We start from the raw sequence: 221,624 nt of genomic DNA, 5'->3' as shown, positions 1-221,624 counted from the left end.
GAGGCCAGTTTCTGGGAAGAGGGGAAGCAGGATAATAGAGCAGCCCAACACTGGCTCTGGCATAAAGCTGTAGAGTTCTGTGGCAGGGCCAGAACTAGGGAAAGACAAGCCAGGCACTTAGGATGCAAATGTAAGGAGGCACTCACTCTCAGGGTCATGTATCTGTGAAGGCAGGAAGACCTGAACTGGGTGATCTAACTCAACACATGTAAGAAGGACAAGTCCTGTGACTGGGTCCATGAGGGTGCTGGCAACAGAGCCAGGGCAACCAGGAGATGGAACTGGGTTTGGAGGATGCATCAGGAACATAGCCTGCTGTAATCCAAAGTTTTCATGGAAAAGCAAGATTCATATTTCTAAATTAATTAGGTTTAGAGTATCTTTTCCATAAATGTAATCTACCAACTGCCAGAAAACTGGGTAGAGAAGTGGGTTGTTGCAAGGTTGGTCCTATTAGGTCCCCTGTTCCAAATGTCAGACCAGAAGTCACATGCTTTTCTCCAGGTCTATACTTCACATTTTCCTTCCTCTGAGTTCCTCTCTCTGGCTCCTGCCCCAGAGAAGGGCTCCTAGGCTGGAAGACATAGGGGACAGTCATCTCTAGAATGCCAGTTTTCCTGCAATTAGGCCAGGAGGTAAGGCTCCCTTGGGTTTCTGAGCAGCACAGTCCATTGGGGGATAGAGGAGAGGGGAAGAAATAGGACTCGACCTTAGAGATGAACCAAGGCGAGAGTCCAGGTCACTGGGAGGTCATGGAACTCAGGACTTTAAATTAGAAAACCAAGGCTTGGACAGCCTGGGCTCGGCTTCTCATGTGAGCCTGACTGGGGGGTAAGTGGCCAAAGTGAAAGGAAGGATGATTCCCTGCCCTTTGGCCAGTCCCCATTCCACTTTCTGAGGATGGACCCACAGGTGGCATGAGCAGTGAGAGGTCATGGAAAAGTACAGCTGGGTTAAGACTGGCCCTGAGGAGCTAGCTGTGGCCGAGTACTGATCTCAGGTGGTGAAGATGGAAAGTCATCTCAGTCTGAAAAGGGGCCCAGTGAGGTTCCAGGACGGGAGCCAAGCATTCCACCGCTCTCAGGGATGTTGGGAGGGGAGTAATACAAAGGAAGGACCAACCACCCTTAGGCTCCAGCCCTCAGATGGGAGGAGCAAAAGACAGCAAGAGCAAGGTACTCCAGGGGACCCCAAGAAAAGAGATGGGAAGAACAGAAAGATAGATGCTCAGCTTACCAGCCCAGCTCATGGAGCTTTATTCAGACAAAAATGACAAGATCCTGCTTGGTTTTCGCTGCCCTTGAAGGAGGAGGCCCAATGGCCATATTTCCTTGGAACCCAGTGTGGATGAGTCATGTTTGCCCTCCTACTTTCTTCAAAACTCCCACAACCAGGACTGGGTCCTGCCTGGAAACCTCTTTTCAGAACCTGACTTTATCGCTCTTCTTACCCACTCCACCACTCCTGTTATCAGGCCAAACAGGATCCATGAATGATAAGGCAATAGTTCCTGGTCTGGGAACCCCCTGCCAACTTCAAGGGCTCATTGTGTGATGGCATGGAGAAGTCCCACATGTGTCACAGTCCCTCTGCTGTGCACACACATACACACACACTGTCACTCAGGCTTTCAGGGAAGGAAGTGATGTGGCAGTCTACTGGAGTGGCCTTTGGCACATGTCCCCACTTCCGGACTGAAAGATGAGCTTGCACAAGGGGCCCTAAATCACTGCTGTCAGCGGTAACCCTCATGGCCCACCTATAGATGTCCTCTCTTCTTGGCTCAGTACAGCCCTGCTCAAGGGCAGGTTATCCATGCTGCACTTCTTCCAGTTTTCCCAAATCAAATTCTTAATGAATTCTGAGGTCCCAGGGTTTCCCTTGTTAGAAAAGTCCCTTACAAGGTTCCACATGCATCAACCAGCCTGTAGCTCCTGGACTGGAGGACAGATTCAGGCACAACACCTATCCCGAGTCCAAGACAGGGGAGGAGAGAAACACTTCATCTCTCAGTGCTCATCTGTGGCACCAGTTTGAGCTCTTTAGATCCACCACACCAAGGGTACCAGGCTTGAGCCCCATAGACAGAAGGAAAGAGAAGTAGAAGGGCTAAGGCTCTCAGCCACCTGAGAACCCCCTTGTGCTCTCAGCCAGAGATGAGAAGGCTCTTTTAAACCAAAAACATTATGGCTCTGTTCCCACACTGCTCAAGCAGGGAGGATGAGGCCAGGAGGAGTTGGAGGCAATTGCTATGCTCCACAATAAAAAGTTTCTTAAATATATTCATCAAAATAGTTTTCTTTTAAAAAGCCCCGCACTCCTGGCAGCCCCATTGGCTGGATTTCCATCACACCCCTACCCAGCCCGGACACAGCCGGAGGGGGTCCTGAATGGCCCAAGGGCCCCTATGAGTCTTTCCCACCCAGGAGGTCTTTGTGGGCAGGGAGGAGAGTGCCCTGAGGTCCATGGTGGGTGCTGTGGGTTCTCCTCTGATGCTCTTCTTCCTGACTATTCCAGGCCCAGGATATAGTTGATGCCTTGCACCAGGCCAATGATGACAGGCTGCCAGGCTACTAGGTATCGAAGCCAATCCAGCAGTTGCCCATACATGACATGAGGCCTCTCCCAGCTATCAGGGTGTTAAAGAAAAGATACTCTGCGTAAGAGCTGCTCTGGTTGGTCTAGGGGATGCGTGGGAGGTTTTTCCTCTAGTCCTTACTGTCTGCCCACACTTTTCAGCTGCTCCACAGAAATCAGCCTAGGGGGAAGAGAAGCTACTTTCTAGAAGGGCCCACTCAGCCTCTTCAGCTCTTTCTGGTGGAAAGAAGGGCTGAACCCAGAGAATGGGGGAAGGAGGGCAAAGTGGAGGACAGAACAGGCATGGGAGAGCTGTCAAACTTAGCTTTCTGTGACCAACATGCAGGGATGGCTTCCCAAGTAATACTTTCACTAAGAGGAGAGTGCCAGTTCTAGAAAATACAGCCTGAGGTTGCTGTAAATGTATCTGTGACAATAGATGCAGGTAGGCTAGAAGTGGGATAAGGTAACCCCTAAGGTTCTTCTAATGTCCAAAATTGAAGGTTTTCTAGATCAAGGAAGGATTTGAGTTTAGGGATAGAGCCAGAAGGGAAGAGGGACCAAGAGACTAGTCACAAAGGGTTAACCCCTGACAGAGTCTCTAAAGAATCCCCATCCAGTGGCATTAAGCATTAGGCCCTATCCAGGTCAAGCAGCCCTAGAAATGTGGCTGAATAACAGACAACAGACCTGAGAGGAGGCCTGCTGAGCCCCAGCTCTGGGAGAAGTACTGCAGGGGAACCCCTCCAAGGCATCAGAGAGACCAGCTTGGCCCAGGTCCCTGAGAACTAAGGGAAGCACAAGCCTCAGCTTGGCTATGGAGTTACTTCATTGTTCCTGAACCAAGCAGGGAACCTTAAAGGGGATAGGCCAGAGCCTCCTGTTTAGGGACTATGGGAATGGGTTAAGGACTCAGTATTCCCCTGAACAACCCAGCTAGTGGATGGGGAATAGGGAACCCTGGATTACAGAGAAACAGAAGCTGGGAAAGGAGAGGGGAGAAAACTGCATACCTGGGTCCCAGGGGAAGTGAAGATAGGGACAGAGGAGTGGCAGGGCAGTTTTCCAGCAGACTGGTTGTGAGGAGAAAGAGGAAGATGGGGCTAAAGTGGGGAGGGATGGCTATATAGGAAGTTGTAGCTCAGAGGAGCACAAGCCCTGCATAAGCACAGAGCTGGTCTCTAGCACTGCATGTCAAAGGCAGGTCATCACTCAGTTATGTAGCTTTGAACAAGCTACTCAACTTGTAAACCATTTCATTAGTAAAATGAAGATAATATTACTCCAGTCAAAAAGCTGCTGGAGAATTAAATGAGATAATGCAAGTAAAGCACTTAACCTAACGCCAGAAACACAGAAAACAAGCAGTAATAGGTGGCTTCTATTACTATCAATTTACCCTTAAGGTTTATGAAACTATGATGGGAAGCTGAGTTGCTGGTCTTGGCCCCATTTTCCACCCTCGACTTCCTTACACCATAAGCCTACGGCAGACATGTACCAGACTGGAGCAGAAGGCAGGACCCCAGACAAATACAGAGTCACATTGGCCAGCATTTTTTTCTTCATAGCCTGCTCCCAACAAGAACCCAAATAAAGGATACGGGTTACTGAACATCCTCTTGAGGTCTACCTTCTCTTTGCAGTAGGGACACGTCTGCTTCTTTCCCACAATGCACCAGCCGCGGATGCAGAACTCATGGAATCTGAGCACCACTGGTCAAGGTAAATGGTGGGCAGTTGGGACGGCATTACAGCCCTGTGCTTCAGCCATCAGGGTTCTAGGTGCCTGTGTACTAACTCTAGAGAAGGTTTGAATCCTGGTTTCACTTCTTATTAGCTGTGCAATCTTGGGCAAGTCCCTTCTCTCTGAACCTGTTTCTTCACATGTGAAATAAGGATAATGAGCCCTGTCTCACAAGGCTGTCATGAGGCAAAATGGAAATAATACATGGGTCTCCCAACATGGGCAAAGAATGGGAGTTGAATAAATATTAGAAGCGTTATTTGGAGGCGGGGGGGTTGATTCCAAAAACTGAGGGACCCAGTTAGAGGATTCTCCTGCAGGCTCATCCTCTTTTCTGACCTGGTCAGACTATAACTACTGTTTCCGTAAGAGTGACTCTAATCTGTGGGAAAGAGTGAGGAAGGCTGCAGTTTCCACTCCTGGGTATTGGCTTTTCCCGCAGAGAACATCACCCAAACTCCTGCCCTCCTGTGTCCCTCCTACACTCAAAGGTCTGGAGGGCATGCCCATGGTCACAACCACCCTCTTCCCTTCCCAACTGGTATGTACATGTGGCAGGAGTGATGTGGCCCAGAAGCTCAAGGCAGGATACACGTGATTGCAGGACAGCCTATACGTGTTCTCGATGATGCCCTCCTCACTGACGTCCACAAAGATTTGCTGCCCACACACGGCACACACACTGTCCGAAAGGTGTTTGGTAGGCATGCCCGACTCACTGTAGAACTGGAGGAAAAGAAGAGGAGGAAGGGAGAGGAAAAGCTGTGAAAATAAGCCAAAGTGGGAAGGTACCACAGGGGCCTTTGGCCTTCTGGAGAGGGGGCAAAGTGGCAGGGGAGGGCTCCAGAGCTAGAGAACAGCTTTTATAAGCAAATCCTCCTTACTTCTGCTGGGTGGGTGGGGAGAAAGTGACAGATCAGAGATGTATTAGGAAGTTATATCTAATAAGACCTGTAGACTGTGCTGGTTCAGTATCAGGGACAAGGGGAATGGGAGAGAGAAGGACTCAGGGCTGGTGCTCAGGAGCTATGTCAGGTAAGCCACTTTGTGGCTAGACTATGGTTCCAACAGAGATGAACAATATCTATTCTCCAAGATTTAAAACAATGATATATCCAGGGCAGTGTTGGTTTAATAATAATGGATATTCTCAGACACTTCTGGGAGCAGCAAAACAGGCTCAGTCCTTTTGGATAGCATTTGGCATTATGTCTCAAACCCATTAATTTCGCTAATTTAAAGAAAGAAGTAGAAATGTGAAAAAAAAAAAAAAAAACAAAAACCCACAAACTTCATGTAAACAGATATTCATTTAACTATTATTAATAAAGAACAGCAAAAAATAGAAATAGCCATAAATGACCAACAATAGAATTCTTAAATAAATTATGGTATGACCACTCAAGGGAATAACTGGAAGTCATTCAAATGATGCTGAAGATGTAACATTAAATACCAAAAGCAGGCACAAACATGGATACACAGTGTGACTGGTACCATATGTAAATATGAGCCCAAATCTATGTATAGAAAAAAGATCAGAGGGAAATTATCAAAATGTTCATACTGACGATGTTTTGAATTATAGGTGATTTTTTTCTTTTGTCTACTTTTCTGCACTCAAATTTTCCTTAATGAATATGTATTTTTAAAATGTCTTCTGCATTTTTTATTATTATTACACATGAGATAGATTAATTGTACTTAGCCTTTTTGTATTTTCTGGATTTGTGTTTGCTCTGTTTTTCTTTTTGTTTCCAAGCAACTGTCTTCTGAAAAAGTCAAAGCCTATCTTAGTTCAGAATGTCCTCAGGCTGGGTAGAGGACAGCAGTGAAGGAGCAGGGGGAAGGTACAGGTGTTAAGACAGGGAGTAAGGGAGAAGTTCCCCAGCACAGAGACAGCTATACCTGCCAGCCCTCCCATCAGCCTAAGGGCTTGCCTCACTCCCAGCTGGGAACTGGCCCTCTCTGGGGACTGGCCTCTGGACCATCAGAACTGCTACCTGATCCCAAGAGTCCTCAAGGGTAGAAGGCACAGACGCCACCCCAAGGCCTCATGAATACAGAGCTCTCTGCCTTCACCCCCCACCTCACCCTCTAGCAAAACCCTTTAAGTGATTCAGGGTGAGATCATCTACTCTTAGAACACCAGAGTAGCCCTATCACTGGAGAAACCAAAGCCCTAAAATGGGAAGAAATAAACTGGGAACGAAGAACCAGACTTTCTGACTCCTACCCAAATTCTACCCACCATCCACTAGTCAAGGTGCTCAATCAACATTTGTTGAATGCTACAGAAAGAGAAGCTATCTAAGTTTGCTGAGGGCTGACTATCCAAAAAGTTCAGATTGGTTTATCATGAGTGCAAAAGGCAATGGAAAAGGATAACTTAGAATGACAGGGCAGAGCCAAGTCCTGCCAATTGCAATCTTTTTTTTTTGTCTCTATTGCTCAAGAGGCCCCTGGTTAGCTGTGGCCCTGGGAGTCTAATGATTGTTCAACTCTCAAAAGCTGGAATCTTAGGGGGCACCTCTGAGATCCACCTCTCCAGAGCCAAAAAGCTTTAATCCCTATCCAGGGTCTTCTAGACAGTTAGTGATAGAGTTAGTGCTGAAACCCAGGGGTCTTTCAATCCAACCCTCATTCTGAAAGCAAACTAGCATCAACTCAGAATAGATGCTGGGACTCTCCCAGAAAAAGACAAAAATGCTGTCACTGGCCTGGGAATAGAGTAGGCACTCAGCAAATGCCTGCTTACGTATTTGTTTATTTACTGAGTGAATAAATGAACAAATGGAGCAAGAAGAAGGTGAGAAGAAGGTGGTTAAAGAAAGCCTTCTTTGAAATGTGTAATGGCTTAGAATTTCTAGGCACATCAACTTAACAGAAGGAGAGACCAAGAGGTCTGAGTCCAGCTCTACCACTAGTTCCCGTACAATCATATAATACAAGGTGAATGGCCACTGGCCTAGAGCATTCACCATATAAAAGTAGGAAAACTTCAACTCAGGAGATGGGCAGAGCTCTGAAGAGAAGCCTTATCTCAATTCACACCAGAGTTCTGCCCCCGGGATCAAAAGGGAATTGAATAAGGCAATGATAGCAGGAAGGAAGTCCAGGAAAATGCCCGTTAAACCAATCCCCTCCTTCCTTCCACTGGACTAGGTGCTCGAGATATAATGCTGGAAAAACAGAGACCTGGCCTCTGTCCCCATGGAACCTATACTCTAACTAGGGGAGACAGACATTAAAAAATAAATTTAGACTAGACAGACTGAATAGACTTATAACAAGTAAAGAGATTCCCCAAATTGGTCTACAGACTCAACACAATCCCTATTAGAACCCCAGATGGCTTCTTTGTAGAAATTGATAAGCTGATCGTAAAATGCATATGGAATACAAGGAACCCAGATTGTTTCTGGGAAAAAAACAATCTCATAAAAGAAGAACAAAGTTGGAGGACTCACTTTCCAACTTCAAAACTTACTACAAAGCTATATAGTGTGGTACTGGCATAAGGACAAACATACAGATCAATGGAATAGAATTGAGAATTCAGAAATAAATACTTTTTGTCTGTGGCCAACTGATTTTTGAAAAGGTATGCCAAGACTATTCAATGGAGGAAAGAACAGTCTTCAACAAATGGTGCTGGAACAACTCAGTATCTACATGCAAAAGAATGATCAGGGACCCTTACCTCATACCACTGACAAAGTTTAACTCAAAATGGATAAAAGACCTACATTAAGAGCTAAAACCATAAAACTTAGAAGTAAATGTAGGGGTAAATCTTCATGACCTTGGATAGTGCGATGGATTCTTGGATACGACACGAAAAGCACAATCAATAAAAGAAAAAATAGGTAAGTTGTACTTTATCAAAATTAAAAACTTCTATGCTTCAAAGGGAACTTTCAAGGAGAAAGATAACCCTCAGAATGGGAAAGAATAGTTGCAAATCATCTACCTGATAAAGGACTTAAATCTAGAATATATTATATAAAGAACTCTTTATATAATATAGATTCTGAATGGAAATTCAGGAATAGAAATTTCCTCAAAGAAGACATATAAAAATGACCAATAAGCACATGAAAAGATGATAGTCATCAGGGAAATGCAAATGAAAACCACAAATATCACTTCATACCTACTAGGTCTATCATAAAAAATCAGGGAATAACAAGCATTGGTGAGGATATGGAAAAATGGAAACTCGCACATATTGCAGATAAAACCTTATAGTAAACCAGAAAAAAATCACAAGCAGTAAGATCTTGTGGGCCATGTTAAGGATTTTGTACTTGAAATAGGAAGGCATTTAAAAGCTTCAAGTGGGGAGCAACAGCATCAGACACAAAAGATCTTTAAAAGACTTTCAAAGATCATTCTGAAGAATGGACCAAAGATGAGGCCAACATGGATTCATACAGACAAGCTAGGAGACTATTACAATACCTAAAGAGTAAAAGATGATGGAGGCCTGTACTAAGGTGACAGCTTGGGTTTACTTGGTGGCAAGAAAAAATGAGAAAATTAGTTTAGTGATGCCGCAACAGCTGAATAGTAAATGTTTGGAGGTCAAAAAAGAGTTCTTGGTCAGAATATATGCTATGTGAAATTAGAACACCCTACTTAATAAGTCAATCCTTTGATCTTGAGGCTTGCTCTTGTAAAACTTATGGCTGTAAAGGGGAGGCTAAGCCTACCTATAACTATGCCTAAGAGGCATCTCCAGAGGACCTCTTTCATTGCTCAGATGTGGCCTTTCTCTCTCTAAGCCCAACACTGCAAATAAATTCATTACCCTCCCTGCTATGTGGCACATGACTCCCAGGGTGGGTCTCCCTGGCAATGTGGGACATGACTCCCAGGAATGAGACCGGCCCTGGCATCAAGGGATTGAGAATGCCTTTTTGACCAAAAGGAGGAAAGGAAAGGTAAGAAAATAAGGTTTTAGTGGCTAGGAGATTTCAAATAGAGTTGAGAGACTATCTTGGAGGTTACTCTTATACAAGCTTCAGCTAGATATTCCAAATGGCCACAGTATGCCAAGCCCAAATTAACAGTAGTCCTGAAAATACTAAAGAATACCTGGGTCCCTATCTGAGATGCTATAAAAGTTGGACTCTCTAAGTTTATTTTTCAGAAACTTAAATCCTCCCGAGTGTTCCTATGCCAGGTAAGTTCCAAAACCGAGAGGTAATAGCCTCTTCAAAAACATCAACCAGATGCATCTCCCTTCACCATAAAGTAGACATTCCTTTTCAATATGAACCATTTAGGGTGGTCACTGCCCAGATATCCCGAAGATTGAGAGAGTAATCAAACAAGAGGGAAGGATAGCAACAGAGAATATAGGATTTAACAAAAGATTACGAATACTGAATCTTGGTGTAAATATTATTTTTTTAGTTTCTGGGGTATTAACACAGCTAGAAGGAAATAATTGAAATGGTGGAACTGCAACCCAAACAGTCTTTGCAATTTGCTCTCTAGCTACTTGTTAAATCATACTTTGAAAGTTATCACCCTTATGTATATATGCTATATTTCACAATAAGGAAGTAACTGAAATTTGGAACTGTAACCCATAACATTCTTTGAGATTTGTTCTCTACCTGTTAAATTGTATAGTGAAGGTTATCACTTTTCTGTATATGTGTTATATTTCACAATAAAAATGTAAAAAAAAAAAAATTGAGGGGGAAAAAAAAAGTTCTGGGCTAGAGATCTAGAATTCATAGGAAAAGAAAAGAGAACTCCCTGCAAAGAATAGAGAAAATGGGTTAGGTTTGAGCTCAGAGAAACAACATTTAAGGGGAGAAAGAGTTAACAAAGGAGACTGAAAGAAAACCAGGACTGGATAACGCCACAAAGCCAAAGGACCAAAAAATAAAATAAAATAAAATAAAATAAAATAAAATAAAATAAAGCCTTTTAGGAAGGAGGAAGTGGTTAACTGAATCTTCAACTGTCCTGAGAGCTCCTCAGAAGTCCACCAGAATTAGCAACATGGAGTCAGTCAATGGTGACCTGAATAAAAGTTATGTCAGGAGGTATGAACAGAGAGAGGCCAGATTAGAATGACCTAAGGAGTAAATGAGAGGTGAAGAAAAGAAGACAGAAACTTTCTGTAAGTTTGGCTGTGAATGTCAAGAATTAGGGTCAGTACCTATAAAAGACAGTAGGTCAAGAAAAGGATGTTTTTTGAAAGAATGTTTAAAATGTTAATGAGAAGAGTACAACAGAAAGGGAGATGTTGATGTCAAAGTGACAAAGGGAATAATCAATAGTATATAAGGTTCCTGAGAAGGTAAGTAGGAATGGGATCTTGAGTACTGGTAGGAGACCCTTCTTAAGGAAATGACACTCCACTAAAACTGGAGGGAAAGAGATATATGGTTGCAAACACAAGTAGATTTGTAGATCTGGTGTCAGAAAATTGTGGGAATTCCTATTTGGCTCCCAGTTTCTCAGGTAAATGGGAGACAAGGTCATCTGCCTACAATGAAGGGACAGAGGGAGAGTGTGAGGTTTGAGAGTACAGAAGGTTATAATAGATGTTACTCAAAGTGGGAGAGTAAGCTCTTCAGATCAACACAGGTTTCTCATTTGTAGGAAAGGAATACTAACCCTGACCTCACAAGGTACTGGGAGGATGAACTGAGAAAACTTGAAGTACAACCCCAGCACAGGAGCTTGCACATAGCAGATGCATAGGAAATATGAGTTCTATTCCCTATCAGTGAAGATCACAGAAAATTTGTGCCATGAAATCCTTGCAAGTTCTTCTAGTTCATCCCCCTCTCTTGATGGGAGGAGACTGATGCCCAGAAGAGGAGGAAGGCCCTTTGCTCAAGAGAGAGCTAAAGCTAGGGGCTGTGGTACCTAATCAATTCAAGCTGATATGTTCATAAATATTTTTTGAAAAACTGAAGAAAATGCCCATTTCTCAGAGGAATCATAGAAAAGAGTCCATGTCACAGAGTGGTCTAAGATGAGCTCAGACAGCAGACGGCATCAAGAAAGGATGGGGTATGAATATATCTCAATAAAGCTGCTTTAAAAAAGAAGGAAAGGATTCATCTTTACCCACAAATTATTATTTGTCCATTCTGTGTTTTGCCCTGTGTGCTGAGCATGATGAAATACAAAGACAAATCCAACAGGGTCACATATAAATTATGTGGTCTATGAGGCATATTGCATAGTAGGGACTCAATAAATGGTGCTGTTATCATCATCATCATCACTACCATCTACTGAGTATTTCCTATGGGCCAGGCTACTGCTCTAGATGCTTTACATGAACCTTTTGGATACTAAGAATAATTCTTTTAAGTCTGGTGATGTTGTTACAGCCAAGGAAACAAAATCAGAGAGGTAAATTAACTTGCACAAAGGTACACAGCTAGTTAAAAGTAGAGTCAAAGGTGAAATCAGGTCCATCCAGCTCTAAACTTCTAGCTCTTTCCACTCCTTCAAACTAGGTTAGCGGGCACCTAGTACTCTCCTGTTTTATCTGGGGCCTCTGAAGATACAGGAGGTAAATTTGGGGCACAGGAACTTGCTCAGAAGATAGTGGGAAGTGTGAGGTAAGACACATGGCACAGTGTAGCATGACCAATAAGCTACTACCCACTCATCTAATAACTCTCTCAAAAGAAGAAGCCCTGGAAAATGGGCCTATTTCACAAGTTCTCCCTAACCCTTACCCACGACATGACTTTTGGGTGTGAATGGAAACTATACTAACTGGCTATCATAAGCTTATGACCTCACAGTGACCAGCTGGAAAAAACAGACACCATGCCAGGTCCCCTTGACTCAGCCTAAGAAGTTATTTTAGTTCAGGTTACAGATTTCTCCATATGAGACAAAAAAAGAAAAGAAAAGAAAAGAAAAAAAAGATGTTCTTCATTAAATAGAGTAAATGAAAAGGAATCAAGAATGCTTGTACAACTACAAAACCTCATGGTTTCATTTCTAGGAATCTTGAAATTAATTAATCGTAGGAATCCCTTCAGGTCAAGCCATTCTCAGAGATGGGTGTGTTGGGATCAAGAGATGAGTAAGATCTATTAGTTCCTGGCTTTGAGGTCTGGTAAGGGAAACAGCTCCAAAACCAACTACAAATCTCTAGGACGGAAGCTGTGATTATAGGATGTACAAAAGACTATAAAAATGAGTAGCATTTGTAGTTTACAGGCAAGTGAAATGAATGACAGCAATGTTATAAGGGGTGGGAATGCTCAGTTATAAGGTACTTAAATGCACTACCTGTGATGTGGTCAAGTGTTATTTACAGGTGGACTTAAAGTTGTAAATGTATACTGCAAACTCAAGGGCGACCACTAAAAAATATTTAAGAAGGATAACTGATATACTAAGAGGGGAGAGAAAATGTAATAATATAAAATGCTCAATTAAAAACCAGAGAAGGCAGAAAAGTGGGGAAGACAGACAGATAGAAAGAAAGAGAAAAAAAGAACAAACAAGGGCAACAAATAGATAAGTTACAACTATGGTAAATATTAATCCAACTATATCAACAAGCACTTTAAATGTGAATGGGTCTAAATACACCAATTAAAAGACAGACTATCAGAGTGGATAAAAAAATAAGAACCAACTATATCATGAATATGAGAAACCCACTTTAAATCTAAAGACAGATTAAAAGTAAAGAGATGGAGAATTCTCACTTGTTCAGAACTCTAGAGGAACGATCCCACAAAGGCTAAATCAAAGAAAGAGAAAAATATCAAGTAGGAAACTTCTGTCCTGGACTGGTCCTCTTCCTTCCCTTTCACTCGGTCCCACACTGCTCAGGAAGTGCACAGAGGCAGCAGCCGGGATCCCTCCTACCTCCCACTGGGGACACAGACTATCAAATCTCTCTCAGCAGTGAGACAGATCCCCACCTGTATCCAGACACAGAGACTGAAGTCGACAGGGACCCACAACAGGTCTTAAGTCAAGGGGGAGGGTAGAATACAAAAGGGCAGCAAGGAAGAGATTAAAAAATGGAAGATCAGGGAAGAAACCACAAAATCCTCCCCAAAAGCAGCAAGTAGCCAGGCAGAAACTATCCAAATGAACTGTCTGGGGACCCAGGGTACAGGGGAGGGCATTTCAAGACCCAGGTCAGTGAGGGACGAAGAATCTGAGAAAACATGGACAGAGACTGTGTTTCCAGCCATGGGTCCTGATGCCCATCCCCCATGCTTGAGGAAATCAGCAACTGGAGGCCTGATACTAGCCTGGGGAATGGCTGCAGATTGGGGCACATGGGGGAGTCCTCTGCCAAAAGTACAACGGGGGCACAACCCCACATTGAGCCAGATCTTGGCTGGCAATGTGAGAGTACAGGAACCCCACAGTTTCAGTTCTGCCCAATCAGATGCTGCAGGGCTCCAGGAGGTAAACAGCTTCTGAGGATGATTAAATCACTGACGAGTGCCATCTGCTGAGCAGGCTGGAAAGTGCAAGGGAACTGCAGGGCTATTCAGAGCCTCTCCAGACCCTATCCTAGGCCCAATGGAGCTGCTCTATACCGTCTGCGTGGGTACCTGGCTCTGTTTTGGCTGACTGTTGGACAATCCAACTGTCAAAGCAGTGCCCTAATACAAACCCAGGCAACAGTATGAGAGAGAAACTGACCTTCAGAATAGACACATCAAGATAAGATGATGACCAGATACTAGCAAAATAACACACAGCACACTAAAACTCAGGAAGAAATGACCCAGTTGAAGGAACAGATCAAAAAGTCAGAGGAAATACAGAATCTAGAACTAATCAAAGATGTGCAAACAAATCTCCTGAATCAATTCAAAGAAATGAAGGAAACTGTGTATAAAGAGATAAAGGATATTAAGACACCAGAAGAGCATAAAGAAGAATGTGAAAGAATAAATAGAAAGATAAGAGACATTATGGAAATAAAAGACACTATAGATGAAAAAAAAATATGCTGGAGACACAAAACAGCACATTTGAAGAGGCAGAAGAAAGAATCAGCGAGCTAGAAAACAGACCACCAAAGTTGAACAAAAGACACAAATACAGAAAAAAGTGGAAAAATTTGAGCTGGGTCCCTGGGAAATGATTGACAACACAAAGCACACAAATATAAGCATCATGGGTATCTCAGAAGGAGAAGAGAAGGGAAAAGGGCCAGGAAGAATATTCGAAGAAATAAGAGCTGAAAATTTCCCAACCCTTACAGAAGACATAAATATGCAAATCCAAGAAGCTCAACCCACCCAAACAGAATAAATCTGAATAGACCCACTCCAAGACCCATAGTAATCAGACTGTCAAATGTCGAAGAGAAGGAGAAAATACTGAAAGCAGCAAGGCAAAAGCAATTCACCACATACAAAGGAAGTCACGTAAGATTAAGTGCTGGTTTCTCATCAGACACCATGGAGGCGAGAAGGCCATGGTATGATATACTTAAGATACTGAAACAGAAAAATTGCCAGCCAAGAATTCTCTATCTGGCAAAACTGTCCTTCAAAAATGAGGGGGAGTTGAAAACATTCACAGATAAACAGAAGCTGAGAGAGTCTGTTAATAAGAGACTGGACCTATGAGAACTACTAAACGGAGTCCTGCTGGGTGAAAAGAAAAAGGAGGTCTGGAGAAAGGAACAGAATTGAAGAATATGAGGAAGGGTAACTTAAAGGAGAGGGAGCAGTGGCAGAGATGGAGAGAGGGAGAGAGGAGAAAGAGAGGGAGAGAGGGAGAGAGAGAGAGATCTGAGAAATAATTATAAACCAAAGGATAAGATGGTTGAATCAAGAACTGCCTTTACAGTAATAACTGTGACTGTTAATGGATTAACAACCAAAAGAGACAGAAGGGCAGAATGGATTGGAAAATATGAGTCCTCTATATGCTGTTTACAAGAGACTCATCTTGGACCCAAAGATGCAAATAGGTTGAAAGTGAAAGGATGGAAAAAGATATACCATTCAAGTAGTAACCAAAACAAACCTGGGATAGCTATACTAATATCAGACAAAATAGACTTTAAAGGCAAAATGTTGTAAGAGATAAAGAAGGACACTATATAGTAATAAAAGGGGCAATTCAACAAGAAGAAATAACAACCATAAATATCTATGCTCCTAATCAAGGTACCCCAAAGTACATAAGAGAAATACTGGCAAAACTGAAGGGAGTAACAGACAACTTTTCCATAATAGTGGGAGATTTCAACCCACCACTCTCTCCAATAGACAGGACTAAACAGAGGATCAATAAAGAAAGAGAACATAATCCGATACATCAACTAGACCTAACAGACATATACAGAACACCGCATCCCAAAACAGCAGGATAAACATTCTTCTCAAGTGTTCATGGAACATAATCAAGGATAGACCATATGCTGGGCACAAAATGGGTCTTAATAAATTTTAAAAGATTGAAAGTATACAAAGTACTTTCTCCGATCATAATGGAATGAAGCTGGAAATCAACAACAAATGGAGAACTGGGAAATACACCAACATATGGAGGTTAAACATGTTCTTAAACAATCAGTGGGTCAAAGAAGAAACTGCAAGAGAAATCAGCAACTATCTTGAGACGAATGAAAACGAGAACACAGCATATCAAAACTAATGGGATTGACATCAGATTTAGCAAACCAGAACATAGGGTTTTATGATATGTAAATACTCCTCTTTTATAATACTTAATGTTTTCATAATTTAGTAAGAAATTAAAAACAAAACTATCTGAATAACACAAAACATGTCATGTGGACTTTTGATTTCATTGGCCAGAAAATTCCCAAGTTCCGAACCTGTCAGTGTCATTCCATACATTAGTATTTTATTGCAGAAAGGCTTTTGCCAACAACACAGAGATCACACCAAACAAGAACAGAATGTATTTTGTAGTCATAGGGAATGTTCAATTTACAGATGCCAATAATCAGAGTGTCTAGTTTTCTTGAGGGAGACATCTGCATCACCTCCAATTTAGAATCAGGGTGACTTTCTGGTAATACCACTGCAGCCTAACCATGATGAATGCATTCCAGTGAGAAAATAGAACAGGTATATTGAGATTGGAATTTTGAACTTACAGCCTAAATAGAGTTTCCGGTCCTCCACTCCCTCAAAGTCCAATACTTCTTGTCATGTGTTCCAGTGCCTTGTTTTTCTTACAGTGCAACATTTAGTGCCAAAATACCATTAGGTGGAGTCACCACACAGTAAGTTCCACCTGATGGAAATTTTTGTAGCTGTTATTTGAGTTGTCCACTCTAGTATCCTCTCATCCCAACTCTGTTGGGTGGGAGTGTGACTTTTTTGGGGTCACTTGTGCTGTAAATGAGGTACCAAGAACTGATTGGTGTCTACTTGGATATCTGAACACTTTGCACAGGTGTTTCTCCACAGCTACAACAGTGGTTTCATCTGCCATATCATCCATGACAATTACTGCCTGTTACCCTTAGTATGTACCTAGAAACTCTTTTGTCTATGACAAAACTCATTTCACTACCCTCCCCCCTATGTGGGGCATGACTTCCAGGGTTGTAAGTCTCCCTGTCAACATGACTTGCTGGTATGAGACTGGCACTGGCATTGTGGGATTGAGAATGCCTTCTTAACCAAATGGGGGAAAAGAAATAAAGTTTCAGTGGTTAAGAGATTTCAAATGGAGTTGAGAGGTCATTCTGGAAATAATTTTTATGCATTATATAGATGTTCCTTTTTATCTTCTAGTGTATTAGACTAGCTAGAAGGAAATAATCTGAATCTGTTGTACTCTAATTCATTAGACTTCATTCTTGATGATTGTATAACTATATAACTTTTATCATGTGACCATGTGATTGTGAAAACCTTGTGACAAACACTGCTGGATCCAGTGTATGGGCAGATGAATAATAAAATAAAGACACATATAAGACAAATATATATATCACAGTAGGGGGATATGATTATGGGATTATGTTTTGGGTGTTTTATTTTTCTTTGGAGTAATGAAAATATTCTAAAATTGTGATGAATGCACTACTATATGCTGATATTGTGAGCCATTCATTTTATAATTTTGATGGATTATATGGTATATGAATATATCTCAATAAAATTGCATTATAAATCTCAAAAAAAACAACAACCAAAAAAACAAAAAAAACTAATGGGATGAAACGAAGGCAGTGCTAACAGGGAAATGTATAGCCCTAAACGCCTACATCAAAAAGGAGGAAAGAGTTAAAATCAATAACCTAACTGAACAACCAGAGAAATGAGAAAGAACAGCAAACTAATCCCAAAGCAAGCAGAAGGAAATAAATAACAAAGATTAGAGCAGAAATGAATGATATAAAGAATCAATAAAACCAAAAGCTATTTCTGTGAGATCAATAAAATTGACAAACCCTTAGCTAGACTGACAAAGACAGAAAGAGAGAAGCCGCAAATAAATAAAATCAGAAACGAGACGGGGGCATTACCACGGATCTCAAAGAAAGAAAAAATATCATAAGTGGTTACTATGAACAACTGTAGACCAACAAACTAGACAACTTAGCAAAACTGACAATGTCCTACAAACACACAACCTACAATGACTTGAGAATAGAAGACCTTACCAAACCAATCACAAGTAAAGAGAGCAAATCAGTCATCAAAAACCTATCAACAATGAATGTATCCCTATACAATTGCAGGGAAAAAAAATAAAAAGAGGGACACAAGTCCTGGAGAGAACTTGGAAAAAGAGATGTATGCATTCACTGTTGATGGGGAAGTAGAATGGTGTGGCCTATCTGGAGGACAATGTGGTGGTTCCACAAGAAGCTAGGTATGTGGGGATTTCGAGGTCCTGCAACCTCAGTATGGGATATATACTTGGAAGATTGGAGAGCAGGGACACAAATGGACATTTACACACCGATATATATGACGGCAGTATTTGCTATTTGCAGTGGACAGAGGTGGCCTAGGGGTACACTGACTGATGAACAGAATGGTGAACTGTGGTGTATGCATACAATAGAATACTGAGCGGCTACAAGAAGGAATGAAGCTGTGAGACATGCAACGAGGTGAATAGATCTTGAGTACAGCATTTTGAGTGAAGCATGCCAGAGACGAGAGGACAAACATTATAACTGCTCACTAATATGGACTAACCATAATGTGTAAACTCTGAGGACTGAATCTTAGGGCACAGTTTATCAGGGGAACACTTATTGTAATGGTCTCTAAATTGTAAGCTCTTACAGGAGTTACATCTTTTCCTGAGTTACAATGGTTATCTCTAAATCCTGAGATGCTGAGCTCCTTGTGTACAAACTGGTTGGTCTCTGGAACTTTGGGTATCTGTGCGACACATGAGGCTCAGAGCTAGAACCTGGCAGCTATGAATGTCAGTATTACCTCATACAGCAACTACTCAAAGAGCTGAAAAAGAATTCAGACTTCAGAGATATGAACGAAGAGGATCTGGTTAGGACTAAGACAAATCATGCCCAAGGGTAAAGAACGATACTGACTTGGTTTTAAAACTAAAACTTCTGTGTGAAACCAAGGGAGCAGATGTTTATCTGGTGCAGGAGCTTTATTTTCTGTAGCACATTAGATAATTTAACTTGTACGATCAGTTTGTTTGAACACCATAGGTGCAGGGAGCACGCTGTGAATGGAAAGTGGGATTTAGTGAGTTTGTACAGGTTGGGGTGAAATCCTGATACATCGCAGAGTGATATGAGCAGAGAGTAAAAGCATATTAGTGGGGACCCCCGAGGAACTGGGGAGAAATGCAGAAACGCTGGACTTCCTCACCTGGGCTACTGCTGACTTTCCCGTAAACATTCAGGACTGTCAATCTAGTGGGCTGACCCCTCAATCTGGGGGCTTTCCCTTGTGAGGCTAGTTGTTGCAAGGGAGAGGCTAAGCTTACTTATAATTGTGCCTAGGAGTCCCCTCCAGAGAGCCTCTTTGTTGCTCAGGTGTGGACCCCTCTCTCTCTAAGCCCACTAGGCAGGTGAGCTTACTACCTTCCCCGCTACGTGGGACATGACACCCAGGGGTATAAATCCCCCTGGCAACGCGGGAAATGACTCCTGGAGATGAGCCTGGACCCAGCACTGTGGGATTGAGAGGATCTTGACCAAAAAAAGGAGGAGAGATAAAACAAAATAAGGTTCCAGTGGCTGAGAGATTTCAAACGGAGTTGAGAGGTCACTCTGGAGGGTATCCCTATGTGCTATATAGATATCACTTTTAGTTTTTAATGTGTTGGAATGGCTAGAGAGAAATACCTGAAGCTGTCAAACTGCAACCCAGTGACCTTGATTCTTGAAGAAGACTGTAACTATGTAGCTTGCACTGTGTAACTGTGAAAACCTTGTGGCTCACACTCCCTTTAACCAGTGCATAGACAGATGAGTGGAAAAATGGGGACAAAAGTTAGATGATGAATAGGGTGGGAAGAATGGAATAGAAAGATTTAGGTGTTCTTTTTTGCTTTTATTTTTATTTTGGAGTAAGGAAAAGGTTCAAAAATTGATTCCGGTGATGAATGCACAACTGTATGATAGTGCTGTGAATAACTGATTGTACACTGTGGATGACTGTAGGGTGTGTGAATATATCTCAGTTAAACTGTATTAAAAAAAAGTAAATGAACAATGGGGGAGGAGGGGAATGGGATGCTTGGGATGTTCTTCTATATTTTAATTTTAATCTTATTTTTTGGAGTAATGAAAATGTTCAAAGTTTGACTGTGGTGTGAACAACTGATTGTACACTTGGAATGACTGTATGTTATGTGTATATGTCAGTAAAACTACATTTAAAAAAACAAAACAAAACAAAACAAAAAACTACCAACAAAGAAAAGCCCTGGAATGGACAGCTTCACAGGCAACTTTTACCAAGCATTCCAAGAAGAATTAATACCATTCCTGCTCAAACTCTTCCAAAAAACTGAAGAAGAGGGAATATTACCTAACTCATTCTATGAGCCAACATTACCCTAATACCAAAGCCAGCTAAAGATATTACAAGAAAAGAAAACTTCAGACCAATCTCTCTAACGAACATAGATGCAAAAATTCTCAACAAAATACTTACAAATAAAATCCAACAGCATATTAAAAGAATTATATGCCATGATCAAGGGGGTTTTATTCCAGGTATACAAGGATGGTTCAATACAAGAAAATCAATTAATGTAACAAACCACATTAACAAATTAAAAGGGAAAACCCAGTGATCATCTTGACTGATGCAGAAAAGGCATTTGACAAAATTTAGCATCCATTCATTATAAAAAAAAAAACACTTAAAAACAAGAATCGAAGGAAACTTCCTCTACATGATAAAAAGCATATATGAAAAATCCACAACTAACATCATCCTCAATGGTGAGAAACTGAAAGCTTTCCCTCTAAGATCGGAAACAAGATAACGATGCCCACTGTCACCACTGTTATTCAATATTGTACTAGAAGTTCTAGCTAGAGCAAATTAGGCAAGAGAAAGAAATAAAAGGCATAAAATTGGAAAGGAGGAAGTAAAACTGTTGCTATTTGCAGATGACATGATCCTATATTTAGAAAATCCAGAAAAAACGACAGCAAAGCTACTTGAGCTATTAAGTAAGTTCAGCAAAGTGCTGGGATACAATATCAACATGCAAAAATTAATGGTGTCTCTATTCACTAGTAACGAGCTATCTGAGGAGGTAGTCAAGAAAAAAATTCCATTCATGAATAGCACGTAAGAGTCAACTATCTAGGAACAAACCAAACCAAGGATCTAAAACTACAAACCATTACTAAAAGAAATCAAAGAAGACTTGAATAAATGGAAAGACATTCTGTGTTCCTGAATTGGAAAACTAAATGTCATTAAGATGTCAATTCTACCCAAACTGATCTACAGATTCAATGCAATACCAATCAAAATTCCAACAGAATACTCTGCAGAAACAGAGAGGCTAATTATTAATTTTATTTGGAAGGGTAAGGGGCCTCAATTAGCCAAAAACATCTTGAAAAAGAAGAATGAAGTGGGAGGTATCATACTTCCTGACTTTAAAACATATTATAAAGCCACAGTGGTCAAAACAGCATGGTACTGGATAAAAATAGACATAGTAATCAATGAAATCTAACTGAGAGTTCAGAAATAGACCCTCAGATCTATGGACAATTGATTTTTGATAAGGCTCCCAAGCCCACTCAACTGGGACAGAACAGTCTCTTTAATAAATGTTTTTGGGAGAACTGGATATGCATAACCAAAAGAATGAAAGAGGATCCCTATCTCACACCCTATTGAAAAATTAACTCAAAATGGATCAAAGACCTAAATATAAGAGCAAGTACCATAAAACTCCTAGGAGAAAATGTAGGGAAACATCTTCAAGATCTAGTGATAGGCAGCAGTTTCTTAGACTTTACACCCAAAACACAAGCAATGGAAGAAAAAACAGATTAATGGGAACACCTCAAAATCAAATACTTCAGTGCTTCAAAGGACTCTGTTAAAAAAAAAAGTGAAAAGGCAATTGACTCATGGCAGAAAATATTTGGAAACCAACTATCTGATAAGGGTTTGATATCCAGTATATATTAAAAAAATCATACAACTCAACAATAAAAAGACAAACAAACCAATTTAAAAATGGGAAAAAGATAGAATAGATATTTCCCCAAAGAGGAAATACAGATGACTAAGAGGCATATGAAAAGATACTCAGCTTCATAAGCTATTAGGGAAATTCAAATCAAAACCACAATGAGGTATCATCTCATATCTACTATAATGGCCACTATTAAACAGGCAATATAAGTGTTGGAGAGAATGTGGAGAAATAGGAACACTTATTCACTGCTGGTGGGAATGTAAAATGGTACAGCCACTCTGGAGGACAGTTTGGCGGTTCCTCAGGAAGCTAGGTATAGAGCTGCCTTATGACCCAGCAATCCCACTACTAAGGATATACTCAGAAGAGCTGAAAGCAGGGACACAAACAGACATTTGCACCCTGATGTTCCTAGCTGCATTATTCACAATTGCCAAAAGATGGAAACAACCCAAATGTCCATCAACAGATGAATGCACAATGGAATATGATTCGTCAGTAAAAAGGAACAAAGTCCTGAAGCATGTGACATAGACGAATCTTGAGGACATTATGTTAAGTGAAATAAGTCAGACAGAAAAGCACAAATATCTTATCATCTCACTGATATGAACTAATTATACTATGTAAACTCATAGACATAAAATATAGATTTTCTATATCTACCAGGATATAGAATGAGGCTAAAGAATGAGAAGCAGTTGCTTAACATGTGCGGAATGTTTAACTAGGGTGAATGTAAATGTTTGGAAATGGACAGAGGTGATGGTAGAATGTTATTGTGAGAATAACTAAAAGTGCTGAATGGTGTGTGAGTGGTGGAAACGGGAAGTCCAGAGTCATGTATGTCACCAGAAAGAACGCTGGAGGTTAAAACAGGGGAATATATACCAAAGTTGAATCTCGTGATGGTCAATGTCTGTGATTAACTATACAAATATAAAAAAGTTCTTCTATGAAAAAAAAATTACTTTTTTTTTCCTTAGGGATCCTAAGAAAATTTACTTTATCAAAATTGAATTATAAAAACCACCTGATTCAGTGGGAGATAAAAGGAATTGAGGTTAAGGCATTCCAGTCTGACAATAACAAAGGTAATATTCCTGCAGGAATAATAAAGGGGCATCCTAGCTATCAGAGTATTTAATCATTGCAAGCTAAAACATCAAATTGCTTGATTATGAAAGACAAATTGAACCTAAACATCTCATTTGCCCCAGCAGCCACACACCCATGGTCCTCTCCAAACCTCAATCAACTTTGGCCCTGACCTCGTAATTTTGCTGGCATTACAGTTTGTAACACACAGTAGACAAAATAGCACTGCAGGTTTACAAAGGAAGCAGCACTCTCACCCCTGTTGTCTCCAAGCACTTGTTCCCAGTAACTATCATACTACTCAACAGGGACTAATCCCCAGTGACAAGCCTATAATTACCAATAGCAATTGGAGTAAAGCAAATTGTGTTTCCTAATTCACTGATGTTATGACCAATATCCCATTTAATAATGTGAATTTTTTATGTAAGAGAAAGACGTCTATTAATGTATTACTTTTCTTCTAGATGGGAAGACATCAAAAGCAGAAACGGTGACTTATTCAGCTTTGCCACGCCAATATTGCTGAACTGATTGTAAACATCCCACCTTATCCAATTAGCTTTAATCTTCACTCTGACTAGAGTTTGCTTGGTGCCTTGACATTTTTACCACAAGCTGGATACATTCCCATCACTCAACCCCAATTTTTATATAGTGATAACAGGATTTTACTGTTGTGAACTAGGAGTGACTTTAATAGGCAGCTAGCCCTGCTATGATAAAACATTATTTATTTGAGCACTGTGCTAAGCCCTTTACATGAATTAACTCATCTAATCCTCCCACAGGCACTATTACTGACCCAATTTATAGATGGGTAAACTAAGGTTTAGAGAGGTCAATTACTTGTCTAACGGAAAAATAAGTGAGACATAATTTTATAAGACATAAAATAAATAGTCCAAAAAAAAAAAAAAAGTAAAAAGATGGAGAACGATAAACCAGGCTAACACTAATCAAAAGAAAGGTGGAGTACTTATATTCATCTCAGACAAAACAGACTTCAGAGCAAAGAAAATTATCAGGGACAAAGAGGGACATTCTGTAATGATAAAGGGGTCAATTCTCCAAAAGCCATAACAATCCTTAATATGTATGCACCTAACAACAGAATATCAAAATACATAAGGCAAAACTAATAGAACTGCAAGGAGGAATAGGTGAATGTACTATTATAGTTAGACACATCAACATCTCTCTATCAGTAATTATTAGATTCAACAGGCAGAAAGTCAGTAAGGATATAGTTAAACCAAACAGCATCATCAATCAACTGGACTTAACTAACATTTATAGAATACTTCAACCAACAACTGCAGAATACATATTCTTCTCAAGCCAACCTGGAACATTCACCAAGAGAGACCACATTCTGAGCCATAAAGCAAACCTTAAACTTAAAAAAACAGAAATTATACAAAGTATGCTCTCAGACCATGATAGACTTAAACTAAAAACCAGTAAAAGAAAGATAGTTGGAAAAGCCCAAAATGTTTGGAGATTAAACAACACACTTCTAAAAGTAGTTTCAAGAGAAATTTTAAAAACACGTTGTACTGTGGGCGCTTCGCTGATGGTGTCGGTGAGCGCGTTTCCCGCCTGAGCGCGACTACCAGCGGGTTGTGGGCACCTCCAGTTACTCCTCCAGGAAAGTAGGTAGAAAGCCAGGAACTGCGTGGACTGGACACCACAGAGCAATCTGACTTTGGGCATACTTCATACAACACTCATGAAAACGTGGAACTGCTGAGATCAGCGAAATCTGTAAGTTTTTGTGGCCAGGGGACCCGCACCCCTCCCTGCCAGGCTCAGTCCCGTGGGAGGAGGGGCTGTAAGCTCCGGGAAGGAGAAGGGAGAACTGCAGTGGCAGCCCTTATCAGAAACTCATTCTACTGATCCAAACTCCAACCATAGATAGACTGAGACCAGACACCAGAGAATCTGAGAGCAGCCAGCCCAGCAGAGAGGAGACAGGCATAGAAAAAAACAACACGAAAAACTCCAAAATAAAAGCGGAGGATTTTTGGAGTTCTGGTGAACATAGAAAGGTGAAGGGCAGAGCTCAGGCCCTGAGGCGCATATGCAAATCCCGAAGAAAAGCTGATCTCTCTGCCCTGTGGACCTTTCCTTAATGGCCCTAATTGCTTTGTCTCTTAGAATTTCAATAGCCCATTAGATCTGAGGAGGGCCCTTTTTTTAAATCCTTTTTTCTTTTTCTAAAACAATTACTCTAAGAAGCCCAATACAGAAAGCTTCAAAGACTTGCAATTTGGGCAGGTCAAGACAAGAGCAGAACTAAGAGAGCTCTGAGACAAAAGGCAATAATCCAGGGGCTGAGAAAATTCACTAAACACCACAACTTCCCAAGAAAAGGGGGGTGTCCGCTCACAGCTATCATCCTGGTGGACAGGAAACACTCCTGCCCATCGCCAGCCCCATAGCCCAGAGCTGCCCCAGACAACCCAGTGTGACGGAAGCGATTCAAATAACAGGCACACACCACAAATCTGGGAGTGGACATTAGCCTTCCCTGCAACCTCAGCTGATTGTCCCAGAGTTGGGAAGGTGGAGCAGTGTAAATTAACAAAGCCCCATTCAGTCATCATTTCAGCAGACTGGGAGTCTCCCTACACAGCCCAGCAGCCCAGAACTGCCCTGGGGGGACGGCACTCACCTGTGACATAGCACAGTCATCCCTCAACAGAGGACCCGGGGTGCACAGCCTGGAAGAGGGGCCCACTTGCAAGTCTCAGGAGCCATACGCCAATACCAAGGACTTGTGGGTCAGTGGCAGAGACAAACTGTGGCAGGACTGAACTGAAGGATTAGACTACTGCAGCAGCTTTAAAACTCTAGGATCACCAGGGAGATTTGATTGTTAGAGCCACCCCCCCTCCCTGACTGCCCAGAAACACGCCCCATATACAGGGCGGGCAACACCAACTACACACGCAAGCTTGGTACACCAGTTGGACCCCACAAGACTCACTCCCCCACTCACCACAAAGGCAAAGCAGGGGAGAACTGGCTTGTGGAGAACAGGTGGCTCGTGGACGCCACCTGCTGGTTAGTTAGAGAAAATGTACTCCACGAAGCTGTAGATCTGATAAATTAGAGATAAGGACTTCAATTGGTCTACAAATCCTAAAAGAACCCAATCAAGTTCAGCAAATGCCAAGAGGCCAAAAACAACAGAAAATTACAAAGCATATGAAAAAACCAGACGATATGGATAACCCAAGCCCAAGCACCCAAATCAAAAGGTGAGAAGAGACACAGCACCTAGAGCAGCTACTCAAAGAATTAATGATGAACAATGAGACCATAGTACGGGATACAAAGGACATCAAGAAGACCCTAGAAGAGCATAAAGAAGACATTGCAAGACTAAATAAAAAAATGGATGATCTTATGGAAATTAAAGAAACTGTTGACCAAATTAAAAAGATTCTGGACACTCATAGTACAAGACTAGAGGAAGCTGAACAACGAATCAGTGACCTGGAAGATGACAGAATGGAAAATGAAAGCATAAAAGAAAGAATGGGGAAAAAAATTGAAAAAAATCGAAATGGACCTCAGGGATATTATAGATAATATGAAACGTCCGAATATAAGACTCATTGGTGTTCCAGAAGGGGAAGAAAAGGGTAAAGGTCTAGGAAGAGTATTCAAAGAAATTGTTGGGGAAAACTTCCCAAATCTTCTAAACAACATAAATACACAAATCATAAATGCTCAGCGAACTCCAAATAGAATAAATCCAAATAAACCCACTCCGAAACATATTCTGATCACACTGTCAAACACAGAAGAGAAGGAGCAAGTTCTGAAAGCAGCAAGAGAAAAGCAATTCACCACATACAAAGGAAACAGCATAAGACTAAGTAGTGACTACTCAGCAGCCACCATGGAGGCGAGAAGGCAGTGGCACGATATATTTAAAATTCTGAGTGAGAAAAACTTCCAGCCAAGAATACTTTATCCAGCAAAGCTCTCCTTCAAATTTGAAGGAAAGCTTAAATTTTTCACAGACAAACAAATGCTGAGAGAATTTGCTAACAAGAGACCTGCCCTACTGGAGATACTAAAGGGAGCCCTACAGACAGAGAAACAAAGACAGGACAGAGAGACTTGGAGAAAGGTTCAGTACTAAAGAGATTCGGTATGGGTACAATAAAGGATATTAATAGAGAGAGGGAAAAATATGGCAAACATAATCCAAAGGATAAGATGGCCGATTCAAGAAATGCCTTCACGGTTTTAACATTGAATGTAAATGGATTAAACTCCCCAATTAAAAGATATAGATTCGCAGAATGGATCAAAAAAAATGAACCATCAATATGTTGCATACGAGAGACTCATCTTAGACACAGGGACACAAAGAAACTGAAAGTGAAAGGATGGAAAAAATATTTCATGCAAGCTACAGCCAAAAGAAAGCAGGTGTAGCAATATTAATCTCAGATAAAATAGACTTCAAATGCAGGGATGTTTTGAGACACAAAGAAGGCCACTACATACTAATAAAAGGGGCAATTCAGCAAGAAGAAATAACAATCGTAAACGTCTATGCACCCAATCAAGGTGCCACAAAATACATGAGAGAAACGCTGGCAAAACTAAAGGAAGCAATTGATGTTTCCACAATAATTGTGGGACACTTCAACACATCACTCTCTCCTATAGATAGATCAACCAGACAGAAGACCAATAAGGAAATTGAAAACCTAAACAATCTGATAAATGAATTAGATTTAACAGACATATACAGGATATTACATCCCAAATCACCAGGATACACATACTTTTCTAGTGTTCACGGAACTTTCTCCAGAATAGATCATATGCTGGGACATAAAACAAGCCTCAATAAATTTAAAAAGATTGAAATTATTCAAAGCACATTCTCTGACCACAATGGAATACAATTAGAAGTCAATAACCATCAGAGACTTAGAAAATTCACAAATACCTGGAGGTTAAACAACACACTCCTGGACAATCAGTGGGTTAAAGAAGAAATAGCAAGAGAAATTGCTAAATATATAGAGACGAATGAAAATGAGAACACAACATACCAAAACCTATGGGATGCAGCAAAAGCAGTGCTACGGGAGAAATTTATAGCACTAAACGCATATATTAAAAAGGAAGAAAGAGCCAAAATCAAAGAACTAATGGATCAACTGAAGAAGCTAGAAAATGAACAGCAAACCAATCCTAAACCAAGTAGAAGAAAAGAAATAACAAGGATTAAAGCAGAAATAAATGACATAGAGAACAAAAAAACAATAGAGGATAAATATCACCAAAAGTTGGTTCTTTGTGAAGATCAACAAGATTGACAAGCCCCTAGCTAGACTGACAAAATCAAAAAGAGGGAAGACCCATATAAACAAAATAATGAATGAAAAAGGTGACATAACTGCAGATCCTGAAGAAATTAAAAAAATTATAAGAGGATATTATGAACAACTGTATGGCAACAAACTGGATAATGTAGAAGAAATGGACAATTTCCTGGAAACATATGAACAACCTAGACTGACCAGAGAGGAAATAGAAGACCTCAACCAACCCATCACAAGCAAAGAGATCCAATCAGTCATCAAAAATCTTCCCACAAATAAATGCCCAGGGCCAGATGGCTTCACAGGGGAATTCTACCAAACTTTCCAGAAAGAACTGACACCAATCTTACTCAAACTCTTTCAAAGCATTGAAGAAAATGGAACACTACCTAACTCATTTTATGAAGCTAACATCAATCTAATACCAAAACCAGGCAAAGATGCTACAAAAAAGGAAAACTACCGGCCAATCTCCCTAATGAATATAGATGCAAAAATCCTCAACAAAATACTTGCAAATCGAATCCAAAGACACATTAAAAAAATCATACACCATGACCAAGTGGGGTTCATTCCAGGCATGCAAGGATGGTTCAACATCAGAAAAACAATCAATGTATTACAACACATTAAAAACTCGAAAGGGAAAAATCAATTGATCATCTCAATAGATGCTGAAAAAGCATTTGACAAAATCCAACATCCCTTTTTGATAAAAACACTTCAAAAGGTAGGAATTGAAGGAAACTTCCTCAACATGATAAAGAGCATATATGAAAAACCCACAGCCAGCATAGTACTCAATGGTGAGAGACTGAAAGCCTTCCCTCTAAGATCAGGAACAAGACAAGGATGCCCGCTGTCACCACTGTTATTCAACATTGTGCTGGAAGTGCTAGCCAGGGCAATCCGGAAAGACAAAGAAATAAAAGGCATCCAAATTGGAAAAGAAGAAGTAAAACTGTCATTGTTTGCAGATGATATGATCTTATATCTAGAAAACCCTGAGAAATCGACGATACAGCTACTAGAGCTAATAAACAAATTTAGTAAAGTAGTGGGATACAAGATTAATGCACATAAGTCAGTAATGTTTCTATATGCTAGAAATGAACAAACTGAAGAGACACTCAAGAAAAATATACCATTTTCAATAGCAACTAAAAAAATCAAGTACCTAGGAATAAACTTAACCAAACATGTAAAAGACCTATACAAAGAAAACTACATAACTCTACTAAAAGAAATAGAAGGGGACCTTAAAAGATGGAAAAATATTCCATGTTCATGGATAGGAAGGCTAAATGTCATTAAGATGTCAATTCTACCCAAACTCATCTACAGATTCGATGCAATCCCAATCAAAATTCCAACAACCTACTTTGCAGATTTGGAAAAGCTAGTTATCAAATTTATTTGGAAAGGGAAGATGCCTCGAATTGCTAAAGACACTCTAAAAAAGAAAAATGAAGTGGGAGGACTTACACTCCCTGACTTTGAAGCTTATTATAAAGACAGAGCTGTCAAAACAGCATGGTACTGGCACAAAGATAGACATATAGATCAATGGAATCGAACTGAGAATTCAGAGACAGACCCCCAGATCTATGGCTGACTGATCTTTGATAAGGCCCCCAAAGTCACTGAACTGAGTCATAATGGTCTTTTCAACAAATGGGGCTGGGAGAGTTGGCTATCCATATCCAAAAGAATGAAAGAGGACCCCTACCTCACACCCTACACAAAAATTAACTCAAAATGGACCAAAGATCTCAATATAAAAGAAAGTACCATAAAACTCCTAGAAGATAATGCAGGAAAACATCTTCAAGACCTCGTATTAGGCGGCCACTTCTTAGACTTTACACCCAAAGCACAAGCAACAAAAGAAAAAATAGATAAATGGGAACTCCTCAAGCTTAGAAGTTTCTGTACCTCAAAGGAATTTCTCAAAAAGGTAAAGAGGCAGCCAACTCAATGGGAAAAAATTTTTGGAAACCATGTATCTGACAAAAAACTGATATCTTGCATATATAAAGAAATCCTACAACTCAATGACAATAGTACAGACAGCCCAATTATAAAATGGGCAAAAGATATGAAAAGACAGTTCTCTGAAGAGGAAATACACATGGCCAAGAAACACATGAAAAAATGTTCAGCTTCACTAGCTATTAGAGAGATGCAAATTAAGACCACAATGAGATACCATCTAACACCGGTTAGAATGGCTGCCATTAAACAAACAGGAAACTACAAATGCTGGAGGGGATGTGGAGAAATTGGAACTCTTATTCATTGTTGGTGGGACTGTATAATGGTTCAGCCATTCTGGAAGTCAATCTGGCAGTTCCTTAGAAAACTAGATATAGAGTTACCATTCGATCCAGCGATTGCACTTCTCGGTATATACCCAGAAGATCGGAAAGCAGTGACACGAACAGATATCTGCACGCCAATGTTCACAGCAGCATTATTCACAATTGCCAAGAGATGGAAACAACCCAAATGTCCTTCAACAGATAAGTGGATAAATAAAATGTGGTATATACACACGATGGAATACTACGCGGCAGTAAGAAGGAACGATCTCGTGAAACATATGACTACATGGATGAACCTTGAAGACATAATGCTGAGCGAAATAAGCCAGGCACAAAAAGAGAAATATTATATGCTACCACTAATGTGAACTTTGAAAAATGTAAAACAAATGGTTTATAATGTAGAATGTAGTAGAACTAGCAATAGAGAGCAATTAAGGAAGGGGGAACAATAATCCAAGAAGAACAGATAAGCTATTTAACGTTCTGGGGATGCCCAGGAATGACTATGGTCTGTTAATTTCTGATGGATATAGTAGGAACAAGTTCACAGAAATGTTGCTATATTAGGTAACTTTCTTGGGGTAAAGTAGGAACATATTGGAAGTTAAGCAGTTATCTTAGGTTAGTTGTCTTTTTCTTACTCCCTTGTTATGGTCTCTTTGAAATGTTCTTTTATTGTATGTTTGTTTTCTTTTTAACTTTTTTTTCATACAGTTGATTTAAAAAAGAAGGGAAAGTTAAAAAAAAAAAAAGAAAAACAAGGAAAAAAAGATGTAGTGCCCCCTTGAGGAGCCTGTGGAGAATGCAGGGGTATTCGCCTACCCCACCTCGATGGTTGCTAACATGACCACAGATATAGGGGACTGGTGGTTTGATGGGTTGAGCCCTCTACCATAGGTTTTACCCTTGGGAAGACGGTTGCTGCAAAGGAGAGGCTAGGCCTCCCTATAATTGTGCCTAAGAGCCTCCTCCCGAATGCCTCTTTGTTGCTCAGATGTGGCCCTCTCTCTCTGGCTAAGCCAACTTGAAAGGTGAAATCACTGCCCTCCCCCCTACGTGGGATCAGACACCCAGGGGAGTGAATCTCCCTGGCAACGTGGAATATGACTCCCGGGGAGGAATGTAGACCTGGCATCGTGGGACGGAGAACATCTTCTTGACCAAAAGGGGAATGTGAAAGGAAATGAAATAAGCTTCAGTAGCAGAGAGATTCCAAAAGGAGCCGAGAGATCACTCTGGTGGGCACTCTTACGCACACTTTAGACAACCCTTTTTAGGTTCTAAAGAATTGGGGTAGCTGGTGGTGGATACCTGAAACTATCAAACTACAACCCAGAACCCATGAATCTCAAAGACAGTTGTATAAAAATGTAGCTTATGAGGGGTGACAATGGGATTGGGAAAGCCATAAGGACCACACTCCCCTTTGTCTAGTTTATGGATGGATGAGTAGAAAACTAGGGGAAGGAAACAAACAGACAAAGGTACCCAGTGTTCTTTTTTACTTCAATTGCTCTTTTTCACTCTAATTATTATTCTTGTTATTTTTGTGTGTGTGCTAATGAAGGTGTCAGGGATTGATTTAGGTGATGAATGTACAACTATGTAATGGTACTGTAAACATTCGAAAGTACGATTTGTTTGGTATGACTGCGTGGTATGTGAATATATCTCAATAAAATGAAGATAAAAAAAGAAAAGAAAAAAAAACACGTACTAAATGAAAATGGAAACACAAGTTGTCAAAATTTGTGGATGCAGTGAAAGGAGTGCGCAAGAGTGAAATTTATAGGAATAAATACATATATTAGGAAAGAAGAACGATCTAAAATCAATAAGCTATGCTTCTACCTTAGGAAACTAGAAAAAGAAAAGCAAAAAGAGAGGATACAAATTACTACTATCATAAATGAAAGAGGGGCCAATCATTACTAATCTCATGGACATTAAACAGATAGTGAAGGAATATTATGAACAACCCTATAAACACAAAGTTGACAACTTTGATGTAATGAACCAGTTTCTTGAAAGATTCAATCTAGCAGAACTCATACAAAGAGATAGATAACCTGAATAGGCCTATATCTATGAAAGAAATTAAATCGATAATTAATAATCATTCAAAACAGAAAGCATTAGGCTCAGATGTTTCACCAATGAATTCCAATCAAACAGTTAAGGAAGAAATGATATCAATTCTCTACAATCTCTTCCAGAAAATAGAAGCAGAGGGAATACCCCCAAACTCATTTGATGAGCTCAGCACTACCAATACCAAAATCAGACAAAGACATTATAAGAAAGGAAAATTACGGACCAGAGTCTCCCATGAACACAGATGCAAAAATCCTCAACAAATATTAGCACATTGAACCCAACAATGCATAAAAAGAATTGTACATCATAACAAAGCAGGATTTACTGCAGGTATGCAAGGTGGGTTCAACATTTGAAAATCAATTAATATCATACCAAGAAGTTAAAGAAGAAAAATCATATGATCATATCAACAGATGCAGAAAAAGCATGATAAAATCTACACCCAGTTATGATGAAAACTCAGCAAACTAGAAATTGAGGGAAAGTTATTTCCTCAACTTCCTAATGTCTATAAAAAATTTTATACTTATTCTTTTTTTAAAAAAAATTTTAATTTAGAAATAGAAAACACTGGAAGAAAAAAAATGAAACACAAACAAAATATACAGGCAAATTTTCACTCCATGAGCTTCTCAAACCATCACTTCTCTACCAATCCCCAAAATGAAAACCAGACTCTTCCAAAAAGGTATTCATCCACCAACAATGATATTATTATTAAGTATATGGATCAATTTCACAAAGAAGCCAATGAAATCCCATTATAGCAAATCCTACTGCTGTTGCCATGGCAATCTTCTGGAATTCTTTTTATTGGTTTGGTGCATCTGTTAACTGAGTCCTTCACAAACTGCTGACTTGGCTCAATAAACTGCATCACCTGATCCATGATTGCCTGCCCTGCCAATTAAGATGCCAGAGATACACAACAGGAGAGAGGGAAGCTAACATTATTAATGGTGAATAATTAGATGCTTTTCCCCTAAGATCAGGAACAAGGCAAGGATGTCCCCTCACACATTCCTGTTTAATATTATGCTGCAAGTCCTAGCTAAGGCACTAAGACAAGTAAAGGAAATAAAAGATACATGGATTGGGAAATAAGAAGTAAAACTGTCATTGTTCACAGGTGATATGACTGTCTATGTAGAAAATGATAAAGAACTGACCAAAAAATCCCCTGGAACTAATAAAGTAACTATATAGCAAAGTTACGGGATACAAGGTTAATGTACAAAAGTCAATTGCTTTCCTGAATACTAACAATGAATAATTGGCATTTTTTTTTATTAGAGAAATTATAGGTTTACAGAAAAATCATGCATAAAATACAGAGTTCTCATATATCACTCTACTATTAACACCTTGAACTGGTTTGGTACATTCGTTACAATTCATGAAAGAACATTTTTATCACTGTACTATTAACTGCAGTCCATTGTTTACAATAGGGTCTGTTGTGTTGCACAGTCCTTGTTGCTTTTTACATTTTTATTCTAGTTATATATACACAACCTAACAATTGGAATTTGAAATTAAAAACACAGCACCATTTACATCAGCACCAAAAAAATTAAGTACTTAGGTGTAAATCTAACAAAATATGTACCAGATCTCTATGAGAAAAATTACAAAACCCTGATGAAAGAAATCACAGAAGATCTGAACAAATGAAAAGATATTCCATGTTCATGGGCAGAAAGACTCAGTATTGTTAAAATGTCAGTTCTTGCCAACTTGATCTACAGATTCAACACAAACCCAATCAAAATCTCAGCAAGTTATTTTGTAGATATTGACAAACTGATCCTGAAATTTATATGCAAAAGCAAAAGAGCCAGAATAGCCAATACAACACTAAAAAAGAACAAAGTCAGAGGACTGAAACTACTCAACTTCAAGACTTACTATGCAGTTACATAATCAAGACAGTGTGGTAATGTGAAAGGACAAACAGATCAATGGACAAGAATACAGAGTTCAGAAAGAGACCCACACAAATGTAGTCAACTGATCTCTGATGAAGAAGTAAAGGCAAATCAATGGAGAAAGGACAGTCTTTTCAACAAATGCTGCTGGAACAACTGGATATCCACATGCAAAGACAAGGATCTAGACGCAGATCTTACATTTTTCACAAAAATTAACTCAAAATGGATCATAGACCCAGATGCAAAACACAAAACTATAAAACTTTTAGAAGATAACAGGGGAAAATCTAGGTGACTTTGGATTTGGCAATTGGTTTTTAGATACAATACCAAAAGCACGATCTATGAAAGAAAAAACTGGCCAGTTGGACTTCATCAAAATTAAAAACTTCTGCTCTGTGAAAGACACTCTTAAGAAAATGAAAAGATAAGCCAAGACTGGGAGAAAATATTTGCAAACCACATAAAGTTGATTCTCGTTATGTGTGGCCATTAGGTTGTGCATAGTCTCCTCAAACACTAAATTAGTGAATATTGAACCACTGCTTCAAGGGGGATATAAAGAGTTAGGTTCCTGCAAGCCTCTGGTCACAACATTTAGTCAACCAATTAATACAGAACCTTGTTTTATGTCTGTTTTGGTTTAAAGATACCTTATATCTTTTGCTTCCTCCTTAAATTTGCATACGATTCCCTAAGAAATTCTTTGTTTCCCGACCTTTTAGAGACTGCCCACATTTAACCCCATCTAGAAACAGTATCATGCCTTCAGAACACTTTAGACCAACATTTAAACAAACATAAATTTAAGCAAGTTTAATCATAAATTGCACCAGGAGTCAAAAAATTGGAGTTCATTAAATTAAATATGGTGTTGATTCATTAACGCTAAACTCATGACCAACAGTACTATAATTCAAGCCCGAATGAAGTTTACCTAAAACATGCATTTTCTCCATAAGGCAATTATAGTCTTCCTGTGCTTAGGAACACTACGCAGCATTTCAGCATTTCAGCACTACACTTGGGAGCTATTTTAAGCAACAAAATAACCAACAAAAGTAAAAAAAAAAAAAAAAAAGCAAAAAACATGGTACTGATATACTATGAAAAGAACATTTGTTTACATACAGTATGGGAACTGAAACAAGAAAGCAGAGGGTTGCTTTGTTCAGTCTCCACTGGGAACATAAATGTTGAATGACTTGAATTCTGCAAATGACTGTAAAAGCGCTGCAAATACTGATTTAGGGATTACAAATAAATTTTAGCAAGTAGGCAAATAAGCAAATGCAGAATCCATGAATAGTAAGAATCAACTCTACTGGATAAAGGACTTGTATCCAAACTATACAAAGTACTCTTAAAATTCAACAGAAGGAAAACAAACCAATTTAAAAATGGGCAATGATCTGAATAGGCACCTCCCCAAGATATACAGATGGCAAATAATACAGGAAAACATGCCACATCATGTCACAGGAAAACTGCAAATTAAAACAATAGTGAGATACCACTACACACCTACGAGAATAGCTAAGATCCAAACACTGACCATGTCAAATGCTGGCAAGGATGTGGAGCAGCAGAGATTCTCATTCATTGCTGATGGGAATACAAAATGGTACAGCTACTTTGGAAGATACTTTGGCAGTTTCTTACAAAGCTAAACTAATTCTTATCATTCAATACAGCAATTGTGTTCCTTGGGATTTACTCAAATGAGTAAATGAGTAGGAAACTTATGTCCACATAAACACCTGCACACATATGTTTATAGTAGCTTTATTCATAATTCCCCAAACCTAGATGCAACCAAAATGTCCTTCAATAAGTGAATGGATAAATTGTGGTACATCCATATATTAGGATATTATTCATTGATAAAAATAAAGTAGCTTCACAAAACAAGTCTCAATAAATTTAAAGATTAAAATCATACAAAGTATCTTCTCCAACCACAAAAGAATGAAGCTAGAAATCAATGACTGAGAAAGAACTGGAAAATTCACAAATATGTGGAAATTAACCAATATACTCTTTTTTTTCCTTTTGTTTTTCCTCAATTTTTTTTATTTTTGTTTTATTATTTTCCAGTACACCTTTAAATAACCAATGGGTCAAAGAACAAATCACAAGGGAAATTAGGAACTATCTTGAGATGAACAGAATACATTCAGCAAAGGCAGTACTTAGAGGGAAATTTATAGCTCAATGCGAAGATCTCAAATCTCATACATGGAAGAACTAGAAAAAAAAAGAGCAAACCAAACCCAAACTGAGCAGAAGGAAGGAAATAATAAAGATTAAAGCAGAGATAAATGAAATAGAGAACAGAAAAACAATAAAGAGAATCAACGAAACAAAAAGTTGATTCTTTGAAAAGTTTGACAAACATTTTGCTGGAATATCAAAGGAAAAAAGGTAAAGAAAAAAATAACTAAAATGATTAAAGAAAGAGGCGAGATTATTATCGACCTTACAGAAATAAAAAGGATTTTAAGAGGCTACCGTGAACAACTATATTCCAACAGATTAGATAACTAGATGAAATGGTCAAATTCCTAGAAACACACAAATTACCTACACAGACTCAAGAAAGAAAACAGAAGCTCTCAACAGATCATTGACAAGTAGAGACTGAATCAGTAATCAACAACTTCCCAACAAAGAAAAAGTCCAGGACCAGATGGCTTCACTGGTGAATTTTACTGAACAGTCAAAGAATTAACACCAAATTCTTCTCAAACTCTTCCAAAATACTGAAGAGGAGGAAAGACTTTCTAATTCATTCTGTGAGGCCACCATTATTCTAACACCAAAACCAAACAGCTATATCACAGGAAAGGAAAATTAGAGACTGATATCCTTTATAAATATAAATGCAAAATTCCTCAACAAAAAACTACAAAATCAATCCATCTGCATATCAAAAGTATTATATACCAGGACCTAGTGAGATTTATCCCAGGAGTACAAGAGTGGTTCAACATAAGAAAATCAATCAGTGTAATACAGAACACTAACGTAATGAAGGAAAACAACAACATGATCAAAAACACTGATGAAAATCAGTGGCATTTCTATATGCCAGCAATGAACAATACATAAAGGAAACCAAAAAAAATTTAATTAGCAACTATGAGAATATCTGTGTATTAATTTAACAAAGGATGTAAAGGACTTGTATGTACAAAACTAAAATCATTACTTCTTTGAGAAATTAAAGAAGACCTAAATAAATGGAAAGATATTCAGTGCTCAAGGGCTAGAAGACTTAATATCCTTAAGTTGTTAAAACCACCCAAAATGATTCGCAGATTTAATGCAATCACAAACTACCAACAGTCTTCTTTGGAAAAAACAGAAAAGCTAATCACCAAATTCATATGGAAGGGCAAGGAACATTGAATATCCAAAACCATCTTGAAAAAGAAGAAAAAAGTTGAAGGACTCACATTTCCCAATTTCAAAACTTATTACAAAGCTACAATAATCAAAACTGTGTGGTACCAGCAGAAGGACTGACATATAGACTAATGAAATACAACTGAGAGTGCAGAAATAAACTCACACACCTATGGCCAACTGATTTTTGACAAGGAAGCCATCTACTCAAGGGGTATAGAACAGTCTCGTCAACAAATGGTGCTGAGAAAACTGGATATCCACATGCAAAAGAATCAAAGTGGACCCCTACCTTACACCATGTAAAAAAAATTAACTCAAAACGGATCAAAAACCCTAAATATAAGAGTTAAAACTATAAAACTCTTAGAAGAACAGAGGGAAATATTTTCAGGAGCTTGTATTAGGCAATGGATTCTTAGACTTTACACCCAAATCACAAGCAACAAAAGGAAAAATAGATAATTGGACTTCCTCAACATTAAAAACTTTGGTATATCTAAGGACATTACCAAGAAAATGAAAAAGACAACAAACAGAATAGGAGAAAATATTTGGAAACCACATATCTGATAAGAGTTTAATATCCAGAACATATAAAGAACTCCTATAATTCAACAACAAAAAGACAGACAACCCAATTAAAAAAAAGGCAAATGACTTGAATAGACATTTCTCTAAGAAGATATACAAATGGCCAATAAGCATATGAAAAAAATGCTCAACATCATTAACCCTTAGGGAAATGCAAATCAAAACCACAATGAGGTACCACCTCACACCCTCCAGAATGGATATTATTATTTTTTTAATGGAAAATAAGTGTTGGTGAGGATGCAGAGAAATAGGAAACCTAGTACATTGTTGGTGGGAATGTAAAATGGTGCAACCACTGTGGAAAACAGTTTGGCAATTCCTCAAAAAGGTAAGTATAGAGCTACCATATGACCCAGCAATCCTGCTTCAAAGTATATACCCAAAATATTGAAAGTAGGTGTGCTGGTTTGGAACTGTTATGTACCCAAGAAAAGGACATGTTCTTTTTTAAATCCATTCTTGTGGGTGCAGACCTACTGTGGGTGGGACCTTTTGATTAGGCTGTTTCAATTGAGATGTGACCCCACCCATTCAAGGTGGGTCATAATCCTTTACTGGAGTCCTTTATGAGAAGATAATAGGCAGAGACATTTGGAAAGAGCTTAGAGAGAGAAATGCTCTGGAGATGCTAAGGGAGGACACACAGACACTCAGAGAAATCAGAAGCTGAAAGCAATGAAACCCAGAGAGAAGAACCAGCAGATGCTGGCCATGTGCCTTCCCATGTGACAGAGGTGTCTCAGATGCTGGCGGCCTTTCTTCAGAGAAGATAACCTTCTATTGATGCCTTAATTTAGACATTTTCACAGCCTAAGAACTGAAATTGTAACTTAATAAATCCCCATTGTAAAAGCCAATCCATTTCTGGTACATTGCATTTTGGTGGCTTTAGCAAATTGAAACAGCAGGGATTTGGAGATATTTGTACACCAACATTCATATCATCATTATTCATCTCAGTCAAAAGGTAAAGCATCCCAAGTGTCCATCAGCAGACAAATGGATAAAAAAAATGGGGTATATGCACACAATGGAATATTACTCAGCCTTAAAAAGGAATGCAGTTCTGATACATGTTACTACATGGCTAAATGTTGAAGATATCATGTTGACTGAAATAAGTCAGGCACAAAGTGACAGACATTATATGATTCCACTATATGAAATAGCTAGAATATCCAAATTCATAGACAGAATAAGTAGAGAACACATACACCCAGAGAAGGCCACATGGGAAGAAGTCAGAAGTCAGCTGAAACTGGAAGAGCAGACACAAGGAGAGAGTTTACCATGTGAAGGGAGGCAGAGATGCAAGCCAAGGGACTCCAAGGATTATGGCAAGTCAGCACCAGAATGATACAAGACTTCAGGGAGAAAGCATGGACTTGAGACAAATGCTTGTTGTTTAAGCCAACCCAGTGGGTGGTATTTGTCATAGCACCTTGGCAAACTAAGATACCTGCTATCATCCTCAACCCTTCAACAAAGTCCTATGTGACTGTTTGATCCTTACCTTCCTGTGCTAAGAGGTAGAGGGAGATACCTGGGTTCTTCCTTGGGCCAGACTGTTAATGAGAAAGCATGGTGTGGTAGGGGTAACTAGTGAGAGCCCATAAAGGGAAAAAGAATATGAGGAATCAACAGCTGGGTTTGAGGCATTCCCTATTCCAACAAAAAATTTTTTCTACCAGGTCTCTTGGTGAAGCTGGAATTTATCATTGGTAGGGAAAGAAGCAATTCCTATCACTTGTAGTCACTGTAGGACCTAAGAATTCTTCCCAAAAGAGCATTCATGGAAAGAGGACCAGCTCAAATTCTATCTTTGAGATGCCAATGTAATGATTCCATCTCCCAGAGGAGAAGCTAACTTGTGGATCAATCTAAGTTTGGTTCCTACATCTGGAAAGAGGAGGGATTCTGAAAATTAGTTTTTAGTGACCCATCTGAGGAAATTAAGGATATATTTAAATTGGCAGCTGATAATAATCTTGAGATAAAGTTGGCAACAACCTGGAAAAATAGGAAAATTGATCACGTTAAAACAGAATGAGAAGGAAAAAAATCACTAGAAGGTAAAAGGCAAGAAATGCTTTGAAAAGCTGGCTATGCCATAGAAGCAGTCTTAGTAAACAGCTGTTGCTGAAAATGTTAATAATTAAGACACCCTAAGATCTGGAAATCTCTTCTGAGGAGTGAACTGATTAAAGGAAGATCTCAAGTATACACAAATGGATAAGAGATGGTAAAATACAAAATATAAAACAGTTGTTTGAAACAGAATCTAATAGGCTGAATAAAAAGTGATCCCATACACTTGGTTTTCAATTTGAGTTGGGACAGGAAAAATAATAATTCCATGATATTAAGAAATAAAGTCCTTGGCCTAAAATTGTACTTGATTAAAGTTACTCAAGGTGATGGATGGATATTCTGTTTAACCTGAATTACCCTTTTCAGTCTGAGGGCACATATGGGATAACATTAGCACTGATACACAAATTGTATGGCAAAGAGTCCAAATCTGTAAAATTGCCTCAGAATCTCCACAAGTTCCTGAGGTATCCATGTAAAGTCTGTACCAGTCTTTTCTTGTTCTTCTCATTTGGTTTCCATGGATATCTGCTGCCTAAAAGTTGGTACTGTTATCTGGACACTTCAAGAGAACCTGATTCCCTGATATCCCGCAAGAGTTTTTCCCCAAACTGCTAAACTATGACGTACAAAAAACTTCTGAACACCCTACAGTCCTTTGCCATCAGAGCTACACATATTTCAGTACAGAACTGGGGGAAAGGTCCATTAAATTTGGAAATACTCCTTCTCAGGGTGGGTATTTGGGTTTGGGCTAAGGCAATGAAACTGATATCGGGAGCACTTCTCTATTGTTTAAATACTTACAAAGAGAATGTATCACTTTTATAAACAGCAAAACAACAAAGACATATTTCCATTTTGAATAAAAATTCAAGTTATTTACTTGAACAATAAGCTTGGGTCTCTTACACTGGTTCTTACTTTATTCATATTTTAAGCTTGAAGAATTTCTCTAGAGTCTTCACCTAGTCTTTCCGCAGTATTTCCTCTCTCTGTAAAGGGAACTACAAAATTAGTTTTTTGTGGTGGTTCCTACAAATCCTAGTGGTTCTTTCCTATAATGTCCCTGAAGTTAAAAAATTCCAGGGTACATGTGAGATCTGGATTTCTAAGATTTAAGGAAGGAGTTTGCACTCATACCACCCACAACTTACATGGTTTATCTCATTCCTCATTGCCTTTCTCTTCTGTCATCCAATCAGTTGCTAAAGTCAGAAATTCAGATGTCAGCTTTGATAATCACCTTTCCTTCATATTTTTTCCTTCAGTCTCCAGAATCAACCTATCACCAAGTCCTTTCAAACTTACCTCCAAAATGCTCTTCAAATACGTCTGCCTCTCTTCATTTCCATCATCCCTACCCTAATCCAAGATACCTTCATCTTGTCCAGACTAGTGCAATTCTCTCTTAAATGGCCCACTATAACCTCTGGAACCCTATTCAATCTGTTTTCTACTCAGCAGTCAGAATGATCTTTTTAAAACATAAATCTGATAGTTATTCTCTGTCTTAGAATACTTCAAAAGCTTCTCAGTGTTTTTCGTATCAAAATCAAAATCCTTAATTTGGCCTATAAGGCTTTTTCTGGTCAAGTCCCTGACTATTTCTCCAGACATCTCTACCACATTCTTGGCCCTAAAATCACACTAACTTTCCTGGTTCTTCAAAAATCCCAACCCTTTCTCCTACTACAGGACTCTTACAAATGCTTTTTCCTCTACTTGGTATACTCCTCACTTCCTACTTCATCTAGTTAATTTCTACACGTTGTTCAAGCCTCAGCTCAATAGCCACTTCTTCAGAGAAGCCATTTTGAGCCCCCAGACTCAAATGCCACTATTCTATCTGCTCACAGGATCATGAAGCTTTCCTTCAAACACCTATTGAGGTTGTAATTTTATATTTATTTGTCTGTTTACTTCTTTAATACTTGTCGCTCCCACTAGGAAATGCATGTCATTCAGGCAAAGATCATGCTTATTTTTGTATACCTTTATAATTCTAGCACCTATCATGGTGCCCAGGCACATAGGAGGCATTACATAAATATTTGTTGGGCGAATGTTAACTACCTATTGGGTAAAATGGTACTTTCATATAATGACCCTAAAGTTAAAAATTCTAAGGTACATTTGAGATCTGACTTTCCAAATTTTAAGGATGGAGTCTCCATGCATACCACCCATAACTTGAAAGATTTTATATAGCTTCTCTCACCCCTCAGTGCCTTTCTCTTCCCTCATACAAATGATGCTATCTTGATCTCTGGTGGTGGCAGGAGGCCTATTAGAGCCTGGATGAACTCACCCCTATGGTAGATGCCATGTAGTCTGCACACATTTCTGCAAAGTCCCGCTCAAGAACTCCATAGTAGAGGCCATAAAAGAGGAGGGAAATGCCAAAGTCCATGGCATCTTCTGGTTTGATCCTGTAAGGGAAGCAACATGGTCATTTAGGCCTCCTGCCTTTTGATACAACTGCTTTGGATTACTACACTGGGACACATAAGGCAGGGCCCAGAGCTGGAAGGCTCATGTACTAGAACAGGTGTTGCCAAACTACTGCCAAATCTGACCTGCTGCCTGTTTTTTAGAGCCTGTGGGCACTACTTAAGCAGGCTAGCACTGTGAACTGTGGAGACCAAGCCAGGGCATCTCCTTCTGCCCCTATTTCCCATTCTGTTCCCAGTGCCATCCTTGCAACTGCCCAAGACTCATACTGATGTCACCTATATGTTAAAGACTCTGTTGTTGGCAATTGCTGAACAACAAGAGGTGAAATTTCAGTCTGGAATGTGGCAACTCACTCATTGCCTCATCTCCAACCAGCTGCCCAAGCTGAAATGGACAAGTGCTCTAGAAGGAGAAAAGGATACACCAGGATCTGGGTGTCACTGGAGCAGAGTGAAAATGCGGCCACACAATTCTTGCCAGGTCCCTCCTCCTAAGAGTGCCTCAGTTGATGGCCAACTGGGCATTAAGCATGCCTACCACCAAGGGTGGCCACTCCAAGCAAACAGGGTAGGGCAGGACAAAAGATTTCCTACCTACATAATATTGTAAATTTTGCCTTTCGGCCTGCAAATCCTAAAATATTTACTATTTGGCCATTTATGGGGAATGTTTGCCAACCACAGATTTAGGAAAAAAGGTAAGAAGGTTAGCAAATATTTTATATATCACTTATCATAAAATTTTAAGTTACAGCTATACACATTCTGTATCATGTTATCAAAGTTAAATTTTGATCCAAGTCTATTACTAAGGATAAAAATCTTGCCTGTAATATTAGGCGATTCATTTCAATAATTCTAAGAACACGTAACTTGCAACCTTGAGCTTATAAATGTTTATTACAGGAAACATTTGTTTATACATTTGTACATAGTATAGTTTGTTCACTTAAAGTTGTAAACTATATTTATCATAAGTTGAATTTGCTTACCACCCTTGTAATATTTAATGCACTGACTAAGCAGGTTTGATCTTATACCAATTAACTAATCAGTAGCATAAAAAAATAGTAAGGATTCTCAATTCTGTTTTTCTCCTTGTATAGTTTAGGCAAGTAAAAAGAAATAGTAATTACAGAAGAAACATCTTTAAAATAATGCAGAATGTTGATTTTTTTTTTTTTTTTAACCATACAGGTTAGGAAGATCTGACCTAAAATATCTTGGTTTTCTTTATGAGGTTTAAGATGCTACATTGAAGTATTCCTCTAAACCTTTCAGGAGCTTGTTTATTCTTCAGATTGCACTACCTGGAAGAAAAATTCCATGGGTGTCCTCTCATTATATAAAGTAGGACTTATTCTTACTTGTTCTACAATAAACTCCTTTCAGTTTCAAAGTGACTTTTGCCTACTCTATCCTAGGTTTAGGGAAGAAGCCAGTGGTAATTCCATCCATGAACTGAAATTTGAACCCTAAATCCCTTATGCTCCAGTGTTCTCCTAGGCTGAAGATTCTTCAGCATCCATACCCAAAGCCACTATTACCTCAGCCAGGAAGTCACACTTCCAGCCTCTTCTGCCCCACCTATTTGCAGTACCTTCCAGTTCCAGCACCCAGGATTTCTTGGCTTCTGTCTCAATTGGGGATGGGGAAACATATTAGCTAATAAAAATCTTATGGAAAGCTTCATGCCAATATGAATCAACAGCCAAAATCTTACTCCAAGAATGTACCCTAGGAAGCAACATAGCAGTTTTATCTGTGATAGCACTACATTGAAAACAACCTAAGCACCCAATTATGGGGCAGGACTTAAATATCCATGAGTTAACTTCTCAACTATTTCCTCAGATACCTGACAAAGGTTGAGTGTCAGCTATGTTACAAGAAAACAATGCTTATGTGTAACATATGATCTAGGATTAATACACAGAATCTGGACTGGGAAATCTGTGAATAATCTATAAATACCTGGTGGGAAACAGTTTTGGACTTCCCTAAGTATGGTGCATTTTTGAAAATGGATGTATCTCTTCAGGAGCATGGGACTTCTAAACCAGGGTGTTTCTCACATCCATCTATTAGTCTCATTCCCATGTACTTCAGATGTCATGGTGCCCTGGGACTACTGTGAAGACTCCTACAAACACTGCCCTATTGTGTTTCCTGTCTTATATCCTTCTAAGTGGATCTATTGTCAGGTGTGGCCAACTATGGTCGAATGAGTTCAACTGTCTAGTCTAGGGATCAGCAAATGTTTTCTATATAGGGACAGATAATAAATATTTTAGACCTTGCAGCCCATATGGTTTCTGTCACAACTTCTTGACACTATTGTTTCAGCACCATACATAAATAAATGAACATGGCCATGTTCCAGTAAAACTTCATTTAAAAAACAGGTAGGTAGTGGGCCAGATTTGGTGTGTGAGGTATAGTTTCCTGACCCTGGTGTAGTTGAATATAAGACCACTCTGGCAGACTGGAAACTGCAATAAATAGTATACACATGGTGGTCAAAGAATATGATTCTGTTAGGGTGATGGAGTTATGGGTGACGGACTATAATCATCATTATTCTTACTTTTGTTACTACACAGTCCTTTCCACTAAAAAAATAAATTATTGGAAAATAGAATCAGACATTCTTTGCTTTCTGCCAGCACAATCATTCCATCCTCCCACAACCCAGCTCCCCTGTCTTAGGTGTCATGTCCTCTCTGTTTATGCCTAGGACTTGCAGCAGGAAGAAAGGTATACCTGACCAGCCCCAACTCCTCAAAGACCAGTAAAACCAAAAGCAAAAGGTACTCACTTGAATAATAAGTTAAGACCAAAGAGAGTAAACATGACAGCCATGTAGCCAACGATGCCAGTGGCATAACTGATTTTGTAGATCAGCAGGAACCACTTATAAACCAACCTGGAGAAAAGAGAGAAGGTCAGTATAGCTGACACAGAAGCTTTGGCCTCAGGGGCCCCTGAACCACCAGAATCCCTTATTCTCACATCAGATGGGGACATTAGGCTCTTTGTTCAAGACTTAATGAGCAACTTGAGTTATTTTTCAAAGCTGTTCGTTCCCTTAATTGCAGAAATACCTCATATACGAGAGAGCAAGGCCTTTGTATTTTCCAGGTCTTGGACCATGGGAAGAAAAGAGATTCCCAAAAGGAAGCTTCAGTCTCAAACAAAGAAAGACCATAGAATACCTCAGAGAGCTAAGTCATCTCAGTATGTAGGCCAAATTTAGGTTAGTTGGACAAGTAAGTAATAACTAATAAATACAGCTCTGTTCAGAAGGCAATAGGTGGGGAAAGCCAGTTATTCTTGTCACTAAAGATAATTCAAGGAAAGATGATTAAGAGGTAGAATTAGATGCAGGCTTTTGTCCCTGGGTCTGGTTAGTCTCTATACAGCTTTGCTCCTAATCACAGGCCAATAATGAAAGTAGTGATCTCTAATGGATTTACTTCTGAAATGATTTATTTTTTGGGGGGGGCCAGGGGACTGATAAAATATTTTTGAATTGAACTGGATGTATGTCGGGGGAGAGGGATTGCTCATTGTTCCTGAAGGAGGAGGAGTGCTCCCAGAATCCAAAGAAGAGCAGTATAGAATCTGATTGGTTAACCTCAGATAGGTTCAGAGAAGGAAGATGATTCCCTGAATGCACCAGAGCCTTTTAAATGATATGGGGGTAGGTCTCTGATATCAGGAGCCACCATCCTGTGATGAGAGATAATAAACAATTTAGCCATTTGCAGGTACAAGCCTGCCCGGTCCCTGAGAGCCAACTAGGTTAATGCCAGCCCTGCTGGGCCCCAGGGAAGAAGCTCAAGGCCCTGCCTGTGCTCCCTGCTGTTGCTAACCATGGGTGATGACTTCACAGGCTAGGGAAAGTCTTCAAACATCCTGTAACGTTTTCCCTAAAGAACCTTACAGAGTTCCATTATCCATGACTTGCACTGATCAAACGGGAGTGAGATACAGCGGACAGCAAAGGGAATTTTAGGTTAGGCAATGATTAAACTGGATTAAGTGTGGTCTTATTAGCTGGGTAACCCCATGTAAATTAGATCACCTCTCTGATACAACTTACCATATTGTAAAACAGAGAAATTCCATGCTACCTTTCTCACTGGATTGTACAGAGCCCATTGCCTGGTACATAACACATATTCAATAAATACTAAAGGAATTAATGAGAATGTTTATGACACTGCTTGGAAACTATAAAACACTATCAAATGTTGGTAATTATCAAAAACCTCCCATGTTGTAGACCATTTTCAGTCATTTAAACTAGACTGGCTAAAAGGTGACACAGTTTATTCCTTAGTAACTCTTAACATGTTTTATTGCACTTTTTCTACATAATTGCCCTATATGAGGTAGCAAATGTTATCCCATTTTGGGGGATAAACAATTTAAGGCTCAAAAAAAAATGAGGTCATACAGGTTGTATAGCTACCAAGGGGAAGGACTGGGTGTTCCAATCCACATTCCCATGTGGCTTGTATTTTTTCATAATGATCCCTAAAGTAAATTACTGCAGCCAAACAGGGACTTCTGGATCACCAACTCCACCTTAAAGATGAACGTCATACAATGAATCTCAGAAGCCCAGAGAAAGGCTTGCAGTAAAGTAGAGCATAAGAGGCATGGGGAAAAGCACAGTTTGCAATCTGAGAGACTTTGTATCAGGTGGTCACAACTTTGAGGCTGGCCAGTTTCTCTGTTAGGCTCTCTGAACCTGTGCACACCTCTCTCATAGCACTTACCAACTGCAACAGGTGCTTTCTCTCCGTTTCTTCCATTAAACTGAGTACTCTTTGAGGGTAAGGACCATGTCTTATCCAGCTCCATATCCCCAGCTAGCACAGGGCCTGGCACATAGCAGGTGCTTATTGAATGAATGAATGAATGAATGAGAAAATCTCTTCTTTTCTGTCAAATACAGATATTAAATGACCTCACAAGCTGGCTGGAGAATCAAATAAGAAATGCACCCAGATAAAATATAAAGAATGACATAGGCAGGGGCTGTTTCGTGACCCAAGAAGTTAGCATTGTTGGTTGGAAAACTGCAAATTTTCTGGGATTCATTCATTCAACTAAAATTCATAAAATAATTCATAGTAATGTGCCAGGCTCTGTGCTAGGACTTGGATATACAGTAACAAACAAAATAGATGTGGTACTTGACCTCATAGTCATAGTTTAGTGGGGGAGAAAGACACTAAAAATATATTTAGCTACAAATTATGGTAAAGTTATAAATTGTGAAGGAAAACTATAAGGAACTATGATAGAACATAACTAATTAAGAGATCAAAGAAGAAAATAACATTTAAAATAAGACCACAATTAACACTACTATTTGCTTTTATTTTTAATCTTGTTTTCTTTTAATATAAACAGACCTTGATATAAACCATAAAGTAACCTGTGGGGAAATATTCTGGGGATTTTATCTGTGAACAGGGGGCGAATTTTCCAATGAGCTTGTTTTGGAAGAGCCTCAGGTCAAATAATCTTGGCAGACAAAAACTGCAATTTTTTTCAGTCTAAACTCACCCTCCCCCAATGCATCCCAACCCATTAGCCTCAGGAACCCAGGCTCTTCCCCACTACTTAAACTCTCACCTGGGTGTTGTCTGCACTAGAGGTTTTCGGGTGGCTCGGAAGGTGACAAAGGCAGTGATGGCAGAGAACACGATCCAGATCACTAGGAACCTCCACCAGTGCAGCTTTACTGTGAAATAGAGGGGGACAACCCACATCTGAAAGAGGGTCACCATCTGAAACACAAACACAAGCACTTCAGCTCTAGCCAGCTCCCCATGCACTGCTATCACACAAGCCCAGAAAGATGCTGTGTTTTCCCTTCTAGCCTAGTCCTCTCCTATATTTCCAATGTTGGATAGAGGTGTCTGTCTCCACTCAGTGATCAAAGTTAGAAACCTGTGAGCATGTGAGACTCCTCCCTTTCATCCCACATTCAACTGGCACTTGGATATTATCTTCCCTTTTCATCTGAGCCCTCGCTATCTCCTGCCTGGCTAGCTGCAACCACCTCTTTGTTATACTCCCTGCCTTCCAGAGCCTCCCTCTAATCTAACCTTCCCAATAATGCTAGAATGGTATCTCTAACATCCAGCCTTGAATATGCAATTTCCCAGTTTAAAACCCTCTAATGGTCCCCTACATATAGGATAAGGTCTAAGATCCTCAGCCAGACAGCAAAATTCTTCCACAATGCGGACCCAAACTACCATTTTGAGGGCTACCTCCTACCACTCCCCAGGCCTTTGGTCAGGTCAACTACCTTAGGCTAAAACATCCTTTCCACTTGCCTTTCTGCCTACTAATATCACATCCAAGACACATGCAGCCCTCAGTCTCCTTCCCAGGCAGAATTAGTCATGACTTTCCAGTGCCCCAAAAGCATTTTCTTCTCTACCACAATTACAGTGCTAATCCAGGGTATAAAGCTGGATTTGAACTCATTCTGAAGCTGAACATAAGCTACTTGAGGGCAATGAGTAGGTTGTATTCATCGGTCTCCTCCGTGCTAGGAGATGGTCTGGCACATGATAGGTCCTCAATTAATTTGTATAAATGAACAAAAGTAGGAATAGAACCGTGAGAGGGAGACATTCCTATTTTAAAGAGTGCCTATTTTACTTTCCCTTTCTTCAAATCTTTACCTCAGACCTGTTAGCTGAAGGGTCTCAATGCACAAAACAATTCTGATTCTAAGACAAAGATTGGAGTAATCACCATTTTCTGTTCCTTGATATCTTCTACTTTCCTCCTCCAATAACCCTGATTTCACTAGGTGTCACACTTCTCAGGTGAGTAGCAGTTGTAAAAGAAAGATGTTAAAGATAAGTAGCACTTAACGGAGGCTGTTTTCCTGATGTCATCAAAAGAAATGAAAAAACATTTTTAAAAAACGAGTACTATAGAGAGGAAATGAAGTCTTTGAAACCTGGTGTATATCTTACATTTACAGCATACCTCAAAGCAGACTAGTCACATTTCAAGTGCTCAATAGCCACGTGACTGGTGGCCACTGTACTGGATGGCACACCTTAGGACATGATTTTAGTCTTTAGTTGTCTGTAGCAACCATTCTCTTATAAGACTGCGCTGTGGCAAGAAAAAGACTTAAGTGTTTATGGAGTTAATCATTTTGTAGATGAAAAAAAAGATAGTGAGAAAAGAATGGTGAACAGAGCTACTTTACTTTATTAGAGTTCCAGTTCTCTGTACCCATGGGTGCTAGATACTGGTTGGTGAACAAGGTAGCCTTCATATCAATTCTACTTTATAGGAACCCACAGTTGACTCTTTGAATGAAGCATTCTGAAAGATTTTTGCCTTATAAAGAAAGTATAGAAGCAAAGGAATGTACTGGATTATTTGGCTACCCAAATAATGCTTCAGGTATCATTCTGGGAGATATTGAGAAGAGAAAGCAGAACCAGGAAAAGATACCACACAAACAACTGCAGATTATTCAAACTAGGGGATGGGGCAATTAGAATCATGATACTAAAAGAGGGTAGAGCTTACACAGTATGGCCGGCGACATTAGCTAGCGCTCGCTCTACTCTCTGTAACGGGGAAGCAGCGGACTACAAGAGACTGAACTGTATCTGCCTCTTATTTCCAACAGACTCACGTTCAACTTTCGTTCACAAAAAAAGCCGGGAAAATTTTATTAATCCTTTTTTGTAAAAAAAGTTAATATAAAATTATAGCAAAAAAAAAGGAACCTGAACTTTAGTAACACAGCTGGAACAATCCGCAGCGGCGGGAGAAAAGATTTAATTTAGTTGATTTTCTGTGGTTGTTGGTTGTTCGCTAGTCTCACGGTGATGGAAGCTGCACATTTTTTCGAAGGGACGGAGAAGCTGCTGGAGGTTTGGTTCTCCCGGCAGCAGCCCGACGCAAACCAAGGATCTGGGGATCTTCGCACCATTCCAAGATCTGAGTGGGACATACTTTTGAAGGATGTGCAATGTTCAATCATAAGTGTGACAAAAACTGACAAGCAGGAAGCTTATGTACTCAGTGAGAGTAGCATGTTTGTCTCCAAGAGACGTTTCATTTTGAAGACATGTGGTACCACCCTCTTACTGAAAGCACTGGTTCCCCTGTTGAAGCTTGCTAGGGATTATAGTGGGTTTGACTCAATTCAAAGCTTCTTTTATTCTCATAAGAATTTCATGAAGCCTTCTCACCAAGGGTACCCACACCGGAATTTCCAGGAAGAAATAGAGTTTCTTAATGCAATTTTCCCAAATGGAGCAGCATATTGTATGGGACAGATGAATTCCGACTGTTGGTACTTATATACTCTGGATTTCCCAGAGAGTCGTGTAATCAGTCAGCCAGATCAAACCCTGGAAATTCTGATGAGTGAGCTTGACCCAGCAGTTATGGACCAGTTCTACATGAAAGATGGTGTTACTGCAAAGGATGGTCACTCGTGAGAGTGGAATTCGTGACTGATACCAGGTTCTGTCATTGATGCCACACTGTTCAATCCTTGTGGGTATTCGATGAATGGAATGAAATCGGACGGAACTTATTGGACTATTCACATCACTCCAGAACCAGAATTTTCTTATGTTAGCTTTGAAACAAACATAAGTCAGACCTCCTATGATGACCTGATCAGGAAAGTTGTGGAAGTCTTCAAGCCAGGAAAATTTGTGACCACCTTGTTTGTAAATCAGAGTTCTAAATGTCGCACAGTGCTTTCTTTGCCCCAGAAGATTGAAGGTTTTAAACGTCTTGATTGTCAGAGTGCTATGTTCAATGATTACAACTTTGTTTTTACCAGCTTTGCTAAGAATCAGCAACAACAGCAGAGTTGATTAAGAAAAATGAAGAAAAAACGGAAAAAGAGAACACACATAGAAGGTGGTGGCTGCTTTCTAGATATTGATACCAGGGGCCATGCTTTCCATAACCACCACCTTGTAGCTGCAGGAAGCCCTAGTTGTAATCATAGTGTAATCACTTTGAATTGTTGTATGCATTATTATATCAAGGAATTAGATATCTTGCATGAATGCTCTCTTCTGTGTTTAGGTATTCCATGCCACTCTTGCTGTGAAATTGAAGTGCATGTAGAAAAACCCTTTTACTGTATGAAACTTTACAAAACTTGTGAAAACAATTCAATTTGGTTTATGCATAGTACAATATTTCTCCAGGTATCATCCAAAATTCCCCACAGACAAGGCTTTCGTCCTCATTAGGTATTAGCCTCAGCCTAACCATCTGGGACTGTTCTGTTAAATTGCTGCCTGAATTTTACATCCAGTTACCTCGTTTCTAGAACGTATTCTCTACTAATGTTATTGAAACCACTTTCTACTACATACGGATATTTTTTGCAACAGCAATTAAAGTTTTTCTTCCATGAGTCAAATCCTCTTAAGAAAATGATTGCAGTTACTCATTTTGTGAATTATTTAAACATTATGGTTCCTTCCATTTGTAATCCTCGCCATGGAGTTCCTTCCCCTCAGCCCCCCAAATAAAGCAATACACTGTTATCTGTGGGTTTATACTAATTACATACCCCAGAGGGGGAAGAGGAGTGGACCCTGGTCCCAGTTTTCTTTTTTAAGTTCAAGTGAATGTAGTCTCGTTTTTGTTGGCTGGTGGTGACAAAAATAAGCATTAAAATATTGTGGCTTGAGATTAGGGTGCATGGGCACAACTGTACGGAAATCTTAAAACCCATGCCATGTTTCCCAGTAAATCAGTAAATGAGATTAGCTTATCATGAGCACCACAACTTCGCTAACTTGCTAAGTAGTATAAATGGTGTCAAAGTCAGCTTGGATCGCTCACTTTAACTTAAATTACTTTAGCAACCATTTCCACTAATTTCCATTAATAATACACTGAAAGCTTTGATTCAAAGCAGAATCTATGTCTTTTCTGTCCTGTGACTTAGTGATGCGTGTGTTAGTGTTCTGACTTCATCTGTTCTTCTTACCAGTGTTCCTTTCACCATGATTTGATAGTGACTGTTTGGAATGATAGCTGTCCAGGTTATTCAGGCCTGCAAGGTGAAGCAGAATGCTGTTCAGAAGATATATGAAATTCCAAAATAGTCAATGGGAAATGACAAGGAATACAGGCTGTCCAGAGAGTTGGCATCTTTTTAGCAAATTCTGTTGTATTTCAGTAGCTGAGAGAACAGTGAAGCTTAAATAAATTTTGTGTTTCTTCTTGTCCTCATATATTTTTAGTTTCTTTCTGGATTGGTGCCATGGTGTTTCATTCCTTCCTCATTTATAGATGGAACACCTTTTTTTAAGAGGTTTCCAAACAAAATATACTTGGTTTGAAATCAAGTGATTGGAACTCTGTTTTGATTTATTTTACACACATTGTTGAAAGTTTCATTGAAGAAGCATTCAGTCAATGTGTAATCAGTTTGATTCTGTAAGTAGCATAGCACCTAAAGTTTTGGTGCTTTGGTGTCTTTGAGGACCAATACTCAAAATGGATTTTGTTCTTGAACAGTATCCCAGCAGATTTGATATTTGTTGGCTTGAGGTCTGATTTTTTTTTTTGAGTAGAATTCTGTCTAATGTTGATGAAGTGTACAAATTTGTATGGGAATAAGCCTAGGAAGTGAAAACTGTAGATTGGATAGTAATCTAAATCTTAGTGTTATAGAGGAGGGGATGTTTTGGTGCCATAAATTCTCCCTTCATAGTGTTGGATTTAAATCAGTTGAAATGTATTTCTGTACCACAATTTATGCTTCAATAAAAGTTTGCTTAATTCAAAAAAAAAAAAAAAAAAAAGAGGGTAGAAGGAGGTGTGGTGTGGGAAGAAGGGTTGCAAGGTCTTTGGCCCTCACAATGTTTGCTTTAACAGACTCACAGGATGTTTACAGGACAGCAGACCCAGAGACTAGAGAAGAATTAAATGCACATGATCTGGTCACATTTGTCCCCTCTGTCAGAGAGCAGATTCCTAGTCTCCTGCCAGCTTTTCCGAAAAGCTGGCTTGCGCATAAAAACAACCAGCCTTCTCTAACAGCTACTCATCACCAATCAACAGTATGCCCTAAGGGTGAATCTGAGATCAAGACAATTTTTTCTACATGCGTTACAGTTTGCATATTTTCAGTGAGGCAAGGGGAAGAACACCTGGATTCTATCTGGGGCCAAACAAAGATCCAGTCATAGTATGTCTTGGCTTTAGTGTAAAACGAATAAACCCTGCCTTGTTTTATAACATTCAGACTTGAAGGTTAAAAAAAAAAAGATGTAAAAAAGCTACTCAACTCCCATTATAACAGAAACTGAGCATTCCAGTTTGCTAATGCTGCCATTATGCAAAACACCAGAAAAGGATTGGCTTTTATAAAGGGGGTTTATTTGGTTACAAATTTACAGTCTGAAGGCCATGAAAATGTCCACATTAAGGCATCAACACAAGGATACCTTCAGCAAAGGAAGGCCAATGGCGTCCAGAAAACCTCTGTTAGCTGGGAAGGCATGTAGCTGGTGTCTGCTGATCCTGGGTTGTGTTCTAGCTACTCTCTCAGCTCCTGTGCGTTCTTCAAAATGTTGCTCTTGCGTCGTTTTGTCCTCTCTTAGCTTCTCAGGAGCAAACTCCGGTGTAGAATCTCTGAAGCGTTAACAAAAGTCTGCTTTCATTGGCTGTCTCCAAAATGTCTCTCTAAGCTGCAGCACTGAGCTCCTTTTGTATGAGCTCTTATAGGGCTCAGGTAAACTAATCAAGACCCAGGCTGAATGGGCAGGGCCACACCTTTATGGAAATAATCTAATCAAAAGGTTATTACCCACAGGTGGGTGGGTCACATCTCCATAGAAACAATCCAATCCAAAGATTCCAACCTAATCAACACTAATAACATCTGCCCCTCCAAGACTGCATTAAAGAACATGCCGTTTGGGGGGACATAATACATCCAAACCGGCACACTGAGAGAGGACTTTAGAGACAGGGTAAGGCTCTTTGAAACCATAGGTCAAGTGAAAGTTCAGGAGGCCTGGGTTCTAGTTCTGTTTTGCTTCTAACTAAAAAGGACCCTAAGGAGGTCCTTTCTTCTTGAAGGAAAGGTTTTGGCTTGATTTGTCAGACTCCTCCAGTTCTAATATGCTAAGGTTCTGTTAAGCAACCCTGGAACTCAGAATTCTTGAGAGACTGGAGGCAGAGTTCACTTATTCATTCACCAAGTATTTACTTTGCATTTAATGGGACAAAGAATACAGAAACAAACACGACCTCAGTCCCTGGGGCCAACAGCAAGAGAAAAGCACAAATCTAATCCTTCTTTTAATGATTCTATTAACTTTCAGACCCTTTCCAGAAGCCCAAATAGAAATTATTAAAGAAGAATGAACAAAATAGGACAACACAGTATAGTGAAATGACCACAGGTTTTATAATTACAGACATCTAGATATGAATCCCAATAGAGTTAATTACTGGGTCAGGCAAGGCAACCCTGAGAAGTCTCAGTTTCCAAACTGTTAAATGGGGTTAACAGTACCTATGATTATTAGATTGTATGGATTAATTCTGCATGGAAAACGCTGACAACAGTGTCTAACAATGTAAGCATTCAATATGGGTTAGTTATTCTATTTAAATGGAACTAATGTGTGTGTACATATACAAATACATATATATATAAATGTATATATATTATGAAACATGTACAGTGCATAATTCACAGTGCTCAGTAAATGAGGGCTCTTATTACGGCTTCACATGATAGATACTACGTAATGTCACATATTCAAGGGAACAAACACTGGAACGAGGCAACCAAAATAACATAGTAAAAGTGGTGGAGTTACAGCAATTTCTTTATAATGTTTAATTTTTCTTTTCCAGGAAAAAATTATCTGAAAACAAACCAAGGACTCGAGGGCACTTTCAGGTATCTAGGCACTCTCCATTAGGAAGACCTTAAATCCAGGTTCTGCTCAGGCCTAAGAAGCAGTAGCTGGGGTGAGAGCCCAGTGCTTGATGAGGGGCAGCGCAGAGGCCTAGTGAACAGAATAGTCAACCATGTGAAAAAATGGTAAGTTACAAGCTTGCCTGGTTAATTTCTTTTTGTTTGTTTGTTTGTTTGTTTGCTGTTAAAGTTTCTCCTATATTACTTATCGGTATTTTGCTTAATCAATTTAAGCTTCTTCATTAAGGAAGGCGTTTTTAATGGCTACTTTGGCAATAAATGACTGAAGATAGATTCTCAGAACAATGACAGGGACTCTGGTGCCATCTGGTGGCAACACTTAAGTAGACACATTTGGCTTAATAATTTGTTCAAGCACTTGTATCTGATTCTGTAAAGGGCACAGAAAAATGGGAACTCTTGGCCCTGACTTCTTCTCCAGGACTTGGGGTGATGAGACATAAATACATGAATTAGGCAATCGTACAAAGCGTCAAGTAACAACAGAGGAGAGGGGTAGCAAGGTGTAGGAGCTGTGGGGGAAGATTTTCTGCAAGAGGTAGAACTCTGGCTGGTTCTGAAGGAGGCTTGGATTTAGCCAGGTAGAGGGGAGAGCAAAAGCCATTCATCTTTCTTTCCATGAATCAGCAAATATGGAAGGTGAAGTGAAGACCAGCCTGAAACAGGTCACTGATTTATTCATCAAATATTTACTGAGGGAATCTCTCAGCTTCTCTGATCTGGAAGATAATATAACAATGGTCCACTTATCTCTCCACAAAGCTGGAGAGTTGGGATGATTATGTTAGATTTTAACAGCGAAAGGTAGCTCATATTTAAACAGGCTGCCTTTTTCAGTCAACAAAAGCCTGCCATCACTGGAAGGTGAGTTGGCAGAGATGGAACACATCTGATAATTCTAATCCATGTGAAGGCGGACTAGACAAACTTTAGATCCCTTTCATCTCAGAGGAAGTACAATTCATGAAGATAGTTAGAAAGAGATCCCAGATCATGTCCTTTCCTGGGCACCATGTGCCTAGCTAGTCTGCTGAAGCTTTGCACTTTTGATTTTTCAGATCCTCATCACTCCAGCATCTCACTATGGGACAGAAATCACCCACCATGCTTGACTGAAAAGGAATAGTGTGGATAAAATGCAAAATATAAGACTAGGGAGTAAAACAAATAAAAAGATTCACAGCTTGAAAAAGAACTGATAAATGGACTGAGGTTAACCAGAAAGAGGTGTCTGGAATATGTTCCATAGCTCTCTCTGGTCAATATTTTCATGAATGATTTGGATGAAAATATAAAGGATCTGCTGATCAAATTGTGAATGGCACAAAAAAGGGGTGGGGGAACAAAGCAGTGAACACAGAAAATAGAAGTCCGACCTAAAATAAATAAAACTTTTTTCTAGGGTTCTTCTAGGTCTAATTTTCTATGAGCCAATAAGCTGAAATGAAAAACTAAAACCACACAATGAAACCTAACTACCCAAGAATAGGCTGGAGAAGGAGTAGCTTAAGAGCAGTTCACATCAAACATACCAGTTAACAACAAATTTCCAGGAAATGTATGTCAACAGAGTGGCTGCCCAAAGTAGCCAAGGCAACCAGAGGCTGTTTAACCAGGAAACTAACCAGAATGAAGGAGGTAGCAGCTCTACTGTTCTCTGCTCTGCCAAGGCATGCCAGTGACTCTTGAGATAAGGTATTGGGACCAGGTTGTACAAAGAACACTGACAAATGAGCATGGCCATAAAAAGTTGAGAGCAACCCCAAGGGTCGACCAACAGATGAAAAGATAAACAAAATGTGGTATATACATACAATGGAATATTATTCAGCCATAAAAAGGAATGAAGTTCTGAAAGATGGATGAACCCTGAAACCAGATACAAAGGGACAGACATTGTATGATTTCACTTGGATGAAATACCATGAATTTAAGCAAATTCATAAAAAGAAAGTAGAGTACAGGTTACCAGGGGCTGTGGGGGTGGGGAAAGGGGGATGAGGAGTATTGCTCAATGAGTACAGAGGTTTGCTTGCGGTGATGAAAAAGTTTTGGTAATGAATGGTGGTGATGTAGCACAATATTGTGAATTGTAATTAGTATCACTGAATTGGTAATTGGAAGTGTTAAAATAGAAAATTTTTTGTATATATGTTAATACAATAAAATTTTTTTAAGAATTTAAAAACAACAAAAAATAAGCATAGCTTTAAGGGGGAAGCCAGAATTACAAAGTATCTGCAAACCATATCACATAAGGAACAGCTGAAGGCACTGTGATATTAGGCCTGGATAGAAAACCACAGGAGAGCATGGCTATCACCTTCAGTTATCGGAAGAGTTATCAAGAGGCCCCGTAACCAGATATATTCAGTGTAGTTTCTGTGACCCGCAAGGCTCTGCACAAGGCTGGAATACTACAGGGCAGAAACCAGCTTGACAATTCCCTCCTACCACAATCCTGACAAATGATCATCCTTACCTCATGAGGCAAGCCATCCCATTACTAATAGATGTGTTAGACAGCCCAATGCTCACCTTTGTGTCTGCTTTTATGTCCCTTCTGCTGCTGGGTCCTAATCTTGTCCTTCAGAGAGGCACAGGGTAAATTTACTCCCCATTTCATACAATTGCTCTCCTAATACCTAGAATTAAGTCTTCTCTCTAGGTAAAAGAATCAGTCAAGCAGTCACTTAAACACTGAACACCATGCTACGGACTGAAGATTCAGAAATGAAAGAGAAAACCTCCTCAAGAACTTAAGTCTACTAGGGAAAAACAAACAACTATAATGCAGTGTGATAAGTGTCATAATGGAGTAAGTCCAGGTGGCCAAGAAAGAAAGTACAGAGGAGAGGCACTTCACTCACTGTGAGGGAAACAAGGAAGGCTTGGTTGATCTCTGTCTGGAAGGCCTAGTAGGGCTAAGTAGAGAAATTCTTCATGATGAGTATTCCAGGATGAGAGAATGCTTGAGAAAGGACAACTAGTATGTGATGGAGCGGTGAGAGATGAGGCTAAAGAGGTAGGCTAGAGTCAGAGGAGGATGCTACATACATCACACAGAAATTTTTATTATATTCTGAGAGTAGCTCTTTTTTTCCCCCATAGGATGTGAATTACAACCCTTTATCATCTTAGTCATCATTCTCTAGATACATTCTAGTAACCCTCTTAATGTCTTGGTCTGAGGCCTTTAAAAAGTACTTAAAAAAGATATCCAAGTAGAAGACTTTGCCACTTATCTATTCCAGGAGGGAAAAACAGTTTAGGAGGTAGGGATTTGAAAAAAATACTATATTTGGTAATAAAGATAATGAAAGCTTCTCCTTGGAGATCATCATAAATAGGATAAATACTTCTCCAGGCATAAACTTAGTCCTCCCCTAACATCCCTGAGGGAGCTAAGGAATAAATAATATTAGACTCCCTGAATAGATGATGAAAATTGAGCAAGAGAGAGACCGAAAAGCAAGTTTGGTCTGGGTTAAGTTTCCAATTCAGATCTTCTGTCTCTGGTGTGAAGCCCTCCCCCACTAGCATTCACTGAGTTTGTAGAAAAATCATGGAGAGGCTGCGGAAGCAAGATGATGTAGACAGCAAAGAGTAGTAGTGAAAACACCTGAAATCCAAGGAAAGGAGATTGGGCAAAATCCAAGGAGTTGGGCAAAAGTCATTAAAGAAACAGAATGACCATGAAAGTAAGTTGACAATCTCCTGAAGCCCTTGAGAGAAATAAAAGGAAAGAACACTTAACCAAGAATCAAATTTTAGTTTTAGGCCCAGAGCTACAATTTAATGGTTCCTGGCAAATCACTTAAGGATTCTGCACCTTGGTTTACTAATCTGAAAAATGGAGATAAAACTGACTATCTGATAGTTGTTGTGAGGATCCAAAATGACAGCAGATGAAAAAAGTATTTTTTAAACCATCAAGAAATTTACCTATAAACAATTTAAGGTATTGTAGCTGCTGTTATTATAAAGAACAGTATCTGATATTGAGCTATAAGAAAGAAGTTGGATCTCTTATTTCCAACGACAGTTAATCTAGACTAAGTTTCTCTTCTCTTACAAACTGAAGACTGGATTTGAGCTCCAAAGTTATAAAAAGAGGTTTGGAGAACTTCAATGGCGGCTAGGTGAGACAGGGCAAAAAAAAACCTCCATGAAAAATACTAGATAAAAGCCAGAAAGTGACTCAGAACACCAGTTCCAGCGATGCACCAGTCGGACAAGGTCTGCTAAATCCATAGGGACCGTGCACTTGGTGAAGCCGAGAGTCTGCATTCTGAAACGAGTGAGTGAGCTGGCTGAAAGTCTGGCAGCCGCGCTGCAGTGTGGGGAAACCGTGGGTTGGCGTTTGGAGATGGACTAGCTCCTTGTAAAAAAAACAAAGCAAAACAAAAGAACCCATGAGCGGCTGCGGCTACCAGGTGAAAACCGCGCAGTGAAGCACGGCAGGAGCGGACTGTGCCGTTTTGGTGTCTGGTGTGGAGGATAGCCCGCTGCTGTTTGTCTCGGGGCCAGGGGGACAGAGGGGAGCCAAAAGGAGAAAGAAACCGCGCCCCTTGCAGCCATCTCCCCAGCGGGCGGGGGACACTCCTGCCCAGGGCCTGACCCACAGCCCAGAGCCGCGCCAAGATACCCAATGTGACGGGGAGTTTTTCCCATAGCACCGTGCACACGCCACAGTATCAGCTGTGGACAGTGGCTTTTGGTGCACCCACAGCTGGTTGTCCCGGAGCTGAGAAGGTGGAGCTGTGCAAGGAGGGAGAGATTAACATGCCCCAGTCAGCTGTCTTTGCAGCGGGCTGGGGGCATCCCTGCACAGCCCAGCGGCCCAGGGGCTTCTCTGGCAGGCCAGCGCAAACTTGTGACATGGCAAGGCCTTCCCTTGGCAGAGGTCCTGTAAGAGCACGACTGAGAAGGGGGACCCACTTGGAAATCCCAGGGACCCTAGGCAAATGCCAGGGACTTGTGGGTCAGAGACAATCTGTGGCAAGACTGAAATGAAGGCTTAGACTCTTGCAACAGGCTTAAACCTCTGGGAACACCTGGGAGGTTTGATTATTAAAGCTCCCCTGCCTCCCTAACCACCCAAACACATGTCCCACATTCAGGGCGGACAGCACCAACAACACACCCAAACTCAGTGCACCAATTGAACCCCACAAGAATCAGATCCCCACACACCACAAAGACAAAGTTGGGGACAACTGACTTGAGGGGAATAGGAGACTCGCAGACACCATCTGCTGGTTAGTTAGAGAAAGTGTATGCCACCAAGCTGTAGATCTGAAAAATTAGAGATCGGTATTTTTTATATCTGGAAAGAACCCTATCAAGTAAAGCAAATGCCAAGAGGCCAAAAACAACAGAAAATCTTAAAGCATATGATAAAACCAGACAATACGGAGAACACAAACCCAAACACCCGAATCAAAAGATCAGAAGAGACACAGTTCTTGGTGCAATTAATCAAAGAATTAAGGACAAACAACAAGAGCATGGCACAGGATATAAAGGACATGAAGAAGAGCATAGCACAGGATATAAAGGACATAAAGAAGACCCTAGAAGGGCATAAAGAAGACACTGCAAGAGTAAATAAAAAAATAGAAGATCTTACGGAAATAAAAGAAACTGCTGGCCAAATTAAAAAGACTCTGGATAGTCACAATACAAGATTAGAGGAAGTTGAACAATGACTCAGCCTCCTTGAGGACCACAGAACGGAAAATGAAAGAACAAAAGAAAGAATGGGGAAGAAAATAGAAAAAATCTAAATGGATCTCAGGGATACGATAGATAAAATAAAACGTCCAAATTTAAGACCCATTGGTGTCCCAGAAGGGAAAGAAAAGGGTAAAGGTCTAGAAATAGTATTCAAAGAAATTGTTGGGGAAAACTTCCTAAACCTTCTACACAATATAAGTACACAAACCATAAATGCCCAGCAAACTCCAAATAGAATAAATCCAAATAAACCCACTCCGAGACATATTCTGATCAGACTCTCAAATACTGAAGAGAAGGAACAAGTTCTGAAAGCAGCAAGAGAAAAGCAGTTCACCACATACAAAGCAAACAACATAAGACAAAGTTGTGACTACTCAGCGGCCACCATGGAGCTGAGAAGGCAGTGGCATGACATATTTAAAATCCTGAGAGAGAAAAATTTCCAACCAAGAATACTTTATCCAGCAAAACTCTCCTTCAAATTTGAGGGAGAGCTTAAATTTTTCATAGACAAACAAATGCTGAGAGATTTTGCCAATAAAAGACTTGCCCTACTTCAGATACTAAAGGAAGCCCTACCGACAGAGAAACAAAGAAAGGAAAGAGAGATATAGAGAAATTTAACAGACATATATAGAACATTACATCCCAAATCACCAGGACACACATTCTTCTATAGTGATCACGGATCTTTCTCCAGAATAGACCATATGCTGGGACATAAAACAAGCCTCAATAAATTTTTTAAAAAATTGATTTATTCAAAGCACATTCTCTGACCACAATGGAATACAAATAGAAGTCAATAAGCATCAGAGACTTAGAAAATTCACAAACAACTTAAGGGTAAAAATGAGGGGGAACAGTTGCTTATTATGAGCAGAATGTTCAACTAGGTTGAACCTAAGTGTTTGGAGGTGGACAGAGGTGACAGTAGCATGTTATTGTGAGAATAACTAACTGTGCTGAATGGTACGTGAAGGTGGTGGAAAGGGGAAGCTTAGAGTCATGTATGTCACCAGAAGGAAAGTTGGAGGTTAAAGATGGGAATGTACAAAACAGTGAATTTTGTGGTGGACAATGTCTGTGATCAACTGTACAAATATTAGAAATCTCTTTCATGAACTAGAAAAAATGTATGACACTATAACTAGAAGCTAATACTATAGGGGTATATAGGGAAAAATATACCTATTGCAAACTAGGCACTACAGTTGACAGTATTTTAACATTCTTTCTTCAACAGTAACAAATGTACTATACCAATACTATGAGTCAATAATGGAGAGTGGGTAGTTAGGGATAGAAGAGGAATTGAGTTTTCTTTTTTGTCTTTATTTCTTTTCTGGAGTAATGAAAATATTCTAAAAATTGGAAAAAAAATAATTGTGGTGATGGCTGCATAGCTGTATGATGGTACCATGGGCAATTGATTATGCACTTTGGATCTTTGGATAATTGTGTGGTATGTGAACAATCTCTATAAAATTAAATTTAAAAAAAAAGTAAAGCAGAATGATCTTGCTAATATGAAATAATTATCATATGTAGACCCATGGGCATAAAATTTAGAATATAGGTTACCAGGATATAGAATGAGACTAGAGAATGGGGAGCAGTTGCTTAATATGTGCAGAATATTTAACTAGGTTGAACTTAAACGGTTAGAAATGGATAGAGATGACAGTAGCACATTATTATAAGTATAATTAACAGTGCTGAATTGTGGGTGTATGTGGTGGAAAGTAGAAATTTAGAGTCGTTTATGTCACTGGAAGGAAAGCTGGAGGTTAAAACATGGGAATGTATAACATAGAGAATCTTGTGGTGGACCATGACTGTGATTAACTGTATAAATATAAAAAAATTCTTTCATGAACTGGAACAAATTTATGACACTATTACAAGGAGTTAATAATAGAGGGGTGTATGGGGGGAAAATGTCCCTATTGCAAGCTATAGAGTATAGTTAACAGTAATATCTTAATGTTCTCTCATCAACAGTAACAAATGTACCACACCAATAATAGGGGTCAATAATAGGGGGGGATTAGGGATATGGGATGTTTTGGGCTTTCTTTTTAATTTTTATTTCTTTTGCTGGAGTAATGAAAATGTTCTAAAATTGATTACGGTGATGAATGCACAACTATGTGACGATACTGTGAGCCAAAGATTGTATACTTTACATGGATGTATGGTGTGTGAATATATCTCAATAAAATTGCATTAAAAATAAAAAAAAAAAGAGGGGGAGATGAAAACATTCCCAGATAATCAAAAGCTGAGGGACTTCATCACCAGTAGATCAGTCCTGTAAGAAATGCTAAAGGGAATTGAGCAGGCTGAAAGGAAGGGACACTAAACAATTGACTGAAACCACATGAAGAAATGAAGATTCCTAGTAAAGATCACATGGTAAATATAAATACCAATACTACTGTATTTTTGATTTGTAACTCCACTATTTATTTCCTACAGGATATAAAATACATAAATGATAATGACAAATCAGTGGTTTTGGACTCAATGTAAAATATGTAATTTTTGACAAGAACTACATAAAGGTGGGGGAATGGAGGAGTATAGGAACATAGTTTACATGTCCTATTGAAGTTAAGCTGGTATCAAAGGAAAACAAGAGTGTTACAGATTTAAGAGGTTAAATTTAAGCCACACGGTAAACACAAAGTATCAGAGAATATGACCATAGAGATGAAAAGTTGGGTATGGGTTACGAGAAGTGGGGAAAGGGGCAATGAGGAGTTAAGTAATGAATGTAGGGTTTCTATTTGGGGTGAAGGGAAATTTCTAGTAATGGATGTGGGAAGGCGATAGCATTGCAACATTCTAAATGTGATTAATCCCACTAATGGAATGCTAGGAAGGGGTTGGAATGGGAAGATTCAGGCTGTATATATGTTTCCACAATTGAAAAAAAAAAAAAAAAAGACAGTCTAAATAGATAATGACAATTAACTGCCAAGGGTGATCCTGGATGGGATCTGAGGATGGAGGAGAGGAGACTCAAAGGGACACAGTTGGGACATAAAGGAAAAAAAGGAAATATAGAATGTAAGCTTTGTATCAATGTTGAATTTCTTGAACTTCTTAGCTGCGCTTAATGGGATTGCATAAAAGAATGTTCTTGTTCATGGGAAATGTACATGTGAATTATATTGTTTGTTCAAGGAGTGTGCAGCTTGCTCTCATAGTTCAGAAGACAGAGCAATAGATGATGGATGATAGGGAGGGAGGGAGGAAAAGAAAGAAACAGTTTGACAGGATGTTAAAGTTGGTGGATCAGGGTTATCAGGGAGGGGGGTTGGGGTATGCTGGAGTTCTGTGTACAGGGTTTGTATTGTTTTTGCAACTGTTCCTGTAAGTTTGAACCGATTTCAAAATTAAATAAATAAATAAATAAATAAATAAATAAAAAGAGGTTTGATGCATTTCACAGTGCAACCAGAGGGGTTGGCATATCTGTTCCAAATCAGTCTCAAGGGTGGCAACATCCTATGCTGTTCTAGGTCCTAGAATTTAGGACATTGGTTCTTAATCAAGGATAATTTTGTTCCCCAGGAACATTTGACAATGTCTGGAGACAGTTTTGGCTGTCATAAAATTAGTGAGAGTGCTACCAAATTCTAATGGGTAGAGGTCAGGCCTCTAAATATCATATGGTACACAGGGCAGACCCCCACAAAAACAAAGTATCTGGCCCGAAATGTCAATGGATCTGCTATTGAAAAACGGTGGTCTAGAACAGAGCTAGTTGTTTTTTCATTTGGTGGTCACGGGTGCCTACTGTGAGTCTAGGCTGCAAAACTACATACACTAGAAACGAACAGAAGCGTCATTCACTTTGGGAGAAAACAGAGCCTTAGCATCAATTCTTTTTTTTTTTTCCCTCTTATACTATTTTATTTCCCATTATTTTGTTACATAGTTACAGAAATAAATTATGATTCAACATAAAAGCTAACATCCCAACATTATGTAAGATGCAATAATATTGATAAACTTGTAAAATTGGGTGAAATGTGATTTCAAAATATAAAGAAAGTTGTAAGAAACACTAACTTCAGATTATCTGGGATTGCATGGACCCAAACTGTCAAAAATCAAGCAAATTTACATGACCCTTAAGCTCATAATATTGTATGTACCAAAACATACTTACTTTTAAAACCCATCCTACATTAAATCAGTTTGTTTTCCCTTGAAATATTCCAATTTTATAACAACAAAAAAAAACAGTCATAATGAATACATGTAAGACAATATGAGCATATATAAATATGGTAAAATGGAACAGAAATCAGGAGCTTTACCCTTGTTGTGAGACTTGAGCTAGTCACAAACTTTCTGCTTTTAGTTTCATCAACTGAAAAATGGGAAAAATAATACTGATCACACGTGAAGACCCCATGAGAATCAAAGGAGATGGTATATATAAAAAAATTCTGTGACCAGCAACATGTGATTCAAATTATGCTATTATAAAAAATACTAAAAAGAAATTTATGCTAATACTTTATTATAATCTTCTACACATCAATTAATGTTTTGAGCATATAATAAAATATTTTAAAAAACAATAAATTTCAGCTTTTTCAAATCAATTAATAAATGCATTAAAAAATGAAGATGTTTATGACAAGGTATTTGAGGATTACAGTATAATTTGGGGAGTTAAGTGGCCATAAAAGTAAAAAGGCAAGAAATGACATATGAATACATGAGGCAGACATCATCTAACTACTGCTCCACTTGTAATGTTGTATTAGATTCCTGCATAAAGTTAAATCTATTCAGAATGTTTAGATTCTGTTACAGATATATTTTCTACTCTCAGTCTATGGGTTTAGAAGCTCTGCTTCCCTTCTTCTCTTCCTTCAGCTGTCTTCACACATAGTGTCAGAAGGCAAGAACAAAGAATATGGCTTTTCCTTTCCTGATACTGAGCAACCAACCCCTCATGGGACAGGCAGGTAGGGAAGCTCGAGAGTTTGCTGCACCAAGTACATGAGTCTAACAAAAGTTAGGAGGAAATGCAGTGGACATTTTTGTCCAAATAATGAAATGAAATTATTATATTAGACATAACTAGGAAAAAAAGTTCAAATTTATATACTCACGTCAATAGTTTTAAAACAGTTTTAAAATGATGAAAGGAAAATCAAATTGGAAGTAAGTAAACCAAAATGTTAACCATGGCTGTGAGACAGTGATGGTGTAATGGAAACGTATTTTTCTTTGTTCCAATTTTTTTTTTTACGATTATCTGAATTTTTAATAATGGTAAAATTAGACGTAAAATTTTTTCTTTTCTTTTTTAGTAGAATATGAGTCTGATAGCAAGGGTTTTGTTTATTTTAAGCTCTTTTCAAGGGGAACTAAAACTATTTATAAGGTATTTTCTGTGATCCCACTTAGCTCCTGCTCTATGTGCTTTTTTAAAATGCAATTTTATTGAGATATATTCATGAACTATATAATCTATCCAAAGTATACATTCAATGACTCACAGTGTCATCATATAGTTGTGTAGTCATCACCACAATTTTAGAACATTTTCATTACTCCAGCACAAAAAAAATAATAAAAATAAAAATGAACACCTGAAACATCCCATACCCTTTATCACCCACTATTATTTATACATATTTTGGTCCTTATTACTCATCTGCCCATACTGAAAGCAGGCACTGTCAATCACAAAGTTTTCACAATCAGACAGTCACACAATAAGAGCTATATCATTACACAATCATCATCAAGAATCAAGGCTACTGCATTACAGTTCAACACTTTCAGGTATTTCCTTCTAGCTATTCTAATACACTAGAAACTAAAAAGGAATATCTGTATAATGCACAAGAATAACCTCCAGAATGACCTCTCAACTCTATTTGAAATCTCACAGCCACTGAAACTTCATTTTGTTACATTTCTTTTCCCCCTTTTAGTCAAAAAGGCATTCTCAATCCCACAATGCCAGGGCCAGGCTCATCCCTGGGAGTTATGTTCCATACTGCTAGGGACATAATTCCATTAATTCTTGGCATAACATAAGAAGCTTTCATTGAGAGCTCTGATGACTAATCTCAAACAGTTCATGATTCTACCACTCAATATCAATCCCAGTGCCTCTCTCCTACACAACTTTCTCCGGAGATTTGTTTTATTTTGTTTTGATTCCTTTTTCATTTGATTCTCCGTTCCTTGCCACCACAGACATTCTAATGTGTTTAATAAACATTATTTTTTGTTTATACATCTTTGTAAACTGTGTTTTGTTTTCCATGTGTGTATTTTTAATTTATTGGCATTGTTATATCTGTTTATTTTTTCCACTCATTACTATGCTTTTAAGATCCACTCAACTCAAGTTGCTATGAGTACACCTAATATATTGCTTTTAACTGTAACACAGAATATGATTTATATCTACCACATTATAGTATTTATTTTCTCAGAGAGATTGCCTCCAACTCCTCATTGCTACAACCAACACTGCAATGAACACGCTCTTACATGTCCCTTTAAGATATCTCACAGGGCATGTGTATATCCTGTCTGAGTAGTGTCACACTGCTCTTCAGAATGGCTGCAACAATTTTTGCTCCCTCAAAGAGTAAACAAAGGTTCCTATAAAGTCCAATCTCTGCCAATACTTAGCGTTATCTAGCTTTCTATTTTTTGCCAATCTAGCAAATGTAAAATAAAATCTCATTGCTATTTAAATGTGCATTTTTCTAATTACTAACAACTTTGAGCATGTGTTCTCATACTTGATGGGCCTACTGAATTTCCTCTTCTGTAAAATGTTCATATCCTTTGCTCATTTTTCTATTGGAGTTGCTGTCTTTCACTTGTTGATTTGTACGAGTTCCTTTGTATACCCTAGATACAATCTGTCAGTTTTAGACATTACTAAAGTCTTTCCCCATTCTGTTATAGGTTAATTTTGCCTATATTATCCTTTATGGAATAAAAATCCTTAATTTTAATGTAATCAAACTCATCAAATCTTTTATCTATTTGCCTATCAATGTCATAATTTTAACTATCACAATTAGGTTAATATATCTTAAATACCTTTCTATAAAGTTTAAAATTTATACTAGTTTAACCTATTTAAAATTTTCTCTATATGATTAGCCAGTTTTCTCAACATGATCTACTTAACAGTTAATATCTTCTTCCTTGATTGGTGGTTACAACTTTATTATGTATGAATATCTCATCATATATAGATTTGTCTCTGAGATCTTCATTCTGTTCCAATGGTCTATCTGTATTTGTTTTTGTATTATGGTATATCAACATCTGGTGAGCTAAGCCTGTCTTACAGGTTTCTTTCATTCTTGCCTTTATTTTTGGACCTCAGAGGTGCAGAAAAATGAACTAATTAGAATCCTTGGTTGATGAATATTCTCATCAATGGCACATACATGGACCAATTTTAATTCTTTTTAAATTAATAAGTACTTGTTCTGGTTGTTAACGCTGCCAGAATGCAAAATATCAGAAAATGGATTGGCTTTCATAAAGGGGATTTATTTGGTTACAAAGTTACAGTCTTAAGGCCATAAAGTGTCCAAGGTAAGGCATTAACAACAGGGTACTTTCACTAAAGGGTGGCTGATGGCGTCCAAAAACCTCTCTTAGCTTGGAAGGCACATGGCTGGCGTCCACTTGCTCTCAAAACGGTGTTCACCAAAATGTCACTGTCAGCTTCCAACATCCATAATACATCCAAATCGGCACACATGGAAATTATAAAATCAAGATTCAAGCACAGGAGCTGAGAGAGGAGCTGCAGATGAGAGACAGTTTGAAGATGGCCTTTGAAAGCAGACTTTTGCTCCGGAGAAGCTAAGAGAGGAAAAATGCCCCAAGAGTAACTAAGAGTGACATTTTTGAGGAACTGCAGCCTAGAGAGGAATATCCTGGGAGTAAGCCATTTTGAAACCAGAACTCTGGAGCAGAAGCCAGCCACATGCCTTCCCAACTAACAGAGGTTTTCCAGACGCCACTGGCCATCCTCCAGTGAAGGTACCTGATTGTTAATGACTTACCTTGGACACTTTTATGGCCTTAAGACTGTAACTCTGTAGCCAAATAAACCCCCTTTATAAAAGCTGGTTCACTTCTGGTGTTTTGCATTCCAGCAGCATTAGCAAACTGGAACACCATGCTTTTGAAAATGAAGTCTTACGACACATACATATATATTTATAACATATTGTTTAATTTTTGTTGTTTTTACCCATACAAATGGTATCAACTTGTATAGAGTCTTCTGGGACTTACTCTTTTCACTCAATATTATATTGCTAAGATGTATCTGAACTGTTATTTGTAGCTGTCATTGTTAATTAATTTATATTACTATTGTATGTTGTTCCAGTTTGCTAAAGCTACTAGAATGCAATATACCAGAAATGCATTGCCTTTTATAAAAGGGATTTATTAGGTTACAAATTTACATTTCTAAGACCATGAAAGTGTCTAAACTAAGGCATCAACAAGAGGATATCTTCACTGAAGAAAGGCTGATGGTGTCCGGAACACCTCTGTCAGCAGGGAAGGCATGTGGCCAGCGTCTCGTGGTCCTTTGCCCCCACAATGTGTTGCTTTCTCTCTAAGTGTCCATGGGTTCTTACTCAGCTTCTCCAGGGCAAACTCTGGACTTCATCTCTTAGCTTAGCATCTCCAAACGTCTTTCTGTCTGCATCTCCAGGCTTGCCCTTATGAAACATATTTCTGCAATGGCAAAGCTAAGCCTTCTTATAACTATGCCTAAGAGTCATCCCCAGAGAACTTTTTCTGTTGCTCAAATGTGGCCTCCTTCTCTAAGTCAACTCTGAAAATAAACTCACTATGCCCCCCACTACTTGGGACATAACTTCCAGGGTTGTAACTCTCCCTGGCATTGTGGGACATAACTCCCAGGGATGAACCTGGTCCTGGCATCATGGGATTGAGTATGTCTTTTTGACCAAAGGGTGAAAAGAAATTAAACAAAATAAAGTTTCAGCAGCTAAGAGATTTCAAATAGGGTTGAGAGGTCATTCTGGAGGTTACTCTTATGCAAGCTTCAAGCAGACATTGCAAATTGCCACAGTATACCAAGCCCCAACCAACAGTATTCCTGAAAACCCTAAAGAATACCCTGGGCTCTATCTAAGACTCTATAAATGTATTACTTAGTAAGTTTATTTTTTCAGAAAGTTAAGGACTCCAGATTTTCCTATGCCAGATAAGCCCTGAAACCCAGAGGTATCAGTCTCTCAAAGAACATCAACCAGTTCCATTCCTCTACTCCATAAGGTCGACACCCCATTATGGCATGAAGAACCTAAAATATTCATTGCTCAGATATCCCTGAAGATTGAGAGAATGATCAAAGGAAAGGGAAGAGGTATAACTGAGAAATTAAGATTTGACAAATATTATGACTACTAACTCATTATATAGATATTTTAGTTTCTAGTGTATCAGAACAGCCAGAAGGAAATACGTGAAATTACTGAACTGTTATTCAGTAGACTTGATCTTTTATAATGACTATATAACTATATAGCTTTTATCATGCAACCATGTGACTGACATTCCCTTCATCCAGTGTATAGGTAGATGAGTAATAAAATAAATACAAGCATGAGAAAAAAAAAAGAAGGTTGGGAATACGGGGGAAAAAATACCCCTATGTAAACTATGGACAATAGTAACAGTACTGCTTGAATAATCTTTCATCAATTGTAACAAATGTAACTACTGTTAAAAAATAGAAGTACAAAAAAAAGTGTTATCATCAATTTTAACAAATTTTCCATACCAATGCAAGTGCTGACAATGAGGTAGTATATAGAAATCCTGTATATTTTGCATGATTACTCTGTAAACCCACTTCACTAATAAAATAGATATGTGGTGTGTGTGTGTATATATATATATATATATGTATATATATATGTATGCACCTAACAGCAGAGACAAAAATATATAAAACAAACATTGACAGATTTGAAGGAAAAATAGTTCTACATTAATAGTGGAAGACTTCAATACATTACTTACAATAATGGAATAGATCATCCATACAGAAGATCAATAGGGAAAGAGAAGACTTGAACAACAGTATAAACCAACTAGACCTAAAAGGTTTATATAATACACTTCATCCACAACAATAGCTACACATTCTATGCAGCTTGGTAGAATATGCAGTTTTCTAGGATAGTCTAAATGTTAGGTCACAGAATAAGTCACAATAAATATTAAAAGATACAAATCATAAAAAGTATCTTCTCTGACCACAATGGAATGAAGTGAGTAATTAAACAGAGAAAATGGGAAAACTGACTGTATTAATTTCTACATATTTGTGAATCAACCAATGTGTGAAAAAAAATCACAAGGGAAATAAGGAAATATCTTCAGATTAATGGAAAAAAAAACTAAATAAAACATATCAAAACTATAGGATGCAACAAAGGCAGTGCTCAGAGGTAAAATTACAGCTCTAATGCTTATATTATATAGAGAGAAGAAGATCTAAAATCAGGAACTTTACCTTACACCTGGAGCAACTAGGGAAAAAAAAAAGTAAACTAAACATAAAGTGAGCAGGAGGAAGGAAATAACAAAGATTAGAGACAAATGAAATCAAGAATAGAAGAACATAGAAGAACAAGTGAGAGTATCGACAAAACCAAAAGTTGATTCTTTGAAAAGACAAAAAAAAAAAAAAATCAACAAACCTTTGGCTAGACTGGCAAAGAAAAAAAGAGACAGGATGCAAATAACTAAAATGAAAAATGGGGGGAAAAAGGGGGAACATTACTACCGATACCAAAGAAACTAGAAGGATTATAAAGGGATGCGATAAGAAATTTTTCTAATTCAACAAATTAGAAAACCCAGATGAAATGGACAAATTCCTAGAAACACACAAACTACCTACAGTAACTCAAGAAGAAATAGACTTCAAAGACCAATAACAAGGAAAGAGATTGAATCAGTCGTCAAAAGCCTCACAAGAAAGAAATGTCCAGGACCAGATGGCTTCATTAGTTAGTTTTAAGAATATTCAAAGAAGAAATAACACCAATACTGCTAAAACTCTTCCAAAAAATTTAAGAGGAAGATCTCCTATTTCCTTCAATGAGGCAAGAATCACCCTAATATTTAAAGATAATTCAAGAAAACCACAAACCAATATCCCTTGTAAATATGGATGCTAAAATCTTAAAAAAAATACTAGTAAGCCAAACCCAATAGCATTAAAAGAATTATACCAGGAAATGCAACAGTGGTTCAACATAAGATCAATTAATATAAGAGAATGAAGGGGAAAAAAACACAGGATCATTGCAATAGACACAGAAGGACATTTGACAAAATCCAGGATCCCTTCTTGATACAAACACTCAGAAAAGTAGGAACAAGAAGGAAACTTCTACAGGATGATAATGGGCATTTATAAAAAATCCACAGCTAACATCATACTTAATGGTGAAAGACTGAAGCTTTCTCCCTAAGCTCAAGAACAAGATATGGGTTTAATAACCAGAATATATAAAGAACTCCTACAACTTAACAACAAAAAGACAAACAACCCAATTAAAAAATTGGCAAATTACTTGAATAGACATTTCTCCAAAGATAAATGAACAGCCAATAAGCATATGAAAAGATCTTCAACATAATTAGCAATTAGGGAAATACAAATCAAACCAAGAGATAATACCTCAAACCCATATTACTTAAAAATTGGTAAGTATCAAGTGTTGGTGAGGATTTGGAACCCTTGTATGTTGCTGTTGAGGATTTAGAACAGGAACCCTCGTATACTGCTGTTGGACATATAACAAGAATAGATTATTGTTTACCAGGGGTTAGTGGAGGGCAAAGGGAATTGGGAGATAGTTTAATGGGTACAGAGTTTCCGTTTAGAGTAATAAAAAAGTTTTGGTAATGGATGGTGGTGAAGGTAACACAATATTGTGAAAGTAGTATCAGAGTGAACTAACTGTACACATGAGTAGCTAAAATAGGAAAATTTGCATTGAATATACATTACAATGAAAAAATTTTAATCGTAAAATAAACAAAAATACAGGCATAAGGATGTTGAATGTATCGTTGCTGTTAATGCAAAAACATAAAACAAAAAGAAACTGTATGTCCATAAACAGAATGAGCTAAATAAAAATAAAATAGTCATCTATTAAAAATTAATGAAAAAAAATTAATGAATGTAATAATCCACTTTTATAGAAGGAAAAAACTTAAAACACTTGGTCATTTCAATTGATGCAGAAAAAGCATTTGACAAAACACAGTGCTCTTTTATAATGAAAACACTCAAAAAACTCACAACAGAAGGGCACTTGCTCAATCTAATTAAGGACATTTATGAAATATCCAATGCTAAAACCATAATTAATAGTGAAAGACTGAAAGCTTTCCCCCTAAGATCAGGAAGAAAACAGAATGCCTGCTTTCACCACTTCTATTCAACACAGTACTGGAATTTCTAATCAGAGCAATTAGGCAAAACAAAACAAAACAAAACAAAAAAACCACTAAACAACACCAAATTGGAAAGAAAGACATAAAACTATGTGTATACACAAATTATATGATCTTATATAGAGAAAATCCTACAAAAAATAAAAATTATTACATAATAAACTAATTCAATAATGTTACAAGATACAAGATCAACATAAAAAATTATTTTTATTTCCACATTCCAGCAATGAAAAATCTATAAAGGAAATTAAGAAAATAACTCCATTCACAATATTATATTTAAAAAATAAAATATTTAGGAATATATTCAAACAAGGAAGTACAAGACTCACACACTGAAAACTAAAAAACATTGCTGAGAGAAATTAAAGTCCTAAATAAATAGAAAGACATCCCATGTTCGTGGATTGGATGATTTAATATTGCTAAGATGGCAATACTCCACAAAGTGATCTACAAATGCAATGTAATCCCTATAAAAATCCCAGCTGTCTTTTTTTTTTTTACAGAAATGGAAAAGCCAATCCCAAAATTCATGTTGGAATACAAGAGATACAGACTAGACAAAACAATCTTGAAAAAAAGAAGAGCAAAATTGGAAGACCTACAATGCCCAATTTCAAAACTTACTACAAAGCTAGGGTAGTCAAAACAGTGTTTTACTGGCATAAGAACAGACATAGATTAATGAAATAGAATCAACAGTAAAAAAATAAACCTATACATATAAGGTCAATCGATTATTTTTACATATTTTATATTTTTTAATATACTTAATAAATAATAGTAACCTACTTTCTATTTTATGTATGTATGCATGTATGTATGTATTTTTAAATTGTGGTAAAATATACATCAGTGATATCATCGACATGGTGACATACCCTGGAAAAATGTACCCTCAGAATCAACTAACACAAGGACAAATCCCACTTGCTTAGAAGTATGGAGAACAATAGAAACAGGAGAAGGACTCAACAAATTCTGAGTTAAAGACAAAAAGAAAGTCTAAGATCAGGTAGGAGTCCCAGACCTGCCAGTCCAGACCACTCCTGCTCACTCAGTCCTGCGCAGCTTGGGATCACTCAGAGGCACCACAAGCCCAGGTCCCTCCTGCCATGATGCAGATTACAGAGCCACTAGCAGTGGCAAGCTAGAAACCCCCGCATATGTGGATACAGGAACTCAAGTCAGCAGAAACCCAGGGATGGAATGCAAGTGACTGAGGAATGCTGTGTACAAAAGGGCCCCCAGGGAAAAATAAAAAGGCAGAGACTGCGGCAGAACTGTTGACAAGAGGTGTGCACATGCCATCTAGTCTGTTTGCTGGGTCATCAAAACAAAAAATAGACCAAATTTTCTCAACAGACCCCAACTGCGGCCCTGGGGCAAGATACTCTGATGGGGAAGAAATTGGAGGCAGAAAAGCCTCACAGGAAAAAAAAGGGGCAGGGAACAATTGAACTTCATAAGACAGAAAGGATCCCAGAACTGAAAAGTGCAAGGAAAAGGGGGCACTGTGTGAGGGAGAGGATTTAAACAAATCACAGGAGTGGGACTGGGAAGGAAAGTCTGCACAAAAACGAACAGAACTCCTGAAGACAATTATATAATAATGTAGATTACAAGGGGTGACAGTGTGATTGTGAAGACCTTGTGGATCACACCCCCTTTATCTAGTGTATGGATGAGTGGAGGAATGGGGATAAAAACTAAAGGACAAATGGGGTGGTATGGGGGGATGATTTCAGTGTTTTTTTTTCACTTTTATTTTTTATTCTTGTTCTGGTTCTTTCTGATGTAAGGAAAATGTTCAGAGATAGACTGTGGTGATGAACGCATAACTATGTTATCATACTGTGGACAGTGGATTGTATATCATGGATGATTGTATGGTGTGTGAATGTATTTCAATAAAACTGAATTTAATAAAAAAAAAAAACAAAAAAAAAAAAAACGAACAGAACAGATCAAGATTGCCAGAGAAGGAAAACAGGAAAGGAAGCTCTCTCCTGGAGGTGAAACAACATCACAAAAAGTACAATCTTACAAAGTGTACAACCTATCCAGGGCAAGAATCAGATGAAGAAGAGCTAAGAAAATCTGAATGTTAAACACAGGCCACTCTAAAGGTCCAAAATAAGTTGGACCAAGCATCAAAGAACCTTAACACAAAGCCAAACAATAAAATCCTAGACAAGAGAGAGAAACTGAACTTCAGACATAACTCATCAAAATAAACAGATGCCCAGACATCAGCAAAAAATTATAAGCCATACTAAGAAATAGGAAGATATGGCTCAGTTAAGGGAACAAAATTTGAAACAACTAATCAAAGAAGTTCAAAGAAATCTCTTAAATCAATTCAAGGATACGAAGGAAAATATGGATATAGAGCTACAGGATATTAGGAAGCTGTATGAGAATAAAGAAGAATTTGAAAGTTTAAAAAGAAACATAACAGAAATCATGGGGATGAAAGGCAAAATAAGATTTAAAATACACTAGAAGCAAGCAACAGCAGATTTGAGCAGGCAGAAGAAAGAATCAGTGAACTAGAAGACAGAACAATTAAAATAGTCAGAAAAACAGAAAAAATAATAGAAAAACTTGAGCAATTTATCAGGGATTTGAGTGACAGCATGAAGTATATATAAATATATGCATCATGGGTGTTCCAGAAGAAGAAAAGAAGGGAAATGGGGCAGAAAGAGTATTTGAGGAAATTATGGCCCAAAATTTCCCAACTCTTAAAGGCATAAATATACATGTCCAAGAAGCACAATATACTCCAAACAGAATAAACCCTAACAGACCTACTCTGAAACACATACTAATAAAAATGTCAAATGCAAAGATAAACGAAAAATTTTGAAAGCAGCAAGAAAAAAGCAATTCAACACATACAAGGGAGCCTCAAAAAAGGCAGTGTCGACTGTTCATCAAAAAGCATGGAGGACTCGGGCAAGATGGCGGCATAGAGAGGAGTGGAAGCTAAGTAGTCCCCCTGGAACAACTACAAAAAACCAGAAACAACTAGTAAATAATCCAGAATAACTGCGGGGGGACAAACGAGACCATCCATTCATCATACACCAACCTGAATTGGGAGGAATGCCCAAGAACACAGCATAAAATCTGTAAGTAAAACCTGCGGAACCCGGTAGGGAGACCCCCTCCCCCATAGCCCGAGCTGCGGAGCCGCGTGGTGCCACAGAGAAGCTCTCTCCCAGCAAGCGAATACAGCTCAGCTGAGCTCCAATTGGGGTTTTAAGTAGCTGCTCACTACAGGTACGCAGCCCCAAAAAACAGACAGAGGCATTGGGTGACGACTGACCTGGGAGAGCTGGAGGGTTGCTTTGGACTGGGTCTGAAGGGGACTATCTGTTTCTTTTTTGGCTCAGTGGAGAAAGCCCCAGCCATTTTCAGTTTCCAGGGCTGTGACTCTGGGAAGGGTGGAGACACCACAAGCAGAGAGCGAGACCAATGAAATGCTAATGACCTCCACCTGAGGGGTCTGTCTTCTCTAGGAGGAAAGGGGTGGGGCCCTTTCCATTCAGAACCAGACCCCAGAGCCTGGGGGAACACGGCCACACCTCCTCATACCAGTCAAGAATTACAGGCTAACAGGCGCCACCTGCTGGGCAGAAAAGCACAGTGACCCGAGGCATCAAAGGGTGGAGCAATTTTCTAAGACACACCCTCAGGGAAACCAGATACTGAATATTTCTTCCCTGTGGGATCTGAGCCTGTTCTGGTCTGGGAAAACCTGATTTGGATAACCAAGGAAACCATGCCTAGACAACAGAAAATTACAACCTACACTAAGAAAAACAAAGTTATGGCCCAGTCAAAGGAACAAATGTACACTTCAACTGAGATACAGGAATTTAAACAACTAATGCTAAATCAATTCAAGAAGTTTAGAGAAGATATTGCAAAAGAGATAGAGGCTGTAAAGGAAGCACTGGACATGTATACGGCAGAAATCAAAAGTTCAAAAAACCTACTAGTAGAATCTATGGAAATGAAAGGCACAACACAAGAGATGAAAGACACAATGGAAACATACAACAGCAGATCTCAAGAGGCAGAAGAAAACACTCAGGAACTGGAGAACAAAATACCTGAAAGCCTGTACGCAAAGGAGCAGATGGAGAAAAGAATGAAAAAATATGAGCAACGTCTCCGGGAAATCAAGGATGAAACAAAGTACAATAATGTACGTATCATTGGTGTCCCAGAAGGAGAAGAGAAGAGAAAGGGGGCAGAAGCAATAATAGAGGAAATAATTAATGAAAATTTCCCATCTCTTATGAAAGACATAAAATTACAGATCCAAGAAGCGCAGCGTACTCCAAACAGAAGAGATCTGAATAGGCCTACGCCAAGACACTTAATAATCAGATTATCAAATGTCAAAGACAAAGAGAGAATCCTGAAAGCAGCAAGAGAAAAGCAATCCATTACATACAAAGGAAGCTTAATAAGACTTTGTGCGGATCTCTCAGCAGAAACCATGGAGGCAAGAAGGAAGTGGTGTGATATATTTAAGATACTGAAAGAGAAAAACCACCAACCAAGAATCCTGTATCCAGCAAAGCTGTCCTTCAAATATGAGGGAGAGCTCAAAATATTTTCTGACAGACAATGAGAGACTTTGTGAACAAGACACCTGCCCTACAGGAAATACTAAAGGAAGCACTACAGGGTGATAGAAGACAGGAGTGTGTGGTTTGGAACACAATTTTGGGAGATGGTAGCACAACAATGTAAGTACACTGAACAAAGGTAACTATGAATACGGTTGAGAGAGGAAGCATGTGAGACACCACAAGAAAGGAGGAAAGATAACAACTGGGACTGTGTAACTTGGTGAAATCTAGAGTATTCAACAATTGTGATAAAATGTACAAATATGTTCTTTTACGAGGGAGAACAAGCAAATGTCAACCTTGCAAGGTGTTAAAAATGGGGAGGCATTGGGGGAGGGATGCAATCAGCATAAACTAGAGACTGTAACTAATAGAATCATTGTATTATGCTTCCTTTAATGTAACAAAGGTGATATACCAAGGTGAATGCAGATAAGAGGGGGAGATAGGGGAGGCATGTTAGACACTTGACATTGGTGGTATTGTCTGATTCTTTATTCTACTTTGATTTAAGGTTATTTTTCCTTTTGCTGCTTCCTAGCTGTCATTTTTTTTTTTGTTTGTTTCCTCTTTCTTTTGCCTCTCTACCTTCTTTGACTCTCCCTCCTGCCTTGTGGAAGAAATGTAGATGCTCTTGCTTAGTATGAGCAGAATGTTCAATTAGGATGAACTTAAATGTTTGGAAATGAACAGGGGTGTTGGTAGCAAGATGTGAGAATAACTAACAGCGCCGAATGGTGTGTGAATGAGGTGGAAAGGGGAAGCTCCGAGTCATGTATGTCACCAGAAGGAAAGTTGGAGGTCAAAAGATGGAAATGTGTAAAACTGAATCCTATGGTGGGCAATGTCCATGATCAACTGTACAAATACTAGAAATCACTTCATGAACCAGAACAAATGTATGACAATACAATTAGAAGTTAATAATAGAGGGGCATATAGGGAAGAACTATATACCTATTACAAACTATATACTACAGTTAGTATTTCAACATTTTTTCATAAACAGTAACAAACGTACTGTATCAATACTAGGAGTCAACAATTGAGGGGGGTTGGTTAGGGATAGGGGAGGTTTAGAGTTTCCTTTTTTTCTTTTTTCATCTTTCACTTTATTTCTTGTCTGGAGTAATGAAAAGGTTCTAAAAATTGAACAAAAATTAAGTGTGATGGATGCACAGCTGTATGAGGGTACCCAGGGGCAAGTGATTGTACACTTTGGATCTTTGGATAATTGTATGGTATCTGAACAATCTCAATAAAAATGAAAAAAAAAAAAAAACCGATCAGGTATTAAGAGGTTAAAATTAAGCCCCATGGTAAACACAAAGAAAGTATCAGAGAATATGATCATAGAGATGAATAGTAGAGTATGGGTTACAAGAAGTGGGGGAAGGGGCAATGGGGAGTTAAGAAATGAGTGTAGGGTTTCTGTTTGGGATGAAGGGAAATTTCTAGTAATGGATGGTGGGAAGGTGATAGCATTGCAACATTCTAAATGTGATTAATCCCACTAATGGAAGGCTAAGGAGGGGGTGGAATGGGAAGATTTAGGCTGTATATATGTTTCCACAATTGAAAAAAAAGACAGTCTAAATAGATGACAATTAAATGCCAAGTATGATCCTGGATGGGATCTGAGGATGGAGGAGAGGAGGCTCAAAGGGACACAGATGGGACATAAGAAAACAAAAAGGAAATATAGAATGTAAGCTTTGTATCAATGTTGAATTTCTTGAACTTCTTAGCTGCGTTTAATGGGATTGCATAAAAGAATGTTCTTGTTCATGGGAAATGTGTATGTGATTTATATTGTTTGTTCAAAGATGTGTGCAGCTTGCTCTCATATGTTCAGAGGACAGAGCAATAGATGATGGATGATAGGTATGGAGGGAGGGAGGGAGAGAGGGAGGGAAAGAAAGAAATGGTGGTGTGACAGGATGTAAAAGTTGGTGGATCGGGGTATTGGGGGAGGGGGGTCAGGGTATACTGGAGTTCTGTGTATGGGGTTTGTATTGTTTTTGCAACTGTTCCTGTAAGTTTGAATTTATTCAAAATAAAGTTAAAAAAAAAAAAAAAAAGCATGGAGATGAGAAGGCAGTGGAATGATATACTTCAAATACTGAAAGAGAAAAGCTGCCAGATAAAAATTCTTTATCCAGCAAAACTATTCTTGAAAATTGAGGGACAGTTTTAAATATTCATAGATAAACAGAAACTGAGAGAGTTTGTTAACAAAAGACCTGCCCTACAAGAATTACAAAAAGGAGCTCTGCAAGTTGAAAGGAAAAGACAGAAGAGAGTGGCTTGGAGTAGAGTGAAGAAATGAAGATCTTCAGTAAAGGTAACTAAAAGGGTAAATACAAAACCCAATAGTACTATGTCCTCACTATACAACTCTCCTCTTTAATTCCTATGATTGAGAATACAGTTGAACAAGAAAAAGGAATATTTCCTGATAATGGATACACAAAAGATAAAGCGGTAAGGTAGGACAAGAACAACATAAAGAGGAGGAAACAGAGGGATATGGGAACAGAGAATGCATATGCTATTGCAGCTAAGCAGGTATCTGTTTTGGTTAGCTACGGCTGCTGAAATGCAACATATTAGAAATTGATTGGCTTTTACAATGGGGATTTATTAGTTTACAAAAAGTACTATTCTAATGCCTTGAAAATGTCCCAATTAAGGCAAGAACAAGATGATATCTTCTCTGAAGGAAGGACGCCGGCATCTGGAACACCTCTGTCACATGGGAAGGTGCATGGCCGGTATATGCTGGTCATTCTATCCCAGGTTTCATCGCTTTCAGCTCCTGGCTTAGTGGCTGTCTCTCAGCAACTCTGGGAACGTTTCTCTCCAAGCTCTATGGATGTCTCTCTCTGAGCTCTCTTGGCCTTGTTCCGTCTTTTATCCTTTAAAGGATTCCAGTAAAGGATTACAACCCACCTTGAATTGGGTGGGTCATATCTCAATTGAAACAACCTAATCAAAAGGTCCCACCCACAACAGGTCTGCACCCATGGGAATGGGTTAAAAGAACATCTTTTTAAGTTAGTAAGCTATAGATAGAGGTTAAATAATAGAAACCCCAGGGTAAACACGAAGTATTTAAAAAATCTACAGAAACAGAAATGAAAAAGTAATCAGTGAGATATATCACAAAAGATCAACTATTCAGAAAAGGAGACTGCAATAAAGAAAAAGAGACCAAAAAAAAGGGGGGGGGGGCCAGGGGGATATAGCTATACTAATATCAGACAAAATAGATTTTAAATGTAAAAAATTTATAAGAGATAAAGGCAACAATATAAAATAAAAGGGGCAATTCACCAGGAAGATGTTACAATAAAAAATATTTATGCTCCTAATCAAGGTGCCCCAAAGTACATGAAAATGTAGGGAAACATCTTCAAGATCTAGTGATAGGCAGTAGTTTCTTAGACTTGACGCCCAAAGCACAAAGAATAAATAGATAAATGAGAACTTCTCAACATCTAATACTTCAGCACTTCAAAGGACTTTGTCAAAAGGGTGAAAAGGCAACTGACTCAATGGGAGAAAATATTTGAAAACCACATATCTGATAAGGGTTTGATATCCAGAATATATAAAGAAATCCTACAACTCAACAATAAAAAAACAAACAACTCAATTAAAAATGGGCAAAAGACATGAATAGACATTTTCCCAAAGAGGAAAGACAGATGGCTAAAAAGAACATGAAAAGATGCTCAACATTATCAGCTACTAGGGAAATGCAAATCAAAATCACAATGAGAGATCATCTCACACCTACTAGAATAGCCACTATTAAACAAACAAGAAACTACAAATGTTGAAGAGGATGTGGAGAAAACGGAACACTTATTCACTGCTGGAGGAAATGAAAATGGTACAGTAGCTGTGGAGGACCATTTGGCAGTTCCTTAAGAAGCAAAGTATAGAGTTGCCTTACAACCTGGCAATCCCACTACTCAGGATACACCCAGGAGATCTACAATCAGGAACGTGAACAGACATTTTTATATCAGTGTTCACAGCAGCATTATTCACGATTGACAAAAGAGGAAAACAACCCAAGTGTCCATCAACAGATTAATGGATAAACAAAATGTGGTGTATACATATAATGGAATATTATCCAGCAGTAAGAAGGAATGAAGTCCTGAAGCATGCAACAACATGAATAAACCTTGAGGACATTATGTTAAGTGAAATAAGTCAGACACAAAAGCACAAATATTGTATGATCTCACTGATATGAACTAATTATACCATGTAAATTCATAGATATAAATTATAGAATATAGGTTACCAGAATATAAAATAAAGGTAAAGAATGGGAAGCGGTTGCTTAACATGTGCAGAATGTTTAACTAGGGAGATCTTAAACATTTGGAAACAGACAGAGGTGACAGTAGCATGTTATTGGAAGAATAATTAACAGTATTGAATGGTGTGTCAATGTGGTGAAAGGGTGAAGTTTAGAATCATGTAGGTCACCAGAAGGAAAGTTGAAGGTTAAAACATGGGAATGTATAACACAGAGAATCTTGTGGTGCACAACGTCTGTGGTTAACTGTATGTGCTGGTTTGTATATATTATGTCCCCCAGAAAAAGCGATATTCTTTAATGCAATCTTGTGGGGGTAGATGTATTAGTGTTGATTAGGTTGGAATCTTTTGATTGAGTGTTTCCATGGAGATGTGACTTAATCAACGGTGGGTGACCTGTTTGATTAAATTATTTCCATGGAGATATGGACTCCACCCATTCAGGGTGGGTCTTGATTTACTCACTGGAGTCCTAGAAAGGAGCTCACAAACAGAAGGAGCTCAAAGCAGCTGAAAGGGACATTTTGGGAAGAAGTTAAGAGCTGACACTGATGCTGACAGTTGGAGATGCTTGGAGACGTTTGGAGATGCTAGCCCAGAGTTTGCCCCAGAGAAGCTAAGAGAGAACCCCAACACTTAGATACAGAGGAGCTGAAGAAGATAAGACAGACGCAAAGACATTTTGGAGAAAGGCATTTTGAAACGCAACCTAGGAGCAACGGAAGAGCAGATGCCAGCCAAGTGCCTTTCCAGCTGACAGAGGTGTTCCAGATGCCATCAGCCATTCTTCAGTGAAGGTATCCTCTTGTTGATGCTTTAGTTTGTACACTTTTATGGCCTCAAAACTATAAATCTGTAACTTAATAAATCCCCTTTAAAAAAGCCAATATATTTCTGGTATTTTGCATTACAGCAGCATTAGCAAACCAGAACACTGTACAAACATAAAAAAAGTTCTTTCATAAACTAGAACAAATGTATGACACTATTACAAGGACTTAATAATAGAGGGGTATATAGGAAAAAATGGGATACAGTTAACAGTAATAACTTAATATTTTTTCACCAATAATAACAAATGTACCACACCAATACTATGGGTCAATAACAGGGGGTGGGGGTTAAGAGGTATGGGAAGATTTGGGTTTCCCTTTTTATTTTTATTTCTTTTCTGGAGTAATGAAAATGTTCTAAAATAAATCATGGGAATGTATGTAAAACTATGTGATGATACTGTGTGCCAGTGATTGCATACTTCAGATGGTTTGTATGGTGTGTGAAATGTATCTCAATAAAATTGCATTAAAAAAAAAGAAAAAAGAAAGAGTGGCAGGATGCATTAAAAAAACAAGATCAAATTACATTGTTTACAAGTGACTCACCTTAGACCCAAAGACACCAACAGGTTGAAAGTGAAAGAATGGAGAAAGATAATCCATGCAAATAGTAACCAAAAAAGAGCCAGTGTAGCTATACCAATATTGGACAAAACAGACTTTAAGTCAAGACAAGAGACAAAGAAGGACACTATATAATAATAAAAGGGTCAATCAACCAAGAAGAAATATCAATCATAAACATTTATGCACTTAATCATAGTGCCCCAAAATGCATGAGGCAAACACTGGCCAAACTGAAAAGAGAAATAGGCACCTCTACAGTAAGAGTTGGTGACCTCAATATACCACTCACATCAACAGACAGAATACCTAGACAGAAGATCGATAAGGAAACAGAGAACTTGAATAATGTGATAACTGAACTAGACCTAACAAACATATACATTGCTCCCCAAAACAGCAGGATATATACATTCTTCTCAAATGCACATGGCTCGTCCTTTAAGACAGACTACTTGTTGCGTCATGTGCAAGTTCGATGGATCATGTCCCCCAAAATGCCATTATCTTTGATGCAAGATTGTGTGGGCAGACATATTAGTGTTGATTAGATTTGGGAATCCTTTGAGTGTTTCCATGGAGATGTGATTCAATCAACTGTGGACAAGACCTTTGGTTGGATAATTTCCATGGAGGTGTTGCCTCACCCATTCAGGGTGGGTCTGAATTAAATTACTGGAGCAATATATAAGCTCAGACAGAAGGAGTAAGCTTGCTACAGCCAAGAGGGACACTTTGAAGAACGCACAGAAGCTGAGAGAGTAGCTGCAGATGAGAGGCAGTTTGAAGATGGCCATTGAAAGCAGACTCTTGCTCCGGAGAAGCTAAGAGAGGACAAACACCCCAAGACCAATTACGAGTGACATTTTTGAGGAACTGCAGCCTAGAAAGGAACATCCTGGGAGAAAGGCATTTTGAAACCAGAGCTTTGGAGCACAAGCTAGCCAGGTGCCTTCCCAGCTAACAGAGATTTTCCAGACACCACTGGCCATCCGCCAGTGAAGATACCCTTTGTTGATGGACACTGTATGGCCTTAGGACTGTAACTGCGAAACCAAATAAACCCCCTTTTATAAAATCCAATCCAGTTCTGGTGTTTTGCATTCTGGCAGCATTAACAAACTAGAACAGGTCACAAAACAAGTCTCAATAAATTTAAAAAGATTGAAATTATACAAAGAATCTACTCTGACCATAATGGAAAGAAGATGAAAATCAGTGGAGAACTGGAAAATCGACATATATGGGGAAGTTAAATAGCACACTCTTAACCAATCAGTGGGTCAAAGAAATTACAAGGGAAATCAGTAAATATGTTGAGACAAATGAAAATGATAATACCACAGATCAAAACATATGGATGCAGCCAAGGCAGTGATGAGAGGAAAATTTATTGCCCTAAATGCTTACATTAAAAGAAGAGCGAGTTTGTGAAGGTTTGAAGCTACATGTACCCCAGAAAAGTATATTCTTAAAGTTAATCCATTTCTGTGGATGTGGACCCATTACAAGCAGGATCTTTTGGTGGGTAGGATCTTAAGTTAAGATGTGACCCACCCCATTCAAGTTTGGTCTCAATCCTCTCACTGGAGTCCTTTCTAAGAGAAAGAAATTCAGACACAGAGAGAAAGCCACAGAAGCAAGACACTGAAAGCAATGAAACCCAGAAAAGAAGGGAGACACCAGCAGACACCACCATGTGCTTTGCCATGTGACAGAGGAATCCAGGATCATTGGCAGCCAGTCTTCAGTTAGAAGGTTATCATCTTGATGATGCTTTGATTTGGACATTTTCACAGCCTCAGAACTGTAAGCTTATAAGCTAATACATTCCCATTACTAAAAGCCAACCCATTTATAGTATCTGCTTTGAGCAGCCTAGCAAACTAAAACAGAGCTAAAATCAAAGAACTAACTGCATACCTGGAGGAACTAGAAAAAAACAAAAAACAAATAAACAAGCAAAAAATAGCAAAGTAAACCCAAAGCAAGAAGGAAAGAAATAACAAAGATTAGAGCAGATGTAAATGAAATAAAGAATAAAACACTGAAATTGTGGAACTGTAACCCATAATATTCTTTGAAACTTGCTCTATACCTACTTGTTAAATCATACTTTGAAAGTTATCACATTCCTGTATATAGATTTAACAATAAAAAAATGTAAAAAAAAAAAATAGTGAGCTTTAACAAAACCAAAAGTTGGTTCTTTGGTCAATAAAATTGACAAACCTTTAGTTAGACTGACAAAGAAAAAAAAAGAGAAAGATGCAAATAAATAAAATCAGAAATGGGGAGGTGCATTATTAGGACCCCACAGAAATAAAAAGGGTCATAAGAGGATATGATCAGCAACAGTATGCCATTAAAAAAGACAACTTATGGTTAGGAGGCAGAATAGTATAGCCTTTCTGGAGGACAGTGGGGTGGTTCCACATGAAGCTAAGCATGTGGGTACCATAAGGTCCTGCAACCTCATTAGGGGGGCATTTACTTGGAGGATCTGAGAGCAGGGACATGAATGGACATTTGCACACTGGTGTTTATGGAGAGAGTATGCATGATTTGCAATGGGTGGAGGTGGCCTAAGGGTACATCGACTGAGGAACAGAATGGTGAACTGTGGTGTGTGCATACAATGAAATATTGAGCTACCGGGAGAAGAAGTAAAGCTGTGAAACACGCAACGAGGTGAAAGGAACCTGTAGAAAGTATTTTGAGTGAACTACGCCAGAAACAAAAGGCAAACCCTATAATGCCTCACCAATATGGAGTAACTACAATGTGTAGACTCGGAGTTGAACCTTGGAGCACAGCTTATCAGGGGAATGCTTATTGTAACAGTCCCTAGATTGTAAGCTCTTGCAGAAGTCACATCTATTCCTGAATTGTAATGGCTGTCTCCAGATTCCGAGATGCTGCTCCCTTTGTGTATAACCTGATCGATCCCTGGAACTTTGGGTGTCTGTGTGACACCTGACACTCGGAGCTGGAACTCAGCAGACATGAATGTTGGTGTTAGCACATATAGCAACTGTTAAAAAAGCTGAAAAAGAACCCAGATTTCGACTAGAGATGTGAATGAAGTGGGCCAAAGGGTAAATGGAACGGGTAAATGGAACACAGTCCATACTGACTGTGTTTTAAAACTTCAAATTCCATGTGGGACCAAGGGAAGAGATGTTTCGTTGGTGCAAGATCAATATTTCCTAAACAATTTAACTCGCACAGTTCGTTCAAACACCATGATTGCATGGAACTTTTAATAGGAAGTGAGACCTGGTAGGTTTGCATACGTTAGTGTGAAATAGTGACACATCCCAAAGCAATTTGGACACAGAATAAAAACATATATGCAGGGCCTCCCTGGGGAGCTGGGGGAAGATGCAGAGATGTTGGGTTTCCTCACTTGGATTGCTGCTGATGTTCTCACAGACACTGAGGACTGGCGGTTTGATGCGTCAAGCCCTCTATCACAGCATTTACCCTTATAAAGCTCATTACTGCAAAGGAGAGGCTAAACCTGCTTATAATAAGTGCCTAAGAGTCTCCCCGAGTACCCCTTTGTTGTTCAGATGTGGCCCTCTCTGTCTAGCTAAGCCAACTTGGCGGCTGAACTCACTGCCCTCCCCACTACATGGGGTTGCCAAGTCCACTCAATGGGGAAAGAATCATTTTTTCAACAAATGGTGCTAGGGAAACTGGATATCTGTTTGCAAAAAATAAAGGAAGAGCCTTATCTCACATCATAGACAAAATTAACTCCAATTCAATCAAGGACTTAAACATAAGAACAAAAAAGTATAAAACTCCTAGAAGAAAATGTAGGGAAGTATCTTTAAGATCTTGTGGTAGGCGGTGGTTTCTTAGACTTGACATCCAAAGCACGAACAACAAAAGAAAAAATAAATGAGACCTCCTCCAAATTGAATACTTTTGCACATCAATGGACTTTATCATGAAAGTGAAAATACAACCTACTCAATGCAGAAAATATTTGGAAACGTCATATCCAATAAGGGTTTAATACTCAGAATATATAAAGAAATCCTACAATTCAACAATAAAAAGACAAACAACCCAATTTAAAAATGGGCAAAAGACTTGAATATACGTTTCTCCAAAGAGGATATAGAAATGGCTAATAAGTACATGAAAAAATGCTCAACATCAATAGTTATCAGGGAAATGGAAATCAAAATCACAGTGAGATACCATTTCATACCTACTAGAATGGCTACTATTAAAAAATCAGAAAATTACAAGTGTTGAAGAGGATGTGGAGAACTAGGAACATTTATTCATTGCTGGTGGGAGTGTAAAATTCTGCAGCCGCTGTGGAAGACAGTTTGGCAGTTCCTCAGAAAGCTAAGTATAGAATTACCACATGACAAGGCAATCCCCCTATTAGGTACTCACCCAAAGTAATAGAAAGCTAGGACTAGAACAGACATTTGCACAGCAATGTTCATAGCGGCATTATTCACAATTGCCAAAAGATGAAAGCAATCTAAATGTCCATCAACCAATGAATGGATAAACAAAATGTGGTATATACATACAATGGAATATTATTCAGCCCTCCCTCTCTCTAGCTAAGCCAACTCGGCGAGTGAATTCACTGCCCTTCCCCCTACCTGGGATCTGACACCCAGGGGTGTAAATCTCCCTGGCAACACGGGATGACTCCCGGGGATGAATCTGGACCCGAAATCGTGGGATTGAGAACATGTGAACCAAAGGGGGGATGCGAAATGAAATGAAATCAAGTTTCAGTAGCTGAGATTCCAAATGGAGTTGAGAGGTCATTCTGGTGGGCACTCTTACACACTGATAGATAACTCTTTTTAGGTTTTAATATATTGCAATAACTAGAAGTAAATACCTGAAACTAACAAACTGCAACCGAGTAGCCTTGACTCTTGAAGATGTATGTGTGACAATGTAGCTTACGAGGGGTGACAATGTGATTGGGAAAGCCTTGTGGATCACACTCCCCACTCCCCTTTATCCAGTGTATGGATGGATGAGTAGAAAAATGGGGACAAAAAACTAAAGGAAAAAATAGGGCAGGAGGGGGTGTTCTACTTTAACTCTTATTTCTTCCTAGTCTTCACTTTTTTTGGGTACAAGGAAAATGTTAAAAAAAAATAGATGTGGGTAAGGAATGAACAACTATATGATGGCAACATGAACAACTGATTGTATACTTTGGATGACTGTATGGTATGTGAATATATCTAAATAAAATTGAATATATAAAAAACACAAGGGAGAGTTTAAAATACTTGCAGACAAACAGATATTTAGGGAGTTTGTGAACAAGAGACCTATCTGCTCTATAAGAAATACTAAAGGAGCACTACATGCAAATAGGAAAAGAAAGGAGAGAGGTTTAGAGAAAAGTGTAGAAATGAAGACTATTAGTAAGGAGAGAGAGAGAGAATTACTAATATGAACTAACATTAATAGGCGAATTTTGAGAGTTAAAGTTGAGAACACAGGTTATCAGGAGACAGAAAGAGGGTAAATATCAGACATTTGATGCTGAACGAGTAAAGAATGTTCAACAGGAATAACTGTAATAATCAAGAAATGGATAACACAATACTACCTGATGGTAGCACAATACTGTAAGTACACCAAACAAAGCTGAGTGTGAGTATGGTTGAAAGAGGAAGGCTAGGGGCTTGTATGACACTAGAAGGAAGGAAAGAGGATAAAGACTGGGACTGAATAACTTAGCAAAACCTAGAGTGAACATTAATACTGATTAAATGTACAAATATAAGAATGTTTTCACATGAAGAAGAACAAATGAATGTCAACACTCCAATGTGTTGAAAATGGGATTGTATATGGAAAAATACAAACACTGCAAATTATAGAGTCTATATGTAATAGGAACGTACTATACTTCCATCAGGTGTAACAAAGGCAATATACAAAGCTAAATGTCAATAAGAAGGGGATATAAGGAAGGGGTATGGGATTCTTGGTATTGTTGTTTCTCCTTTTCATTTTATTTTTTATTCTTTTATTTGTTATTCTTCATTGTTTTTCCTTTTCTTTCTCTGTGGAAGAAATGGAAATGTCCTCATAGATTGTGGTGGTGGATGCATTACTATGTGATTATACCAGGAATCACTGATTGTTTACTTAGGATGCACTGTATGGTGTGTGAATACAACTGTTTAAAAATAAACAGAAAGTTACAAATGCTAGAGAAAATATGGAGGGAAGGATGGACCTATTCACTGTTGATAGGGAATTAGAATGGTGCGGGAAAGTAGGTAGAAAGCCAGGAACTGCGTGGACTGGACACCACACAGCAATCTGACTTTGGGCATACTTCTTACAACACTCATGAAAACGTCGAACTGCTGAGATCAGCAAAATCTGTAAGTTTTTGCAGCCAGGGGACCCACGCCCCTCCCTGCCAGGCTCAGTCCCGTGGGAGGAGGGGCTGTCAGCTACGGGAAGGAGAAGGGAGAACTGCAGTGGCAGCCCTTATCGGAAACTCATTCTACTGATCCAAACTCCAACCATAGATAGACTGAGACCAGACACCAGAGAATCTGAGAGCAGCCAGCCCAGCAGAGAGGAGACAGGCATAGAAAAAAAACAACATGAAAAACTCCAAAATAAAAGCGGAGGATTTTTGGAGTTCTGGTGAACATACAAAGGGGAAGGGCAGAGCTCAGGCTCTGAGGGGCATATGCAAACCCAAAGAAAAGCTGATCTCTCTGCCCTGTGGACCTTTCCTTAATGGCCCTGGTTGCTTTGTCTCTTAGCATGTCAATAACCCATTAGATCTCTGAGGAGGGCCCCTTTTTTTTTTTTTTTTAATCCTTTCTTCTTTTTCTAAAACAAGTACTCTAAGAAGCCCAATACAAAAAGCTTCAAAGACTTGCAATTTGGGCAGATCAAGTCAAGAGCAGAACTAAGAGAGCTCTGAGACAAAAGGCAATAATCCAGTGGCTGAGAAAATTCACTAAACACCACAACTTCCCAAGAAAAGAGGGGTGTCCACTCACAGCCATCATCCTGGTGGACAGGAAACACTCCTGCCCATCGCCAGCCCCATAGCCCAGAGCTGCCCCAGACAACCCAGTGTGACGGAAGTCCTTCAAATAACAGACACACACCACAAAACTGGGCGTGGACATTAGCCTTCCCTGCAACCTCAGCTGATTGTCCCAGAGTTGGGAAGGTGGAGCAGTGTGAATTAACAAAGCCCCATTCAGCCATCATTTGAGCAGACTGGGAGCCTCCCTACACAGCCCAGCAGCCCAGAACTGCCCTGGGGGGACGGCACTCACCTGTGACATAGCACAGTCATCCCTCAACAGAGGACCCGGGGTGCACACCCTGGAAGAGGGGCCCACTTGCAAGTCTCAGGAGCCATATGCCAATACCAAGGACTTGTGGGTCAGTGGCAGAGACAAACTGTGGCAGGACTGAACTGAAGGATTAGACTATTGCAGCAGCTTTAAAACTCTAGGATCACCAGGGAGATTTGAGTGTTAGGGCCACCCCCCCTCCCTGACTACCCAGAAACACGCCCCATATACAGGGCGGGCAACACCAACTACACACGCAAGCTTGGTACACCAGTTGGACCCCACAAGACTCACTCCCCCACTCACCAAAAAGGCTAAGCAGGGGAGATCTGGCTTGTGGAGAACAGGTGGCTCGTGGACGCCACCTGCTGGTTAGTTAGAGAAAGTGTACTCCACGAAGCTGTAGATCTGATAAATTAGAGATAAGGACTTCAACTGGTCTACAAATCCTAAAAGAACCCTATCAAGTTCAGCAAATGCCACGAGGCCAAAAACAACAGAAAATTATAAAGGATATGAAAAAAACAGACAATATGGATAACCCAAGCCCAAGCACCCAAATCAAAAGACCAGAAGAGACACAGCACCTACAGCAGCTACTCAAAGAACTAAAGATGAACAATGAGACCCTAGTACGGGATAGAAAGGACATCAAGAAGACCCTAGAAGAGCATAAAGAAGACATTGCAAGACTAAATAAAAAAATGGATGATCTTATGGAAATTAAAGAAACTGTTGACCAAATTAAAAAGATTCTGGACACTCATAGTACAAGACTAGAGGAAGTTGAACAACGAATCAGTGACCTGGAAGATGACAGAATGGAAAATGAAACCATAAAAGAAAGAATGGGGAAAAAAATTGAAAAAATCGAAATGGACCTCAGGGATATGATAGATAATATGAAACGTCCGAATATAAGACTCATTGGTGTCCAAGAAGGGGAAGAAAAGTGTAAAGGTCTAGGAAGAGTATTCAAAGAAATTATTGGGGAAAACGTCCCAAATCTTCTAAACAACATAAATACACGAATCATAAATGCTCAGCGAACTCCAAATAGAATAAATCCAAATAAACACACTCCGAGACATATACTGATCACACTGTCAAACACAGAAGAGAAGGAGCAAGTTCTGAAAGCAGCAAGAGAAAAGCAATTCACCACATACAAAGGAAACAGCATAAGACTAAGTAGTGACTACTCAGCAGCCACCATGGAGGCAAGAAGGCAGTGGCACAATATATTTAAAATTCTGAATGAGAAAAATTTCCAGCCAAGAATACTTTACCCAGCAAAGCTCTCCTTCAAATTTGAGGGAGAGCTTAAATTTTTCACAGACAAACAAATGCTGAGAGAATTTGCTAACAAGAGACCTGCCCTACTGGAGATACTCAAGGGAGCCCTACAGACAGAGAAAAAAAGAAAGGACAGAGAGACTTGGAGAAAGGTTCAGTACTAAAGAGATTCGGTATGGGTACAATAAAGGATATTAATAGACAGAGGGGAAAAATATGACAAACATAAACCAAAGGATAAGATGGCTGATTCAAGAAATGCCTTCACGGTTATAACGTTGAATGTAAATGGATTAAACTCCCCAATTAAAAGATATAGATTGGCAGAATGGGTCAAAAAAAATGAACCATCAATATGTTGCATACAAGAGACTCATCTTAGACACAGGGACACAAAGAAACTGAAAGTGAAAGGACGGAAAAAAATATTTCATGCAAGCTACAGCCAAAAGAAAGCAGGTGTAGCAATATTAATCTCAGATAAAATAGACTTCAAATGCAGGGATGTTTTGAGAGACAAAGAAGGCCACTACATACTAATAAAAGGGGCAATTCAACAAGAAGAAATAACAATCGTAAATGTCTATGCACCCAATCAAGGTGCCACAAAATACATGAGAGAAACACTGGAAAAACTAAAGGATGCAATTGATGTTTCCACAATAATTGTGGGAGACTTCAACACATCACTCTCTCCTATAGATAGATCAACCAGACCGAAGACCAATAAGGAAACTGAAAACCTACACAATCTGATAAATGAATTAGATTTAACAGACATATACAGGACATTACATCCCAAATCACCAGGATACACATACTTTTCTAGTGCTCATGGATCTTTCTCCAGAATAGATGATATGCTGGGACATAAAACAAGCCTCAATAAATTTAAAAAGATTGAAATTATTCAAAGCACATTCTCTGACCACAATGGAATACAATTAGAAGTCAATAACCATCAGAGACTTAGAAAATTCACAAATACCTGGAGGTTAAACAACACACTCCTAAACAATCAGTGGGTTAAAGAAGAAATAGCATGAGAAATTGCTAAATATATAGAGACGAATGAAAATGAGAACACAACATACCAAAACCTATGGGATGCAGCAAAAGCAGTGCTAAGGGGGAAATTTATAGCACTAAACGCATATATTAAAAAGGAAGAAAGCCAAAATCAAAGAACTAATGAATCAACTGAAGAAGCTAGAAAATGAACAGCAAACCAATCCTAAACCAAGTAGAAGAAAAGAAATAACAAGGATTAAAGCAGAAATAAATGACATAGAGAACAAAAAAACAATAGAGGATAAATATCACCAAAAGTTGGTTCTTTGAGAATATCAACAAGATTGACAAGCCCCTAGCTAGACTGACAAAATCAAAAAGAGAGAAGACCCATATAAACAAAATAATGAATGAAAAAGGTGACATAACTGCAGATCCTGAAGAAATTTAAAAAATTATAAGAGGATATTATGAACAACTGTATGGCAACAAACTGGATAATGTAGAAGAAATGGACAATTTCCTGGAAACATATGAACAACCTAGACTGACCAGAGAAGAAATAGAAGACCTCAGCCAACCCATCACAAGCAAAGAGATACAATCAGTCATCAAAAATCTTCCCACAAATAAATGCCCAGGGCCAGATGGCTTCACAGGGGAATTCTACCAAACTTTCCAGAAAGAACTGACACCAATCTTACTCAAACTCTTTCAAAACACTGAAGAAAATGGAACACTACCTAACTCATTTTATGAAGCTAACATCAATCTAATACCAAAACCAGGCAAAGATGCTACAAAAAAGGAAAACTACCGGCCAATCTCCCTAATGAATATAGATGCAAAAATCCTCAACAAAATACTTGCAAATCGAATCCAAAGACACATTAAAAAAATCATACACCATGACCAAGTGGGGTTCATTCCAGGCATGCAAGGATGGTTCAACATAAGAAAATCAATCAATGTATTACAACACATTAACAAATCAAAAGGGAAAAATCAATTGATCATCTCAATAGATGCTGAAAAAGCATTTGACAAAATCCAACATCCCTTTTTGATAAAAACACTTCAAAAGGTAGGAATTGAAGGAAACTTCCTCAACATGATAAAGAGCATATATGAAAAACCCACAGCCAGCATAGTACTCAATGGTGAGAGACTGAAAGCCTTCCCTCTAAGATCAGGAACAAGACAAGGATGCCCGCTGTCACCACTGTTATTCAACATTGTGCTGGAAGTGCTAGCCAGGGCAATCCAGAAAGACAAAGAAATAAAAGGCATCCAAATTGGAAAAGAAGAAGTAAACTGTCATTGTTTGCAGATGATATGATCTTATATCTAGAAAACCCTGAGAAATCAACGATACAGCTACTAGAGCTAATAAACAAATTTAGCAAAGTAGTGGGATACAAGATTAATGCACATAAGTCAGTAATGTTTCTATATGCTAGAAATGAACAAACTGAAGAGACACTCAAGAAAAAGATACCATTTTCAATAGCAACTAAAAAAATCAAGTACCTAGGAATAAACTTAACCAAAGATGTAAAAGACCTATACAAAGAAAACTACATAACTCTACTAAAAGAAATAGAAGGGGACCTTAAAAGATGGAAAAATATTCCATGTTCATGGATAGGAAGGCTAAATGTCATTAAGATGTCAATTCTACCCAAACTCATCTACAGATTCGATGGAATCCCAATCAAAATTCCAACAACCTACTTTGCAGACTTGGAAAAGCTAGTTATCAAATTTATTTGGAATGGGAAGATGCCTCAAATTGCTAAAGACACTCTAAAAAAGAAAAACAAAGTGGGAGGACTTACACTCCCTGACTTTGAAGCTTATTATAAAGCCACAGTTGCCAAAACAGCATGGTACTGGCACAAAGATAGACATATAGATCAATGGAATCGACTTGAGAATTCGGAGATAGACCCTCAGATCTATGGCCGACTGATCTTTGATAAGGCCCCCAAAGTCACTGAACTGAGTCATAATGGTCTTTTCAACAAATGGGGCTGGGAGAGTTGGATATCCATATCCAAAAGAATGAAAGAGGACCCCTACCTCACCCCCTACACAAAAATTAACTCAAAATGGACCAAAGATCTCAATATAAAACAAAGTACCATAAAACTCCTAGAAGATAATGTAGGAAAACATCTTCAAGACCTTGTATTAGGCGGCCACTTCCTAGACTTTACACCCAAAGCACAAGCAACAAAAGAGAAAATAGATAAATGGGAACTCCTCAAGCTTAGAAGTTTCTGCACCTCAAAGGAATTTCTCAAAAAGGTAAAGAGGCAGCCAACTCAATGGGAAAAAATTTTTGGAAACCATGTATCTGACAAAAGACTGATATCTTGCATATACAAAGAAATCCTGCAACTCAATGACAATAGTACAGACAGCCCAATTATACAATGGGCAAAAGATATGAAAAGACAGTTCTCTGAAGAGCAAATACAAATGGCCAAGAAACACATGAAAAAATGTTCAGCTTCACTAGCTATTAGAGAGATGCAAATTAAGACCACAATGAGATACCATCTAACACCGGTTAGAATGGCTGCCATTAAACAAACAGGAAACTACAAATGCTGGAGGGGATGTGGAGAAATTGGAACGCTTATTCATTGTTGGTGGGACTGTATAATGGTTCAGCCACTCTGGAAGTCAGTCTGGCAGTTCCTTAGAAAACTAGATATAGAGCTACCATTCGATCCAGCGATTGCACTTCTCGGTATATACCCGGAAGGTCGGAAAGCAGTGACACGAACAGATATCTGCATGCCAATGTTCATAGCAGCATTATTCACAATTGCCAAGAGATGGAAACAACCCAAATGTCCTTCAACAGATGAGTGGATAATTAAAATGTGGTATATACACACGATGGAATACTACGCGGCAGTAAGAAGGAACGATCTCGGGAAACATATGACAACATGGATGAACCTTGAAGACATAATGCTGAGCGAAATAAGCCAGGCACAGAAAGAGAAATATTATATGCTACCACTAATGTGAACTTTGAAAAATGTAAAACAAATGGTTTATAATGTAGAATGTAGGGGAACTAGCAATAGAGAGCAATTAAGGAAGGGGGAACAATAATCCAAGAAGAACAGATAAGCTATTTAACGTTCTGGGGATGCCCAGGAATGATTATGGTCTGTTAATTTCTGATGGATATAGTAGGAACAAGTTCACAGAAATGTTGCTATATTAGGTAACTTTCTTGGGGTAAAGTAGGAACATGTTGGAAGTTAAGCAGTTATCTTAGGTTAGTTGTCTTTTTCTTACTCCCTTGTTATGGTCTCTTTGAAATGTTCTTTTATTGTATGTTTGTTTTCTTTTTAACTTTTTTTTCATACAGTTGATTTAAAAAAGAAGGGAAAGTTAAAAAAAAAAAAGAAAAACAAGGAAAAAAAAAGATGTAGTGCCCCCTTGAGGAGCCTGTGGAGAATGCAGGGGTATTCGCCTACCCCACCTCGATGGTTGCTAACATGACCACAGACATAGGGGACTGGTGGTTTGATGGGTTGAGCCCTCTACCATAAGTTTTACCCTTGGGAAGACAGTTGCTGCAAAGGAGAGGCTAGGCCTCCCTATGGTTGTGCCTAAGAGCCTCCTCCCGAATGCCTCTTTGTTGCTCAGATGTGGCCCTCTCTCTCTGGCTAAGCCAACTTGAAAGGTGAAATCACTGCCCTCCCCCCTACGTGGGATCAGACACCCAGGGGAGTGAATCTCCCTGGCAACGTGGAATATGACTCCCGGGGAGGAATGTAGACCCGGCATCGTGGGACGGAGAACATCTTCTTGACCAAAAGGGGGATGTGAAAGGAAATGAAATAAGGTTCAGTGGCAGAGAGATTCCAAAACGAGCCGAGAGGTCACTCTGGAGGGCACTCTTACGCACACTTTAGACAACCCTTTTTAGGTTCCAAAGAATTGGGGTAGCTGGTGGCGGATACCTGAAACTATCAAACTACAACCCAGAACCCATGAATCTCGAAGACAGTTGTATAAAAATGTAGCTTATGAGGGGTGACAATGGGATTGGGAAAGCCATAAGGACCGCACTCCACTTTGTCTAGTTTATGGATGGATGAGTAGAAAAATAGGGGAAGGAAACAAACAGACAAAGGTACCCAGTGTTCTTTTTTACTTCAATTGCTCTTTTTCACTCTAATTATTATTCTTGTTATTTTTGTGTGTGTGCTAATGAAGGTGTCAGGGATTGATTTAGGTGATGAATGTGCAACTATGTAATGGTACTGTAAACAATCGAAAGTACGATTTGTTTTGTATGACTGCGTGGTATGTGAATATATCTCAATAAAATGAAGGAAAAGAAAAACTCAGTGAAATATAAGAAATTTGGTTACTTTAAATAGTTGGGTTATATGTAATTTTTACTTTTTCTCATTGAAACTTTTATATGTTTTCCAAATTTTATTCAAGGAGCATATATTTGTGTTGTAATCAGAAAATAAACAAACATTATTTTTACTGTTATCTCTAAAAAAAAAAAATTAGTATTGTTGATAGTCTACCTTTGCATCATGCTCTTAAATGGCTTGGCATGGCACCATTACCAATGTTATCTGTATTTGAAATTTTGATATTTTGTTCACCATGGACTTTTTGCATTACTTTTGATTTTTTAAAACCTTGCATTCAAATACTATTTCCTGAGTTTTTTGGTGCCCCTTAAATTTGGGGCCCAAGGCAAATGCCTCACTATCCTTTCCTGCTTTAAAACCTGAAGCACACTTTTTCACTTTAATTATTATTCTGGTTATTTTTGTGCATGTGGTAATGAGGGTGTTGGGGATTGATTTTGGTGATGAATGTACAACTATGTAACAGTACTGTGAACAATCAAATGTATGATTTGTTTTATATGACTGTGTGGTAAGTGAATATATCTCAATAAAATGAATATTAAAAAAAAAAAAAAGAATGGTGCGGCGATTCTACATTCTACACGGCAGTGTGTGGTATTTCCACAGGAGGCTAAGTATAGGGTTGCCATTTTATCCTGCAACCCCACTATTAGGTATACACTTGGAAGAACTGAAAGCATGGACAAGAATGGACATTTGCACACTGGTGTTTATGGTGTCAATATTCACAATTTGCAATGGATGGAGGTGGCCTAAGGGTACATCGACTGATGAACAGAAGGGTGAACTGTGGTGTACACACAGAATGGAATATTGAGCAGCTGCAAGAAAGAATGACGTTATGCAGCATGCAACTAAATGAATGAACTTTTAGGGCAGTATGTTGAGTGAAATCAGCTAGAAACAAAAAGACAAATATTATAAAGCTTCACTAATACGGACTAAATATAATGTGCAAACTCTGAGGATTGTATTTGAGAGAACAGGTTATCAGGGGTAGGCTTAGGTTCCTAGATTGTAAGCTCTTAACACAGTCACATCTATTCCTAAGTTTTTAGCTACTTCTAAATTCTGAGATGCCAAGCTCTTTGTGTATAACCTGGTCGTTCTCTGGAACTTTGGGTATCTGTGTGACACCTGAGACTCAGAGCTAGAGTTTGGTGCTATGAAAGTCAGCATTACTCCATATATCAACTGTTAAGAAAGCTGAAAAGGAGATCAGACTTCAATTAGAAATATGAGTGAAACCGATCTTGTTAGTACTAAGGCAAATCATACTAAAGGGTAAAGGACAATACTGACTGTGTTTGAAAACTTCAACTTCTTTGTAAGATCAAAGGAAGAGGTTTTTATTTGGTGCAAAATTTATATTTTCAGTAGCACACTATCTAATTTAACTTGTATGGTCAGTTTATTCAAACACTAGAATTACATGGAACCTTAACGGGGAGTGAGATCTTGTTGGTTTGTACAGGTTAGTGTGATGCTCCAATACATCCCAGAGCAATTTGGGCAGGGAATAAAAATATATTTGCAAAGCCCCCTTGAGGGTCTGGGGAAAAATGTGCAAGTATTAAACTTCCCCACCTGGGGAATTCCTGATATTTTCGCAGACATGGGGGACTACCAATTTAATAGACCAAAGCCCTCGATCTTGGGGCCTTCCCTTATGAAACTTATTTCCACAAAAGAGAAGCTAAGCCTCCTTATAATTATGCCTAAGAGACACCCCAAGAGAACTTCTTTTGTTGCTCAGGTGCGGCCTCTCTCTACAAGCCAACTCTGCAGGTAAACTCACTGCCCTCCCCCCTATGTGGGACATGACTCCCAGGGGTGTGTATCTCCCTTGCAACATGGGACATGACTCCCAGGGATTAGCCTGGTCTTGGTATCATGGAATTGAGAAAGTTTCTTGGGCCAAAAGTGAGAAGAGAAATGAAACAAAATATAGTCTCAGTGGCTAAGAGACTTCAAATAGAGTCAAGAGGTTATTCTGGATGTTATTCTTACGCATTATATAGATATCCCTTTTTAGTTTTTAGTGTATCAGAATAGCTAGAAGGAAATACCTGCAACTTCTGAACTGTAATCCAGTAGCCTTGTTTCTTGAAGATGATTATATAACTATATAGCTCTTAATGTGTGACTGCGTAATTGCGAAAACCTTGCAACTGACATTCCCTTTATACAGTGTATGAACACATGAGTAAGATGAGTAAGAAAATAAAGAATTCAGGGGTGTTGGGCTTCCCCATCTCGATGGTTGCTGATGAGCTCACAGACATAGGGGACTGGTGGTTTGATGGGCTAAGCCCTCTACCACAGGACTTGGCAAGATTGTTACTGCAAAGGAGAGGCTAGGCCTGCCTACAATTGTGCCTAAGAGCCTCCTCCCGAATGACTCTTTGTTGCTCAGATGTGGCCCTCTCTCTCTAACTAAGCCAACTTCACAGGTGAAATCACTGCCCTCCCCCCTAAGTGGGATCTGACACCCAGGGGAGTGAATCTCCCTGGCAACGTGGAATATGACTCCCAGGGAGGAATCTAGACCTGGCATCGTGGGATGAAGAACATCTTGACCAAAAGGGGGATGCGAAAGGAAATGAAATAAGCTTCAGTGGCAGAGAGATTCCAAAAGGAGCCGAGAGGTCACTCTGGTGGGCACTCTTACGCACAATATAGACAATCCTTTTTAGGTTCTAATGAATTGGAATATCTAGCGGTAAATACTTGAAACTATCAAACTACAACCCAGAACCCATGAATCTTGAAGATGATTGTATAAAAATGCACCTTATGAGGAGTGACAATGTGATTGGGAAAGCCATATGGATCACACTCCCCTTTGTCCAGTGTATGGATAAATGAGTAGAAAAATGGGGGCAAAAAAAAAAAAAGGGACCCAGTATTCTTTTTTGCTTTAATTTTGGTGATGAATGCACAACTATATAATGGTACTGTGAATAACTGAATATATGCTTTTTATGACTGCATGGTATGTGAATATATCTCAAAAATGAATTTAAAAAATTAAAAAATAAAAATAAATGAAAAAAATGAATAAACAATAGCAGGGATAAGAGGTATGGCTATTGGGTGTTCTTTTTTATTTTATTCTTATTTTTATATTTTTGTTATAATGAAAATGTTCAAAAATTGATTGCGGTAATGAACCCACAAGTTTATGATGAATACCATGAACCACTGATTGTACACTTTGGATGATTATCTGATATGTGAATATATCTCAATAAGACTGCATTACAGGAGGCGGGGCAAGATGGCAGACTGGTGAGCTGTATGTTTCAGTTACTCCTCCAGGAAAGTAGGTAAAAAGCCAGGAACTGCGTGGACTGGACACCACAGAGCAATCTGTCTTTGGGCATACTTCATACAACACTCATGAAAACGTGGAACTGCTGAGATCAGCGAAATCTGTAAGTTTTTGCGGCCAGGGGACCCGCGCCCCTCCCTGCCAGGCTCAGTCCCGGGGGAGGAGGGGCTGTCAGCTCCAGGAAGGAGAAGGGAGAATTGCAGTGGCTGCTCTTACCGGAAACTCATTCTACTGATTCAAACTCCAACCATAGATAGTCTGAGGCCAGACACCAGAGACTCTGAGAGCAGCCAGCCCAGCACAGAGGAGACAGGCATAGAAAAAAAACAACACGAAAAACTCCAAAATAAAAGCAGAGGATTTTTGGAGTTCTGGTGAACACAGAAAGGGGAAGGGCGGAGATCAGGCCTTGAGGCGCATATGCAAATCCCGAAGCAAGGCTGATCTCTCTGCCCTGGGCACCTTTCCTTAATGGCCCTGGTTGCTCTGTCTATTAGCATTTCAATAACCCATTAGATCTCTGAGGAGGGCCGTTTTTTTTTTTTTTTTTTTTTTTTTTTTTTTTTTTAAATCCTTTTTGCTTTTTCTAAAACAATTACTCTAAGAAGCTCAATACAGAAAGCTTCAAAGAATTGAAATTTGGGCACGTCAAGTCAAGAGCAGAACTAAGAGAGCTCTGAGACAAAAGGCAATAATCCAGTGGCTGAGAAAATTCACTAAACAACACAACTTCCCAAGAAAAGGGGGGTGTCCGCTCACAGCCACCATCCTGGTGGACAGGAAACACTCCTGCCCATCGCCAGCCCCATAGCCCAGAGCTGCCCCAGACAACCCAGTGTGACGGAAGTGCTTCAAATAACAGGCACACACCACAAAACTGGGCGTGGACATTAGCCTTCCCTGCAACCTCAGCTGAATGTCCCAGAGCTGGGAAGGGGGAGCAGTGTGAATTAACAGAGCCCCATTCAGCCATCATTTGAGCAGACTGGGAGCCTCCCAACACAGCCCAGCAGCCCAGAACTGCCCTGGGGGGACGGCACTCACCTGTGACATAGCACAGTCATCCCTCAACAGAGGACCCGGGGTGCACAGCCTGGAAGAGGGGCCCACTTGCAAGTCTCAGGAGCCATACGCCAATACCAAAGACTTGTGGGTCAGTGGCAGAGACAAACTGTGGCAGGACTGAACTGAAGGATTAGACTATTGCAGTAGCTTTAAAACTCTAGGATCATCAGGGAGATTTGATTGTTAGGGCCACACCCCCTCCCCGACTGCCCAGAAACACGCCCCACATACAGGGCAGGCAACACCAACTACACACGCAAGCTTGGGACACCAATTGGACCCCACAAGACTCACTCCCCCACTCACCAAAAAGGCTAAGCAGGGGAGATCTGGCTTGTGGAGAACAGGTGGCTCGTGGACGCACCTGCTGGTTAGTTAGAGAAAGTGTACTCCACGAAGCTGTAGATCTGATAAATTAGAGATAAGGACTTCAACTGGTCTACAAACCCTAAAAGAACCCTATCAAGGTCAGCAAATGCCACGAGGCCAAAAACAACAGAAAATTATAAAGCATATGAAAAAACCAGACGATATGGATAACCCAAGCCCAAGCACCCAAATCAAAAGACCAGAAGAGACACACCTAGAGCAGCTACTCAAAGAACTAAAGATGAACAATGAGACCCTAGTACGGGATATGAAGGAAATCAAGAAGACCCTAGAAGAGCATAAAGAAGACATTGCAAGACTAAATAAAAAAATGGATGATCTTATGGAAATTAAAGAAACTGTTGACCAAATTAAAAAGATTCTGGACACTCATAGTACAAGACTAGAGGAAGTTGAACAACGAATCAGTGACCTGGAAGATGACAGAATGGAAAATGAAAACATAAAAGAAAGAATGGGGAAAAAAATTGAAAAACTCGAAAGGGACCTCAGGGATATGATAGATAATATGAAACGTCCGAATATAAGACTCATTGGTGTCCCAGAAGGGGAAGAAAAGGGTAAAGGTCTAGGAAGAGTATTCAAAGAAATTGTTGGGGAAAACTTCCCAAATCTTCTAAACAACATAAATACACAAATCATAAATGCTCAGCGAACTCCAAATAGAATAAATCCAAAAAAAACCCACTCCGAGACATATACTGATCACACTGTCAAACATAGAAGAGAAGGAGCAAGTTCTGAAAGCAGCAAGAGAAAAGCAATTCACCACATACAAAGGAAACAGCATAAGACTAAGTAGTGACTACTCAGCAGCCACCATGGAGGCAAGAAGGCAGTGGCACGATATATTTAAAATTCTGAGTGAGAGGAATTTCCAGCCAAGAATACTTTATCCAGCAAAGCTCTCCTTCAAATTTGAGGGAGAGCTTAAATTTTTCACAGACAAAGAAATGCTGAGAGAATTTGCTAACAAGAGACCTGCCCTACTGGAGATACTAAAGGGAGCCCTACAGACAGAGAAACAAAGACAGGACAGAGAGACTTGGAGAAAGGTTCAGTACTAAAGAGATTCGGTATGGGTACAATAAAGGATATTAATAGAGAGAGGGAAAAATATGGCAAACATAATCCAAAGGATAAGATGGCCGATTCAAGAAACGCCTTCACGGTTTTAACGTTGAATGTAAATGGATTAAACTCCCCAATTAAAAGATATAGATTCGCAGAATGGATCAAAAAAAATGAACCATCAATATGTTGCATACAAGAGACTCATCTTAGACACAGGGACACAAAGAAACTGAAAGTGAAAGGATGGAAAAAAATATTTCATGCAAGCTACAGCCAAAAGAAAGCAGGTGTAGCAATATTAATCTCAGATAAAATAGACTTCAAATGCAGGGATGTTTTGAGAGACAAAGAAGGCCACTACATACTAATAAAAGGGGCAATTCAGCAAGAAGAAATAACAATCGTAAATGTCTATGCACCCAATCAAGGTGCCACAAAATACATGAGAGAAACATTGGCAAAACTAAAGGAAGCAATTGATGTTTCCACAATAATTGTGGGAGACTTCAACACATCACTCTCTCCTATAGATAGATCAACCAGACAGAAGACCAATAAGGAAATTGAAAACCCAAACAATCTGATAAATGAATTAGATTTAACAGACATCTACAGGACATTACATCCCAAATCAACAGGATACACATACTTTTCTAGTGCTCACGGAACTTTCTCCAGAATAGATCATATGCTGGGACATAAAACAAGCCTCAATAAATTTAAAAAGATTGAAATTATTCAAAGCACATTCTCTGACCACAATGGAATACAATTAGAAGTCAATAACCATCAGAGACTTAGAAAATTCACAAATACCTGGAGGTTAAACAACACACTCCTAAACAATCAGTGGGTTAAAGAAGAAATAGCAAGAGAAATTGCTAAATATATAGAGACGAATGAAAATGAGAACACAACATACCAAAACCTATGGGATGCAGCAAAAGCAGTGCTAAGGGGGAAATTTATAGCACTAAACGCATATATTAAAAAGGAAGAAAGAGCCAAAATCAAAGAACTAATGGATCAACTGAAGAAGCTAGAAAATGAACAGCAAACCAATCCTAAACCGAGTACAAGAAAAGAAATAACAAGGATTAAAGCAGAAATAAATGACATAGAGAACAAAAAAACAATAGAGAGGATAAATATCACCAAAAGTTGGTTCTTTGAGAAGATCAACAAGATTGACAAGCCCCTAGCTAGACTGACAAAATCAAAAAGAGAGAAGACCCATATAAACAAAATAATGAATGAAAAAGGTGACATAACTGCAGATCCTGAAGAAATTAAAAAAATTATAAGAGGATATTATGAACAACTGTATGGCAACAAACTGGGTAATGTAGAAGAAATGGACAATTTCCTGGAAACATATGAACAACCTAGACTGACCAGAGAAGAAATAGAAGACCTCAACCAACCCATCACAAGCAAAGAGATCCAATCAGTCATCAAAAATCTTCCCACAAATAAATGCCCAGGGCCAGATGGCTTCACAGGGGAATTCTACCAAACTTTCCAGAAAGAACTGACACCAATCTTACTCAAACTCTTTCAAGACTGCATTACAAAACAAAAGTAATGACGCTCTGGTTCATGCAACAACATGGATGAATTGAGACATTATGTTGAGTGAAAGAGGTCAGGAGCAAAAAGACAGAAAAAGACTTTTCTATCAAGCATCTCACAATTCTTCCAGCTTCTACCCATTACCCAATTATAATGTTATTTCCACATTTTTGTTATTTGCAATAGCAGCACCCCTCTTCTGGTACCAAAATCAGTTTTAGTTTCCTAGGCTGCTGAAAGCAGATACCGTGAAATGTGTTGGCTTTAACAATGGGAATTTATTAGCTTAGAAGCTTACAGTATTTAGGCTGAGAAAAATGTCCAAATCAAGGCATCAATCATCAAGGTGATGCTTTCTTCCTGAAGACCAGCTGCCAATGATCCTTGGCTCCTCTGCCACATGGCAAGGCATGTAGTGGCATCTGCTGGTCTCGCCCTTCTCCTCCGGGTTTCACTGATTTCAGTTTCTTGCTTCCATGGTTTTCTCTCTTTGTCTGAATTATATTTACTTATAAAGAACTCCAGTAAAAGGATTAATACCCACCCTGGACCATGCTTTAACTGAAGTAACCTCATCAAAAGGCCCAATTTACAATAGGTTTACATCCACAGGAATGTATTACCTTTAAAAACATGATTTTCTGGGGTACATACAGTTTCAAACCACCCACCATATGACTCAGCAATTCCATTCCTAGCATATAGCCAAAAGAACCGAAAGCAGGTGTTCAAAGAAATAGCACTATTCACAATAGCTAAGAGGTAGAAATAACTAATGAATGGATAAACAAATGCAGTATATCCATATAACATTGGATATGGCTAATAATTCAGCCATAATAAGGAAGTACGTACATACACTACAGCATGGATAAACCTTGAAAACATCATGCTAAATGTAAGAAGTCAGACACAAAAGGCCACATTCTATATGATTCATTTTATACGAATATCTAGAAAAGGCAAATCCATAGAGACAGAAAGTAGATTAGTAGTTGTCAGGGGCTGGGGAAAGGGGAAAATGGGGAGTTGACTGCTAATAGGTACAGGGTTTCTTTTGGGGGCATTGAAAATGTTCTGGAATTAGTTGGGATAGTTGCACAACACTGTAAATGTACTAATAGTTATTGAATTGTACACTTTAAGATGGTTAAAAAGTGAATTTTATATTACATGAGTTTTACCTCAATAAAAAGAAATTCTAATCCTCATCCACATAAACTAGTACCCAGAGACCTATTTTTACATTCTTGAGCTCACTCTTAGAGGTGGGAACAACAGCAGTCACTAACATTATCTTTACAGTTTACAAAATGCTTTGCAATACAAAGTATCATATAATCTTCTCAACAACCCATGAAGTATTCTCACCCCACATTAGAATTCAGAAAAACTGAGGTGTAGAATCACATAGATAGCAAGCAGGAGAGCTGGATAATCAATATGGATTGGCCTAATTCTACTAGATAATAACTGCCTCCAAGGCAAAACAGCTCCAACTTCTGATAAGCTTGAAAAAGGATAGGAGATGTCATTGTGTACAGGCCTTGGGCAATTTCTCTTCTTCCAAAGTGAGTTAACTGAAGCAGTAAAAATATTCATTGTACACAGTAAACAAAGATTTTAAAACCAATATAGATCATTACTGTCTAACAACAGCATAAAGCAGGGCATTACAGATTTCCTTTTTTTATTTTCTGAAGACTTGGGTTCAAGCTTCTCAGTGAAAGACAGGCTATCATATTGGCATTTCCCCTCATCAGTGATGTTTAGCATAATGTTTACAGGGTGTGGCAGTAAAGTAATGAGATGACTGTGTATTATGTTCCTTGTACAACTAAGCAGGGTTCAGACATGAAGGTCAAAATCCAGATGGCTGAGCCTGCCTGATAGTGCCTAGTTCAATATGGGCATTCCATACACAGTGACTAGGAAGTACAGGTATCCCTATTTATGGTACATGTCAGCATTTGACCTGGCTGTAGGACAATGCTGTTTGGAACTTGTGCCCAGATCAAGGACAAAACTTGCCTCTCTTCCTCCTATTCTCCAGATTACCCCTTGGTTCCCTTGATGGAAAGTCCTTTCCAAAAGCAATGTACAGTACAATAGAAAATCTGACATATGAACCCCAGGTTCAAATCCTGATTCTACATATCACTCCCCCTCATGCTTTAACATTCTGGGCCTCAACTTCTTTATCTAATATTCCATTTACTTCATAGACTGTTCAAAGAATTAAATGAAATAATGCAGCAGTTGCCATCCTGTGGGCTATAGACCCCTGGGCCATATTACAAAAGGTTTGAAAAAGCATACCCTAGAGAAACAGGATCGTTTAGGGATTAAGACTGAAAGTATGGAGCAAAATTGTCTAGATTCAAAGACTGGTTTTTTATCCTTGAGCAAGTAAATTAGCCTTTCTATGTCTCAGTTTCTCGTCTGTAAATGGAGAAAACAGTACCTACCTTATTTGGTTATTGTGAGGATTAATTGAGTTTACACACGTAAAAGTGCTTAGAATTGTGCCTGGCCCATAGTAAGCATTCAATAAATGTTAGTTATTATTTTGTTATATGTGCTTACTCATTCTTTCAAAGTACAACTATTATTATGTGGGTGTCGGCCAAGTTTATGTTAAAAAGAACACTGTATACTTGAAAAGGCTAAAAACTTTTAAGATGATAATTGTAAAAGAATCTATCTAGTACACTTCCTGCCATGTCCTAGACAAGATTAGCTAAATCTAAATCCCACCTGTAAGATACACTGGAGGTTTGGTCTTCCCAGTCAAGTGATCAGCTCCTCATGAGTACTTCCTTTGTGAATCTGTCCCACAATGTTTGAAAAGGAGGACTTACCTTTTTTAGCCATGAAAGTAAAGTAGTCTCATGTTCACCCTCTGAATCACTTTGCCTCTTAGACACACACCATACATTATTAACCATTCATACACAAAAGTCATTGTTACTGTTTATTCTCTGCCTACAACTGGCCTGGGTTAGGGTAGGCCCTAGAATACTTAGGAAGGGTCTCTTGCTATCTGCAAAGAACTGACAGACAAAGTGGCTTACATTGTAGGAGCGAGGGTGCCTCTGCTTCCACTGCACCAGGAGCAGCTGGGCCACCACCAACGTAGCGATGAGGATGAGGACCATCTCAGCGTGCATGGCTTCGTGGCCACGGTGCTTGGCATGCATGCGTGCGTGCTCAACCCTGAAAGCCAAATAGATGGGGTAAGCTAGGTCAGGGATGGTGTGGTGATAAACGGGCAGTGCCTTCCAGGAATATCCCACCAGACCAGAGCTCAGAACACATTCCGATGCTTAGCAGCTGCAAGGTATGTGCAAATTAAGGGCTAGAAGACAGGCCCCTAGAAGACAGGCATTTAGAACAGGGGCTCTATATGGGCCCCAGGAACCAAGCTCAGACACTGTGATTAGAGATGGGTGGTCTGCTGCTCCCTCTCATCATGGCAGAAATAGCTGACACCTTTCCTGCAGCAGGAAGGAAATCCCAGGAGAAGCAAGTTCACTGCTCATTTCAGGTATGTTTCAACCTGTCACTAGAAAAAAATAACCCAGAACAAAGGTTATAGCCATAAAGCCTCACACTCTTAGTCAAGGATATTTATGACACCAAATAAATGAGTAACACTACAAACGTGTGCTGATTCCAGGGTTAAAGTCTTGCCTCACACATCCTAACCTCCCTGCCAGGGTCAGGGATCCTTAAGACTAGGTCAAGCCTGAAGAATCTGGACTGCTTCAACTTTATACTAACCCAACAGTGACTCTGCCACCAGCCTATGCAGGTAAAAGCACTGTCAAAGATTCAAGGAAGCTCAGTAATTAGAGAGTAGAGCTAGAAACTTTTATTTATTCTAAGACCAGCATTCTCTGGTCCTGAGGATTAGTAAAGGCCCATTCCCATGGCCAATACTGGCAAAAACTTCTAAGAACAGAGCAGAATAGTTACTCCCACCACTCTGTGTCACAGTCAGCCAAGGGAGAGGAGTGAACAGAAATTGGAGAGAAAACTGAATTAAAATGTAGCTGGCCAACAGGAGGTTCTAAACAAATTTCCCATTCACAGGGCTGCTGAGGAAGGAGGGAAAGGACAATATAAATGGTGTTTTTATGCAATTCCCAAGGACAATGAAAGACCAACAGAAAAAAAGAACCTAGTAGGATGACTTATGGATAAATAAGTAACAAAGCAAATAAAGCAAAAAGTTAATTATGGATTCTAGGTGGTGGGTATTAGGTGATCGCTATACGAGTCTTACAACTTTTCTGTATGTTTGAAATTTTTCATAATAAAATGCTATGGGGAGGAAAAAAGAAAGAAACACACCAAAAAAAAAAAAAAAAAGTTAGGGGAAAATCTTGGGCAGAGTTAGCAGCCAAATGTCAATTAGTCAGCCAGCCTTAATACCTAAGGGTATCTGGTTGGCAGAATCTGACAGAAAGTGAATAGGGTTCAGAGTCAGAAATTTAGGTACAAATCCAGCTGTGTGGTCTTAGCCAAGAAACTTCACGCCTCTACATAACAACTTCTTCATCTGTCAAAAGAAATTCGTATACATTCTGGCTTCTTCATAGGGCTATTGTGAGGATAAGCCAAGCCAAAAGGATGGAGAACACTAACAATCTGACTGTGGGGAGCTATAAAGATACAAAGAGACAAATTTCTTGTTCTTAAACATTGTATCTGAATGGATGTTTACAACATGAAATCAAAGAAAGGATCTAGAAAAGACCAGAAGTCATCTAGTCTAAGATCCCACCCAATAAAACACTATTTTTGTGGTCCTTTGCTTGAATACTTCCAATGACTGAGAACATATGCTTCTTGAGGTAGTCTATTCTAGAACCAGCAGTGTCTGGAACATTATATGTACTCATATTTGTCTATGAATGAATAAAATTCTATTGCTTTAAGGGACTAGAAGCTCACTATCTCTCTAGATATCTTGATTATTGAAAGATATTTCTGTTAATGAAATAAAATTTACCTTCCTACAGCTTCAATCTATTGAACCTAATCCTATACTCTGGATCAACAAAGGACGTATCTACTCCTCTCTCCCAATGCCACCCCTTCAAAGATTTATCATGATCCTATCAAAACAAACAAAAACCACAACTATCCTGTTCCTACTGCCACTTTCCTCTGCCCTTTTACTTTAACAGTTCTAGTTCTTTCAATCACTATTCATATAACATGACATGAAGACCATTTATCCTGTTTGCCTTCTAGACATGGTCCAATTAGTTTAAGATCCTCTTAATATGCAGTGCCTAGAACAAAATTATGTGGCCTAAGCAAAGCAGAGCACAGTAGCACTGTAACCTCCGTTAAGGCAGATAGATATTTCTATGAGTAGCTTTTAAATTATTTGGACTATTTTGGTAGCTGAGGTATACAACTGGTGCATACTGAGCCTAAACTCACCTAAAATCATTCTGTGTTTGTCATAGAGTTGGTATCTTTGTCATTCTATACTTGCATAGTTTTAATGTAAATGAAGAGTTTTTTCCCCTATTAAATTTTACTTGTTTAATTTCAGCTCATTGGTCAACCACCTTGTGGAGTGTATGGGACAGGCACCATCATCAAACCCCTTTATTGACTGAGAATCATGACACTGAGATGATGTTTGCTGACTCACTTGGTTACAAAGCAAGTTAGTGGCAGAGCTGAGATCAGAAAGTACATCTCCCACTTTTTCAACTAGAGCTCTCCACTCTATATCATGGCTAACGAGGATGATAACGATGACAATTATCCTCATAGCTGGTAACGTTACTAGAAGCCTACACATGCCAGGCACTGTTCTAAGAGCTTCACATATATTAATCATCACAACTCTATGAGGTAAGTAGTTATGATACTCATTTTACATATGGAAAAAACTAAGGCACTGAGAAGTTAGGTAACTTGCCCAAGATCACACAGCTAGTAAATGGAAGAACTGGTATTCAAACCCTGATGTATGTTGTGGTACAATTACCTACTTACTCCCCAGGACCAAGGGAGTTATCCAGGTGTGACCTAGGTACTGGGAAAGATCCTAAAAGACCTGTCCTGCCAGTCATGAGCCACTGCTTCCCACACAGAGAGAAGCAAAAAGGGTTAGATATACAATTTCATTAGGTGAGCTAACCCGTAGTTCCCAGACTGAGGGGCCCATACCATCACGCTTACCTCCACTGCTCCTCTGGAGACAGGTCTGACATATCAACCTGTATAAAAACACCACAAGAAAATTCTGTTACTGTCTTAGAACTGTCCCGGCCCAACATGAGTTGCCCACACATTCACTATATCTTCAAAGAATCATGGGAAGTTTCAAATCTCAAAACCTCTATGAGGCTTTCCCCAACACACTATTTTACATTAATCACTCCCTTCTCTAATGACTGAAAGTGTCTTGCATGTGTTGTGCTAAGCAATGAGGACAGAAGAATGAGAGTTCTAACCCCAAGAAGCTCACAGCCTCCCAAGGAAGTCAGACACATGAATATATAATTTTTTTATTATATGCTAAAGACTAACTATGGAAGAATAAAACAGTGGCTTCTAACCCAATCTGGGGTGTTACAGATTAGAGAAGGCTTCCTGGAAGTGTTGTGAAGAAAGTAAAAGAACGATGTTCCAGGCAAAGGGACTAACATGAACCTGAAGGAATAAAGTTGCATGGTATACAAACAATTGAGTGTGGCTAGAGCAAAAAGTATGAATCAGGATTAGTGGGAGATGAAACTAGATAATGCCATTTGACTCAAAATGGCTCCATGGTGGCAAGCAGAATATTAGACCAGGATGAACCGAGCTTCAGTTGCTGCTCTGCTATTAACAGGTGGTATAGCCTTCTAACATCAAAGTTTCAATTCTATTTACATTAGTTCTGCCCTTTTAGAGCAGGGTTTCACAACCTTGACACTATTGACAACTTGGGCTGGCTAATTCCTTGCTGGAGGGGAGTTGGGGGAGAGATTGTAGAATGTTTAGCAGCTTCCCTGGCCGCTACTCACTAGATGCCAGTAGCATCCCCCAGTTGCAACAACCAAAACTGTCTCCAGACACTGCCAAATGTCCCTTGGGTGGCAAAATTCCCTCCCATTGAAAACCACTGCTCTAGAATAACTGTAGAGTTCAGGGCTCAAGCCTTCCATTTCTTCATCATCATACAAAAGCCTATCCAAGTCTCAGTACATAGGGTGTTCAACACATTCTTATATTAAACCGAGCTGAAAAAGTTCTTTAGTCAAGAGAATCAAGGCCTCAGAATCACACAAATGAATCAATCAAGAAATATTCCTTTAGTGTTTATGACATTCAAAGCCAGTTTCCTACCATTCCTATCATAACTTAGAAAAGTACCTCAAGTGGAACATTTGAAGTGAAATAGGCAGAACTCCATTCTACTACTGAATCAAATCGGTATATATTTACCAGGCATCCTTTATGTGTGTGTACCTGGAATGCCCATCACTATTTAAGGAGGGCTTTCTGGCATCTACATGTACCACCCAAGTAAAAAAACACCTTTCCCAAGACTTTGCCCAACCAATCTGGGAAACAAATTTAGCCACCCTTTTCATATTCCACACGTTGCCTCACATATTTTATTCAGGTACTGTACAGGATTGGATATATTATGTCCCCCAGAAAAGCCATGTTCTTTAATGTAATCTTGCAGGGGCAGACTTATTAGTCTTTTGATTAGGGTGGAACCTTTTGACTGAGTGTTTCCATGGAGACGTGGCTCCCCCAACTGTGGATGAGACCCTTGATTAAATTATTTACATGGAGGTGTGGCCCACCCATTCAGGGTGGGTCTTAATTAAATCACTGGAGTATTTTAAGAGAGCTCATGGAGAGGAGAAGCTCAGAGATGCTGACAGAGACATTTTGGATTGAGAAGCTAAGATATGTAACTCAGAGTTTGCCCCTGGGAGAAGCTAAGAGCCAACACAGACACTGACACTTGGAGATGCTTGGAGACACTGGGAGATGCAGACAGAAAGACATTTGGAGATGCTAAGCTAAGAAATGAAGCCCAGAGTTTGCCCTGGAAAAGCCTCTTAGTAAGAGAGGACTCCCAGATGCATAGAGAGAAATGCCCTGAGAGAAAGAAACAAGGATGCACAGGAGCTGAGACACAGGAGTAGACAGAAGCCCAGAGACATTTTGGAGAAAGCGATTTTGAAACACAACCTGGGAGCAACCTGGAACAGCAGATGCCAGCCATGTGCCTTCCCAGCTGACAGAGATGTTCCAGATGCCACTGGCCTTCCTTCAGTGAAGGTATCCTCTTCTTGATGCCTTAGTTTGGATACTTTTATGGCCTTAGAACTATAAATCTGTAACCTAATATATCCCCTTTATAAAAGCCAATCTAATTCTGGTATGTTGCATAATGGCAGCATTAGCAAACTGGAACAGGTACCCTGATGAAGGCTTTGCTCCCCAGATGAACAGAGGCCAGATACTCTACGAGAGTACAACTAGATGAAAGAACTGGAAAGGCCCATCTGGGCAGACAATTAAGGACCACATTTCTAAAGGAACAATCAATCCACAGGTTTTATACTACCAAAACTCCTTTCTGGAGGCGCAGCAGCCAGTGGCCAAGCACTGCGAAGACGGCCAGCGGGCCACCGTTAGGGCTGAGCAACCGCCAGTAGCCACAGTACTACCCCAAGAATTGGTGGTGGTGTGTGCGTGTGGCCCATGTGTGGGCGGTGATGCGGAAGTAGTGCACAGTGGCAGCCAGTGTTCACCAAGGAACTGGACCAGTGGATTCGGCAGCTAAATGATTGCAAGCAGCTGTCCGAGTCCCAAGTAAAGAGCCTCTGCAAGAAGGCTAAAGAAATCCTGAAAAGAATCCAATATGCAAGAGGTTCAGTGTCCAGTCACCATCTGTGGAGATATACATGGACAATTTCATGATCTCATGGAACTATCTGGAATTGGTGGCAAATCACCAGATACAAATTACTTGTTTATGGGAGATTATGTTGACAGAGGTTATTATTCAGTTGAAACAGTCACTGCTTGTAGCTCTTAAGGTTTGTTACTCTGAACACATCACGATTCTTTGAGGGAATCATGAGAGCAGACAGATCATACAAGTATATGGTTTCTATGATGAGTGTTTAAGGAAATACGGAAATGCAAATGTTTGGAAATATTTTACACATCTTTTTGACTATTTTCCTCTCACTGCCTTGGTGGATGGGCAGATCTGTCTACATGGTGGCCTCTCACCATCCATAGATAAACTGGATCATATCAGAGCACTCAATCGCCTACAAGAAGTTCCCCATGAGGGCCCTATGTGTGACTTGCTGTGGTCAGATCCAGATGACCATGGTGGTTGGGGTATATCTCCTCAAAAAGCAGGTTTTATCTTTGGGCAGGATATTTCTGAGACATTTAATCATGCCAATGGCTTCATGTTGGTGTCTAGAGCTCACCAGCTGGTGATGGAGGGATATAACTGGTGCCAGGACTGGAATGTAGTAACAATTTTCAGTGCTCCAAACTACTGTTATCGTTGTGGTAACCAAGCTGCAATCATGGAACCTGATGATACTCTAAACTACTCTTTCTTGCAGTTTGACCCAGCACCTCGCAGAGGCGAGCCACATGTTACTCGTCGTACCCCAGACTACGTCCTGTAATGGAATTTTAAACTTATACAGTATTGCCACGAACCATATATTGACCCAATGGAAATGGGAAGAGCAACAGTAACTCCAAAGTGTCAGAAAATAGTTAACACTCAAAAACTTGTTTACACACAAACCAAAAGATGTGCCATATAAAAATACAAACCCTCTTGTCCTCAACAGCCATGACCATTTTAGAATGAACCAGTTCATTGCATGCTGAAGCGACATTGTTAGTCAAGAAAACAGTTTCTGGCATATCACTATTTGTAGCTACTTTTGCTTTCTCTGAGAGACTGCAGATATAAGATGTAAACATTAACACTCATGAATACAGTTAAACTTCCATCTAGCTATAGCTTTACTCAGCATGACTATAGATAAGGATAGCAGCAAACAATCACTGAAGCTTAATGAACATTTTAAAAAACAAGCACCAAGGCCTCCCCTCTACTTGTGAGTTTTGAAGTCATTTTTATTTTTAGGATACCATTTAATTTGGTATGCCGATTTGTCTGCACTCAGTTTATTTCCTTTCCATTCTCTGTCCCATGTTGTTCTTTGCTATTGTCGGAACCCGATGAGTTGTCTTGAACAGAATTTTTTTTTCCCCTTCTGTGAGATGATGTTACTGCACAAGAGCACTGCATTGTTTTTCATAATAAACTTGTGAACTAAGAACTGAAAAACAAACAAAAACAAAACAAAGCAAAAAAATCCTTTCTTTGCCCTTTCCAACCTGGACCTGCATCTTACCAAGCCAGTCCTGTTCATTGTCCCAAATCACATGAGACTTGTTCCTGTCCATGGGTTGTTGTGTACATATACTCTTCCTTCTGCTTGCAATGCCCTTTGTCTTTTTTTACTCCTATCCAAATTCAACTTATCCTCTGAGAACTTAGCTCCAACTACACCTTCCCTAGGGAAGCCTCCTCTGGTTCCTAAGCCTAGTGAATTTGGCCCTCTGCTTTTGCCAGCATGGATTTTCTCCTTGCTACTCAAAGCATGGCCCAAGGACTAACAGTATCAGCATCATCTGGGAACTTGCTAGAAATGCAGAATCTCAGGTACCACATAAGACCTATGGATCAGAACCTGCCTTTTAATAGGATCTACAGGTGATTTGTATGCACAATATTTTTGAGAAGCATTGTTCTATACCACTACTTAATAGTCTTATGTTGTTTTAGACATGCTTTCCAAGTGCTCTAACTACTTCTTAAATCCAGAGCCAGGATAGTATGTGGCAAGCAATGGGCCTAGGGTGCAAAATTTAAGGAGGCACTTATTCTTTCATGTCAACCCTGCACTTGCAAGATCTTGAGAGTAACTGCCTCAAAGTTTGCATCCTAGTGTCTTGCTTGCCTCATCCAAGTCCTGGACCTGCTTATATCTATTTTGCTCCCACTCCCTAAACCCAGGAGTTACCTCAGAGCCCAGACACACTTTACACTGATTTGGGGTCTTTCAGGGAAAATAGCACAGGGCTGAGCATCTATTAACCACTCAATAAGTACCTGTAATTTGAGAATTGCCTCCAAGAGGGTAAACAAGTTTGCTAATAAACCAGCACCCCATCTGGAGATGTTTAAATTGGAGAGTTAACAGACACTTGAAAAATAACTAATAAGCATCTGGGAAAGGAATATTCAATTGACACGAGGTGGGGTATCCAGGGAAATAATGTTAAAAATTTTATGTCAAGGCCTCTCACCTCTGTCTTTGCCTCTCACATGCACTCCTAATAAACTCGTTACCTGTTTACTCTATGCTGTACTATGCCCTTGAATTCTTTCTCGCAGCATGGCCAAGAACCTAGGAAGCCAAATCCAGCAACATATTTTGGTGAACCAGCCAGGAGGCACTTCTCTCTGTCTGGACTGGTTAAGTCATGGCTAGTAATGGGGAGGCTTGGCTGCTTGCTTTCACTTTTTCTTCCTGCTTGGCTCATTTTTATCCCCTCCTATGTCCTCATGCAACTCTGTGTCTCTAAGAATCTGGGAACTCTGATCTGGCTTCTCCAGGACATAAACTCGGTCTACTCTGAGCCTCTGGCTCCCTCATCAGAGGTGGCAGGAGCCTGTTTCCACGCTGTGCAGATCCAAGGAGGCTCAGAATGGTGGATGATACTTTCCTTGAGACCTGACTGGGGGCTTTTCGCATGTGGAGCAGGAGTCCAGTGGAGTCAAATCAAGTCCCCCCATTTCGTGCATGTACTCTTTCTCTTGTGCTCTCGCTCTCTCCCCTTGGCTCTCTGAGACTTCCCCCACATGCTTGGCTTCTGGGTTTCTAGGAATCTAGGGGCTCTGATCTGGCTGCCCCAGGACAAAACATGGTCTATTCTGAGTCTCTAGCTCCCTCTTCGGAGGTGGCAGGAGCCCATCTCCATGCTATACAGATCCAAGGAGACTCAGAGTAGCGGATGATACTGCCCTTGAGACCTGATTAAGAGCTTCTCCCTGTGTCAGGAGGAGTCCAATGGGAGCCAAATCAAGTCCCCCTCTTCCCCTTCCACTCTCTTTGTTCTCTGAGACTTTCCCACACTCTCTCCTTTCCTCCCCTCTGGGGACCCAGACCCTTCCTCCTGCTGAATCTGTTACTCTTTTCACCTTTTCACAGAGGTCCTCTCCCCTGCATCCACACGAGTCTCCTCCTTTCTCCTCTATCTGGCTTTCAATGCCTTCTGAGACACTCCATCTTTCGTAACACAGGATTTTGGGCTAAGGATTCTCGATCTAACAAGGTGTTGTCTTTAACATTCTAGGGAATTACCTCTGGTCTATGCACACGGGAATTGGGTATTTTCCAATAGGAGTGTCTCCCCTCCAGATCTTGATCATTTAGTTTCTATTGAGACCCACTGCGGCTGAATATAAAGCTCCCCTTCTTCTAGATTATGCTTTGTAGCCCTCAGGAAACAGGAAACTAGAGGACTAAGGTATTCCTGGGAACACTGTCTAAAACTTCTCTCAGGTAGGGCAAGCACTCCCACCTTGGAAGCATAGGTCTAGACATCTCCAAGGGAGGAATATACAGGGGATGCCCAGTGACACATCCTGGGGATGCCTAGAGACTTTACTCCCTGTGTTTCTAAGAGATTAGGCTGGCAAAGAGGAAGGGCTCCTCAAGAGTTTTTTCCTGGAATTCTTCCAGGCAAGGCCCGGAAAACCCCCAGAGGCACAGGTCCAGACATCTCTCAGGAAAAGGAGCCCTGGGGACGCCCGGCAACTGTACTCCCCATGTTCCCAAGAGATTGGGCCGGTAGAGAGGGAAACACCTAGCTCTGACATGCATTAGGATGTCACACGGTCACACTGGTGCTAGTGAGGCTCCTCTTTTTCCTTTTCCAGAGAAAATGGGAAATGCCAACAGTCAATATAAGTTAAAAGATGGGGAAGCATAGCCTTCCGATGGTACTCTCAATTACTATAACATCCTCCAGTCTGTAAAAGATGGGGAAGTAGTCAGAAATTCCCTATGTCCAGATGTTTATGGTTCTCTATCAAGACAAGGATCTGAGAAGGACTTGTTGCTAATGTTGTGCCTATGTCTCAATTTCCATTAGAGGAGAAAATCTTCATGATGATCCCCTTTTAAAATGTGTTTGCTAAAAGGCAGGAGGAAATGTATCACCAAGCCAGTTAATTGTAATAAGCTATGGGAAATCACTCAGGAGAAAGAGAAAAATATGACTCTGTTCCGGGGGAAGTTCCTGGAATCCCTAAAGAAGTATACTAATGTAAGCCTGGACTCATGGAAGTTCAGATTTTGCTGGGCACCTATTTCATCAGCCAGTCTGCCCCTGGTACTCAAAGAAAGCTACAAAAGTTCTCCACAGGCTTGCAAACTCCCACTAATAACATTTTAGAAACTGCCAGTTCTGTTTTTAACAATCAAGACAAGGCCAGGAGGAGGAGAGGGCAAAGAGAGGTAAGCAGAAGACCAGAGAATAGGTGTGAGGAACCAGGGCCCAAGGACCCATCCCCTCAGCTGCATGCAGCTGCCTACATGACCAGGAAAAACATTAAAGGTCCAAAGGCCCCTTCCCCGCCTGAGGCGGGGGAAACATTAACAACCCTTTTTAGGTTCTAATGAATTGGGGTAGCTGGTGGTAGATACCTGAAACTATCAAACTACAACCCAGAACCCATGAATCTTTAAGACAATTGTATAAAAATTTAGCTTATGAGGGGGGACAATGGGATTGGGAAAGCCATAAGGATCACACTCCCCTTTGTCTAGTTTATGGATGGATGAGTAGAAAAATAAGGGAAGGAAACAAACAAACAAACAAACAGACAAAGGCACCCAGTGTTCTTTTTTACTTTGCTCTTTTTCACTTTAATTATTATTCTTGTTATTTTTGGGTGTGTGGTAATGAAGGTGTCAGGGATTGATTTTGGTGATGAATGTACAACTATGTAATGGTACTGTGAACAATCGACTGTACGATTTGTTTTGTATGATTGCATGGCATGTGAATATATCTCAATAAAATGAATATAAAAAAAAAAAACTTCCCTCCCCTAATCACTGTTATTAACCAAATCTCACGAGACTTTGTAACCAAATCTCACGAGATCCTGTTGTAACCAAATCTTGTGAGAAACTCAGTTGTCACAAACCTTTATAAGCCCCCTCACCCCAGAGCCCCCAGCACTCATCTCACTCTCTCCGTGCAGAACACTGACTTCACTTTTCCCACCAGCCACCATCAGGAAGCATCTTTTCTTGTTTTCTGAGTCCCTAATTAAACTCATGGGTAACTCCATGCCAGGTGAGTTCTTTGGTCTTGGGACTAATCCGGATTGGAACATTTAGTGAGCCAGCTAGGACACCAAGGAACCACTGGCTGTAATGGGCATGAGTCCTGGGAAAGGAGACTCCCTGGGGGGATTCCCAGGGTGGCCTGAAGCGTCCATGTGGGAAGGGGTGGCTGTCCTCCTGGATAAGTGAGGGCCACTGAGGGAGTATGGCGACACCCAGAATTCCCCGACTGGATTGCTGGTTCTCCTGCAGCAGGCCACATGACAGTCAGCATTTCATATGAAAAGGTAGAGCTGTCAGGCTGCCGTGGCTGTTGCATGACCTCTGTTAGAAGCTGTGCACTCAGCTGTGGGAGAAGACCTGGCAGTCAAAGCAGAGATTTGCCACCTAGAAGAGGAACTTGAGTTAGAAAGAGACATGCTGATAGCCCAAGCAGATCTGAAGGATGCATTAAATGATAGGCTGCACTGCAAAGATAAAAGTTCAAAGAAATTAGCATCCTGGTGTGCTAGAGTGAGAGGGCATAAGCTGCCCAAAGGGCAAGTCAGGAATATTGTGATTTTTCTGGACTGGGACCCAAAGTGTGGGATCCTGTTTTTTTTCCTTCAGATGAGGATGAGCCCCCATCTGACTGGGAACCTGAAATTGAGGAAAGTAAGCATGTTCGTCCTCTGGTCCAACAAAAGATCAAAATGGAGCAAATACAACACCCTGATTCCCAGGCAGGGGGACGACAGTGCTGCAGCTACTGCTGCTGCCCAAGCAGCACCTCCTGATCAAAAGGTACTGGTTACAATGCAAGATTATACTGCTAATGAGTTATGGGAAATTGGGAACCAGTACAGACAAAAACATAAAGAAATTTTACCAAATTGGCTTCTGCACCTGTGGGACAGTGGCGCATAGGGAATACTGTTTTCAGGACATGAAATAAGCAAATTGACCTCTAATACCATTCACCCTTCTCTCCGCCAACATATATATTCCTTAGCCACCCTACCTGAGTCCTGCTCACTATTAAATTGGCTAGTGACTCAATGTAAAGGAACAACCCCCACTGAAGCATACTTTATGAATTAGAAGATGTACTATGGAGACTAGAAATGAAACATGCCGTTTATGCTGCTAACTTTGTGAAACATGCAGTTTATGCTGCTAACTTTGTAGGACCAGATAACAAAACTTTCACCACAGGCATAAAAAGTGCCATCTTACATAGTGCCCCAAATCAAAGGTATAGAACACTGATGACCATCTCCAGGGCTGCCCAAGTAGTAGCAGATATGAGAATCTGAACACCTAAGGTTAAAAGGAGCTAGAGTCAGGGCCACGGACCATACCCCAAAAAGAGATGACGGTCAAAATCATGTATTACGCACACAGATGTGGGCTGACCTAATAGCTGCCAGCACTAAAATGAAGATATTGCTAGAAAGCCAAACCGTGTGCTAGTAAGGTTTTAGAGTAAGTTACCAAAAGGGCAGAGATACACCAAATTTAGAACCAGAGCACCAGACGGAGAAACGAACTCTGGCAGAAAAACTCAGCCTTTTCAGTATAAAGAGCCCCCGTGCTCCCTCTGCCAAGGAGGCATGGCAAGCCCCTTTTCCCCTCATACAGGGAACAGGTCAAGATCCCCAAATAAGAGCTATATATGGGGATGCTGGGGATCAGAGGCCGTATATTGAGTTAACTATTTTCTGGTCCACCACTGTGCAAGTTTGGATGTATTATGTCCCCCAAAATGCCATGTTCTTTGATGCAATCTTGTGGGGGCAAATGTATTAGTGCTGATTAGATTAGAATTCTTTGATTGAGTGTTTCCATGGAGATCTAACTCAATCAACTGTGAGTGAAACATTTGATTGGATAATTTCCATGGAGGTTTTACCCCACACATTCAGGGTGGGTGTTAATCGGATCACTGCAGTCGTATAAAGGAATTCACAGACAGAAAGACTCCAGAGCAGCTAAGACTGACATTTTGGAGAGCGACTGAGAGTGAAATATTGAAGAGCAGCTGCAGCTAAGAGAGGACAACACGCCCCAAGAGCAACACTTTGGAGAACGCCATTTTAAAACACAACCTGGGAGCAAGCAGACTCCAGCTACATGCCTTCCCAGCTAACAGAGGTTTTCTGAATGCCGATGGCCTTTCTCCAGTGAAGGTACCCTTTGTTGATGTCTTACCTTGGACACTTTATGGCTGTAAGACTGTAACTCTGTAACCAAACAAACTCCCATTATAAAAGCCGATCCATTTCTGGTGTTTCGCAAAACCAAACCGGAACAACCACTAATGAACACAGAGTTTTGGCACTAGTGGATACTGGAGCACAATGCACCCTAATATATGGAAAACGGCCACAGCCCAGAAGGACTACATTGGTCATCACCAGGTATGGGAGCCAAAGTATTAAAGTAACAGCAACAATTACTAATGCAGATTGGCCGGCAGAATATCACTGTGCAAACTACTGTATCTGAATTCCATCTCCAGTGCTGAGTGGTCAAAATCACCCGAAGAGGACATGCTAAGTGGTCACCGGTAAAAGTACAGATGCACAGTAGCAATGTGTGTCAATATAAGTTGCCAGGGGGACATCAAGAAATTACTGCTACCATCCAGGAATGAGAGAGAGTGGGCATTATAATCCCCACTCAGAGCCCAATTAACAGTCCAGACTGGCCAGTAAGAAAAACCAATGGAACCTGGCGGATGAATATTAATTACAGAAAGCTTAACAAAGTAACTCCTCCTTTCTTTGCAGCTGCACCAAATACAGCTACTTTGTTACAGGACATAAGTACGCAACTAGGCCAGTTTCATTTTGTGTTAAAACTTTGAAAATGCTTTTTAAAATATTTCCTCAGACCCCTCCAGCCAACCTGCATTCACCTCCAAGTGGGAAGAACAACCGTGGACATTTACTGTACCACCACAAGGATATCTCCATAGTCCCACTACTTGCCATGGTCTAGAAGCTCAAGATTTTAAAATGTGGAAACTTCCAGCAAAGATCACTCTTTTTCATTGTATCAATGATGTTATACTAACCAGTAACTCTCTTGCAGAATTGGAGACCACCACTAAAACCATAGTGGCCCACCTCGAAAGTCGAGGTTGGTCAATGATTTGGGACCAAATTACAAGGGCTGGTGTGCTCTGTCGAATCCTTGAGTGATAAAGAGCAAAATTATCTCACCTCACACACTCCTAAATAGCTCACGACTTTCCTTGGTTTGTTGGGTTACTGGAGATTGTTTATAACCCATTTAGCACAAATCCTAAAACCTCTGTATGTCCTAGTCAGGACAGGAAGAACATGGGAATGGGACATTCCACAGCAGGTTGCCTTTGAAAAGGCTAAACGAGCCATTGCACAGGCTCAAGCTTTAAGTGGGGGGAGGAGTGGACCCAGACAAGATTTGTGAACTGGATGTGACCAGTACTGATACTGGCTTTGGGTGGGGCTAGTGGCAAAGGCAACAGGCAAAGCAAGTTCCCCTCAGCTTTTGAAAGAGGCTGAGCTATGATATAGCCCCTTAGAAAAACAACTGTGTGCTGCCTATAATGCCCTGCTACAAGTTGAAGGACTAATCCCAAAATGCCACGTCACTGCATACTGCCATCCCCATACAGAGATGTATAAAATATACAGCAAATAAACCACATTCAAGGAATGCTCAGCTGAGCACTCTGACAAAATGGAAAGCCTATCTGCTGCAATGCAGTGTCTTTAACAACAGTCCCTTAAAAGCAGAAAGGCATGATATTCTAGTAACAGTTTCCTATGTGGAAGAACAATGCTTGTCCCTCCCTCCTGATCCTCTCAAGGTGGCTGTTTCTGTGCCCACTGTTTACAGACGTGGCAGTTACTGGAGCCTACCTAGAATACTGATGGATCAACACATGGGCAGCCCGCTACCTGAACTGCAGTAACCATGTATGCCTGTTAGGATATATTACGTCCCCCAGAAAAAGCCATATTCTTTAATGCAATCTTGCGGGGGCAGATTTATTAATCTTTTTCATTAGGATGTGACCTCTTGATTGAATGTTTCCATGGAGATTTGACCCCGTCCATTCAGGGTAGGTTTTGATTGGTTTACTGGAGTCCTTTAAAAGGGATCTCACACCAAGCAGAGGGATGAAATGCCCCAGGATATGCCTAAGCCAAGACCCAGGACAAAACACCTGAAGAGATGCTTGCTCACGCTTAGAGATGCTTGGAGATGCAGACAGAAGGATGTTTGGAGATCCTAAGCTAAGAGAAACCCAGAGACATTTTGGAGAAAGCCATTTTGAAATGCAACCTGGAAGCAAAGGAACAGCAGACGCCAGCCACGTGCCTTCCCAGCAGACAGGTATTCTGGACACCATTGGCCTTTCTTTGATGAAGGTATTGTCTTGTTGATGCCTAAATTTGGACACTTTTATGGGCTTAGGACTGTAAATTTGTAACTTAATAAATCCCCTTTATAAAAGCCAATCCTAGTATTTTGCATAATGGCAACACTAGCAAACCAGAACAGCATGCAACCTAACACAGACACTGTATGGTGGGAAACTGGGATTAAGCAAGGCAGCTAATGGGCTGAATTAAGGGCTGTATGGATGGTCACTGTTCATGAACCAAGAAATGCACTATTTGTACAAACAAAAGGGCAGTGTACCAGGGCTTAACAGTGTGGATGGCCATGTGGAAGCAAGAGCAATGGACTGTTGTTGGCTGCCCCTTATGGGGGAAAGAAATGTGGGAAGACGTCTGTGCTGCCTCCCACAAGTGCAAGGTAACTGTGTTTCATGTTTCTGCCCATAACACTGACTCGTTACCTGGCAATATCAAAGCAGATGATTTAGCAGAAGTTCATAGCCTGGAGCCAACATCACACGAGCAACATCACACGAGGCTGCTGAATGGCTACACAGGAAAACAGGACATCGAGGATACCAGACTCTGTGGAAGCTGGTGCAGCAATTCCAGCTGCCCACCATGAGGCAATGGCTGAAAGACATTGTGGACACCCCACCTACTTGCTGTGACAACCAAGAATGCTTCCTCACCAATTCAGTCACATTGAGCAGATCCTGGTCACGAGATGGCAAGTAGGCTACACTGGGCCCCTTCCCTTATCTGATGATGCAAAATTGCTTTTACAGTCGTACACACAGCTACTGGGCTGTTACTGGCCTTCCCCGTGGGAAAAGCTAACCAGAGGGATACAACAGTAGCCTCGAGAAATTAAGTGCTTTTTTAGGGGTCCCCACACATGTAGACAGTATAGAGGGATCTCCTTTACCAGACAATTAACCCAAGCCTGGGCTACTGAACATGACATCTTATGGACATTTCAACTGCCATACAATCCCACAACAGCAGGGTTAACTGAAAGAACGAATGGGCTTTTAAAAAGGCAGCTAAAAGATGACAATCCCCGCAGCAGTGGACCTCCTGATTATATCCAGCCCTCACCAGCCTCAATTCACGACCTTGAGCAGCTATTACCACTCCCATTGAGTTGGTAACTGCGGGACCCATGCAAGCACTACAACTTTGAGTAAAAGGACTGGCAACATTACAACCACAATGAGGTAATGAAAATAATTTGCTCTTCCCTGTGCCACAAGCTTTAGAAATTGAGGAAAATAAGGTCGACTGGCCATGCTCCTGGCCAATGCAGCTGCACTGGTTGGGAATCCTAAGCCCATGGGGTATTGGGGTCACCAAAGATTTAATCATTAAACACAGTTTATATAACCAACCCAGGCACCACCACCCCCATACCTCAAGGTTCTTATTATTCTGGATCTTTATTATGCCTAAGCCAACCGAAGATTTAACTCCAGAAGACCCCCTGCAATTGTGGGGGGGTCAGGGGGAAGTATGGTATCTAAAACCCTCTCATAGTACCCCTTCCCGAGGAACTCTTCTGTCCACTAATGGAAACTTAGCCTGTATATTGTTAGATCAGCAGTAATTACCCCTTATTTTTCCTCATAAACATCCTTCCTTTTGCCCATAGCACCCTAGGGGCCTCAGCAGTAACTCATGCCCACAATTGAACCCAACGTTGGGTCTGTACGGACTTGCCACCTTTAGGACTGTTAACACCTGTGAACTGGACTGCGTGGCAAAATTACTGAAAATCACAGATTTTATCAATTGTCAGTAGCATCCTTTTGTGGGGTTATCTCTGTGTGGGCAGACTCCTATTGGTCTCTTATCCTATTGTTAAACATGGATGCAATGTCTGGCCTATGATCAACGAAGTCTGCTTTGTGGCAGTGGACTGTTGAGGACCCAGGGCCTGGGGATCTGGCCCCTCAGCTGCACACAGCCTCCTACATGACCAGGAAAAACATTATGTTAAAAAATTAACTTTGATGATGGACGCACAACTGTGTGGTGGTACTGTGAACAGTTGATTGTGCGCTTTGTATGACTGCACGGTATGTGACTATAACTCAATAAAATTGAATTATTAAAAAAAAAAATTAAAAAGTCAACAGGCCCCTCCCCACCCCCAAGGTGGAAAGCATTAAAACTTCCCTCCCCTAATCACTGTAACCAAATATCGTGAGACACTCTGTTGTTACAAACCTTTGTAAGTCCAACCCTCATTGGCACTCCTCTCACTCACTGTCTGCACAGAATGCTGACTTCATTTTCCCAACCCTCCACCATTCAGAAGAATCTTCTCCTGTTTTGTAAGTTCCTAATTATAATCATAGGTAAATCCATGCCAGGAGTGTTCTTTGGTCTTGGGGCTAATCTGGGTTGGAACAACAGGCTCAACATATTGCCATAGCTGTTAAAAGCGCCCTGCCCCCTTGACGTCACCCAAACTGTGGTTCCAAGCCTCAAGAGCCTTGCTTCAACTGTGGGTCAGAGGGCCACTGGCAGATCAACTGCCAAAAACCTTGAAAAAACCTTCAACCTCAGGAACCACCGGGGCCTTGCCCCAGTGCCACTAACATGGGCATTTGGCCAGGGACTGCATCCTCTGCTGAAGGGTGGGTGGGACAGTCCCTCGAGCCCTGCTCACACCAAGTGAAGAAGATTGAAGATGCCTGAGGCTGCTTATGGCTCTGCTGACTTCACATCTGACCATCAACCTAGAGGAGCCCCTAGTGACACCTGACGTGGCAGGTAAGATTATTAATTTCTTAATTAAATAATAGAGCCACTTTGTTCTGAACTGCCACTCTGGCCCTACCTCCACTAGGACTAGCCTAGTTATGGTAGTTGACAGTAAAGCCAAAACTAAAATCTTCACTAACCCTCTCCTTCGTAAGCTTTGGGACATTCCAGTACCCCATCAATTTCTCATTGTCCCTAAATGCCCCCACTCCCCCTTCCAGGGAGACATCTTCTTCACTCCCTGGGAGCCACCTTAAGACTAGCAGACCCTGCTAGTGTTTACTCCCTTGTTTGCCCCAAGGCCTCTTACTGGATCAAGGCCTCTTGGCATCTCAGAGGAGATCCTTAAGCAAATAAACCTATCTGTATGGGATGAAGGCATCCCTAGTAAGCCTGCCAAGTAACCCCTGTCTGCATTCAGGTTCTCAGTCCTAGATCTTAAAAACATGTTGTTGTTGTTTTTTTGTATTCCTCCTCACCCTGACTCTCAATACCTACTTGCTTTTGAATGGCAGGGACCCAACAGTAAGATTCTCCCCCAGCTCTCTTAGTGCTGCCCCAAGGGTTTCAAAATAGTTCCCAGATCTTTAAGAATGCCTTAGCAGCAGATCCTACTGACCTCCAACTGCCTCAGAGCACAGTCTTGGAATGCTAATTTTGTGAACTAACATATTCCTTGTATGAAAATGAATTGTTTGTAGTCACTGTTGACTATAAGCCCTGAATGGATAAAGAAAGTTGTAGGTTTATGAAAGTGACTCTTGTTTGTGGTCATTGCTGACTACAAGCCCTAGATGGATACAGAAATTTGTGGAAGGTTTGACAAGCTGAATGTGTTAAAATAATGTAGAACGTGAGTCTGCTCCTAATGAAAAGTTCTTAACCATCTGAGTACTCTGTATAAATGTTTATGTTAACCTCATCATCCTTTAGGTCAAAAGACAAGTCTCACTCTTAAAAGGATTTGTTCTTTCACCTTGTAAAAGTGAAGTGCTAAAATAGTTCAACATATTACATGAAAAGTGTTTAGAAAATATTACAATAATTAAAAAAGATTTTCTATCCTTCTGTTAGCTAAATTTGCATAGGTGAAATAGTACCCATATATTTAGAGATAACTTAAAATTCCTAAAAACTTAACAATGTTCTCACTGTCCATGTTATATCCTAATACTAACCTATATGATGTTAGAGTTTGTTAGTCGTGGTTTTAGTTATTCTTAGAAAAAATTATTGATCACAAAAACAACCAAATTTATTTGTCAGTTATACTACTTTGCTCTAAATCTTACAAAAGTTAAATTTTCTGTAGCACACTATCTAACTTAACCTGGCTACTCAGATTAAACAACCTAATTCAGCTTTATTTGACATGGAACCTAAAATAAAGAATAAAATCTTAATCAGAAAACAAAAATATCTGCCAACTCCTTTAAGACACTAGATAAAAACATGAAGCTATTAAACTTCTCGATCTTGAGGCTTGCCCTTATAAAGCTTATTTCTGTAATAGCAAAGCTAAACATACTTATAATTAATGCCTAAGAGTCACCCTCAGAGAACCTCTTTTATTGCTGAAATGTGGTCTCTCCCTCTAAGCCAATAACAAATAAACTCACTATCCTCCCCCCTATGTGGGACATGACTTCCAAGAGTGTATAAGTCTCCCTAGCAAAGTGAGACATGACTCCTAAGGATGAGCCTGGCCCTTGCATCATAAAATTAGTTAACCAAAAAAAAAAACAGAATTTCAGTGGCTAAGAATTTTCAAAGAGAGTTGAGAAGTCATTCTAGAAGTTTTTCTTATGCAAATTTCAGCCAGATAGTGCAGACTGCCTCAGTATGCTAAGCCCCAACCAATAGTGTTCCTAAAAACTCCAGAATACCCTGAGCTCTATCTTGCTCCTGCTTCTGTTCAGATCCTGTATACAATTTCTTACCCAGTTTGTTTCTTCCAGGTTAGAAGCCTTTCACAACAAACTTCTCCTTGCTATGCTCCTGTTCCCCACACACAACCAGCTACCCTCAAAAGAATAGCCAGAAAATTCTATGCTCCCACAAGTAGGGCCTGCAACCCCACTGACAGCTTGAAGCAGCTACAGAAGATGGACCATTCCCTTAAGATTAAGGGAGCTAGAACTCTCTAAGGGGGAAATGAGGCAGGGTTAGAATTAGGGCAGTGGCTGGCTGAGCAAAGGGCAAATTCCAGAAGCATCAGGCCTCAAGGAGAAAGATATCTCTGAGAAGAACAGCAATAAACAGCACCTGGGGGCCAAAGGACCCCACCTGAGTGAGTCATCTACCATCAAGCATCCACAGATAAGGGAAAGGGGGAGGGTAGTAAAAGAATTAATAAAAATTACAAAAGGAACAAAAATATATAAAACCAGATTGCATTTGTTTTGTATGACTGCGTGGTATGTGAATATATCTCAATAAAATGATTAAAAAAAAATTAAAAAAAAAAAAAAACAAACCAGATTGCCCCACAGTTTACAGGCCTCTTGCCTCTCTCACCTCTGTCTTTGCAAGAGTGCCCATGTCCTCTCACATGCACTCCTAACAGACTTGCTACCTACCTATTCTATGCTGTGCTGTGCCATTGAATTCTTTCTTGCAGCATGGCCAAGAACCTGGAGAGCCGAATCCAGCAACAATTCCACGTTTGTTTAAAACATATTTAGATATTTTAAAGTCTCGAAGGATGTATGGCAAAATGCCAATGATGATTCCCATTGGACTGTAGAAATATGGCTTCCCCCCCCGATCATCCATATTTTCTAGTTTTTCTTCAAAATGACCGTAAATTACTTACATAAAAGTAATGTTTAATAAAAACATCTCTAAAACAAACAAAAAATTATACATCAAAACAACAAAAAACCTATATATCTGAGGAAGCAAGCCAAGTCCAGAGAACCTGAGCCAGGCATGGGAGTGCCTCTAAATGAGACAGTGGGCCAAGCATGCTATTATCTGTCCCTTAGTTTCTCCATCTACAAAACAGAATAAGACTTCTGACTTTACTGTAGGGCTGTATGGCTAAGTACACTTGAAGTGACCAAGTGATTTCACTGCCTTTCCTCCTGGGTGAGTGGGCATATATTATAAACTACTATGAGAGGCTGGGAAATTGAATGTTGGTGAAGCATAGGGCAGGAATGCTTTCAGGGCCTCAGAGACAGCAGCTTAGAAAGGCAAGTGCTAAGGCTATGTGCTGGTTTGTATATATTATGTCCACCAGAAAAAGCCATATTCTTTAATGCAATCTTGTGGGGGCAGACGTATTAGTGTTGATTAGGTTGGAATTCTTTGATTGAGTGTTTCCATGGAGATGTGACTCAATCAACTATGGGCAAGATCTTTGATTGCATAATTTCCATGGAGGTGTTACCCAGCCCATTTGGGGTGGGTCTTAATTAAATCACTGGAGCCATATAAACGAGCTGACAGACAGAGGGAACTTGGAGCAACTGAGTGACATTCTGAAGAGGAGCTGCAGCCTAGAGAGGAATGTCCTGGGAGAAAGCCCTTTTGAAACCAGATCTCTGGAGCAGACGCCAGCCCCATGCCTTCCCAGCTAACAGATGTTTTCCAGCCACCATTGGCCTTCCCTCGGTGGAGGTATACTTGTTGATGCCACAGCTTGGACATTTTTATGGCCTTAAGACTGTAACTTTGTAACCAAATAAACCCCTTTATAAAATTCAATCCACTTCTGGTATTTTGCAAATGGCAGCATTAGCAAACCGGAACAGGCTATAACTAGACCCAGGACTTAGAGGATCATTTAGCACTTTACGTGGTAGCATAAATTCTAAAAGAAATGATGTGACTTTAATAGTTGACTTCTGAACTGAAAGGTTATTTAAAGTTACATCAAACCAATCTTATGGCTCAGGTGGAAAAATAAGGAAGGCTGTAACAGTTGTAAACTATAGCTATAATAAACCTATAGCATCTGGAAAGACATATTTATTTGCTCCCTCCTTAATCAGTTTATTTATTTGGGACCAAGCACTAACCCAGTGTGAAGGCAGCCTTTCCAGAGGCCAGGTAGCTAACAGGTGGCTCTCAGGCCAAAGGTACTAACTGATGGGCCTATATCTAATTCCTAAGATACATACACACAAAGTTTTAATGCTAGTCAATCACTCCTCTCCTAGGATCTCATAAGGTTCCTAGTCATGCCAAATACCTAAACCCAGATTTGAAAAGTAAAACCAACAATGCCAGACAAAGGGCAAGAGAAAATTCCATAAAAATGGAAAATGATCAGAGGTTGGCTACTACACTTTCTCAGGTGCAAAAGACTCAGGGACCCGCCACCATATACCCACAAACATGCCTGCTGTCCCTCAGAAATACCTTACATTCTGTGGTCTCTGAATCTTCCCAGGCCAGTTACTTTGTCCCTTAAGCCCTCTCTTCCACCAAACCACATTTTTGCCCTTCCACAAAACCCTGGCCAAATCCTCCTGGCTCCAGGAATTCTTCGGACTAACCCTATTCATTGAAGACATAAACATCCTCTACTGCCTTGTTAGTCAGTATGGTCCACACACCAGAAGCATCAGCACCCTGAAAATTTGAGAATCTCATACATCATCCCAGACTTCCTGAGTCAGAATCTGCATTTTAACAAGATGCCCTATATACTGTCAAGGTCACATTATGCTTTCCTGGGCTCTAGACACATTTACCTTTGTGGGCCCTGTGCCAGTTTGGATGTATCATGTCGCCCAAAACACCATTACCTTTGATACAATCTTGTGGGGGCAGACATATCCGTGTTGATTAGACTGGAATTCTTTGACTGAGTGTTTCCACGGGATGTGATTCAATCAACTGTGAGTGAAATGTCTGATTGGATAATTCCCATGGAGGTGTTACCCCACCCATTCAGCGTGGGTGTTAACTGGATCACTGGAGTTGTATGAAGGAGTTCACAGACAAGGACCTCAGAGTAACTGAGAGTGACATTTTGAAAAGGAACTGCAGGTAAGAGAGGACAAACGCCCCAAGAGCAACATTTTGGAGAACGCCATTTTGAAATGCAACCTAGGAGAAGCAGACATCAGCCATGTTCTTTCCCAGTTAACAGAGGTTTTCCTGATGCCAACGGCCTTTCTTCAGTGAAGGTACCCTTTGTTCATGCCTTACCTTGGACACTTTACTGTAACTCTGTAGCCAAATAAACCCCCTTTATAAAAGCCAATCCATTTCTGGTATTCTGCTTAACAGCAGCATTAGCAAACTGGAACAGGCCTTTTCTGCCATCATATATATATGTGGTTTTTCCTTTTTTTTAACAACTGCATTGGTTAAAGATGGATAGTCTCCAAGCTCAATTTTATCTACTTTTTCTTCTAAATTTAAAAGAAAACATTTTTGTGAGCCCTTATGCACTGGGCCTACTGTGCCTAAAAGATAAGTCGGCCCTGGGTCCTACATTCTCCCCACAGTTACGGATCAAGTACTCTTTCCAGCTGCCAAGCCATGTTGCTCTGGTGCTTTTGGAGTCTCTTCTCTACTGAGCCTATCTGATCAAGCAGAAGGAGACTCAGGTTAACACTAAATCTCATGCTGCCTGAACCCACACACAAAGAAAACATAATCTCAATTATACTCATTGTGTACACATTATGCTCATTTGATAATAATGTATATTCTGTGTTCAAGAAGCATTTAAATGGATCAATGAATGATTAGGGTATGACCTCTTGACTGAATGCTTCCATGGAGATGTGGCTCAATCAACTGTGGGCAAGACCTTTGATTAAATTCTCTCCATGAAGATATGGACACCGCCCATTGAGCGTAGGTCTTAATTAAATCACTGGAGTCCTACAAGAGCCCACAGACAGAAGGAGCTCAGAGCAGCTGAGAGATACTTCTGGAAAGATGCTTGCTGAGACTTTGAGATTCTAGCCCAGAGTTTGGTCCGGAGAAGTCAAGAGAGGAAAAACGCCCCAAGAGGGGCTGAGAGAGAAATTTTGGAGATGGCTGTTAAAGTAGATGCTTAGAGACATTTGGAGATGCTAAGCTAAGGACACACAGAAGCTGAAAGAGGAACTGAAACATAACCCGGGACAAACGCCAGCCACATGCGTTCCCAGCTGACAGAGGTCTTACGGATACCATCGGCCATCCTTTAATGAAGGTATCACTTTGCTGATGCCTTAATCTGGACACCATTATGGCCTCAGAATTGTAAATTTGTAACTTAATAAACACCCTTTATAAAAGCCAATCCATTTCTGGCATTTTGCATAATCGCAGCATTAGCAAACTAGAACAGTATATTTAGAGTTGGGCAACCATCTTATTTTAAATAATTTCCATCTCCCCAAATAGAATCCTTGTGTACATTTGCTGCAAACCCCCATTCTGACCCCCCGACCTAGGCAACCACTAATCTACTTTCCATCTCTATCAATTTGTCTTTTCTGGGCCTTTCATAATGATGAAGTCATATAGCATGTAGTCTTTTGTGATTGGTTTCTTTCACTTAACATAATGTTTCTGAGGTTCATTCACACTATAGAATGTATTAATACTTCATTCTTTTTTATTACCAAATAATATTCCATTGTATGGATACACATTTTATTTATCCATTAATTAGCTGCTTAGCATTTGGATTTTATCCATATATTGGCTATTATGAATAATGTCACTACAAACATTCATGTACAAGTTTTAATTTGAACACCTGTTTTCAATTCTTTTGCATATATATCTTGGAATGGAATTGCTGGATCATAAATTAACTATGTTTAGCATTTTAAGGAACTGCCAAACTGTTCTCCAAAGAGGCTACTCCATTTTACATACCTGCCAGCAATGTATGACCATATCTTTGTCAGCACTTACTGTCTTTTTGTTGTTGTTGTTTTAACCCTCTGTATTAATTTCCTCAGGGTACCATAACAAATTACCACAACTTGGTGGCTTAAAGCAACAGAAACTTGTCCTCTCACAGTTCTGGAGGCCAGAATCCAAAATCATGCTGTTGGCAGGGTCACACTTCCTCTGAAGGCTCTAGGGAAGACTCCTCCCTTGTCTCTTCTAGCTTCAGTGGTTCCTGGGGTTCCTTGGCTCATGGCAGCATAACTCTAGTCTTTGCCTCTGTCTTAACATGACCTTTTTCCGTCTCTCCATATTCTCCTCTTCCATCTCTTATAAGAACACTCATCACTATATTAGGGCCCATACTAATCCAGGATGATCTCATCTCAAGTTCCGTATCTTAATCACATTTGCAAAGATCTTTATTCCAGATAAGGTATACATATCTTTTGGGGGAACTCCATTCAACCCACTACACCATTCTAGTAGGTTTGAAGTGGTCTTTTAAATTTTATTCACCTTGGTATTTCAGAGAACTAGCACATAATCTGATGCAATATATGTGCTCAATAAATTAGTTAGATGAATAAATGATGCTAATATCTTGATGAGATAATAGCTTACTCCTTCAGTATCCCTCACAATTTACACCCAGCACTAGACAAAAAGGAGACGCTCTAGAAATACTCAGAAACTGAGTAAATCTCTTTAAAACAAACACAGGGGATGATACCGCAGAAGAATCCAGAAGAACTGTCATCTGGACTCATCTGGTGGTTTGGAGCTGTATGCAACCCAGAAAAAAACATGCTCTTAATCCATTCCTGTGGGTGAGAACCCATTTTAAGTAGGAGCTTCTGATGAGGTTACTTTGGTTAAGGTATTGCCCACCTCAATCAGGATGGGTCTTAATCCTATTGCTGGAGTCCTTTATAAACGGAATGAAATTCAAAGAGAAAGACAGAAAGCCACAGGGGGAGCAGCCAGAAGCTGAATACCAACGGAACTGGGAAGAGAAGGTAGAACCAGGAAATGTACCTTGCCACATGACTAGCTAAGAACCAAGAATTGCCTGCAGCCAACCCCAGAAAACCACAGACTTCAAGGAGAGAGTATCGCCTTGATGATGCCTTGATTTGGACTTTTCCCTAACCTCAAAATCATGAGCCATTAAATTCACATTGGTTAAGGCAGCCCATTGCATGGTTATTTGCTTGAGCAGCCAAGGAAACTAAAACACCATCTGAAACCAACAGAATTTACCTGTTTGGAATGGCTACTACCAGCCATCTCTGGGACAGCTGCTGCTATGGATAAGAAACAACTGTTATATAAGGGCCCACACTCAGGAATAGCTCTCAAAGATGCTCCATCACTTACAAAACTGGCCTTCTCCCTCCATTCCCTTTGCCAGTGGGAGATATCAAGCACATGACAGAATCATAAACTGTTCACCCAGAGTAGTGAATGATACTTTGGCTCTGCTAGAAATGCCCTTTCCTCTCCTCAAGGAGCTTAGAACTTGATCCAGAGGAGAGGAGACAAGGTGGCATCTGGACCACATCAGAAATGTGGAACTGACAAATGTGCCCCATCCTTTCTGGCTGCTAAGTTAAAATGTGACTCTTCCTTATAAAAGACATACAAACATGAAACTCTACTTGTTCATTAATAGCCAACAGTAAATATTTTCTAAACTTAACAGAAAATACAACTAGGACTGAAGGGAGCTTTGGGGAGAAAAGGAAAACTGAGGTAAATGGCTGGCTGGATGGAAAGCCTAGACCAGTAGGGCAGGAAACGTCTCTGCCTTTCAGTTTTATCGTCCTCTGCTCCCCAATCCTTTGGCACTTAACATATTCACCCCTGTATTAAGTGTAATACACCAGAAAGTACATGCACTTTGGAACTAGATAAATCTTAACACCTTACTTGCCTGACTTAAGTTATTAGCTTTCCCTACCCCCTTAATCCCTTCTCCATTTCTGTAGCCAGAGTGACCTTTCTAAACTGCAAATTTGATCCATTTACTTTTCTAGATGCTCAAAGCTCTTCCACAGCTTATCAGCAACTACAGATAAAAATCCAAACCCCTTAGCACAGCATATAAGGCTTTATATGATCTCACATCTGCCTCCCTTTTCAGTCTCCCTACTTTCTCATCCCTCCTCACCTTCTATTCTGATGCTTCAGTAATACTAAACTGCATGCAGTACCCTGAAAGTGCCATTCTGTCTCTCACCTCCCACCCTGCACATATGGCTCTCGGCCTAGAGGGCCCTTCCCTTCTTCCTTTAGCTAGTTAATTTCTAGTCATCTTTCACAAACAGCTAAGGTGCCACTTCTTCTTGGGTGCTTTTCCTGATCTCTTGCCCACCGTTTTTGTTTTTTTTTTTGTTTTGTTTTTTTGTGGTCCGAGGGATCCCTGTGCTTTCTGTATAGCAGCACTTATTACATCTGTTTATATGACTAACTTCTCCACTAGACTATAAGCAGCCTGAGAGTGGAGCCTATGTCTTAGCTATCCTCCGCATCTAATACAATGCCTTGGTAAATATTTGATGAATGAACAGGATTCTCCCAACATATGCATGAGACTGACATAATAAACAGCTTTATTATTATCTTAAAGCTGACAACACTGGAACTCAAGACTGTCTTACTGACTTGCCTCAGGTAACAACTACATGGTAGAGCTAGGATAAAAAGCCAGATCTTCAAAGTCCCAGAACAATGCCCAGACTCATGAGCTTTAGGCTCATATTTCCAACTGCCTAATTAACACCTCTATTTAGACGTTTAAATAGCTATCTCAAACTTAACACAGTCGAAACAGAATTTTTGATATTGCCTCCCTCTCCCCAAAAAAAGTTTCTCCCCTGATTCTTCCTGTCTCAATAAATGGTACCACCACCTACCCAGTTTCTCAACTCAAAGCAAAACAAACCCAAAAACCCTGGAGGTCAAGCTTGATTATTTTCTTTCCTTACATCCCATAACCAATCCACCAGCAAGCACTCTAGGCTCTACTTCAAAACATATCCTAAATTCATCCACTTCTCTCCATCACCTCTGCCACCCCCAACTCCAAACACTATTATCTCTCACTTGGACTACTGGCAAAAGCTTCCTAAATGCTCTCCTTGAGTGTCCCCCTATAATCCATTCTCCTCACAGGAGCCAGAAAGAGCTTTTCTAAAAATGCAAATTAGCTCACATCACTCTCATTCTTAAAACTAGCCAAATCTTCACATTGGACTTTTCTGCCAAACTCCCTGACCTCATGTGGCACTATTTTTCCCTTGCTCACTTTAATCCAGTCACATTTGCCTTCTCTTTGTCCCATGAACATGCCTAGCTCATTCCTCTATTTGCTTCTCCCTTCACTTGAAAAGTGTCTGCTTTCAAATTTTTAAGTTGCTAGATCTTTATCATTCAGGTCTTGATTCAACTATCACCTCCTCAGAGGATTTCCATAACCACCCCATTTAAAGTTACCCTTCTCTCATCATTTTCTATCACATCACCCTGTTTTCCTCAAAGCATTTATCACCATCTGGTATCACCATCTGGAGTTATTTTGTTTGTTTGCTACTTGTTTGTTTATCCCCCCACTAGAAAGTAAATGTCACAAGACCAAGGATCTTGTTTGTCTTTTTCATTGTTATATTCCTAGGACTGAGAAAAAGGCCTGACATATTAATGTCACAAGTATTCAAAGAATAATGAATAAACAACACAGATTACATACTTAGTAAATACTGACATATGTGCAAGAAAATGAATTAGAGAGGAACAGAAAGGACAAAACAAAAATAAAGTGGTAGCACTGCTATTTAATATTTTTATAACTGCTCACTTTTCTCCATTCTCACTGTGGCCCTAGTTCAGGTCCTCATCATCTCTCTCCTAAAGTACTGTATTATCTCCTAACTGATTTATTCTCCTTTCCCTAACCTGATCCCTCCAAAAACAACTTCCACATTTCTACCAGACTAATCACTCTGAGATCTGAACATATTACTCAAATGCTCAAAACTCTTCAATGGGCCCTGCCCCAACCAAGATGGTGAAGTGAGATGCTTCAGGGTTCTGTCACCCTACAAAAGCTTTGAACATAGCAAGAACTGGCAGAAACATCCTTCTCAAAACTCCAGAAAACATTTCAAGGACGGCAGTAACAAGGCAAGTACACAATTTTAAAAAGGGCTACTTAATAAGCTGTAAGATCTCCTGTCACTCTTAGCTGGCTCTTCCCCCACCCCTCACTGACTCAGCATGGAGTAGGATGGCACTCCCAGTGCAGATTCCTGGTCCTAGTTCCAAAAAGAGCAGAGTAACCCTCGTCCACATACTGGGAACATGTATGCCTGGCACAATCTGTCTGGTAGCAGCCTGAAGGACTCACCATTCCAGAAACTTGTCCTACATGTAGAAGGTAGTTCACAGAGCTCACAGACAGACAAATGCTGAGAGACTTTGCCAGTAAAAGACCTGCCCCACTTCAGATTCTAAAGGGAGCCCTACCAACAGAGAAACAAAGAAAGGAGAAAAGAGATATAGATAATTTTAACAGACATATATAGTACCTTACATCCCAAATCACCAGGACACTCATTTTTCTCTAGTGATCACAGATCTTTCTCCAGAAGGGACCATAAGCTGGGACATAAAACAAGCCTCAATGAATTAAAAAAAAAAAAAAAAAAAATTGAATATACTCAAAGCACATTCTCCAACCACAATGGAATACAAATAGAAGTCAATAATTTTTGAACTGTAACTCCACTATTTACTTCCTACATGATATAAAATATGCAAACTCTAATGACAAATCAGTGGTTTTGAACTCAATGTAAAATATGTAATTTTAGACAACTATATAAAGGTGGGGGAATGGAGGAGTATAGGAACATAGTTTATGCGTCCTATTGAAATGAAGGTGGTATCAAAGAAAAACAAGACTGTTACGGATTTAAGAGGTTAATTTTAAGCCCCACAGTAAACACAAAGAAATTATCAGAGAATATAACCATAGAGACGAAAAGTAGAGTATGTGTTAAGAGAAATGGGGGACGGGGCAATGGGGAGTTAAGAAATGAGTGTAGGGCTGCTGTTTGAGGTGAAGGGAAATTTCTAGTAATGGATGGTGGGAAAGAGCATTACAACATTCTAAATGTGATTAATCCCACTAATGGAAGGCTAGGGAGGGGGTGGAATGGGAAGATTTAGGGTGTATATATGTTTTCACAATTGAAAAAAAAAAAAAAAAAAAGACAGTCTAAATAGATGACAATTGAATGCCAAGGATGAACCTGGATGGGATTGGAGGATGGAGGACAGGAGGCTCAAAGGGTCGCAGTTGAGACATAAGGAAAAGGAAATATAGAATGTAAGCTTTGTATCATGGTTGAATCTCTTGTACTTCTTAGCTGCACTTAATGGGATTGCATAAAAGAATGTTCTTATTCATGGGAAGTGTATATGTGAATTATAGTGATTGTTCAAGGGTGTGTGCAGCTAGCTCTCACATGTTCAGAAGTCAGAGCAATAGATGATGGATATAGGGAGGGAAAGAAATAGCGTTGTGACAGCATGTTAAAGTTGGTGGATTGGGCTATCGGGGGAGGGGAGTCAGGGTATGATGGAATTCTGTGTATGGGGTTAGTACTGTTTTTGCAACTGTTCCTATAAGTTTGAATTTATTTCAAAATAAAAAAAAAAAGGAAAAAAAAAATAAGCAATGAATTAAAACATTCCCAGATAAACAAAAGCTGAGGGGTTCATCACCACTAGAGCAGCCCTATAAGAGGTGAGTAAGAGAGCTCTGCAAGTTGAAAAGACAGATATTTGCATACTGATGTTCACAGTGGCACTGTTCACAATTGCCAAGAGATGGAAGCAATCTAACTGTCCAACATCAGATGAGGGGATAAATAAACTGTGGTACATACATACAATGGAATACTAGGCAGCAGTGAGAAAGAACGAGGTCGTGAAGCATATGACAACTTAGATGAACCTTGAGGACAAAATATTGAGTGAAATAAGTCAGATACAAAAAGAGATATTGTATGATATCACTAATGTGAACCCTATGAAAAACGTAAAACTAGTGTCTTATATTGTAGAATAGAGAAGACCTAGAGATAGGCAGCAACGAGTGAAGGGGGAGCGATAATCTAATAAAAACAGATAAGATACTGAGGGTAATCTTAATGACATGGGAATGCTCAGGAATGACTATGGTTTGTTAATTTTCTTGGGGTATGGTAGGAGCATATTGGAAGCAATGTAGTTATTTTAGGATATTTATTTTTCTTACTCCTTCGTTTTGTTTGATATTTTTTTTAATTTTTTGATAAATAAAGCTTAAAAAAAAAAAAAAAAAAAAAGAAAGGAAAGGACAACAGAGAATAGATCGAAGCTGCATGAAGTAATAAAGATCTCCAGTGAGGGTAATGACATGGGAAAATATTTGTAACTCCACTTTTTACTTCCTAAAGGATCTAAAAGGCAAATGCATAAAATGTCATGATAAATGAATGGTTTCAAACTCAATGGATAAACATATAATTTGTAACAAGAACTACATAAAGGTGAGGGGACAAAGGGATACAGTAACATAGTTTCTGTGTAGTATTGAAGCTAAGTTGGTATTAAAGCAAATAAGATTGTTGTAGACAGGATGTTAAACTTAAGCCCCACTGTAACTACAAAGAAAATACTGGAGAATCTACAAGCTCACAGAGGCAGAAATTAAAGTACAAGTTGCCAAGGACAGGAAGCAGGGGAATGAGGAGTTAATACATAATGGGTGTAGGGCATCAGCTGGGAAAGATGGGAAAGTTTAAGTAATTTGGCAATGAGGGTACCACAATACTGTGAATGTGATTAATCCCACTGAATGGTATGTTTGGGAGTGGTTGAGATGGAAAAGTTTGTATTGTATATATGTTCCTACAATTAACAACAACAGTAACAAAAAAGAGCAACTAAAAGATACAATGACAATGAAATGCAATACATAATCCTAGATGGGATCGAACAAAGGAGGAGAAAAGACTCAAAGGGACATTATTGGGACATATGAAAAAACTGGAATCCAGACTGTAAGCTTTATTTCAAGGTTAAATTTCTTGAACATGATAACTGCATTTAAGGTGATTACTTAAGTGAATATCCTTGTTCTTAAGAAATGTACAAGGCAGTGACAAGTGTTCAAGGAGCATGATGTAAACAAGCTACACTGAAGTGTTCAGAAAATGGATTGATCAACAGATGGACAGACAGATGGATAAATATAACGATACAACAAATGTAGCAAAATGCTAAAACTGGTGGATGTGGGTATCTAGGCAGGTAAGGGTATGTTGGAGTTCTCTGTATGGGGTCTGTATTATTTTTGTAACTGTCCTGTAAATTTGAAAGTATTTCAAAATAAAAAGCTAAAACAAAGAAACAAACAAAACCTCTTCAATGACTCCCCAAGCCCAAGTTTCTTATTATGATATTTAAAAAGGCCTCTTTAACCTAGTAACTCACTGCTACACCTCTACTTTTAACCTATCCTCAGTCATAGATAACTTCTTACAGTTCCTAGAATACTCCATGCTGCTTAGCGCCTCTAACTTCTGCATATTCTTCATTTTGCTGAACCACTCTTCCCAACCTCACAGACTGTGACTACCTGTTGTAAAACTTAATCCTCATGAACCAACTCAAGCATCTTCTCTGTTAATGATTCCCCCAGCCTGTTGCATCACCATGGTACTTAACACACATTTGGGCTATACTGCAAGTATTTGTTTCCATGTCTGTCTTCTACACAAGACTATTAGCACTTTGAGAGCAGGAGCTATGCTGTCATCTTTGTGCCCCCATCAAAGTGTCTGGCATATATAGGCATTCAGTAACTGATGACTGAAGGAATGAATAAGTGTATCTAACCTTCTCATTCTGACACTCATCATTAACCTCATGCTGGCCATAATCTGACTCTTGGATTTAGCTATCACTCCTCTCTTACTTGCTGATTGCCAAATACATCCCAAATACTTGGGACCTTTACTCCTGATGCTCTCCCTTTCTCTAATGAAATTCAAAGTATCTATTAAGGCCCAACTCAGATAAATTCCTCCCTAAATAAACTAATAAGAAGAGATTTACTTCCCCAATAGTACTTTATTTTTTCCTACTGATAAGGTATTTCACACTTCTTATTTTATGATCATAGCCATTATTTCTCTAACTGAACTATAAGCTTTTTAAGGGCAAGGAACATGATTTAGCATCTTTTCTCTCACCCAAGTGTTTAGTACAGGTCCTTGCATAAAGCAAGCAGGTATCAATAAATGTTTTATCAGTGAAGAATAGTGTGCTGGTTTGAAACTGTTACACGTCCATGAAAAGAACACTTTTTTTAATACATTCCAGTGGGTGCAGTAGGTGGGACCTTCAGATTAGGTTGTTTCAATTGAAATGTGACCCACCCAATTCAAGGTGGGTCTTAACCCTTAACTGGAGTCCTTTATGAGGTCAAAAGGCAGAAAAAAAGCCAACAGAGCTCACAGAGGGAGAATGGCCCGAGATGCAAAGAAAGGACCCACAGATGTTCAGAGAGAAAGCCACTGGAGTCAGAAGCTGAAAGCAAAGAAACCTGGTAGCTAAGGACAAGTAGATGCCGGGCATATGCCTTCCCATGTGACAGAGGTCTCCCAGATGCCGGCAGCCTTTCTTCAGAGTCCAGGTATCATCCTGTTGATGCTTTAATTGGGACATTTTCACAGCCTAAGAACTGTAAATTTTAAGTTAATAAATCCCCACTATTGAAAGCCAACCCATTTCTGGTATATGGCATTCTGGCAGCTTTAGCAAACCGAAACAGAGTGTGCTCAAGAATTAGAGATTTCATGCCTCCACTCCTTTGAATATGTGCTTTTACCTTCACCGATACTGGCCTCCTATCCACATGAAAAACTTTTACTCCTCCTTTGAGAATCAGCCCGAATGTCCTTTCCCCTCTGAAGTCTTCCCTAACTCTTCCAAATACACTTAAGTACTCCTTACATATATCTCTGGTACCTTGTTCATAACTCCATTTATCACACTATACTGTATTTATCACTTGATTGGTTCCTCTCCCCACTAGACCATAATTCTTTGGAGGCAGAGACAGTCTTTTTATGCATTTATAATTCCCCAAGAACAAATATGGTACTTGGCAAAATTAAATGCTTAATAAACATATGGTGAATTTTGAAAACAGTGAATCTATGTCATAGAGTACACCAGCAATAAAGATCATGAGTCACATTAGCCATGTTCAAATCCCAGCTCTATTTACAAGCTGTACACGTTGAATGAATTACTTTTCTATGCCTCTGGTTTTTTTTTTAATCTGGAAAATGAAGATGATAGTATTAAAATAGAATTAAAAGGGCTAACACATGTAAAATGCTTGGCATCATGTGTGGCACATAGTATGTACTATAAAAATGCTATTATTGTTGTCATTGGCATAGGATGGCCTCTGTAAGGTGCCAAATGAGAGACTTAAAGAGGTTAATGTCAATCCTATGGACAATGGGGAGTAAAATGTCACTGGGAGTTTCTGAATAACAGAATGCATTCAGTTACTGATACCACCTTACTGAGAAGGGGAAAGGAGGATAGAGAGAACACAAACCTCAGCAGGGCTTATGCTCTTTGCCTCCAGCCCTTTTCTTTCCCTTTCTTCATTGCTTCTCCCTAGCTGCCCAGGACCAAAATCCCACTGCCATGACCTAGCGTCCCCTTGGGAAAGCTGCATTTTAGAGGGCACTAATGAGTTTTTGCTTACCTACTGATTCTCCTCTGAGGAGCAAAGAGATAACAAATGACTTCAAGAAGGGAAAACACAAAGAAATAAAGTAGAGAGAAGAATGACAGGAGAAGGATTATCCTGGGTTGGTTTCCACAGGGTAAACTTTTTGGCCAAACAGCCCCAGGTGGGCAGAGCCTACACTCCTAGGAGGCATTCTCTGGCAGTGCATGTGCCTCCAAAGTCGAAGATGTAAAGAAGCAGAATCTGGGAAAAGGTACAATGAGGACTAAAAAGTTGAAAATACAGAAATAAGAATTCTAGACCAATTTGGAGATTACTGCGAAAGAAGTATTCAAAGAGGGAATAGGCTGACCATGAATGATAAGCTCCTTATCATTAAAGGAGTTCAAACACAGACTGGGTAGCCATTCACTGGGGATATTAAACATGGGTAGGTGGACTAGATTTAAGATTCAACTTCAATAAAGATTTGAATCCTACTCTATACTAGCTACTATGCTATAGTATAGGATTAGACATTGGGAACACTGATGAAAATGATATAGTTCTATCTCTTCAAGAAGCTCTCTTCCTGAGAGAAGTCTGTACAAGATACTATGGGTATGGAAAGCAAGTCCTCAGATTCCGTGCCTATGACTCACTTGTTAAAGGGTAATAAGGCATCAAATAAAAATGGAAATGCTTTATAAGCAGTTTATAAGCAAATACCATCAGGGGCTACTCCATTATTGCCAGAACAGATATTAAGCATATCAGTTTTAACCTTTGTAATTTCGTCAACTCTTCCTTAATCCTGAGAAGAATCTATATCTACAAGAATTTTAATTTATAAAATTTATTTATCAATTGATATATTTATCAATAAATATATTGATGTCTGCTATGTGCCAGGCTCTGAGCAATGCACAAAGGAATGTACAAAGATAAGAAACATAGTCTCTGCCTTCAAGGAGTCAAACATTTCTCTTCATCCTTTCTCTCTCTCTCTCCTAACCCCCTTTACCAACCAGACGACACCTTAAATCCTTCTGAAAGTAGATGGGTTATTAAATTATAAAGTTAATAAATAAAAAAATGACTTGAAAAAGCAAGGTTGAGCTGGGAATGGAGGGTGCTGGAATGGGAACCTAAATGGGAAAGACTGTGCCAGCCAGGGTATCCACTAGAGTATGAGACTCTAACTGTATTCCCAAGTCAAAGATTGTAGAACTGGAGGTTGTATGCAGACCTTTTTGTTGACACTTTCCCATCAGCATTTGTTCTTCTCCTATCTCAGTATTGTTAGCACAGATTATTAAGAATGATTACACCCTCATTCATTCAATCAATCATTAGTATTTACTGAGTACCTGATAGGAACTGTAAGAAATATAAGACAAAGTAAACACTGGAATCTAAGACTTCCAAAGCTGTGAGAGATCTCAAAAGTAATCTAGTTCAAACCTATCATTTCACAGATGAAGAACTGAGGTACAAAAAGGTTGACTGCTTTCATGAGTTCAAACATTCATACATTTATTGAGTCATACTCTATGCCACCACAAGGGATGTAAAGATGAACAGCCTTTCAAGGAGAACAAAATCTGGTGGGAGAGACACATTTATAAAAAAATACACTGCAAGACAGCATGACCCCAGCATGACACTTCTGTAAATACTTACTTGCAGTTCAACATTTAGTGAAAATACCTAATGTTGAACAGGGATGGGAAATATGTAGCACTCATACTGCCCAGAGTTGTTAAAACCACAGGCTCTGGAGTTGTTTTGGATTTGAACTCCTGCCCTGTCATTTACCTGGCTGTATGATGTTGGGCAAGTTAATTAAATTCACTATGCCTAGGTTTCCACATCTGTAAAATGGAGATAATAGTAATGGTACTACCTCATAAGGTTGTAGTTGTAAATTAGGTAATGCAAATAAAACACTTGGCATAGCACTTAGCACTGTGCTCTGTGTTAGTTCACCTTCAGCACTCACATTCAGCAGCCCTGACCTCAGAATACTTCTCAACACAGCCTTCTAAGCATCTATGATCAATTGGCTGTATCTGAGAGAAAACAAATCTGCTATTCCTAGTCTAGAACTTAAATCTATTGTTTGCTATTCTGGTGGAGTTTTTTCGACACTAAACTATGCCTACAAAAATATATATATGCCTACAAAAATCTAGAGGTAGAGGTCAGATATCCAAGATTGAACTTCAGTCACACATGCTTTGATCCCTTTGTAAGGCTTGGCTTTGACCAGGATTCCCTAGAGAAGAAAACCCCTGGAAACAAGGAACATTTATCAAATGTCTACAGGGAGAAACCCACTAGAGAAAAAACAAAAAACAAAACAAAACAGTGATTACTACCTTGAGGAAGCAAGAGATGGGAACTTCCATCTCTTCTAACAGCCTGCCTGCTGGAGGTTTACCAATTGAGCTGGAAACAGATGTGACATTGATTGCAACTTCCTCCTTGCCATCCCCACTGCACCTTACTCTGTACTATCATGGAATATGTGAAATGTTTTTGCACTTATTTATCACTGTCTACCTGTGAACTCCTTGAGGGCAGGTATTGCAACTTATCCATCCAGTATTCCCAAGCACAGTGCAGTGCCTGGCATATAGAAGGTGTTTCATAAAAATTTGGTGGATTAATTGATAAATAAAAGAAGAAACCTCTGCAGAGAAAACTATAAAAGGCAGAGAAAGAAGGTATTAGTATAGACTGGAATAGTTCTAGAAGCTGAGTGAGCCTGGAGCTAGAACCTTAAAGAACAAGCTGGAATTTGGAAAGGCAGAGGGAAAGGAAAGGGATTCTAAGCAGACAGGACAGCATCAACAAAGCCATGGCAGCAATCAGAAACATAAACAGTATGTTAGACCAAAAAAACTTTAGACATGATTTAGACAAATAATTCAATTCTTACTGGCATGTTGCAAACATTCAATAAAAACCTACCATTTCACAGATGAAGAACTGAGGTACAGAAAGGTTGAGTACTTTCATGAGTTCAAACATTCATACATTTACTGAGTCATACTCTATAACACAAACATTTACTAAATGGTAGCTATTATTACTACTACTCAAAGTTAATCATTAGCAAATACTTATTGGGTGCCTACTGTATGCCAGGCACCATGGTGAGTAAAAGGAATACAAAGATGAGCAAAAAAGGACTTAGACTCTGCTTTCATGAAGCTTGCAGTTTAGTGGGAAGACAGTCAAAGAATAATTATAATAATGTTTGGCAGGACTGGCATCAGGGAAGTAGAGGGGAGCTGAAGGAGCATAAAGCAGAGTCACCCAATCAGTGAACAGTAAGAGAAGGCGCCTTAGTTTCCAAAGTGTGGTTTGAGAAATCCTAGGGATTCTGCTGAGTCCTTTCTACAAGGACAACATGGCTTCAGAGTGAGATTTTGTTTGAATAAAGGGTTTCATGACTAAATAAAGGTTTGAAAACCACCAATCTAGTTCAATCTCCTCTTTTAGAAGAATAAAAACAGGTCCCAGAAAAGGTAAATTACTCATTTGAAGCAATAATACAAGTTAGGGGCAGGCTAGGATACCTGCTTTGAACTTGGGCTTGAACTAGAAATTACTCACTGATTTGAATGATATTGCATCATTTTGGCAGGTGAACAGCCACTGGGAGTAGACACACCCAGAATTCATAGACACTAACAGGGAAGGCTAGCTGTCCCCGATTGGGTGTTGAAGTGTTTTTCTACATTATGTACCAAGCAAGTTCTCTGTGCCAAAAGGATGTCTATAATCCCTCTCAGAGGTTAGCCAACCACTGCTTCAAGGAGGAACTCACTGGCTCCGGGGATAGGTCTGCTTCTGGGCCTCCTAGACAGTACCTAGGCTTTATCCTACTAACATCCTCAAGCACCCTGGGGTATGGCAAGCTGAGAAACAGAATTGAGCTTAGCTGATCATTACAGTCTGTTTAATACCTGACATGAGCTGGCTAGACCCATCTTTCATCTCCCTAACTAGCACTGGGCTAATCATTCTTCATGACCAGGAGTTCAGCAGAATCAAATTAATAGTAAACTAATGAACTTGTATAGAAAAACCAATATTTCTTTAGTTAACCCTCATTTTGATCCTCTTAGGGATGAAATGCTGCTTCATGTTTTGGAGATGGGGGTTATGCCTTATAAAGAAAGGCACAGCTTACTTTGGTAAGATGTTCACTTTAAGTAAGATGGGTCCTTAGACTGAGGGGAAACAAGTACTTTGGAATCTGGAAGCCGTGGAATCTGGAAACCTGGGATTAAATCTTGGTAACACCACTTGGTAGTTATAAGACCCTGGGCATGTCTCAAATCCCCTAACCTCAGCTTCCTTAATCATAATGGGACTGCAATAAAACTTACCTTACAAATGTGAGACTCAAAATGCTCTTTTGAATCACAGCCACTTATTAAAGTATACACGAATTTTTACATATGAGATAATTAAGACCACACCATTTTTTTTTAATCATCATTTTATTGAGATATATTCACATACCACGCAGTCATACAAAACAAATCGTACTTTCAATTGTTTACAGTACCATTACATAGTGGTACATTCATCACCTAAATCAATCCCTGACACCTTCATTAGCACACACACAAAAATAACAAGAATAATAATTAGAGTGAAAAAGAGCAATTGAAGTAAAAAAGAACACTGGGGATTGCTACCTGGGAAAGGAAATACCTATCTTCGAATGTTGTTTCATGTGTAGAAGAAGTGTTTTGTGTTTTGTTTTTTTTTTGCTTTTTTTTTTTTTTAATGAGGAAAGGAAGATAGTGCATAAAGGTGAAAATAAATGCATTGGAACAGTTTTAGCTAATTTTAGCATCTTTAAAAAATAACAGTTCTCGGAGGCGGGGCAAGATGGAAGACTGGTGAGCTGTATGTTTTAGTTACTCCTCCAGGAAAGTAGGTAGAAAGCCAGGAACTGCGTGGACTGGACACCACAGAGCAATCTGTCTTTGTGCATACTTCATACAACACTCATGAAAATGTCGAACTGCTGAGATCAGCGAAATCTGTAAGTTTTTGCAGCCAGGGGACCCGCGCCCCTCCCTGCCAGGCTCAGTCCCGTGGGAGGAGGGGCTGTCAGCTCCGGGAAGGAGAAGGGAGAACTGCAGTGGCTGCTCTTATCGGAAACTCATTCTACTGATCCAGACTCCAACCATAGACAGACACCAGACACCAGAGAATCTGTGAGCAGCCAGCCCAGCAGAGAGGAGACAGGCATAGAAAAAAAACAACAACACGAAAAACTCCAAAATAAAAGCAGAGGATTTTTAGAGTTCTGGTGAACACAGAAAGGGGAAGGGCGGAGCTCAGGCCCTAAGGCGCATATGCAAATCCCGAAGAAAAGCCGATCTCTCTGCCCTGTGGACCTTTCCTTAATGGCCCTGGTTGCTTTGTCTCTTAGCATTTCAATAACCCATTAGATCTCTGAAGAGGACCCTTTTTTTTTTTTTTTTTTTAATCCTTTTTTCTTTCTCTAAAACAATTACTCTAAGAAGCCCAATACAGAAAGCTTCAAAGACTTTCAATTTGGGCACTTCAAGTCAAGAGCAGAACTAAGAGAGCTCTGAGACAAAAGGCAATAATTCAGTGGCTGAGAATAATTAACTAAACACCACAACTTCCCAAGAAAATGGGGGTGTCTGCTCACAGCCACCATCCTGGTGGACAGGAAACACTCCTGCCCATCGCCAGCCCCATAGCCCAGAGCTGCCCCAGACAACCCAGTGTGACGGAAGGGCTTCAAATAACAGGCACACACCACAAAACTGGGCGTGGACATTAGCCTTCCCTGCAACCTCAGCTGATTGTCCCAGAGTTGGGAAGGTGGAGCAGTGTGAATTAACAAAGCCCCATTCAGCCATCATTTGAGCAGACTGGGAGCCTCCCTACACAGCCCAGCAGCCCAGAACTGCCCTGAGGGGACGGCACTCACCTGTGACATAGCACAGTCATCCCTCAACAGAGGACCCGGGGTGCACAGCCTGGAAGAGGGGCCCACTTGCAAGTCTCAGGAGCCATACGCCAATACCAAGGACTTGTGGGTCAGTGGCAGAGACAAACTGTGGCAGGACTGAACTGAAGGATTAGACTATTGCAGCAGCTTTAAAACTCTAGGATCACCAGGGAGATTTGATTGTTAGGGCCACCCCCCCTCCCCGACTGCCCAGAAACACGCCCCACATACAGGGCAGGCAACACCAACTACACACGCAAGCTTGGTACACCAATTGGGCCCCACAAGACTCACTCCCCCACTCACCAAAAAGGCTAAGCAGGGGAGAACTGGCTTGTGGAGAACAGGTGGCTCGTGGACGCCACCTGCTGGTTAGTTAGAGAAAGTGTACTCCACGAAGCTGTAGATCTGATAAATTAGACATAAGGACTTCAATAGGTCTACAAACCCTAAAAAGAACCCTATCAAGTTCAGCAAATGCCACGAGGCCAAAAACAACAGAAAATTATAAAGCATATGAAAAAACCAGACGATATGGATAACCCAAGCCCAAGCACCCAAATCAAAAGACCAGAAGAGACACAGCACCTAGAGCAGCTACTCAAAGAACTAAAGATGAACAATGAGACCATAGTACGGGATATGAAGGAAATCAAGAAGACCCTAGAAGAGCATAAAGAAGACATTGCAAGACTAAATAAAAAAATGGATGATCTTATGGAAATTAAAGAAACTGTTGACCAAATTAAAAAGATTCTGGACACTCATAGTACAAGACTAGAGGAAGTTGAACAACGAATCAGTGACCTGGAAGATGACAGAATGGAAAATGAAAGCATAAAAGAAAGAATGGGGAAAAAAATTGAAAAAAATCGAAATGGACCTCAGGGATATGATAGATAATATGAAACGTCCAAATATAAGACTCATTGGTGCCCCAGAAGGGGAAGAAAAGGGTAAAGGTCTAGGAAGAGTATTCAAAGAAATTGTTGGGGAAAACTTCCCAAATCTTCTAAACAACATAAATACACAAATCATAAATGCTCAGCGAACTCCAAATAGAATAAATCCAAATAAACCCACTCCGAGACATATACTGATCACACTGTCAAACACAGAAGAGAAGGAGCAAGTTCTGAAAGCAGCAAGAGAAAAGCAATTCACCACATACAAAGGAAACAGCATAAGACTAAGTAGTGACTACTCAGCAGCCACCATGGAGGCGAGAAGACAGTGGCACGATATATTTAAAATTCTGAGTGAGAAAAATTTCCAGCCAAGAATACTTTATCCAGCAAAGCTCTCCTTCAAATTTGAGGGAGAGCTTAAATTTTTCACAGACAAACAAATGCTGAGAGAATTTGCTAACAAGAGACCTGCCCTACTGGAGATACTCAAGGGAGCCCTACAGACAGAGAAACAAAGACAGGACAGAGAGACTTGGAGAAAGGTTCAGTACTAAAGAGATTCGGTATGGGTACAATAAAGGATGTTAATAGAGAGAGGGGAAAAATATGGCAAACATAAACCAAAGGATAAGATGGCTGATTCAAGAAATGCCTTCACGGTTATAACGTTGAATGTAAATGGATTAAACTCCCCAATTAAAAGATATAGATTCGCAGAATGGATCAAAAAAAATGAACCATCAATATGTTGCATACAAGAGACTCATCTTAGACATAGGGACACAAAGAAACTGAAAGTGAAAGGATGGAAAAAAATATTTCATGCAAGCTACAGCCAAAAGAAAGCAGGTGTAGCAATATTAATCTCAGATAAAATAGACTTCAAATGCAGGGATGTTTTGAGAGACAAAGAAGGCCACTACATACTAATAAAAGGGGCAATTCAGCAAGAAGAAATAACAATCGTAAATGTCTATGCACCCAATCAAGGTGCCACAAAATACATGAGAGAAACACTGGCAAAACTAAAGGAAGCAATTGATGTTTCCACAATAATTGTGGGAGACTTCAACACATCACTCTCTCCTATAGATAGATCAACCAGACAGAAGACCAATAAGGAAATTGAAAACCTAAACAATCTGATAAATGAATTAGATTTAACAGACATATACAGGACATTACATCCCAAATCACCAGGATACACATACTTTTCTAGTGCTCACGGAACCTTCTCCAGAATAGATCATATGCTGGGACATAAAACAAGCCTCAATAAATTTAAAAAGATTCAAATTATTCAAAGCACATTCTCTGACCACAATGGAATACAATTAGAAGTCAATAACCATCAGAGACTTAGAAAATTCACAAATACCTGGAGGTTAAACAACACACTCCTAAACAATCAGTGGGTTAAAGAAGAAATAGCAAGAGAAATTGCTAAATATATAGAGACGAACGAAAATGAGAACACAACATACCAAAACCTATGGGATGCAGCAAAAGCAGTGCTAAGGGGGAAATTTATAGCACTAAACGCATATATTAAAAAGGAAGAAAGAGCCAAAATCAAAGAACTAATGGATCAACTGAAGAAGCTAGAAAATGAACAGCAAACCAATCCTAAACCAAGTACAAGAAAAGAAATAACAAGGATTAAAGCAGAAATAAATAACATAGAGAACAAAAAAACAATAGAGAGGATAAATATCACCAAAAGTTGGTTCTTTGAGAAGATGAACAAGATTGACAAGCCCCTAGCTAGACTGACAAAATCAAAAAGAGAGAAGACCCATATAAACAAAATAATGAATGAAAAAGGTGACATAACTGCAGATCCTGAAGAAATTAAAAAAATTATAAGAGGATATTATGAACAACTGTATGGCAACAAACTGGATAATGTAGAAGAAATGGACAATTTCCTGGAAACATATGAACAACCTAGACTGACCAGAGAAGAAATAGAAGAACTCAACCAACCCATCACAAGCAAAGAGATCCAACCAGTCATCAAAAATCTTCCCACAAATAAATGCCCAGGGCCAGATGGCTTCACAGGGGAATTCTACCAAACTTTCCAGAAAGAACTGACACCAATCTTACTCAAACTCTTTCAAAACATTGAAGAAAATGGAACACTACCTAACTCATTTTATGAAGCTAACATCAATCTAATACCAAAACCAGGCAAAGATGCTACAAAAAAGGAAAACTACCGGCCAATCTCCCTAATGAATATAGATGCAAAAATCCTCAACAAAATACTTGCAATTCGAATCCAAAGACACATTAAAAAAATCATACACCATGACCAAGTGGGGTTCATTCCAGGCATGCAAGGATGGTTCAACATAAGAAAAACAATCAATGTATTACAACACATTAAAAACTCGAAAGGGAAAAATCAATTGATCATCCCAATAGATGCTGAAAAAGCATTTGACAAAATCCAACATCCGTTTTTGATAAAAACACTTCAAAAGGTAGGAATTGAAGGAAACTTCCTCAACATGATAAAGAGCATATATGAAAAACCCACAGCCAGCATAGTACTGAATGGTGAGAGACTGAAAGCCTTCCCTCTAAGATCAGGAACAAGACAAGGATGCCCGCTGTCACCACTGTTATTCAACATTGTGCTGGAAGTGCTAGCCAGGGCAATCCGGCAAGACAAAGAAATAAAAGGCATCCAAATTGGAAAAGAAGAAGTAAAACTGTCATTGTTTGCAGATGATATGATCTTATATCTAGAAAACCCTGAGAAATCAACGATACACCTACTAGAGCTAATAAACAAATTTAGCAAAGTAGCGGGATACAAGATTAATGCACATAAGTCAGTAATGTTTCTATATGCTAGAAATGAACAAACTGAAGAGACACATAAGAAAAAGATACCATTTTCAATAGCAACTAAAAAAATCAAGTACCTAGGAATAAACTTAACCAAAGATGTAAAAGATCTATACAAAGAAAACTACATAACTCTACTAAAAGAAATAGAAGGGGACCTTAAAAGATGGAAAAATATTCCATGTTCATGGATAGGAAGACTAAATGTCATTAACATCTCAATTCTACCCAAACTCATCTACAGATTCGATGCAATCCCAATCAAAATTCCAACAACCTACTTTGCAGACTTGGAAAAGCTAGTTATCAAATTTATTTGGAAAGGGAAGATGCCTCGAATTGCTAAAACACTCTAAAAAAGAAAAACGAAGTGGGAGGACTTACACTCCCTGACTTTGAAGCTTATTATAAAGCCACAGTTGCCAAAACAGCATGGTACTGGCACAAAGATAGACATATAGATCAATGGAATCGACTTGAGAATTCGGAGATAGACCCTCAGATCTATGGCCGACTGATCTTTGATAAGGCCCCCAAAGTCACTGAACTGAGCCATAATGGTCTTTTCAACAAATGGGGCTGGGAGAGTTGGATATCCATATCCAAAAGAATGAAAGAGGACCCCTACCTCACCCCCTACACAAAAATTAACTCAAAATGGACCAAAGATCTCAATATAAAAGAAAGTACCATAAAACTCCTAGAAGATAATGTAGGAAAACATCTTCAAGACCTTGTATTAGGCGGCCACTTCCTAGACTTTACACCAAAAGCACAAGCAACAAAAGAGAAAATAGATAAATGGGAACTCCTCAAGCTTAGAAGTTTCTGCACCTCAAAGGAATTTCTCAAAAAGGTAAAGAGGCAGCCAACTCAATGGGAAAAAATTTTTGGAAACCATGTATCTGACAAAAGACTGATATCTTGCATATACAAAGAAATCCTACAACTCAATGACAACAGTACAGACGGCCCAATTATAAAATGGGCAAAAGATATGAAAAGACAGTTCTCTGAAGAGGAAATACAAATGGCCAAGAAACACATGAAAAAATGTTCAGCTTCACTAGCTATTAGAGAGATGCAAATTAAAACCACAATGAGATACCATCTAACACCGGTTAGAATGGCTGCCATTAAACAAACAGGAAACTACAAATGCTGGAGGGGATGTGGAGAAATTGGCACTCTTATTCACTGTTGGTGGGACTGTATAATGGTTCAGCCACTCTGGAAGTCAGTCTGGCAGTTCCTTAGAAAACTAGATATAGAGCTACCATTCGATCCGGCGATTGCACTTCTCGGTATATACCCGGAAGATCGGAAAGCAGTGACACGAACAGATATCTGCACGCCAATGTTCATAGCAGCATTATTCACAATTGCCAAGAGATGGAAACAACCCAAATGTCCTTCAACAGATGAGTGGATAAATAAAATGTGGTATATACACACGATGGAATACTACGCGTCAGTAAGAAGGAACGATCTCGTGAAACATATGACAACATGGATGAACCTTGAAGACGTAATGCTGAGTGAAATAAGCCAGGCACAAAAAGAGAAATATTATATGCTACCACTAATGTGAACTTTCAAAAATGTAAAACAAATGGTTTATAATGTAGAATGTAGGGGAACTAGCAGTAGAGAGTAATTAAGGAAGGGGGAACAATAATCCAAGAAGAACAGATAAGCTTTTTAACGTTCTGGGGATGCCCAGAAATGACTATGGTCTGTTAATTTCTGATGGATATAGTAGGAACAAGTTCACAGAAAGGTTGCTATATTATGTAACTTTCTTGGGGTAAAGTAGGAACATGTTGGAAGTTAAGCAGTTATCTTAGGTTAGTTGTCTTTTTCTTACTCCCTTGTTATGGTCTCTTTGAAATGTTCTTTTATTGTATGTTTGTTTTCGTTTTAACTTTTTTTTTCATACAGTTGATTTAAAAAAGAAGGGAAAGTTAAAAAAAAAAAAAAAGAAAGAAAGAAAAACAAGGAAAAAAAATGATGTAGTGCCCCCTTGAGGAGCCTGTGGAGAATGCAGGGGTATTCGCCTACCCCACCTCCATGGTTGCTAACATGACCACAGACATAGGGGACTGGTGGTTTGATGGGTTGAGCCCTCTACCATAAGTTTTACCCTTGGGAAGACGGTTGCTGCAAAGGAGAGGCTAGGCCTCCCTATACTTGTGCCTAAGAGTCTCCTCCTGAATGCCTCTTTGTTGCTCAGATGTGGCCCTCTCTCTCTGGCTAAGCCAACTTGAAAGGTGAAATCACTGCCCTCCCCCCTACGTGGGATCAGACACCCAGGGGAGTGAATCTCCCTGGCAACGTGGAATATGACTCCCGGGGAGGAATGTAGACCCGGCATCGTGGGACGGAGAACATCTTCTTGACCAAAAGGGGGATGTGAAAGGAAATGAAATAAGCTTCAGTGGCAGAGAGATTCCAAAACGAGCCGAGAGGTCACTCTGGAGGGCACTCTTACGCACACTTTAGACAACCCTTTTTAGGTTCTAAAGAATTGGGGTAGCTGGTGGTGGATACCTGAAACTATCAAACTACAACCCAGAACCCATGAATCTCGAAGACAGTTGTATAAAAATGTGGCTTATGAGGGGTGACAATGGGATTGGGAAAGCCATAAGGACCACACTCCACTTTGTCTAGTTTATGGATGGATGAGTAGAAAAATAGGGGAAGGAAACAAACAGACAAAGGTACCCAGTGTTCTTTTTTACTTCAATTGCTCTTTTTCACTCTAATTATTATTCTTGTTATTTTTGTGTGTGTGCTAATGAAGGTGTCAGGGATTGATTTAGGTGATGAATGTACAACTATGTAATGGTACTGTAAACAATCGAAAGTACGATTTGTTTTGTATGACTGCGTGGTATGTGAATATATCTCAATAAAATGATTAAAAAAAAAAAAAAGAACACTGGGTACCTTTGTCTGTTTGTTTCCTTCCCCTATTTTTCTACTCATCCATCCATAAACTAGACAAAGTGGAGTGTGGTCCTTATGGCTTTCCCAATCCCATTGTCACCCCTCATAAGCTACATTTTTATACAACTGTCTTCGAGATTCATGGGTTCTGGGTTGTAGTTTGATAGTTTCAGGTATCCACCACCAGCTACCCCAATTCTTTAGAACCTAAAAACGGTTGTCTAAAGTGTGCATAAGAGTGCCCTCCAGAGTGACCTCTCGGCTCGTTTTGGAATCTCTCTGCCACTGAAGCTTATTTCATTTCCTTTCACATCCCCCTTTTGGTCAAGAAGATGTTCTCCGTCCCACGATGCCGGGTCTACATTCCTCCCCGGGAGTCATATTCCACGTTGCCAGGGAGATTCACTCCCCTGGGTGTCTGATCCCACGTAGGGGGGAGGGCAGTGATCTCACCTTTCAAGTTGGCTTAGCCAGAGAGAAAGGGCCACATCTGAGCAACAAAGAGGCATTCGGGAGGAGACTCTTAGGCACAAGTATAGGGAGGCCTAGCCTCTCCTTTGCAGCAACCGTCTTCCCAAGGGTAAAACTTATGGTAGAGGGCTTAACCCATCAAACCACCAGTCCCCTATGTCTGAAGACCACACCATTTTTAATTACCTATCCCCTAAAGTGCAAATAGTGGAGTGAGAAATGGAACCAAGGTGCTCAGTATATCATGGGCTTTCAAGTTAGCCAGACTTTGTTCAGAACCTACACTTCCCCACTCACAGTGGAATCCTAGGACAGTTATTTAACCTCTCTAGATTCAGTAAGGTTACTCAACCTTTCAGACTCAGTATCTCCTCATTCATAAAATGAAGTTAACATCATCTAACTGATACGGTTGCTGTGAGGAATAAATGAGATAACATAGGTAAAGGGCTTTAAATAGGGCTGGTTTATGGCAAGGGTTCAATAAACAGTAGCCTTTCCTACTGTAGGTACCTCTATCCCTATGCCCTCTCTTCTATCAGTTAATTTAGAGGTAATTTAGCAAAGCCTAAATTACCTCTCAACTTCTAGGAAAAGTTATAGTGAAACCAAAAAAAAGAAAAGAAAAAAAAAAAAAAAAAAAAAAACCAGAAAGGTATACAAATGAACTGGTGGCTGCTATTCCAGACTATGTATCATGCTAAAGATATCTGGTATTGGAGAACACAGGTACAACGTCCTGAAGAATAACCCACAGGTGTGCATTCTTTCTAGCGACTCAACCCCTTCTTAGCCAGGTTACCCATTACCCTTTTATAATCTGGGCTCCACAGGAGACTCTATCTGCCAAGCAGAAGGCGCTACAGGAAGGCAACTCTGATGCCACATGCAAATCACTACTTTTTTTTTATAAACTCAACTCTCAATTTTTCAGCTCAAACCCATCTCTATCATTAAGACCTCACTGAATCCCCCTAGCATCCTCAGGTGCTTGTCTTGTGTCCTCAGCTGCAATTATCTATTGTAATGAGATGTTTACATATCTTTCCACAAGACTGTTTAAGTCGGTAAAGATACTGTCTTACTCATATTTGAATCTCCAGGGCATGACACACATTAGACCCCCATAATTAAATGCTAAAAAATGATGAATTTCAAGTTCTCTTTCACTAGTTAAGGATGCTAAGAAACAGCTGGGGAGATATTAGTAGAAACTCCAGAACAAATTGGCCAGACCAGACCCCTGTTGTTGTTGGAGCTCGAAGGGATGACTGCTCTTCTTTCCCAGTTACTTTCTTAAACAAAGGATAGAACCACCCCATAAAGAATTTCCAGACAACAGATTATATTCTTTCTCAGAAATGAAACAAATAACAAGATTTCTGGTGGTTACATACAAAATTGACCTCTAGGTATGATACTTTGGAAAGTATATTATACTGCTAGAAGCTTTTAAGTCTTTAAAACAATGGCGGGGGGGGAGGAGTGGACAATGAAGGAAGAACGGTTAAGAAGCAAAAAATGTCTTACATCTTTTCTCCTCTGCCAAAACTTTTGCTCTTTATCTCAATGAACCCTGATATATGTGGCTGAAATCAGGCTCCTTCAAAGGTTAACTAATGACTAACAAACTATATACAATAACTTCAATATAGCACTGACCCTTTCCAAGGTGCTTTCAAACACATTTCAATGAATCACAGCCAACTGTAATCACAGAAACTTAGAGCTGGAAGGGGCCTTGGAGATCATTTCTGCAAACATCCCAACCCATCAACCAACTGGTATCCAAACAATCCTAGTCACTAGTGATTGGGAGATAGCAGTTTAAAATGCTTTAGAAATTCCCTACCTAGGAACAGGTACCATTGAAACAAAAAGTTGTCCTGGTGACCCTGCTCTGACCACCTATTAGTTTCTCAGTCCCCTCATCCCCTTAATGATCTCAAGCAGGTACAACAACTCCTCCAATCCATCCCAACACCAAGCAATGGTCACTGTTTCCCAAGTCCGGTTTTACTCCCTTTCTGTGAGCCTCAGCCCAGCCTCAAATCTGCCCGTAATCCCAACAGGTATCTTGGGGCCTCTAAGATTCTGATGCCTCAGAGATCCCACTGGTTTCATCCCTGACAATCAATCCCTTTCCTCCTTTACTTCCATGCTATCCTTTTCCATACCCTGCACACGCAAGAATCTTTTCCCTTTCTTTGTCACCTTCTCATTCTACTTCTCAGTGCTGTGCCTTCATTCCCTTCAAGCTCAATGTCTCTTTCCTCCTAGTGATTCCTTCAGGGACCATTCGAAATTCAATACACCAGTCGTTGAATGTCTATTAGCTATATAAATGGGTCAAAAGCTCACCCTCAAGGAGCTCACAAGTCTAAAGGGAGAGAAAGATAGAAAATCATTTATCCTTTAAGAGTCAGCTCCTCTGGGAAGATGTCCCTAGCCCAAGATGAATTTCACCCTCCTCCTTGCGTCACCATTTTACCTCTGAGGCAATGACTCTAGTCTTGTCTGTTTCCCATAGACAGCGGGCTGTTCTACGGAGGACCATTCACTGACCAAAACTTTACGTACACACTGTATATACAGTCCTGTTCTTGGAACTGAATTCTTAGTTCCAAGGATAAATAATAAAACAGATCCTACGTAAAAATAAGTCAAAGCTATAATATTATTAGATTAGCACTCTTCCCTTTTCTGCGTCTCCAACATCCATCCCAAGCCTAGACGGCGCCCTCTCCCAAAGTGAAACGCCAGGTTTCTTGAGAAGTCTTCGCCCCTCCTACTCTCCAGCTACCTCTCAGCCTTTTAGTCCTACCCTTGGACCCCCAGCTAATAATTTCTAAATCTTAACATTCCCACCCCTACGGCCTCTCTCCCCGCCCTCCATCTCCACCCTTAAGGTTACTGCAAGTCGCACATGACCGCCTTGGGGCTCCGGAACACCCGCCCCCCCAGTCAGCTCCTTCCTTCTTAGGGGCCGGTCTCTCTTAGGACCCTCCTCCACCAATACCTCAGCTTCCCTCCCTCGGGTTTCAGGCTGAGTCTCTCCTCTCCTCGTCTCTCAATTCTCCTTACCTCATCCAGCTCTCGTTCCCCAACAGCACCTCCTCCAACCGCCATCTCCACCACAGCCGCCATGTTCACAGCTTGCCCCTCCCCTCGGTCCCCGCGGTAGCCAGCTGCTTCCGCAGGCTCAAGTGCTCCTAGCCAATCGGCGGCGAGGGTTTCAGCAGAGGGGGCGGGACAGGAAGACAAGTGGACACTGGTCAGGGACGAAGAGAGTATTTACCTGCTACTCTCTTCTGAATCAGGGAGGGACTGTACCCATGCACTTCCAGACTTGGTGGGACGGGGGAATTTTGAAAAATATTTGGTTTGTTTTATTTTCTGTGCAAATATTTCACCAATTCCCCCCTTTCAAAGCCAAAAGCGAAGAGACACTAAACGGACAACTTTGTCCACACTCCCTCACTCTAGGCTCCACGGAGTGAAGAGTGGCGGTTAGGGACTACATTTCCCAGGATGAAGTGGATGTGACCCGGAAGTTTAAATCCCGCTCTCTTGACAGGGGAGTTGTAGTGAGGGAAATATATAAACACACACAAATCTATTTTACCAGCTGTAGCACCTGCCTTCTACCTCGGTGGGAGTCACTTTTGAGAAACAGCGTCTTCTCGGAGTCCCGGAACGAATTCCCGAGTTGGAGGCGTGGCACCCGGGGTCAGACGACGGAGGTCAGAGCGCCAAATTGGGCGGGAGAATGTGTTTGCAGTCCACGATCTGAGGCATCTGCGGCTTTTCGAGGTTCATTGTTCTGGGTGAGGGGTTTTGGGTTTGGTTGATGGGATGGGAAATGACTGGCAGGTAGGAGGGGTGGCCATCAAGGAGGTGGGTAGTGAAGTCGGTTCCAAGGAGCCGTAGAAATCGCCGTGCGGTTCAGGCTCCAGAAACTGAGAGCCGAAGATCTTTGCGGGACCTCCTCGGTCCCCAAAAGCTCTCAAGCCTCAGGATCCACTTCACATATCTCGGTACTCTTTTCTACACCACATCCTGCGTCCTCAGCTCCTACCCTTATCCCCTTTCCTATACGCCTTATTCACTGTGTGAACCCCACCCCCACCACTATATCTTACTAACTAATTTCCAACACCCCGTTATTTATACATCCGCACTCGACACCTTCCACCCCAGCTCTCACGCCCACTGTGCGTCCCGTCTGGATCTATCAAGTGAATAGGACTAGGATGATCTGTTGGGCGCACAGACCGCCTAGAATGCCAGTAGACTTTATTTTGAGGCCAAAAAAAGGTTACAAAGTAGTATTTACATCTACAGGCATCTCATTCACTGAAAGTGATAATTATTTTTATTATGTCGAACTTAATACAGAGAATATTACTAACACTGTATACCCGTCAATCCAAATTTACTATTGACATTATGATCTACTTGCTTCTTCGTTTTTTAAAAAGACACAATATTGCAGATAAAAGTTGAATTTATCTGCATCTTCTACTTCCAGGCCCATTACTCTCTCACATCCTTCTCAGAAGAAATTATCATAAATTAGCTGTGTATCCTTCATCCATTTTAAGTTTATATGTGTATCCATAAAAATATGTAGTATTGTTTTGTTTCATTTCAGTTTTTTAATGAAAAAAAATAATAAATGCACTTTTCTATGTATTGTTCGGTAACTTAATTCTTTCACTCATTATTTTTGAGGCCCTTCGGTGTTTATATATATTTATATCTAATTCTTTCCTTTAACTGTTGCCTCCACCTTTTAGCCATTGTGAAAAATGCTATTGTGAACATTGGTGTACAGATAACTCTCCAAGTCCCTTTCAATTATTTTGGGTATACAGAAAAGTGGGATTGCCTGGTTCTACTTTTATTTTTATTCATATTATGAACCAGTTTTCTAAAACATTTATTACTTCAACTTTTTCTGACAGAATCTTCATATTATTCTATTATATAATCAGTTTGTCAGGTTGGAAGTTCCCATTTTTATGAGTCTGTTTCTGAAGCCTATTTGCCTGTTTTATAGACAGTATGTTTTAATTACTGTGATGTTTGTAATGTTTTCAAAGGAGTTAATAGTTCTTTGGTCTAACTTTTTAGAATTATTCCGGTAATTTGTGAACTATTATTTGTTGATGAATTTGTCATGTTTACCAGAAATGTCTGCTGAAATTGTGATTGGAATTATATTGGCTTAATAGACTACTCTTTCAAAGAATGTTTATTGATGTCTGCTGTGTTTCAGCACCTCTCCGAGGTGTGGAAGATGATGAACATGACAAATATCCGTATCCTCAAAAAACTCTCTACTTAGTGGATAAACCCACAGAGTAAACAAGCAATTACAAAAACAAAAAAAACAGGAACAGCAGCATGTATAGGACAAGGAAGCCTGAAAGAACCTAATCTTTTGAGGACAACAGAGCCGTTTGATAGACAATGATCTCCATGAAAAAAAAAAAAAAGATTATATGTGTCTTATTCACCACTGTGTCCCCACCATTTAGTCCAGTGCCTGGAACTCACTAGGACCCCCCCCAAAAAAAAAAAAATATTGACTGAATAAAATATCTAAGATTAACAGCTTCAGGATCCTCCAAGGCAAGAGTGTGATTTGGGACTCAGGTCAGACATCTGTATATTAATGATGAGTGATAGTGCAATTTTTCACATCAAATCACATTTGTTGGTGTCTCATCAGCTGCTTCAGATCTGCTCCCTTCCCACCAACCCCACCAGTCCCATGGTGGTCATCAGTGACAGTCTGACCAACTACTGCAAATAATAGTCCTGAGAAACAGCCATGGGTAGTTTATTTTTCTTTTTTCTCTTCTTCAGGAGTAACGTGAGGATTCTTCTTCTGGTGGCTGACGGGACCAAAATATAGAAAGTGCCAAATTGGTGACAGTTTGAGAAGAAATTGTGGGACAAAGTATTTTTGCCTTGTACTTGGGACAGCTGCTAGGCCCACCATGGCTCCTGTGAAAATCAGCCATGTGGTGTCATTTTCCTCTCAGGTATATTAGCAGGCGAGGTTTTTCTTGGTGACTAGAAAGGAGTGAAAAAAACGGGAGACTTGGCTCCACTTTCAGAAAACGCCCAATCTAGTAGAAGAGACAATGTCCCTTCTTTGGAAGTCTTGCCCCCTGATTCTTCCCAGAGCAATGCAGGAGACATAAAAGAAGTGTGCCTAGTTGTTGACAATAACGCAGAAACCACCTTCAGGATTCCACCTATAGTTTGGAGGAATCTGTCCAAGCTGAAGGCCCAAAGTCTGCACCACTGTCCCCAGAAAGACAACGTGGCTGCTTTGTCTCTGAAAGTTGTCAGGACATTCCTGACTATGAGGATATCACTATCACCATCAAGGATGATTTCAGCCTCTTCCCTAAAAGTCCTGAAATATTTCAATTAGAGCCAGATCTTTGGCCCCAAGGCCCCAGGGCTGATCCAATGTCATACTTGTTAGGGAGTTCCCACCCTTTCCTCTGCTGTTGCTCCTTTATCATTTACCCCTTCACACCTCTTCTCCCTTCCTGTCACCCTAGTCTTTCTCAATGGTGCCTTGGGTAGAATGAGTCTGCATTCATTTGCATGATAGGACATTTAGCATCCCTGACCCTCAGCCCCTAATAGCAATATTGTTTCCTAGTGATGACAGTCAAAAACAAACCCCCCCTCCTCCAGCCCCATTTCAGAAAGACACTTAGAGAGGGTGGTACTGCCCCCCAATTAAGAACGATTATATTAACCCCTATTCTAGATGAAATAAAATAAAAATAACCCTTATCCCCCTCACCTGCATGTTCAGCCTAAATGGTTTTCTTCATAGACTCCTAGCCTTATAAAATTCTAGAGAACATCAGATATCTTCTAATAAGTTTTCAAACTATAATCTGTGAAGGCCCGTTTCTAGACTTGAAAGGAAGGGGAACAGTGATGATACGTACATTGGGTTTTTTTAGACATAATGCTATTGCACACTTAATAAACTACAGTATAGTGTAAGCATAACTTTTATATGCACTGGGAAACCAAAAAATTCATCTGACTGTATTGCGTTATTCGCTCTACTGCAGTGGCATAGAACCGAGCCCACAATATCTCTGACGTATACCTGTAAATGATTGTGTGTGTGTGTGTGTGTGTGTGTATACACATACACATACAAACTTCAGTATAATATTTCTGTTAAAAGAAAGGGTTTTATTGCTAAAAAAAAGATTGCCAACCATGAATCTAGTCTGTCTACTTTATTTATGGATGGAGAAATTTAGGTCCAGAGAGGGAAAGTGGTTTGCTGAAGGCCATTCAACCAAAAAGAGCTGTCTTTGGATTAGAACTCAAAATTTCTATCTCAATACCACAATTATTACCTATGAACAAATCATTTTATTTTTAAGTCTCAGTTGTAAAATTAAAATATTTGCCTTAATCTCATAGGATTATTTTCAAGATATGTGTCTGTGAAAGCATCTTATAAATGAGAAGAAATAGTGTAGTATGGTGGTTAACAGCTCTGCATTCAGAAACCTGGGTTGGAACGATGACTTTGGTTGTTTTTTTGGCCTTGTGGCCTTGGGTTAGTTCCTGAACCTTTCAGTTTATTCATCTGTTAAATGAGAAGTAATAATTGTAGCCACCTCAGTATTGTTATGAGGATTAAATGAGATGTCTATCAACCACTTAGCACATGATAGCTGTATTCCTGGAGATCCCTTCCTAGTGCATTTTCTTTCGTGTTAGGATGCCTAGAAAGGTTTGGGAGAGTAGGGATCCCTCATTTGTGGGCATCATCTTTTCCTTTGGGTATAATGTTTCTTGATTTTCTCCTCTCTCTGGTTCAGGATCCCAGATATCCTGTGGAGAATCTACTGAACCCAGACAGTCAGAGGGGACCTTGGCTCAGCTGCCCTCAGGACAAAAGTGGGCAACTGAAAGTAGAACTACAGCTGGAAAGGGCAGTGCCCATTGGCTACATCGATGTGGGTGAGTGAGTTCTCTGGGGCCTGGGAACCTTTGAGAAAGGACACAGGAGTCATATTCACCCCCAACCCCTCAACTAAAATACCTTAGTTCAGTCTGGCTAAGCAGCCTTCAAGGAATAAGTCCTACCTGGGTATCAAGGAGAGCTATGGAAGTGTTGCAGATCTCTAGGGACTCTATTTATATAGAATACAATGTGAACCGTGCTCCTTGAATTATGTAGCAAGCCTGCCCTGTTTTGTTCTGAGGGGGTCTGAGTGAAGCCATAGTACACTGACATAATTGCAAATGCCAACAAGTAGAAACTGTATACACCTCGAAATATCACTGTCAGGGGAATGCTGGAGGGATGAGCTGGACAGGATTAATCCAGGAAGGGTTACTGGAGGAAATAGGAGTTTATGGATTGATAAAGTTGACCTTAGAATTCTTTATTACAGAGGACTGGCAAGACCATGGTCCCAGCTCTGTCAGAACAGAGGGTTGTTAGGCTCCCAAGGAAGCGTATAACAAAGACAGAATTCATCACTACCTGCCAGAGCCAGAGGACAGGGAAAAGGCAAGTCTTTACAGTGAGGGGAAGGTTTCTGGCTAGGAGGAACACATTGAACCTTCACATTGTCATTTGATGGGCTGAGGTCTCATCCTACTTTGGTTACTGGCTCCCTGCGCAATTCTGCATGTTGCTTGCCCTTTCTGGAATTCCAGCTAGCTCTTGGAGGCAGGATTGTCCTCTTCTCACCCAATATCCTTGTCTGCAGTCAGAGGAGCCCCTGTCATCCCATCATCCTTACCCTTCTCTCAACCTTTTTGTCCTCAGGTAACTGTGGCTGTGCTTTCCTGCAAATTGATGTGGGCCGTTCTTCGTGGTCCTTGGACAGACGTTTCATCACCCTGCTCCCTGCAACTATGCTAATGTCCCTAGCTGATTCAAAGCAGGGGAAGAACCGCTCAGGGGTCCGCATGTTTAAAGATGGTAAAGAGGGTAAAAGCAGAAAGGAGAGAGAACATGTGTGTGTGTTTATGAAAGAGAGACACAGTAGTATAGAGGGCTGTAAGTGCTGTTGGCTTCTATTGTGGGAGGGAACCAGTGCAGGGACACGGTTATATCTACTGGGGGGAAAGGGTTGGTAATGAGTGAACAGTGAACGACTACATGGTATATATCTTTATGAGTTCTGTATGCTGAGCTTTGTGGTAGCTGGGTATATTTATGAGCTGTGATTATGTTTTCTTATCACACGATTTGTTGGAGCTCAGTGTGGAACCCATATTTGTGAATAGTGTGTTTTTCTTCATGTATATATATATATCAATGTGGGTGTAGAATATCAGTGATGAAAAGCTATGTGATGGTGATAGCTATGTAGCATATGGTGTTTTTCCTGTATTCTGTTCTGTGCAAATATCTGAGTTCAATAGGCACTGCAGAAGAAACATAAGATCTGATTCTTGGGCTCAAGGAACTTAAAGCCCAGTAGGGATTTGTCTGCGCTTAAGTTGAAGGTGTCTGTAATATTGTGGAGGAAGAACGATATTGGAAGGGCATACAGGGTGCTGACTGGATAGTGTTGGGAAGTGAGTGGGTAGAGGGTTTGTGATGTTGGTGATGTGATACTGAATGAATGTGCAGAGTATGTTGTGGTATGAGGGAGGTTGAGGTCTCCTGGTCAAGGAATCGTAGATATATCTCAGCTAATCCATTGAGCAAGTGGTCATCCCAGACCCCAACACTACAGATACCTTCTGTAAAAATGAGACATTTATAAGTTCTCTGGAGAAGTACACTGTGACGATCTACTCATGCTGGGAACAATGTGGAACTGTGACAGAGAAGAGTGATGTAGGGAGGCAAAGGATTGGGTCTGAGAGAGCCCTGACTGGCCTGCTGGGCTCTACAAACCCTGAGCACCGAGGCCTGAGGTGATCAGTTACTAATGATCTCCATTCTTCCTTTTGTTGGAGTTTACTCTGCATAACCTCTGCCTTCTTTTCTATCCTTTCCTCAGTGCTAAGCTTCTCATCCTTTCTCCTTCTTCCCATTTATAGGTTTCCTTTCCCCTCATTTTCTTTCTCTTTTTGCCTTTAGATGATTTCCTGGCCCCGGCCTCAGGTGAGTCATGGGACCGACTACGCCTGACCTGCTCCCAGCCCTTCATACGTCATCAGTCCTTCGGCCTGACCTTCCTGCGGGTGCGTTCCTCTCTGGACTCCTTAGATGACCACATGTTGGGACCCTCAACCCCTGTGAGCTCTGAGCTGAGCCAGGTATGTATGATGGTGGAATAAGGACTTAATGGTCTCCCATCCTTTTCAGATTTCTGGTTAGGAAGCTAGTGCCTAACTGAGGGATAGACGCAAACATTCAAACACAAGCACAAACGGGCTTGCTACCCTCTCCTGCAGGTAGAAGTGAACTCCTCTCCTTCCCTCTCTCATATGTGGAAGATGCAAGATGAATCTAGTGTTCAGGAGGCTGTTGGACCATTTGTTCTTTAGCCATAATAAAATTCTTCTTGGATACAAACTTAACCTCATGCTTCTGGGTTTGTGGTTTCTGTACCTTTTATCATACTTTTCCTTTCAGCACTTGAAAGTTTTAGAACTCACTGCTAAAGTGTCTTGGTCATTGTTCCCTGCTCTGCCCGCCCAGCAAAGTCAATTTTATTCTTAGATCTGTGCTCTACAATTTCATTTGTTCCACTGTTCTCCCTCTCTGTACAACACATGTATACTCTTAAGAGAAGATGTTTGTGTACTCTATTTTCCCTTTCTCCACTAGCTTGTAGCTTTGAGGTTATGCCAGTTTAACTTCCCTTCTCTCAGCTAGGTTATTATTTCTAGCTATAGTTATTATTTTCTTCCTTTCCCTCTTCTGACTCTTCTTTTCCTGCTTTCTTGTCATTAATGTCTGCATGTGTATTTCCAAGCCAGTACACCATAGTTGACTCAAACAAATGTGAACATATAATCACACAAAGGTAGAGTCATAGAATTTTAGAAATGGAAAACACAGAGGTCATCTAGCCCCAGCTACCTCATTTTACATTTCAGATAGGGAAACTTCTATGTATTCAAAGTCACACAGTGAGGCAGAGCAGAGTAGAGACTAGAAATTAGGTCTCTGCCATTATGCCATACTGCTTCTTATGTGCACAATAGATTTTTAGCAATTTCAGGCATATTTGACAACCAAAAGAATTTCAGTTCATAGAAGTTTCAAGTCATTCCTGTTGAAGTTACTGAGAAAAAGATGAGATGGGGCTTCAGGAAGCTAAAACGGAGTTAGAGCAGAAAGAGCAGGAATAGATGCTTTTTTAGTACAGCCTGCCAGAGAGCTGTGACAAAGTAAAGCTTGGTCTCAAATTTGCACTCCCATTCAAGGGAGGGCTAAAAATGCAAAAGGATCAATGGAGGCCGTTCACTGCTCTACCATGTTCTGATACCCAAAGGTGGGAGCCGAAATGAATGGAGCTGGATCTTTGTGATCCTAGCTGCTAAATAAAATGTAAGCCAAGCCCTCAATCTTGAGGCTTCCTCTTATGAAACTTATTTCTGGAAGGGGAAGCTAAGCCTACCTATAATTATATCTAAGAGTCACTTCCAGAGAACCTCTTGTTGCTCAGATGTGGCCTCTCTGCAAATAAACTCATTACCCTCCCCACCACATGGGACACAACTCCCAGGGGTGTAAGTCTCTCTGGCAACGTGGGACATGACTCCCAGGGATGAGCCTGGCCCTGGCAACGTGGGATTGACAATGCCTTCATGACCAAAAGGGGGAAAAGAAATGTAACAAAATATGGTTTCAGTGACTAAGATATTTCAAATAGAGTCAAGAGGCTATTCTGGAGGTTACCCTTATGCAGGCTTCAGCTAGATATTACAGATTGCCACGGTAATCCAAGCCTCAACCAACAGTATTACTGAAAATTCTAAAGAATATCCAGGGCTCTTTCTGAGACTCTATAAAAGTTTCACTCACTAAGTTTATTTTTCAGAAACTTAAAACCTCCAGATTATTCCTATGCCAGACAAGCCTGGAAACAGTCTTTCCAAGAACATTAACCAGTTGCATCCCCCTGCTCCATAATATCAACACCTCTTTTTAACATGAAGAAATTAGAATGGTTATTGCCCAAATACCCCTGAAGTTTGAGAGAATGATCAAATGAGAAGGAAGAGTTGTATCAGAGAAGATACGATTTAACAATTATGACTGCTGAATCAGTATATAGTCTATAACTTGTTGGAACGGCTGGAAGGAAACACCTGAAATTGTGGGAACGTGTAACCCATACCATACTTTGAAATTTCTTCTATAACTACTTGTTAAAACTGTACTTTGAAATTTATCACTTTTCTGTATATATATTTTCACACCACAAAAAAAAAATGTTAAAAAAAAAAAACGTAAGCACCAAGAGATTAGGGTCTTATGTATCTCACTCAATAATGTATCCCTGGCACCTAGAACAGTGCCTAGAATAGAGTAGGCTTATTGTATAAATGTTCATTATTGTATAAATTACTTTTCAGAGGGGGAATTATGGATAGGATCATTATATACTTTATCATCCAAACAAGACACTTTGAGAGCAAAAGAACAAAAAGGTGCTATTAATATTACACAAAGAAACCTGACATAAAGCAGGACTGTTCCAGGCAAACCAGGACTTATGGTTACCCTAGTTTTAGGATAAATAAGGGTGTCCCAGATTCCTTTCCATTTTGGCCATCTAAATTACTGCATCTTTGGGATCATAGTGAGATCCAGGAAGAAAGGAGTCAGCATATCTAGAGCCATAATGTCAAAAAAGGCATTGAACATTATTAACAGCAGAGCAAAACATATCATATATGCAGCTACCTCATTGAAATCATAGGAAAGGGAGATCCTGAAACATTTCTACAAGAGCGAAATGGTAAGTACATGGGAATGAGTTGGACAGCATTCAATTTTATAATTAAAGATGTCTAAAATGTCATAAACTTTTAATTCTAGTATATTATAGTGAAAACAAAATATAAGAGCTTTTAGCCATGTGAAACAGGGACCTTTATGATCACCAACTTCCCAGTAAGGAAAGCACAGAGAAATATAGGAGGCTGTCCCAGGTCACGTTGTTAAATAAGTTTGGGGGCTGAATTTGAACCCCGGCCACCTGTCTCTACCTAGCCTGTACTCCGAAGATCAGTTCCTAATCATTAATCTCATTCAGAGTTAATGTTAAATAAACCATCTCTCCCACCCACCTAGTTACCTTTCTAATAGTATTCAATCAAAAATCCATGAAACAAGGTAAACAAAAAATGAAAACCTGGAAAATTAAAATAATTCAAAATTAATGTTAAGTCCAATAAGAGATTGCAAAGGTGATTAGAAAATATTTAACAGTGAATGAGGATAAAATTTTACTTACCAAACTTGCAGAATGAGGCCAAAGTCAGGCCTATAAGAAAGATATTTTTACCTTTAAAAGAATCTATGTAGGCATGCTAGAGAGGATAGATAGACAGGTATACATAGATATACATAGATAGATGATAGATAAATAGACATAGATAGATAGACAGACAGACATAGGCAGATAGATGATAGATACAGGTGATGGATGGATGCATGGATGGATGGACAAATAGACACATGATAGATAATGGATGATACATAGATATACATAGATAAATGATAGATTGATAAGATAGATATAGATAGACATGATATAGATAGATAGATATTTGGATGGATGATGGGTGGATAGGTAGAATGACACGGTAATTTGGCAAAACATTAAAAGTTGGTAGATCTGGATACCTGGGCAGGGAGTATGTTGGAGTTCTCTGTATGAGTTTTGTATTATTTTTGCAACTATCCATCAGTTTAAAAATATTTCCAAATATTTAGTCAAAAAAAGTTTTTTTAAATAATAAAATTTAAAAGCTAAAAAAAAAAAGAATCTATGATAGGAAAATCAGGGCTGAAAATTAAAGAAGAAAATTAAGAATTTTTTTTTAATTAAGGGAAAAAAGAAATTTGGAAAAATATAGAAGGAAATAGTCACAGATGATTGAATTTTGACAGAATTAAGAAACTGCCACATAAAATTTCTATGTGAAATGAGCTATTAGGATATTGTTGCACATAGACATTTATTGATCTAGAAGAGGTTTTAGATGCCTGTAAGAGTGAAATATGGTAGTCAATGCTAGAAAGAGACATGTGATATCTATATATACTTACAGTCACATCTCTTTTTATAGATGGCTAGAAATGATGGCTAAAATTGGTAGGTTTTTAGTTGTAGGTGAGCAAAATTGTTCACAAAATAAAACATACTGGAAATTAAACAGTATTATTAAACTAGAAGGAAATAATGATGTGAATAAATATATATGAATAATTTACTTGTAAAAGTATATAAAGAGAGATGAGTGATTTGAATTTTGTACTACATGTATCAGTTTTACATATATACAAATTATATGTATCATTTATATATGTTCTTTCAAAAGTTTGCACATGACATCAGTCCCCACAACCCTGTTTTTCCTGATAGAATATATTCTCTTATCCCAGGGGCTTTTAGGAATGTGACAAAACTCTTAGCATTGGGGAACTAAGTACACAAAAATTACAGAATTTCAGACCTCAGAGCTGGAAGAGAATTCTAGTATGTGCACACATAAGCAAACACACATGTGAGTTATAGCAGATGTAATCACTCTAACAAAGTGGAGTGCCTCAGGTTTGGGAGTAGGCCCTAGCACTAGATGGCAGTGTCCCCTGGTAGTGAATCTCCATATTTCATTAGTCTCCATTTTCTTCTCCTCAGGGGTCTTCGGATGCTCAGGAGTCTGGTCCCAGTCCCTGGCTGGCTAATCCTTCCATCCGGAGGACATTCTTTCCAGATCCTCCAACGTACGTATCTGCCAGAGTGGAGGTCTCCTAACCACTTCACAGTTCTTTCTCTTGAGAGAGAAAAGCTCACAAGCCCAATGAGAGGTCCCCTAGTTAATCACAGACTCTAGGACAAGCCCTCTCTGCATATGAAACTGGCTTTTTGGTTAGATGCCATTGACCTGGATCAGCAGAACGGAGCCGCTGTTCCAGCTGAAGCCAAGCTTCTCTGTTCTCCTGCAGGAACACCAAGGAAATTTCAGAGCTCAAGAATATTCTAAAGCAGCTGCAGCCTGGGATTCTAGGGCGTTCAGCCTGCATGGTGCTTTCTGTTGCCCGCAGGGCACCCCTAGCCAGCATGGCAAACCCAAGGAGCAACCATACAGAACCAGGTTCCAGTCATCTGGACAGCACAGGTGAGACTCATGACCTCCTTCCTCGCTGATTCCTCCACTTCTATAAAGGGTTGCCTCACGTGGGAGAAAAGAGGATTGTCAATGTCTCATAAGAGAAATCAAATAGTGTACAGTAATTGAAAGGGCACCAGTCTTTATTTTTAAATCTCTTTCAGTCTCAGTTCCCTCATCTTCAAAGTGAAGCAGTTAAACCAAGTAGTAACTAAGGCCCCTTGCAGTATTAATGTCCTGTGATCATCTCAGAAGGACAATTAAGTCTCTATATGGCGTTTATTAGAGAAATAAAATAGGGAGAATAGTGTGGTTTTATCACAGAGAAAGAAAGGATGAAAAATATTTTGGAGTTCCTACCATGCACCAGACATTGCTAGACACTTATACTAACTTTATCATATTTAATATTCACAACAAATTTCTGAAGCAGATAATGTTATCCTCATTTTACAGAAGAATCTGAGGTTCAGAAAGGTTGAATATTTTGATTCACTCATCTAATAAATGGCAGAGCCAGGACTTGGACCCTGAAGCTCTTGTTTTTATAATTCCAGATGAGGGAGGAAGCATGTAGGGCTATCACTGGAAATCAGATGATGCGTTGCTTCACTGGGAAAAATTTATGAAAGGAAATGGTTTACCTATGGATTCAAAAGACTAAACAGCTTATTGCAGAAATAGGGTATCTTGGTTATCTATTGCTGCATAACAAATTACCCTCAAACTTAGAAAAATAAGACAAAATTATTATCTCATGGTTTCTGAAAGTTAGGAATCTGGGTGGGGTCCTTTGGCTCTGGGTCTCTCACAAGACTGCAGTCATCTCAAGGCTCACCTGGGAAAGATCTGCTTCCTAGCTTACTCTGTGGTTGTTAGTAACATTCAGTTCCTTGTGAGCTGTTGCAGTTAGACTGAGACTTCCCTTAGTTCTTTTTCCATGAGAACCTTTCCATAGAGTATCTCACATTGTGGCAGCTTGCTCCATCAGAGTGAATGAGCAAGAGGGAAGGCCAGCAAGAGGGTACTGATGTCACAGTCTTTTATAACCTAGTCACAGAAGTGACATCCCATCACTTTTGCCATATTCTATTACTTGCTAGGTCCAGCCCACACTGAAGGGAAGACAATTGATTACACAAAGACATGAATACCAGAGGCAGGAATCAATGTGTCATTTCAGAAGCTGCCCATCACATAGGAAAAGATATAGTTTTTTTTCTTAAGAGAAATAAAACGGAAGGAAATTAATCTTTGGGGGTACCTCCAATGGCTGGACAGTGGGGTTATGAAAACACTTGGAAAAATATCAAGTGCCATACAAAGCGTTTTGTAAATTCTGAGAAAATAGACATAAGGTTGTTGATGGGTTTTGTTGTCAGTCACTTGACAGATATTTATTAAACATCTCTTCTGTGCCAGCCTCTGTGCTAGCTATTGAGGATACCACAGTGAATAAAATAGCAATGCCCCAACCCTAATGGGGGAGCACATGTCCATGATGCACAAAGAAGTTTAAAATTTAAAATGATAAGTGTTTTAAAGGAAAAGCATAGTCAAAGCAGAGTACAATTATTGGATTTAGATTAGAATCCAGGATTCAGGTTAGAATCATAGGAATTAGGATTTCATCTAAGACTTGAAGAATGAGAAAGAAATGACCAGGCAAAGAGAGTAGAAGCAATACCTGGCAGAAGGAACAGCATATGTGAAAGTCCTTTTGTTAATGAGCTAGATTTGATTTCTAACACAGAGCCCAGACGAGAAGAACAAAACTCGGAAAATGACTTGGGCAAAACCAAGAGACGGAAAGTACAGGACCGAAGGTAAGTCAGTCAACCTGAAAGATCCAGATCACCTCCCCAAACCTCATTGCCCTCCTGTAACTGTCCTCCTTCCCCTATTCTTGCTTCATTTAGGTCAGAGAGTACCCTTATATCTTTGTCTGAACTTAGAATGTAGTAGAGAAAAGATGTCCTTTTCTACATATTGTCAAACTTAGAGCTAGGCAACGAGGCAGCCCTGTAGTAAACCAAAATCTGAAGATGAGTACACGGTATCTTTTGGACTATATGCCTACATCCATATTACCCCATATATATTTACCCTTGTGGCATTTCTGACCTTTAGTAAAATCTAATTTAAATGTTGCATCCTGATCTTGGCTTGGCTATAGGGAAAAGATATTAAGGGAATAAGGTTGCACACTGGGTGGCTTTGGGCTGTTTTGTTTGTATTTGGTGTTTTTAAAGAATTCACCTTGATATGGAGTTTGTCTCCCCTGTCCTTCTCAGGCATCGCTCCTCCCAGTCTTATAGCTAGCAAATTCTCAATTTATTACCTGCTCAGCAGTTTAAAGACTTTGAGTTTGTTACTCCTGGTTTAAAAGTCTAACGGTGTCCCCAGAGGCCAATGTGGGGTAGCAGCAGCAATGGTAAGAACTTACCATTTTTAAACACACTGTTTAAAATTTGTTGCTTGATTATTGCTAACTAAAATAGAAGGTGAATCTTTGTAATGAGGCAAAAATTGGGGCTATGAGACCCAACTCCCACATGAGCATTTTCTCTTTATGAATTCTACCTCTATGGCCAGCCTTGGATGATCCTTGTTTATTAAAGATGAGCCTTGTTTCTTAAGAAGGGCAATAGATTCCTGATACCCTTTTCCTTGTATCTATTAGGTTCTGAAATACTAAGGTATTTCTGCTTTACCCAGGGACTTTCAGACATGCTGAAAAGAAAACAGTAAAAATCTGAAGGCAGATTTGTCCCAGGAATGCAAAATTGATTCAACATATGAAAATCAATCAATGTAATTACACCATATTACTAGGAAAAAAAAAACAAAAACCACACGATGATCTTTTTAATAGATGCAGAAAGATTATTCAACAAAATCCAAAACCCTTTCATGATGAAAACACTCAACAAACTAGGAATAGAAGGGAGTTTCCTTAGCCTAATAAGAGGCATTTCTGAATACCTATAGCTAAAATCATACTTATGGTGAAAGATTAAAAGCTTTCCCCCTAAGATTAGGAATAAGACAAGGATGTCTGCTTTCACCACTTGTGTTCAGCATTGTACTGGAAGTTCTGGCCAGAGCAATTAGGTAGAAGAAATAAAAGCATCCAGATTGGAAAGGGAGAAGTAAAACTATCTATCTGCAGATGACATGATCTTGTATGTAGAAAATCCTAGGGAATACACACACACACACAAACTTATCAGAATGAGTAAGTGAGAACAACATGATTGCAGAATACAAGACCAATAAATAAAAAATAGTGTATTTCTACACACTAGCAATGAACAATACAAAAATGAATTTTAAAAAATTTCCATATACAATAGCATGAAATACTAGAATGAAATATCCAGGAATAAGTTTAACAAGCACAGTGGAAGACTTGCACATTGAAACTACAAAACACTGCTGAAAGAAATTAAAGAAAACTGAAATAAATGGAGAGACATCCCATGTTAATGAGTTGAAAAGTTTAATATTGTTAAGATGGCAGTACTCCCCAGAGTGATCTACCGATTCAGTGTAATCTCTATCAAAATACCAACTGCCTTTTTACAGAAATTGGCAAGCGTATCCTAAAATTCATATGGAAATGCAAGGGATTCAGAATAGCCAGAACAATTTTGAAAAGGAAAAGCAAGGTTGAAGGCTCACACTTGCTGTACATGTCCCCAAAATGCCATGTTCTTTAATGCAGTCTTGTAGGGGCAGATGTATTAGTGTTGATTAGGTTGGAATCTTTAGATTAGGTTGTTTACATGGAGATGTGGCCCGCCCAACTGTGGGTGATAACTAATTAGATTATTTCCATGGAGGTATGGCCCCGCCCATTCAGGTGGGAACTCAGTGCTACTGCAGCTTAAAGAGACATTTTGAAGATGGCCATTGAACACTGATGCTAACATTTTGGAGAACACCATTCTGAAACACAACCTAGCCGCAAACAGATGCCAGCCACGTGCCTTCCCAGCTAACAGAGGTTTTCGAAATGCCAATGGCCTTTCTCCAGTGAAGGTACCCTATTGTTGATGCCTTACCTTGGATGCTTTATGGCTTAAGACTGTAACTTTGTAACCAAATAAACCCCCTTTATAAAAGCCAATCCATTTCTGGTGTTTTGCAAATTGGCAGCATTAGCAAACCAGAACACTTTCCAGTTACAAAACTTACTACTAAGTTACCGTAACTAAGACAGTGTGGTAGTGGCATAAGGAGACATATAGATCACTGGAATACAATTAGAGTCCAGAAATAAACCATTGCATTTCTGAAAATTGATTTTTGACAGGGGTGCCAAGACTATTCAATGGGGGAAAGAATAGTCTTTCCAACAGATGGTGCTGGGACAACTGGATATCCACATGCAAAAGAATTAAGTTGGACCCCTACCTCACACCATATAAAAAATTAACTCAACATGGATCATACACCTAACTGTAAAGTAAAAACAATAAAACCCTTCAAAGAAAACATAGGAGTAAATCTTTGTGGCCTTAAGTTAGGCAATGGTTTATTAGATACAACACTAAAAGCACAAGCAACAGAAGAAAAAATAGATAAACTGGACTTCATCAACATTTAAATATTTTCTGCTTTGAAAGATACTACCAAGAAATTGTAAAGACGACCCACAGAATGGGAGAAAGTATTTGCATATATTTGGTAAAGAACTATTAACATATAAGGAACTCTTACAACTCAACAATAAAAAGGGAAATAACCTATTTGAAAAGGGGGCAAAGGATCTGAATAGACATTTGTAATAGTTTGAATCTGTATATACCCCAGAAAAACTTGTTCTAAATTCTAATCCATTCCTATGGGTGTGAGCCCATTGTAAGTAGGACCTTTTGATGAGGTTAATTCAGTTAAGAATGTGTAGCTTACCTCAGTCAGGATATGTCTTAATCCTTTTACTGGAGTCCTTTATAAGTGGAATGAATTCAAACATGAGAGAGAGAAAGCCACAGGAAGTAAGAAGCTAAAATCAACGAAACCCGGAAGAGAAGAGAAGAGACCAGGAGATGCGGCATGTACTTTGCCATGTGACAGAGGAGCCAAGGATTGCCAGCAGCCAACCACAGAACACCACAGTCTTCGGGAAGAAAGCATCACCTTGATAATGCCTTGATTTGGACTTTCTTTTAGCCTCAAAACTGTAAGCTAATAAATTCTCATTGTTTAAGCCAACCCATTTCATGATATTTTCTTAAGCAGCCTGGAAAACTAAAACAACATTTCTCAAAGAAGATACACAAAAGGGTAATAAGCACATGAGAAAATGCCTAGTATTATTAACCATCAGGGAAATGCAAATCAAAATCACAATAAGATATGACTTCACATCCCCTAAAATAGCTAGAATCAACAAGACAGACAATAACTGGTATTGACAAGAATGTGGGAAAACTGGAACCCTTATACATTGCTGGTGGGAGTTTAAAATGGTGCAGCCACCTTGAGAAACAGTTTGACAGTTCCTCAAAAAGTTAAACATAGAATTACCATATGACCCAGCAATTCCATTCCTAGGTATATACTCATGAAAAATGAAAATGTGTCCACACAAAAACTTGTACACAAATGTTTATAGCATATTTATTCCTAATAGCCAAAAAAGGAAATTTATTCAAAAAAGGGATGAAATGCTGATACATGCTACAACATGGGTGAACCTCACAAACATTATGCTACATGAAAGAGATAGATACAAAAGGCCACACATTCCCTCTCTAGCTAAGCCAACTTGAAGGGTGAAATCACTGCCCTCTCCTCTACATGGGATCAGACACCTAGGGGAGTGAATCTCCCTGGCAACGTGGAATATGACTCCCGGGGAGGAATGTAGACTGGCATCGTGGGATGGAGAACATCTTCTTGACCAAAAGCAGGATGTGAAAGGAAATGAAATAAGCTTCAGTGGTAGAGAGATTCCAAAAGGAGCCGAGAGGTCACTCTGGTGGGCACTCTTACATACAATTTAGACAACCCTTTTTAGGTTCTGATGAACTGGGGTAGCTGGTGGTAGATACCTGAAACTATCAAACTGCAACCCAGAACCCATGAATCTCGAAGACAATTGTATAAAAATGTAGCTTATGAGGGGTGACAATCGGATTGGGAAAGCCATAAGGACCACACTCCCCTTTGTCTAGTTTATGGATGGATGAGTAGAAAAATAGGGGAAGGAAACAAACAGACAAAGGTACCCAGTGTTCTTTTTTACTTTTAATTGCTCTTTTTCACTTTAACTATTATTATTGTTATTTTTGTGTGTGTGGTAATAAAGGTGTCAGGGATTGATTTAGGTGATGAATGTACAACTATGTAATGGTACTGTGAACAATCGAATGTACGATTTGTTTTGTATGACTGCGTGGTATGTGAATATATCTCAATAAAATGAGGATTTTTTTTTAAAAAAAAAAGGCCACACATTGCATGATTTTGTTTATTTGAAATGTCCATAATAGGCACATCCACAGAGACTGAAATTAGATTAGTCGTTGCCAGGGGGTGGGGGGAGAGGGAAATAGGGTGTGACTGCTAATGGATAAAGGGTTTCTTTTGAGGGCAATGAAAATGTTTTGGAATTAGATGGTGGTAAGGTTACACAAGCCTTATGAATATAAGGAAAACCATGGAATTGTACACTTTAAAAGGGTGAATTTTATGGCATGTGAATTGTATCTCAATAAAATAAATAAATAAATTATATCTCAGATGTTGAAAAGTCAATTGGCTTCCCTCATGCCTGGTCCATTAAGTGGGGAAAATAGGACTCCAACCTAGGGCTTCTGGCTCCACATAAACTAGTCTACATTCTTTTTGCGCTAATTGTAGCCTCCTTCTGTCCTTAAAACTGGTGACACCATCTCTTTCTAAAAGCTGTCCTTTGTTCTTTCTTACAGGCCTTTATTCAGCTCTAACTCTTGGTCAAACAGGAGGGAGACAGCAAAGTCAGGACAAAGAGAACGGCACCGACCCCAGGACCAAAACATTGGTGTCCAGGATAGTGGACAGTGCCCCATATGTGCAGGTAAGTTGCCTGGCTTGGGCATTGGGGGTGGTTGTGGGACTACTTGGCATCCCTTGAGGGAAGAATAGGAGATCTGGGACTGCTGCCAAGAAACATTTTGGTTTAGACTCCTTACCTCTTTCATCTCTGTAGCATCTAAGTGTATATTCATCCCTTTAGCCAACTGAAATTCAAGACAAGTCTGTATTGAGCACCTACTTAGATTATCAACTAAACTGAAAAAGGGACATGGACCTGCTCTCAGAGAAATATAAGACAAAACAATATAAAGTACTATTGGAGAGGACTTAGAATTTCCTTTGTAACCTTTTCCTTCATGTCCAGATTCTACTTATTTTCTCAGTCTCTGTTCAAATGGTACTTATTTGCTAAGTCTTCTCTGATCTCAGGTAGTCTCCCCCAGCTGAGCTCCTGTAGCATTCTCTGATTCCCTTAGGTTTAGCACTTCTCTCTTACTGCTTTATATCATCATAATTTGGATTCACAGCTTATCTTTGCCACTGGACTCTACATTCCATAAGGGCAAACCTGGCTTTATATCCCTCAGCTCCTAGCACAGTGTTGGACATATAATAAATACTCAATAAATGTTTGGTGGGCACATGACTAGATAATATCTTTCAGGTGTAAAGTATTGAACCGTGAAAAATTCCTGTATAAATAGTTGTATTTTGACAGCAGAAGCTCCCTTCCGAATCCTTTGTTTACCTTCTTCTCTCCCTTTTAGGTTCCTTCAGCACTGAGATTCTTCCTCTGCATGCTGCAACTTGTGGAGAGACCTCCCCGCCTCACCAAGCCTCTCCCTCCTCATCACCATCTTCATCCCAGTCTGTACTGTGGGTTTCCTCCCCAGAGAGTTCACCACGCATTTCCTGGGTCCAGTGCCCTATATGCCAGTTTCAGTTCTTGGCAGAAGAAATAGAAGAACATGCCAGCATGTGTGGGGAGGACCCTCGGGCATGAACCATGAGGTCCGATTGTTTTGGCCCTCCATTCCCTATTGTTAGTGTGACTAAGAATAGGAAGTGGATTTTTTGACAGCTGACAAGGGCTGATGAGGCCTAACCTCTCTCCCTCTTTCCCTCCATTCATTCCCTCAGGAGTCTGCCTAAGGGCACCTCTGGGCCCAACATACTCCCCACTCCCAGTTGTCAAGGCTTCTGTCACCATGGCATCCAGTTCTCCAAGATCACCTCTGTCCTCTTCTCCCTTGGGCCTTCTGAGGTAGAATTAGTTATCTCTCTAGGTTTGGGGACATGATCCAGAACTTCTTCCCTTTGGGGAGAGAAGTGCATCTTCATACCCATTTTCCTGAAAGGAAAACTAAGGCCCAGTGAAGAGAAAAACACTACCTGACAGATAAGATCCTGTGGTGTACTGGGAAGGTGAGAGTAGTTTTTGAGCAAGAACCTGGCATCCAGCATCCCATAACTTAACTCTTAGTATCCTTTGTGAGCTGCTGACATTGGTATGATCGGGTAACAGTACTGCCATGTTACTTTAGGCAAGTTATTTATCTTGGGCCCAGAATTGACTCTCAGTAACAGAAAACTCCATACCACCACTACCACTACCACCACCACCACCACTGCCCCCTGTCCTACACTCAGAGCTAATATAGGAATCAGATGGGTTAATGACCAAGGAATGGTTCTAGGCCTGGCTATGGAACTTCGGGCAAATCCCATTTCCCATCTGTACAATGAGGTGATTGGACCAGAGGGTCTCTAAAGTCCTCTCCAGCTATGACATTCTAAATTCTATTCCTTCTTTGAGCAACTATGTCCTCTCTCCCCTTTCCCAGAAGATTTCATTGTGTGAATCTAACACCTCTTCTCCTGGTCTCCAGGGTACAGGGCAGAAGGGTAGCAGCTGGTCCTAGCAAAGGGAGGGCCCAGGGCGGGGTTTTAAATGGGTAGGAAAGAGGATGCTAAGCACAGTCAGGGGAGCCGACAGAGAAGGATTTCAGCCCCTCAGTCCCTGCCAGCATAGGTGGGTGCAGCATGGAACCCCTCACGGTAAGAGACCCTCTGCTCCCTTACCTTCCCCCATCCTGGTCCCATTTCTGGTGGTGAATGAAACTAGATTGGCCCAGAGGAACAGTAGGAATATCCTAGCTGCAAGACCAGTGGTGGACATCTCTGTGGGCTAGGAGAGGAGCCCCAGGAATCCTGACCCTGAGCCCAAAAGAGAAAAACAGTGAGGACTGGGGATGGACCTGGAAGAAGAAAGGAAAAGGCATCAGTTGGCAGGGGGGAATGCCCCCCAAAGCTGGAGATGACATACCTAGGGGGCTTTGGTGAAGCAGGAGCATGTTAGGATCCTGCTACGAAGCCTGGTTAGAGCTGAAGGGCTTGAGAAAAATCCAGTTCAAAGACCCTCCTATGTGGACATATCTGAACCTGCCCTTTGGAGATGCTCTGGGATTTCTGGAGGGATGAGCAGCTGGAGATCAAGTCAACAAAATGGGAACTGAGTCCTGGACAGATGCTGTGTGCATGCATGTGGGGGTAGGGTTCTGGGACAGCCTTATCCACCTGCTTTTACCTACCCACATTTGGCCCCTCCGAGTTAGGGGTCCCTGTGAGGGGTGGAAGTTGAACCAAGGAAAGGCTCCTCAGTCAGACTCAGTTCTGGCACTTTTCTAACCTGAGGATCCACACAATAAAATGGTGAATAAAAAAATGTTTGCTAGTATGTGTTCGGGACAAGGAATAATGGTGAGCTTGGTGTAGAGGTTTAAGGGCTTAAAAGTGGAAGGGTGAGGGAGGCTACAAATTTAAGGGGCTTGGAGACTCAGAGTCACACCCTCTCCACACCTTCATTCAGCCACAGCCTTCCTGGACCGAGATAGTGAACAAAAAGCTGAAGTTCCCACCTCCACTCCTGGGTGCCATCCAGGAAGGGCAGCTGGGCCTTGTGCAGCAGCTGCTGGAGTCAAGGGTCGAGGCCACAGGTGGTGGGCCCGGAGGACCCCTGCGGAATGTGGAAGAGGCCGAAGATCGCTCTTGGAGGGAAGCTCTCAACCTGACCATCCGTCTGGGCCATGAGGCCATCACTGATGTGCTGTTGGCCAATATCAAGTTTGACTTCCGGCAGATCCATGAGGCACTGCTGGTGGCAATAGACACAAATCAGCCAGCAGTGGTACGTCGCCTGTTGGCCCGGCTGGAACGGGAAAAGGGCCGCAAAGTAGACACTAGGTCTTTCTCGCTGGCTTTCTTTGACTCGTCAATCGATGGCTCCCGCTTTGCACCTGGTGTCACTCCCCTCACCCTGGCCTGCCAGAAGGACCTGTATGAGATTGCCCAGCTGCTCATGGACCAGGGCCACACCATTGCCTGGCCCCACCCAGTCTCCTGTGCCTGCCTCGAGTGCAGTAATGCCCGCCGCTATGACCTGCTGAAGTTCTCCTTGTCCCGCATCAACACCTACCGTGGCATTGCCAGCAGGGCCCACCTGTCATTGGCCAGCGAGGATGCCATGCTAGCTGCCTTCCAGCTCAGCCGTGAGCTGAGGCGCCTTGCACGCAAGGAGCCTGAGTTTAAGGTTGGTTTCTCATACTTTCCCCTGCCCTCTGTGCCCCATGTATGTTCTTCCACCGTGGCATGGTTGGGCCTGTGGGGATGCTCTGGGAAGTGGAAAACAACAGAAAGAGTATGAGACCTAGTCTCTGTCCTCAGGCATCCTCAGAATCCCACCCTGAGGGGGCTTCATTCTAATGGCAGAGAGCAGTCACTCTGGGGGTTTCTAATCTTATGGGGGAGGCACAACCCCCACCCTAAAGGTGGCCTGGGACTGACTAGCCACACAGACTTAGAGATGAAATTCAATATAATATATTTTCTGTGTACCTACTGTGCTCCCACCAAGAGTGGTGTGTGTGTGGGGAGGAGGGAGGATAAAGGGGCCAGAGGATGGGGCTCTCAAGTTGAAGAGAGGAACAAGACACTCCCAGGATACTCCTCTTCATTCAGTATCTCTGGATGATACTAACCAGGCTTCCAGAGCCCAGAAAACAAGAGGTTAGGAAAGCTACAGCTGTTGTATTCAGGGAAGAATACAACACCTGATACAGGGAAGAAATGGCCCAGGGATTGGATGGAGGTGGGCCAGGCCTACTGTGATGGTGGGTGGTGGGTAGAGTGATGGGGTGGTAGACTGATTTGATGGGGCTGGGTCCACAGGGTGGCAGGCATACATGAGCCTGCTTCTCTACAGCCTGAGTACATTGCCCTGGAGTTGCTGAGCCAGGACTATGGCTTTGAGCTGCTGGGCATGTGCCGGAACCAGAGTGAGGTCACTGCAGTGCTCAATGACATGGGCGAAGACAGCGAGACGGAGCCTGAGGCCGAGGGCCTAGGCCAAGCCTTTGAGGAGGGCATCCCCAACCTGGCAAGGCTGCGACTGGCCATCAACTACAACCAGAAGCGGGTCAGCTGGGCCCTACCCATCCCCCTGCCCTGCTCCTGTTCTGATCCCTTGTCGTGCTGCTTCTAGATATTCCTCACTCCACATCTAAGCAATTCCTTTTCCTGCCCTCAGGACCCCTCTTAGACTTTCACACAGAGCACCCTTCCATCTAAGCCCTTTGATCCTGTGGGTCTCCAACCCTCTCATCTTACCTTCAGTGAAATCCCCTTACCTCTCCCCAGTCCTTGGACAACCCAAGACCCCACCTTCAGACCAGAAGTTCTGGGTCTTAGATCTGCTTCAGACCTGCTGAGTAACTTTGGGAGTCAGTCCTTTTCCCTTGTTAGACTTCAGAACCTCACTCTATACAGCAAGGAGATTGCACTATATCTCTTGAGGCTTAGATATCAAGAAATTCTATTATTCCCTGCCTCATCAGATACTCCCCCAACCCCAAGCTAAAGACATGCTCCCCTTGCTCCCCTTTCTACCTCCCCCAGCCCCTTATCCTCACTCTCCTCACTCACCCTCAGATATCCTAGCCCACTAGCACCTTAACCAAAAACCTTCCTTCATAATGGCTCCTGTGGCCCTGAACCCCAAGACACCACATCCCCTTTCCTGCTTCTCCCCTCCCCATGACCGTTCAGGCGGGTGGTATTCTGGGACTTGGGTACCCAGCTCCACCCACCACAGCCTACTTTAGAGTCAAGGATGTGGGATCTATAAAAATCCCTGGGTTCAGCTTCCTCCTTCACAGAGGAAGAAACCAAGGCCAGAGAAGGTGGGGCCTGCCCAAGGTCACATGGCAAATGAGTTGCCTCTCTTCTGGGCTGACTGGCCTGGGGAGGAAGGAAGGATGGCTCAATCTCTGTGGCAGGAAAGTAAGGGCTGTGCACCCAAATGACTCCCCCTGCTTCCTTCCTGCCTGGTGACTCCCTCTGCTCACACCCCACCTCTGCTTAGTTTGTAGCACACCCCATCTGCCAGCAAGTGCTGTCCTCCATCTGGTGTGGGAACCTAGCCGGCTGGCGTGGAAGCACCACCATCTGGAAGCTCTCTGTCGCCTTGCTCATCTTCCTCACCATGCCCCTCCTCTGCCTTGGCTACTGGCTGGCGCCCAAGTCCCGGGTACTAAGAATGAGATTAGTGATGACTGTCATTTATTGAGCACTTGTTTTATGACAGACCCGGGGCTGGGTGCTTTTTGAATGTTCCCTTTAAGTAACCCAAGGTGACCCTGGAAGGTAGGCATCACACCTCTCTTATATAGAAGAAGAATCTGAGGCACAGGAAATGCAAATGATCTTTTTGTCCATGGTACACAGTAAATGGCAGAGTGAGGATTTAAACTCTCTGCCTCCAAAGCCTGAATGCTTTACACAGCCCTGTACTCTCCCCAAGAGGCCCCTACTACATCCTATAAATTCTTTGGGCGCTCTTATGGACTCAGATATTTTTATTCCTTCATTCAACAAGTATTTCCTTGAGACCCTACTGTGCCTGGCACTAGGGATATAATGAAGAACCAGCTCTGTTCCTATTAACAAGGTGAATTGTAGGAAGGGAGTGTTTTAGGAAGCAGGGAACAGCATGAAAGTCCAGAAAGGAAGGAAAATGGGAATTGGACAAACTGAAAGGAATTCTGTGCTGCTAAAGCATATGCACAAATAGCAAGTGGTAAGAGGGTCAGGGGCTGGAGAAGTGGGCAGGAGCCAGATCTTGCAGGGCCTGATAAGACATGGTAAAACACTGGGACATAATCACTGGACAATGGGAAACCATTGTAGGATTTTAAGTAGGTGAGTGACCTATTAGTTTCGTGTTTTGGAAACGTCTCTCCACCGGTGCTGTAAGAACTCATTGGAGTAACTCCTGGAGTACCAGGAGTTAGGGACACTGGCCGGATGTGTGTGAAAGGGGATGTGGAGAAGCTTCTCAGGTTCCTGGCCTGGGTGACCATGTTATTTTCTGAGATTGGGGACACAGGAGGAGGAGGGGGAGTTTGGGACAGGAGGTGATGAATTTATTTTTTAACATGGTTGAGTTTGAGGAGCCTTTGGGAACTTTATGGGAAAGCTACTTCACCTCTGTGATCTTCAGTTACTTATCTGAAAAACAGGAAAAATAATAATACCCATTTCCTATGGTTGTGAAGGAGACGATAGATATGAGAGTATAGAAAAAGTTTAGAAAAAGTGAGTGAGTGAGTGAATCTGAGAAAGAGAGTTGTGTGTGCACTGAGCAGTCCAGCAGGGCTTCCAGGAGAAGGGGAGACATCCTCTCCCTCCTTCCCCACCCAAGTTGGGCCGCCTGCTAAAGATCCCAGTGCTGAAGTTCCTGCTGCACTCTGCCTCCTACCTGTGGTTCCTCATCTTCCTGCTGGGAGAGTCCCTGGTCATGGAAACCCAGCTGAGCACCTTCCATGGCCGGAGCCAGAGCGTCTGGGAGACTTCGCTACACATGATTTGGGTCACAGGTACACATGTGGGGCCCTGTGTGTGTGGCAGCACCCCCTCACCGTTATCCATGATAGGTCCCCCAGTGGGAGGACCCTGGCCCTGTAGATGCCATGTCATCAGACACCTAAGGGCTCTAGCATACCAAGGACTCTTCCCCTTCACCCCCAGTGAGGGGACATTGTCCGGTGATAGCCCTGGCAAGGACCCTATTCTTCCCCCACCCTGGCAACAGCCACCACCCACACTGGAGGTTCCTGTCCTCTACTGATAAGACAGTGGTCCACAGTGTCAGGCGAGAAATTACCTTGGTGTAATGGTAGCCTCAAGGACACTTCCAGGCAAACTATCTCAAAGGTCATGGAACAGAAAGGCTCACAGAGCAAATTAAGATGCTCAAATCAGACAGTTTATTAAATACATAAATGGTGGTGTAATGATGGTGTTGTTGTGAAGGCCAGAATGGAAGTTTGAGCAGGGGAGTACAACAGACAGAAGGTACCTGGGGCCACCACTCGATCAATAGAATAAATACAGGGACAGTTACGTCTGCCTACAGCAGTATTTGCCAGTTATCCTGAGAGCAGCTATGATTTTTTTTAACTTTTTATTTTGAGGTAATTTCAAACCTGACAGAACAGCAACAAAAATAATATCAACCCCATACTGAGAACTCCAACATACCACTATCCACCCACCCCAGATACTCAGGCCCACCAATTGTAACATTTTGCCACACTTACCACATCATTCTGAATCTATCAATCCATTTTCTGAATACTTGAGCATAGGTTGTATACATCATGCTCCTTGAACATTTATTATTGCTATATGCATTTCCTTAAAATAGAATATTCACTAGTGTAAACACCTTAAGTGCAGTAATCAAGTTCAAGAAATTTAACATTGATAGAAATCTTAGTCTATAGTCCAATTTTTTCATGGGTCCCTATAATGTTCCTTTGAGCCTTTTCTCCTCCCTTGTTAGATCCCATCTGGGATCATATATTGCATTTCATTGTCATTGTCTCTTTAGTTGGTCTTCTTTTTTTTGTTAATTGTGGGAGCATATATATAACATAAAATTTCTCATCTCACACATTCCCAAACATACCATTAGTGGAACTAATCACATTCACAATATTGTTGTACATGAGCCACCTCCCATTACTAAAAATTTCCCTTCTCCCCAAACAGAAACCCTATACCTGTTTTACATTAACTCCCAATTTGCCCTGACTCCTACCCCTGGTAACCTATACTCTAATTTCTGTCTTTATGAACTTGCACATTTCCCAGTATTTTCTTTGCAGTTACCTTCAGGCTTAAATTTAGCATCCTGTAACTTTAACAATCTTGTTTGCTTGGATACCAACTTAACTTCAATGCTATACAAAAACTGTGTTCCTATACCCCTCCATCTTCCCACCTTTATGTAGTTCTTGCCACAAATTACATGTGTATACATTTTCAGTCAAAAACTACTGATTTCTCATTACATTTTATGCATTTGCCTTTTAGAGCCTGTAGGAAGTAAAAAGTAGAGTTACGTACCATAAATTTAATAGTACTGGCATTTATATTTGTCCCTGTCATTGTCCTTACCAGACATCTTTATTTCATCACACAGCTTCAATCTGTTGTCTATCACCCTTTCCTTTCAACCTGCAGAGCTCTTTTTAGCATCTCTTGTAGGGCTGGTCTAGTAGTGACGAACTCCCTCAGCTTTTGTTTATCTAGCAATGTCTTAATTCCTCACTCATTTCTGAAAGTCAGTCTTGCTGGACAAAAATTCTTTGTTGGCAGTTTTTTGCTTTCAGCTTTAAATATATCATCCCACTTCCTTCTTGACTCCATGATTTCCAATAAGAAATTGGTGCTTAATTATATTGAGGCCCCCTTGAACTTGACACAGTGTTTCTTTCTTGCAGCTCTCAGAATCCTCTCTTCATCTTGGCACTCAACAGTTTGATTATAACCTGATACAATGTGGGTCTATTTGGGTTTATTCTGTTTGGAGTTCATTGAGCATCTTGGATGTTTATACTCATGTGTTTCCTTAAATTTTGGAAGTTTTCAACCATTATTTCTTTGAATATTCTTTGCCCCTTTCTCTCTTTCTTCTCCTTCTGGGACTCTCACAATGCATATATTGGTATGCTTGATGGTGTCTGTATTAGTTAGGGTTCTCTAAGCAAACAGAACCAACAGAAAATATGAGTTGCCTCTCTTATGGGCTGGCTGGCCTGTGTTCATCTACTGTTTTCCTAATTTCCTTTATTCTTTGTCTATCTTTTCCTTTAGTTCTCTGAGCATATTTATGACAATTTTTAAAAAGTCTTTGGTATGCTCCAGATCTCGTCCAATTACCAATAGTTTCTAATGCTTTAATCTTCTCCTTTCCCTGGGCCTCACTTCCTGTTCCTTTGTATATTTTGTAATATTTTGTTGAAACCTGGACATTTGGATATTTTAATGTGTTATCACTGGAATTTAAACACTGACGCATCTGTTCTTTAAGCTTGTATACAGCTAGTGTTATGACAGAGCTTTCTTTGAATGTCAGAAGCTAACAAAAAAGAACAAGAAACACCTTTCCCAAACTTTGCAGGTTAACCTGTGCAAGCAATCTCTCTCAGAGCTTATTCATACAATGAGTTTAGAGGATAACTTGAGAACAAAGCATAGCAGTCTCCCTGATCCTTTCTGTGCATGAATCTTTTGGCATGTATATGTAGCCCTAAAAATTCCCCCATTTACGTGGATTCAAATGTCCCCTCTTTCCTAGGAAACAGTCTCCTCACAGTCCTGGTCAATGCACTGTATGTCCTACAATAACCAATTCCTTGCAGGAATAAAGCCAATACAGACGTGGCTTGATTGGTCTCCCGTGGTGTTCTGTGAGCTGTCTTCTACACACAGGGCAATTTGTGGGATAGTGAGCCTACAACAGATATCCTGGTTCAGTCCCAAAAGGTGCTGCCAGTTAAACAGTGACAGACATACATGCTCCTAACATGTGCACAAGGATTATTCTTCTCCCTCTGGAACTGAGAGCAGGGACCCACACTGGGAACGTGGGGCAGCTCCATACCAAGCTGGTGAAATCCTATTGCTTTTAAGTAGCTTTTTTCTTGACTTGGCACTCACCCTGTTTCTGCAAGCCTTTAACAGTTTTCTGAAGCCTTAAGAAATATGTTTCTGCCAGTTCTTTCTGGTTGTTCAAGTTTCTGTGAGGGAGCCCTGAAGTTTCTCACTCTGCTATCTTGATCAGCAGCTTTGAATTTTATTTGCATTTCTTGGGCAGAGGACATGAGGGGCCAGAATAGATGTCACCAGTGGGTAACTAACTAAAGATCTGAAGAATATTGAGGGTCTCATCCAGAGTCAGTGTATCATGAATATTTCTTATCTATGACCCTTCCTTCCTTTGTACATATGTTCATACATGTACGCTCTACTTAATCCATTCAATATGTCACCCAAGTTACTAACTTATCTATACTTAATGCGTATGTTTCATCCTTTCCATTGGTTTTCTTTTCTTCTAAAGCATGATTGAGTGTTCTCAAACAATTCAGTAAATGCACATAATCAGAGAGTTCATTCCTCTGGTGTTCTCCCCACCTGGGCACCCTGAGCAGGCTGATATTTGGAGGCCCTTCAAATCAATATTCTTTAAATATTTGTCCAGCATTTATTTTGTGGAGGGAAGAGAGAAACTGATTTGCTAGTAATTGTATACTTAGCAATGCACTTTCACTGGCCAAAGCAGAATCCTTGCTCTGAGAAAAAATGGCAAAACAATTCCACATTTTAATAATTTCCTTTTCAGGTTGTTTGGCTTGTTTGGTGATTTTCAAAACCAGAGAACTTCTCAGAAGGCATATTAAAGATTTAAAATAAATCTTTCCCCCCCAAAAAACAAACAAAATAAACAAATAAAAATAAATCTTTCCCTCCCAATCAACAGCATCTCCCAAGTATTGCTCATTTTCTGCATGTCAGCTGATTGTGACCATCAGTGCAAGTCACGTCAGTGATGAGTCTGCATCAGGGAAGAGTGTTTTTTTTTATTTTTACTTATGATCACTGATCCTTTAGATTAAATGTTTACATTATATCAGTTTATCCTAGTGATGTTTTAGCTCTCCCCATAGATAGGTTCTCCGCACCCCTGCCTCCGCCTAAATCCAGCTCTGACCTGGAAAGAGGAGGAAAGTTCTGCCCCATCCTGTCCTGGCTCGCTGCTGCCCCTTCAGGCTTCCTGTGGTTTGAGTGTAAGGAGGTGTGGATCGAGGGCCTGCGCAGTTACCTCCTGGACTGGTGGAACTTCCTGGATGTGGTCACCCTGTCCCTGTACTTGGCAGCCTTCACCCTGCGCCTCCTCCTGGCTGGGCTTGCCCACATCCACTGTCAGGATGCCCCCGATGGGGCTGCCTGCCACTATTTCACCACAGCAGGTGAGTGTCCCCCAACTCAGCCTTGAATTCCCAGACCTTCCTCTTTCTTGGCTCTCAGCCCCAGTCCCTATTCTACCCCACACAGAGCGAAGTGAGTGGCGCACTGAGGATCCCCAGTTCTTGGCTGAGGTGCTTTTTGCTGTCACGAGCATGCTCAGCTTCACCCGCCTAGCCTACATTCTGCCGGCCCATGAGTCACTGGGCACTCTGCAGATTTCCATTGGCAAGATGATCGACGACATGATCCGGTACATACTATTCCTGCCCAGAAAACTCCCCTCTCTGACAGACTCCACTCAACCTACTTCTGAGACTCTCCAGCTCTAGTGTAGCACCGAGGTATTTAACCTCGGTTTCTTGCATATGCTCCAGGGACCTCTGAATCCCTGAATCTATAGGCAGAATTTGAGGTGTAAGTGTAAATGTACATTTCTCTACAGAGAAGGTCCATAACTTTCATCTAATTCTCAAAGAGGCCCATGACCCCCAAAAAGTTAAGGACCACTGATAGCCGAAAGATCCCTGGGTTGGGAGTTCCAGTCCCAGTTCTGTCACTGTCTCTCTGAGGACTCCTCTGTGGGCCTTAGTTTTCCCATCTGTGTGGTAAGAGTGCTGGCCTTAGGGATCCCTTTGGATTCTTCTGTTCTACAACTGCTCTTTGAACCCGGGTCATTATCTGGTCTCCTTGGTGCTTATCACCCAATCATTTAGAGCCAAATCTGGACTTGCACCCCAATCAGAGCCCATAGTTAATACCTACTTCCCTGAGAATCCCCTGCCTGACGTGTGTCTGGGGTTGGTGTTGATGGGAAAAGCCCTGGTGACATCTTTGAACAATTTCAGCTCAGCTTAGCTTGGAGAATATGCTGCCACCCCTCACCAGAAGCTCTTCTAGCCCTCCCTGTTGCATTCTCACATATGACTTTAACTCCTCTGATGATAGCTCCTGTGCAGCAGGACTCTCTGACTCCAACCCATCCCTGTTCCACATCTTAGCATCTGAGTCCCTTTCTGGGAGACTGGCCTATCCCCAGCTTTGACTGCTTGGACTCTGTACCCTTTATTCTTGAGGGAGAACTCCTACTTTGGCATCCACTTTAGATCCCTTCTTTGTTCCCAACACTATTTTCTCTATTCTTAATAAACACCCAATTGAATATTTGTCAAGTTAGAGAAGCTGGACCAGGGAAGCCATCACTCTCTCCCATCCTTCTTCCCTGACTTTCTCAGAGTGCTCTGATCCTTCTCCATCCCACCCTCTTTCAGGTTCATGTTCATCCTCATGATCATTCTGACTGCTTTCCTCTGTGGCCTCAACAATATCTACGTGCCCTACCAGGAGACAGAGCGGCTGGGCAAGTATGCCGGGGCAGAAGCAGGAGGGGTGGGGTGGGAGTCTAGGACCTTGTAGCATGGAGCCTTAGGTGTGACCTCTTCCTTCCTCCCTCCCTCCCTAACTTCTCCAGTCAATAATTAATTATTGTGTTTGCCCACTCCCTAATTGATTCAGTCTGCCACTCATTTATTTTTTCATTTACTCACTCATTTACTCACTCACTCTACCCCCAAACTTTTTATTCTGAAAATTTTCAAACCTATGAAAAAGTTAAAAAAGAATAGTACAATGAACACTTATATACCCTTCAGCTAGATTCACCAGTTGTTAACAGTTTCCCACATTTGTTTGATTTATTGTTCTTTGTTTTTTTTCTGAAATACTTAAAGTAAGTTGCAAACATCATGACACTTCATCTCTAAATAGTTCAGCTTATCTCCTAAGAGCAGAACCACACAACCATTATCACACTCAAATTATTTTCATCTATACCATAATATTATGAATTACTCTATAGTTCTTATTCAAATTTTCCCAATTGCCCCCCAAAAATTTATAGCATTTTTAAAAAATGGAAGATCCAAATAAGGATTACTCATTACATTTTATTGCCATATCTCTTTACTCTCTTAATCTCGAACACTCTCCCTACCTTTTCTTTCATGACAAATGAACTTTTTTGAAGAGTGCAGTTCAAGTTGTCTTGTAAAGTGTTCCAGAGTTTGGATTTATCTGACTATTTCCTTTTGATTAGATTCAAGTTAAGCAATTTTGGCAAGAACACAACCTAGTTGATGATGAGTATTCTCCATTGCAAAACACCAGGAAGCATATGATGTCATTTTGGCCTGTTGGTGATAACACTTGGCAAATCTTCCCACTGTGAAAGTACTTTTTCCCCTTTTAGCAAAGCAGAGAAATGTTGAGAGTGTAATTAACCTGCTCCCTTGCAACCTTTCACCCAGTGGCTTTATCTGAATCAGTTATTACAGTGGTGGTTGCAAACTGGTGATGATTTTCTACTTTCATCCCTTCTACATTTATTGTCTGGCATTATTTCTATAAAGAAGTACTTTCTTCTCCCCTCTTCTTTCTTGAATATTACCATGGACTTAAAGATTTTTTTTAAATATAGTAACCCATTACTATCATTACTCTTTTTGATGCTCAAATTGTCCTAAAATATGGCCAAAAATTAATTTTCATGTTTGCTTATTCCCTTACTCATTCATTGTTCATTCATCCATTCATTCACTTTTATTCTTTAACTTTTTATTTTGAAATAATTTTAAACTTACAGGACAATTGCAAAAGAATAATACATACAGAGAACTCCAACATACCCTGCCCAGATACCCAGATCCAGCAATTTCAACATTTTGCCACATTTGCTGTATCATTCCCTCTCTCCCTCCCTCTCTCTCTCTCTCTCCCTCTCCCTCTCTCTCCCCCCCCTCCCCCCATCATCTTCTAAACATTCAAGAGTAGGTTCTATATATCATGCTCCTTGAACACTTAATGCTTCCATGTATATCCCCTAAGAACAAGGATATTCACTTATGTACACCTTAAGTGCCGTTATCTCACTCACTTCTTTAATTCATTCATTTTCATAGTTATTCATGTTTTAAAAATTTGTTTAAAATTTGCATTCACACACATTTACTAATACCTTCTTTATAATAGGTCCTATTCTTGGCACTGGAAACACAGATGGGAGAAATGAACCAGACCCAGTCTCATGGAGAAGATAGCCATAAGCACAAATAAGTGCAATTTGAGATAATAAGTGCCATGAAAAAGGAGGGTCTATGTTGATGGTGCCTAGAGGAGGAAGCCCCTTCCTGTGTGTTGGATAATCAGGGAGGGCTTCAAAAAGAAGGGAAAATTTGGGCTCCACCTTGAAGGGTTACGGATTTTGGTGAAGAGGCAAGGTATACCAGGTGGAAAGGGGACATTACTAAAGCAGAGAGGCATGTTTGGAGAATGTCACTAGTGGTTGGCACATGGAGGGAATTTTGTGAGAGGAGGCTGAAGAGGGTAGCAGGAGCCAGGATGTGAAACCCATGAAGCTCCTACTGAGATGCTTGGACTTTTCTCATTAGGGTAGAGAGTTCCAAGTGGCCTCCCAAGCAGTGACCCAATCATAAATTCTTCATGAGTGCAGCTGTGTGATAGTTCTATTGATAGTGCTGTAGGAACCATACTTGGGCCTGTGGGTATTGGTCAAGACTTTCTCATGATCCCAGTGCATGTGGAGGTTTCATTCAGAACAGTCCCCTTACCAAGAATCTTTGTTCATGCCCTGGCTTCAGGATGTCAGCGTAAATGAATTGAACTTCTATAGTTTATAAATAGTGAGTTTTAATAATTGTCAGGGACAGTAACTACTCATTCCATCCTACTTCTTGGCTCCCGGTGGTATGAGTCACTCCACAGTAGCAAGGGAAGACTGTGCACTCCTGGGCTGTTCATTCATTTTAAAGTTCATTTTAAAGTTCATTCATACTTTAGCAAAACTATTTTTGCTAAAAATCTCAGGTAGGTTGTGTAGTGGACATTTGGACTGAGGGCAGTTAGGAGCACTTAAAGGTTGACAAGAAAATACAACACATCAGATTAGCATTCTAATCTAATTCTAGATGCAACGTGGAGGATGGATTAACAGGAAGAAATACTGAAGCCAGAGATCACTGAGAAGGTTGTTGCAGTAATTGAGATCTGAGGTAGAGCTGAGATGAAGGGAATGAGATTTGCAAATAAGTACAATAGGAGGGAGAATGTGGTCAGGTGTGTGAGTGATTAACAAACCATGCACATTCTGCTGCAGGGTGGGAAAGGGAATTCAGGAAGGGCTTCCTGGGAGAGGAGGCACTGAAGTTGCTACCACTGTGGTCCATACCAGCATCGTCTCTCATCCAGATCATGGCAACAGTTTCTTAACTGGTCTCCATGCCTCTACTCTCTCACCTGCTTCCTTTCCATTCTGCTTATAGCCAAAGTAATCTTTTCAAAGGCAAATAAGGTATCACCCCTCTGGTTAGAACTCTTCATAGCTTCCTATTGCTTGTAGACCATGATAAGAATCTTTGTTTTTATCGTACCAAGCTCTACATGATCTAGCTGCTCTCTACTTGCCTCTCACAAGCTTCTCTCCCTCTTGCTCTCTGAGACCTGCCATCTTGATCTTCTGCCTTGGGAAACTCTCTTCATCGCATCTCTTTCCCTTTTTACCTGGTTGATTCCAACATATCCTTAACAGCTCTTCTTTTTTGTTTTTACTTTATAAAAAATTAAAAAAACAAACAATAAAGAAACATTTCAAACAAAACCAAAACAAAGGAATAAGAAAAACAAATAACCTAAAATAACTACATTGCTTCCAACATGTTCCTACCATACCCCCAAAAAATGAACAAACCGTGGTCATTCCTGAGCATTCCCATAACATTAAGATTACCCTCCATAACTTATCTGTTCTTATTACATTATCGTTCCCCCTTCACTAGTTGGACAGCTCTTCTTGAATGTCATTTTCTCAAAGAAGCCTTCTCTGACTCCCAGACGAGATCACATCTAAGTTCTACATCTCATGGCGTCCTGTGCTGCAACTTCATAGCACTTAACACAGTTTTAAAATCTTGATATAAATTAGTGTCCATCTCGCCCCCAGAATATAAGTTCCTAGAAGATAAGGATTACATTTGTCTTGTTCATGGTTGTATCCTTAGCACCTATGACACTATTATGTACTCAATAAATATGAGTTGACTAAAAGAATGAAAGTTGGAGCTCAGAAATAGCAAGTGTCAATATGGGCCAGGGTGATCTAAAGAGCTCGATGGAAGCGGAATACCTTTGACTTGGTCCTGGAGGGTGAGCAGGAGTATGTCTGGGTGGCGCTCAGACGCATTTCCATCCCCCTTCTCCCTAACCTTCCTCTCCTTTTCTTGGCCTGGCACGTCAGTTTCAACGAGACATTCCAGTTTCTGTTCTGGACCATGTTTGGCATGGAGGAGCACAGTGTGGTAGACATGCCTCAGTTTCTGGTGCCTGAATTCGTGGGTCGGGCCCTCTACGGTATCTTTACCATCGTCATGGTCATTGTGCTGCTCAACATGCTCATTGCCATGATCACCAACTCTTTTCAGAAGATTGAGGTGGGTGAAATGAGGCAGGCTTAGGCCAGGGGAAAGGAAGAAAGGGTAGGAGAGGAATAGGGTGCTAGAAGTCAAGATACTTGGGTTCCTGCTCTGCCTCCACTGTTGACTTTGGAAAAGTTCTCCTTTGTAGGCCTCATTTTCCTTATCTGTAAAATGAGAGTCTTAGAAATGTTATTTTGCATCTCTGGACACTGAGTCTAGTGCTCTTTCTGTTTCATAGTGAGGGGGAAGTGTTACGGAAAAGTAGGTGGGAACACAAGAAAGTAGAGGGAAGGAGATGGATGTGTTAGGGAAGGCTGGAAAATAGGCTGAGCAGGAATGGAATCTCAGAAGGATAAAAGATTACAGGCAGGAAACAAGAAAAGGGGGAGGCAAGCAGGGGAAATGTGAGTGATAGATGAGGACGGAAATAAGTATGGGGGAGAAGAAACTAGTTGGCACATGGAAGAATAAGAGGTGTGAGAACTGGGAAAAAGAGAAGGCAGACTGAGTGGGCAAGAGAACCGTGTACCAAAGTGGACCTTGCACAGCCCCCTTCCTCCTGGCTCCTAGGATGATGCTGATGTGGAGTGGAAGTTTGCTCGCTCCAAGCTCTACTTGTCCTACTTCCGAGAGGGCCTGACACTACCTGTGCCCTTCAACATCCTGCCCTCCCCCAAGGCCATATTCTACCTCCTCAGGTACCCTCCCACCCACTCTAGCCCCTGCCTGTGTTTTCCTAGGCCCTGTCCTCTGACTAATCTCTTCCCACCATCTAAATCTCTCAGGAGAATTTTCCAGTTCATTTGCTGTTGCTGCTCCTGCTGCAAAACCAAGAAGCCAGAATATCCCCCAATCCCTACCTTTGTAAGTACCTTCTCTACTTGTTGTTGGTGTCCCTTACATCTGGCCTTCAACTGTATTGTCTATGCCATCTGTTTGTCTGTACATACCTACCTCATCTTTATTTCCAGGTGTTTTCTGCAGAAAGCCTGTTCCCAATTCCTCCTGTCTCACATGGCTTCCCTTTCCCTCTTCCTGGCCACGGCCATTCCCTAAATTTCCAACCCTGTTATCAACAGGCTTAAACAGAAATCCATGCCACCATTTCCCAAGCCACCAACACTTCTTCAGCTCCAGACAACCCTTTTTCCCCTGAAATGGGCCAAGACATGGTTGAACATTTTTCCAAACGGGGAAAAAAAGTTAGGAAGCCAAGGGGTAACTGTCCACAAACTGGGAAATTAGAAGACTGCTAAAGGCTGGAGAGAACCACGCATGCAAGGGGCTCACTGACCGTTCATTATCAGCTCCCTAACCCAGTCTGGCTTGGGCACAAGAAGACCCATCCTAATTCAGAGCAAGATTACTGCCGGATCTGCAGAGGGTTCTATCGCTTCCCCTTAAAACTTGTTACATAAGGATGTCTCTAAGCCAGGGCCTCTGGGCCAAATCTACAGGGCCACGGGCCAGTCTTGGATCTCTGAGGCCCCTTAATCCCTGGATCCGGAAGGCCCTCCCTTATCTGGTTGGTCAACAGTATGTTCAACAAACACTTACCAAAACATACCCATACAAAATGGTGGTCCCTCAAGGTGTTCCCAGTCTAGAGAAGCAGACAGAAACAGGTTATAATAGTACTAGACCATAAGCCTATGGTTGAAAGAAGCACAGGGAGCTATTGGAATTCACGGGAGAAACACCAGGCCCGGCCAAGGAATCAGGGAGCCTTCCCAGAGATGTTGAGGGCGGAATAGAATCCTGAAGGATAAGCAGGTTGCCTCTTCATAAAGTGGAGAAGGGAGTACTAGGCTCGGGAAACAGCATGTGCAAAAGCATGGAGAAAACCTGACACATTTAAGTACTATATCCCCAAATTCCCTATTCACACCAGGATAGTCCCTAGCTCCAGACTATCCTGCATGGACACTTCTCCTACCTTCCCAAATTTCTGATTCCAATTCTGGAATGACCACTCTTAACCTCTAGCCACTCCCTGGCCCTGTCCAGGCTGCCTGATGCATATTTGCACACCCATGGAACAGGATTCCTTCTACCTTGGGTGAAACTCAGCTTCTTCACCTGAGGTTATATTCAGTTTCCTAGGCCTGAGTCCAGTCCTCAATAGGCAGAGTCTCTGCATCTTGTCAGATCCCTCCAGATCAGCCGGCTAGGAGTCTCCCAGCCCTCCACTGTACCCCCTCTTGAGGTCCCACCCTTCTTCCAGATGCCCACACATCACTACCTTGCTCTTTGGTGATCCAATCAGGTGTCCCCTAGCCACCTTACCCTGCATCTTCAGGAGATGGCCTCCCAAAGTTCTTCCTTATTTACTGATTTAGTTTCCTTATTACTAAAGCAAATATCATGCACTGGCTTGGCTTAAACAATGGGAAATTATTGGCTCATGGTTTTGAGGTTAGAAGTCCAAATCAAGGTATCATCAAGGCAATGCTTTCTTCATGGAGGCTGGCTGCCAGTGATCCTTGGTCCTTGGCTCCTCTGTCACATGGCAATGCACATGGCAACCTCTCCTTTTTCTTCCGGGCTCTGTTGACTTTCAGCTTCTGGCTGCTCCCTCTGGCCTTCTCTCTCTATGACCTTCCCTATAAGGACTTCAGTAATAGGATTAAGACCCATCCTGGGCCACACCTTATCTGAAGTAACCCCACCAAAAGGTCCTATTATTTACAAGGATTCACACCCACAGAAATGGATTAAGTTTAAGAGCAAGTTTTTCTGGGGCACATAGCTCCAAACCACCACATTTACACAAGAAAAATACTTTATACACTCTGTAGCTGAAAGGGGCCTGTCATTCACTCTCATAATAGTGCTTGCTCCATCTCTGTCAATCTCATCTCTCCTTTAAAAATATTTAATAAGTTTTGCTATTTTACATTATAAAAGTAAATATGCTAAATATGAAATATTTTTACAGTAGATAAAACCAGATAAAAATCATTGTTTCTTTAGCATTAGAAAGATCTCCTCTTCTATGTCAGGCACTGTTCCACCCTGGGAAGTAGATATTACTTTCTCTGTTTTAAATTTGGAGACACTCAAGCTTAGAGAAAGTCAATAGCTTGCCTGAGACACACAGCTGCTGAGTAACTGAGCTGGGATTTGAACCCACGTTTTTCAAGTCCAGTGGTCTGCCTGTTACAGCTGTGCTAGCTCTATCATCTAAACCATCTGCCCTACCTACCAACCTGGTGCTGTTCCGAGTCCTAAAACTGGACCCAGAATCAATCGTTCTAATTTGCAGGATGACTTCCATCTCATATGCAAGAGAAAATCCTTGCAGTTGCCTCCCCACATCTCTACTCTACCCCGCTGCAGAATTTGAAAGGCAGGGTTACCCTGGACTAATTCAACCCAAGAAAACCAGGGTTGGGTCAGTAGCAGAAAAGGAAGTTCAACTTTGCCCTGCGCAACCTGTTTCTACACACGCTATCTTCCAGCCCCCAGCCCTGCCCCCCACCCCCTGGTCCTCTTGCAGTTGCCCTTCCCCAACTTCTGTCTACCTATCCTCCACCTTCCAGGGCTGTGTTGTGAAGTGGGGGCAGACCAGGATCTAGGCGTGTGGTCTCCAAAGACAAAAACCCGCCCAAGCTCTGCCTCAGTTCTTTATTGCTTGGGACAATAAAGGCGGGGAGTGATTAGGGGAAGGCAGGAGGTGGGCAATCCCTCTCACCCTCCTGTCTTCCCATCCCAGGCCAATCCCGGGACAGGGGCAGGGCCTGGGGATGGGGAGCAAGGATCCTACCGCCTGCGTGTCATCAAGGCCCTGGTCCAGCGTTACATCGAGACCGCCAAGCGTGAGTTTAAGGAGACCCGTCGGAAAGGTTAGTTGTCCCCCTTCAAGCTTTCCTTATTCTGTTTTTCGCTCAGCTGGGATAAATGCCCCACACCCGGCCTGCGTTTACATGTGGCCCCATCCTACCCTGACCTTGGAAGCCAGACCTGCACCTTGTGGCTCCTTGCACTCCTACCCACTGGCCCATTCAGACATTTATTCCTCTCATGCCTGCCCTCATCCCCTAATCTGTTTATTTATTATCATTTGCTCCCTTACCTATTCACTTATTCACTTAAGTCATTATTCACTGATTCACACATTCAACCAATATCCAGGCCCTGTAGGCAGGGATGGGGAGTGGGGAGGGGGAGAATTACGTAGAGCAATTATTTTGAAAGGAACATGGGAAGGTAAAGGATAGAATATCAGAGCTTGAACTGAGCTCTGAAGAATGGGTATGAGCTGGACAGTTGTAGATGGGAGTGGATGTACATATATCTACCCATTAAAATCCTCCCCCCCACCCCACCCTGCCATGACTCTTGGTCCCTTTTCTAGTCCATAAGACTTTCCTTCTTTGTATCTCCTAGACTCACCTTTCCCCCTCCCCAGATTCATCAGCCTCAGATTTTGCCTAATCATCCAAACCACAGTCCATAAGCCGGTCCCTCACCTCCTTCAGGTCTCCTCCCTCAAGACTCCCATCAGGGTTTCCCTGGAGTACTGTCAGGGGAGGAAGTGGTATGGAGCAGGCTCATCTCCTGAGAGCTCTCCCCCTCAATACTCCATCTCCCTTAGACCTGGGCAACAGACTGACAGAGCTGACGAAGACAGTATCTCGACTGCAGAGTGAGGTGGCCAGTGTGCGGCGGACTCTGGCGGAGGGAGGGACACCTCGGCCCTCTGATGGTGCCAGCATCCTCAGTCGCTACATCAACCGAGTGCGCAACAGCTTCCAGAACCTGGGGCCCCCCATCCCTGAGACCCCAGAGCTGACAGTGCCGGGGATTGTGGGGACCCAGGTATCTTCAGAAACCATACCCCAGGATCCTGGAGGGGCCAGGACTCCAGCTTCTGAAGAGTCTGGCCCCTCCTCTCCAACTCATGTGCTAGTACACAGAGAGCAAGAAGCAGAAGGGGCTGGGGACTTGCCCCAGGAGGAGGGTTTGGAGACCAAAGAGGGGTCCTGATGCAGTGGGAGGGCTCCTTCTTCTGTTGCTGAGTAGAGCAGGCTAGATGGGTGGTGAGGGTGGGGGTCACCTGGTAGGAGCCTATACTGCTTTCCTTGCCTCAATAAATTTCTGTTCTGAATGTCAGATGCTTCTAGGGTACATGAGAATCCTAACTCTTGATGTTTTGTGGTCCCCCACCCCCAGCCCTATAGAAACACAGACCTTTGTGGGAGCAGGGCAGAGAAAACGGTTTGCTCTGGGATCCTAGAAATCTTGGGCTGATGATTTGACTTTGGGTTCCTCAAATGTTTTAGTGGAAGGAGTTCCAGACTGGGAGGCAGGAGGCCTGGCTTCAACACCACCTTTCCTCCTTCGTGGCCTTGCATTCCTCATCTGACAGATAGGGCTGAGGAATCCACCTGTTCTCCTTCCTGCCTTCAGGGTTGCTGTGAGGAACCTCTGGCTGTTAGAGCTTTGGGTTTGCAAGTTAGAGTATATGACAGGGGTCTGAACAAGGGTTTAGTTCTAAGAGGGACCAAGAGGTTATTCTTTCTACTTCCTCAGTCCCCAAGCCTGGCGAGGCCAGAGCAGGACAGACAGTCCAGTCTAATGGAATAAACCAATCATGAAATTTGATGTTTCCACACTGCAACACTTTTTAATCAAGTGACCATCATATCCTTGCTTTTTCCGGGAAGTCCCCACCACACAGCGTGGCAGCGTGGCTCCTTCCACTCTACCATGGCTTCAGGTTCCCCCACATCCTGGCCTTAGGGAGACGGCGGCTGGGGCTGGGGCTGGAACCATGTTTTTCTTTCTTGAGGCTGTTTGATGCCCCACTTCTTCACATGAAGTCATCAGTTCCCAGGACTCCTGAATGGCAGGTATTGAACCTTCAGGGCCCAGCTCCTGAGAGCTGGAACCCCTCTGGGGCCAAGAGAAGGTTCTTCCAGGAAAGCAGAGAAAAGACCCCCTTGGAGGGTGATTCTGGCTGCTCCCCTGCTGGAGAGAGAGGAAAAGAAGTTGAAGGGGTCACGAGGGCCAGGGAGAGTTGACACAGCTGAGGAAGGGGGCAGGTAGGTGACTCACTTGGTATCGACATACAGCCCCAGCTCTTCTCCCCTGAAATAGACAGCACAGTGAGGTCTTTACATAGACAGACCCTCCAACCCCAAACTTCCCTGGCACAGGCCATTCTCCCTTTCAATCCATCTTTCCCTTCTAAATGCAAACTTCTGACTTCCTTTCCTTGTCCCTATCCCAGGAAATCTTTCCAGATTATCCACCCATTCCTGCTCCCACCCAAGCCACAGTCACTCCTCCATTCTCCATTCTATCCTCCTCCTCAGCACTTGGGAACAGCACATTCATATCTTGTCAATCTGCTAAAGCCCAAGGCCTCTTGAGATCTGAAGCAGTACCCCTAACTCTTTCCTCTGCTTCCTAACATCTTTGGCAAGGTTCTTTTAACTAAGGCTAGAGTCACAAGAAGGGAAAACCCTCTGAGGCTGGACAATCCAGAGTTAGGCTGGACTGTGCAGCAGTTGGAGCCTTTTGAGAACATTTACAGAATTGTCTGAGAATATTCACGAATGCAGAAAACACTCACAGGACCTACTGAGAGCTGATAGAACCTGAATCACAGAGGACAATAACTCACAGAGGACAGAGGGCTGACTTCTAGCCCAAAACCAAGTGGCTCTCCCTGAAGGCACTGGGGACTGTGTAGGAACATCCTGGCTTATCCTGGTTTATTCCCCACCCTGCCATGCCTGCTACCCCATGCACAGCTTACCACCGAGATAGGCACAGTTAAAGTGGCTGCAGGTCTGATTATAGCTCCAGAGAGTCACTAGGCTCCGGGGTCCATCCTGGGAGAATCTGGTGACCAAGAATACTTCATGGGGGGGAATCAGCACCTCACGCTCTTCAGGAAAGACAGACAGGGCCTGGATAGGGGCCCCAAAGCAAGTCCTTAGAGAGAAGAGGGTGGCATTACCAAATCTGCGGGCCACTGCCTCATCCAGGGAGCTGGAGGCGAATTGGCCCAAGCGCACAGAGTCCCCCAGCCTCTTGGGTTCGAAGCGAAGGCTGCCCACACCGCGGAACACCACCTCCCCAGGTTTCCTGCTGCAGCCCCCGCTGCCCCGCAGCAGCTGCAGGGCCCGGGTCAGGTAGAAATGCAGGGCCTTGAAAGGAAAGTGCCTCATGTAGAGCTCCTGGGAGCCACCACCTGTCCTCACAGCCTGGTTCAGCTCCCAGTACAAGGTGTTAGATGAGTTGGTGTAGACCAGGATGGCCACTCCGTGCTGGGCCTGGAAGCCAGGGGGCAGGGTGAGCCCTTGATGCCTGTGCTCCCAGGCTCCCTGAGCTGCCTTCCAGGACTCCCGCAGCAGAGCATGGCGGGCCATCTCCTCCTTTAGCAGGGCGGCTGCCTTCTCCTCCATCTCCTCCGAGCAGCCCACATAGGCATCATCGAAGGTGTCTGGAGCCAAGCCCAGGGGCAAGATGGGAACAGCCTGGGCCTATGGAGATAAGGAAGAGAGGAGCCACGCAGGAATAGGTAAGAGTTCAGAGCACTGGACAGGGGTCCTGCTGGCAGATCAGTTCAGAAACATAGAATCTCAGTTCTGTGTCCAAATATCTGCTGTATGAAATTTGGATAGGGCTCGAGCAGAGGCTTAAATAACACAGACTTTGGAGTCCGATGGACATCCATTCAAATCCTGACTTTACCACCTACTAGCTGTGGGAACTTGTACCGTCTGGGCGTCAGGTTCTCCTCCTATTAATTAAGGATACTTCCAACCTCATAGGGTTGTTGTGAGGGTTAACATGTAGATCTTCACTTCTTTACAACCTAAAAGGGGTCATCTTGTCATTAGAGAGGTTCCCGCATTTCCTCGGAGGTGGAGCTGGATAGGCTTCAAGGGCTTTTCCCGCCCTAAGATTCAGTTTGTAGATGATACCCAAATATACAGCTAATGTCCAATTACCTTCCATCCCTGATACCCAAATCCTCTTTCCATCCTCCTCAGACTTCCTCTCCTCCATCAGGAAGCCATTGCAGGTGCTCAGCAAATACATCAAGTTATTATCAGCTCTGAGACTCCTGAGTCCTCTCCTGCTTTAGAAGCCCTTATCCCCAAGCCTGGGGCAGGGAGGGGCTGCCAGGATTACAGTACACAGATACCCAAAGGGATTTGCCCAGGCTGAACCCATGATGGGAGGTGGGAAATGGGTAGCAGAAAGGTGGAGGCAGTCCTTGGGGAGTGATGGCATGAAGGAAGGAGGATCACAGGGGGAGCTGTGGGAGGCGGTGGGGATTCTGGGAGAGGGAAAATGATTAAGAGGAGTGGGAGAGAGTTTTAGGGAGTCAGCTACCTGCTCCACCTCCTCAGGGTCGGCCTTCCAGTGCCCTTTATGACAAGGGTTTTGGTTCCCTCCAATTACCTGCCAGAGGGTGTGGAGACCGAGACAGCTGAGGGCGATGAGCAGAAATGCCATCATCGTCCCAGGGGAAGACTCCGGGAGCGTGAGGTCCGAACGACGGTAGAACCAGAGGCGACGGAGTCCTGGCTTTGATGGGCTGGGGGGCCGTGTGAGGGGGGTCCCTGGTCCAGGACTGGGCCCCAGGCGGGGGCGGGGGCGGGACCAAGGGCCGGCCTAAGGGGGTGGGCGGGGCCTTGGATTTTATTGTTCCCCAGCACAGCTCCGGGGGGCTCCCCTCCCCAGACTCCGGGCGCCCCCAGATGACAGACATGAGGGCATAATTTGCTTCTGCCTGGAGAGGGAGGGGGCGGGTGACCAAGAACTCACCTGTAGTTCCCGGAAGCCGAGAGCAAGAAGGCGCACTGATGGTTTGGGGCAATCGGGGGCTAACTTCTGGGCGGGCGATGCGCTCGCTGTCCCCGGAGTACGACTGATAAACAAAGTCCCCGCGGCTAACTATAGCCCCCGCGGCGGTAATCGGACACCGCCCTTACCCTACAACTGACACGGAGGTGGAGGGAGCGGGAGCGGCGGGGATAGGGGCTTAGGGGCGTCACTCCTCTTCCCGAGGACTGCGAGTTGTTTCTCCGGGACCTTCTTTGGCTCCAAGCAAGGCCGGAGTGGGGGCAGGAGACTTGTGAGACCTGGCCTCTTCTCAGGTGGGCCCTGAACCGGCCGGCCCCGGCCCCCAAGGGTCAGGGAGTCCCGTGAGGGTCCCGCTCGCCGAGAGGTCGCCCGTGGAACTCGCAGATTTGCATGCAATTTGCATATGGCCCACGCGGTGGGTCACAGGAGTGAGCAAATGCGCAGCCCCCGCCCCTCTCTGTAAAGTAGACCAGATGCAGAAGCTTCAGTCAGACCCTTTCTCTCTGGACCTCTCAGACTCAGGTGACCCCATGTTTACAAACATTAGTCTTTCCCTCCACCTTCTCTGAGTTTTTCTATAAATAACCCGGCTCTGAGTTTTGGATGCCCAATCAAAGGTAATGGGAGAAGGGACCAGCTGGGGAATCAGTAAGCCTCTGGAAAGGGCTTTCTAAAAGCCTGTGCCTGAAAGGTGCAAGACAATATACAATATGATCATAAAAACAGTAAATCTTGTGTCCCTATATCGATATCAAGTAAAACCAACAGTGATGAAAGAGTACCAGAAATCAAGTGTCCTTTCCTGATGATAAAAATTTTAAATTCACACAAAAACATAAAAATTAATATTTGTATGCACCTATGTTTGTGGCTTTTGAAAATAGAATTAACAAGTGCAAGAGACAAAGCTAAATCTGAATAGGAGATTTGGGTACAAGGCTCTCAGCAACTGATAGGATAAGATAAAAGATCAACAAGGATGTAGAATGATTATTAATAATAATAAATTATATTTAATACAAAAAATAAAAAATAAAAGCCTGCGCCTGGAGGTGGGTTGGAGGGCACTCATCTGGAAAGGCCAGAGAAATTGGGGGGCCTAGAAGTCAGGGTTTAAGAGATACCACCTGTTGGGGCTGGGGGTGGGCATGGGAGGTGAGACCTATCCAAAGGCTCCATTCTGGTCTGGCTTATTCATTTAACCCCATCCCTGACCCCCCACCTCCTCAGATTGTCAGCCAAATAAAGAGTTTTCCTTCAACCAGAATCCTGCTTTCTCCAAAAATCCTTCCAACAGAAAGACAACCTGTGTGTCTAAGCTTGGGGGAAAGTGGCAAAAGAGGGGGAAAGAGCAGCATTCCCAAAAACAGAGTGCTTGTTAGTCAAACTCAGCTTTGAGACGAATTATTTTGTCTGCTTTCAATGAGATTGGCCACCCCAAAGCTCTCTTTGATTAGAAATTCAGGAGCCTGTTGTTTACCATTATTTTAAAAACAGAATGTAACCTACATATCTTGCCTGCCTCACTCCTTGATGGGACCTGAGTTTGCAGTTGCTGAACAGCTGGGACAGTTGCTGGGACCGTAGCTACTTTATCCTCCTCACCTCATCTTCTGGCCGTGGGGAATTACTCCTCCCATCCTAGGACCTGTAATCCCAAGAAAGTCCCCAAGAGATGAGTCAAATCTCATTGGACAGAGAGCCTGAGGTGGGGGCAGAAAATTCTCTTACATCACCTGGCAAGTCAGAGATGGATCTGGGACCCTGGACCCAGCCTCCTTCACCCAGACATCTCTCCTTGCACCTTGGGTGAGTCTTGATGTTCACACGAAAGGCACAAAATATAAGAAGATGCTCTCTGAGGCCAAGGATGCTGGATTCTCGATGCCTCAGCCCACCTTCTCCCTGATTCAGGAATTCCCTTTATTCTGTGAGCACTGGTTCAGGCCAAACTGGGCAGAGGCTGGTGTTCCTGAGCCTTGAGGAGACATCCAGAAATAGATGGGGGCAGTGTCACATTTCTGAGCAGCTGTGTGGGGGGAGGCGTAAGGGAGGGAGGATTGACAGTATAAAGGAGAAACCCGCCCAGTGCACACTACCCCACCCTGGAGAAGGCCCAGGTAAGGGGCACCCACCCTACTCCTTGGGGGCCAGGCAGGAAAAGGGTTTTGTGAGGAGAAGTTTGGGGGATTAATGATGGAGTTTTGGGGAGTAATAAGGGAAAGTTTCAGGGAACCTTTGATTGGAGAGGTTTGGGCCATTGGAAAGTTTGGGGAACCCTGGGGAGAGATTTAGGGGTCACTGAAAGGAGCTTTCCCAGAAGAAAATGTTGAGTGAGGGCCAAGATAAAGGGAAACTGCCAAAAGCAGTGCCCTGAGCAGGATTAGAGGAAGGACAGAAGACAGCTACCCAAACAGGGGTATGGGGGGCAAGACTGAAAGAAGGCCGAGTCACTGAGCCCCTCAAATGCCACGATAGGGAGGTTGGACTCTGTCCTGAGGGCATAAAGGGATTTTTTTGTTTGTTTGAGTTTTTTTGCTTTTTTTCTGGACATATCCTCATCTTTTCCTTCATAATTTTCATCTCTGCATTTTTATTCTGCATTTCGAGGTATTTTTTTCCTGTCACAGAAGATTTTTAAGCAGGTAAGTAACATGACCAGAGTTGTCTTTTAGAAATATTGCTCTCTCTGCTCTGTGGAGGGTGGATTAGCACAGGTGACAGTGGAAACAGGTGAGGAGGCAGGTGCAAATCTGAGCCAGGGCAGGGGATGTGGGGATGGGAAAAGGGAAGGAGAATCTAGGATTTCCCATATTGTGCCAAGCATTAGTTACATAAATGTTTGATGAATGATTGAATGAATGGACACCTCTGGTGAGGAGCTTGGATGACTGGTGTGAAAAACAGGATGGTATATTACATGAGACTCTTCCAAAGGCAAGTTAACTGAAACTACCCTCACTTGATTAAACCTAAAGAGGAATTTATCACAAGGATACCAGGGAATCTCAAGGAACCCAAGGGCCAGAAGTGAAGAGCCCCCAGGAACCCAGGGAGGAGTCTCACTCCACTTGTGCTTTGGAAGCAGCTCTTTCTGTCTCTCAGCTCTCTTTCTCATCCCTTCCCCAACTTCAATATACCCATGACCTCCAATTTTCTCTTCTTATGGTTCACTCTGTTATCTTCTGGACATCTGCCCCTGAAGAGCCCACATGTTCCACACTAAATTCACATTTCCCCTCCAAACCTGCTCATTTATTCAATATATATTTTTAGTGAGCACCCACTATGTGCCAGGCAGAAGGCTGTTGTTAGAACTAAAATGAGCAAGATGAGCTTTTAAAATCTACTCTGCTCCTCTGCTGTGTTTCTGGTTTGGAGAATGGAAACCTGCATGCCATCCTTGATTTTTTTCCCCTCTCTCTCATTCTCTACATCCCATCAGACACCAAAATCCAGTACCTTTGACCCTAGTAACTCTAGGTCTGTCTCACTGCCATTACTTTAGTACAGGCCATATCATCCAATGTCCTCAGTCTGATTTTACAGTTCTTCTTCCCCACCCCAAGTCTATCTCTCTAACTGCCTTGTCTCTCTGCAGGACAGAGATGGGGACACAAACAGAGCAGTGGAGAGGCAGCAAAAGACATAGTTGGCCCAGTGAGCTTTTGCTACATAACCATTTTGCTATATGCCACAAAATCTCAGTGGCATACAACATGCATTTATCATCATGCTTGTGGGTCTTCAGGTTGACTGTGGATTGGCTAATCTAACAGGTTGCCCATTTAGCTTACCTGGGTTCCCCCTCATTGTGTTTTGGCCTCAGGTCTGCTCTTTTTATGTTCATTCTGAGGCCCAGGCTGAAGGAGCAGCTCTGATTCACATTCTTATGGTTTGTAATCCAAAAGAAAGAAACACTCTCTATCTTAGTTTTGGTTTTCCTCAAAGCAGACACAGACATGAGGACTTCGGTACAGTAAACTTGTTTGTGAGGTGAACCCAGGAAGTACAAGTGAAGAAGCAGACCTGTGAAGAGAGGAGAGATAAAAGCCAATAAAAAGTGTGGTAATAAGCAGGTAACCACTAGGGTCAACTGGGGCTCAGTCTCATTGGAGACCCTCTGAGGGACAGGGAATCTGACTTCCATCCCTCATGGGTTGAGAGTTGTCCTTGGGGATATTAAATCCCCTGCACTTTGGGGGTGCCCTGTGCTTGCAGGTGCTGGAGAAAGCCTCAGGCACAGAAAGATGTGGGGCACTGGAGGTGAGAAGCCATCAGTATCCATAAGAGTGATCCATCCCACCTGCAGATAGACTCAGAGGTGGGCTGAGGACATGCAAGTTGGAGAATCAACAGTGTCTGGTATACCCTCTCTCTCCCAGCATCCATATATCAAATCCCAGGAAAGACTCTGATTGGCCCTGCTTGGGTCATGTGTCTAACCCTGAACCAGTCACAATGGCCGGGGCATTAACGTACCAGTTCTGGGTCATGTGTTCACCCCATGGGGGTGCACAGGGCAATGAAAAACCCAACTAAATCCTGTGGACCGGATACTCCATGGGAAAGAGAGGATCTATTTCAGGAGCTTAGGCTTAACGAATCTTGGAATCTTAGCCTCAGAATCAAGAACTCCCCAAATCCGGTCTCTCTAATCCTAAATATAAAAACATACACGTGTTTTAAAATTAATTTAGTTATTTTTATCAGAGAGGTTGTAGGTTCACAGAAAGATCATGCAGAAATACAGAGTTTTCCCAAACACCCAGCCCCATTTTTAATATTTTGCATGAGTATGGTTTCTTTGTTACAACTGATGAGAGAATATTATTATAATTGTACTATTAACTATAGTTCATAGTTTACATTAGGGTTCACTGTGTTGTACAATCTTATGTATGTCTTTTTTTCAAATTTTTATTCTAGCAAGATATATATCATCTAAAACTTCCCCTTTTAACCACATTCTGATATATAATTCAGTGGTGTTAATTACATTCACAATGTGGCATTACTATCACCATTACACATTAACAAAACTTTCCCATCACCCCAAACAGAAAATCTGCAAGAATTGAGAATTAACTCTCCATTCCCTACCTGCACCCAAGCCCCTGGTAACTTATAATCTAGATTCTGACTCTAAGAATTTGCTTATTCTAATTATTTCATATCAGTGAGATCATACTATGTTTGTCCTTTTGTGTCTGGCTTATTTCACTTAACAAGATGTCTTCGAGATTCATGCATGTTGTCACATGTATCAGAACTTCGTTTCTTTTCAAAGTTGAATAATATTCCCTTGTACGTATACACCACATTTTGTTTATCCATTCATCAGTCGATAGATACTGGGTTGCCCTCCATCATTTGGCAATTGGGAATAATGCCACATTGGTGTGCCAATATCAGTTCAAATTCCTACTTTCAATTCTTTTGTGTATATACCTAGAAGAGGGATTGTTGGTGTTCTAGTTTGCTAATGCTGCCAGAATGCAAAACACCAGAGATGGATTGGCTTTTATAAAAGGGGGTTTATTTGGTTACACAGTTACAGTCTTAAGGCCATAAAGTATCAGCAATAGGGTGCCTTCACTGGAGGATGGCCAATGGTGTCCAGAAAACCTCTGTTAGCTGGGAAGGCACGTGACTGGCGTCTGCTCCAAAGTTCTGGTTTCAAGGTGGCTTTCTCCCAGGACATTCCTCTCTAGGCCACAGCTCCTCTTCAAAATGTCACTCTCAGTTGCTCTTGGGGCATCTGTCCTCTCTTAGCTTCTCCGGAGCAAGAGTCTGCTTCCAATGGCCATCTTCAAAATGTCACTCTTCTGCAGCTCCTGTGCTTTCTTCAAAGTGTCCCTCTGGCTGTAGCAAGCTTGCTCCTTCTGTCTGAGCTTATATAGTGCCTCAGTAATTTAATTCAGACCCACCCTGAATGGGTGGGCCAACACCTCCATGGAAATTATCCAATCAGAGTCATCACCCACAGCTGGGTGGGGCACATCTCCATGGAAACATTCAAAGAACTACAATCTAATTAATACTGATAGGTCTGCCCACACAAGATGACATCAAAGATAATGGCGTTTGGGGGGACATAATACATTCAAACTGGCACAGCTGGGTCATATGGGAATTCTATACTTAACTTTCTGAGAAATCACCAACCTGTTTTCCACAGCAGCTGCACTATTTTACATTCCCACCACGAGTGAATGAGTGTTTCTATTTCTCCACATCCTCTCCAACACTTGTTATTTTTTTGTTTTCTTATTAGTAGACACTCTAGTGGGTGTGAAATGGTTTCTCGTTGTAGTTTTGGTTTGCATTTCCCTAATGGCTAATGATGTTCAGCATTTTTTCATGTGCTTTTTGGACATTCGTGTATCTTTGGAGAAATGGCTATTCAGGTCCTTTCCCATTTTTAAATTGGGTTGTTTGTCCTTTTTTTTCTTTAATTTTTATTGGGATTGTTCAGATACCATACAATTATCCAAAGATCGAAAGTGCACAATCAGTTGCCCCTGGTACCCTCATCCAGCTCTGCATCCATCACCGCACTTAATTTTTGTTCAATTTTTAGAAACTTTTCATTACTCCAGACAAGAAATAAAGTGAAAGAAGTAAAAAGAAAAAAAAAAAAAACCCACAAGAAAAAGAAAAGGAAACTCAAATCCTCCCATATCCTTAACCAACACCCCTCAATTGTTGACTCGTAGTGTTGGTATAGTATCTTTGTTACTTTTTATGAAAGAATGTTGAAATACTACTAACTGTAGTATATAGTTTGCAATAGGTATATACTTCTTCCCTATATGCCCCTCTATTATTAACTTCTAGTTGTATTGTCATACATTTGTTCTGGTTCATGGAAGAGTTTTCTAATGTTTGTGCAGTTGATCATGGACATTGCCCACCATAGGATTCAGTTTTATACATTCCCAACTTTTGACCTCCAACTTTCCTTCTGGTGACATATATGACTCTGAGCTTCCCCTTTCCACCTCATTCATGCGCCATTCAGCACTGTTAGTTATTCTCACATCTTGCTACTGACACCTCTGTTCATTTCCAAACCTTTAAGTTCATCTTAGTTGAACATTCTGCTCATACTAAGCAACCACTCCCCATTCTTAAGCCTCATCCTATATCTTGGTACCTTATATTTCATGTCTATGAGTTTACATATTATAATTAGTTCTTATCAGTGAGACCCTGCAATATTTGTCCTTATGTGTCTGGCTTATTTCACTCAGTATATTGCCCTTGAGGTTTTGTCATCAACCAATTTTTTTTTTTTAAAGATGGTTTTGTTCACACACCATACGTTCCATCCTAAGTAAACAATCGATGGTTCACATATTTATGTGTTCACTACCTTCACCACTATCTATATAAGGGCATCTACATTTCTTCCACAAGGCAGGAGGGAGAGTCAAAGAAGGTAGAGAGGCAAAAGAAAGGAAAAAAAAATGATAGCTAGGAAGTAGCAAAAGGAAAAGCAACCTTAAATCAAAGTAAAGAGTCAGACAACACCACCAGTGTCAAGTGTCTAACATGCCTCCCCTATCCCCCCCTCTTATCTGCATTTACCTTTGTTACATTAAAGGAAGCATAATACAATGATTCTGTTAGTTACAGTCTGTAGTTTACTTTGATTGCATCCCTCCCCCAATGCCTCCCCATTTTTAACACCTTGCAAGGTTGACATTTGCTTGTTCTCCCTCATAAAAAAGCATATTTGTACATTTTATCACAATTGTTGAACACTCTAGATGTCACCAAGTTACACAGTCCCATTCTTTATCTTTCCTCCTTTCTTCTGGTGTCTCACATGTTCCCAACCTTCCTCTCTCAACTGTATTCACAGTTATCTTTGTTCAGTGTACTTACATTGCTGTGCTATCTCCCAAAATTGTGTTCCAAAGCACGCACTCCTGTCTTCTCCCATCACTCTGTAGTGCTCCCTTTAGTAGTTCCTGTAGGGTGGGTGTCTTGTTCACAAAGTCTCTCATTGTCTGTTTGTCAGAAAATATTTTGAGCTCTCCCTCATATTTGAAGGACAGCTTTGCTGGATATAGGATTCTTGGTTGGCTGTTTTTCTCTTTCAGTATCTTAAATATATCACACCACTTCCTTCTTGCCTTTATGGTTTCTGCTGAGAGATCTGTACATAGTCTTATTAAGCTTCCTTTGTATGTGATGGATTGCTTTTCTCTTCCTGCTTTCAGGATTCTCTCTTTGTCTTTGACATTTGATAATCTGATTATTAGGTGTCTTGGTGTAGGCCTTTTCAGATGTATTCTGTTTGGAGTATGCTGCACTTCTTGGATCTGTAATTTTATGTCTTTCATAAGAGATGGGAAATTTTCATTGATTATTTCCTCTATTACTGCCTCTGCCCCTTTTCCCTTCTCTTCTCCTTCTGGGATACCAATGATATGTACATTCTTGAACTTTGTTTCATCTTTAAGTTCCCAGAGACATTGCTCATATTTTTTCATTCTTTTTTCCATCTGCTCCTTTGCATGTAGGCTTTCAGGTGTTTTGTTCTCCAGATCTTGAGTGTTTTCTTCTGCCTCTTGAGATCTGCTGTTGTATGTTTCCATTGTGTCTTTCATCTCTTGTGTTGTGCCTTTCATTTCCATAGATTCTACTAGTTGTTTTTTTTGAACTTTCGATTTCTGCCTTATGTATGCCCAGTGTTTTCTTTACAGCCTCTATCTCTTTTGTGAAACATTCTCTAAACTTTTTGAATTGATTCAGCATTAGTTGTTTAAATTCCTGTATCTCAGTTGAAGTGTACATTTGTTCCTTTGACTGGGCCATAACTTTGTTTTTCTTGTGTAGGTTGTAGTTTTCTGTTGTCTAGGCATCTGACCTCCTAGGCCACCCCAATCAGGTTTTCCCAGACGAGAACAGGCTCAGGTCACAGAAGGAGGAAATATTCAGTATCCAGTTTCCCTGATTGTTTTTCTTAGAGGAAGCACACACCCCATGCTTTTCTGCCTGGCAGGTGCACCTGTCAGCCTGTCACTGGCTGGTGTAAGGGGGTGTGGCCCATGGCTCTCCTCCCCCAGACTTTGGGGTCTGGTTCTGGCAAGGCAGGCAGCAGAGCTAGGCCCCTCCCTTTCCTCTTGGGAAGCTATGCCCCCTCCAGAGAGGTCATCTCCATATCAGTAAGTTCTTTGTTTCTCTGACTCTGCTGATCAAAGTGTTCTGATTTTAAAATGGCTGAGGCTTTCTTTACTGCAAAGCGCTGCAGGCTGAAAATGGCTGAGGTTTTCTCTACAGAGAGAGAAAGGGACAGAAAAGCTCCCAGGTTCACCCGTCAGCCAGAGATAGCACCCGATCCTCTGGGCTCCCTGTCCTGAGACAGATATGTCCCGCGACTCTCCCAAGGTCAGTTGTCACCAAAAACCTCTGTCTGCTTGTTGAGGATTCACTGTCTGTATTGAGCAGTTAACATTAAAACCCCAGTTGGAGCTGGGCTGAGAGAGTGCTGCTTTCTAGCACCGTGAAGCTTCCATGAGGGAGGGGCTCTCATTCTCTTGGGTCTCAGCGCGGGTCCACAGTTTTACTTACAGATTTTATGCTGTGATCTCGGGCATTCCTCCCAATTCAGGTTGATGGATGATCAGTGGACAGTCACGTTTGTCTCCCTGCAGTTATTCCAGATTATTTACTAGTTTTTTGGTCATTTATGGATTGTTCCAGGGGGGACTAACAGCTTCCACTCCTCTCTATGCCGCCATCTTAGCTCCTACTTCTGTTTGTCCTTTTGTTGTTGAGTTATAGGTTTTCTGTACAAATTCTGGATATTAAATCTTTATCAGACATTTTCTCCCATTCTGTAGGTTGTCTTTTACTTTCATGACAAAGTCCTTTGATGCACAAAAGTTTTAATTTTGATGAGGTCCCATTTATCTATTTCTTCTTTTGTTGCTTATGCTTTGGGTGTAAAGTCTAAGAAGCCATAAAGCAACGCATGTTTTAGTTAAGCTGAACTGATGGAAAGCAACAAAAACTCAATAAAGTTAACTCGAGTAACGGGATTTATTGTAAGTAAGCACATGTGTAGGAACCCAGGGAAAACAGGAAGCCAAGTCCCAGGAAGGGCAGAAACCAGAGTAAAGTCACTGTAGTAAGAGAAGGATCTGTGGTTAAAGCCAAGTCACAGTGTCCAATGCAAGTTCACACCTTCATTATAGGAAACAAACCTCATTGTTGGAGTCTTTCTGGACCTGACAGTCAACAATCTCAAAGCACTGACAGCTTGCAGAAAGGGTTTCTAGTAACAAGTTTCCACAGAGCCCTGTATTTCCTTTCCTACTTCTTTCCATGCAGCCTGGGCCTGGAGTTCATTCCTTTCCTGAAGCAGTTCCAGTGTATATGCTGGAGAGCCCCCACTGCAATCTCTAATACTGTGAAGAACAGACATCGAAGCCCATTGTCCTTTAACTCATTACCTCTTTAAAATTTCCTATGGCAGCAGCTGCCAAGGCCTTCAAAGCTTTTTCTCTGGTAGATTCCAAGAGACCACAGACTCTTAGAACGCAAGCAGTTTTTTGCTACCACATACTCTGCCCATAAACATTCCCTCCTATAATGGGGAGAGTGCCTAATGCCCTACAGCCCTCTCTGATCCCATTTTCAATTCTATATATTCGGTACTTCCATTGATTGGCTCTTCATGTAAGCCCCATTCCGAGTACAAATTTATTTCAATTAAGCTCTTTGGCTACTTGAAATTCCACACTCCATCTCCAGTTCAAAAGAGCTTAAAAAGCAGGGATGTGTTTTGTCATTGTTGCTGTACATAATTTTACCCTCGGTACCTACCACATTATAGATGCTCAAGAAATATCCATTGAATGGATAAGCAGGCTCTGAGGTTGGCTCTTCATGTAAGCCCCATTCCGAGTACAAATTTATTTCAATTAAGCTCTTTGGCTACTTGAAATTCCACACTCCATCTCCAGTTCAAAAGAGCTTAAAAAGCAGGGATGTGTTTTGTCATTGTTGCTGTACATAATTTTACCCTCAGTACCTACCACATTATAGATGCTCAAGAAATATCCATTGAATGAATAAGCAGGCTCTGAGGGAAAGAAGATAACGAGTTCAGTTATGGACATGTTAAATTTGATAAAAACTACTGTCAACCCCATAGCCCAGAGAAGCTCACAGCTTAACTTCAATTGTATATTGGCCATTACAGAATCTTGGGTTTGGAGAATCATAAAATTAAAGACACACAGAATGCCAGTGTCTTAGAGTAACTGAACTATCAAAACTTAGGCCCCTCAGAGCCAGAAGGGATCATGGAGCAGGGACTCTTAGCTTGAATGAGATTAGGGACATGTAATACTTGTGTGAACGTATATATGCTCATTTTATGAAGAAGGGTTTCATCTTTCATCAGATTTTCAAATATAAAGAACCCTAACTATATTACCACTTGTATAAAAGTAGGAAAACAAATATCTGTGAAATTGTTTGTTTATGCATAGACTATCTTTAGAAGGATACATAAGGAAATGGGAACACTGGTTCCTCTCAGAAGATCAGGTGGAGGCTGGAGAACTGATGAGTTTACAAGAGGTCTTTATTCTTTTTTTTTTTTTTTTTTGCTATTGATTTTTTTTTTTTTTTTCATTTTTATTGAGATTGTTCAGATACCATACAATTATCCAAAGATCCAAAGTGTACACTCACTTGCCCCTGGGTACCCTCATACAGCTGTGCATCCATCACCACACTTAATTTTTGTTCAATTTTTAGAAACTTTTCATTACTCCAGACAAGAAATAAAGTGAAAGATGAAAAAAGAAAAAAAGAAAAGGAAACTCTAAACCTCTCCTATCCCTAACCAATCCCCCTCAATTGTTGACTCCTAGTATTGATATAGTACGTTTGTTACTGTTTATGAAAAAATGTTGAAATACTACTAACTGTAGTATATAGTTTGTAATAGGTATATAGTTCTTCCCTATATGCCCCTCTATTATTAACTTCTAATTGTATTGTCATACATTTGTTCTGGTTCATGAAGTGATTTCTAGTATTTGTACAGTTGATCATGGACATTGCCCACCATAGGATTCAGTTTTATACATTTCCATCTTTTGACCTCCAACTTTCCTTCTGGTGACATATATGACTCGGAGCTTCCCCTTTCCACCTCATTCACACACCATTCGGCGCTGTTAGTTATTCTCACATCTTGCTACCAACACCCCTGTTCATTTCCAAACATTTAAGTTCATCCTAATTGAACATTCTGCTCATACTAAGCAAGAGCATCTACATTTCTTCCACAAGGCAGGAGGGAGAGTCAAAGAAGGTAGAGAGGCAAAAGAAAGAGGAAACAAACAAACAAAAAAAAATGACAGCTAGGAAGCAGCAAAAGGAAAAATAACCTTAAATCAAAGTAGAATAAAGAATCAGACAATACCACCAATATCAAGTGTCCAACATGCCTCCCCTATCCCCACCTCTTATCTGCATTCACCTTGGTATATCACCTTTGTTACATTAAAGGAAGCATAATACAATGATTCTATTAGTTACAGTCTCTAGTTTATGCTGATTGCATCCCTCCCCCAATGCCTCCCCATTTTTAACACCTTGCAAGGTTGACATTTGCTTGTTCTCCCTCGTAAAAGAACATATTTGTACATTTTATCACAATTGTTGAATACTCTAGATTTCACCAAGTTACACAGTCCCAGTCGTTATCTTTCCTCCTTTCTTGTGGTGTCTCACATGCTCCCCATCTCTCTCTCAACCATATGCATAGTTACCTTTGCTCAGTGTACTTACATTGTTGTGCTACCATCTCCCAAAATTGTGTTCCAGACCACACACTCCTGTCTTCTATCATCCTGTAGTGCTCCCTTTAGTATTTCCTGTAGGGCAGGTGTCTTGTTCACAAAGTCTCTCATTGTCTGTTTGTCAGAAAATATTTTGAGCTCTCCCTCATATTTGAAGGACAGCTTTGCTGGATACAGGATTCTTAGTTGGTGGTTTTTCTCTTTCAGTATCTTAAATATATCACACCACTTCCTTCTTGCCTCCATGATTTCTGCTGAGAGATCCGCACATAGTCTTATGAAGCTTCCTTTGTATGTAATGGATTGCTTTTCTCTTGCTGCTTTCAGGATTCTCTCTTTGTCTTTGACATTTGATAATCTGATTATTAAGTGTCTTGGCGTAGGCCTATTCATATCTCTTCTGTTTGGAGTACGCTGTGCTTCTTGGATCTGTAATTTTATGTCTTTCATAAGAGATGGGAAATTTTCATTGATTATTTCCTCTATTATTGCTTCTGCCCCCTTTCCCTTCTCTTCTCCTTCTGGGACACCAATGATACGTATATTATTGTACTTTGTTTCATCCTTGAGTTCCCGGAGACGTTGCTCATATTTTTTCATTCTTTTCTCCATCTGCTCCTTTGCATGTAGGCTTTCAGGTGTTTTGTTCTCCAGTTCCTGGGTGTTTTCTTCTGCCTCTTGAGATCTGCTGTTGTATGTTTCCATTGTGTCTTTCATCTCGTGTTGTGCCTTTCATTTCCACAGATTCTACTAGTAGGTTTTTTGAACTTTTGATTTCTGCCGTATACATGTCCAGTGCTTCCTTTACAGCCTCTATCTCTTTTGCAATATCTTCTCTAAACTTTTTGAATTGATTTAGCATTAGTTGTTTAAATTCCTGTATCTCAGTTGAAGTGTACGTTTGTTCCTTTGACTGGGCCATACCTTTGTTTTTCTTAGTGTAGGTTGTAATTTTCTGTTGTCTAGGCATGGTTTCCTTGGTTATCCAAATCAGGTTTTCCCAGACCAGAACAGGTTCAGGTCCCAGAGGGAAGAAATATTCAGTATCTGGTTTCCCTGCGGGTGTGTCTTAGAAAATTGCTCCACCCTTTGATGCCTCGGGTCACTGTGCTTTTCTGCCCAGCAGGTGGCACCTGTCAGCCTATAATTCTTGACTGGTGTGAGGAGGTATGGCTGTGTTCCCTCAGGCTCTGGGGTCTGGTTCTGAATGGAAAGGGCCCTACCCCTTTCCTCCTAGAGAAGAGAGACCCCTCAGGTGGAGGTCATTAGCATTTCAATGGCCTCACTCTCTGCTTGTGGTGTCTCCACCCTTCCCCGAGTCACAGCCCTGGAAACTGAAAATGACTGGGGCTTTCTCCACTGAGCCAAAAAAGAAACAGGTAGTCCCCTTCAGACCCAGTCCAAGGCAACCCTCTGGCTCTCCCAGGTCAGTCGTCACCCAAAGCCTCTGTCTGTTTTTTGGGGCTGCGTACCTGTAGTGAGCAGTTCACACTCGGTACTTAAAACCCCAGTTGGAGCTCAGCTGAGCTGTATTCACTTGCTGGGAGAGAGCTTCTCTCTGGCACCACGCGGCTGTGCAGCTCGGGCTATGGGGGAGGGGGTCTCCCGACCTGGTTCCGCAGGTTTTACTTACAGATTTTATGCTGTGTTCTCGGGCATTCCTCCCAATTCGGGTTGGTGTATGATGAGTGGATGGTCTCGTTTGTCCCCCTGCAGTTATTCTGGATTATTTACTAGTTGTTTCTGTTTTTTTGTAGTTGTTCCAGAGGGACTACTTAGCTTCCACTCCTTTCTATGCCGCCATCTTGCCCGACTCCTGTACCATTCACTTTTGTACTATTTAAATTGTGAACAATGAAAATATATTACCTTTTAGAATATTAAATTAAAACCTTAAAATATTAAAATTGAAGTTATGATTGATTTTACTGGTGATCAGAGAAATGCAAATTAAAAAGTAGACAGCATTTTTTGCCCACTAGTTACATGAAAAATTTTAAAAAGATCAATAATATCCAGCACAGGCAAACATGTGGAGAAAAAGGCATTCTTATTCATTGTTGGTAGGAGGACACACTGGTACCTCTCTGGATGGCAATTTGGCAGTGCCTATCAAAATAAAAATATCATATTCTTTGAATCTCATTTTACTTCTTGAAATCTTCCCTATAAAATATGCACATATATACATAAGGATTTATATAATTGAATACTCACTACAGTTTATGTGTAATATCCAAAATTAGGGGGAAAAATGTATATATTAATAAGGAAATGGTTAAATTATAGTTTAATTATACTATGAAGCACCATGTTGCCATTTTAATGAACAAGGTAGATATATATTATATTGACATGGAAAGAAGTCCAAGAGACATCATTTTCTGGGGGAAAAAAAAAGGTTATAGAATATGTATGTCTAAGCACGTTCCCTTTTTATTTTTGAAAAAATAAAATTAAAAAAACAAAAACAGACTGTATACAGAAAATGATGTGAGCTTGTGTGTGTGTGTGTGTGTGTGTGTCTGTGTGTGTGTGTGTATTTATATATTACATTATTTGTATAAGTGTAGGAAAAGGTCCTGAAGGATACTGCCATCACTGGTCTCCCCCTCCTCACTGGCAGGCAAGGGTAAAGCGACAAAGAAGAAAGGGGACCTGACTTTGTGGTTCATACACTCCTTTTTTAAAAACACAAGAACAAAAACAAAAACAATAAGCATGCATTACTTTGTGTTTTAGTTTC

General features: G+C 40.7%; 3 protein-coding genes and 3 pseudogenes across 3 annotated transcripts; 3 read left to right on the top strand and 3 right to left on the bottom strand.

The window, feature by feature from the left end:
* Positions 1-1,232: 1,232 nt before the first annotated feature.
* Positions 1,233-161,173, bottom strand: RNF121 (ring finger protein 121). The gene is made up of 9 exons (XM_037840514.1): positions 161,086-161,173; positions 112,754-112,791; positions 109,618-109,759; positions 48,988-49,142; positions 46,154-46,261; positions 43,191-43,311; positions 4,917-5,050; positions 4,182-4,283; positions 1,233-2,629 (listed from the first exon to the last, which is right to left on the bottom strand). Exons 1-9 carry the CDS (start codon positions 161,146-161,148, stop codon positions 2,509-2,511), a joined length of 984 nt encoding a protein of 327 aa, XP_037696442.1. The 5' UTR covers positions 161,149-161,173; the 3' UTR covers positions 1,233-2,508.
* Positions 33,465-34,176, bottom strand: LOC119537904 (annotated as a pseudogene).
* Positions 50,932-52,433, top strand: LOC119537900 (annotated as a pseudogene).
* On the top strand, positions 106,221-116,238 carry LOC119537902 (annotated as a pseudogene).
* A 402-nt stretch (positions 161,174-161,575) lies between the features above and the next one.
* Positions 161,576-202,247, top strand: LOC119538016 (short transient receptor potential channel 2). Its single transcript, XM_037840706.1, has 23 exons — positions 161,576-161,828; positions 163,876-164,054; positions 165,885-166,026; positions 166,844-166,999; positions 168,113-168,291; positions 172,857-172,942; positions 173,165-173,337; positions 175,082-175,154; positions 180,270-180,397; positions 181,125-181,233; positions 182,202-182,247; positions 183,227-183,946; positions 184,619-184,831; positions 185,777-185,941; positions 187,115-187,289; positions 191,532-191,732; positions 191,818-191,980; positions 192,999-193,091; positions 197,036-197,228; positions 197,784-197,911; positions 197,999-198,077; positions 200,929-201,058; positions 201,811-202,247. Exons 2-23 carry the CDS (start codon positions 164,010-164,012, stop codon positions 202,200-202,202), a joined length of 3,789 nt encoding a protein of 1,262 aa, XP_037696634.1. The 5' UTR covers positions 161,576-161,828; positions 163,876-164,009; the 3' UTR covers positions 202,203-202,247.
* A 622-nt stretch (positions 202,248-202,869) lies between these two features.
* On the bottom strand, positions 202,870-205,694 carry ART5 (ADP-ribosyltransferase 5). The gene is made up of 4 exons (XM_037840454.1): positions 205,638-205,694; positions 203,980-204,709; positions 203,274-203,306; positions 202,870-203,186 (listed from the first exon to the last, which is right to left on the bottom strand). The coding sequence occupies exons 1-4, from the start codon at positions 205,692-205,694 to the stop codon at positions 203,080-203,082; spliced, it is 927 nt and encodes a 308-aa protein (XP_037696382.1). The 3' UTR covers positions 202,870-203,079.
* Between the last annotated feature and the right edge of the window lie 15,930 nt (positions 205,695-221,624).

Source organism: Choloepus didactylus, chromosome 6, assembly GCF_015220235.1.
Source record: "Choloepus didactylus isolate mChoDid1 chromosome 6, mChoDid1.pri, whole genome shotgun sequence".
In the NCBI taxonomy this organism is placed as follows: Eukaryota; Metazoa; Chordata; class Mammalia; order Pilosa; family Megalonychidae; genus Choloepus; species Choloepus didactylus.
Note: the sequence above shows the minus strand (reverse complement) of the source record. Positions and strands in the feature narration are given on the sequence as shown.

Coding starts and splice junctions, on each gene's coding strand:
- RNF121 (XM_037840514.1), bottom strand. CDS start 161,148: ATGGCGGCTGTGGTGGAGATGGCGGTTGGAGGAGGTGCTGTTGGGGAA. Junction 109,760..112,753: donor TCTCCAGAGGAGCAGTGGAG/GTAAGCGTGATG, acceptor TTTGGCTTTCAG/GGTTGAGCACGCACGCATGC. Junction 46,262..48,987: donor CTAGTGCAGACAACACCCAG/GTGAGAGTTTAA, acceptor TCTTTTCTCCAG/GTTGGTTTATAAGTGGTTCC.
- LOC119538016 (XM_037840706.1), top strand. CDS start 164,010: ATGGCTCCTGTGAAAATCAGCCATGTGGTGTCATTTTCCTCTCAG. Junction 164,055..165,884: donor TGGTGTCATTTTCCTCTCAG/GTATATTAGCAG, acceptor TCTCTGGTTCAG/GATCCCAGATATCCTGTGGA. Junction 193,092..197,035: donor GAGACAGAGCGGCTGGGCAA/GTATGCCGGGGC, acceptor CTGGCACGTCAG/TTTCAACGAGACATTCCAGT.
- ART5 (XM_037840454.1), bottom strand. CDS start 205,694: ATGATGGCATTTCTGCTCATCGCCCTCAGCTGTCTCGGTCTCCACACC. Junction 204,710..205,637: donor GTCTCCACACCCTCTGGCAG/GTAATTGGAGGG, acceptor TTATCTCCATAG/GCCCAGGCTGTTCCCATCTT. Junction 203,307..203,979: donor TAACTGTGCCTATCTCGGTG/GTAAGCTGTGCA, acceptor TGTCTATTTCAG/GGGAGAAGAGCTGGGGCTGT.